The following is a 288,358-nucleotide window of genomic DNA, read 5'->3' as shown; positions in this document are numbered from 1 at the left end:
TCATCATAGTGAGAAATGATATGATCAGGTAACCTATGCCGGTCTGAGTCCCTCTACATAGGTAGAGAATCATAGAATCATAGAATCAAAGAGTTGGAAGAGACCTCATGGGCCATCCAGTCCAACCCCCTGCCAAGAAGCAGGAATATTGCATTCAAATCACCCCTGACAAATGGCCATCCAGCCTCTGCTTAAAAGCTTCCAAAGAAGGAGCCTCCACCACACTCCGGGGCAGAGAGTTCCACTGCTGAACGGCTCTCACAGTCAGGAAGTTCTTCCTAATGTTCAGATGGAATCTCCTCTCTTGTAGTTTGAAGCCATTGTTCCGCATCCTAGTCTCCAAGGAAGCAGAAAACAAGCTTGCTCCCTCCTCCCTGTGGCTTCCTCTCACATATTTATACATGGCTATCATATCTCCTCTCAGCCTTCTCTTCTTCAGGCTAAACATGCCCAGTTCCCTAAGCCGCTCCTCATAGGGCTTGTTCTCCAGACCCTTGATCATTTTAGTCGCCCTCCTCTGGACACATTCCAGCTTGTCAATATCTCTCTTGAATTGTGGTGCCCAGAATTGGACACAATATTCCAGATGTGGTCTAACCAAAGCAGAATAGAGGGGTAGCATTACTTTCTTAGATCTAGACACTATGCTCCTATTGATGCAGGCCAAAATCCCATTGGCCTTTTTTGCCGCCACATCACATTGTTGGCTCATGTTTAACTTGTTGTCCACGAGGACTCCAAGATCTTTTTCACACGTACTGCTCTCGAGCCAGGCGTCACCCATTCTGTATCTTTGCATTTCATTTTTTCTGCCAAAGTGGAGTATCTTACATTTGTCACTGTTGAACTTCATTTTGTTAGTTTTGGCCCATCTCTCTAATCTGTCAAGATCGTTTTGAATTCTGCTCCTGTCCTCTGGAGTATTGGCTATCCCTCCCAATTTGGTGTCATCTGCAAACTTGATGATCATGCCTTCTAGCCCTTCATCTAAGTCATTAATAAAGATGTTGAACAGGACCGGGCCCAGGACGGAACCCTGCGGCACTCCGCTCGTCACTTCTTTCCAAGATGAAGAGGAAGCATTAGTGAGCACTCTCTGTGTTCGTCCACTTAACCAATTACAGATCCACCTCACCGTAGTTTTGCCTAGCCCACATTGGACTAGTTTCCTTGCCAGAAGGTCATGGGGGACCTTGAAGATCGGGATATAAAAATTTTAAATAAAATAAATAAATAATTCTTCCAGATGTTGATTCTCTAAAAGGCAGCTTCAGTTATCAGACTCCAGTTCATTGATATCAGAGCTCTAGGTAATCAACAACATTTTAAGGCCACCAAAACAATAGTGGAATCCAGAACAGTGGTAATTCCAAGAACCTTGTATAGATGGCTTCAGCATGCTATTCACTTTTAAAAGTAATACTCCATGTTCTGACTAATTGAACAGGTGTTTTGAGCATATGTGTGATTTTATGCAAATATGAGAATGTATGATGTATGCAAATAATCGATAATATTTGAATATGACCTTTTGAAATACCAAGATATAAAGTGTAATGTGCATCACAATTACTTTCACCCTTCTAGATTACTCCAAAAGGTAAACTACGGCTTCTGTCCTATCTAAAAGTAACAGCATGCCTCCCTTCCTTTCCCTCTCTCCCTGCCTCCCTGCGCAATTGTTTGATTGCTATCTTTAAAATCCTATCTTGAGAACCCTCTGCAGGAAATAACTACTGGCAAGATTCAAACATAGTTGATACAAAGCCTATGATCAATTGTACTGCAATTGCCTGTTAGGCAGATAGATTTGGATTAAATTTTCTAAACTGTAACAGGAAATAATGATGTTCAATAAGTTGCATTTGTCTCTGTCAGATAACAGGAAGAAAACAAGCTATAGATTTTTTAAAAATCTAACTTTTACAGAATGGATCATGCCTTTTAAGAAGACAAAGTATTGCCCCCTACCTGTCCTCTAAAACCAGGGGTTTGGCTTTATTACACATGGGCACCCCACTTTTCTGAATGGTGAGAAGTTCCTGGCTTTCCGGCAGTCACTGAGGACTCTGTTTCCATGGAAAGTGGACATATAAGATTTCTGGTGTTCCTATGATAACTGGTTTATTTGCATACACTGAGCATAAAAGTTTGTAGCATTAGTATTCAGATTCCTATTCTTCTACCAGATTTATAGGAAATGCATCATACAACAGCATTTCATTGCAAAGAGCAAAGTCAGCTTTCTGTCTCTTCAGACAAAGAGTCAAATTAGAGAATACGTGTATCATTTTTCTTCTTCTTTATTGTACCAATAGGCAAAAGGCACCTGTTTTTCACAGCATATGCTTTTCTTTCTCACCTAAATGTCTCATATCTAGCATGCTTCATTTTGCACTTGGACAGTAAAACAAGCTTAATTTGATATCTATCAGTGAGGAAATCCATCAGAAAAGAGTTAACCATAGAGAACATGTATTCCCCTTACCATCTGGTTTTTAGCCCACCATTCCTAAATAGAGTAACTTCCTGCTATAGTCACATATCTCACTTACTCTAATTTTGTGTGTGTGAATGATCTCTATCCATCACCTGTGCCATCCCAAATTATTTATTGAAACACATCTTCACAATAATCCTGTTTTTCATCCAAACATATCAAGCCCAGTCTCCACACTGATAGCACTCATGAATAATTTGGAATAACTGGAAGTGTGTTGTATGTTTCCCATTTGTACTTGCAGTCAAGCAAATATATAGGTAAAGGTGCTGCCAGCCATGATAGGGCCGAAGACAAAAAAAGTCTCTTTTAAGTAGTCCCTGCTACCCTTTTTCACATCTTGAGAAAGTTACTTTTTTTGTCTACAACTGCCAGAATTGCCCAATGAGCAAGGTCTGTGACCAGAAGTAATGTCTGCCTTCTATTATCAGTTATTTTTCATTTTAAAATTTTGCAGGAAACAAAATCAACCTCTGTACATGGCATTCATTGACCTTACAAAGTCATTCGAAATAGAGAGTCACAATACTCTTTAGACCATCCTCTTAAAAATCGGATGCCCTGATGAGGCTCCTCCATGATGACATGATGACAACAGTCTTAGACAGCAATGGCTCTTAAGATGTCTCATTAAAGGTGGAATCCGATGTCAAACAGGAATGTGTTGTTTTCTCAACTTTATTTTCCATCTTCATAACTATGATTCTGCACCTTGTTGATGGGAAACTTTACACTGGTGTGGAAATCACCCATTGGACAGATGGCAAACTATTCAGCCTCAGCACTGAAAAGTAAAAACCACAGTCACAACAATGTCTGCTATGGAACTTCAGTATTCTGATGATAATGTAGACTGTGCTCATTCAGAAGAAGACCTACAAGCCAGTTTAAACACCTTTGCAGAAACATACAAAAGCTTGGCCTCTCACTGAACATTGTGCTCTGTCAGCAGGCACCTGCCAATCTTGCTTCAATGCCAGAAATTCAGCTTAATAATGTAACATTAGAAAATGTTGACCATTTCTGCTACCTAGGCAGTCATCTCTCCACAAAAGTCAACATTGACACTGAAATACAACACCGTCTGAGCTCTGCAAGTGTAGTATTTTTTCGAATGAAGCAGAGAGTGAGGATCAGGACATTTGTAGAGATACCAAGATGCTTGTTTATAAAGCTATTGTCCTCCCAACTCTTTTATATGCCTATGAAACGTGGAAAGTCTACAGAAATTGCTCTCAACTTATGGAATGATCCTATCGGCTTTGCCTCTGAAAAACTCTGCAAATCTCTTGGGAAGACAGATAGACAAATGCCAGCATTCTGGAAGAAGCAAAGACCACCAGCATTGAAACTTTGACCCTCCACCATTAACTTTGCTGGATTGGCCATGTTGTATGAATGCCTGATCACTGTCTCCCAAAACAGTTACTTTACTCTCAACTCAAGAATGGAAAATTGACTGTTGATGGACATGAAAAGTTATTTAAAGATGTGCTTAAAGCTAATCTTAAAAACTGTGGCATAGACATCAAGAACTGGGGAGCCCAGGCCCTTGAGTGTTCAAACTCGAAGTCAGCTGTTGCCAACAGTACTGTGGAATTTGAAAAGGCATGAATGGAGGGTGAAAGGGGAAAATGGGTCAAGAGGAAGGCACATCAAGCCAACCCTGGTCGAGATCACCTTCCATTTGGAAATCAATGCGAAAGAACATGTGGATCCAAAATAGGTTTCGACAGGCACCAATGGATTCACCATCAAGACTCGGCTGTGAGGGATCGCCTATGATGATGATTCAATTAAAAGTCATTTTCAGGGTTTTTAAGACTTGAAACTTTGTAGCTAAAATAGAATTTGATTTAATTAAGTCAATATAAAATATAGAATGAATTGTAGAATTTAAATTTGTTTGTGTTATGGAACTACTCTTCATAATTCACTAAAAAAAATGGTTTCACCCCCCCAACCCCCCAACCCCAATTTTTCTCTGGTTACAGGCTTAGTCACAAATAAACTTTTTGCTTCATGTCCTGATCTGATGAAATTCTCAGTATTGATTTTGTGTTAAAGTCTTATACTTCTTAACAGTGGAAATAAAATTGGAAACATCTTAGTGGCTTTTATGTATGCAACAATATTTATCTTAAAAATAGATTTGAAAGCTCTACTTATTGTTTGTTTCTCTCTCTCCCTCCTCTCTCTTTCCTCACCACTTTTAATAGCTCTTTTGCAGACCTTGCCATAGTTGCTAAGAGCTGGTGAGATATTCAACCATGTGAATAGATGATAAACATGATTTGTCACACACGGCTTTGCAATTGGTTGCAAAGTTAGCCTAACCAACCTGTGCTGGGTGGGATGGGGTATTCCATCTGGCAGAACGGTGTGTGATTTGACTTCTTTGTCACTCTTCTTCAGAGCTGCTTGTTCACGGTTTTATCTGTATATAATAATGTCTAGTACTTTTTAAAGAATAGCATGCATGGATAGATCAGATATTCTAATGAACATGTGGCAATTGGGGGCGTGTGAGTGTGTTTGTGAACACACACCCACATAAATTCCTCACCATCTTCCTTGCTTTCATATAACATCTGACCATAGCTTTCCTTTCTACAAGGCTTTTGACGGTTCGGCCTCATTAACGTTTATAAATATGCTTCATTCAAGGCACAGATGTAAGCCTGTTGGTAGAAGCAGAAATATTTACATGTGTAACCTCAAGCAGATACACAAATATTGGCAGGCTATGGCCTTTGTTTGCATTTAATAACGGGCATGCAGTCAGTCACATGATTAGTCCAGTTTACAAGTTATCCTCCACTTATACTGTGTTTGCCTGCTGGATTGTGCAGCAATTTATTAAAGGTAAACTAAAGGGCATCATTTCTTCTTTCTAGGTGAGATGAAATGCAAGCAGGACTTCCTTGTTTCTTCCATCTCCCTGGTTGTGTCAGTCACAACAAAAGCCAAAATGTGCTTTGTTGATGCGTACCTTTTAAAAAATGGACTTAAAGAGACCCTATGGCCTCCAAAAGCATGGAAATTTCTTGGCAAGATTTATTCTGATGGGAGTTGACTTTGCCTTCTTCTGAAGCATGACCTGGCCAAAGTCACTCTGTGGGCCTTCATAGTTGAGCAGAAATTTGTATAGGTTAATGCTCAAACCACTACTATGCTGGCTCTCTTCTATGCATGTAGAAGACAAGAAGAGACCCAACTCCTTTACTACTGTGACTGACTGGCCAATTTCAACTGTATTTGGAGGCATGTCTCTCCCTATACTGGAAGTCTCCAAGCTATGAACAAGATAGGTTCTGTAGGTTTGTTCTTAAGTTTAATTTGTATGTAAGTCAGAACAGGCCCATTTTAAAAGTGTAACTTCAGCTCTCTCTCCCTCTCCCTCTCTCTCTCTCTCTCTCTCTCTCTCTCTCTCTCTCTATATATATATATATATATATATATATATATATATAAAAGCTTTGGATAGCATAGAGAAGGATTCACACCTCTGTGGTGTTCGTTTTGCTGTCTGTGCCTTAGTTCAGAAGATTTCACCTCACTTTCTGTTCCTGAGATACTTGGATTATGAAAAATGTAGCTTGTGGTGATAAAGGATTGGTGATAAAGCTTCAGTGGAGACACCTTTTCCCCATGATGACTTTCAGGAGTGAATTTCATTTCCTAGGGATAGATATCTCTCAATTCCTGTTATTTCACCCCAGTTTTTAACTATCTACCTCTTCACAAGGGCATTTTTGCCCCATTTTGCTGCTTTTCTGTGCAGCTTGGATGGGGCCTGCCATGCACCATCACACGATACACGGCAGGCCCCACCCACATTCCTCCCAAAGTGGAGGGGAAGCACTGAATCTCCTTTTTGTTTTGTTTGGGTAGCTCTGATAGAAAATGCTAATTGGAGAAAAGGCTCTAGGTCTTCCAGCATAACTGTATGGTGTTTTTGGGCCCAAAGCCTTCTATTGCTGTACAGTGTGCTATTATCCACAATTGTGTGTATCTACACAAGGTCTAAATGCAAATACAGAGAGTCATGTTGCAATGTCAAACCTTCTTCAAGAAACACCCATGATACTTTTACCTAGGGTAGTTCTAAAAATTGGAAATAACGTGATGGCACAAAGAAGTGTTTTTTAAAAAAACAAACTAGTTTTTGTCCCAGTTATTAGAATCTTATTTCAAGAAGAAATAAATGTTTGTAGTCGTCAATTCATTTCAAAAAAAGAGAAACCAAAAAAGGCAACCATTTCCACACATTGCATGCTACAATATATAAATCATTTTGAGATTGGTGTTTGTCTATTTCAAGAAGATTAGGTAGTGAATAGAAAGCAACTGTACTAATTTCATATTTACCTTCAAACATGGTTATAGAGCTAGAGAATATTTCAGAGTGAACTATAAGACACACATGCTGGAATGATCCACTAAAACCTTTTCTCATCCCTTAGTGCACACATATGAGCACTCATAGACATTGCTGTGGGGCTGGGTTGTTTTTTGGTTTTTTGGGGGGTTTTTTGCATGTGTATGTGAATACAAAAGATCCATACTCAGATTTGCTATATTTGCTTAAATTGTACAATATAGATATTGTCTTCCCCACTACCCTCATCTAGATAACCAACAACAAATAAAAAATGTCTTGGATCTGCTGGTTGCTATGTACACAAGAGTTGAACACCTTCTGTTGTTTCTAGAGCGGCACTAAGAAGACTCAACTGTGAGCAACTCTGTTATGAACATGTGAACATAAATAAATAAAGCTGATGACTATGTTGTTCCTGTGCTTTCATCGCGGGGAAAATTGTAGTGAAAGACAAATGTTTCTTGGATGCCATCGTGATTTTTCCTTCGAATTTGTTACCAAAATAATTTCCAGAAACACTGTCAAGTAGGTTGCTATACAGGGAGCAAAGATGCAATTAGATGTGACAGAGGAAATCCATGGATTATTTTATTTTGTTCGTATATCAAATGTATATTCAGCCTTTCTCCCAAGATGGTATTCAAGGTAACTAATTTGGATCTCTGTCATTGTAGCTTGTTGTTGCATCAAAGGACTCTTCCACACTATACAATTATTGCACTTTAATTCAACTTAAATTGCCATGACTACATCCAAATGCCAAACTGTCTTCATCTTCTCTGCTCAGAAAGACTCTTGGTTTAGCATAGAGCATATCTGTGACCATATAGCTTTCTAGATATTATTGGAGTGCAACTCCTAGAATTCATTACTTTTGACTATACTGGCTCTGGTGGCTGATACTTTTGCCTAGCACTTTTTTCTCTCAGTCAGATTCTCTTGTCTTCACTGCATGTAGTCCACTATGATGACAATATTTCTGTGGAAGCCAATTACGGTTGCCAGAGTGAAAAAAATAGAGAGGTCTTATGTACCTTTTTAAGCTGTAGAGAATAGAGAATTTCGGAGGGTTTTGCATTTTATCTGGTTGCATGACAAGCAACACCTGCTGAAATTTCTTCTTCTACACAGCCTTTATGTTCCAGGAGCCCTCTCCAGCTTTCATTCTACCAACCCTAAATAATTTGAGCATGAAGCTCTACTTGCTAAGAGAATTGTCAAGTTAATTCATGCATCAGAGAATTATTTAATTAGCCTGTTAAGTCCCTGAAGAACTGAAGCTTCCAACTGAATTTATGGCCTCCATATGCACAAATTAATGTGTGCCTCTCCAATGTTGCTTTGCTTTTGGAAAGTACTGCCATGACTCTAAAGGCATATAGAAATACTAATCTGATTTTGTCCCCACCAGAGAATAGCATATGGGGATCAGGCAGAAGAGCACCAAAAAGAAACCATTTTGAATGACAGCAGAGAGAATCTGAGGAATTCTCTTTGTTCAGAAAGGTTCCCCAAGCAGCTCACAAAAGAGCAATGAATACAGAGCAGTCCCCATAAAATCTCAAAGCAATGACACAACACACGGGAAAGGAAGAAGAACACAAGCAAAGTGAAACTGCAAATTTACATTAAAAGGGAAGAAAGGAGGAGAAAGAGAGAAAGGCTAAGACTTTCATGGCTATATAAACCCACTTCTTCTGATGCAGTACAGGGTGATATTAAGGCCTCAGGGGGAAAAAATTGTTATGAGGTGAGAGTGATAGGATCTAGAAGGATACAAATTATGACCATTGTGTATGGTAACAAAGGTTTTTTGATATCTTTACAATGGTCAATTATTGCTGATGTGTGAATGCAATAAATCTTTTTACCAAAGGTCATTTTCCTTGGGTTAAAATTCTTCACTGAGAATATTCCTTTTGTTTTATGTACACTAGTAAGAAATCTTGTAACAATACATGTAGTGTGCTTTGAAGCTAATGGATTGGCATTTGGAAGTGTCCTTGTTACTAGAGATTCTGAATATATTCACATAGAAGAGAAATCAACATTTTAGTTTCTTGAGCATAGCTGTATAAATATGGCACATACATCAATTATCTGATGAATATTATTTGAACAGGATATTGTATTTTCAATAGAAGCTTTATGATCTGCAATGTGCATGACATCAAGTGCACTTTTCCTAGGAGCACAGCATAGTCAAAGACTTTCTCTCTTTAAATGCACCTACAGTAAAAGCTCCATCTATCTCCCAGAAGGTAAAATAATACAGTGGAATCCAAGGAGTTCTCAAAGACTAATTGGTTAATAAGAGCTAGACCTTTCACACTGCTTATTCCAGAGCAGGCAGACTTCAGCTTGTTGAATCTTCTTCTTCTTTTAATTTCTTTTCTTGAGCTCCGAACTACTGCTTAGAGTCAGGTACAAAAGAAACATATTTGGAATAAATGTACTCATAGCAGAGGAATCATTTCCCTTCGTATACTGTATTGGAATGGACATCACAAGACAAGTCTACACAGGCATGAACATTTGGACTCACCCTGAATTGCTCCTGGCTGTCTTCACAATGTTCTAATACTTCCGTTTGGTGGGTTATGCTGAGTTAAACCAGACTTACCCCATTTCAGGTGAAAATCTGGGAAGGCTTCAGAGCTTGTTTGAAACTCAGTGTAACCCACAATATTAGGGCAGTGTGGGCAATTCGATCAGGTCCAATTCAGACTAATCTGCTGTCCACACGGGATACCACCACCACCATCTTTCTTGAGCTCATCAGCTCAGGGAAAAGTGGATGGATCATGCCCATGTCATCACTGCCACTATCACTCTCATATGGCCACAGACATTGGCCCCCTCTTTCTTCTTGGTCAGAACTGGACACCTGCAATGGTCAAGAGTTTGTATGAAGCATCTGGGAACAGCAACAGTGGCACAGAAGGTGAAGTGGGGTGATGGTCCAGCAAGGCTGATGCGGTCTCAGCCTGACTGGACCACATGGATGCCAACCTGCTGCCATGGACTGGCCACAGATTTAGCAGCCAGTGTAAACTCACAGTCTTTTTACACAAAAATCTAATCCCAGTTGTCCAAAATTTTCTCAAACCCAGCAGCAGAATTTAAATTTGGATAGTTATGTCAGCTGTAAATCAGATAAGCTTTGCTGAAAAAATATCCTCTGACTCCATCCCACCTGACAAACACAGGAGTTTTGTGTTCCCAGATTCTCAGGTTCCTAGCAGTACTAGAGAACTGTTTCGCATGTAAAGATGTTCGGGAATCCTTGACTGAAAATAAAAAAGAAAAGTGCTAATAATAGAAGGCAGTCTCGGCTAGGTATGTACTTAGTAAAGCATCCCAAACTTTCTGTTGCTTACTTCCAAGGTGAAAGAGAAGCAATACACATGATAGCCAGGCAGCTGGATGAATGTGTGCTATTTTCTTAACATCACCTTTATTTTTATATCAGATATTTTCTTGCATGATTCAGATTATGCAGATTCTAATGCAAATAACCATTGAGAGCAGATGCTGGCATATTTTACAAAATTACACTGAGAACAAGGCAGAACAGGAAAATGTGAACTGTGAAATACAGAGCTAGAAGATTTTTCCTGCTTGTTAACAGGAAAGCTTTGTTGCCAATTTACAATTATACTAGTTTTGACTTCTCAGAAAACTCTTCCTTGACTGACATCTATGCCTTTCCAGCTAAGTTGCTATGAAGTCACAATGCCATCTTGTGGATATTCAGTTCCAATGCTAGTTAATTAACATGATTTCAACACTGCTTTCCTGCGACAACCTCACAGTCTGCTTGAAGATGTATAAAGAATTATGGTAATACCAGGTATACACAAATCAACATAGCAATTGTCCACAGCTTGAAACAAGTGCTAGTGGAATAGCAGAAATGGCTACTAATTGATGTTAACAATATGGCATTTTCTTCAAAATATTGAGTGATAATAATTTCTGCCATTCTCTGAAAAACCGATTGTAATTTAGTTAGTTAACAGTTGTGCCACCAATGTACATAGTCTGCTACCATGTGTGCATTGACCTGGAAATTGGTTCAATTGAACTTCATGAAACTTATTTCTGAGTAGATATTTATGGGACTGTGCTGCTCTTTTAAAGACACAAAGAGTCACACAAAAGTCTGACAATAAGACATACTTGCTATGTAGAATTTGTCAAATAGTGTCTGTAGCACATTCTCCTTCACTAACTTTGTTTTAGGCATGTCAGATTTGCTTTTATGTAGTTACATCTACTTTTGGTGTGAAGCACACCGAGTGAGTATCAGTAGATATCCCAGCCTCTGTTTCAGGCACCAAGCTTTCAAGATTAGTGTGATAATCAAAAACTCTCCCATGAAACAGTGTTTTCTTCAAGTTGCAGAGGTAAATCTCTAAATATTATAAACTGTAGGCTGCTGCAACTGTTCACAGTTAGCTGGAACTAAGCCCCTTTGAACATCGTTGGAGTTACCTTGAAAAAACATGGGGAGGACTAAGCTGAAATAGAATTAAAATCTCTGGGAACTTTGACCATAAATCCCACAAATGATCCTGTTTTATATAGTGAAGGCTTATAAAATGATTTACAGCATGTTCATAAGATGATATTTGCCTTCTTTCTTCTGCAATGGAAGTGGTGCATCACATATGCTTCAAATAAAACAACATATGGGGTGTGAGTACTGTTTTGAAACATCAGAATATTTTCCTGCTGCAAGGAATAGGACATTCATATTTTTCAGTGTTGATAGCAATAACCTTAAGACCAAATATTTGAAAAAAAAATGCAAGTATCAGAATTTAGAATCTATGGTACTAGAGAAGAGGCATTGAATTATTTCTAATAGCTCCCTTTTCCCAGACTGTTAATAACTTAATCGTGATATAAATAACTTATAAGCAACAGATCCCATCTGGTTTTGGAAGCTAAGCAGGGGTCAGCATTTGCTGGTATTTGGATGGAAAATCACCAATAAATATTAGGTGCTAGAGCAGTGGTTCCCAACCTGTGGTCCATGCACCACCAGTGGTCCACAAAAGGTAAAATGTGGTCCGCAGCCTTACCGATACTACGCCGTTGCAACAAGAGTGACTGGTCTCACAGAACCCTCTTATAGTGCCAAGACTTCTTAAATATGGTTTTCTGTGGGTGAGCAGATGATGACTACGGGATGATATATGTTCTGTATCAGAAAACAGAGCTGATGTAGTCTAGTCAATGCAATTTTATGAATCAGCACCCCAAATAACCAAACTGAATCTAAAGTTGACCAAAAAGTGATTCGTAAGCCTTTTGGTACTAATGTTGGAGAGTGGTCAAAGTGGTCCCCGGTCAAAAAAAAAAGGTTGGGAACCACTGTGCAAGAGGTTACATTTCAGACAAAATCTGCCTTTGAGTATTCCTTGTCTTAAAAAATCCTATGGAATGTTTGGGATTATCATAAATTGGTTGGCGATTTGAAGGTACCCACACATACACAAAAGATAGACACAAAATGTGTCCTTTTCTTTCTCTCTAATAAGTTGTATGTGGGTGAATGCATGCACAGATAAACACACACTGAGAGAAAATTCAAGGAAAAAAGATAGTGGGAATGAGGCATTAAAAATACACACCTCAATTCCCTCCCAGCTGCTCCAATCTCATCCACTCCTGTGAGCCATTATGCTGGAAAGCATTCACATACAGAACTTGTGTCTGATGGCCATCCACATCATATGCATTTTGGCCTTTAAAAATCCAAAATACCTTTAAAATATGTTTTTTAAAATATGTTTTCTGTAGCTATCTAGCTTTTGTTGATTGATAAAGGAGATTGTGATACCTCCTTAAATGAACTGCTAACTTGAGATGGGAAATTATTTAGGGAAATGAAAAATCAGCAATCCACCCAAGTTTTATATCAGGTTGTGTGGTACATTTCTTTTAATTCCAAATGGAAACTTGCATCCAGTTCAGTATACATTTTTATAAATTTTCATATTTCTCTCAACTACTGGAAGTATGTTTGGGCACATTTTTCAAACATGCACATTTTTGTTCTGTATGTTACGTGAATACGTATTAAAAGAAATAGCAGTGCTAGCCTGTATCACCATAAAAACACAAAGTTGTCCTGTAGCATCTTTCTGTGTGTGAGAAAAAAATCTTTTGCATGAGAGAAAGCTTGCATAGACTCAGATGCCATGTATCAGTCTGATCTCATGCCTATCTAAAACTTGCATATTTGAAAAAAATGTGCTCAGACATGATTTAGGCAGTGAAAGTTCTATATGTAGATTAAGAAAAATATGTGCAGAAATTATTATTTGTGTATAATTTGAGGGGCAGGAAAGAGAATTTCACCCCCACAGTTTCTTCTCAGTGTTGGGGAACTGAAATATTTATATTCTTCAATATTCTTGAAGACTATTAATTGGATTCATTAATATTAACTATTTTGGTCAATATGGATTTCTTTCCCATCCTTATAATGTTGCCACAAGCTTTCCCACATGGTAATTCTTCTCAAGGAAAAAAAACTTACCTTCCTAACCAAATACAAGCAACTGTAGGCAGCTTGGGGGTCATTTCCTTTCTAGGGCTGTATTTTCCTTATCATTTATTTTAATTGAAATATGGGGGAGGGGTTACATTTATTAATTTGTTTCATTAAATGTGTAACAGCTACTGAAGATTAAATTCATTAAATTAATTTCAGACATGTCAACAATGACTGAATTAATCAAACTTAATTTTTGGATTCTCTGATTAATTAAGGTTTAATTTGTCTTGCTTGATTACTTGGGATGACAAACACAATAAGCAGCAGGAGGCAATTGGTGGTTCATATTCAGTCAATATGGTCATTGTAATTTATATGTTGAGAGTGTGCAATTATGTTCATTCCACCAAAGTAGCAACATGTTCCCTTTCTACCATATAATCAAAATCTTTGTGGCTGCATTCTATATCAACTGCTATTTCCAGAGTCTTTTCAAAACATCATATATAGTATTATTTTATTATCCTGTCTGGATGCCCAAGCACCTTCTCCAGGACCACAGAGTCCACTGATCTCAATTGATAAAACTGATCTCAATCACCAAGATCATATGCTGAGCATAACTCCTTCATGTGATGGTTTGTTTGGTGTTTCTGGTTTATCACTGACTAACAGGAGTGTGACGCTGCAGTCATTGCCCGCTGTTACGTTGTCTAGTAGAAGATATAAGGCAGCAGCTATACATCTCCCTTTTGAAGTATAAGGAAAAAAATGAAGGTTACAAAGGTTGAATCAGGTGGACCTTCAACCATCAGTTTCATATAGAGAGCTTTAGAGACATCTTACATTCCAAGTCAAGTCTGGTGTCAGCATGAGGTGCCTGCAAAGGGCAGGGACTCTCATTCAGGTCTATAAGCATGTAATAGTGGCAACTTGGGCCCAATCCATCCATGTTTCTCTGATGAGCACAGGGAATAGGGGATGGTGGCAGCAGCCTGTGTGAACAGTGACAAGTCTGCATTGAACTGGGTCTTGCTGTCCACACTGTACCAAAGTCTGGGTATTCTCCAGAGTTTCAGTCAAACTTTGACACATCTCCAATTTTTAATAACAGGGGGTTAAACTGGGTAGCGATATATTTTCTTTTATTTGTGTGTTTTTTTAAAGAATTAGTACTCCACTATTCAGCCACAAAGGCTCTCAGAGGTGCCTCACAAAGCATTAATTTGCTTTCAGACTCACAATCCAAATATGATGCAATGGAAAAGAGAAAGGGAATGGCAGTAAGGAGGGAAATTAAGTCCTGTAGACACTACTGCTCTCTCTGAGGCCAGATCAGTGGCGGTTGGAATGGAGGGAGGGTCTTTCATCTGCTTTTTAAAGAATTCTTGAGATCTTCCCCCTATCGCTCCTCTGTTTATTCATTAGTGCCACATACAGGCAAATATTGATAGTAAGGTGACAGTTGATCAGGGATGCATCAGCATTATCAAATTGATGCAGTTTGACACAACTGTAAGTCATGTCTCAATGCTATGGAATCCTGGGAGCTGTACTTTGGTGAGGCACCATCACTATTTGGTCGAGAAAACTAAATTCCTTAATAACCTACAACTACCACGATTCCATAGCATTGAGCCATGGGAGTTAAAGTGGTGCCAAACTGCTTTAATTATACAGCATAGATCAGCGTTTCCCAACCCTTTTTTTGACCAGGGACCACTTGACTAGGGACCACTTTGACCAGGGACCACTCTCCAACAGTAGTACCAAAAGGGTTATGAATCAGGTTTTGGTCAACTTGAGATTCTGTTTGGTTATTTCGGGTGCTGGTTCAGAAAATTGCATTGAATAGACTACATCAACTCTAGTTTCCGAAACATAACATATTCCATCCAGTAGTTGCCTTCTGCTTGCCCACAGAAAACCATATTTAAAAAGCCTCAGCACTATAAGAAGGTTTCGCAAGACCAGTCACTCTCATTGCAATGGTGTAGTAATGGTGAGGCTGCAGACCATATTTTATTCTTGCAGACCACTGGCGGTCCACAGACCACAGGTTGAGAACTACTGGTGTAGATGCACCATGATTTATTTTATTATTTATTTATTTCAGACCGGTTTCCAACCATAAAAACACATGCAATCGGTAAAACATCATAGTTCATATTACAATAATACATTAAAACAACAAATATATTCAAAACTACAGTGGTCAGTCGTCATACTAAAATCAATTTTACATCATCTTCCATCCATATCTTAGGGTGTTGTCTCACTCATCGAAAGCCTGTCTCCATGATAAGGTCTGAAAGTGAAAGAACATCAGGGGGATGTTCTGGTACTCTCCACTTCATCACATTTACTATATTCCACTGAGTGCTACCCTTAAAATGTGGTAAGCCACTGTGTTCATCACATTAGGTTGGGTTCAAGTGTAATGTAGAGCATTATTTGCATATTTTAAGAATGGGGGCCAGCATTCTTTTCAAACATTTCAGGACATGGTGGGAAAGTGGATTTTTGGTAAAGATTCAGATATTTGACCAATTCTGTAATATGATGGTATATCTCCCCAGCTTCGATGCAAAAGGTCTCAGTGAAAGTCTGGATGTTCTTCCATACAGCCACTCCACTACTTTCACACAAAAAAAAAACATGCTATTGTTGTAGAGTACATATTTTGTATGTATTTGCTTGGTTGCTATTTTTAGTGGAAATACAAAGTGTGGATTTGTTTAATGGCTGGATTCCCTGCATGTCCCAGTTCATTTGGGGATTGCCCCTACCTGAAATTCTGGAGAATTTCTGTACATATTAGACGACACAATGTTGGAGAACTAGATTGGGATAGGCAAGCTCTGTAAGTTTAGGCTTCCAACTCCCACCAGCCCCTTTTAGCAATTAAAAAAGACTGTTGGAGTTGTAGCCCAAAATATCTAGTGGGCACACTGCTCTCCACCTCTGAAAAAGATGGGCCGACAGTCTTAATCATACAAAGCAGTTTCTGATGTTCCTGTATGTTCTTGTTCCAAATGCTAAGTTACTCTGTCCTAGCGATAGGACGGCAGCAAGCAGCAAGCAGTGTTACAATAGTGCTAAACTCCATTCTGTTCACAGGCCATCAGTGGCTGGTTCCTATTAAGTTTCAGAAAGAAAAACAGTTGGAGCCAATGGGGACAAATGTAGTATTGGACAAAAGCGAGAGGGAATTACTGGCCTCCCCCACATTGGATAGCTTGAGATGCCCTGTCGTAGCAATTCAACAGTAAACTTTGCTATAGGATGACTCTTTCTAGAACTGTGGATGTGTAAATCCATTTGTGAGATACATTAACAAAAGAACAACTCAGGCTATATTCTCTCTGGCAAAGGATCTGATCTCTTCATTTGCAGTTTGTGAAGCACATAGTGCACTTAATATTGGTCTTGACACACACCCGGGGGATAGAGGGGGATGCAAACATTTAAAAGTCATCAAAAAGGACTTAGATCTACCCAACCACTTCTTGAACATCATTAACAGCTGCTGTGAAATCTGCTACCACTTGTAGCACATGATCCTGTATAAAAGCACTGCTCTCGTGGGAAAAGGCAGCCTATAAATCTTAGCAATGACAAGTGCACTCTGGTTTTTCATATATTCAAAGATGTAACCTTCTACAGCAACCAGGAAAGGCGGGGAGAAAGGAGAATAAATCAACTGTGGAGCATAGGCTGCAGGAAAAATAAACATTAGTAAGGCAGTGTCTTTCAAACCTCTGGAAATGTGCTTGTTTAGTATTTTGTATACCCTTGTGCTAAAAGCTCTGTGAAGAAGAGGTATTTTGGTATTATTGGAGGCAGATGGTGGCACTGCTTCTGAGATTATCAATGACTATTTTGTTTGCTTACTTACTGTTTGTTTTATATGTTGGCTTTATCTTTGAGATTGCATCTCTTTCTATGAACTGGCAAGGGCTTTGAGATTGACAGGGGAGGCCTGTCTCTCGGTCCCACCACCCTCTCAAACACGGTTGGTGGTAATGAGAGAGGGGGCCTTCTCTGTAGTGGCTCCCCAGTTCTAAAATACCTTCCCAAAAGAGATTAGGTTAGCTTCCACCCTTGACTCCTTCCGATCCAGCCTAAAAACATGGATTTTTAAGCAGGTTTTTGATCTTAAGTAGGCTGAAATTGGCCCATATGAGGTTGAGACTCTGGTACTTTACTTGTAAATTGATGGCAACTAGTTTTATTTACAGACTAGCTGTGCCCTGCCACGCGTTGCTGTGGCCTATAGTAAAACTTATCAAAGTTGAGGTAGATATCTGGACTATTATGAAAGAGAGGTGCCTACCTATTCCTTCCCCCTTTTCCTCCCCCTTTCTCTCCTTTCTTCCTTCTCTACCTCTTTCTTTCCTTCTTTCACTACTTGGTTTCATCCTTCTCTCTTTCCTTCATTCCCTACCCCTTTCTTCCTTTGCCTTTCTTCCCTTCCTTGTTTGCTTCCTTCTTTCTCTTTTTATTTCCTTTTATTTCACCACCATCATAACAATAACAATAATGCAATGCATTGCCTCTGGGACCTGACACCTCTCCCATTCTCCCAGGGTCTCATAGGAATAATAGCATCATAATAATATTAGAAATAACAACCTTTACCCGCCACGTGTTGCCAACCTTCCCTCTTTCTCTCCTTCTTTCCCTCCTTCCTTCCTTCCTTCCTTCCTTCCCTCCCTCCCTCCCATCTTTCCTTCTCCTCTTCCTTCTCTATCTCTTTCCTTCCTTCCCCCTTTTTCTTTCTCTTCTGGTCTCTTTTCTTCCTTCTCTCTTTCCTTCTTTCCTTCCCTCCCTCTTTCTCTACATCTTCCCCCTTCCTTCACTCCCTCTTTCCTTCCTTCATTCCCTTTTTTCTTCTCTCCTTCCTTCCTTCCCCCTTTTTCATTCTCTTCTGGTCTCTTTTCTTCCTTCTCTCCTTCCTTCCCCCTTTTTCTTTCCCTCCCTCTGTCTCTCATTTCTTCCTTCTCTACCTCTTTCCTTCCTTCCCCCTTTTTCTTTCTCTTCTGCTGTCTCTCTTTTCTTTCCTTCCATCTTTCCTTTTCTTTCCTTTTCTTCTTCCTTCTTTCTCTAACTTTCCTTCCTTCCCCCTTTTTCTTTACCTCCCTTTCTCTTTCTTCCTTCTTTCCTTCCTTCCTGTCTTTCCTGGATTTTGACAGGGTGGGAAGGGGCGGGGTGGGGTTTGGAGGTGGCGTGAAGTAAGAGGAGGTAAGATTGTGGCAGGGGAGTGATGGAGCGTGGGATTGTGTATGTGTGTGCGGTGGCAGGGGGAGTGATGGAGTGTGGGGTTGCGTATGTGTGTGCGGCAGCAGTGGGGTTGCGTGTGTGTGCGGCGGCGGCGGGGGAGTGATGGAGTGTGGGGTTGCGTGTGTGTGTGCGGTGGCGGGGGGAGTGATGGAGCGTGTGGTTGCGTGTGTGTGTGTGCGGTGGCGGGGGGAGTGGGGTTCCGTGTGTTTGTGCGGTGGCAGGGGAGTGATGGAGCGTGGGGTTGCGTGTGTGTGTGCAGCGGCGGGGGGAGTGATGGAGCGTGGGGTTGCGTGTGTGTGTGCGGCGGTGGGGGGAGTGATGGACGTGGGGTTGTGTGTGTGCATGCGGCAGGGGGGGTGTGTGTGCGGGAAGCGGCGCGGCGGGGCTTGGAGTGGGCATGGCTTCCGCAGAGGGAACGTTGGCTGGAAGGCTGTGTGCGCGCGCCAGGGAACTTGCGGCTGGGTGCCAATGCACATGCTCAGTTGTTTTGCCGTTTTGTGAGTGTGTTGTTGTGTTGTTTTTCATTTTGAGTAGATATGTTTGTACCTTGTGGGTTGTGTTATGGGCATGGGAAATTTGGGTAAGTTTTGTTGGTTTTTTTTTAGTTTTGTTGTTTTGCCGTTTTGTGAGTGTGTTGTGTTGTTTTTCATTTTGAGTAGATATGTTTGTACCTTGTGGGTTGTGTTATGGGCATGGGAAATTTGGGTAAGTTTCATTGGGGGGTTGTGGAGTTTTGCTATCCCGTTGAACCAACCTAACAGATTTATATATATAGATGGTCTGTGTTTTTAAAATGTATTATTGTATTTTATATTATATGTGGTCGTTTTTATAGTGGTTGCTTTCAGAATTTTTGTGAGATTGTTTATACTCAAGTATGCTGCACCTTGTAGTGCCTTGTAAGGCACCCTGAACCCCCTAGGGGAGATAGTGGTGGGATATAATTAAAGATTATTATTATTATTATTATTATTATTATTATTATTATCCTAGAGTGGAACCCAAGACAACTCTCAGCTAAAATCAGCTAAAACAATACAATTTATTTATTTATTTATTTAAAAAAAATTAAGTATAAAATTGCCCTCAGCCCTCCAGATTTGTGGGTTTGACTTTGACAGATTTGATTATTCATGGTTTGCTCAATATGGTGTCTCTAGAAATCTTCATATCATCCAAAACAACTCTGAGGTGAACTTCCTACAGATACTAACTACAGAATTGCACTGAGGGACCTAGAGATTTATAAAGAACTGTTTTCTCAGGTAAAAAGAAGTGCTTTTTAATGTGTTATTTCCATTTTTGCTGATGTCCTGCACTTCTAACCCCAGATAATGTGGAGAGGTGACTGTATTGTTAAAAAATACAGAAGTTACAAACATATAAAACAGAACACACACTCTAATTTCCTCCCTGAGACTAATTACATATTAAATCCTCCTTGAATACAAATGTCTTCAAGAAATGTCTTCAGTGAAAGGGAAGTAAGGAGAGAGCCAGTCTAACCTCTTGTGGAAGAGAGCTCCAGTGGAGAGAGCAGCCTCTGAGATAGTATAAATGTTTAAAGAAAGAGAGATTGCCTTAGCAAATATTATTAACTCTGAGTGGAAGCCATTGAGGTCTTATCACACTTGAGGATTTATCCACTTTAATCCACTTTGAATGCTGTGACAGCCTCCTTCTGAATGCTGCGGCTTGTAGTTTAGGGGAGCCCAGGGCTTCTAAACTACAAACTCTAGAATTCTGTTTTAAACTAAGTCATCCTGGTGACAGCAAAGTGGAAGTGAATGCTGTTGCCGTACTTGTAGACAGTAATTGATGCCATACAATTCATGAGCTGGCCTGAAACACAGGATTTGTGCATACGACTGTGCTCCACATTCTGAAGGAATGCCTGGACATGAGAAAAATTGCGACAACAGCATTCACTTCTGCTTCGCTGACACTAGGACTACCTTGTTACATCCCGAATAGATTACTGCAACGCACTCTACGTGCGGTTGCCTTTGAAGACTGTTCGGAAACTTCAATTAGTCCAACAGGCGATGGCTAGATTACTCACCGGAGCATCATACAGGGAGCATACCACCCCCCTGTTATGCCAGCTCCACTGGTTGCCGATCCAGTTCCGAGCACAATTCAAAGTGCTGGTTTTGACCTACAAAACCCTATACGGCTCCGGCCCAGCATACCTGTCCGAACGTATCTCCTTCTACGTCTCACCTCGGAGTTTAAGATCTTCTGGAGAAGCCCTGCTCTCAGCCCCACCTTTATCACAAGTGAGACTGGTGGGGACAAGGGACAGGGCCTTCTCGGTGGTGGCCCATTACCTCTGGAATGCACTCCCCGGGGAAATTAGGTCATCAACATCCCTCTTCTCTTTCAGAAGGAAGTTAAAATCCTGGATATGGGACCAGGCCTTTGGGTAAGCTGTCAGATGGATAAAAGACAATGACGACCAGAGTAGGAAAGGACAATGACAATGCTGGGTGGATTATGGATTTCTGAATTGGCGAACGTTGACCACAAGATGATTTTATTGCTGCTATTGTATTAATTTGATTGTTTTAACTAGTCATAACCGTTGTCGTTATAATGTATTTTGTATATTGTATTAAGTGAACTGTTGGGCATCGAATTGTGCCTTTTGTAAGCCGCCCTGAGTCCCCCCTAGGGGGTTGAGAAGGGCGGGGTAGAAGCACTCCAAATAAATAAATAAATAAATAATACCTGGCCGATGCATCTCTGCCACATTTTGGCATCCTTCATTGAAGGCTTTTACCCACCTTGCCACTGTTCTGTAAGGCAATGCCTCTTGAAGACCTTGATGACACTGTCATGCTGTATGGTCTCTGGCACATTCAATCTTTATCCAACTCCATTGTTCTTGTTTTGAAAACATCATGACCATGCTTACTTTAGTCCACAAGCTAATATGAGGCTCAGTTCTTTGTGTCACTCCGCATGTGCGTGACGTAGGAAGGGCGAGTCTTTTTGCTCAGAGGTAAGGTTGTTATGTAACTAACATGTGGTATACGCAACATTCTTTGATTTCATTGTGTGGCATCTTTACAGCAATGTTGCCACTATTATTGGTCTTAATGTTTCAGATGTTTTCAGAAGTTGATTTTAATGTGTATGTTTCTTTTGCTGGCTGTATGTTTGTATGGCACCAAATTGTGCCTATATATGAGCCGCACTGAATCCCCTTCAGGGTGAGAAGGGCGGGGGTATAAATATGGCAAATAATAAATAAATATCTGACTGTATATCTTTACATAGCTGGCCATATAATGTTGGAAAACCTTTCTACCTTTCTTTGTTAATATGTTTTACAAAGTGAAGCCCAAAGGAATTGAAAGTGTAACTTTTCCTATAATCAAAAAACAGGAACCATAAATGAAATATTTGTTACTGCATGTTTACACGCTGAGGAATCTTCTTCATGGCATATATGGAAACAACAGATGGTGCTCAGTATATTCATCATAACAACGAACTAAAATAGGATACTTACTGTTCATCATTGTTAATTTTCTCAATTTATTGATGGGGTGAGAGACACCTTGTCAAACTGAAAGCAATTCAGCATTGTAACAAAATGATAAGACTTTAACAGAACAGAAAGAGTTGTGTAATCTAGAAAGAACCAACGTAATATCCTAACCTATTGAATGCAGCCTGGATATCATATTGAAATTTGGGCTCACATCAGGTATATCTAGGTATTTCTTTCTCTCTTGTGTGACATTTTATGCTTAGTGTTTTTTTACATAGAACTTGTAAAAAAAGTTGGAAGGAATTGGTCTTAAACCAAGTCCGACTGTTAGTCTATCCCATTCAGCTCTGACTACAACAGAAGTGGACAATTTTCAAGTTAGAAGCATAGCATATTTCCTTTCCCTGAACTCACAAAGAGAGCAGAGTTGATGTTGGGAGAGCAACCCATAAAATTATCAAGGTTTGGACCTGACTCTGCTGCATATGTTTTCATCCTTGGGACAGAGCAGCCACACATCCTGTTCTGTTCTGTTTTATTTGATCTGGCAAGAACAGGAAGCCTGGGTTCTGGCCATACTCACAACAAAGCACCCATTGAACATTTGGTATGAAGAAAAATGGTTTAAAGATACATATCAAATGTTCCCAGATGGGAGGAGGGGGATGGTGGGTCTGTCTGTTGGGAACTCAAGTGATATCTTACTCAAGTGATTTCTTCCTCTCTCAGTTCCACAACCCCCAAGTGACAGAGGTAAGTAGCAAATGTGAATGTGTGTATGTGCCCTCAAGTTACCCACCAACCTTTGATGAACCCATGAGTGTCATAATTGTTTAAAGGCAAGGAATACTCAGAAGTGGTTTTGTCAATTTCTTAGTCTTAAATATAGCCTAAAGTCATTGGTATTTCTTGGTGATCTCCCATCCAAATGTTAACCAGGGCTAACACTGCTTAGTCTCCACGAACAGACTGGTACTAGGGGACATACCAGACTCTGTCTCATAGGTCAAGTTAGGTTAGTATATTTTTCCTTCTTGTTTCCCATTTTGTCATTCCTGAACAGATCAATTGTTTTAAACATCTAATAAAGATATTCCCCGATCATAGTAGTGTTTTCATTGTACAGTGATCTTGTTCATCTGTCTGTAAATCATTAAAATATCTTTATGTTTCTTTTTGGGAAAGATATGTATTAGGTATGCATTTAAAGGCTGACTATTGCAATCTATAAATGTCCTTGCTGGATTAAAAAAGATGGTATTCCCACAGTTTTCAGCCTGCAGATTTAGTAGCTTCCACAGTGAGGCTTTCTTATAAATCTGTTAAGGATCAAGTGGTAAACTGGAATATCAGTTCAATATATTTTCTTCACCTGAACTGAAAAAAAAGTATCTGATATTCCTGAGCTGAACACTGGAGAATCTTGAGGAGGGAGAAAGCATTATCTATGTTAGGGCATTATGAAATTCAGAATGCAAATTCTGCCTGGAAGTAAACCATGTTAAACTGAATTAAACTGACTTCTTTTCAATAAGAGATGTAAATCGGTTTTGGCCCTTTTCCATCATTAGGTAAACATTATTTGCATCTATTAAATTTATCAGTAGCTGTTTTTAACTACGACTCATTTTTGTCACTGGTCCATTTATTTGTTGCTTTCTTACAAACTTATCTGATTTTTTTTAAAAAATACTATACGATTTTTACTCTTAGGTGCTGATATGTCACAATGAATAATATATTTTATAAATGCAACTTGCCAATCTATAAGTATAAATGCATTCTAGATAAAACCTGCAAACTGTTGTGACTTAAAGCTTTATCATACAGGGAAAAAAAGTGTCCTAGGCTGCTCCTGCCCCAATTCACCCATGGAGCCCCATGTGCCACCCATCAGACAACGTGGGGTGACTTCCAGTGGGGCTCCATGGGTGCACTGGGCAGCAGTGTGAAGGGACGCTGCTGCTACCAACACGGAAGCCTCCCCGTGTTCCATAAGAAACAACGGGGCTTCTGTCAGCTGCATGGCAACACTTCCCCATGTGTGATAGGGAAGTGTCAGCTGCCAGCCAGGGTGCTGGGATTGCCCTGCTGCTGGCCAGATGACTCCCATATTCATCATGGAGACTGGTGAATCATTATGCTGGATTTCATCCATGTGATGAGGTTCTTAGCAGGCAATATTTAGTACCCAAAAACATCCACTATTTTTGAACTCACAGATTTTTTTCAGCTATGCTCACAATTTCACCTCTGAGGTCAATGCCAAAACTGTATTCTTCCATTTTATAACAGAGAAACTAAAAACCTCAATCAAAGGCTATAATGCATTACATGATGTCAGAGCTATGCTATGGACAATACGCCTGTGAAACATGGACTGACAACAATCATTCTCAACTTCTAGAATGTTTCCATCAGTGTTGCATCCTGCAAATCTCTTGGGAAGACAGACAGACAAACATCAGTGTTCTGGAAGAAGCAACAAACACTAGCAGTGAAGCAATAATTCTCCACCATCAACTTCACTGGACTGGCCACATTGTACAAATGCCCGATCACTGTCTTCCAAAGCAGTTACTCTACTCTCAACTCAAGAATGGGAAACAGAATGTCGGTGGACAGCAAAAGAGATTTAAGGACAAGAGATTTAAGGACAGTCTTAAGACTAACCTTTAAAAAGTCAAATAACACCAAGAACTGGGAATTCCTGGCACTCAAGCATTGTAACTGGAAGTCAGCTATTACCAGCTGTGCTATGGATTTTGTGGAGACATGAATAGAGGGCAAAGGGGGAAAACGTGCCAAGGAAGATGTGCCAAATAAACCCTTGTTGGGACTGCTTTCCATCTGGAAATTTATGTTCTCACTGCAAAAGACCATGCAGATCCAAAATAAATCTCTACAGTCACTTATAGACCTACCACCACCTTCAAGAAAAAAATATATGGTTAGCTCAGCTTAATGAATATGTTAAACCTTTATTTATTTATTTATTTATTTATTTGCAACATTTGTATACCACCTTTCTCAGACAGAGGTGACTCTGGCTGAGTCGCCTTATCCATATCCTAGGTTTTTTCTTTCCTTCCCCCTTTTTTCTCTTCTACCTCCTCATTTCCTTTTCAGAATAAACTACATGGGTAACATTTTAACCCAATTCTCAATTAAATGCTCTAAGCTGATGATTCTGCAATTACTTGTTCTTCACTGGTTTTTTAGTGTGTATTTAGTATGTATTTGAGGAAACTGTTGTTGGAAATCTTAGACACTCACTAGTAAAATGGGATCATAAGACTGCATTTAGCATAATATAGGAAGGGTTTTGCTGTCGTTATGTGCCTGCAAGTCAACTCAAACTTATGTTGACTGTCTTCATCAAGATTTCTTCATTGGATTGCCTCACCATTACGCTGAGAGACTGTGGTGTGCCTAAAATCACCCAGTAACTTTCCATGGCTGAATGGGGATTCAAATGCTGGTCTCCTGAAATCCTAGTCCAATGTCTTCTTTGTTTTATCTATGTACAATGCTAATTCATATTCTCCCAGGAAGCTTTTAGAAGTTGGCTAACAACACCACACAATTTTTTCAGTTAATTAACTCAGTGTAAGATCAAGAACCTATATTTACACTTGCAGATTATTGCATGTAGGTACCCTTCAAGTAAAAATACACCAGTGGTATCATTTTGGATACCAGGTTGTTCAACAGTCATCGTAGCACTCAGTTCACGCTTGGTGCAGTGGTTGAGTTAATTAACCATTGCACCATGAGTGAAAAAGACGCAGAAAAATGTGTGTGTGTATATATATACCTGTGACAGTACTAGAGCCTGTGCCTACAGAACCTATGAGAAAGTATAAGCTTGTTGTTGTTCACCATCTAATCATTTCCAACTTATGCTCTGAGAAAGTGTGACTTGCCTAAGTAATTCATTGGGTTTTCTTTACAGATTTTGAAGTGTTTTGGATTTTGGAATTCTAGATAAGAGAGGATCAGTCTGTAGTACCTTGGAGTTGGTGTGTTCTGTTATTTTGTTATACTGTCAATGACTTTATTAATAACAAATTGATCAATGAAGCGCTTCTTTTGAAAATATTATGAAAATGTGCACATTTATATAGAATTACACCACTGGGTGCAAAATATTGTTCTGTTCAAAGAGGAGAGCACTGTGTTCTTTCAATGAAATCTCTCGTGTTGAGTGGGCTATATTATCTTCCCACACTGTATTCCTGTTAGATGACTTTTTGGTGTCATACGCGCACCCTCTGGTGGTCAATAAGAGGTAGCACTATTGACACATTAAGTTTTGATGTTGACTATTTTCATTCTAATTTTGCTTCTAAATATCTAAGAGGTTATGGAGCAGAACCTTTCTCTGTTATTCCAACGAGGAGTAGAACTAATGGTTTAGAACTGCAGGGGAAACAATTTAAGGTAAACCTCAGGAGAAACCACATAATGGTTAGGGCAGATCAGCAATGCAACAATTGCTCACCAAATCGGTGGGACTTCCTATATAGGGATCCTATAGAGAATAAGGTGCAGGATTAGTTGACCTCCATCTAAAACTTGTTTGTTCCTCCAAAAAACTATAGTAACATAGGTGACTCCCCTACCTCCGGCTCCATATATATCTAGAAGAGAGCCAAATATTTGCTTATTCATAAAGCCTCTATGGTGTCAGTCTCAGCCAACTTATCTCTCAAAGATGTGAGGATATAATGGAAAATCATATGTGTCATTTTGAGCTAATCCAAAGAACACAAACATAACAAGAGAAATAAATAAAAATTAAATACAAGGGTATTTTTTTAAAAAAAAAACATTTTATTGGCACATAAGAAAAGAGGGCAGAGAGAAAGGCAAACATTATTGAAGCAACAATGATTGATAAATCAATACAACCACACTGATAGAAAGAAGAAGAATCCCTCCACAACTAGATTGCTAAACCATTCTAATCTTTCAAATAGTTTAGATTCTCCATATACATTTCATTTACAACTGATCATTGTCCCCGGTAAATCATCCCCTCTTCTCCTCATCAACTGGATTTGTGCTTCCTTGAGTTCCCTGCAATCCAGCATTCTCTCAATGTAGTGAATAGTATCCAGATATAGCAGGACAGTTCACCAGTGCTACACAACCCCCATGCAGAATGACAACGTGCAATTCATGGCCATGACTGGATGCTTTGTGATCTTTTTTTCTTCCCAGCATGCATGCGGGCATGCATATGTCCACATAAATCTATTCACCAAAAGCATTTCTTCTCTTTTTGTCAATTATACTGCCCACCTGTATTCCGATTGGATGGCTCCACTCTCCCATTCCCTGCCACTATCCTGTCCAAGTGATTGAGTGAGCTACAGTTCATGACCTAAACTGATTGTTTAATTTTCCTGACACACATACACACACATATGGGATGGAAGGTGGGTGGTGCATGCATCAGTGGTACAAGGGCAATGGGAAGAGACTTCAGCAGCACTCTCCTCATGCCCTCCTGCATCCTGCTCCCTTTGTCTGCCCCAAAGACTGGTGCACCCCCTGCCCTCCCTTCTCCATCAAACTCCCTTCCACCTCCCATCAGAGTGGGGAGTGACTGATTGTAGGGGGAAACACATGTGCAGCCTGGCACTACTAACTCCACTAATGTGGAGGAATTGTATAATGAAAATGAAAATATAACGTACAGAGCTGAGAATCTTAGACTTTTGGAAATGGCAGATTTCAGGGAAGGAAGGGTTACATAGGGGTTTCTTTGGCATCCACATCCAGTAAGCATAGTATTGGTACTTCTTTTTTTTAAAAAAAAAAACATTGCATGTATGAATGTGGATAGATGTATATTCAAATATCTGAAGGTTTGCATGACTTTTTAAATGGAGCCATCCTTCCAAATATTCAAATATATGGGGATTTGTATGTTTACATATTCCAAAGTGGGGGATGCCAAAGTAAACTAATTTGGAGCCCTTCTCAATGCACTGAATTTAAAGTGGCAAATAACTGCCCACCAACCTCTCTCACAGTCCAAGCACACCACTCTTGATTCCACACTTACCCCAATTCAGAGCACAGAATGCATGTTTCAAAAAAAGCCAGAGGATGAGTATGTGTTCCAGCAATACCAGGACCAAGGACAAGATATTTAGCAGTTTTGGATTCAGTTTGAGTTGTGGATTCAGAAGACATCAGGGAGCACAAGCTTTCTAAAGGCTCTCTTTATTTCTGGTGAGGTCCAACCTGCATGCCTAAACTGCAGAAGACTGTTCAAAGCAGTGCAAAGCTTACTCACTGAGACTGGATCTACACCAACATATAAGGCAATTTCAGAATTGAAATGGATTAAATGAGTCTACAATGCCGTGTAATCAAATTCAGTGCAGTTAATCTACATTTTGAAACTGCATTGTATGGTTGTGTAGATTCAGTCTGGATCTTCTCTATTGACAGCTGCTGAAAAAGAAAACAGTCTGGCATATGATTCCACTAGAGATTTGAACAGAAAAGGGCTTGATAACTATCAGTAAGCTTTAAAATCCAAATGAATTATACAAATGTTGTATCAGGGGGAAGCTGAGCATTTTCAGTCATCATTCTGTTAATCATTAGTGTTGATTATCGAGTTCTTATCAAAGTTTAGAAAAATTGGTTAAAAATACAAATGACATGGGATTGCAAAATTAACTGAAAATGGGGAAGAAGTAGCACTGAAAGACGGGAGTGTTTATTTCTCTCCATGGGGTGCCCGCAAGTCAAGATTAGGTGGTTATTTGATGCATGACTTAATTTTGAAAATATTTTTTTACTCCATCCACAGCCTCCCCTGACCCCACATAGGACACATGTTGCAAAAAAAAAAAAAAGGCAGAGAAGCAATGTGTGTCAATACTGGAGAAGACAACAGAAACCCTGAGTATAGGGAGAGGAAGAAGTCAGAGCTGATTCAGATGAGGAAGAAGCAGCCCGTCTCAGCTCTGAGGGAAGGGGAGATGATGACAAGTCCATATGGGAGCCCACCCTCATTTCTTTCCGCTAACACCTGAGATCAGACACATCTTCCTCCTCTGAATTCAAATAGGATTATATCAAGATTATATCACTTTGTTTATAGTGCACCTTTCCCAAACCTAGGACCCAAGGTCACTTACAAAATAAAAAAGAAATGCATTTAAAGACAGATATATATTAAACCATATAAAAACTTGTATCGAAAATACCATGGATCTGTCTATAGAATTAAAACCATTTAAAACATGCCCATTTAAAAACAAAGGGTTAAAGTAACACCGCACAACAAGTAAAGCCCCCTTTTTTCAGTAATAGTTCCCAAATAAAAAGGGAATAAACAGGATAACAATCCAGACTCTGTTTAAAAGCCTCCAAAGGTGGAAGCTCCTTCTTTGGAGGCTTTTAAACAGAAGCTAAATGGCCATCTGTTTGGGGGGGGGGGGGTACTTTTGATGCAATTTTCCTGCTGCTTGGCAGGTAGTTGGACTGGATGGCCCATGAGGTCTCTTCCAATTCTATGATTCTATGTTTCTAGGAGAAAGTCAGAGACATGTGGTGACTAGAACATTGGATATGAAATGGGAAACTCATCTTCTTCTGCCTCTTCTGTGATGGAAAAAAACCTAGACCACCCATACACTGCATTGACTGGAGTCAGACAGTAAACTATAGTGCGGGCATGGACAAACTTCAGCCCTCCTGGTGTTTTTGTACTTTAACCCCATAATTCCTAACAGTCAGCTATTAGAAATTGTGGCAGCTGAAGTCCAAGATACCTGGAAGTCCCCATGCCTGCTGAAGTGAAAATAATATTTCAATGCATCAAAATCTCCCTGAAAAGACAGCAGGTACAGGGCTTCGGACAGCAGGTACAGGGCTAGAGTAGAATCGTTTTGTCATGGTAGCATGTTAGTTCTGTTTATAGGGGTTTTGTTCTTTTCTTCAGAACCTCCCATCAATTTCAGCTTCCATGCTGTAAATGGGTCTGCTTTTTAACCTTCTGCATGTATTTCCGAACTTCACTGATTAGTACTGGGTAAGTCTCTACCTCTTAGCCTACTAAGTTGTGATAATTTAATGCTGTCTCATCTTCATTTAAGATGTAAATGTACCTAAGTTTCTTCTTTTGATGGCTGCCACCTTTCCTTTCTGGTCCTATTTTTGTATTTTTAACAGCAATCTGTCTCAAAGCAAACGAGCAGGTGAAGCTTTGTCTCTATTCCAGAAAAAGTATTCCTATCCAGATTATAACAACCTTCTTAAATGCAAAGGCATTCATCTTGGCCTGCCAAATGCAGAATGCTGGTGTAATTAACAGCTTAAATGTATAAAGCAGATTCCTAGGTGTGTTCTGTCTATACTTACAGCGATCATTCCAGACTCGAATCTACTAAGACATTCTGGGGTTCTTCGCTAAGAAAAGTTTCTTTGGCTACTTCATTGTCTTTCTTTTGAGATTGGTTCTGCTGCTCAGCAAACTTCACAGCCGCATGTATACTGTGGAAGGACAGCAACCCTGAATCTTCCATCCCAGTGAGCCAACCACTTGCCTGGAGCAGGTGTCGAGTGGATGGATTACAGTTGGCCAACAACACCTGGACACCAATCTTCCCATAGTCTTGTCGGATCTCCTTCAGCACACTGAGACCCACACTGTCTATAAATTGCATAGCCCCACAGTCAATTATTAAGGTGCAAATATCGATCACTGGAGCAGGAACATCTGCTGATACTTCCATTGTGCTTTTCTTTGAGGGCTTTAGGCAGTTTAGCTTTGAAGAGAAACAGTTTTCATTTTTGCCCATGATTGCCTTTGCCTTTGCTTTTGCCTTTTTCTGCATGGCAGCAACCAAAGAAGGCTGTATTCCTGTTTTCTGGAAGAGTGAACTTTTGAAGTACTCCTTGTTTGCATAGTAAAGAGAGGTATCAAAGCGGAAGATCTTGATGTTTGCAATGCTATTGATCCTCTTGTAAGTGAATTGGTCCTCATAAATTTCCAAATTGTTCACCCTACCTAAAAGAGTGGCTCGGGGCCTCTGAGTACGGAAGATGATGCAGAGGAGAGCAAAGCAGACGCCTACCAAAAGGCCCAACTCTGTGGAGATCAGTAATGAGGACAGCATGGTGACCCACCATACCACAGTGTCAACTTTGCTGATCCTCCACATCTTGGGAATGTCAGCAAAAGTCCGCAAACCTCCTCGGAGATTCACAATGGTAACTACACCCAAAACACATGTTTGCAATGAATAGAAGAGAGGAGCAATCCACAACAGGACCAGGAGCATCACAACTGAAGAAATCAGACTTGATATTTGGGTTTGGCATCCTGTAGACTCTTTCAGTAAGGTCTTCGTCAAGGCTCCAGAGGTAGCAAAGCAGGAGAAGAAGGCAGGGATCAGGTTCCCCATGCCAATGGCAATCATTTCCTGGTTGGCCCGTACAGGATAGCCATGTTTCTTGCCAAATATTTCTGCTAGTGAGACAGTCATTGCAAAACCAATGATGGCGATAGGTATAGCATCAAGTGCCAGATTTGACAAAAGTCCCAGATCAGGAAGTGCAGGTTGCTTGAAACCAGTGGGAATGGCACCACAGATTTTAGATTTGTATTTTTTATTGAAGTCAAAGAAATGGGATAGAAGGGTTGCTGCAATGACCACCAGGAGTTCAATGGGAAATGGAGCCTTCATTTTATCCCTATAATAGCTATTGATCTCTTTCACTGGCACCATCAGGGCCAAAGAAACCAAGCTGGTAACTAGATCACAGATGTTGGCCTTGCCAATGTATCTGAAGATGTCAATCCATGTTAAAACGAGGGAGCCCACTCCATCATGGCGGGGAATTTTTATTCCCAGGACAAGATTCATTTGTGAGGTGATGATGGTAAGGGAAGATCCAGTTACAAAGCCACTCAAGAGAGGTTCTGAAAGATATACGGATATGAAGCCCAGCTGGAAGACCCCCAGAAGTATCTGAAAGATAAAGCCAATTGGATCCATCAATCAGAACTAGTTCAAATTACAGCTTGATAAAAAGCATTATGAATATCTATCTAGGGTAGCTGTGGTACACAAATTGTCCTAGATTCAATCATTGATATATCTTGAGGTTGGCCTTGAAAAAACTGGGAAAAAATTCTGAAATGCCAGAGAGCAAATACCAGGCATTGTCAATACCAGCTGTACATGAAGATTCCTTTGCACTCGTGCCTTGCTTACGGACTTTCCAGAGGAATCTTGTTACTGGTGTTGGAGCAGAATGATGGATTAGATTGGTTTTTGCTCTGACTCAGCACAATCCTTTTTAGGTTTCGAATATCAACATAGATAGACTAATAAGCAGAGTCAATATAAGGCAATTCCTATTATTCCCGAGTCAGAAAGAATGTGATTACTCATTACAGATCGGTGGATTCTTCCACAGTTATTCACTTAAAAGTACGTCACATGGTTTACTCTAATTTGTAGATTGTGGACCACTTCAGAAAACACTATGATTGATGTGATGTGTAAGCTTGTTCTATTGCGTTTGCCCTTTAGCTGTGGCAGCACCAGCTTCATGGATATTTTCACACCAGTGGTAGGTGGCCACTCAAGAAAGATCTAGTCAGATGCAGAAAGCTGATATTATCCTCCAAGACAACTAGGGGACCCGATAACTTATATACCTGCTTCTGCTCCTGTATATGGCACAACATCTTAATAATGCCAATGGAAGCAGTCAGTAAAGATTTGCCTGTTCACTATTTAAAATCAAAATAGCCAACAACTAAAATGAAAGCTGTATCTGAGCCAGAGCAAGGCATTCTTATTACTCTAATAGCCCTTTTACTAATTCATTGTCATGAATTTAAATCCAAAGAATTAAGTGCTCCATGTATTAAAACGATAGTAATGTGCAGGCTTGTTTCCAATTAATTATCTTACCTGATATATTCCGACCAAAAATGCTAAGGCTGTTGCCACACTGATAGCATAGCAGCCTTTGTCACAGAACACTGTCCCATTCAACGTGGCATTAGCGATCACGACAGTGGCCGAATCTGTTTCATATCCAGCTAACCTCAGCTGTCGGTTTACTGATTCCCCAATCATCAGGCACAGGACCCCGAAAGACCCCACACAGACATGGCGTGAGGTAGCCATGGCAAAGTAGATGATGGGACAGAAGAAGTTGGTATACAGCCCATAAATAGGATCCTGGCTTGCAAGAAGGGCATAGGAGATTGACTGTGGGATGGCTACTATTCCAACCAGTAAGCCTGAGATGATGTCACCAAGCAGGTATTCTTTGATTCTGTAATGCGAAAGCCACTCTATGGCAGGGAACAGCTTGAGGAAGAAGTTGAGGACACTTCGTTGGTTACACTTGCAATTCTTTTCAACTTTCTTGAGGAGCTTCTTGACACTAAAGCCTGGTGTTTCATACTCTTCAAGCTTGACAGGGACATATGGAGGAGATGGTTGGGACAAAGCTGAGCTTTGCATGTCATTATTTGGTTCATACTTCAGTGTGGTAGTATCATTCTCCATGACTCCAAGGCAGCTAAAATGAAAAAAAGAATTAAAACAGGCAATTGAAGAAATCACAATTGATTTTAATTGGTATGCATAGTTTTTACAAAGAAGAAGATTATAATTGCAGGAACTCACTCACAACCATAAAAATTCAAGGATGACTATTTCTGAAGCATAAAAACTCCTGTTGTGTATATGGTTAAACTACTTGCTACACAAAAAGGTAGGGCCTTCATTAATAAACATTATGCAATTTCTTAGTACAGGTACTCCCTGAGTTACAAGCCTCTGGCTTACATACAACTCATAGTTAAGAATGGGGATGAGAAAACAGGAAGTGAGAAAAATCTACTCCTAGGAAGGGAAATTCACTCCTGGAAGAGTTATCATGGGGAAGCATTCTCGTCAATCCTTGTTTCCGCAACAATCCAATTTTTTCAAAATCCAGTTATCACAGAGGCAGAAAGTGAGCAGAAATCTTCTGAACAGGGGAGCAGACAGGAAAACAAAAGCCACAGGAGTGTTAACTCTTCTGTATGCTATCTTAAGCTAACTATATATATATATATATATATATATATATATATGGAGTTACACTTTAAAAAATATCTGTTCAAAACATGGGGACTGCCTGTAGTTCAAAATAAATTCTCAGAGTAGCTAAATGTTCCATTTGTTGAGTTTTCACCAGTACAAGTGGCCGTTGGACAATATGAATCAAGCTTTTTGACAAACTATCATTGTCCTTTCACTAGTTAATTCAGATACTACTTTTAATGATTTACTGTTGTTTTGTCCAATTTGACCTATTTTTTTTGTTTTGTTGCCATTCACAGAAACAATAACAAGCAACAGTAATTGGCTACTAATAATCTGACAGTTTATTTTGATTATTTATTAAATAATTATAGGGTACCTTTTTGCAGTTAGTTGGTAATCTCACATTACTTGTAAAATCATGTCTCACAGATCTAAAAAATGACTCCATCTTCCTAGCCAATATTACAGCCAAGACACTGGGGGTAGGGGTAAGGGGATGCCATCCTGTGTCCTCAGGCCTCCTGAGCCCAGGAAGTGTAGAATAGTGCATATGGCCATTGTGGCTGGTTTCTTTTCGGAACTGACCCAACTGTTTCCACAGGCCTTAAATCAGAAGATAATCCAAATTCTTTGGTCAATGTGGGCAAAGGCACATCAAGGTGACCTTGCCTTGCATCACCTTGGATCAACTCCATATAGCATTTGGCCACCACAGGGCTGATCTATCTCTACATCACCCTAAGTGGTTAGTGTAGATGGGATCAATGTTACACTAAGTCCATCCAGACTGGCAATCATGACTTCAGGCTGCTTCAAGAGGCTGTTTGCAGCATGTTTGGGCTAAGAATGAAATCTGAGACCATTCTTATGCCAGGTCTTGGAAGATGTTTCACAGGATTTGCAGCCCTGACTTGATAGAGGGACAGTAACCATCTTTCTTCCTGAATTCTTACTCTGGTCTGCAAAGTAGCTGAGAACACAATATGCTTTAACTAGAGGGGAAATGGGAGGGGCAAATGAAGTGTTTTATAAATCGCTAATTGCAGGTAGTTTTGCATATTGTTAACTCTGATATAAAGAGAGAAAGCTGCAACTGATTTTTCAGTTTATTTCATCCATTTCATAATGCTTTCCCTGAAATTTATTGATTTACCTCTGATTTCTGTTACATTGTGCCCTTACCTCACAGACCTGAGTGCCTGTTTATTCTTTGAGATTTGACTAAATCTTGGAATTAATCATCCCCCTCCATTAATTTGTGATTACACCCTTCCCACTCACTGAAGCAAATAGAAAATCTCATGTTTATTCCCCAAGTAAAACGAGCTCATAACACCAGGGCACACTTTTCCATATCTTGTCACTTCTCAGAGAAACATTTTCCCCCAAACCATGCGCAAATGCATGAACACAAACTATTATTTGCTTCACACTGAATTTTCTCTGCAATATCACTCATTTCTGGAAAAAAAGGTGTTAGCAAACTGATCATAACAGTTTACATTTTCCTAAGTGTAAACAGTTTTGCTCAGTTGCAGCTGATGGATTCCATGTCGGTGAATATTTAGCATTCTCAGTGAGCCTTCTCTGGGTTTTAGTTTAAACTTTGAAGCACCACAAAAATGTTAAAGTTTGAACTGAAACCCAGAATTTAAAGAACCAAACTGCCTTCAAGTTTGAATTGAAATTTCACTAACTCATTGACACAGTACACAACCATAACAACTGGTTTGAGTTATGCTTAATTGTCATGAATATTCACCAACATTCAAAATACCCTCATAGGCCAGTGGTTTTCAATCTGTGGGTCCCCTGGTAAACTGGCTGGGATTTCTGGGAATTGTATGTCAAAACACCTGGGGACCCACAGGTTGAGAACCACTGTCATAGGCTGTTATGAGAAGGGTGTGATGGAAGCTCTTGCTCACAAATGCATTTACAGGGAAACAGGTGCTAGAATAAAGATGCATTACCTCCACCACAATAAATAAATAAATTTAAAGCTATATGATAGAAGCAGCTTTAATGGATTGTGTGTTTACTAAGAAGACAAATAAAATATACCCCTCAACATCTCTTTCTAAGGCCAAAAATGGGAATGAAATAATGACTGGATTAGTTCTATCAGAACAGTGGGGGAGTGATTAATAGAAATAATTGAAGTTTGTGCTTTTTTCTTTAGATACTGAACCTTTAAGTAACTTTCTTTAGCCAGGTGGCTTCCAGCTGTGTTTGACTACAACTCCCATCATTCATATCACAAAGTCAACAAAGTCGGAATTTATAATTCAACACATCTGGAGGGTACTGGATTGAGTGGGGCTAAGCCGCTGCCTTTAAGTTGCCCCTATAAGTTATATTCCCCTGTAATAAAGACATTAAAAGATGAAGAAAAATAAACATGTAAAAGTGTTGTGCTCCAAACCTGTGGTGATCACCTTCTCTTTCTTGTGAGTTGTTAGCCATTCTGATACGAGAAGACAAGTGGCCTTGGATTTAGTCCACTGGCCTTTTTATCTATCCCTACATTATTGCAATGTCCCGTCTAACCACTCACAGTTGTATTTTGAAAACAAACATCACTTAAGTAAAGTTTATTTATAGAAACTTCTGTGACCTATTACTGATGATTTGGGGAGTTTAAATAAACAGCCAGGCAATATGACATGCCAGAACATGTTTGTTAAACAAAGTGGAGATGCTTGCACTGTCCCTTCCTCACCCCACTTTTTTTGGGAGGGGAGGATATGTAAAAGACAATCTGGTACACGGAAATTGTTCACACACACACACACACACACCGGCAGTACCTGAGTTACAAACATCTAGCATACATCCGACTCATAGTTACAAGGTGTTACTTTTGACCTTTAAACTCCTACATGGTTTGGGTCCAGGTTACCTACAGGATCACCTTCTCCCATACAATCTCCCCTGAAAACTGAAGTCTTCTGGGGGGTAGCTACTCCAACCAGCTAGAACCCAACTGGTGACCGTCACCTAGAGGAATTTTCCATCAGTCACTCCAAGACTTGCCGGAAGAACTTTGACAACTAAATGAGCTGACACAATTTAAAACCCATTTAAAGACCTTTTTCTTCTGCCATTTGAAAGCATGAATTTTAAACCCATGTCCTGTGTTTTAATCTCTGTCCTGTGTATTTAATATGTATTTTATAGAAGTACGTTTTAATATTTATATTGTATAGAACTACATTTTAATATATGTGTTTATCAATTTTTTGCAATGTTTATATGTTTTGACTGTACTGTGACCTGCATCAAGCCACAAGGAAAGTCGGGTAAATAATAATAATAATAATAATAATAATAATAATAATAATAATAGTTGTTCATTCATTCAGTTGTTTCTGACTCTTCGTGACCTCATGGACCAGTCCACACCAGAGCTCCCTGTCGGCCTTCACCACCCCCAGCTCCTTCAAAGTCAATCCAGTCACTTCAAGGATGCCATCCATCCATCTTGCCCTTGGTTGGCCCCTCTTCCTTTTTCCTTCCATTTGCCCCAGAATCATTGTCTTCTCTAAGCTTTCCTTTCTTCTCATGATGTGGCCAAAGTACTTCATCTTGGCCTCTACTATCCTTCCTTCCAATGAGCAGTCAGGCTTTATTTCCTGAAGTGTGAACTGGTTGGATCATCTCGCAGTCCAAAGCACACTTTCAGAACTTTCCCCCAACACCACAGTTCAAAAGCATCTATCTTCCTTTGCTCAGCCTTCCTTATGGTCCAGCTCTCACATCCATAGGTTACTATGGGGAATAACATTGCTTTGACTATGCAGATCTTCATTGCCAGTGTAATGTCTCTACTCTTCAATATTTTACCGAGATTGGTCATTGCTCTCCTCCCAAGAAGTAAGTGTCTCCTGATTTCCTGGCTGCAGTCTGCATCTGCAGTAATCTTTGCACCTAGAAATACAAAGTCTGTCACTGTTTCCACATTATTATTATTATTATTATTATTATTATTATTATTATTATTATTTGAAACACAACAAGATGAGTCCACAGCAGACACTCTGCTGGCTGTTGAATTGGATCACACGTCGAGCACTTCCCAAGTGTCTAGGACTGTGTGATGTATCGGCGAATAATGTGTGCAGATCCCAGTAAGGTGGCCTTCTGCAGCTGGCAGATGGTAATTTTGTTAGTGCCAGTTGTGTTTAAGTAACTAAGATATTGTTAAATCCTAAATGCCCCCACACTTCTTAGTTGTAACACAGAACACTCTCTGCTCCCATTTGCCTGGTTGCTGCCTCAACAAGGGGAGGAAAGTGGGTGAAATTGTCTTCTTTGCACAGCATTCTGTTCTGTTCCTATGGAGAATTTACTCACCCCATGACACAGGATCACCTCCTCCTGTTTCTAACTCAACCATCTGCTTAATCTCCCATCACACAGGCTAGCAATATCTCCTTCCATGTCAAGTTGACCAGCACTGTTTTAAAACACTCCTTTCAATGGGATCTCCCCCTCTTCTCTTTGAATACCTCCTCTTGAGGAAACCAGCACACTTTTAAAACACTTCTTTAAACTACTAAAACACTGACTTTAAACCACTAATGGGGACAGAAGGATCATGGAGGGGCACTTCATAAAACAGTGTGTAAATGGAGAAATCCATCACTTCCCAACCCAAGGAAAAATGCGTATTTTTAGGCATTTCTACATGCAGGGAGAGGAATGGAGTTGTTTCCTGGTCTTCCCATTTCTACATGCTGTGGAGATGGAGCCCCAAAAGCAACCACAGAAGCAGTTCTGTGCTGCTTGAAGGACTCAATGGGAGTCTGTCTCTGAAGCGTGAAGAAGGAAAACTGATGAAGTCCCTAGTGGAAAATTAAAACTTTGATCCATCAGGTTCTACATTATTTAAGATTGCTTGTTTGGCCAGAGGCAGAGTTTGCCAGAATCTGACAACTGGGTATAGTCAGCCATGACACCACACTACTTATAAATAATTATGATTCTTTTTAGGTGAAGTAGCTCAAATTTTCGACTCCCATCTGAAAAATCTGCATCTGGTTCTGTTATTCCACATTATTATTTTTCATTATTTTTTAAAGATTATTATCTGAAAAAGGTAGAAAGGAATCCTTTAGTGGCTTAGAAATTAACTGAGAAAAAAATCATTTCCAGCATAAATTTTGTAGACTCCAGACCAGTCTACTTTACCAGATGTAATGATACCTGCAAAAGCTTATGTTAGAAAATTATTTTAGGTGCAATATTATTTTAGGTGTCCTATGTTTTCTCTTGCTTGTAGTAGAAACAGCTAAATAAACCATAGATCTTCTTTTCTCAACGATGCCTTCAGGATAGCCTTTTCTCTTGCCTTACAGGAGCTTGCAATCCTACCACCATAGACAGGTAGGTGAGAAAGGTCCATGATGCAACACACATACCGAGCCATCCCCTCTAGTTGTATACATTCAATAAGAGAGAGGCAATGATTAGATGAATTCCATAAGAAAATATAGAAATCTGGGGAGGGCAAATCCTTTCTTTCTTTCTTTCTTTCTTTCTTTCTTTCTTTCTTTCTTTCTTTGGGGCTACAAAGTGGAATCCACGACATGTGAGTGTGGAGAGGAGCAAACCACTGACCACCTGCTGCAATGCAACCTGAGCCCTGCCACATGCACAATGGAGGACCTTCTTGCGGCAACACCAGAGGCACTCCAAGTGGCCAGCTACTGGCCAAAGGACATTTAATCAACTACCAAACTCACAAATTTTGTATTTTGTCTGTTTGTTTGCTTTGTTCTGTTAGAAATGTAATATAATTGACTGGTTGCCCTGACACGACAAAAAAAAAATCTCACTCTCGCTCCTATCCTTTCTCTTCCTCCTTCTCCTTTTTTTTTTTTGCTGAATCATAGTGTCTGGTTTCACCCACAAAGGTTCACTCTGCTGTAAATAGTTTATGTTTCTGAGTACAGCACATAAGTCAATATAGATATTTAAAATAAATATAGACCAAAGGGCTTCAGCAATGTGAATGTATCAACTAAATACTTATTCTTTCCCCACCCAAGACTTCCTCAGGTTGCCCCGGGTGAGTGCCTTGCTTAGATTCTTTGACAACTAGAACTGGAGAACACCTAGATATCTCTCCTGTGAGACCGAGAACCATGGGACATCACACTCTTCTTACAAAGACAGGAAGTTAGGGCACATTCAGACTGATTGAAAAAACCCAAATTTTGTTCTTAGTTTTTTTTTATTTTGTGCTGGGTTAAAATAAGGTGTCCTGGGGAATCTGGTATAAAAATATACTTTGAGCTGATAGAAAATATTCTGGGATAAAACAAATGTGTGGATCTCTAAAATAAAATGGGAAAGAACAGGAACAAAATATGGGAATTCCTTGTCTTTTTTCATCTACTAATGTAGATGGATGTAGCCTTAGCAGAGTAAGAGCAGGTTAAAGGTTTTCTATAAGTAATATTTCAAAACATACAGTTATAAAACTCATGCAATTATAGAATTTGGCATCCCTCAGATCACAAATGGGAACTATGTGGCCTTCCACATATTGTTAAATCACAGCTCACATAATAGACCCTTATGGGCACACATACACACAACTGATTGGAGGGGCTGTGGCTTGCAGTCTCTCACCCACAAATAATTAGGCACAGTTAGATGCCACCTTTGATATCACCCCTCTCTCCAATTATGCAATAGCTGATTCACCAATCCATATTCCCATGATTGTACTTCCACATACCCTTATAGTCTGTCTTCCCTATATACTGCTATTCCTTAATTTTTAATTTTTATCTCAATTGCATGGTTCCAGTTTTTGAAAACAAAAAAGACAAATATAACTGTAAAATTTAAAACGAAAACGGTCGGTTTGGGGACAGTAAGGGGAAGAAAAGAAGAGGAGGAGAATCCCATCCTGTTTCATCCCATGACTGCTGGCATGCCGGCACAGAAGTGGAAGGGACCCTTTTCACAAGGTGGGTTATGGAAACGTGAGATAGGAAGGTATTTGTGGGTTTTAACTTTCAATATTTAGGGATGAGAGAATCATGGGAAGAAGGCAAAGTGTCAACGGGATGCCCATGCCATCATGAGGTAGAGACTGGCCTCAAACGTGACGGTCCAGCTGCAATGCCATTTTGCCTGCCTTGTACAAAACTGTCCTGGCCCATATTCTTAAAATGTCATTTGTTAAGTGTTAGTCTTTATGTGCCGATGAATTGTCTCATTTACTTTATGCATCATTTATAGTGTAATATGTTGTTACTAGGGCTGGGCGGTTTCATTTCGTTAATTCGTAATTCGTTAATAATTCGTTATTTTTTTCAATTACAAAACGATAACGAACCATTCTGGAGCAATTTTTTAAAAAAACGAATTTTTAAACACGTTTTGTAAATGCTTCGTATTTCGTTATTGTATTCGTTTCGTTATTGTTCTGAGGTCGTTTCGTTATTATTTCCGCATGTCTGGGGCAAGTTTTTTGTTTAATTAGTGAAAAAAATTATAATATCACACCAACAGTCAACAACAGAGGGAGAGGGAAGCTTCAGAAGTTTTTGGAGGTTTTTTAGCGTATTTCGCGGTTTCGTCCGCCATTAACGAATCGATTCGTTATTGTTTCAGAAATCGATTCGTTAATGTTTTGTAATTTTTTTCACATTTACGAAATTTCGTAAATACCGAACTTTTTTAAGGGAAAATTTTGTAATTATTTTAAATATCGAAACAAAAAAACCCCCCAAATACAAATCGATTTTAGAAACAAATTTTTCCGTTGTTACCCAGGCCTAGTTGTTACCTGTTGTTGACATCCTAAGTTTTAGCTTATTTACCAGTGATATTACTGTGGTTTGCTCTGATTTTTTTTTTATGTCGCTTGTCAACTGGAGAGCAGCTATGTTTAAATGTTAATCTGTTTCATCTTAAACCACTAGAATGGGCTTGGGGAGCTGGTCCAAGAAGCTCCCCAAAAGTAGTGATATTCTTATTCTGGAACTCAAAAGTACCATTTGAGCATATGTTATTTGAACTGCATGAGACCGGAGGTATTTGGATTTTGGATTTTGTTTTTTAAGGCAAGCAAACAAACAAACCTGTATTTGCATATATTTTCATCATGTGATATCTTGCAGTTTCTCAAGTCGCTCCTGACATGACAAAAAAAAGTGATATCTTGAAGATGATGTCCACATCAAAACACAAAATGCATTTATGTTTTGTATACACCTTATACACATAGCCTGAAGGTGATTTCATACAACACTTTCAATAGAATTGCATATGAAACAAAGTTTGCATACATTAATCTATCAGAAAACAAAGACATCAGTATTTTAGCCATCCATGTGGATAATTTTTGTTTTTTGAATATTTTGAATTTTGGAATTCTGGAAAAGCGATGTTTGATCTAAATTATGATATGAGTCACTCCAACTTCTGAAAACTTTTAGGAAAGGCTCTTAAGAGGATCCAGAGAAAAATATGTTATTTATTGTGGCAGTGCTCTGTTTGGAAAAAGTGGAAGGGAATGAGGATCAAAGGCTCTAGAGAATTTAAAGGAGCTAGTTGGCGGAGAGAAGATGAAATGTTTGAGAGATTGCTGCAAGTGTAAATCCCACTGACTCAACGGATCTACCCTCATTGGAATTAACAACAACATTTAGGACTCTACATATATCTACATACCTACTCAAGGGGAGCATTAATGTGTCATTCTTGAGATACATTGAAAAACTGAGCAATAATGAGATCTTATAAGATATCAGAAAAGAAGGAATTCTCCCTCTTTCTTCCTGGTGTTTGGTTCTTCTCATATGGGACCCAGGGCTGTTTGTTCAGTAGGACAATAATAATAATAATAATAATAATAATAATAATAATAATACTTTATTTATACCCCACCACCATCTCCCCAAGGGACTCGGAGCGGCTTACATGAGGCCAAGCCCAATAACACATCAATAAAACAACAAGCAATAAACAAAATAAACAATACAATTAGTATAACTCACACGCAGACAATAAACACAAGAATTTAAAAGACTACCAAGCGTGTTTAGAAATTGTGCAGTTCTATGTAATTGATCTTTGAATGGAACAGTAGCATTGGGGTTGAGCACCATTTTGGGGGAGAAATCTATCTTTTCCCTTCTAGAATGGGCATCTGCTTGCCCCAAGAGAGCCATGCCAAAGAATATCATTATGACTAGCTGGAAGCTTACAGATTACTCCCAAAGTAGGAAAGCCCAGCAGCAGATCTGCCTCAGCACAATGCTATAGAACATGTGGCTCTTTAGTAAACTGGATTAATTAAAATGCAACTGTGTCTGATAACTGCCAGGCACCAACCACATAATAAAACCCATATAAAACCACATAATAAAACCCATGAGTTTAAAGAACGGTGAGCAGTATTACCAAATATTAAACAGAGCAGACTATTAGTTCCACCAGAAATTACGGGTAAATCCAATTTGGAGGAATTTATTGTTCCATTTTTAAAAAATGATGCACTACATTCAGTGATTGGTGAGTGACTACTCTTGTTTTTGGATGCACAGAGATGGAGAGGAAGTATAGACATCATGCAACCTCTCTACCTTACAATTATTGTGCTTATCTTGCCACATGACTAGGCTATTCCAGAGGGAAGTCCTTGGAGGGCAGTTTCTGATGAAGTTAGACAGTCCAAATGATTACTTTGCATTGTTGGGAAGCCAAACAATTTGAGTGATAAACAAGCAAGATTTATCTGGAATGCCTCACAATACTGAGATGGGACAAATACAAAAAAAAAACTTGTTCAAGTGAATTGTCTTGTATTCAGAGGAAGGAAGACAATTATTATTATTATTATTATTATTATTATTATTATTATTATAACTTTATTTGTACCCCGCTAGCATCTCCCGAAGGACTCGATGCGGCTTACATAGGCCAAGGCCTCAAAACACAATACGACAATACAATACCTAAAGCAAATTAAAAACAATGACAAAGTTCTTTTGAACAAAACTTGCCAAAGAAAACCTGTAATATTTTCACCTTAGGGTGTCACAGATCAGAAATTTCTTGAAGCCATGCAACAACATGCCCTTAAATACTTTTCCTAAATTAGACTCTGTTTTTTTAATCAAATAATGTGAAGCCATTGCTAGGTCTTTCTACTAACACTTTAGATCCAAATGTAATTCAGAGGCTTTCTGTCATGGACAACTTCTAAAAGTACATCAAAACTTTAAAATACAAAGGATTACATCTTTAGGTCTGAAAAGGGGGTGGCTCTATCTTGACAACATCATAGTAAGGACTTTATAGCATCTAAAGAGGAAATATGAGAGGGAAGGTTTTTTTGTCTAGAACATGCGCTGGCAAACTTTGGCCCTCCAGGTGTTTTGGCCAGTAGGCTGTTAGGGATTGTGGGAGCTGAAGTTCAAAACACCTGGAGGGCCAAAGTTTTCTCATCCCTGATCTAGACTCTTTATGTAGAAGAATGTTATAACATAAAAGGGGTGTACTTTCTGAAAGAGAAATGGTTGTCTCCAGAATTTTCAAAATTTGACTTCAACAAAATTTGACTTCATTCAACAAACACACCATGAGTGGAATCCTGCGTCCACTTACTTGGAAATAAATCCTACTGAACTGAATGGAATTTAGATTTAAGTGACAAGTGGCAGCTTCCATGTCAAGGGGCAATGGGTTTTGGACTGAATGTTAAAATAACTATCCAAATTTAGAGATAGGATTCAGGACCTCAGATAGCACTTTAAAGTTCAAATTAAAACTCAGAGTATATTCACAGGCCCACTGTTTCAGAACTAACCATCTGTCAATGTGCCAAAGACCTGAAAACATGTATTTCCAAATACCTTGTCCACATTTCTTAATATTTTTGTAAGTGAAGAAACTGTTGTTGGCTCAGGATCCTCAGCAGCTACTCCAAAATGGGGAAAGAAATGAAGAGACAGAGACACATGCTCTTCATCCAGAAGTTCTAAATAAGGTTTTGAAAGGGTTGGAATCATGACAGGATTTAGTATAGGGTCCTGATTCCTCTCTAATCGTCATGTCTGCAACTTATGAAATCCTGAGGTTTGTAGTTTGGTCAGAGGCAGGCTAAGGATTCTAAATACTTCTCCCTAAACTACAGATCTCAGGATCCCATAGCATGCTATCATGATAGTTAAAGAAGGATCATAATGTAATTATTATGTATTGTGAAAGCAATGTTGGATGTGAGAGAAAGATGGATTAGAACCGCTGGAAGTGGAAACTAATGATAGGATTAGAAGGAAAGCAGCCGTGAGGGTGACTCATGAGACAGAGAAAGGATGATCACAGGAAAGATAATCCATTAGGAAATAGATTAAAGCAGCAGGCCTTGTTCCCGAGAGGCCAATTTTCTTGGAAATAAGCACAATATTGATGGTACCGCAATCTCAAAACTGGCTTCAAATGAGTTCACCTGAAAAAAGAATTGGGGTTGTGTAAGGGTGATGATAACTTGGAGTATCATTTAACTAATGTGTTTTTGTTGTTAAGCTTTCCGATTACAACCATTAAGAACCTTAACTCTTATGAATGAAATCTTGTGTGTGGAGGTGGTGCATGAGAAGTCAGTGGTGCATTTGTAAATATCTGGCTGCACATTTTATATAGAAGGACTGCAATCTCATTTCTTACCTGCTATATCACCAGAGGATGGCACAAAGGAAGTTTTATTGAAGCTAAAAGAAGAGAGGAAAAGAGAGAGAAGAAGCTATTTTTTTAGAATCTCTCCAAGGTACTGAACCTATATTTAAAGGCTAAAGTTTAACACTTTGGATAGTTTCTTCAAAGCTGACTAAAATCTATGGCAGATGCAGTGTTACACTGACATGGGAGCCACCAGCCACCACTTCCCTAGGAAAAGTTGCTTATCTTGCTTCCTGTACAACCCACCTTTCCTTTGACATCTTTTGACACAGCCAGTGATCTCTCAGCAGTTATTATAAAACCAAACATGAATATGTATGCCTAGATACTAGGCCTGGGTAACAATGGAAAAATTTGTTTCTAAAATCGATTCGTTTTTTGGGGTTTTTTGCGTTTCGTTATTTAAAAGAATTCCGAATTTTTTTTAAAAAAAGTTCGATATTTACGAAATTTCGTAAATGGTAAAAAAATTACAAAACAATAACGAAACAATAATGAATCGATTCGTTAATGGCGGACGCGACTGCGCAATACGCTAAAAAACCTCCAAATGGGACAGGGGGAACTTCTGAAGCTTCCCTCTCCCTCTGTTGTTGACTGTTGGTGTGATATTATAATTTTTTTCACTAATTAAACAAAAAACAACTATAAAACTTGCCCCAGACATGCGGAAATAATAACGAAACGACCTCAAACCAATAACGAAACGAATACATAACGAAATACGAAGCATTTACGAAACGAATTGAAAAATTCGTTTCGTTTTTAAGTTGCTCCAGAATGGTTCGTTATCACTTCGTTAACAAAAAAAATAACGAATTTTTAACGAATTACGAATTAACGAAACGAAACCACCCAGCCCTACTAGATACATATTGCTTACCTGAGTCTCCCTTTCTCTGCTTATCTGCCATGCTTAACTGTTTGACTGTAAGCTGTAAGCTCTTCAGGATAAGGACCTAGCACATTTTATTTAGTAAAGCAACCTAATACACAAATGTCATGCTCGAAGGCCTTTTTGGGGGTTTTTTGCTCCAGATTCAGTTAAAGATTGAAGAATTTGGCAAGTCTTCACAGGCATATCTAATCAGGAGCCTCCAGATGCTGTCCACTCTTAAATAAAATCAGTTTTTTTTTCAAGCATAGAAAGATAATAATTTTCTATCATAGATTCTGGCTCAAAATTTTCCAGCACGTGAAGACTGTTGGCGGAAGTTCTGTGTTTTGAGCTACTACATAAAGTGTGCATCAAGAGCCACTTTTAAAACAGATAATCATCAAACAGTTTAAGTATGATAGATTAACCTCAAGTGTTTGCTAAACAAGGGTTACCCTGAATTACCTGTTTGTTTTGAGGTTTGTCATCTTTTATAGTTCTGCACTGCTAGTATAAACTTGCTGAATTGTGTACATTTCTATGAAGAACAGGTTAAAACAGCTAAGAAACTGGTGCCAACGTAAGCGATAGCAGATACTGATTGCTTGAGGAAGTGTTTTCTTACTTCTTCCAGCAGGAGTGTGTTTAGAACAGCCACATGGCACAATACACTCATGTTTTGACTCTCTTTGTTATGAGGTAGTGAGGAGAAAGGACCCCCAGCAATCTTAGGTAACAAAAGACACAAACTGCGAATCTCTTCCACCAAGACTTGTTGGAGTCCTCTGAAGGTCTCTGTCATGGATTTGCATCTGACTATGGGAACACAGACAGCTTCTTCAATGGCCTTCTACCATCACTTTTTACTAGTTTGAACATGATATGTAAAGCAGTGACTTTTTGTTGTTGTTCCTACTTCTCCCCTTCCATTCCTGTCTTCTCCAAAAATTGGGACTCAGTGAACAATGCAGTTAAAAACATGCAAAAGTTTAACACCGACATAGTATTCATTTACAGTATTAAAACAATTCCCACCTGATTTAAAAAGATAAAAAGCTAGAAACAGTTTTATTAGAACAACACAGCACCCCGGACCTAGTCCATTCCTTCAAAAACCTGTCTTGATGAAAAAGGTTTTAGCCTGCTGCTAGAACAACAACAGGGAAGCCCTTCTGGCTCCCCTGGGTAGAGAGTTCCAGTGTCCAGGCGCCGCCACTGAGAAGGTCCTCTCGTATGTCCCACCAAATGAGTTTGTGATGGTGGTGGTACTGAGAGAAGGTATGTAGTCCAGCATCCTGTTTGTGACATACACAGGAATAAGTTACATCACACACACTGAGTGCTTTTATTGGACATCGTACAGCAGCTGTATCTAGCTAACAGAGATGGAAATGTAGGTCCACATAAGGAGGACCACATCAGAGAGCACACAATTCCTATGTTATACCAGCTTCACTGGTTCTGAGTTTGCTACAAGCACAATTCAAAATGCTGGCTTTGGCCTATAAAGCCCAAAACAGTCCTTGCCCAATTTACCTGTCCAAACACATCTCCCTCTATGAACCATCACTGAGATTAAGATCCGAGGAAGAGGCCCTGCTCTCTGTCCCACCATTTTCTCAGGGATGATTGGCAGGGACAAGAGAGTGCCTTCTCAATGATTGCCCTTGGCTATGGAACTCTCTTCCAGGTGAGATTAGAGTAGCCACCTCCCTCCTGTACTTCAGAAGGATGCTAAAAACTTGGCTGTGGTACCAAGTCTTTGGAACAGTGCAATAAGGCAGCAATAATCCTTACCATGCCAACTAGATTCAATGCAGATGAACAAGGCAGTTTTAAGCAGTGGATTTCAATATTGAGATAAATGATTTTAATGTTTGTGTATGTGTATACTTTATTTATGTCCTAGCATTGAATGTTTGCCATTTGTATGCTGTGCTCCGCCCTGAGTCCCCTTTGGGGTAAGTAGGGCGGAATATGGATGCTTCAAATAAATAAATAAATAACTTTCAATTACCATTACATAAATTACATAAATACATAAATAAAATTGGCTCACTTTTAATTGAATTGATCCATTGCAAGGATACACAACCAAACAAATTTACTCCTGTATCCTTCCCTTTACCTGACCAATCAAAGTGACCTTTACATTTCAAAAGTCAAAGTCCATGGAAGCAATATGCCAAGTATATTTATAAGCAAAATATACGTTACTGCCTTTCATAGTTTTATCCTATTTATCCCCCCAAACCCAATAGCACCACCACCTCATTAGCTGTATAAGTCTGAAATGAGATTTCTCCCTGTGTTGTTGTGATTTGCGATCAAGAAACATATCGGATGAGATCCTACATGGTGTCAGGGAGTGATGTTCCAGCATGAGGGTTGACTGAATAGTCACTCTGGCATGGTTGGCCTAAGGTTGTGGGAAGAGAGGGTGAGAACCAAGAAGGAGAACTTGAGAGGAGATAAGGCCCATCTGGCCTAGGTTATTATGGGAACAAATGAACTGGGGATTCTAGAATGTAACTTGATCTGGGGTGGGTGAGCTTCAAAGAGTATATACTGAGAGTATTGAAGTTGATTAGCTGAATTAGCTTTTCTGTGTCCTGCCAAGAGGGAAAATAAAGGCTTGTTTCCAGTAATTGCTACTATGAGTCTTCATTCCAAGACCTTGCAAGATCTTGCACATGGTTAGGGATGTATAAGAGTTCAACATATGAGATTCCTGTACCGTGCCCCTGTCACCACCCCAAGATTTGCTACTGGGCTACAATAACCCATCCCCACCAGCCATCCCATTGTTGTGGGAGGTGGAGAGAGATCAGAGAAGCATCAGGCTATCTAGAGTCCTCTGAACTTCTCAATAAATTATGTCATCAGTTTGCATCTGGTAATGAGACCACAGCCAGATGCATCTGTGATCCTCCCCTAGCAATGGTATATCAGAAGAGGGGTCACTTCAGTGCAACAGTGATGTAGGGAAGGAGAAAGGGATTTGCATCTCTGCAACTACGAGACAAAAAGAGAAAATCAAAGGCATGCGGTGGTATCTCCAGATCTCAGAGAGCAGCATAAGGTCAGTAAAGGTAAAAGTTTTCCCCTGATATTAAGTCCAGTTATGTCCAATTCTGGGGATTGATGCTCATCTCCATTTCTAAGGCAAAGAGCTAGTATTGTCCGCAGACATCTCCAAAATCATGTGGCTGTCATGATTGCATGGAGCGCCATCATCTTCGCTCTGAAGCCTATTGATCTAATCACATTTGCATGTTTTCAAATTGCTAGGTTGGCAGAAGCTGGGGCTAATAGCGGAAGCTCATGCCGCTCCCCGGATTTGAATCTGTTACCTTTCAAATTAGCAATTTCAGCAGCTCAGCAGTTTAACCCAATGTGCCCCCGGGGGCTCATCCAGGCATAAATGGATTGATGGTCATGTGTGTCTTTAACAGGATGTCATCCAGAATTATACCATTTTTTAAAACACTATACAAAATACAGGCTTACCCTATGACACAGTGCAAGAAGTGTTTTGGTCTTGAGAAACAGATTTTCTTCCACGACCAGTTCAGCTGGCTGGACAAGGTTGGGTGGCCTCTATTCTGTAGCCCTTCCCTGCTCCAAGATCATTTTACCTCCATGTTTGTTTCCCCCCATGCATATCCTCCACAGAGATGCATCAAGTTCCATAAGCAATATCAATTCCTTCCCAAAGAAGATACCTTGCACCCACCTCACCAGCTAATTACAGGTTCTTTCATAACATAGTTGAGGGAGAGAGGTATTTCTTGGCCATTCTTTGAGCCATCTTCGAGCTAAGAAAGCAAACAAGCAAAAGTTGTCTGTGACCAAACTACAGGAACTTATAATATATAGTTATAGGAATTAAATTGAATCATGGGGTTATAAATAATGTAGTGTAAAAGGGCTGTAAGAAGCCAACTACTTTTCCATTTATTAAAGTGAGGAAAAAGGAATCTCAGGGAAAGAATACTATCTCGAAACATAAGCATTTTGGCATAATTTTTCTTGGTATTCCTCAGCTAGAGTAGATCCACTGAATCAATACAATCTGCATATACATTAACCAGACATCCTGAGGAGTGAGGTTGAATGGGCCTTAAGAAGCATTGCTAACAACAAGGAAGCAGGAGACGATGGGATCCCAGCTGAACTGTTTAAAATCTTGAAAGATGATGTTTTCAAGGTGATGCATGCCATATGCCAGCAAACATGGGAAACACAAAAATGGCAATCAGACTGAAAAAAATCAACTTATATCACCATACCAAAAAATGGAAATGCTAAAAACTGCTCAAACTTTCACACAGTGGCCCTTATTTCTCATGCCAGTAAGATAATGCTCAAGATCTTGCAGGGAAGACTCCAGCAATACATGGAGAGAGAGTTGCCAGATGTACAAGCTGGGTCTAGAAAAGGCAGAGGAACGAGAGACCAAATTGCCAATATCGACTGGATAATGGAGAAAGGCAGGGAGTTTCAGAAAAACATCTATTTCTGTTTTATTGACTACTCTAAAGCCTTTGACTGTGTGGATCATAATAAATTGTGGCAAGTTCTTGGTGGTTTGGGCTTACCAAATCACCTTGACTCTCTCCTGAGGAATCTGTATAATGACCAAGTAGCAACAGATTCATGGAACAACAGACTGGTTCAAGATTGGGAAAGGCGTACAGCAGGGTTGTATACTCTCACCCAACCTATTCAACTTGTATGCAGAACACATCATGTGATGTGTGGGGCTTGACAAATGCAAGGCTGGAGTTAAAATTGCTGGAAGAAACATTAACAACCTTAGATATGCAGATGACACCACTCTGATGGCCGAAAGCGAGGAGGAGCTGAGGAGCCTTCTAATCAAGGTGAAAGAAGAGAGCGCAAAAGCTGGGTTGCAGTTAAACATAACCCCTCCCCCCCCCCCCCCCAAGATTATGGCTACAAGAATGATTGACAACTGGGAAATAGAGGAAGAAACGTGGAGGCAGTGACAGACTTTGTGTGTCTAGGTGCAAAGATTACTGCAGACACAGACTGCAGCCAGGAAATCTGAAGACGTTTACTTCTTGGGAAGAGAGCAATGACCAATCTCAATAAAATAGTGAAGAGTGGAGACATTATACTGGTAATGAAGACCTGCATAGTCAAAGCAATGGTATTCCCCATAGTAATCTATGGATGTGAGAGCTGGACCATAGGGAAGGCAGAGCGAAGGAAGATAGATGCTTTTGAACTGAGGTGTTGGAGGAAAAATCTGAGAGTGCCTTGGACCGCAAGAAGATCCAACCAGACCATACTCCAGAAAATAAAGCCTGACTGCTCATTGGAGGAAAGGATAGTAGAGGCAAAGATGAAGTACTTTAGCCACATCACGAGAAGACAGGGAAGCTTAGAGAAGACAATGATGCTGGAGAAAATGGAAGGAAAAAGGAAGAGGGGCCAACCAAGGGCAAGATGGATGGATGGCATCCTTGAAGTGACTGGATTGACTTTGAAGGAGCTGGGGGTGGTGACGGCTGACAGGGAGCTCTGGCGTGGGCTGGTCTATGAGGTCACAAATAGTCGGAAGTGACTGAACGAATAAACAACAACATACATTAACATGCCATTCAACAATTGATTCACGATGTCTACTTTAGGCTTTAAGCTATTACATATATCCTGGACACGCTGCAGCTACAGTTCATTATTTTCTGTCGAAAGTAAAGTTTGGAAAGTATCTTGCATGTAACCTCAAAAATCAATTGGGAAAAGAAAGTGTGTGTGTGTGTGTGTGTGTGTGTTGTTAAATGCAGAGCTTGGTAAACTTAATTTCCCATTGTAGAAATATTTTCTTATTTCTGTTACACATATTTTTATTCTTATTTAATCATCATGCTATAGAAAGTGTGGCTGATGTTTACTGTATCACTATTAATCCCTTGTGACTGCACCAGTGGTCTTTCTGAGATCTCAATTTTCAGCCCTGAAATTTCAGAGCTAGGGATTGTTTCTAAAGATGATGTTAGCTGTTTTGGTTCTCAATAGGTGGGATATGAATAAATAAATTGCTGTTGCTGTTCCCAAGCTAACAACTCTAATAGAAATTTCCAGGAGCAGCAATTCACCTTCCCCCCCCCCCCCCCCTTTGATCAGAAGGCTAGGAGTCTGAATGCACTAAGAACAGGAAATGTTACCTTGATTTGCCCAAAGACCACATTTTGCTTACCTGACCGCATGTGTATTTTAATCCTTTTTTCAGGGCAAGAACACATGCTTTCTGCACTCTCTAAACTAATCCATAAATTACTTCCATTAAAAAGAAACCAGACTGAAATCATATTTTTAGATATACTTAACCTTGTAACACAAATAATGACTTGTGGTAGGTTATCATTGTAAGGAGCACACTGCTATGATTTTCTCATGTGTTCCTTATGCAGCTGTCTTCATCTGCCCCTTCATCTGCCCCTCTCCCCAACACATATATTAATAATGTATTCATACAAACAATAGTGATTTTATAATAAATTTAAAACTATTATCATGCTCACCTACCCTAGCTAACACACACACACACACACACACACACACACACAGGTTCTACACTGTAACATTAATACAGTTCGACACCACTTTAACAGCTCTGGTGTAATGCTAGAGATTCTGGAATTTGTAAGTTGGTGAAGCACAAGTACTCTTGGGCAGAGAAATCTACAGGCTTTGTAAAACTACTACAAACCATGAGCTTATTTGAATACTACAACAACAAAGGCTATTGATGGTCTGTTAACACTTCTGGGATTATGTTAGGTGATGCTTAAAGAAAATACAAAAAATGTGCCTTAGTGATGAAAAATCATTTTCAGCTTCAGTGTTATCCAGTTTTCAGTCTCATTTCATATTTTCTATTTTATTCCAGCCTGTAGTATTACCACATTCAGTTACCTTGTCGGTTTCCAATGTTCAGCTGGAGGAACTGGGTGCAGAAATTAAGGCAAATGTATGTTTGAACTCTGAACAGTAAATTTCCTTGGGTGTGTTTCTTTTCTAGACCTTGGTGTAGCCAAGAACAGAGAGCTATAATCTAATGAATGAACTCTCCCAAGGACAGCAATTTTCATAGCTTCTCCAGCCTTGTTACAGCCAATGAATGGGGAGGGATACTCACAAGTGACTGTCAATTTCTCACCGAAACACCTTACTTCCAAACATTAGTCTTCCAGATGAGGTCACTTGCAGCAGAAAGCCACATTGGGGGGGAAAAGGAAGAAGTGAGAAAAAAAAAAACATTGGGGGCACTCCTGCTGTGGCTGGAAGCATGTGAAGAACCATCAGTTTTCTACCCTTGACAAGGAAATTTTGGTCTGTGTGAGTGGAGCACCCATACTTATAGAAATTAAGGTCCCTCAACTGTAGTTTAATTAGACACAGATATATTGTAGCGAAACTTCCTTTGCATTATTTAACTTTCATGTAATGCCCAAAATACTTTAAAATTACCAGAGGCCATTTGATCTTGGAAGCTAAGCAGAGTCAGCCCTGGTTTGTACTTAGATAATAGCCAACAATGAATAAAATGTGCCATAGGCTTTATTTCAGGGGATGGAGCTGGCAAAGCCCATCGAGAATTCCTTGTCTAAGAAACCCCTGCGAAATTTTGAAGCTTTTTTTTTTTTTGTATGGTTGAAGAAAATGGTTTTGCTTAGAGATAAAAGATGTTTGGAGCTTGAAGATCATGATTTAGGATTCAGGCATGGTTTTCTTTGGTATGATAAAATTACATGGTTCGGGACCTGCTTATCTTCGTGACCGTATCTTCTCCTATGCACCTACATGATCTCTAAGATCTGCTGGGGAGGCCTTCCTCACGCTCCCACCCCCGTCGCAAGCTCTGTTGGTGGGGATGAGAGAGAGAGCCTTCTCGGTGGTGGCTCCCCGGCTCTGGAACTCTCTCCCCAGAGAGATTAGACTGGCACCCACCCTGTCCACCTTCCAAAAAGAACTAAAAACATGGATGTTCCTCTGCCTCCGACTAGATAGTTCCCCAAATAATTCTGTCCCCCAATTTTGAGCCATAATCAGATCTTGCACTTTACCACTGTTCCCTTCTAAAGACATAGTGCTCTCTTTACATTACCCCCCAGTTCTAACCTTGTCATGTCCTTAGCACTTTATCCATCAGCCCTATCCTTTGCAAGTGATGTGCACCAGCCACGTGCCCGAGCTCAGAACTATGCACTACTCAGACTACTGAAGGTTGTTAGATGTTCACTATACATTGTATTATGTGTGGTTTGTTTTTATACTGTTGAACTGTTTTAAAATAAATTTTGTTATATTTTAACTATTTTGAATCTTGGGATTGACCCCATGTAAGCTGCCCGAGTCCCTTCAGGGAGATGGAGGTGGGGTACAAAAATAAAGTAGTTATTATTATTATTATTATTTGAAACACAAGATGGGTCCACAGCAGACAAGATCACTCTGCTGGATCACACATCAGACACTTCCCAAGTGTCTAGGACTGTGTGATGTATTGGGGAATAATGCAGGCAGATCCTAGTAAGGTGGCCTTCTGCAGCTGGCAGATGGTAATTTTGTCAGTGCCGATTGTGTTTAAGTGCAGGCCAAGGTCTTTAGGCACTGCACCTAGTGTGCCGATCACCACTGGGACCACCTTTACTGGCTTATGCCAGAGTCTTTGTTGTATTATTATTATTATTATTATTATTATTATTATGACACATGCTGAAATTAAAAATCAGCCTATTGGAAAGATTTGCATATGAGATTAATATAAATACAACTACTGTTGTGATGGAGTCTTCGAGTAGTGATACTACTGAGAGTATTAGGAGGGGAAGAAAGACTACTCGTGAGCAAGACTCCGATGAGGAGCAACAGAGAAAGCGGATCTGGGAAATACTTATGGAATCCAGTGATGACTCTTTGTGGGCTTTGCAGGGAATAATGGGTCTGAGACTGAGGAGAGTGATATGGCAAGTTCAGAGGATGAAGAAATGGATTGGACTAAAGTATGGCAGGTTCAGGCCATCTGTGAAGAGCCCACAAGTAGCGATACATTTGTGGCTTTCTCTGGAGGAGAGGATTGGCACACTGGGGATCCAGTTGAATCTTGGGGAGTTATGGGTTTGGATAGAAGATGGAGAGACTGGAGAGATCAGCAAGGGGCTTCAGGTGGAAGGAGAAATGGTGGGGCGTTGTCTGATTCCAGTTCAGAGGAGGAATTGGGGCAAGGGGTTTCAGCTGCAAGGGGAGTTGGCAAGGGGTTGGCTAGTTCCAGCTCTGAGGAAGATTTGTAAATAAAAGTGGGGTTGGGAAATGGGGACTCTTTGCAGTCAGCAAGGAGTTGATGGGTGTCTGTTCCTGGGAGCTGTGTTTAGGAAGACGAGTTTGGGAAGACTTCTGTGAACGTAAGTTTAAACCGGATTATCCACGGCTTTGGTGGGCTGGAACTGTGAGGGTTTTCTCTGGATTGCCTTGTGTTGATCTTTATGCATTAGCTGCTGAGCTGCTGTTCTCCGTTTTGGCTTTGTGTAAGACCTGGACTGGATTTTCATGTATGCTGACTTCTCCCTCTATTACCTGGATTGGATTCACTATGCTTGCTTCTTTGGGACGACGACTTCAGTTTGGACTGACTTTGTGGTGGATGACCTCGGTGTTTCTGACGACTCCTGTGTGCTGTGACGACCCTTTCTGTGCTTCGTTTGTTTGGAGTGCTTTTTCTTGCTGTTTGCATAACTTTTAAGTTTAAACTGGATTATAGTCCAGTTTAATCTGGGTTATTTTCCAGGTCTTGTTTTTTGGCCCAATTGTGGGTAATTTTATATTTCACACTGAAGAATAAGTGTTTTGAGCCTTTTTGGGTTATTTTTGGCTCCTTTTTTATTGTTAACTAATAAACTGTACTTTAATTAATATTGTTCTGGTGCTTTAACGGGTCTGTCTTGCAACAGCTACAGTATAAGCAGAGTTTTTCCTAAGTAAACATTAGCCACTTCAGCTGAGGAAGCCATTTGAATGAAAAATGGGTTCAAAATCAGAGGTTGGTTGATTTATGACCACCTTTTATATTTTGAACAAGTCAGCTGAGTTCTTGTTCATAGGAAATTAAGATACCTCTTAAAGAAGGCAAAGATCTGGTTGGCTAGTATGCAACTTAAGAGTAGATTTAATCAAGATAAGAACCTCTAGATCATTTGTTCATTCCCCAGAAAGTGTTTCCATCCCCAGATATTTTAAAACTGGTGACACAACTCTTGAGTGCCTGAACTCTAGCAAGAGGGGAAAAACAGAGGAGAAAGAAACTGGAAGAGAAGCACAGGCAGGGAAAGGTTAGAGCTCAGCACCAAGTTCCTTTATACAGTGTATCACCTTACACAAAAAGAAAAAGATGAGTCCATTACTATTCTCTTTATAGGAAGTTAGCATGTTCTGAATTATGCCATGTCATTATAGAGGCAGCAGAGTTGGGTCCTGGCTATTTAAATACTGAACAGTCAAATGAGAAATGCAAAATAACATGTTTCAAAATATTTTAATAGGAAATACATTTACAAATAGTGTTACGGAATTTCATAAAAAGTCCTATTTGAGCCATTTGAGAGGTGCTTTTTATTAACCAAAGCTAACTGTACAGGAGGAGACATGACATTTATTCACAAAACTCAGTTTTGGAACTTCAATCAATCTGTAAAGTATGAAAAAAAAAACCCAGAGGAAGTATTTAAAAAGTAAAGCTATTTCACAAAACTATATTTGGTCAGCTGTTAACAGCACTTTGTTTCCTAGCATTCCACAAGTTGTTCCAATGTGATATTCTTCAGCTACTTTAGCCCAAAACTGTTTAAATAGCACACATACAATTAGCTGGGGAGAGAGGGGTCATCTCCATAACCCATAGACTCCTGTGGCAGCCATTTTGCCAAGCTGCAACAGTACATGAGAAAAATAAGGCAAGTGAAGAAAGAGACAAATACACACAAGTTTACTAGCTTCTTTGTAAGCATGTCAAAGGCCTTACTGAATGGAGATATGCTACATCCACAGCATTCTCTTAATCTACCAAGTTTGTAACTCTATCACAAAAAAGGGGAGAGATAAAGTTTGCATTGATAGAGAGAAGGCAGATCAAAAGAAAAGGCGTAATTTACACTCACGTCGGGACTGTTGTATTAAGGCTTCCCAACATGGAAGAGATCACTCTACTAGCATTCAATGAAAACAGACTTTATACAAACTCAAAGGGAAATTAATTTTACCCAGCAGGCATCTATTTTCCATATCTATCTGAATTCATCTACATTATGGCGTAGTTAATACAAGTGCTTGTTAGAATGGATAAGTAGCAGACTGTCTCTGTACAAATATAAAAGAAATAAAATAACTAAACCATTTGGTTCATAATAGATTACATTCCGTATACTTCTTGAAAAGCCAAAATCACACTGGTGTCATTTCTTCTGTTCATACAATTTTGTAGTAACTTCCCATCTATTTCTTTGGGCACTTCACAACTCCCACAAAGAAACAACAAGCAGCCTAAAAGTGAACCTATTTGCCAAGTTCTTATGGAGTTACTTGGCTACCCACACTTTCCTTCATAGAATTATACAAATTATCATCCTCCTCTTCCAAACATACCTCTACATGCAGCCTATAGCCCCTCCCATTTTAATTGCTTAATATTTTAATTTTGTGTCAAAAAATTAAAATGTTATGCTTTTTATTTATGCAGTGCTTTTTTGATAGTCTCAATTCAACTGCTTCATTTATTATCTTTTCATTGCTTTTTGTTGCTGCCAGAGCCCCCAGTGGTACAATGGGTTAAACCTTTGTGCCGGCAGGACTGCTGACCGACAGGTTGACAGTTTGAATCGGGAGCAGAGTGAGCTCCCATCTCAGATCTAGTTTCCCATGTGGAGACATGAGGGAAGCCTCCCAAAGTATGGCAAAACATCAAACATCTGAGTGTGCCCTGAGCAATGTCCTTGCAGATGACCAATTCTCTCACACCAGTAGCGACATGCAGTTTCTCAAGTCTCTCCTGACACAAAAAAAACTTTTCAATTAAATATATTGTTTATACTTTTATTTTTCACTGGAGCATGTTAGAGCAGAAGGATCAAAGAAGGCATCCTCTATACAAGATCATGAAGATATGGAACAGACTTGCCTGAGGAGATACTGACATACAAAGAGAAAGTCAGAAGAGACTTTAAAAAAACTGATTGCTTGCTTCATTAAGAATAGATCAGCAAAAGTCTTTAATTCCTTATTCAAAACAGAACTGTCCTAACATGCAGACTGCATTCACTACTTACATCTTGTATGTCTGGCCTAAACATCCTAAAGGCACCATTTGATCTTGGAAGCTTAAATATGTTGAGCTCTGGTAAATACTTGGATGGGAGACCAGCAGCAAATCCCAGATGTTATAAGGCTGTATTTCAGTGGAAAAGTGGCAAAACTACCTCTGAATACTCCTCATGCAAGAAACCCCAATGAAAAACTCATGGAGTCGCTATTAGTCTGCAGGTGATTTGAAGGACAAACAGAGAGTTGGGGAGGATGTCTTTTAAAAGTGCTTTGAATTATTCCACAATCAAAAGGCACACCAAAAATAGATCAGAAACAGAGACAGAAATATTGGTTCAATTTACTGTAAACGATATGCTGTGCCTTTTTGAATTTTATGATATTGTTTGGCATTTTTGTCAAAAAGCAAACGCTATACTGGCTTAAGGCACATCTTGTAATGAAAACAGTGAGATTGAAGGCTGAAAATGTTCCAACAAGTAACAGACACAAGCATGTCAGGACTAATTTTTACGGTTTAGTCTTGTATATTTCAGATAAAATGAACACTGGGTAACTTATGAAAATTGCACATGTTGTTTAAAAAGACAAATTAAGATGCACATTAAGTTTATAATTGAAACCCTGTGGGGATTAATTTTCATAATGCTTTGCTATTAAAATGCAGAAGGGTTCCAAAAATGTAGAACCCAATTGACAAAAGGTCGTAACAGGACTTTGGGGTCCTAAAGGGCTAAATCTATTTTGCTTAATTAAAATCTTAAATAGATCTTCTACCTTTGTGGTTCTCAACCTGGGGTCCCCAGATGTTTTTGGCTTACTACTCCCAGAAATCCCAGCCAGTGTACCAGCTGTTAGGATTTCTGGGAGTTGAAGGCCAAAAACATCTGGGGACCCCAGGTTGAGAACCACTGTGACCTGATGGCGAACTGCAGAGCAGGCTGTACAATCCCATTCACAAAATGGAATTGTACAGCCCTATAAAACTGGCAGTAAAGGAGAATGTTGACATCAGCAACAATTGTCACAAAGATAGGAACCGTACCCAATAGTTCCAGTTATGTTAACTTGGAGCCCAAACTTGGGACTCACATTTCAATGGGAAACCAATGTCATTCCCCAAATGAGAGAATAAATACTACCTTTCATCTGATCTTATTAACAGAGAAGAAACAGAACATAGAGAACAAACTATGATATGTACATAAGGCAGTGGAGAAATGCTGCTCATCTGAAGGGACATGAAAATCCATGTAAGAATTTCATTTTTCTAGTCCTATTTATCCTAACATGTGATGCTCTTACAATTGACTTGCAGTTCTGCTGCAAATCCTCAATCTGAAAACACTTGTTTTCAATTATGGATTCCGCTTTTCATGCTTGCTAGGTAAGAATAAATGTATTATTGGCTTCCCTATGATAGTTCTAATATATTTCTTATACTTCAGAAGAAAGTATCAGATAAGCCAATTTGCTTGGTTGATTTATTCATTCATCTTAAACGACTGTTCAAATTACTATCGCAGTAATTTTCAGTAGTAACCTCCTCTTTCTAAAGTAACAGTTAATTATGCAAAAGCAACACAAAAAATCACTATATTCTGCTTTTCCCAGAAGGCCTACATAACAACAAAGAAAGCATATAACAAAGCTTCCCTACTGCTTTAAGTAGCTTTGATTACATTACACCTTCCTAAATAAAATACGAAAATGTGAGCTGTACAACTCTTATTCTCTTAAAGCAGGAGTCGCCAGCTATGGAAGGTAAAGGAACATATTAGCTCCTCGGGAAAACTTGGATCCCAAAAAAATTGTTTACCCTGTGGGAAACTTTTTCAACTTTTTTTTATCTTGCTGGGCCATTTTAGGCCCCAGAGATACGAAAATAAAATAAAATAAAATAAAGGGAGTTGAAGTTGTCGAAGGCTTTATGGCCGGAGTCACTGGGTTGTTGTAGGTTTTTCGGGTTGTATGGCCATGTGCTAGAAGCATTCTCTCCTGACATTTTGCCTGCATCTGTGGCAAGCATCCTCAGAGGTTGTGAGGATTCTTGTCACAGATGCAGGCGAAACGTCAGGAGAGAATGCTTCTAGAACATGGCCATACAACCCGAAAAACCTACAACAACCCGAAGTTGAAGTTATTTTCTGTTTCAAAAATAAGGTGTCTTGGGGCTAAATTGCCCTGGTGGGGAAAGATGTATGAAAACGCCTCATCCTTGCACAGAGTATATTTTAGGGTAAAAATCAAAGGAAACTGAGTGATGCACACTTCAAAACAGCTTAATGTGTTTTTCTTTTTTACACAATGAATAAGATGTGATAAAGGATTAGATAATGTAATAGGAGAAACACAAAGCTACAGCTATTAGTCATGATGGCAAAGCTCTGCAAAAATTTTGGAGAAAAGTTCCCCCCTCCCCCAAATCCCCAGCTGGCAATTTCTGTTGTCCTGTAACCTTTGCAAAACTTTGCCACATGGCTATATGGAGGTTCTGGGTTCATTGGTACTCAGTATTGTATTGAATACTTATTATTTGTTTACTTGTTTGCTGCATTTTTATCCTACTATATCTCACCCCAAAGGGGACTCAGAGCAGCTTCCAGTTTGGCAATAATTTGATGTCTTATAACAACATAAAACCAGTAAGTACACACCCCCTTAAAATGTTAAAAACTTAAAATAAAGTATATAACAGCACTTACTGGGGTTGGGGAGGAATGTAGAAAAGACTAGGTGGGAACAAGAAGGAATCTGGGGTAATTCAAAGGGGATCAGTCTCTCTGTCAAATTCTTTTATGATTTCTCAGATCACTCAAAAATAAGAAAACGTTGTCTGTTACTAACTCAGATTGTTGATCTTACAGGTGAAATTGTTCATTGGTTCTTTTTTTTCTTTTGGTAGAATATATTCTGTAGGATCTAGATGCACTATGTACAGAGAAGTGATTACTTTATCTTTCAGTTTTGAAACTCTTTTGCCACATGGTCTGACAGAGCCAAGGAATGTTTCTCTTCCACACTACAGCTCCCAGAACTTGAGTAGCCATGATGACTATAAGGTTTTGGGGATTGTCATCCAAAATGTCACCTTTGTAAGCACTTTCTGACAATTAAGGAAACAATTCTACTTAACTCAATACTTAAAAAGACATTTTGTTATTGCTTACTCCAGTCAATATCATAATGCTGTTATTATAGTCCCTTTTTAAAATGTTAGGAATGCTAACAAACGTAGTCACAATCCATTTTATTCTGCTACAGAATGTGCTCAGCTGAAGTTCATAATCAGAAATATTATTCAAATAATTGTTTTTCCAGAAACAAATATTTAAAAACATCTTTGCAACTGAATACAGAAATGCATAATCCTGTATTTAAGTAAATAGAGCACCACCAAAAGGGGGCAGAAAAAAAATCTTTGGTTTGAAGTAACTATAAAAGGTTTTTATTGAATTGTCAGGTTAGAAACCTGATATATTAGTTTGTGGCATGCCCAGTTTTAAGGAAATGTAATGAACAAATACATCTGTAGAGCGACTTATACAACAGATTCTTATGCTGACAAAGGAGAGCTCTTGTGGGCAGGGAAGGGTATGATTTACAAGTTCTGAGTTACCTGAAGTAATCCTTTATTAATTTTCTGAAAAGAATGGTAAGGGGTTTTGGTTTCCAAAGAAACATCTGAACTTAATTAAGTATCCAGTTTGCTTCATAAAAAAAATGACTCTAAATAGATAGCACACCTTTCCCTTGTTTGAAGTTGTAGTAAAGACACTTATGACGGGTTTCTCACAACGAAGTTCTATGTATGGCTTTAGCAATAGCGGAGAACTAAACTTCACACCTATTCGCAAGAACCTCTCAGACGTACCAAGGAATGAGAAAAGTCAGAAGGCAAGCTGATCTACCTACCCTGAATTGTGGGTAATGAGTACTTAAATCCTTCAATATGATAAAAGATCTTCTACTAAGGGAATGGGAGGAAGTTCATAGGGGAAATAGTTTCCTATCTTCTTTACTTCTCTCTCGAAAAAAAATCTCCATAGAGTCTGGAGCCTTTTCACCAATGCAGGATAAGATATTTTGGGGTGAGGTGAGGAATTGCTACATTAGAGGATTTCCACCAAATCTAATCCTTGCTTTTCTTCACAGCTTCTCCAATCCTGCACCAGAGGCCTTCTGGAGAACTTTCCAGGGAAAGTAGATGGCATAAAACCTTCCTTAATCTGCTGTAAATACTAATTGTAAGATTCAAAAAATTTATTGTTGCCTCAAGGTGAGAAATATTCTAAAATATGGCACTTTTTGCATCAATGGGCATCATGGTAAGCAGCACAATTAGAAACATGGACACATCAAAAGGAGTAAGAGGTACAAGGCACATGTAGTCTCAAGAGTATTGGCTTTGCTGTATCCAAAATGAAGTAACTTTGCATATAATTATTCACATTACCTCTTTATAGTCCTATTATTTAATGCCCTTTCCAGCAGAGCAAAATTAAAGCATCAAAACACCTTTGTTTATGATCTTTTGTGATGAACAATATGAAAAACAAAAGTAGCCCTTTATTCCCATCTGAGTGTATGACCAGAATTATCCCACTCACAGGATTGCCACTCCTAAATTTTCCTAATTCTCTGCAAGATTTTTTTCCTTACACTGGCCTTCAGGAGCACAGCACCCATTCTGCTTAGAAGCACATAGCGCATATTCCACAGCTTGGTGCACACTATGGAAGAGGAATTTCTTGTCCCCTTTTTTGATATACTCCCCTCGGTGAAGGGAATCCCTCACAGAGGGATTGCACTGAGCCAGTAGAACCTGGATGCCGATTTCCCCATAATCCTTGTGGACTTCCTTCAATGTGTGGATCCCTGCTGTATCTAAGAATTGCACTGCACAGCAGTCAATCACGATGGTATGGAACTCTAAGTCCCGAGTGACAAGCTGTACTGAAACCTCAGCCTGGTTTCCATTGGCATTGGCTTTTTCCTTTGTAAATATTCGCTTTTCTGACTTCCTCTTTGCTGCTAGCTCCCACACAGGATTTACACCAGTCTGTTTGTAGAGCATGGACTTAAAGCTTTCTTTATTGGCGTAATAGATGGGTGCTTCAAACCGGAAAACTTTGATGCAAGGCTTAGTCTGAAGGTCCTTGTATGCAGGAAGGGGCTCGTAGATTTCAGAATCTGGCACCCAGCCCAGTAGTTGTCCTTCTGGTCTCTGAGTCCGCAAAACAACACAAAGGAGTGAAAAGCAGACTCCAATCAGAAGGCCAAGTTCAGTACTTATCAGTGCTGAAGACAACATAGTGACAGTCCAGATCACTGTGTCCATTTTGCTTAATTGCCACATTTTAGGAAGGTCGCTAAACTTTCTCAGGGCCCCTCTGAGATTGACAATAGTTATGACTCCTAGCACACATTTCTGGAGGGAGTAGAAGAGGGGCGCAATCACAAGGAGGACTAACAAGATGACCAAGGCCGTCACCACTCCAGATACCTGAGTCCTACAGCCAGTTGACTCTTTGACAAGGGTCTTGGCAAGGGCTGCACTGGTTGTGATGCAGTGAAAAAATGAAGGAATGATGTTGCAGAAACCAATGGCATACATTTCTTGGTTGGGTTTCACTGTGTAGCCATGCTTCTTGGCAAACATTTCAGAAAGAGACACAGTGATAGCAAAGCCAATAATGGCTATGGCCACTGCATCCAAAGCTATGCTGGGAACGAGACCCCAGTCTGGCGACTGTGGTGGCAGAAACCCTGTTGGGATATGCCCTGAAACACTGGAGCCATATTTCTCTTTCAGTCTCCCATAATGTGATACCAGTGTAGCTACTATAACCACAAACAGCTCAGTGGGCAAGGGAGCCTTAAGTTTGGATTTGTACCGTTCATTCAATTCTTTAGTTGGGATAAGAACAAGTAAGCACAGGACACTGGTGATAAGGTCACAGAAGTTGGTCTTGTGGATGTTTTTGAATATGTTTGTCCATGTGATTATAAAGGAACCGATGCCATTGCTCCGAGGAATATCTAGACCCAACAGGTATTTGGCTTGTGAGGTAAGGATAGTGAAGGAGGCACCTGTAACAAATCCGCTGAGTAAGGAATCGGAGAGGTATACAGAGATAAAGCCCACCTGGAAAAAGCCCATGGCAATCTAAAAAGAAAGGGAAATGATTAGAAAACAAACTTGTATCACAAGGCAACAAAGGAATAAGACAATAATATACAGTGTTAGGTAAAACTGTGATGGAACAAATTAATTTGCAATTCATGAAGAGCATGAGGTGAAATACTGTATTAGTTAAATCTGCTTGTTTATTTCAGGTTAAGTCAGATATCAGGTATTCTTTTTACTGAAACCTTCCTTCTCTTTGTGGTATTTAACCTTTTTTAGATGTGCATATGCATTTTAGGGGGGCTTAATTTACATTTTAACCTTACATAATATTTTCTCATTGTGGGTCTGGTTTACATCCCTGTTATTGAGACATTTGCTTTACAATATTGTGTCATGGTACAATATTGTGTCATGGTGTAAATAATGCCTTTTATTTGATTTAGGTTTGGGGGGGGGAGGGGGGTCTTTTACACAGAGTACCAACATTGATGGTGCTCCATGCAGTCATGCCGGCCACATGACCTTGGAAGCACCTACGGACAACACCTGTTCTTCAGCTTAGCAATGGAGATGAGCGCCAATGCCCCAGAGTCAGACACAACCAGATTTAATGTCACAGGGAAATCTTTACCTTTACCTTACCAACATTAAGCTGTGATATCTGAAGTCCTAACAGTTTTGGCTGAACCACAGTGCCCCCTCCCCTCAAACTTGGTTCGAACCTGGAGCTCCTGGAAATAACTCAATGTAGTGTGAACTGTGTTAGCTGGGCAACTGCAGCAGGAGAAGAAAATTAAAAGGCTGAGTCTCAATAGGGCCTCTAAGAAAAATTCTGCAATGTGGAATACGTCTGCTTTCAGGGCCGGCTGGGGCAGCTTTTCTCAAAATTGAGGATTTGAGAATGTTCAAATAGTATATCAGTATTCAACAAAAATAATGATATACCATGAAATGTAAAGTTTTATTTTTTTAAATAGAAAAATATAGCTACGATCAAATATGAACAAAACAGAACGTTTGGTGCATTAATATATGAAAGCATAATTAAACAAGACGGTTAATCTCAGGCTATTTAATATGGTCACTAGTAAACTTTTCTAAATGTTTTATTGCCCATGCACCAAAATGACCAAAAAATAATATACAGTACTTTATATGAAGTAACAATAACCCCATCAAAGAATATAGTGAGCCTTTGTTGTAGTTTTTATCTGCAATATTTCTAAGAACACTATCAAAATCAATTCCTCCGGCAGTGCTTGATTCAATACTCCACCTTCCTAAATCAACAAGTCAGGTTTGACACGAAGTAAACTTTTAAAAGTATTTGATGTGTTTGAGTTTGCCAAAATACCTTTCTGCTGCTTCTACTGTAGCTAGAAATGTCAACGATGTTCTCAAACTAACATAAATATCCAGAAATATCTCACAAAGTTTGTACTCATTTAATAAATGTAGCCATTCTAAATGTTTTAATTCAGGTTTTTAAAATGTGTTTTATGTACTGATAGTAAATCTTGCATATATGCTAACATAATGAAATAGTGTCCTTTCTGGTTAGTGTCAATGCGAGCTATGATCAACAACCTCAACTCAGAAGTTAAAATTAAATGCACCCCATTTCACAGGGTGACATGAGCCATTTGTTTCAAAGAAAAAACAGACAGGTCCTGCTAAAAAGTGAAGAAAAAACCCTAAGACCCACATGACTGCTAACATGAGAGCAGAAGTGAAACAACAGACAAATACAGGGTTTTAAAAAAGAAAACAACAAAAAAATTTTTTTTGCTTTAACTCACCCAAAGTATAGCCTTGCCCATCTATCTTAGGAGTGGTGGCACTGTTCAGTATTAATGTCATTGCGTTGCTTGGGGGCGGGGGGGGGGGGGGGGAGTCATGTGTTTAAACCAAATGAAATAAGTTTCTACTGAAATCTATATAATTTTTACTACCACAAATAAGCATGTACAAGAGGGGCAGTTACATCTGATTCATGTGAAATGTGGATCTTTATGAACATCTACATTAAATACTGAGGCTATGAACCAGTTAGAGGAATAAAAAACTTGAATGATACAAAATACAAACCATTTGAGTAGTCTTACCTGGTAAATCCCAGCCATAAAGGTCACTGTGCTTCCAACAATAATTGCATAGCAACTTTTGTCACAAAATATTTGTGATGTTTGGTTCATATTTAGAGGCCCCATTGTGCTGCTGCTATTAATGTAAACGTGCATGTCTAAATCATAGCCAGCTTTCTGTACTTCACGGTCTACTACTTCTCCTATCATCAAACAGAGTACACCAAAAATGCCAACAGAGATGTGACGTGAGGTTCCAAAGAGGAAATATATAATGCTTGCAAAAAATGATGTGTAGAGACCATAGATGGGTTCCTGGCCAGCCAAAAGGGAATAGGCAATGGATTGTGGGACCAGTAAGATCCCCACAATCAGACCAGACATCAGATCTCCCAAGAGGTCTTCTTTCACATTGTATTTGGGGAGCCACTTCAGTACTGGGAGAAAACTGAAGACCAGGTCTTTGGCTATAGCTGGGGTGCAGCTGCATTTTTTCTTCACTTTCTTCACTGCCCATGCCTTGATATCTGTCCTTTTCTCTATGGGTTCCAAGGCGATCCTAGGGTGGTGACTTTGTTTGCCATCATTTTCTTCAGCCAATTCAAACACTGAATTGACATGGTTAGCTTCTGCCATCCTCAGGGCTCACTAGAGTGAAGGAAAATAAAACGAGAAAAGAAGACAGTCAAACATGGATCTCCTGGAAATAACTCAGTGTACTGAATTGTATTAACAGAGCAACTGCAGCAGGAGAAGCAAACAAAAGGGCTGGATCTTAACAGGACCTCCAAGAAAAAGTGAGCTTTACACAGATTTAATATTTATAAAACCATAAGGAATGCAATCAACTCCGATAATGAAAGGACTTAAGCTCGAATCAACTGCAACCTCTATAACAGTGGTTCTCAACCTGTGGATCCTCAGATGTTGTGGCCTTCAACTCTCAGAAATCCTAACAGATGGTAAACTGCCTGGGATTTTTGGGAGTTGTAGGCCACAGGTTGGGAACCACTGCTCTATAAAAATAAACTTTGTCACAATGAAACACCTTATGGTCAAAAGCAATCATTGTGACTTATTTAAGTATCCAATGAGTAAACTGGGCAGAGGGAAATAAACAGGATCTGAGTTTTTGGAAACCACCCAGGACCATGTATTTGGATCAGTTCTTACAAAACTTAGCTTGACTACAGTATTTAAATCAGATTGCTCCAGACCACTGTCATTGTTTACAATGCCAGTAAGTTATGTGTAACAGGTCTTATGGGGTTTATACTAGCAAGAAGATGCAAGCCGTATCATTTAAGAAACCAAAAAGAAAACCAAATTATTGAGGAGATGAGATAACCCACAACAGCCCACTTGGAGATATGCTTTAAATGTCTAAATACTGGCGATTACAACAGAAATGCTATTACATAATAAGCACCTTAAACACACCATTATTTCCCCCTATGCCCTATAGGCAGACAAGCAATGAAGAGGGGAAATAACTTGAAGGATATTTCACTAACACTTCAAAGGTACAAAACGTTCTTGGCTATTCATTATATTTTACAATGTTGCCTCCCTAACAAGGAAGTGAAGCTTCAATCAAACGTGATGCCAAACAAGGAAAGAAAATTAAATGGAGGGCTTTGAAAAATATATATAAAAAAAGCAGATTTTAAAAACTAAGTAGTGTTGCTTTTTTCTTTGCAATTTTGATATCTACTGTGTTAAGTGTGAATTTTCCATTGGCAGGATTGTCTTTGAATCTAAAAGGTTTGGAAATTATAAGCTGAAATTGCAAGGCTATAAAAAACCAGGGTGTTTCCAGCTAATGACTCCCAGCATTACCAAGCCAAAAAAATATGGCATTCTTATTCTGTCTTGACAGAAAAAGAAAACAGCCAGAAAAGGTGGCGAGAAAGCATGAGTGGATCATGACTGGAAGATGATGATATCCAGATTCAACATGAAATTCTGTGAATTTCACTGTGTGACAGACTGCGTGATAACAGCAGAATGTGGGAGCTTTCCAGGACAAACTTCCAGGTAGAGTTTGACATATTTTCCAGCAGAATGCTTTATGTGGAACAATATGCATAAACACTTTATGATATTTTGGGGGATGTGTTTAGATGGAAAATGAAGTTCAGCTTCCTTATTTTAGGCATATTAATCCTACCAATCTGTAGAAGACAAAGATCCAAAACATATTTCCAATGTCTGAGGCCCATTCTACACTGCTATATAAAATCAAGATTATCTGCTTGGAACTGGATTGTATGGCAATGTAGACTCATATAATCCAATTCAAAGCAGATCATGTGGATTATCTGCTTTGATAATCTGAGTTCTATGGCAGTGTAGAAGGGGGCTGAATTCAGGATATCCATTCCTAAGAATGTCATGTATTTGTTAACTTGGCTCTGAAAGTTGGAACACATTCCTTTTTGGGAAGGTGCTCAGTCCTGGACTAGATGCCTGTTACAATCTCCTCCAACTTTAGAATCCAACAAGACCATTAACCGTAATGTTTAACCTTTCACCACACAACGCTTCCTTAGAAATGCAGCATGTCTCCATCAATCTAATTTAAAATATTAAAATAGCTTTGAAGAGATATACTGTAAATTAGAAAGAGTTGATTAAAACATTGCTATTTGCAGACACAACTCATCTTTTAGTTGCCTCAAGAGTATGGAAAGACACTACTCAACTAGCTGCCTGTTCAGATTCTACCTCTTTGGCTGTTCTTTTAAATGCCAAAAAGTTTTATGGCTTCTATAAGGAAGTCAGTTGCACTATATCTTTGAACATTCAGATTTTCCAGCACAGAGAAAGCTGATTAAAAGAAACCCATGGCCCTCAAACGTGCATAGGAACATAGGAGTCAGCATTTTCTATGGCTGCTCTCGAGCTTTGAAACTCTCTTCCCAGAAATGTTAAACTGGCACTCTCCTTTCTACAGACAGGCGAAGATGTATTTGCTTTATCAGGTGTTTGATGGATGGGTTAGGAAAGATTGATCTTGCATAATGGCTGGCTTTTCTGATTACAGATTTCTTTTTAATGCTTTTTGTTTTAAGCAAATTACAAAATATAATAGTTGATTATATTTTTAACTTTTGTATGCTGTGAATTATCAGATATGTTTGTTTTAAGAGATGTAAACCAGCTTGAATCCCAGACTGGGGAAGACATGGGATTTAAATTGATATAGTAATTATATCAGTATTTTTTGGAGTCTATAGGGAAAGCTAAAATTGTAATGTCTGTCTCCTGAGGAATCTGTATAATGGCCAAGTAGCAATGGTAAGAACTGACCATGGAACAACAGACTGGTTCCAGATTGGGAAAGGAGTATGGCAGGGTTGTATACATAACACATCATGCAACGTGCGAAGCTCAATGAATCTAAGGCTGGAGTTAAAATTGCTGGAAGAAACATTAATAACCTTAGAGATGCAGATGATACTACTTTGATGACTGAAAGCGAGGAAGAGCTGAGGAGCCTGATAACCAAGGTGAAAGAAGAAAGTGCAAAAGCTGGGTTGCAGTTAAACATCCAAAAACGTGCATGTCTAAATCAGGCAGTGACAACATTTGTATTTCTAGGCGCAGAGATGACTGCAGCCAAAAAATCAGAAGACTTTTACTTCTCGGGAGAACAATGACCGATCTCGATAAAATAGTGAAGAGTAGAGACATCACACTGGCTACAAAGATCCGCATAGTTAAAGCAATGGTATTCCCCGTAGTAACCTATGGATGCGAGAGCAGGACCATAGGGAAGGCTGAGTAAAGGAAGATAGACACTTTTGAACTGTGGTGCTGGAGGAAAATTCTGAGAGTGCCTTGGACCACAAGAAGATCAAATCAGCCCATACTCCAGGAAATAAAGCCCAACTGCTCACTGGAGGGAAGGATATTAGAGGCAAAGGTGAAGTATTTAGGCCACATAATGAGAAGGCAGGGTGCTTGGAGAAGGCAATGATGCTGGGGAAAAGAAAGGAAAAAGGAAGAGGGCCGACCAAGGTCAAGACAGACGAATCCTTGAAGTGACTGACTCGAACTTGAAGAAGGCGGAGATGGTGATGGCCGCCAGGGAGCTCTAGCGTGGGCTGGTCCATGAGGTCACAAAGAGTTGGAAGCGACTGAATGAATAAACAACAAAAAGCTCAAATCTTACTTTAGATACCAACCCATCACTTTGCTTTAGGGAAGACACAATTCCTCAGTGTCATTCCTGATTTGTAGGGATCACAGTACAAGTATCCAAAATTCTGAAATCTGAACAATTAGAAAACACCAGATTATTCGCGTGGATGGATGAGATTGTGAAACTTTCACTTTCTGATGGTTCAATGTACATAAACATGTATTTTGCACAAAATGATTAAAATTGTGGGTATAAAATTACTTTCAGTCTACATGTACAAGGCACACATGAAATAGAAATGAATTTCATTCAGTATATGTCATTACTGGGGGGGGGGGGATCTGAAACATGAAACACTTCTAGTTCCAAGAATTTCAGACAAGGGTGCCATATCTTTAAGCGTATTAGAACTACAAATATGCAATAAATGTGAGCTGTCCTTGGTAGTCTTTCGCTGCTTCACAGTAATCACTTTCTCATTTCACTCTGTTCTGCTGATGAGTTCTTAAAAGGCTGGGTCAATTGCTATCATACTAGATAAATATTCAGCCTTTATACTAAAAGTATTATTTTACTCAGGAACCTCATATTTGTATGGCTGAAGGGAGCCTCTGTTTATGCCAGATTCATTCAATCTGCCATCAAGTATGGAAATACACAGGTGTTTCTCCTCCTTTTTCTTTAGTGGCAGTGCCTTGTGTTGTGTCAAGACTGTTTCTGAAGTTTACTAAACATACACAGACAGCATATCAGTATTTTTTTTACCTTTACCTAACTTTCTTACCTTTCTTTCAAGAAGTTCCAGGCTGTACAGTTTTTTTTCTCCACCCTCATTTTATTCTTACCAGAATAATAGTGACTGGCCCTTGATTATCCAGTTAAATTCCCGGCCGAGTGGAGTTGTAAGCCAGATATTCTGGGACCTACTCCAATACTCTTATTATTATAAACAGATTGGATAGCCGAGAAAAAGCTTATACAATTAGTGTCAATGGGGATAAATGAAAGGTGGGAAAATCCAAGGTACAAATATAAAATGGGCAATATCTAGTTTATTAAAATGGTTTAGAGCTCTTGGTAGACGCCCAAGCTAACCTGAGTCAACACAGTGATGCAGCAGCAAAAAAGCCAATGCAACTTGAGGCAGCATCAGTTTAAGGGAAGTAATAGTACATTTTGTTCAGCTGTGGTCACATGTTCTGAGCATCATAATCAAAGGATACTGATAAATTGGAATGCATCCAGAAGAGAACAACCAAGGTGATAAAAAGTATGAAGTACTATCAGTACTGCTTTGAGGGAACGGCATGTATTGAGCCTGGAGAAGAGAAGGCTGAGGGATGGTTTGATAGATATCACTAAATATCTGAAGAGCTGTCGTGTTGACAGTAGAGCTTTCTGCTGTTCAAGGGAGTAAAACTAAAGAAGTGGATCAAGTTACAAGAAAAGAAATTCTGACAAGCCATTAGGAAGAGCTTCCTGTTGATAACAGCTGGTTGACAGTGGAAGTGGAATATCTAGCTCAGAAAATAGTGGGAAATTGTTTATCCCGCTCTGAGTCCCCTTCGGGGTGAGATAGAGCAGGGTCAAAATATAGTAAATAAATAAATTAGGGATTTCTAATTACTACTTCTCAGAGCTACGTTAACTGTGGGTTTCTACATGGTGGGTTTAGACTAGATGGCTCTTGCAGTCCCACATAAATCTATCATTCTGAGACCCAAAGCATCATATTTCACTTACTTCGGCATGTCCGTCAATTAATTCATCTTAAAAGTAACTTTATAAGCTGTGACTTTGGATCAGAGTTCATATCTGAACACAAAATAACACTAATTTCAAAATGTTACATTTAGGGGCTTCAAATTTGAAGCTTACCAGCTGACCCTCTCTGTATTAAATCGTCTTATGCTAGAAATTATGACTAATTACAGATTATGCACTAAAGAGTCTGCTACATTTATGCTAGTTTAGTGACCTTGAATAAGGACAAAATAAATCAGCTGTCTGTTCAGCATATGAATGGTGAACAGTGTCTGGATTACAGCAACAGACTTCTGCCACAAGGAAAAAGTGTGGATGGACAGCAATTTGCTTGGCAGCCGGCTGGCTTGCTAACATTGCACCCTTTGTAAGTAGCAGCTTCCTAGCTTTCATTATATAGTGTGGAAAAGTGTCTTTCCATTAGAAAGGCAGTTATTTTTTATAACATCGTGAGGTCACTTAGGTACACATTGCCAATGATGTTTTCTTTCCTTTGCCAAAAAAACTGCCTGAAGCTGTTACCTACAGCATTTCATTCTCAAAGACAGGTTAAATTTAGTTACATTTTCCAGCCTAAGAATTTAACATGACTAACTGTTTTATCTAACATCTCAAAAATAACTACTAGGAATGTGTAGAAAAAATGTTAGTGGGTAAACCGCAAGACCAGTAGGCCCCCATAAGTCACATGATGAGGCAAGCCTGTTCGCCTGAACAGTCATTCAGATACAAAGATACACTGACGTTGGTTGCTCAAAATCTGATTGAAGCTGCTAAGAACTAATTCAAACATCCATAGCTCAGTTGACGTTTTGTTTCATTATCAAATGCATGCATGCTGTCAAAATATTAACTGTGGAAGCTTCTGTCAAGGGTACAAATTTCTATCAAGCGTGAGATAAGTTTTTTTAAAATACTAGTCATTTGTAAATATATTCTTATAATACAACCAGCAACTAAAAAATAACAAATAAAAAACTTGTCATGTAGAGTACAGAATTAAAGTTTGTATTCAAAATGGGCAACTTCAAGGGATTTTTGGCTTGCAGTTCTTATCAGCTCTAGCCAACATAGTTGGTGGGAAGGATTTATGGGAGCTGCAGTTCATGTAGAGTCCCAAAATTGTCCTCACCTAGATATCTTCTTCCTCTTCCTCCTCCTCCTCCTCCCCCCCCCCCTCCTCCTCCTCCTCCTCCTCTTCTTCTTCTTCTACTTTGAAACACAACAAGTCCACAGCAGACACTCTGCTGGCTGTTGAATTGGATCACACGTCGGACACTTCCCAAGTGTCTAGGAATGTGTGATGTATCGGCAAATAATGCGTGCAGATGTCAGTAAGGTGGCCTTCTGCAGCTGGCAGATGGTAATCTTGTCAGCACTGAAGTCTTGAGGCACTGCACTCAGTGTGCCGATCACCACTGGTACCACCTTTACTGGTTTGTGCCAGAGTCTTTGCATTTCGGTCTTTAAATGCTCATATTGTGTCATCTTTTCCCGTTGTTTCTCTTCAATCCTGCTGTCACCTGGGATTGCAACATCAACAATCCATACTTTGTTTTTAACACAATCGTGGGGTCAGGAGTATTTGCTCCAAAACTCTGTCTGTCTGAATCCGGAAGTCCATAAGTAGCTTGATGTGTTCATTCTCTGTAACTTTTTCTGGTTTGTGATCCTACCAGTTCTTTGTTGCAGGCAGATGGTATTTGTAGCACAAGTTCCAATGAATCATCTGAGAAATGGTGTTATGCCTCTGCTTGTAGTCTGTCTGTGCAATCTTCTTGCAGCAGCTGAGGATTTGATCTATTGTTTCATCTGCTTCATTATTATTATTATTATTATTAGGTGCAACTTGATTTTATCTGTTGCCACAAACAACAAATACAACATCCCTTTGAGTATTCATTTAGAAGTAAGCAAATTTCATCAACATTATTTTAGAAGATGTGCTTATTTTCAATTAAACATTCAGATAACTACAGTTCGTAAAGTTTAAAACAGTAACAGGTATTCTCTGGCCTACTTGATATTTTAGACTTCTACTTTCATCAGCCCTATCCAGCACAACTTAAATGCACCTTCCACACAGCTGAATAAAATTCCCCATTTGAATATATTGCAGTGTGGGCTCAGATAACGCAGTTCAAAGCAGATATTGTGAGATTTTCCGTCTTGATATTCTGGGTTATATGGCTGTGTGGAAGGACCCATGAAGAGGGATCATATGAGATGAAATCCAAAACATCCCAAGGACCAAAGGTCCCCCAATTCTTGCTTGAAGACAATGATTTTCTATAAGAGCTGGATGATGTTTTCATCAGGCATGGGGGTAAGTTCCTTTTTCAGTATAGTGAATCCACTCCAAGTTTCCTTCAAAGTTTAAAGGAGCCAAAAGGATATTCAACACTTTTTCTCAAAACAGGCTCACCAGCTTGAATAGCTCCTTTAAAGTCTGGAATGAAACCTGGATTGGATTAACTTCTGGACTGGAGTGGATTAACTACCCACTTTCCCTGATCCTCAACTATGATCTTCTGGTTTGAAACAACCGTGCTTACTGCATGAAAGAAACAGTTTAAATGTGACTGAACACAAGGGAAGCCAATACATTATTGCTTTAAAAGGCTAGGGAGGAAGTGCTCCTTTTTATCCATCCTGACTCTCCCATCATTCAGTTTCACTACACTGTGCTTCACTATTATGAGAGATAGAAAAACTTATCCCAATTAATTTTCTGTACACTATTTAAAAGCTGTAGCCATTTATGTAGGATATACACACTACCAACGTGGAAGTAAAAAGCAGGCATTTTCAACTCCTTAAAATTTCTGATGAAACACTTTAGCTGGAGTACAACCACATGTTTCAACACAGACTATTGTTAACAGTTAAGGAATTCAGCTCTTTCTGCTCTTCTTATTTACATGTTACTGTCAGCAGTGCCACTAAGTGTGAGGGAGGGATGGGAGCAAACAGAAAGTCCAGGAAAAAGATTAAATATGGTCATAACCAGATTAGCTACATCTTGTTTGAAGAAGCACCAGAAATCAGTTAGTTTGAGTAGTGGCCAAACAATTCTCTCCCAGCCCACTTGTTGGGATTGCATGTTTGAATGTGTCTATGCGGAAGGAATATAAACAGCACCACTATAGTGTTGTGCATGTTCTGATCCTCTTTCCACAATTTGGGAGTGCAGGAGATGTGTGTGTTAAGTCTCCAAGCTAAGTTACGGCCAAATGCCACACCCCCCAGATCCTCTTTGTAGAGGGAAAAGCTCCAATTCCTTTGTTTACCCTTGAAAGGGATCCAGTCCAATGACTTCTCTGACTGCAAGAATCAAGTTATGATGTAGAAGGAAAACAAGAATGAATTTTCAGCAGCTTCAAATGATATTAAAAAGCAAACCTCCCAGTTGCATAGGTGAAATTCCTCTCCATCGCTATCAACTGGTGGTTTACTTTAATGATAGTCTGGTGACGTGCACAAAAAGGCATGTGGTCAGAGAAGCCTCCAAAGAAAATGTTTGTCTCCATGTAAGAGTCAAATAAGTAGTGAGGTTTCTCTCCTCATATCTATCATCTCTATGGCCTGCAACTGCAAACCATATTCCCAATGATTTCTCCATATTGATCTTATTATGCAGCTCTATCACGTGGCATGCCAAGCCCAGAGAGCCATTGGGGTGCTGTTGCTAACATCTGTCCATGCCTGGCACATTGGTGCAAAGAGAGTCCAAGGTTAGGAGAAACAGCTGAACTGCACAATGTGTGAGCTGTAACAAGCAGACCATTTAAACTTACTCATGTGAATCATAATGAGCTCAGGTCAGGTCAGAAGAGCACTAAGATAGCCAACAAATCCACTGACCTGGTAGCTGTCCAAGGCAAAGGCTCAAGTGCATGATGCTACCTGATTTTGCATGCACGGATGAACATTATAGAGCACATTTAGTTTGACCTGTCACCTTTAAACATTAGACAAGCAGTTTGTGCAACCTTAAAAGGTTAAGGCACACTCGGAAGCGAAAAAGCAACAACTTCATGATTATGCCAAGGCCTGTTTCAAGAGAAATTCTGACATGTACCAATATTTCAGCAAAAGGTTTTCTGGAGTGTAATAATTATATTCAAGAGCCAGCCTGATTTTGTAATTTTCCCTTCAAGAAATGTGAGCCATGTGAGGTGCTCCCAGTATAGCAGTAATGTGCGGTTTAAAGAAAAATTACTTGCTTGAGAATATTTTGAGTTAATATTTTATCCAAGTCCATAAAATTCTCATGGCAAGGAATGAGTTACAGGCAATGATAAACACATATGCTAAGGCCTATTCACAGCTGCAGTCTTTGCATGGCTAATTAAGAAAAAAAGAAAGTGCGAAGAGTAGAAACTCAAGGTAGAGGAGTTTTAGTCATTTACCCAGACTGGAGTCCAAGAAACGCCCTCCCTTTTTTTCTTTTTTGCATGGGGAACAAAGTTTCCTTTGGTGTCAATGGCACCGATTTGCAGCAGATGCAAATAGTTAAAGTCTGTTTTCAGCAGTCACTCCCCCATTCTAGCTCAACTCCCTTTTTTAAAAAATAGCCATGTCAGAGTTTACAAACAGCTTCCAAAGAGTGAGCAACTTAATGATAATATTGTGCTGATAAATTAATTTGTTAGCTTACTGAGTAATACAGCAAGAATTTCTCTGTAACTTATTTATTTATGACATTTATATCCTGCCCTTCTCACCCCGAAGGGGACTCAGAACGGCTTACAAGTTATACGTACATACAATATGTTATATTATTAGCAGAGTACAATACTAGTATTGTGCTATATATATATATATATATATATATATATATATATATTATTAGTTATATTACATGTAATATCAAATATATAATTATAATATGATTATATTGTAGTATTATTATTAGTATTATAACTTTACAAATAACACTGGAAAAGTTCGCAGAACTAACACAACAACTACGATCTATTCTACTCCCATAACTGTATAAATATGCTTTACACCTAAGGCTTTAATGATGCTCAGTACAGCATATAAAGAAATGGGTTTATGCCCATGAAAGCTTATACAAAAATAAAACCCTCTTATAGGTGCTGCCACATTTTTCCACCTTCTTCCTTCCTTCATTTTTATGCCACAAGAAACTAATATGGCTACTCCTATGAAAACTAAAATCTGATTTACTCAGCCAATTATCTCCAGTACTAAACATCCACAGTTTGACTTTGGAATGTGCCCACATCACATATCCAAAATGATGTGTGGAAAAGGTTAATATGAGTAAGGCTGTTCACACAAGACAAGTCATAGTAGTTCCTATGGCCACAGAAATTCTTCTGGTTGTGGTTTTTCTGTTCCCCTGGCTATGCAAATAGATGCAACCATATCCATGTACAACTATTTCATAAGAGGTGTGTTTCAAGAATGGGAAATAGTTACCTATATATGGAGAAATATGACTTTGTGAACCAATCCAAAAACAATGGCCAGAAAGCTGTACTGAAATAAATGTGGATCACCTTCTCAAACATGTTGAGATGTCAGATGCAAACTTTCTCCTTCCACAAAGACACAGTGAACCACTTTCTTCAACAAGAGAGAAAAAGCATGAACTCTGTGACGAGAAGCAAATGTTCACAGATAAGCTGACAGTTTAATAAGGTAATTGTGAGTTCTAATGAGGTCATTAACCTGCATGAATATGTTCCCTCCAGTGCCCCCCCTGCTTTCCATTAAACTTTTTACTGGAAATCAAACACACATGTATTTTTATTAGTATTATAATCATTTACGGAACTACCGCCAAGACTCCAACATTGGAAGACAATCATATTCACCCACAAGTGATCGTCTATAAATAATTACTATAGTACCACATTTCTTGAGTAATGTTATCTGAATTATCTGCCAGAATATCAGGTGCAGATGAGTTTTTATTTAGAGTCTAAGCTGAATAAAATAGATACAATTGGCCCCCCATATTCATGAATTCTGTATCAATGGGTTCAATTATCCAGTTTGATTTTTTTAAAATATCCAAACATCTTTAATTTTGCCATTTTATTTAAAGAACATCATTTTGCTATGCTGTTGTGTACATTTGTACTTCAATGGCAGTGGTTCTCAACCTGTGGGTCCCCGGATGTTTTGGCCTACAACTCCCAGAAATCCCAGCCAGTTTACCATCTGTTAGGATTTCTGGGAATTGAAGGCAAAAACCCTAACCCTAACCCTGGAACCAAACCTCAAGGAATATTAAGGGATTAGGTAGAGATATTTAGCCAGGTACGTCCAATTCCTCTTCTTCAAATGTAATAATTTCGGCAAACCTTTTCTCCACCCTTAATCCAATTTCTACCATAGTTATGCTTTTTGCTTCTGTTTTTAAAACCTTTGTTTCCTCTATCTGTGCCACTGAATCCATGGATAGAGAATCCATGGATACAGGGGGCCAACTATATATTTCTTTTTACATAGAGGCCATTGCTCTTTAGTTTGTACCCAATTTTGGTCCCCAGATGTTATTTAATCATAACGCCAATCACTTTTGATTATCTGCCATGTAGATTGCTGCAGCCCAACAACAACTGTAGCTCTGAGGTTGGAGAATGGTTAAAGGACATTTAAAAGCCAGACATTTTATCAGCAAGCCTTGTATCTGAATTCAAACCCCACTCTCCTGACCAAATGGAACAAACTGCAGCCTTCCAGATATGTTTGTATCACAACTTTTCCTGCATGGCACGTGATTGGACTAGATGGCCCATGGGGCCTCTTCCGGCTCTGTGGGTCTATGGTTCTAAGATTCTAACTCCCATCAGCCATAGATATGTCTAATTATGAGAAATACAAAAGTTGTAGTCCAGCGTCTGGGAGGCCACATAAAATGACATAGAGGGCCAGATTTGGCCCTCAGGCCTGGAGTTTGATATATGTGCTCTAGTGCTGCAGTCTTCAGCACTCCAGGCAGGACAATTGTTTCCCCCCTTCATATAAAATTAATAGCAATTTGTCCAATATATTGTAACCATGCCCCAATAGACAGCATTTTACATGTTGTCCTTTAACTGTGAAACTGAGATCCCAAGTACAGTATTAAGCTGACCATGCAACCACATTCATTGCTCTATTCCTGAGAATATACAATATCATCTCTTGCCAGCAGTTAGGAATTGTTGGAGCTAAAGTTCAAAACATCTGGATGAGCACAGTTTGAAAAACACTGCTTTGGAGGATTTGAATCTATTCTGGGGTGTTTTTTTCACCCTTGAGAGCATAAATGCATTAAAGGTGGTTCTGTGTACAATGTTTTGCATTACCTCGATCCTCACCCCATGCATTCAGATATGTGTATGCCTGCCATAAAGACGTATTCCTTGGGCAACTTATTAAGGGAAGTAGCTGATATTTAAATGCTGATAGATGGAAGGACACGCAGGGCCCTTCTGCACAGCCCTATATCTCAGAATATCAAGGCAGGAAATCCCACAATATCTACAGTATATTCTGGCATATAAGACTACTTTTAAACCCAAGAAAATCTTCTCAAAAGTCAGGGGTCATCTTATACGCGGGTGTAGTCTTATGCATGGGAGTGGTCTTAACTCTATATTTTAACTGGAAAAGTTGGGGGTCGTCTTATACACCCAGTCGTCTTGTATGCGGGAATATACGGTACTTTGAACTGGGTTATCTGAGTCCACACTCAGATAATGTGGGATTTCCTGCACAGCCCTATATTCTGGGATATAGGGCTGTGCAGAAGGGCCCTGTGTGTCCTTCCATCTATCAGCATTTAAATATCAGCTACTTCCCTTAATAAGTTGCCCAATGAAGACATGTGTCTGTCTTTATGGCAGGCATACACATATCTGAATGCATGGGGTGGAGATTGAGTTTGCAAATAATGCAAAACATGGTACACAGAACCCCCTTTAACACATAGGATAACTGCATGGCTAATAATGTTGCTCTCACTTCCACTGACTAAGGATGCGTGTGGCCAGGAAAATGTGAAGCTGTTTTGTTTCGCCTGTGGAGACAACACCCACGCATACAACCCCATCCAACTGTTTACTGAGAGAAGTCCAACCCTAGCTGTTGCCACATTGAAGAGTTATAGTAAATTGACACCACTACGTAGGGAATTTTGCAATTTATAGTTTGGTGAGGTATTTCACCTTCGCTGTGGTGCCACAATAAACTACAAATTCCAGGATTTTAGACAGCATTGAGACACACAAGTTAAAATAGATGCTGAAACTCATTAATTCCACAATGTGCTAAAGGGCTGAGGCCTCTTCCACACAGCTGAATAAAATCCCAAATTATCTGCTTTGAACTGGAATATATGGCAGGGTGGACTCAGACACCCAGTTCAAAGCAGCTGTCATGGCATTTTCTGGCTTCATATTCTGTATTATACGGCTGTGTGGAAGGGCCCTTCCAGAGAGGCCCTTTATCTCAGGATCTGATCCCATGTTTTCTGTTTGCCCCAGATTATCTGGCAGTGAGGACTTACATAATCCTGTTTAAAGCAGAAAACTTGGGATCCGATACTGGGATATAGGGCCTGTTTAGAAGGGCGCTTAGATCAGTGGTTCTCAACCTGTGGGTTTAGCCTTCAACTCCCAGAAATCCTAACAGCTTGTAAACTGGCTGGGATTTCTGGGAGTTGTAGGCCAAAACACCTGGGGACCCACAGGTTGAGAACCACTGATCTAAGCGCCCTTCCAAACAGGCCCTATATCCCAGTATCGGATCCCAAGTTTTCTGCTTTAAACAGGATTATGTAAATTTAGATGACCCAGGGCCCTTCCACACATCCCTATATACCAATATCGGGGCTGAAAACCCTACAACATCTGCTTGGACCTGGGTTATCTGAGTCCACACTGCCATATACTCCAGTTCAAAGCAGAAAATGTGGCGTTTAATTAAGCTGTGTGGAAGGGGCCCCAGGGCCCTTCCACACAGCAATATAATCCAGAATATCTGCTTTGAACTTGGTTTTCTGAGGTCCCTTCTACACAGCTGAATAATATCCCACATTTTTTCTGCTTTGAACTGGAATATATGTCAGTGTAGACTTAGATATCCCAGTTCAAAGCAGATATTGTAGGGTTTTGTGCCTTGATATTCTGGGTTATAGGACTGTGTGGACTCGGGGCCCTGGGTCCACACTGCCACATATCCCAGTTCAAAGCAGATAACGTGGGATTTTATTCAGCTGCGTGGAAGGGGCCTGAGCTCAAAGCAGATATTGTGGGCTTTCCTGCCTTGATGTTCTGGGTCCTATGGCTGAGCCCACACTGCCTGGAAAGAGGAACAGGGATTGAACAAGCCTGGAGAGAAGCTGGAAAGAGCAGGCTGAGAAAGAGCACCTCCAAAAGAAACGCGGACATCTGCACTGTAGGATTAAAGCGAGGTTGAGACCACTTGGGCTGCCAGGGCTCAAGGCGAGGGACTAATTGGAAGTTTGGGGAGGGAGCAGCTCTCTTGGCAAGGGAAGTTCTTCTTCCTTGGGGGAGCTGCTGCTGCGGGCGCGCGGGGTCTGTCCCGCCTCGCGCACTTGCCTGGCTCGGGCGCGCGCGCGGAGGCTTCTCCCCGGAGAGAGCAGCACGCGGCACCTTCCTCCCGTCCCTGCACCCGACTTCTCCCTCCTTACCGCCAACGAGAAGCCCCAGAGTTCCCGTCAGGCGCCCCTTGGAAGCCAAGCCGGCGTGGAAGGAGTCTCCCCTGGCCGAGCAGCCCGCCTCCGCCCCCGCCCCCCCGGGCCTGCCAGCGGGGCGGCGCCGCCCTTGAGAAGGGCCTCCCCCTCCGCCTCCTCCTCTGCCCTGGGAGCAGGAAGGGGCGCATCCACACTGCAAGGGGAAGCACAGTTTGGCACAGCTTTCACTGCCATGGCTCAAAGCTACGGGACACTGTCGCATTGGGCCGTTTCCTTAAGGTCTTTTAGCCTTCTGTACAGCACTCAGGATCAAGCCGAAGTGGGGGCAAGCTGCCTCAAAATGGATGCACCCCTTGTCAACAAGTTGTTTGTTGATCCAGAGAGTGTAGGACAGTCTAGACTAGAGCAGGCCAGGGCAAACTTGGGCCATCCCTCCAGGTGTTTTGGACTTCAACTCCCACAATTCCTAACAGCCTATCCGCTGTTAGGAATTGTGGGAGTTGAAGTCCAAAACACCTGGAGGGATGGCCCAAGTTTGCCCTGGCCTGCTCTAGAGGGAAGCCTTTGTGGAATCTTCATAATGTTTATGTGTTTCAATTATTCTGTAATCCGCCTTCTGGTGGCTCAGCAGGTTAAACCGCTGAGCTGCTGAACTTGCTGACCAAAAGGTTGGCAGTTCAAATCCGGGAGCAGTGTGAGCTCCCGCTCTTAGCCCCAGTTTCTGCCAACCTAGCAGTTTGAAAATATGCAAATATGAGTAGATCAATAGATACCGCTTCTACGAGAAGGTAATGGTGGGTGATAGTATGAGAGCTGGGTCTGGAAGGGACGAGCTTTACGCACATTCCGCAACGGCGGTTGTGAATAAGGGAAGGGGAGTGGCACACTGAGGGCGGGAATATACTTCTATTTGGTGGAAGGATCGAAAGGAGGGAAGGGTTAGGATAAAATTTAGGGTAAAGTTTTGGGTTTGGAGTAGGGTAAGGGTTAGGATTAGGGATAGAATTAGGCTTAGGGTAAGGTTTAGGGTTTGGGTTAGGATTAGGGTTTGGGTTAAGATTAGGGTTAAGGGTTCGGGTAAAGGGTTTATCATTTTAAAATTCTTATATTTCTTTCTACATCTGTTCTGTTCTGCGTTGCGCAAACAGCGCTCCCGAAGGAGCGAAGCAAAAAGAACATAAGGCTCAGAGCTTCTGGACACAGCTTTCCTACTATTACATAATGGTGCTCCGTGCAGTCACGTTGGCTACATGACCTTGGAGGTGCCTATAGACAACACTGGCTCTTCGGCTTAGAAATGGAGATGAGCACCATCCCCTAGAGTCAGACGTTTAATGTCAAGGGGAAACCTTTACCTTTAGTGGTAATAATAATAATAATAATCCATAGGATTGAGCCATGGCAGATAAAGTGAGGCCAAACCACGTTCTTTCAACAGTGTAGAAGCACCCAGAGAAAATAATAATAATAATAATAATAATAATAATAATAATGGAAACCCTAACCCTTAACCCTAATCTTAACCCAAACCCTAATCCTAACGCAAATGGAACTCTGAAAAAGGAGACGGAGGGCCTGATTCTGGCAGTCCAAGAACAAGCCATTCGAACCAATGCCATCAAAGCCAGAATTGAAAAGTCGACAACAGATCCCAAGTGTAGACTCTGCAAGGAAGCAGATGAAACAATAGATCACATCCTCAGCTGCTGCAAGAAGATTGCGCAGACAGACTACAAGCAGAGGCATAACACTGTTGCTCAGATGATTCATTGGAACTTGTGCCACAAATACCATCTGCCTGCAATAAAGAACTGGTGGGATCACAAGCTGGAAAGAGTTACAGAGAATGAAAATGCCAAACTCCTCTGGGACTTCCAGATTCAGACAGACAGAGTTTTGGAGCACAATACTCCTGACCTCACAATTGTGTTAAAAAACAAAGTATGGATCGTCGATGTCGCAATCCCAGATGACAGCAGGATTGCAGAGAAACAACTGGAAAAGCTGACACAATATGAGGATTTAAAGATTGAACTGCAAAGACTCTGGTACAAGCCAGTCAAGGTGGTCCCAGTGGTGATTGTCACACTAGGTGCAGTGCCTAAAGACTTTGGCCTGCACTTAAACACAATCGGTGCTGACAAAATTACCATCTGCCAGCTGCAGAAGGCCACCTTACTGGGATCGGCATGCATCATTCGCCGATACGTTACACAGTCCTAGACACTTGGGAAGTGTCCGACATGTGATCCAATTCAACAGCCAGCAGAGTGTCTGCTGTGGACTCATCTTGTTGTGTTTCAAATAATAATAATAATAATGTATTGTCGAAGGCTTTCATGGCCGGAATCACTCAGTTCTTGTGGATTTTTTCGGGCTATATGGCCATGTTCTAGAGGCATTTCTCCTGACGTTTCGCCTGCATCTATGGCAAGCATCCTCAGAGGTCTGCTAGAGCTGGGATAAAGGGGTTTATATATCTGTGGAATGACCAGGGTGAGACAAAAGGCTTTTGTAAGTTGGGCTAGGTGTGAATCTTTTCAACTGACCACCTTGATTAGCATACAATGGGCTGACAGTGCCTGGAGCAAACTCTTCTTGAAAGGTGATTAGATGTCCCTGCCTGTTTTTCTCTCTGCTGTTTTAATTTTAGAATTTTTTATTACTGGTAGCCAGATTTTGTTCATTTTCATGGTTTCTTCCTTTCTGTTGAAATTGTCCACATGTTTGTGGATTTCAATGGCTTCTCTGTGTAGTCTGACATGGTGGTTGTGAGAGTGGTCCAGCATTTTTGTGTTCTCAAATAAAATGCTGTGTCCAGGTTGGTTCATCAGGTGCTCTGCTATGGCTGACTTCTCTGGTTGGAGTAGTCTGCAGTGCCTTTCATGTTCCTGGATTCTTGTTTGGGCGCTGCGTTTGGTGGTCCCTATGTAGACTTGTCCACAGCTGCATGGTATACGGTAGACTCCTGCAGAGGTGAGAGGATCCCTCTTGTCCTTTGCTGAACGTAGCATTTGTTGGATTTTCCTGGTGGGTTTGTAGATTGTTTGTATGTTGTGTTTCCTCATCAGCTTCCCTATGCGATCAGTGGTTCCCTTGATGTATGGCAGGAACACTTTTCCTCTGGGTGGATCTTCATCTTTACTCTTGTGGCTTGTTCTTGGTCTTGCAGCTCTTCTGATGTCTGAGGTGGAGTATCCATTGGCCTGTAGAGCCCAGTTGAGGTGGTTCAGTTCATCTTGGAGGAGGTGGGGTTCACAGATTCTTTTTGCACGGTCTGCCAAGGCTTTAATGGTGCTTCTTTTTTGACTTGGGTGATGGTTGGAGTTTTTATGTAGATATCAATCTGTGTGTGTGGGTTTTCTGTAAACGGTCCCAGTTGCAGACACCATGGCACTCATCAACCAGAGGTTCCCAGAAGACATCACGGCGCTGTTTCACCATTGCCTCACCACCAGCTATTTTCAGTGGGACAATGAATTCTACGAACAGAAAGATGGAGTAGCTATGGGGAGCCCTCTCAGCCCAGTCATAGCTAACTTCTACATGGAACAATTTGAAAAACAAGCTCTTGAAACAGCAACCAAAAAGCCCACTATATGGTTCAGATATGTGGATGACACTTTCACCATTTGGAGCCATGGAGATGAAGAACTCAACAGGTTCCTGGAACATCTTAACAGCATCCACCCTAACATCCAGTTCACCATGGAAAAAGAAAAGGAAGGAAGACTGCCTTTTCTAGATGTCCTAGTCATCCGCAAACCTGATCAACAATTGGGTCACACCGTTTACAGAAAACCCACACACACAGATAGATATCTACATAAAAACTCCAACCATCACCCAAGTCAAAAAAGAAGCACCATTAAAGCCTTGGCAGACCGTGCAAAAAGAATCTGTGAACCCCACCTCCTCCAAGATGAACTGAACCACCTCAACTGGGCTCTACAGGCCAATGGATACTCCACCTCAGACATCAGAAGAGCTGCAAGACCAAGAACAAGCCACAAGAGTAAAGATGAAGATCCACCCAGAGGAAAAGTGTTCCTGCCATACATCAAGGGAACCACTGATCGCATAGGGAAGCTGATGAGGAAACACAACATACAAACAATCTACAAACCCACCAGGAAAATCCAACAAATGCTACGTTCAGCAAAGGACAAGAGGGATCCTCTCACCTCTGCAGGAGTCTACCGTATACCATGCAGCTGTGGACAAGTCTACATAGGGACCACCAAACGCAGCGCCCAAACAAGAATCCAGGAACATGAAAGGCACTGCAGACTACTCCAACCAGAGAAGTCAGCCATAGCAGAGCACCTGATGAACCAACCTGGACACAGCATTTTATTTGAGAACACAAAAATGCTGGACCACTCTCACAACCACCATGTCAGACTACACAGAGAAGCCATTGAAATCCACAAACATGTGGACAATTTCAACAGAAAGGAAGAAACCATGAAAATGAACAAAATCTGGCTACCAGTAATAAAAAATTCTAAAATTAAAACAGCAGAGAGAAAAACAGGCAGGGACATCTAATCACCTTTCAAGAAGAGTTTGCTCCAGGCACTGTCAGCCCATTGTATGCTAATCAAGGTGGTCAGTTGAAAAGATTCACACCTAGCCCAACTTACAAAAGCCTTTTGTCTCACCCTGGTCATTCCACAGATATATAAACCCCTTTATCCCAGCTCTAGCAGACCTCTGAGGATGCTTGCCATAGATGCAGGCGAAACGTCAGGAGAAATGCCTCTAGAACATGGCCATATAGCCCGAAAAAATCCACAAGAACTGAATAATAATAATAATAATAATAATAATAATAATAATAAATATTATTAATACTCTTTTCTCTGGGTGTGTCTACACTGTTAAATGAATGTGGTTCAGCCTCACTTTATCTGCCATGGCTCAGTGTTATGGAATCCTGGGAGTTGCATTTTGGTAAAGCCCCAACATTCTCGTGCAAAGAAGGCTACGAACCTTGTAAAACTACGACTCCCATGATGATGATGATAATAATAATAACTTTATTTGTACCCAGCCCCATCTCTCCGAGAGGACTCAGAGTGGCTTACAGCACTCTGAATATAACCATGCAAACAATGTGAACAGTAATAAACATATTACCAATATTAAAAGTAAACAAATAATGAAGCAAAATGAATATAAACAGAACAAATTGACAATGGAAGACATTTCATAGCATTGAGTTGTGGCATTTAAAGTAGTGTTAGAGTGCATTAATTCTACAGTGTAGATCACTCGGAGCTATGTGTTTTAATATCTATTTTATCGAAATACATTTTAATATGTCTATATCGAATCTTTACAATGATTGCACTGTGTAACAAAATCTGACAAGTTTTCTCTTCCTGATTTGAAAGTATTGTTTCTTGTCTAACTGTGCAGTACTTCCTTTGAAAGTAGTGGTTATACGTCAAAAATATTTTTTGTGGCAGCCATTTTTAAGATTTCATATGCCATTTTAAAGCTTTTGCAGCTCAATAAACATTGTCCATGTTTTTGTGATAGAACCAATTTGCAAATGACATTTATATCCCAGGAACAAAAATTATATAGTGTTATGTGTTTTAACTGTGTTGTAACCCGCCTCGAGAGGCGAGCAAGAAATAGAATTATTATTATTAGGCTGAAGACGAACTCAGGAGAGGAAAGGGAAACATTGGAGTTCTCCCACAGCCTAAAAGGATACTTGTGCGTTCAACTCACTTTGTGCCAGGCCTGGCTTCTGGGATTTATGTAACGTTTTTGAAATGTGCAAACGTTAGAACCAGGAAAAGTGGTTTTCCTGCAGGGAAGTGGCCAGCTGGGGTTCCCAAGTGACTCTTGCACTGATATAAAACTCAATTGAATAAAAAAAAACTAAATTAAAACTAATTAAAAATGAAATTAAACTCCACAGGTTGAGTATCACTTAGCCAAAATTCCTGGGGCAAGAAGTGTTTCCAAGTTTTCGACTTCTGTCAGGTTTTGGAAAATTTGCATCTATATAACAAGAGATCTTGGAGATGGGATTTAAGTCTTAACATGACTTTCATTTATGATTCATAAAACTACATACAGAGCCTGAATATCATTTCTCCTCTTAGAAAAATATGGAAAACTCTTAAGTGTCCACATTAATATCCACGTTGCTAACACGGAGTGATTTCTCACAGTTCAAAAAGGAGCCTGTGTCAAAAGCCTGCCTTTTTTAATCCATATGCATTTCCCTTTACTACTTTTACATAGGTACACACAGGAACACACTTTTTAAATTGTTTGGGGCCACTTTTAGCAAGTCTGTTTCTGTCTGGCACTCCAAAGATAAGAATATCGTGAACCACTTGGAGTATTTACTTCATGTGAGGGTAGCTATGGGTTTATCAGTTCATAACATGTAGAGGCCAGATTACTACTATAGTTTGCAAAGCATTTATTTAAAGTAAGGTATTTGGCTCTATTTGTAAATAAATGTGCCACTGATGTTTCACTGTAGTCTGCAACACATTGAAGTTACAGTCATCTCTCCACATCCATTGGGATCAGGAACACAGGGGTCCATGTGAAATTGGAAAGTCATAAATAAAGTGATATATAGTTGCCTTCGGGCTAAGAGGGGTGGTATATAAGCTTAGTAAATAAATAAATAATAATAAATCTAGTAATCTCTGTACTCCAGCATGAGGAAGTTGGCCATAGGGTCACTCTGAAGGACTTAAGAGCAGTGATGCCCCTCCCCCCCCCCGGCCTCTTGACATTCAAAAAGTGAAGTCCTGTTCATGTGGAGGAAGCCTAAAAGGTCACAAACCGGTTTTTGCTAATGAAAACACTTCCCTCTTGATAAAGTTAAGTAATTAAATAGAACAACTATCACGTGGGCAGTAGTCATGTTCGAGGGACAAATGGTTTCAGCAATTTGCATCGGAGTCAGTATAACACAAGTGTCCAACTTCATTGTGTGTATTTGGTGAGAATACCCTGCCACCTGATGCTCATTTTCTTGCGGCTGATCACCTCTTTTTAATTTTCTTTTCATATAAAATATTGGCTTACCTATGAAAGTAATGAATGTGCTTTGGATTTTTTCACAGGTTTCTTGCTACATACATATGCAGAACAAAAATACATTTTTATATATTTTGTATATTTTGTAATATTAAAAGAACACTGAGGAATTGGGTGTTTGGAATGAAAGTGGCCTCACTTTTCTGTGCTCATACACTCTCTACTTAGCTCTCCCCTCTCCTCTCTATTAGCAGGCTTTCCTCCTCTCCAGTGCCACCAGCTGACTGCCGTGTACATCCTGATTTTAATTTTTTAAAATTTATATGTTGCAATGTATATTTATATACAGGCAGTTCCAGACTTACAAACGCCTGACTTACAAATTACTTACAATCAATAACAGGGCTAAGACAACAGGAAGTGAAAGAAATCTACCCGAGGAAGGGAAATTCACTTGTGAAAGAATGATCAGCAGGGAAATGTGTCTCCACTGAAGCTTTCTCACCAATCTTTGTTTCCACAACAAATCATTTTTTTTTCAAAATCCAGTTATCACAGGGTCAGAACGTGAGGTGAAATCTTCTCAACAGGGGCACAGACAGCAAAACAAACGTGACAAACATGTTCCCATTGCTATCCAAAGTGTATTTGTGTGTGTATAGCTGGAGTTATACTTAAAAATGTACCTGTTCAGACTTCCATACAAATTCAACTTAAGAACAAACCTACACAACCTATGTTGTTTGTAATTTGGGGACTGCCTGCACTTTATATGAGGTCCCTAGAACCATTAAAAATGCAAGACATTCAGTCTTAAAAACGCATTCTTGAATTGTCCCCCGTAAAAATTACATTTCTCCCCTGCGGGGCATGTGCACCACATTGGGAACTTGGAAAGTAGTAGCAGTAGTGGGGAAATGGGCAGCCCTCCAGAGACTTGGTACTGCAACTCCCATCTTCCCTCATTATTAATGTATGATAGCTGCAGTCCAACAAAATCTGCCCAGCTCTATATTATAGAGAGGGGTTGCCTATAACATTCAAAGAATGCATAAGGGGATCATTTTGCTGTCCAGATAGCACAGTCACCCACATATCTAACGGCCACAGACATAGCTCTACATATTGGAGTGGAGGCCGTGACTGTGTCACTGTAATGCCAATAACTAGATGCAAGGATATATCCTAATGGGCACAAAACCCTCTTGCACATGCACATTGTGGTCTTTTTGGGTGTGCTAAACAGATGGTCAGCAAGAGCACAAGTGCTGTCTGTGTTAGAAAGGGGATATTGTACAGTCAGCCTTCCTTACCCTGGGCTTCTGTATCTAGAGATTCAACCATGGCTTTAAAATATTTGGAAATAAACTTGCAAAGCTTGATTTTGCATATGATAGGACTTGAGAACCCAGGAATTTTGGAATACACAATGAAGGAGCAGGCCTAGGTTTTCAATGAGCTTCTTCCTCAGAAATATTTCCATTTTATTTCTATCTCATCCTGAGTTTTTATCATTTTATCTTATATATGTGGCCCACCCATTGTGATTGTGATTTATCTCTCACTGTATTTTTGCACTGTTTTATTGTATTCTTATGTTTTATTTATTTTTATTGCAATGTTTATATTGTGTTTTGGTTTTATTCTGTTGTAATGTATTACTGGGCTTGGCCTCATGTAAGCTGCCCCGAGTCCCCTTTGGGGAGATGGTGGTGGGGTATAAATAAAGATGATGATGATGATGATGATGATGATGATGATTATTATTACACTGCACAATTTATTTATTTTGTTCTCCCATCCAAACCCACACAACCGCAATGATGCCATTGATGTAAATTGAAGCAAGGGGAAAAGCAGGGCAATAATTACCTAAGAACAGATAGGCTGGTGAAAACTATTTAATAAAGGCATAGCAATGTGAATTAATTGGTAATTCACATTTCCATCCAGTCCTGTCACTTGTGAAACTCTGCACAATGGCTCAAGAGCAGGCATGGGCAAACTTCAGCCCTCCGGATGTTTTGGACTTCAATTCCCACAATTCCTAACAGCCTACCAGCTGTTAGGAATTGTGGAAGTCCAAAACACCTGGAGAGCTGAAGTTTGTCCATGCCTGCTCTTTGTCTTAATTTTTGTAATTCTCTTTTTGTAATTTTTGGGTGAGAAGGGTGGGATACAAATATGTGAAATAAATAAATAAATAAATAAATAAATAAACTTTAGTTCATAACCATCTTTCTCCAGACAGTAGCAGCTGGTGGTTTCCATGCCAGTGGAGAAGTAAATTTGTGCCAGACTTTAGTCCAAACTTTAAAGGAACTATCCAAGGTGCTGGAGCTCTTCCCCCAAATTGATTCAACACAGTGGATAAACCTGTTGAAGTTACTTGTTAGTATATGGATTTATTCTTCACTTCAGAAACCTAATTTAAGTGAAACCAGTTGTTATTTTGTTACTATAGTTAAGTCATTGGGAACCGTAAAACTTTGCAAATTCACCTCAAATAATTTATAATTCTCTTTCTCAATTCTGATCTAGATTCTGATTATTCCGTTCACGAAACTTCTAGGTTATGTTGTTTGGTAAGGACAGTTTTTTGCTTTAAAATTAGTATTCAAACACTCCTGAGTAAAAGTGATAAAGGTGCCAATACTTCCTACCTCCTACTATGAAATGATATCAGTCTGTTATTTGCTTTGAAATGTCACTATTAACTGCTCTCAGCTTGCATCACTTATTTAGATTTATTTTAAATGTTATATCTTAATTGCACCCTCTTTTAGGATAATATCGTAAATATCACTGCCATCTATCTACCTAATAGATGCAGCAGTAGCTTTTTCTCTGAATCAACAGGTAGGTTTTAATGGCTACCCATCAAAAGCAGGTGACACATGGATGATTCATTGGCACTAATCTCTCTGGGGTGGGGGAACAATACTATTGATGAATTCAACTTTCAGAATTAGTTAAATTAATCCTCTTATTTTTAAGAAAGATTAAATGGATGTTGACAAGAAAAGATTAAAACTTTTCATTCTTGATACATATTTAAGGATATTTTTCTTACTTCTTAAGTAATAGGAATTTCTTAAATAATACATTATTAAATAAGAATCTTCTTATTTCATTTTAATTGGGTTACATTCAGACATAAAACCGCCTAGTACCAAAATATTTCTCCTGTTGTTTGGTGCCTTCATTTTAAATTTCCACGTTGTTCACAATATAATGGCACCTCAACCATTACAAAAGATGTTCGCTATTTTAAACTACATCAGCTAGGTGAAGAAATGGAGAAAAATCCTGCACTTTTAGCAGCTGAACTGCATTGGCCTAACCTTTCCTACCTCTTAAAGTGAGAAGATAAGCATTGCCACGATCATAATGACCATCATTCCCACCACAATAACCTCTACATCATCATGGCTATCCATCTTCCCATTGCGGCAGATGCGTTGGATTCAGGGATACTGAAGAGTAATTATTTGAAAGTCCTCAAGACACTTGGAGGCACAATTAGCTACCCTGGTATTCTGCATCCTGAAGCAGGTGACCCACTCTGTCTTCATTCATTTGTTCATAGGCGATCACTTGTGGCTGTGTCTTCCAAAGGTAGAGTCTTTTGTAGGTTTTGGCTTGCTTGGAAGACACTTGTGCGTTAATATGTTTTATGTATGGGGATCGGTGCACAGCAACCAACACACAATCTTCACAGAAAGAGGTTCTAATCCAATGGCATAGATACTGTGATGATTGGTGGCCTCTGCCTGTTGCATTGTTTGTCCACCTTCATGGCTGTTGTAACATGTTCCATGTTATCATCCACCTGTTTTGCTACTGAAGATTTCCTCGGATTCTTCTATGTAATACACAAAACTATCTTATAGGATCATCACCCTCGTCAGCTGGAATTAAATTACAGGAGACTGAGATCATAGGAACATACCATTGGAAAACAGCAACTCCTTGCTAAACAAGAGCACACAACTAAAGCACTCCTAACTGATGCCCATTCAGTCTTTGTTTAAAGTTGTGTTTTATTGCCTCCCTTAGAGACTAATGGAGCAAGAGAACCATTCTTCCTGTTCCCCCATCCACCACGACATATTTTCTCTTTCCCTTTTTTAATTGTGCATCTAAAAGATTGAGGACCAGTGGCATCTTGTCTATGGTACAAAATATAAGCATCAAAAACAAGCATCCATTTTGTAATGTTTAATTAATTTCTTTATGATGTTTCTATACCACCCTAGAACTGAAGCCCCCTGAGCAGTTTCACAGCACAAGATTTAACCATCCAGTATGTTTGGAGTGCGGGGAGAGCCCTTAAAACGGTTGACATCAACTGGACCCCCCCCCCTTTAAAAAGCATCAGTATGAAATTTAAGAAGTGCTAGAAGTTTTTAAAAACTTGAACAAAAAACTAGAGAGATAAAGGACATCTTCGCACGGCCATGCTGTTGCATTGGCAATTGCCAGCAAAAGGAAAAGCACATAGGGTGGCTCGTAATACCCCGCACATCCTCCTTCCTCCCCTCATCACATGGAGGGAATGGGAAGAGTACTTTGGCACCCTTTCCCTCCCAACAGATGGCAGAACGGGCAGCAATGGCAGTAGCATGCATTGCCCCACCACTCTTTCTGCCATTACATGGCAAAAGGGAGGAAAGTGTGGCTAGTTCCATCGGTACACTTTGGGATGAGGGTGGAGCCTGATGTGCATTGTGTGATGGTGTACAGCAGGCCCTGTCCTTGTCACTATTAAAAGTGGCAAAAAAAGGCCAAAAAAATGCCCTGTGTGAAGAGGTCCTGAAAGTTTCACTCTACTAATGGAAAGGCCATTTTCTCAGAAACCATTCACTTCATCTCATATTGGGGTGGGGGCACCTGACATCGTACTATCATGTAGTCCAACCCAGTAAACAGTTTTGTTCACTTTTTAACAAGTAGAGATGAACATGTTAAACTGATGAATATAAATGATTGAACTTGTGGTGGCAAACAGAGGCTTACGTCCAATGTCACGTAAATAAGCGTGCATCTTCATTATATAATTAATGCAACTTGACACCTCTTGAATGTCACTGCTCAGTGTAATAGAATTGTGCAAGTTGTACTTTTACCCAGCCTTTAGCCTTCTCTGTCAAAAGGTGCCTCACCAAACTACAACTCCCCTGATTCCATAGCATTGAGCCATGACAGTTAAAGTGGGATCATACAGCATTAATTCTGCACTGTAGGTGCACCCCAAGACTATCCTTTCCTCTCTGTTTTAAAAAGGATATTACTCATCTGCTCTGGATGGTTTTATTTCCCCCAATTACATCAAATTTGCCAGCAAACCGATCCCACTTGATTATGAGCCAGTTATTTTACAACATAACATTTTTTTTCTATGAAGCATGTGTCAGAAAGAGGTAACCATGTTTTCAGTTTGATTGCTTGTTTCACGACAACAGCCATTGAAATCATTATTAATTGAAATTTGGTGCAGTCACACTATGTGACCTAGCATAAGCTAATTTAAATTCTGGAAGGGAAATCCCAACTCAGATCTCTTATTTTGCAACAGCAGGCAATTTTGCTGAATCACTTGAAGTCTACAGAGCTTTCAGTTGTGTTTTGTTGTGGTGTTGTAATTAATATGGTAATAGGATCATAGACACAATTTCCCCATGCAACAGAACTGTAAACTACAATTATATTTTAAAGGCATCTTATGAAACAAAAACTAAGCAATTCTAAACTCTCTGGAAGGAATATCATTATTACCAATTATAGATTTGGGAGGAAAATCATTGTCACGCAGAAACTAATTAAGAACAATGCTTGTAACTTCAGTTCTGCCATACCGATCATGAACAATTTTGTAGCTCCAAATGCCAAAAGTATTGCATTGCATGCTGCCACTGAATAGTTGTGAAGCAAATTTGGCTCTCAAACGTATACAAGCAACATTACTGAAATCTCTCTTCAGAGTTGTCAAAATAGATTTTGAGCAAATGTTCTGGGAAATATTGTTAAATGAATTTTTGTGTGCCAACTTAATCCCCTAAATTCAATTTTAATTAAAACAGCCGAGGATTAAAGATAGTCATTATCCCTTGAAACTGAATTAATCAGAATCAGAGGAGTCATTATTCATAAGCCTGCTTTCTCTCCCAAATCACAGTAGTGTTTTGAGTTATACAATGATTCAATATATGTAGACTTGAGCCAAAATTCAATGCTGCTAGAATCAGAAGCCTTTTTCCTCTTTCAGGTTCCTGTACAGCCTGAAAACCTACTCTAAATGTATAAGAAATTCATCAGAGCAGGTTTTTCTTGGTGTCATAAAATAGTGCTGTTGAAGTCTGAGAGGAATAAAGCTCAGGATTCATTGACACCCAATACCAAACTACACAAGGCCTACAGCTTTGTTCGAATCCTTGCTGAGCCCTGCAAACTCCCTTGGTTATGTTGGGCAAGTCACACTGTCTCAGCCTTAGCGGATGGCACATCCTTTCTAAACAAATCATGCTAAGAAAACTTTGTGATAGTTGTTGTCTTAAAGTTACCATAAATCAGCAACAACTCGAAAGCACACAACAGTGCTACTATAATTCCTGTTTTTACAATGCAAATTGGCAATAGTAATGTGATACTGAGAGGAGACATGATGGCCATGGATAAATATGTGAAGGGAAATCATAGGGAGGAGGGAGCAAGCTTGTTCTCCGCGGCCCTGGAGACTAGGACGCAGAATAATGGCTTCAAACTACAGGAAAGGAGATTCCATCTGAACATGAGGAAGAACTTTCTGACTGTGAGAGCTGTTCAGCAGTGGAACTCTCTGTCCTGGAGTGTGGTGGAGGCTCCTTCTATGGAGGCTTTTAAACAGAGGCTGGATGCCCATCTGTTGGGAGGGGGGGGTGCTTTGAATGTGAAATTTATTTATTTATTTATTTACAATATTTATAGCCTGCCTTTCTAAGGCATACAGCGACTCAAGACGGGTTTCAGATTGGCACAATTCAATGTCAGGCATTCATAAAAGTGCCATTAAAAACAACATTACAATATAAAACAAATAAAAACCATTAACGCATATAGTCATCAGTGTCATCTTGTTAAAAACGTTATCCAGTAACATCGTCTAGCCCTTCCATGTTCATAATCCATAATTCTGTGTTATATATTCGCTGCATTCTCAAAAGCTTGCTCAAAGAGCCAGGTCTTTACCTTTTTTTTTTTTTTTTTGGAAAGTCAGGAGGGAGGGGTTGGACTGGATAGCCCACGAAGTCTCTTCCAACTCTATGATTCTATGATTACTAAATAGAGGAACACTGTTGACAGAACACAAACCTTTCATTGGTTATTGCATCATTCCCACCTCAAGCATTCAAAACTAGTGAACTCCACATCTCAGCTATTAAACGGCAGCTTCACCAATCCTTCCCGAGCTGCACCAACATATGCTGGCCCTACCTCAAGGCAATTTTTCAAGCCTGGAAAATACTCATTACCTATCCATGCAGCCTGTTCCCCCTCTTTCTCTACCACCCTTAGTGTCTCCCATCAAAGCCTTGTTTCCCAGGCACAACACTTAGCTAAGCTTCAGCTCTCAGCAGTGAAGCCATGCCTCTTCACTGTTAGCGGCAGACCTTTGCTGAGTATTCAGGCAGACAAATTATCCCTTGAGACTCAGCCAACTTAAATTTATCTTCAGCAGAATAAAAGTTGTGATAAATAAATATCTTAGATTCAAGTCCGTGTTCAATATCACTTATCCAATTATTTGGGGGCCAGATATTTTTTGGATTTTTTCAGATTTTGGAATCTTACATTTGCATATAGGTATATCATGAGATATTTTGGAGATGGGACTCAAGTTTAAACATAAAATTAATTTATGTTTCAGACACCTTATATCAGTGTTTCTCAACCTGGGGGTCGGGTCCCTTGGAGGGGTCGCAAGGGCATGGCAGAAGGGTCTCCAAAGACCATCGGAAAACACAGTATTTTCTGTTGGTCATGAGGGTTCTGTGTGGAAAGTTTGGCCCAATTCTATCCTTGGTGGGGTTCAGAATGCTCTTTGATTGTAAGTGAGCTATAAATCCCAGCAACTACAACTCCCAAATGTCAAGGTCTATTTTCCCCAAATACTACCAGTATTCACATTTGGACATATTGAGTATTCGTGCCAAATTTGGTGCAGATCCATCATTGTTTGAGTCCACAGTGCTCTCTGGATGTAGGTGAACTACAACTGTCACTTTTTCAGCCATCCTAGTTGACACTTTTGGATTTCAGAGATTTTGAAATTCTGGACAAGAGATACTAGGCTTCTAATGCTTCCTTAAATTTGCATCTAGCCCCATTTTTCCTATATGTTCTGTATTTTTTAGAGTTTGAACTACTAAAACACAGATTTTTTTGTAGCACTACTATAACAGAACTTACTGTACATACAAAACTACTTGCTCAGAAGAGTTCTACTCTAATCTTTACATACCAGTAAGTATATTATGTATATACTCTGCTTTTACAGAGATTTTTCATTTTCATACAGAGAAGCTGAACATTCTGTACTGTACGAATCTCTATCTGCATGATGAAAGGGTAGGTGGAATCCCTGCAGAGCATTACCATCTTTGCAACTGAGTCATCTTGCTTCATGATATGTCTAAAATATGATCAGTTCATTTTCATTAAGTTGGCTCCCAGAAAGAGTTCAAGCATGGACCCATTTATTTGTCCTTTTGGTGGTCCATGGTATCCATAAAAGAATTCTTCTCCAAGATTATGTGGGCATTATTCAGTGAAAGTCCAGTAGACACAAATAACGACAGTCTGCTTAGTACTCACAGCTGCAGTGCAAGCCAAGCGGGGGCACAAAGTGCACATCTATACTGCTCACTTACAGTGAAGAGCCCCCAAATCAGTTCTATGGCAATTAAACTTACATAGATATGATCAGGTGTAATGTGGGCAAAGCAACCTTAATGTGGCCTTGAGTCCCTCAACTTTAGGCACAGGTAAACAGTTAGGCCATTCCAGAAACAAGCTAGTCCCCCTGTTTTCATTGCCATTCCATGATTCCTGCGTTTGGGTGGCTGAGGGATACAGAATAGCATTACTGTCCCCTCTCATTCTCCATGTTGTGGTGGTTTCTGGCCATGACTTGTGTCCTGCCAGTTGGCAGCTGGAGCAATCAGAGAAAGAAGGCAGGAGAGGAGGGGGCAATTCTTCTTCTCCCCTTCTCCCTTCCATCACCCTGTCACCCTGACCAATGTCAATGTAAGCAATGGTTGAGCAACAGGATTCAGAATAGGACTATCTCTGCCTCCACAGCATCGCCTGGGAGTGATCCACATACACCACACCAGATCAACACCAGAATAACAAGTAAGTGTAGATCAACCGAAAATATCACTTTGATTTTTTTTTATTTTTGGATTTTAACTCTCCAGTTGGAAGATTCAAGGAATTATAGTTTTTTTAAAAAGGAAAAAATAACATCTCCAAAATATTATATCCCATACTGGGAAAATGCAGTTTCTGCAAAAATAAAATAAAATAAAATAAAAACCTTGCTGAAATACATCTGGACCAAATGAATAACATGGCAGTGCAGTTGCTTGTGGATATCTTATTTTCCCAGCGTTCTCTACACAAAATACTGTCAGGCTTGATATGCCAAGCATTCTTTCTCTTATTGAATTATTAGGCTACCTTCATATATTTTGTAAGGTACTTGAGAGGAACAGTGAATGAAGAATAGGTTAAAGTTTGCTAGCACTGTACAATAAAGTTTGATAACCTGTTTTCACTTTGCTGCATAGCACCCTGAAAGAACAAAAGGACCTGGCAGGGTGTTCGGTTTCCTAAATGTAGAATTACTGAAATGAACACATGATATATTCCTGAATAGTCAGTTGATATGAAAACGGTTCCCATGATTAGACTGAGCAGAACCTTCTCTCTCTCCCCCCCCCCCCTCCCAACCTTGAGGCATCCAATAACCTTATTGGATTGCCAAGATACAACAGCTGGTAAGATACATATCCTTGCTTAGTATCCTTCCTCATCCTAAATGTTCTGAGTAGTTTCAACCATTTGAAACATCTTTAAATTGTATTTTTTTTTATTTACTGGGATCATTATTAATGATTTGATATGGAGCCAGGTGGTAGGGATATAACCTGTTCCCTCCCTGCTGCAGTTTTGGCACACATCTTCTCCTCAGGGCTGCCATTCATTACAGGTGGATAAAGGCACAGTTTGCCCCTATGCTCTCCACTCCCACGGTCTCATCAGGGCAGGGCTCTTTCTTCATTGCTGAAGGAGGCATCTGTCTGCTCAAACCATAGGATGCTGGTGTTTGCACCACCAGCCCAAACCATATCACCAATCCAAATTCCCGCTTTTATTATTTTAAAATAAAATTCTGCATTATAAATAGGCTGGATCTCCACTGGCAAATAATGCAGTTTAAACTACATTGTATAATCAGTGTAAACCCCTGTGTTTTTTGGCAGTGTAGATCCAGCCTAAGTGCATTCATAAAATAAAAGGAGTAGATATAGCAGAAATTGCAGTTACTGAATTCCTGAGGTACATTAATTGTCAAATCTTACGCAGGAGCAGTGTATCAATAACAGTCACCATTACCAAGTAGGGAACAGTATGCTTTAGCCTGGAGAAGAGAAGGCTAAGAGATGACATGATTGCCATGTTTAAATATTTGAAAAAGTGTCATATTCGAGATAAGAGTAAATTTGTTTTTTGGGGTTTTTTTCCCGTTCTGGGGATTAATGCATAGACCAATGGATTCCAACTACAGGAAAAGAGATTTCACCTGAATATTAGGAACTTCCTGTTGATAAGAGGAGTATGTTGCCTTGGAGCAGGCATGTAGCCGGGGGGGGGGGGGGGGGGGGCTTGGGGGCTTTAGCCCACCCCCCTTGAAATTCTCATGGTGGTCTGCGAGAAGGCCTTACTGGTACATTATTTAAACTGTTATGTTTATTCATATCATGATCTGATCACCATGCTCAATATATCCCATATGCATGGGGGTATTGGGGTAACAATACAAAAGGTTTGCTAGGGTAGACCCTCTTTCACTCAGACTCAGCCCCCCCCCCCCAACCAAACTCAGCCCCCCCCCCCCCCCGAAACAAAATCCTGGTTACGGGCCTGCCTTGGACTGTGGTGGGGTCGCCTGCTTTGGAATTTTTTAAACAGAGGCTGGATAACTATCTGTTGGGAGTACATTCATTGTCTATTTCTGCTTGGCAGGGAGTTGGATTGGATGGCCATTGTGGTCTCTTTCATCTCCATTTTTCTATTATTATAACTCAGCCTTTCCCTTTCATCTTAAAAAAACATACACTTCCATTTTAATAATTCTGTCTATAAATGTTTAGATCTTGAAACCTTCAAATGAAATAAACATTCTTTGTTAAAAACTCAGAACAATGTCCCTTCTCTTCCAGTTTGATAGAATTAGTTATCAATAATGATGACATCATCTGATACATTATTTCTTTTTCTCAATGAGTCATTCACGGACAAATGCTTTACTCCCCCCATGCCTATTCTCCAACAGAAATTGCTTTGCAAATTGATATTAAATAGTGATCACATTTAGATCTGTGAACAAAAGAGAAGAACCATGAGGACAAAGGTTTAAGGTTCAGAGAGAGAATGGATTAAATTCGGGCATGAAGTATTTCACCCACTGTTCTGAAGAAAGGAATAGCTGGGATGCCGTTTAGCTTGAAGGAAAACATTTTTTAAAAATTCAGCGGTGATTTAATCCTTATTGATAAAAAAAAATGCTGGGAGAATCAGATCTTGAACTTCTTTTCATTGCAAGCTTCTATTTCTGATTTATCACCATTCAAACTTAATCGCAAAGGACAGCTCTACCTACCTGGGGCATTCCTTGCAGGCCCAATTCAGTATAATACCAGAATATTAATTTCAGAATGGAGACATAGTTCCTCAGCAAGTAGATTTGTCTACTGCTCTCTATATATATGCCGTTTTTAAAGAGTAGACTAATAAGATATCAAAAAAAGTCATTCTGTGAGAAATGAGGGGATGCAAGATAGAGAAACACTCTCACATATAACTCAGGCTTCTATTCTATGGAGACTAGAAAAGTTATATGTAGAAATATCCACTGGCCTGTTTTTTTCAATTTCTTCCAAACTCATTTTCAACTTGGCTTGCATCAGGTTATGTTGTGCATGCAGGTGTTCAGTTTCATAGTGACTTATACTCTTAGCCAGGCATGTAGCCAGGGGAGGGGCTCAGGGGGCTTCAGCCCCCCCCCCCCCCCGAAATTCTGATGGTGGTTCGCGAAAAGGCCTTACTGGTGCATTATTTAAACTGTTATGTTTATTCATATCATTATCTGATCACCATACTCAATATATCCCATATGCATGGGGGTATTGGGGTAATGATACAAAAGGTTTGCTAGGCTAGACCCTCTTTCACTCAGACTCAGCCCCCCCGAAACTCAGCCCCCCCCGACCCCCCCCCTGAAAAAATTCAGCCTCCCCCCCCCCCGAAACGAAATCCTGGCTACGGGCCTGCTCTTAGCCACAGAAATTCTGGGCAAGACTCCAAAATACATCTTCAGTACAAGATAAGAAAGTACTGGCTGAGCAAGAAACTGATAGTTTGGTTCATGGTACAATGAGATCTGTGGACTCTGTTTTTACCCTTTTAACCTCCTGCATCTTCTTTCTTGGCATCTTTCTTGGAAAAAGTAATGTTCCAAAGGGCTCCATTTGTAAGATGCATGTTAGAGAAAGTGAAGTGAAATGATGGTAGACCAATTTAGCTAAAGGACACAAGCTCTTCACTTTTCTTACCCCTTGAAGGACCTTTTTAGAATGAGTTCGGTCTTATCTTTCTCCACAAGGGTCTAGAGAAATCTTGTCTACTTTTCTTTTCTTTAAGGAATTAAGCATTGTAACAAGATATATCTGTCTACCAGTGGAATGGACACGACCCCGATCCCTGCACTCCTAAATTTATACTGGATAGTTAAGGCACCTTCCAGATCAGATCTGGAAGTGAGACACAGGGGAGAGGAAAGGGAAGGAGAAGTCCCCTTGTGATGAGTAAGGCTTGGGTAATTTCGTACAAAATTAAAAGTCTTGCTAAGAATTATTCAGAGGAGTCTTGAGACATAGATAAACCACCATATGCAATCTTACTTGACTACGGTTTGTTAGCAAAGTCATTTTGCCTTGCATTTTATTTTATCTTTTTCTATAACCTCCATATATTGTATCTTTTATCCTATTTTAATCAATTCTGAAAGCTTTTCCTTTGTCAACTGATTTTCTTTAGAATTCTAGGCTAGTATTTTGCTGGGAGTTAATCCTAAAAGCTTTTTTTCAAAAGTATACATTAGCTGCTAGTAGAAGTTTGAGTCTCACTAACTATTCTGACTGGGTTTCTTATTTTTATTCAGTTTCACAGTTACTTTAGTCATACCATTGAAAAGCAGATCGCCCTATCTGTATTTTGTGGCCATTATGGTACAGTTAAGAACAACTAACAGCCAAATGCTTACCCAATTTTTAATTGTGCTGACTATGTTAAATGTTTTATTGTTGACCATGCTTTTAAATGTACTTGGTTAGTGATTAGTTGTTCTATGTTTTTATTTTGATATTTAATTTCATTTGATTAGCACACTGTTGTTATTATTCCATATTATATTTACTGCTGTAATGTTTGGTATATGCCGGGCATTGAATATTTGTCTTTGTATGTGTAAACCTCCCCGAGTCCCCCGGAGGAGATAGAGTGGTCTAAAAATAAAGATTATTATCAGTATTATTATTATTTGAAACACAACAAGATGAGTCCACAGCATCTCTCTGCTGGCTGTTGCATTGAATCACAAGTCGCACCACTTTGCAGCTGGCAGATGGTAATTTTATCAGCACCAATTGTGTTTAAGTGCAGGCCAAGGTCTTTAGGCACAGCATCCAGTGTGCCGATGACCACTGGGACCACCTTTACTGGCTTGTGCCAGAGTCTTTGCGGTTCAATCTTTATTGTGTCAGCTTTTCCAGTTGTTTCTCTTCAACCCTGCTGTCACCTGGGATTGCAACATCAACGATCCATACTTTGTTTTTTAACACGATCATGAGGTCAGGAGTATTGCGCTCCAAAACTCTGTCTGTCTGAATTCGGAAGTCCCAGAGTAGTTTGACAGGTTCATTTTCTATAACTTTTTCAGGCTTGTGATCCCACCAGTTCTTTGTCGCAGGCAGATGGTATTTGTGGCACAAGTTCCTATTATTATTATTATTATTATTATCATCATCATCACCATCATCATCATCATCATCATCATCATCATCATCATCATCATCATCCCTCCAGCTATTGGCAACACAAAGCCTAGAGAAAGAGTTTGCCAAGATATAGGCAAACTGTGCCAGATGAACTACATACACACTCCATACCAATATACATCAAACATTTCAGAATCTTTTTGATCCCTGTGGGGCCATGGTTGTCCACTCAGAAACACGTCTCCTCATCTTCTCCCCATTTTTGTTCCTCATGTGTTAGGTGTTTTTGGAGCATGACTGCCCTTTTAAGACCTCCTTTCTTTTGCAATGTGTTGCGAGTGATCCTTTGAGGTCCCAAGGCAGTAAATGTGGCCCCTGGAGCTTTGAGCATTGCTTACCTTTGAACTAGTGCTTCTCAGACTTATCACAGTCAAGTGTAATGGCCAAATCAGAGGGCTCCCTGCAGAACAGTTTGCTTGGAGAATAAGTAGAGATAGGTTCAGATTCTCCATCTCGTTAATTCTCTCTCAATCTTGCAAGTTAAGCACTGATGTTAGTGTCACAATACAACACAGGACTGGGGAGAGAACTGGTACTGCTTGTCATAAAGCATGCTTCAAGTGCTATGCAGTGGAACTTTCTCAACTGCAGTTCATATAGCACTCTAATTCAGGGATGGAAAACCTCAGCACACAGCCTTTCAGCTTCTCCCTCCCAATGTTTTCTCCTAGAAGTAGTAGGAGATAAAAAGTTTGTTTAAAGTTCAGAAATATTGCTCTGGAGAAATCATGCTCTAGTTAGCAGCCCAGGAAAGTGTTGCATCAGTACATTTTCAGTGAACATTTTCAAAATCCTAAAGATAAGGTTCCCAAAACAGTGTTTCCCTAGTTTGAGTTTTTCCAAGAAAACCAGTCTGTTCCCCTGATCTATAATCAAGATGCTGGGGGGGGGGGGGGTTCACATGTTACTCCCAGCCCAATGGGCAAAAGGATTTTGGACACACGGCTACTCATTCTGCCTAGCAGTCTCTTTGCAATGGACTCTCTTAAAATTAGTGGAAAGCCAACACATAAGGAATCAATAATGCGTATTTAAGTTACAGACAATTAAATATCAGTCCAGTCAGTCTGTAACACATATCTACTCTTTCAAAGGTCTTAATTCTATGCTACTCATCACCCCAAAACTTTATTTCCATCAGCAAAGGAGTTAATGAGGCATGAGTTATGTCTGCAAAGCAATTGATTCCATTTGATTTCTTTCACTTGAACAATAAAAGCAAAAATAATCATCCACCAGCACTTTTTTCAGTTTATGTTGTCAAACAAATTAACACAGCTATATTTGATGCAAAATAACTGCTTACAGAGGGGGCGGTGAGACAGCATTTAAGGGGGGTTGTAGAGCACATTAGCCCAGTGTAGAATCCTTTGAAAAAAATGTTTTGACAGTCTGACACAAAAATTATGAATAGCTGTTTACAAGCATTGTTCCATGTTTTAAAGCTTCATTCTTAGTAAATATATCAAAATAACAGAGTAAGGGAAACAAGACTTGATTGCAATTCTTAACATCCTGCCATCTCCAGATCAACACAGAAGGAGAGCACCGCCAATCATATAGCAGGTGGCATATTTACTATGCCATTTTCACCTAAATAGGAACCCAACAGCAATCTGTGTGTATGTTTGTTCTAAGACATCATATAATTGTATTAGGCATCTTCTACCATTCATTTCCAGCTGGATCTCTTCTGGAATCATATGCACTTTTTATAGGCAATTGTATTATTGGATAGACTTGCTAAATGAATGTTGCTTAGCTATGGGGAACAGCCTGTTGTGTTCCTTTAATATCAAGGCAGTTATTAAAAAACATGTGGTGCTTCCAACACACTTCTTAAAGTCTTTGTTTATATCTCCTCAAAAATGACAGCTCCAAGAGAAAAATTTTGAGAAGAGAACATTTAGTAAGAGGTCGAGGTCCGATAAAATTCCTATTTAATGTCTTCTAGTTTCTGGAGAGAAAGAAAGATAATCCAAGAGAGATCTTGTTTCCTATTTCTGATTTTCAGCACCTTTGGAGAGAGGGGAAAGGTCATTAAAAATTGAACACACAAGAATTTTAAACTCCTTCATGATCAAAATATAAAATAATCAAATCCAGTTTTTATCCTTGTGGATGGACTGCAACCATCTACTAATGGAGGGAGGAGCATGACAAAATGATAGGAAATGAGGTGGAGACATCTTTCCTAAGAAAGGTCTTAGATTGCAGCTATTCAGGTGCTACAAAAAGTAGCTTACACATCCAGAGCTATAGCAGGTAAAATTTGTAGCATTGAAAACTTGTATTTCTGCATCCACCATTCCTTCCCCCCACCCCACCTCACATGAAGTTCTGCCAAAACCTATATGTGGCTTCATAGACTACATGCTATTCCTCATAGATCTAACTATGAGATAAATTTATCAGAGGTTGCCTTTAAGTTCTCTCTTGTAAATGTGCTATCTCCGTTTCTGAACAAAAGACATGTACATTCTACGAGACAAATATCAAGAGGGAATCTAGTATATTGTTTATAAACAAATGGAAGGATTATACAGCATGACCCCCCCCATCCATATGTTTCTGAATTTAATGTGGAAACAGGAAACCATGAAAACAGCAAACCATACTGAAATGAAAAACTTCTGCTAGAAGTCACTATAAAGTCTTACTTTATGACATTCTCTCCAGGAATTTGCTAGGTCCTCCAGCATAGCTCTATGCTAACTTCTGGCACAAGCATGCCATCCATTTGCATCCACTTATAGGATAGCCTAGAGGGCCTAGCAAATTCCTAGAGATGACGTATTTTGTCAAGTGTGAGCAGATAAAACCATGAGTACTGGTTTTCAATTGTGATTTATGAGACTCATTTAAATAGATGGCAAGACGTCAGCATTGTGGGTCAAATATCTGTGGGTTAAGTATAACAACCAGGGCAATTAAGTGTAGTAACTAGAGTTTCTGACACATTATTTTTAAAATGTTATTTTTTAGAATTGCATTTAACATAAAACATGTCAAATTTTGAAATTCTTGGGGACCTATGGTGGCACACTGTTCAATTGTACTTAATCCATGGAGTTTTCCTTTCTGCTTTACCTGGGTTTACTCAGGATCTATTCTCAGATGGCGGTGGCGGTGGTGATGGGAAGACTTCACAAATCACATCTGAGTGAAACAAAGAGAACAACTAGCAGAATGTCTTTGAAGAGAATACAGCCCTGCACAAAACTTTTTTCACACAGCGACTGATCAAACCCACAAGCTATTTAACTCAAAAGGATGTACTGACAAATGAGTATGTGTATAAATTAATTCTAAAAGGCATGCTGAACCTCAGACCATGAGAAGGTGATCTCTTGCTCACTGTAATAATAAACACTAATAATAGAACTCTGCCCAAAATAATGAGTGCATGTCAAAACTGGAGAGTTTACTGAAAATTAGCACATTTAAAATAAGTACATTTAAAATACCTACCTTCCAGAGAGAATTCTGCAGCTGGAATTACCCTGGATGTGGAACGAAGATAATGTGACAGAGGAACAGTTAAATATATAGAACATAGAGTAAGACAGAAGCATCATGGAACTTTGAATGAAATTCTACATTCAGCAGGAGTTGCACAGTGTAGTTTTATACAATCCATTTAGAAGAAGGACCCATTGAACACAACAAAATGAATTTCTGATATGTCTTGATTTCTGTTGTGGGTTTCCCACACCACGTTGCATGCCTGTTCTGAAGAGGGCAGTTCACTGACTTAGTTCTCCCCCCAAGAGGAGCAATTGTGATAAAGTACCAACACCTAATATACAACTGCCCAAACACAATACAAAACATTACCCACCCCTTTGCTTAACTTATAGAGCAATACTTTATGTTTAAACCTATCTAATCAATCAGGTGATAGTAATATAATTAATTTATATCATTATCATTGCCATTGTATGTATATGATTTTCTGACATATGTTCTAGATGTCTTACAGATAAAATACACAAAGATTTTTTTAAAGTACAGACTGGGTATTCATCATCTGAAACATCCAGACCATATACACCTTATACCTTTAGCCTGATGATAATTTACAGACAATGTTTTTTCATACGTTTGTGCATGAAGCAAAGTTTATGAACACCGAATCATTAGAAATCATAAGTGCCTCTATCCCAGCTACTCAAAGGAAACAAGTTGGGATGTTAGAGTTTTTGGAATTTTGAATAAGAATTCTTAATCTCTATATAATATAAAGCACCATCTCCCAACAAGAACAAACAATGGGGGTCATCAATTGGTCTAAACACAAACTTTAAAAATTGATCAATGAAGAACATCCCATGATAATGTTGGAGTCAGATAAGCCTTTTTGGAATAGCAGCAGCCCATGATCTGAACAGTGGGGAAGGGAACTTCATCATCCTGCACTCCCTTTGATCCAAGGAGAATTAACAGATCATATGAGTTTGCCCATGTTTTGAGATTTTTTATGATCAAATGAGTGTGTCCGTGTTTTGAGATCTGTGCCAACGTTTTCATAGGCACCTCTTTTGGGAACATGAGAGAGTATCTTCTCAATGGTTGTTTACAGGATCTGGAGCTCTTTTCCTAGGGAAATTAAGCAAGCGAACTCTTGGTTTTTGCAGGCCTCTGAGAAGAGATTGCTCAGGAGCAAAACAGTCCTTTTCTAGTGTGTAATATTGCATATTTTAAGAGCCATGTTTTAAACTGATTTGAACTCTCTTTTTAAGTTTTGTATGATGTTGACTTTTAGCTGTATTTGCTTTGGACTGGTATGGGGATGTGGGAGGATGGGTGGGAACCATTTACTCCATCCAACCCACAGCAGCTGGACTGTTACCTGACCATCCATGTTACCATTGCAAAATGGCTGCAGAGCTCTGTGAAGGGTCCTGGCCATTGTAGGGGCTGACATCACCAGACACTCATATACAACCAGGAAGAAGGAGGGTGGATGGGGATGGGCACATGCGCCTCTTCTGAAGTCAGTTCAAGGCACTGTTGATGGCTGAGAACTCTCACGGAGTTCTGTGGACATCTGGCGATGGCAGTAATATTGGCCCAATCTGTCCCCTTTTCCCTGCACTGATGGGCACAGGGAAATGGGAGGGCCACGGTAGACCCAGACCTGATATCTACACTGTGCCTAAGCCATGTAAATACTGATCCATAAGTATTTCTCTGTTTTTCCTGATAGTTGGTGAATTCATCTTCAAATAGAATTTCTGTCATATTCTTGATTCTAACCTGAAATGAATAGCTCAGTGGCTATATATTTTTTCAACAACATATTTGCAATATTAATTCCTATATATTTTCACTCACAAGTTCTGAAACTCATCTTCTAATGAATGGAAAATATGTTGCCAGGTATGACGTGAAGCATAAAGGGAGAAATAAAAAAAAAGAATTTACCTGCTCCATTGTGTTTGGTTAATGATTTTCCCTGCAAAACATAAAAAAATAGGATGAAATTGGAAATCAATGCAAAACTCCTCTTGTGGAGAAATACTTCCTGAATATTTTTGCCAGGGCAGATTTTGTATGAAGAGTTTCCATAGGTGTGACATTTCTGAAATTATGTTCAGAACTGGGTAATGAGCCATGAGATCAGGAGGAGAAGGGAGAAGGGAGTAAGTGAAAAATTGGCCTGACTTGGATGCCTCCTTCATATTTCTAGAACTGTACCATCCCTCATCCATCTTCTTTCCAGTGTATTTCTCATATTTCTCACCTGAATACACCAACGTATTCTAAATATGCAATTTTTGGTGTTTTTCAGAGTTGGCAAGTATTTGAAACAGACTATTCACTTTAAGGGAGTATGATATTTAAAAGAGGCTTAATTACTTTGGAAACCCAATTCTCTAGTTCTTCTCTAAACCGGCATATTTTCAGTTCATCTTATTCATAACAATGAGGCTAGCTCCAGATAGTGGTAGGAGGGGTTTCTCATAGTCTCAGTCTTTGAAGAGTTAAATAACTCCTCCACAAGATCTAGCAATATTTTACTAAAGCAGAACGTGCTTTCAAATCTGCTTGTGGCTGCATCCTTCCTCTGCATGCAACAGAAATTCGGTTGTACAGCAGCAGAATACCATTTTTAAAAAATCACTTCTATATTAAAACAAGGTATATAGCAACAGTGTGGGTAGATGCTCTTTTAAAGGTTCTGGAAGGCTGTTGGGCAAGTAATTATTTAATGGCAGATACCTTATGCTTATTTGAGAGCTTGATTTGAAATTACCGTCATGCCGTTGAATATAGGACAAAAATTTGGGAGTTGTGTGTACACACCCTGTTCTGAAATAAAATGTACATATGCAGTCAACTGTGAGTGATTACAAATCACCCAGCATGGCAAATCCTTTCTCAGATGTTCTGCTCTGCCAGAGAGTCAATGTGGGTATACTGGTTAGACTTTTTGGACTGGGACTTGGGAGATTCAGATTCTAGTTCAAACTGAGTCATGGCACTCTCCATAAAAAATAGGTCTACCTTCTCTCAGCCTGACCTATTTCACACAGTTGTTGTGAGGAATACATACAGTAGAGTCTCGCTTATATCCAACACTCTTATCCAATGCCCCTACCCCCAGCATTTCATCTTTAGAGGCCATGTTTTTAGTTTCCTTCTTCCCCATTTTCGCCAGTACCACGGTGCAGACTCCGAAGGAGGAGCCAGAGCATAATGGTTCAGCCCCCGCCCCCCCATGCACCAAAGGTTCAGACCGAGTTGGAAGGAGGGGCCATGGCTATGAGAGAGTTCGTAGAAAATATGGCAAGAGAAAAGAAAATGAGGATGGGCAATTGTCTTGAGGATAGGTGTACATGTATTATCTATCTTTTCACTACAATTCCTTGTTTGTTGCTCTTTTTTCCATCACTGGTGAGTGAGTTGTTGTTATTATTATTATTATTATTATTATTAACTTTATTTGTACCCCGCTAGCATCTCCCGAAGGACTCGATGCGGCTTACACGGGCCAAAGCCACAAAACACAATACAATAGAAAACATAACACAGCAATAAACAAAGCAAATCAAACAATTAAGCAAAATAACCACAATGACAATACATCAAGACACTATTAAAACTGGTTCGGCCAGCGCAATGGGGTACAGGGTTAAAAGTGCTGAGATGGCAGGAGGAACGTAGGATTAAGTGCGGTGTGCAGCAACATTAGTTGTGCTAAAGTGCATCTAGGACTTGGGATGGGGATTCCTAATCTGCGAAGGCACATCGGAACAGCCAAGTTTTTAGGTTCCTTCTGAAAACTGCCAGAGTAGGGGCCTGACGAAGCTCTTTTGGAAGGGCATTCCAAAGTCGGGGGGCCGCCACAGAGAAGGCCCTGTCTCGCGTCCCCACCAAGCGCGCTTGCGACGTAGGTGGGATCACGAGCAGGGCCTCCCCAGATGACCGGAGCGAGCGTGTGGGTTCGTAGATGGAAATGCGGTCACGCAGGTAGGGTGGTCCCAAACCGTTCAGGGCTTTGTAGGTGAGCACCTGCACCTTGAATTGGGCTCGGAAAATAAATGGCAGCCAGTGGAGCTCCTTGAACAAGAGGGTTGACCTCTCTTGATAATGAGCTCCAGTTAGCATCCTGGCTGCTGCCCGCTGGACCAATTGTAGTTTCCGAGCCGTCTTCAAGGGCAGCCCCACGTAAAGCGCATTGCAGTAGTCCATTCTAGAGGTGACCAAGGCGTGGACCACCCCGGCCAGATCCGCCTTCACGAGGTACGGTCGCAGCTGGCGCACAAGTCTCAGTTGTGCAAAGGCCCTCCCGGATACCGCCGACACCTGAGCCTCAAGTGTAAGCGAAGAATCCAGGAGGACACCCAAACTGCGGACCTGTGGCTTCAGGGGGAGTGTAACCCCGTCCAACACAGGTTGCCACCCTATACCCCGATCCGGTTTACGATCGACCAGGAGGACCTCTGTCTTGTCGGGATTGATCTTCAGCTTGTTCTTCCTCATCCAGATCGACACAGCAGCCAGGCACTCGTCCAGCACCCGAGAAGCCTCCTTGGAATTAGGTGGAAAGGAGTAGTAGAGTTGTGTGTCATCCGCATAGAGATGGCACCCAACTCCAAAACTCCGGATGACCTCTCCCAGCGGTTTCATGTAGATGTTGAAGAGCATGGGCGACAAGATAGATCCTTGCGGGACCCCACAGGTCAAAGGCCAGGGGTCCGAGCAGGCGTCTCCCAGCTTCACCATCTGGGTGCGTCCCTCCAGGAAGGACCGGAGCCACGACAGAACCGTGCCCCCAAGGCCCATCCCGGAGAGACGACCCAGAAGGATACCATGATCGATGGTATCGAAAGCCGCTGAGATGTCCAGGAGAACCAACAGGGTCACACTCCCCCTGTCCAGCTCTCTGCGGAGGTCATCCACCAAGGCGACCAAGGCTGTCTCGGTGCCATGGCCAGGCCTGAAACCAGACTGTGCCTGATCTAGCACAGTTCTTTCTTTGTGTCTGGAAAACCATCTCACTCACCACTGATCTCTGCCAGAATAGAGATATGGACTTCATCTACCAGAAGCCTCCATATTATCAGACATTTTCATTTATCTGACATCCTGCTGGCCCATTTATGTCGAATAAGCGAGACTCTACGATACAAACAAACAGTGTTCTGGAAGAAAATATATATAGTGTGCAAAGGATCTGTCCTGCCAATTCCCTTTAATTAAACCTCTTATTGGCCATCAGCACTTATGTTTTTAGATTAACTGCAAAGGACATTTTGTTTAGATAGTATTGTTTGTATCTACAAATAATCAAAAAAGTATGGTTGTAGCCCTATGATAAAGGTAAAAGATGGAGGATATACACAGGACAACTCAAACTGTTTGTAGAAGTATGTTACGGTAAATGTGTGAATTGTGGGAATATGAATAATATAGTATTTGTGCATATTTCATGTGCTATCTTCATGTTTTGAAGTTGACATTGAAGAGACTAAAGACCACATCACATTACAAAATTTTAGTGTCCTAGGACACTTGCAGGATGCTGGGAGGATGGAGCCTTCTGGAGGACCTCAGTATGATAAGTCCTAAGTGTTTCAGTTCTTGCTTTCAGTAAAGCTTGTGTTGGCACAATTTGGGCGTTGTTTTGGTTAAATTCTACCTTCTTTACCAGGCAGAGCCCTGGAACATGTCATCTACATTTTCAATGAATACAATTTCCTCTTTGCGTTGTTGAGGTTGGATGGTAAGATAAGTTGACTTACCATGTACCACTTGCATCAGTGTGTCTAGGTTGGAGATATAAACTGCTGTGTGGTTTCGAACAATTTGAATGTCAGATTGATCCAGATGCACTGTTAAGACTTCCACACTGTCAGTGCTGAAATTCTCTTTCTTAACCCTGGCATACACAAGAGGTCATCAATCAGTCAGTCAATTCTAATTGTAATTGTCCACTCCTAACATTAGCTGCTCTGTTTTTCAATAGGATACCAATAGGAGATTAGTGTATATAGTATTGATATTACTAGTGCCATATTGCAATACCATCATTAATATTCTGAAGAACTGATTATATTCTTATATGTAGGAGGCACTGGTCAATAAATAATCTTTATTTATTTGTTAAGTATCAAATTAAGCAAGTAAGCTACACAACAACCTAATACTTGCAGACATTGCTACGCATTAATCTACACTGTGTTTCCTACATTCTAATATTCCTTTAGAAATAAGACCCCTATAAACTTAGAAAACCATATCTGAAGTCACATAATTTTCAGAGTTTAACAAGTTTGTTAAAATTGTTCTTCATTTTAATTATTGTATTGTTTTTAAGTGTTTTTTTGCACTACAAATAAAATCTGTGCACTTTGCATAGGAATTCATTCATGCTCTTTTCAAATTATAATCCGGCCCTCCAACAATTTGAGGGACTGTGACCTGGCCCTCTGTTTAAAAAGTTTGAGGACCCCTGCCAGAGATCTCTTCCATCTGGGATTCATAACTGGATTTAGCCATGTTTAAGTTTGTTGTTAATTTTCCTCTGAGAATGATTTTATTTAATAGGCCATTGTTTTTTTAAAATCATTTACATATACAGTGAGGTGTCATTTATGTTGACATGCAAATGCTGGCAAAGGTATAATGTAGACGTTACCTCTCCTGAAGCAGCTGAAAACCCTGCAATTAAGGGGAAGAAGAAGAAATTGGCTTGAGTGCAAACAGATCGAAGGAGTCTAGTAAACAAGACTTTACTAACTGAAGTGAAGACAAAGTTTACCTGGAAGAATAGCTGAGCATCCGTTTGCTCTCTCAGCGCCTGTAGCTCTTGAAGGTTCTGGAGAGCTGCATCCTTTTTTTCTTCCATTTGCTTTTGCAGGACAACAATCTTCGCCAACTGCTTTTTCTCATTGGATTGGATATCACTGATGATCTGCTTCTCTTTTTGATCCACCTGAGTTTTGATCTCTTGGAAGACTTTTGACAGCTGGTCTGTCAATGTTTTTTTATTGCTCTATAAAAAAAAGGAAGAGGCCATCCATAGACTATGGAGTTGATGCCATACATAAGATATTAAGCCAGACATTTAAACCAGTATTGGGGAAAGTGCACTCAGTTTGATCCAGCTCAAAGTATTGCTTGCCTCAGTGGATTTGGGAAATCACTGGTGAAAATTTATTTTGCTCCATACTCAGAAGGAAAACTACTGGAATGGCAGCAGCGGTAAATACCAGAGATATACTGGTATTCCACTTACCATTTCAGAAAGATGCTTAGCATTATTTTAGGGCACAAACCTTTATTTGATCAGCACTTTTCTGGAGCTGCTGGAGAACTTTGTTCATGGCGGTATTATTTTCCTGCATTGATTTCATAATCAGGGAGAGAATTGCCTAGTTAAGAGGGAAAAATCAGTCAAAGGAGAATAACATAGAAAATACAGTAAAACTGTAAATGACAATTCATTAATCAATAGCATGTGCAATACCTCGTTAGAAATACTCATACAATAGTGTCCCTGTTCCATGTATAAATAATTCCACATTGGTGTGAATGCGTTCAATACAGGAATAGTTAGCTATGCATATTTGATTGTAAGTGGTTCTTCAGAATTCAGTGTTTCTCTCTTCTTTCTTTCTCTTGGCATGTATGTTTAGGAACTCACTAGGCACTAATCTCACCATTCCTTTATACAGTTACTCAAGTGAGACTTTGAAGATATTGTTATGATGTATCTTCAAGTTGATGCTTACTTATGGTGACTCTATACTATACTTTTCTTGCCAATATTTATCCAGAGATTTTCCATCACTTTTCTTTTAAGTTAGAAAGCATGTGATCTGCCCAAGAGACTTCATAGCTGAGCAGAGATTTGAATCTTTCTCTCTCTTAGTTCTAGGCCAATATTTAATCTGGCTCATGCTTACCTTTAAGGAAATATGTGTATGAATGATTATTCTAAGTTGAGAGCTATGTGGTAAATGATTTTAGTGTGGGACTAGAACTCTGTGAGACCAAGATTCAAATCTCTGCATGGCCATGAAAATCCATTGGGTTAGTCACACCCTTTCAGCCTCAGAGGATGGCAGCCTTCTTCTGAAAAATCTGTCCAAGGAAACCCCATGATAGATTTGCCTTTATTGTTGTGTGACTTCAAGCCATTTCTGACTTATGGCGACCCTAAGGTGACCTCACCATGAGGTTTTTGGGGGTTGTAAGTGTGTGTAATTCATCCAGGGTCACCTTAGGCTTTCCCTAAGTAGGGAACAGCTTGAAGGCACACATCATCAATGATTCTTTCTTATCTTCTGCTGCCTTTTACCTTTTAGTTGAATTATTTTAATCTTTCTACTATATAGCTATACAGTATGTAATTCAAGACATGGTTACATATATAGTTAAGCAAGCATTAGCTTCCTACATTTTCTTTCCCCAGACAAGAAATATAAGAGCTAAGCTAACAGGAAGTTTTATGGGGGGCCAAAGTCCCAGTGGACTAAGTGGGACAAAAGCAAGATGAAAACCATTACAGAAATTAGTGTAATTCATTGCCATTATCTTTAGCACAGTTGTGCTCTAAGTATGGGTTTAAAGAGCACAGACTTATTGATAAGGAACCTCCAGGACAGGGCTGTTAGTTGCAACAGATAGTAGAACACTCAGTACCTGAATACACTGCAGCTCTCATAGCAGATTGATAACAGTAGAACTTGAAAGATTTACTTTTGTGATTTTCCACTCCTGACTTCCAGCTATTAAATTTTGACTGTTTAGATGTCAAAATGTCACTTGGCCACATTAACGACTGCCATTCTGCTCTGAGAAATTCTTACTGTCAGTCATTAAGATGTGTGTGTGTGTGTGTGTGTCATAAAGCAAAGGTATCTGCAGAAAGTGCAGAGGAGACTATGCAAGGTCACACTATTAACAAGCAATGGTCCAGATAATGCCAATTGGGTGTCATGGTTCAGTTCAATAAGTGCTTCTGAGAATAGCCTGACTCTCCCGAGGGCAATGTGAATTCCAGTGCAATCCTTTATATATTTATTCAAGTGAGAAGTCTCACTAAGTCTGCAATTACAACCACATTAACTTGGGAGTAAATGCCACTGAGGTCACTGGGACATCACAGCAAGCAAGCAAGCATAGGATTTGCCCTGGATGGAAGTTTAACTGGACTTGCGACTTCTTTGCACAAGCATCTGGAATTGCCACGTGTTGTGGCAAAACTAGCAACTGCCATCGGGGAGGGGTGAGGAACCCATAGCCCCACACCTTGCACTGCCCCGCTTGCCAGGAAGCTGATCCCATGGGGTGAAGCATCGACTGCATGGCTTCCCCCAATTGCTTCCATTGTGGGGGTGTCATATGCCAGCTCCTCTCTAAATGAACCACAGAGCCCTAGATGACCAACAGAAGTTCCTCTGCATTGTGAGATGGGAGCTGGCAGGCTCTGTGAATCAACTTGGAATGAACTGGTGTATGCTGCCAAAGTAAGCCCCGTCTGATGAGGTTGTTTATTGTTATTGTGTACTTGGTGGTTACACTGACCTCCAGGGGATTTACTCCTCAGGATATGTCCTTTGATTACAACCTTGTTCTCTAGGATGCTGCAGCATGCTACAGCTTGACAAAGTTACTATTGCTACTGGCTAGGAGATTCTAGGCCAGTGGTTCTCAACCTGGGAGTCAGGTCCCCTGGGGGGGGGGGTGGTCGTGAGGGGTGTGTCAGAGGGGTCACCAAAGAGCATCAGAAAATACAGTGTTTTCTGTTGGTCATGAGGGTTCTGTGTGGGAAGTTTGGCCCAATTCTGTCATTGGTGGGGTTCAGGATGCTCTTTGATTGTAGGTGAACTATAAATCCTAGTAACCACAACTCCCAAATGTCAAAGTCTATTTTCCCAAAACTCCACCAGTGTTTGCTTTTGGGTATATTGAGTACCTGTGCCAAATTTGGTCCAGATCCATCATTGTGCTCTCTGGATGTAGGTGAACTACAACTCCAAAACTCAATGTCAATGCCCATCAAACCCTTCCTCTGGATGGGTTTTCTTTGGTCATGGGAGTTCTGTGTGCCAAGTTTGGTTCAATTTGGTTCCTGCCATCTTCTGTTCATCCAGGCTACTTCTGTTCACCCACAGACCTGCACACCATCCACCTTCTGTCTCATGTGCATGTGTATCTGTGTCGAGCGAATTAAACACCTACTCATTCGGTTTACACCAAAGTGTTTAAAGTTTCCTCACATACTCATGGTTGGAGAATGGGATAGGATGAGGGAGCCATCCAATGGTTGTGAAAGTGGGTGGTAAGACTGACTGACTGACAAGAAAGGCTATTGGTTATATTCACATCCATGCCAGAAGAACAAAAATCCCACTGCACTAATTTGACCTTAAGTAATTTCATAGAGCGAACACATGAACATGCCAGAAATGCATGTTCTGCATTGTTTTGAGGTGACTTCAGGGAGAGGAAATTGTGTGGCTTTCAAGACCAGTTTGAATTCAAACAGGTGAGTGTGATGTTATCGAGTTGAAAATGGGTTGGAGTGCTGCACATGGAATGAAGATATAGCTCTCATGTGGATTGCTTTTTGTGGAAAAATGCCTGCTTAATGACTACATGAAACCCCACTTTTTACTCCCCTGTATACAAATCTATCATTTTAAAAATGTACCTTCAATGGAATACCTTCTCGATGGTGGCCCCTCGACTTTGGAACTCCCTGCCATTAGAGATCAGAGCTGCCCCCTCCCTCATGACGTTCAGGAAACTAACAAAGACCTGGTTGTGGAATGCGGCATTTGACAACTGATTTAATTCTTTGCCCACATGAAAGGAGGATGATGAATGGGATTGTGATGGTGTCGGACGATTTGGCTCTTTTAACTGAGATGATAATGTTTTAATGTGTATGGTGCTGATATTTTAATCGTGTAATGAAGTGGCATTGTGTTGTTATTGTATATTTTTTGTATGTTAACACATGTTGTGAACCGGTCCGAATCCCTCTTTGAAGGTGAGAGGGTCGGTATATAAAACCTCGAAATAAATAAATAAATAAATAAATAAATACTGCTTGCTGGGCAGCCTTTAAAAGCACAAGAGTTTAAAAAGTAGTGGGCCAATCTGAGGAGCATGCAGTCTTGAAAATGACAAGTCTGTAATTCATGGTTAAGATTAGAAGACCTTAGATGGGCATAGCTGAGGGTCGGTGAGCAACCAGTGATTAGTACTGGCTGCAAACTGGACAGTGTGGTTGAGGTTGGTGAATGAAGTGGAATAGCAGTTGGTTAGTCTGGCCTTGTGTGGGGCAACCCTGTTAAACAAAGAGGGCTGGGGCTGGTAAGCAAAGATCCTGAATAGGTTTTGTGGGGTAAGCAGAGGTTAGAAAGGTTAATTTTTGGAACACAGATTTCAGAATCCTTCAGTAAGCATGACCAGAGATTTTGGGAGTCCAAAAACTTTCCAACACAAAGTGTGTAGGAGATTTGTATAATGATTGTGTGTATATGTGTGAGTGATTTGTCTGCAAATATTTTTATTATATCCTGTCCTTTTGCTGACCAGACTTTTCCCATTCTGTATCAAATAGCCTGTATACCACCCAGCAAACTTCTTTGAGATATTACAGGAGAAACCATGAGGAGAAATCAGATGTCAAGAGGGCATTGAAGATGAAGGTCTGTAGTAACTAAAAGAAAGCATTACAATTTATAGGAATCATGTGTCCATTTGCCTCTTCAGAGCATCGAAAGGCCAGAACTGGGTATCCATTTGTATACACAACTATTACTTTAAACTGCCTTGGAGAAATATCAGGGCGAGACCGCCTGCTACCCTTTATTCCATTTATCCTGTTTTTTAAATTATTTCTTGAGGAAATTTGATGTATTATCCTTCACATTTTGTGGATACTCCTTTTTTTTGTTCTCATATTGTTCTCGTATTCTGAACTGAGCTTGACTAAAGAGAGAAAGTGTGTGTGTAGGCACAAACGGACACAAATATATATCTTAGGACATTTTCTGATATTACCTGCATTGATACTGATGATTTCATTTATCATTGGAATGAATCAACAAATCAAATCTGTTGTACACCATGTGGAGGATGAATTTAATTCCATGATCCCCAGATGGAAAAGTCAGTTTACCCATTGTTCCTCAATTAGTACTCAATTAGTATTATGTCACCTTAGTTTGGTCAAAAATGGATCATAAATTGTTTTGAAAGTGAAATTTGTAGAAATTCAAAGTTCTCTTTCCATAGATCATACACCACTTTTTTTTTACTCAGTGATCAGACATGTGGATTTGTAAACCATAATAAACAGACAGCTGGATAGAAAGAAAAACACGGCACGTTAAATGGTAGCAGAGAGAGATTACATCTGCCCTCACCTCATAATGTTGATTTAATTTGAGGGACCTCTTTAGAGTGTGCAATGCCTAGATGACCTATGTAAAGCACCTTACCTGCTGCTTCTCATAGTCATCCTTCGCATGAGAGCCTGTGGCACAAGGAAAGGCTGTGTTGTCATGGCAGAAGCCTTCCGACTGCTCTGTGTGTTCTGCCCTTGCCTTCTCCTCCTGGGCTTCAGCAGCGCTGAGTGCCACTAAGACATGGCCTTTCTGGGTGCCTTTAGAGTCATGCTTGCTGAGATGGGCCTGGCACAGGGATGCCTCACAGGTTAGGCACCTCTTCACAGCTGAGTTAGGCTTCTCCAGGCAGAAATCACAGGGAATCATATCCATCTGTCTGCTAGTTTTTTACCCTTTTAGATTTCTAGTTCTGAGGAAAGTTCTTTTCTGACAAGCGAGCAAGAAACCTACAGGATTCACAGCTCTTTGTTGCCAGCTCCTCAGTGTGAACCTTGAACATGTGTGTGGGAGGTGCCAGCCTTGGACTGTACGCTGTATTCCATGTGCTCTGAGTATATTCCTTACAGGATTTGTAGCCACAGCTCAGGGGCACATGTTTTGACCAGATAATGTTTCAGCAGATTATGCAAAACGATGTGGCACTCTCTGCCAAGAGCCCAAAATTCACACTAATGAATAAAAGAAAAAAATAGAATAATAATTTTCCCACACCCTGTTTCAATATTATTAGTCCTGTGGATAATTTTGTCAATGGGCAATTCTTCTTTTTTCCTTCCTACTATCATTCCTATACAGAGCTAACCCTGGTCTTGCAAGGTACAACATTTCGTTACAAGATGCATTGAGCAAGAAGAAGAAAACAGGCATAGCTAGAACTGGGGAGGAGGAGCTGGAGAAAGAGAATGAGAGACAGGGAAGCAGGGAGAAGATGAGTGAAACTTGAAAGATGTGGGAAGAGGGAAGAAGGAGGAAGGGAAAATGAGATGAGGATGAGCCAATACACAATGAAAGCTCCCCCATAGACCTTAGATGGTAGTTTGGATAAACATATTACAAAATGTTTCATTAAAAATTGTTTGACCCATGGGGGACTGAGGGGTAGGAGCAGAGAGGGCTTCAAACAAGGTGGAAATGCCTTCCACACCCCCTTATGGGTGTTGGTCGAAATGGGCATGCTGGACTTAAAATGATTTAATTACTTTGTGTTTTTTAAAAATGTTTTTATGTATTAAACGTATATATAATATAACATTTCAAATTTACTGTTTCACCAAAGTGCTTTAATATATGTTAATCCATGCTCCATCCCAATCTTGGGAGAAAAGAGGGATAGATAGATAGATAGATAGATAGATAGATAGATAAACAGATAGATAAATCAGAAGTCTATGAAACTGGCGTTTAAATATTGTGGTTGTTTTAATAGGATGATGTTTATGATTTACAATATTTCATTTTTGTATGTTTTTTGTGTTGTTCGACAATTGAATGTTTTGCCCCATGTTGGAAATCGCCCTGATTCCTCTTGGGGAGATAGGGCGGTATTAAAATAAAATTTTGTTAAAGTTTTTATTATATGTTGAATTGCAGTGGTTTGCAGACATCTTTTGTGCAGTAGATGACAACAGAAGTGAAGGTGGCTGTGAAGCCCTGCATTTACACACACAGTCCCACACACAGAGTTGCAATTAAACACGTTAGACTCCACAGGGTATTTGTTATGGTTTATTTATTTATAGGCAGATCACTTCACTATTTACAGTACATGAATGTAGAGATTCTACAGTCTTTGTGATGTAAACAAGTAACTCCACAGCAGGGGAGTCTCAAAAAGAAGCCAGTTCTGAAGTATTTACACAATTTAAAATAGAACTTTTATATACCCACCAGATAGATATAGAGAATACACTGAGCAATTTGGTTAAATCATCTACGAAACTATAGAATCTGACAATGTAAAAATACAAGAAAACGTTCTCTCATTTAGAAGGTAGACATTGAAATCGCACTAGAAAGAAATATTTCTTTAAAAAATGACAATAACAAAGGAAAGGCATAAGAATCTATGCCAATTAAGGTTAAAATATATTACATAAATAAGGACAAAACAGAACACAACTGGGGGAAATTAAGTGAAATATAAAAAATCGTCTAGTAATATTTTTTTTTGTAAAATCGCAAACTAAAAACTTGATTTTATTGATTAGAGAAGGGGCCAATCCTGCTGCTTTTACTTATGCAGGAGCAAATTACTACTTCATTAATATGTGTAAAAGAGAGGCAGAACTGGGCCCTTCTAATTATTAGCAGTGTCATCTTCAAAACAAAATAAAATCTAACTTTTATTATAAATAACATAGCAAATGTGCCCCTCTTTTTTTTTTACGTGAAATTCTTATACCTTTCTCAAGAAATGCATCAATTTAGTCTCCTTCATTCTCTCTGGTTCACACACACTCACAAACACACACCACAAAATAGTGATATTAATTATTCTTTCTCCCTCAAAAACTTTCCAATAAATAATGATTTCTAAAGCATCAACTGCTGTATTAAAACCAGACTCTGTTGGGGTACCTGTGGCTATTCACCTCATACCTTGATTCTCCCATAAATAATGGAAAGAAATTTCCCAATAATTATGTTCTAAAAAGAAGAATGTAAAATAATCCCACCCCCACCCCAAATTCAGCATCTACATCCGTGTTTTGGGTGCAAGCTGATGGACTGCATTGTGTGCAAACTGGGCTGCCCCTGTCTTCTGTTACGAAATGCAATGGGAGGCACAACTCTCCAAATGCAAACAGCTCCACCTTCTGTAAAGCTTTGTGTTTACACTGTTCACACTGGCCAAGTGTGTCAAGGGCAGATGAACCTTGTGCTGAAGGGGACCATGTATTCAACCTCACAGATATAGCTGAGGGGAAGGGGAATGAGGACATTGCCCTTGCCAAATAAGAATGTTGCACCCGCCAGTGAAAATTTCTCTTAGACCCTCAATTCCTAGCCTTGTAGTTTAGGCATCTGAAGTCAAAAGCAGACAAAGTTACAGAGAAAAAAGTACAAATGCAATCAGCCCTTGACATTCACTGGGGTTACGAGCACAGGACCTCGACGATAGTTAACTTTAGAGTTCTGCTCTGGTTCACCACTGGACTCTATGGTCAACTCCTATCTGAAACCGACCATAGAATCGCACTGGATGATCAAGAGATTCCATTTTGATCCAGTCCATTGAATATTAAAATCTGAAGTAGTCAAACCCAGAAATGCAGAGAGCTGACTGTACAGCAAATATAGTTCTTGGCCTTATTCTCTGCAACAGTAGAAATTTGGGGACTGAAGGAAAATATTATACAGGGTACAAAATTCCAAACCAGAGTCTGATGCCTTTCTTCTGAATAATGAGACATTTTAATTTTCAGAGAGATGGCATTCAATTTTCCACATGAAGGGAGCATTTGGAGGTCTTCAATTATGTGAACCCAGAAAGGTTGCAAGATACAACCACAGAACCTGCAATGTGAGATGCATCACACCACAGTAAGCCCTGTATATGTGTACGTTTTTGTACCAATGTTTCTAGAACAAATTTGGTGCCCGTCCCCCCCCCCCCCCCACCATAGTAACCATTTACCTCTCGTGTGTTTCCTCCAGGCACCTGGAGGTAAAATGCAGACTGCACCCATTCTTAGGTTATTGGGGCTTGGGGTGAAGGGTGCAGTGCACTTTAAGTGCAAGAAAAGGTACCTGCAATTTAAGTGCAAGGAGGTATGTATAATCAGACATCAAAATTTATAGATGGCTCACGAAGTGATTCACGAAACTCAGTAATGTAGGGGTCAAGATGAATCAACTGCAAAGTACCTGGATGAGAATGAGGCCTAAACAATCTACCCTCTCCCCAGAATCTTGATAAAACAAGAGAATGGAAAGCTGATGGCTTTGTGTGGTCATATTGCTAAAGTGTCATGAACAGACTACCCTGCTGTAAGAACAAAGTAAGGACTATAAATAACATTATTTTTACCCAGCAAATGAAAATAAAGAAGTCATTCATACATGTGCTCGGTGCGCACACACATATACATACACACTCCTCTAAGGCTTTTTGACAATCTAATACTACCTATGGAAACACAACATGAAGCTGGCATCACAATTTCATGGCGGTAGCACAGCTCAGACTGGTCACATTCAGAGGGGAATACGAAGCTGACTTTTCCCATCATACAATTTTGAAACTGCATTTTTTTCCTCCTGTGTTCAGTCTCTTCGCTGTGTTACCTTGGAACTTCCCTTCCTCCATAGATTCAAGATTTCCAATTCATCAGTATTGATTTTGTGTTTCATAGAGAACAACGGTTTATTAAACAATCCAAGGATAAAGAAATGGCTTATGAATTATTCCTATCTTAAGGTATTTTTTCCTGATTTTAAAAAAGGAAGAGATTTCTCTCTGACACATACACACACATGTGTGTGCGCACACACAGGCACCTACATATATAGATAATTCTATTTAAAAAAATAAACGTCTCCCTCATGATTGCCTTTCTTAATACACCCTTTTGTTCCGAATCACCCTGGAAAATGAATTCTCCTTATTTGGTTTCTCCACCTGGTCTTACAAGGGCTTGGTTTGCTCTGCTGCTTGATGTTATGGCTAGACCTACCCCTTGACTGTGGGGATGCTGGCATAATTCATGTTATGAATGGAGGAAAAGTGTAGGCAGACTTCACAAAAAAAACTAGGGCAGGCTTTTCCAAAAAGGAAGGTGACCATACAGACAATGAATTCCTCCCCTTAGCAAATAGGCACCATTCTGAGACTGCTCTTACCCAGGTGGCATCCATATTGTGCCCCTGTGAAGTCAAAAAGTGTGGAACAGAAATCCACAAAGAAAGACTCTGCCTGAATATGTTAGTGGCAGTTATGGCTATAGTACGATACAATGCTCATTTTAATCCCATCCTACTAAAGAATAACTGTTTATTTAACCCCTTTGCCAGCTCAAAATCATGGCTTTTAACTGCATTGCATTCTGCAACTAGTGTATATATATATTGTGGCTCCAGTTTAATCCACTCTACAGGAAGATGAAAATTCTTACGCTGTGCAAATATCACAAACTATTTCAGCTTGTAAAGATACTTAATTCTTGCTTCTCCCCACCCCTCCATTTTATTATATTTTTTTCTTCCCCAATCATAGCGAGAAACACAATCGGGAAGGCTAGATATATTTGTGTTGGTGGATCACAGGTTCTGTAGGTCAATTATGAACACATTCATACTGAAAATCTGGCTTGACTCCAAAATGATCCTACAGATTCCTGGGTTATACAGAGCTGGGCTTTTCATCAGCAACATCCCAGGATGACTCTTTGCAACACATGGCAGTGAGCACTATAGTTAATAGATTTTTTAAAATCTTTAGTGTGTTCTGTCCCTCCTGAAATTTTCTGATACCATTACTTTTGGGGGTGGTTGGCTTTTACAGAGACCTCTTGCTTAAAAACCTACAGTTCCAGGCTGTACCATCTGAAGCTAGTAAAAGAATAAATAAGAGCAAAGGACTTTCTCACGTTGCTCCCAGTGGGAATGATACAGACGTAGCTGTACATCCATTAACAGGGACTGGTCTGCCATAACCAGCATGAAATGTGCGTCCTTGTCAAACCATGCCACTCAGGATCTACATTCAACATGGTTGGCTTCACAGCTTTTGTTGTCTGCCTAGCAGCAGAGAGAAGAGTTTGGTGCCCCTTACTCTACCTCCACAGCTCCCTTTCCCTAATACAGGTGTGCGTTTGTGCACATGTGTGCATATTGCATAAAGTTCTAATGACGTTTCTTGCAAAATAAAACAAAATAATATTTTATAGGCTTCAGGCAACACAAAGACCACTTATTGCACCTCTCCCTATACCTAGGACTGAGAGGCCATGTGCGTTACAGACTTTTCTTTCTTCCTCCTAGAACACACTACAGGTATGCTCTAATATCATTGGCATGTATCATCCAGCCTCTGAAAAGCAACTTGAAATACAGAACCCACTTATAAAGCCATGTTTGCAAGTAACTCACGCTGAAGGCAGTTCCTTCCAGAGAGCAGAATGACAGCTCCTCCAACACTTTCGACACACTGATGCATTTTCCATCTCTCTGACCGAAGCTAGCTGTGAACTTTGATCTACCCTTGAAACCAAGTCAGGAGATGGAAGAATTCCACTTATTGATTGTTGGGGTGGTTACTATTATAATAATTATTTTTGTTTGATTGTTTTCTGAAAACATCAGCACAGCACAGGACAGGACAGTCCTACCCACCCTAAATGTGTCGCTATGTACATTCTACAGTAAGCTCTATAGCAATCACATGTAAACATCATTGTGGTGAGGAAATACTAGGACAGAAAAAGGCAGAGCTACAATGAGGCACTTGTCAATAGCAGATGCTTCACCCAGACTTTGATCTGGGCAGATTACAGGGAGAGGGATCTACCAGCCTTGCCCATACCGAGGTGGTGTGCGCAACACAGCAGCTGCCAATACAGTGACAGTGAATTTAGGCCAACAACACATGGAACCATGTTAGTTACTGCATGAAATGAACTCTTGTTAATATAAAAGCACCACATCCAAAGACAGAAATAATCAAGTAATTGATTATCGAGCATATGGTAACATACATGAGCTGACTCTTTGTGTTGTTTCTGACACGTGAGGCCATTCCCAAGATAATGAGAAAGGTGAACCTTTGGATGACATGCTTTTGGCCTGAGGGTCTGTGGCATTCTGTGGCATTTTATTCAAATTAAATACATGTTAATGCCAGAGACCTTTAGGGAAGAGGCATCTATTTACTGGCAGAATTAAGGCTGTTGTAGTCTATCTACATGGGATGGTGCAATCCCGGAGGTCTCAACTTTTTGTGAAAAATAAAAAAAATGTGGTGGTTTACTGAGAAATTAGCAAAGTATTTGATTCCCCACTGGAAAATTATCTCTCTTTGATGTATCTATTGATTTTTGGTCTCCCTCACATACCCCTGAACATTAAATCTAGTTAGAGTACAAGAATAGCACTATTCCTCAGATAATTTGGTCAGTTAACACAGCAAACCACTGTGGCAGCTGATAATTTATAATTTATTCAGGTTTCTGAACACGCAAGCTATGACTTGGCATCCTTCAATTTATAACTGGTTAAGCGACCAAACCCAAAGGGTGCTCACCAATGGTTCCCCTTCATCCTGGAAAGAAGTGACTAGTGGAGTGCCACAGGGTTTGGTCCTGGGCCTGTACTATTCAACATCTTTACTAATGACTCGGATGAAGGTTTAGAGGGTGTACTTATCAAGTTTGCAGATGACACCAAATTAGGAGGGATAGCTAATACTCCAGAGAACAGGATCAGAATTCAAAATGACATTAACAGATTAGAGAGCTGGGCCAAAACCAATAAAATGAATTTCAACAAGGACAAATGTAAAAAAAAAATGAAATGCAAATATACAAAATGGGTGATGGCTGGCTCAACAACAGTCCATCTGAGACAGATCTTGAAGTCTTCATAGACAACAAGTTGAACATGAGCCAACAGTGTGATGCAACAGCTAAAAAGTCCAATAGGATTTTGGGCTGCATCAGAAGGAGTATAGTGTCTACATCGAGGGAAGTCATGGTGCCTCTCTATTCTGCTTTGGTTACACTTTCCCTGGAATACTGCGTCTGATTCTGGGCACCATAGTTCAAAAGAGATATTTGGCAAGCTGGAAGGTGGTGTCCAGAGGAGGGCAACTAAAATTATCAAAGGTTTGGAGAGCATCTTAAAGAATTGGATATGTTTAGTCTACAGAAGAGAAGGTTGAGAGGAGTCAGGATAGTATAAATATGTGAAAGAGTGTCATAAGGAAGAGGGAGCAGGCTTGTTTTCTGCTGCCCTTGAAACTAGGACTGGAAGCAATTGGTTCAAATTATAGGAAAGGAGATTCCATCTGAACTTTAGGAAAAACTTCCTGATTGTAAGAGCTGGTCATCAGTGGAACTCTCTGCCTCTGAGTGTGGTGGAAGCGCCTTCCTTGGAAACTTTTAAACAGGCTGGATGGCCATCTGTCAGGGATACTTTGATTGTGCTTTTCCTACATGTCAAGGGGTTGGACTAGATGGCCTATGTGGTCTCTTCCAACTCTATTATTCTATGGTCCAAATCAAAATCCAAAACTCTTTCCCAAAAATAACTACCCCAAATTACTCTGTGTTTATTCCCTATCTTCTTTCTTTCCTCCAATGACTATGTTATCCTCCCAACAAACTTACTAGATAGGATAGGCGAGAGAGAAAATCAGGTCTCTCTGAATTTCATATCCCAATAGGAACAAATATGTGAGGGGAAGTCATAGGGAGGAGAGAGCAGGCTTGTTTTCACTAGGACGTGGAACAATGGCTTCAAACTACAGGAAAGGAGATGCCACGTGAACGTTAGGAAGAACTTCCTGACTGTGAGAGATGTTCAGCAGTGGAACTCTCTGCCTCAGAGTGTGGTGCAGGCTCCTTCTTTGGAGGCTTTTAAGCAGAGAGGGTGCTGTGAATGCGATTTTTCTGCTGCAGGGGGTTGGACTGGATAGCCCACGAGGTCTCTTCTAACTCAATGATTCTATGACTTCAACTGGGATCTTTCAGATGTGTCCAACATTTTAACCTCTATGCTATGTTACTTCTCAAGGACCCTTTAGGTCTTTGAATCTTTGAAAAGCCAATCAAGAAAATGTGCATGTGTTTGTGTGAGACACTAGATTAGAGTCCCAAGAATACATCCATAGGTCAATAGAAGGCAGGGAATGGGAAGGAGAATGAAACAAGTAAACTGTAGCAATGGCTATATGCTTTATGGCTTATATGACTCCACTTACAAGGAGTGTTGCATTCACAGATAGCCTAAGCTGATGATCCATGCACTGTTAGCCAGCTTTAAGCACTTTGTACACATGGCCAGTCCACAGGCAAGGATGCTCTTGATTGCTTTTGATGGGGTTTTGAAGAGGAGCCCCTTGCTCTGGGGAGAGATTCTGCTTTGGTCAGATGACCCAATGGCTGAAGAAACTATTCCTGAGGCTACTAGTGATGAGATGTATGGCCTTTATACACATTGTTCCACGTGCCAGAACCTTAAACCCAACATTGTGTTGGGAGACCTCATGAAACAATGTTATCACTAAATCTAGGGAAACTGTTAGCATAATTCTTCTGGAGATTGCTTTCAGGTTTTTTTTTTAGTCTTGCCATCAGCTTTTACAGAGAAGCTAAGTGTACCAATGGCCAACATCAGAAAACAATATTTTTATGTTACTTCCAGGTTCTGAGGTAATCTAACTTTGTCATTGCTAGAGGACAATAGTGGCAGAGGACTATTTATGGTCATCAAGCCCTGTCTTTGGGATTCCCAGAGGCATATCTGGGAACCAGAACAATGGACAGGATTGGCTTTTAGTCTAACCCAGCAAGACTTTTCTTACACAGCATTTCTTTTGCTTGGAAAACCAGTGGTGTTTCACTCCTTGGTGGCCACTGCCAATCCAGGAAGCAGAGGGAAGGAGGGAAACATTCCTTATAACTTCTTTTGTCATATCATTTTGAAAAATTTACCACCCAAGAATTTCATTCTCTACACCCAGGGTCTGTAGAATCACACAGCTAATGACTGGAGAGCAGAGATCCCAAAATGTTATCCACATGAATGGGAATCTTCCAACCTTACTTTGTAATCCCTTGGTTCATCAAGGGTAGGACTGAAAGGGATATCAATTTGGGGACGAGTTGCTAAATGAAGGGCACCCTTCTGGATGAGGCCACATCTGCTAAAGGGCAAGTGTCTCATTACAGTGCATAGTTAAAAATCAAGGAAGCGGTACAATAAATCTGAATTACAGTACATCTGAGCCATAAATACATTATAAGTATATATTTCTTTCTTCTATTAAAAATTAGTTTACAATCTTGATTCTATTCACAATTAACAATTTCATCATCACACACTACGGACAAAAAAAGAAAATAGAAAGAAGAAATGGTGAACACAGCTGCAACTCCACGGCAGAAGTGAGGAAGGGGACCATTGGGAAAAGGAGGTGGAGAGGAAGGAAGTGTGGACAAATAGGGGACAGGAGGCTTTTGCAGGCTCATCCTAACACAACCAATCAGAAGCAATGATACTAATGTGTGGCAGTGGAACATCAACACCATGGGGACTCACAGACAGAAGCAGCTTGTTCATGTAAACATCGATTTAAAAGGACAGCAGTCTCTCTCTCTCAATCTCTCTCTCGTTCGTGTTGTATACTTAATCAATTCTTTGAAAACGTAAACATATTGGAAGTGCCTTGACTGAGGTATTGAGGTATTCCTCAAAGGTTAAGGCTGTTACCGATGCAGGCTCTCCTGGGCCTCCTGCAGCAGGCTGTCAAAATCCATGGTCTCATATTTGCTTTTAACCGGAACCAGGGAGGACTCTTCAGTATTGGAATCTGCCACCAGGAGAGACAGAACAACAGCAGTGTCAAAGGGAAGACCCAGGCCAAATGAAGAACCACAGTGTGCAACTTGACCCCTCCAGTTTTATTGGCATTTGTTAAAGGGGAGTGAAGTAACCGATACACAATCTATTTAGTCACACCCCATAAAGAAATTGGTCAGTTCAAACTGACAACACAGCATTTTATCTGAAACCTTCAAGCATCACATCTCAAACTATCTCATGTAGAGAACAATTTTCTCCCAGTATGCCAGGGACCGGTACTATGTCTGTTTTCATTGGCTACAAGCATTTCTTTCCTTCCTATAAATTCTCCAAGCCTCAGAAGACTGCTATGGATCAGTAGTGGTCCCTAACTATTTTGAGTAGCGCTGCCTTAAATGACATACTAAATATGGATTACTTCACTATCCAGTTGTTTAATTCATGATTCATTAGCAATGTCCTAAGGGTGAATCAAAAGCCTAGGTAGGGGGCATGTCTGGGGGGTGGGGGAAGTAACTTTTTTTTCATATGTCTTATTTTGAGCTGAGAGGCCACATAAATATTATCAAACTACAGTGGGTCCTTGGTATTCACTGGGGTTTGTTTCCAGGGCCCCTCAAAATTCAAATCCAATTGATGCTCAAGTCCCATTATCCACAATGGTGTAGTAAAATGGTGTCCTTTATAGAAAATGGCAAATTTAAGGTGTGCTTTTGGAATTTTGGGATGAATATTTTCTAGCTGCAGATGGTGGAATCCATGGATGCAGCATCTGTGGATATGGAATGATGACTGTAATTATTTCTGAAAGATTGATTAAGGTGAAATGTTAAATCTTTTGCAAAAACAAGTGAACATACTCTAGAATTATAATTTTATTAAAATGCATCATTTTTTCTCCTTTCCATTAGACTTCATGAAAGTTATAAACCAATGTCTGGGACTTGGGATGATCTAAAACTTAATCTAGACCAAGATAGGAGTCTTTTTGATCAGCAAAAAAAGCTGACCTGAGATTCAGCCTATCTTTAACATGACTTGGACTTATGCTTTGCTTCTAGCGGATTAAGCGGAAGCCTTTCTGTGTAGCTTTGGCTAGTTACAATAACCTGTGTTTTAAACTGTGATCTTAAACTGCTTTCTAATCTGTTTTTTAATAACTGCTTCATTGGGTAGCTGTGCTTCCCCTCCCAGGGCGCTTGTGCCTATCTTCATGACTGCATCCTCCCCTACAAGCCCACGCGGTCCTTAAGATCCTCCAGGGATGCTCTTCTCTCGTTCCCACTCCCATCTCGGGTGTGGTTGGTGGGGACGAAGGAAAGAGCATTCTCGGTGGTGGCCCCTCGTCTCTGGAACTCCCTCCCCAGGGAGATTAGGCTGACAACTCCTTATCCACATTTCATAAGGAATTAAAGACGTGGATGTTTCGTCACGCGTTTGATTGACAATTCCTGATAGATGGCTCCTAACCAGGATTTGAACTCAGTTCCTATTTTGATTACTATATTTTTAAGTTAAGTTGCAATTATCCTATTATAATTGCTCTATTCCTATTCTACTTTTTATTCTATCCACCTTATTGACAAACCTATCCTTTAACTCGTTTTGCATATTGGTCTCCTCCCCCCAAAAATGAGAAAGAGGTACCTTTATTGTTGCTTATGATGCTGTTTTATTGTTTATGATGATGCTGTTTTATGTTGTTTTAATATTTTGTTATCCTGTTTTTAACTGTATGTTGCCTGGGCATGGCCCCATGTAAGCCGCCCCGAATCCCTTCGGGAAAATGGAGGCGGGGTATAAAAATAAAGTTCTTCTTCTTCTTGTATTGGTCAGTGACCGTAATAAAGTTTTGTATTGTATTGGTTAGTCACTCTTCTTGAAAAAAGCACAAGTGGAGCACATGGCCTATTCAGACAGAAAGACCACAGCAACACACTCTGTCAGATTAGCTTTGAAGAGTGTTAGGGAAACTGCAGCTGTCCAGAATGCTCATGGGAACTTGCTAGTTTAATATTATCAGATTTGTGATCCCAGATTATGATCACCTTTAAAATCTCTACATGATACACATGATAACATGTGCAACAACTAAATAAAAGCAGTAGAGAGAAAAAGACCTAAAGCAGTTAGTAGTGCGCACCCAAGTCAGTGTATCTGGTCCAGAAGAAGTGCCCAAAACTACCACTGCTCAGCTGGAATAAGGGCTCATTTCTTTTCCTCAGGGAGGCACCATTCTTCAAGGATAAGGCGGCATGTTCAGAACACCGATACGTGATGATACCATATTTATCTCCCCTGAGAAACAAAAGAGAGTGTAAGCATCACCAGGAATACCGCAAGAAAAGTCTGGAGGCAAGGAGGGGAAAAATGAATCAGCCATGAAAAACAAAATTGGGTAACAACCTTTTAGATACCACTAAAATCTCCAGGAATATTCATCAGGTTGAACAAAGGCAATAGATAATGCATCTACTGATGTACAGCCCTTTGTCTTGAGAGATGGTGGGAAGGAATTAGTTCAGTTTTCAGACTCTGTTTCACTACAGATCCTGTGTCTTCAGCATCTAGATAGAGTGACTTTTGGACTTTCTGTTTCTACCCTCGTGCCAAGGTTAATGAACACTCTTTTGAGGACTTGAAAGTACACCTGTTTTATGGTATTTTAGTGGTGCAATAAAGATATTACCTTGTCCTGTTTTGGATATTTGGTGAGTGATTAAGAGTACATTACACTGACCAATTAGGTGTGGCCTAGGATCAACCCCACAGTGGGTCAGGAGGCCCAGAGAGTTGGAATGGCAGACCCATCCCATCCTCAACAGCTGCAACACACCCGCCTACCTTTTCTGAGGGTGGTCTGGCTGCCCTCAGCCAGACCATGGCCTCACTAAGAATTCTGGGCAGGGAGAGGGAAGCTTTCCTGCTACTTCCCTGGAATTAAGTCTCATTGAATGCAATGAGATTTATTTCTGAGTAGATATGCTTAGGGTTGCACTGTGAATTCTTTGGCTTTGCTCTTTTTACTATGAAATTCAAGCTGTGTTGGATATTCCTACAGCAGTAGAGCATATATTTATTAAACAATTGAGCTTTCAAGACATGTCATAACTGAGTATGTTGATTAGCTGGAATATACGCATTTTCTAGGTTGTCTAGAGTGATTCTATGTTATTCAAAACACTTCTCATATAAATCAAACCACATTTAATGAGCTTGCATAATAAGTGTATCTACTGTATTCCTTCAGCTTAGTATTAATAAAGAAGCAGATCCCTCCTTAAAGAGCAAAGATTTCCAGATGTCCCACAAGACTCATTCCTCAATTTGAGTATTCCAACTCCAAATAAGTGAGAAGTTAATAAGAATAGACAAACTATCTTCCCAGTTCTTAGTTTTTATAAAGAATAACCTGTAATACTCAAATATCATTTGTGATGAAAGATGGGAAGCACCACTTTGACCCACCTTTTATTCCTGGTCAAAACACAACACTCGACAATCTCTCCAAACACTTCAAAGCGCTTCTTCAGTTCAGTGGAGCTCATGCTGCTGGCAAGATTTCTGATGTACACCACCCGGCCTTCTCCCTGTTCAGGGAGAAGAATAACTGCTGAAGCCTGTCCTGATGCAACACTTGTTATGACTGGACTCTTGACACCTCTTACCCCCTTTGAGCACCAGTCAACGAGGCAGCTCTAAATGCACAAAGTCTGTTTGGCAAACAGCTTTTGGAAGGAACTGCGGTAACTATTGCTTTTCAAGTAGCCTGCATATTATACTTCAACAGTTTTTACTTCCTCTTTGTTAATCATTCATTCCTTTTCAAAGTTCCCTGCAAAATTATAATGGGACATCAGTCATATAATCCCACAATGAAACAAATTTGAAAATCCTGCTAAATGCTCCCTCACAGCTTTGCTTGGGAGGAGGGTGAGCCACTACTAGATTGATCTCAAATGTTATGAAAAAAATGACTAATGTTATGAAAAAGGGTTTTGATTCTGTCAATTCCATTTTTCAAAGAGACAAATGTCTGGAGGGAACAGACGCAAGCACGGAAAAAAAGGCATGGTGGTCTGCAGAATCTGAGAGTGCAAGGGAGAAAAGGGTATGGTGTATATGTAAATTTTGCTCAGTCTGGAAATAAAACTACCCGGAAACCCCTTGAGAATATTGACTTAAGTTGGGAGCAAGATAAAAATCAGCAGATGAATCTGTATAACTAAAAGATCTACAATCTGGATCACTGTTTCTTTTACTATTTCAGTATTGTGCTCTGTATTACTAAACTCCCTTTATTATTTATTTTTACAAACCACATTTTCTTCCAAGAAGTGCAGAGCAGTATGCATGACCCTCCTCCTGCTCTCTATTATCTTCATAATACCTTCTGAGGTGGGTCAGCCTGAGAAAGTGATTGGCCCAAGTTATCCCTGACTCAATGAAATCTTGAACCTGGAACTCTCAGGTCTAATATTCTAATCAGTGCACTGTGCAGACACTCTTTTATTTGCCCAGCTTCCTTCTGTGATGGCAAGACCTGCACAGGATCCCCATCTATGCTACGCTCCCTCAAAGTGTATGTTAATGAATTCTGCACAGGATTCTCCCTGTGCCAGGAACTCAAACGTGTTGCCAGTTGCATCAAATTCTATTTCTTGCTTATATCAGTCTTGGGCCAAGGGATACTGTAAAACTAGCCAATGCAGTGTTCACTCCTGTATTCAGCAGAGGTTGAATGGCAATAGCTTTGTCTCCAAAAAGAAATGAGTTTTAGAAAGAGGGAATCATGTGATCTGGCTGGAAGCTACACAACTTCCACTTCATTCATTGAAATTTTCTCCAAAGCTTCTGGACCACTTACAATGGCTTTTCCTCTTTTCGTCTCCATCTGTCCCTGGTCAGTCATCGTTCCATCTTGACATGGCTTTCCATTTTCAAATCTAGTGCAAACAAGAAGGCACATTGTTTAATCCTGAATGGATTGCCTGGTCTGAGTGTAAGCAACCAAAAATAAGGAGAGACATATTCCCTGCGTATAGGATCCATTCCTTTTCAATTAAAAATAAGCCCAGAAATATGTGGATTAAGATGCTAGACGTTCAGAGACACATGCTTGGATCTAGAGTAAAACAAGGTACCAGTTACGAAGTGGGAAAGCTATTTTTAAGCCTCCTTTGAACTACCCACTCATCTGTAAAGAGAATGAACATTTTGCTTACACAAAAAGGGATACAGTGGATCCCAGAAAAAAGAGACAAAGCATTCAAGAAACACAGAATTTATGTTAATTGAAACCCAATGCATTTTGAAAATCTTCTGGCACATATTTGTGCAAAACTCTTTTTGGCGTTGGCTTCCAACTTGGTTGTAAAATATCTTAAATGTCTTTCTGAGCCCCCAGATGCTTTGTCCCCTTTTCTCTTGGCTCTGTTACAGCAGTCTTTCTGAGAGCAGAAGGACTCCATCTGTTCATGGAAGCACTGACAATCCAGCAGAAGTTGCTATTCATGGAAGAGGAAGCAGAGGTGATTTTTCCCAGTACCCCTTGATGTTCTGAAGGTCCTCCAAGCTCCTGGAGAAGTTCAGGAGACACAAGGAGGAAAAGGTAAAAATTGGCCCCTCTTTCCATCAGTTCTGTGAATGCCCAGTGCCTTCTAAATTTATTTTATTTATTTATTTGATGCACTTATTAACCGCCATTCTCAGCCCATAAGGGCGACTCATGGCGGTGTACAGTACACATAAAAGACAATTACAAAAAAGCCAGTTTCAACAACATATAAACTATACAACAATTACAGACTACACTAAAAATCCGCTTCGTCTCTTAGTGGAATCATAGCCAGTCTCATATTCCTTGTTCCATTCCAGTTCTCATTACCGTATTGTTTAGCACTTAATTAAATGCCCTCTCGAACAGCCATGTCTTAAGGCTTTTTCGAAAGGACATGAGGGAAGGCGCCTGTCTGATGTGTGCAGGGAGAGTGTTCCACAGCCGGGGGGCCACCACCGAGAAGGCCCTCTCCCTCGTCCCCGCCAGCCGGCTCTAAACTGATCTTATTCTCATTTTTTAAAATTTAGAAGTGATGTTTATATCCTGCCTTTCTTCTGTGAACTAAAGCAGCATACATATCTCTTCTACACACTCTTTCCATTTCCCATGTAAGGTGAGTTAGTCAGGAAAGTGGTAGGCTCAAGATCATGAGAGCATTATGTGGCTGAGTGAGGATGTGACCTTGGATCTTCCAGCATTCTAGTCCTTACTCCACACTGGCTCTCCTAAATCCAGGTTTTACAGCTCCATTAACACATGAAGTGCTTCAAATAGTAAAATAAGACAGACTTGAGAACTTTACACCAACTGCAAAAGAGTACGAAAGCTAATTAATGTAATGCACAGATTTGCCCACCAACAACCTAACTGGGGCTCTTTCCCAAGGACTGTATGAACTCACAACTGTACCTGAAAGCCCATTGGCTTGCAGGAGACCTGGATCTGCAGCATGATGATTCTGAAGCAGATCTGCTTTTGGAACAGTAGTGCAAAGTGGTCCTAGAAAGAGGATTCTTGTATGGACATAACTTGGATTCCAATGGACTTATACAGCACTCTTCCTCCTCTTCCTCTTCTTCCTCCTCTTTCTCCAATGGGGACCCAAACTCACTGCAACTGTCATCAAAGACGGTGTCATATTCTGGAGTCTTGCCAAACGCCATCTCCCCATCATCCAGGGCACTGTCCAAAAGGCCAAAGTGTTTTGTCAAACTGGCTCTGATCTCCTGGTCTCTCAGTTGTTTGGTGCCCTCCTTGACAAAGAGTTCATCAACACCCAGCTCACTTGCTTCCTGATGGGGTGCATGAGAAACCTTCCTCTTCTGTTGGCTTTCCATGTGGCTTGGGGGCGTCCAGGATTTCAACACCTTCCTTTGGAGTGAGGCCTCAGGCTTCAAGACCTGGCAATAGTCATGATCACCAAAGGAGCGTGAGAATGGGCGTTTCAACACTCCGTGCTGTTCAGCCTGAGAGGGATGGGCAGTAGCCCGACTCAGGTGGGCATACAATTCGGTTCGCACTGGGTGCTTCCTCTGGTGTTTCATGAAGGTTGCTCCATCACCTGTCATTAGTGGTGGTTCAGAGCTGGTCATGTCCTTCACTGGCCTCTGGTGAATATCTGGCTTGTACAGGTCCTCCTCTGAAGGCTTGTATGGTGGAGTAGTTGGTGGTGTGAGACCTTTTCTCCCCCAAGAAAACAAAATGGTAAAACTATTTCAGCATAGATGAACATATAACAACTCACTCTTGACACAAAATAAGTTCCATCTCTTCCTTGAATATACACTCCCACACATTTCCTGCAACTAACCATGCCACTGGGTCTTGGATCGTTAAACCCTGCTATTGGTATTTAGCTTCCTGCCTTTAGAGTAGTATGATAATGGATCATTTGGCCACTAGACAGGAGCATGCTGTTGAGAAGCTATCATTTTAAGGGACTTGAGGCATGGAGAGAAGAGGACTGTGCTTAGTAATGTCCAGATTTATTTATCTTCGAGTCAATAGCCACAGGGAAGTTAAATTTCTGGAACCAGTAGATGATCATGGGATTTTTGTCATCGTCCCATCCCATATCCATATCCTGAAGAAACCTCTTTTCCTTACCTGCAGTGCCACATAGTTCTACCGTCAGAACTTGTTCAAAATTGCGCTTCCCAAATGTCGGCTCTCTAAAGAAGAGGAGAAAAGTTTGGTTACCTCTTTTGGAAAATTTTAACTCCACTGGCAGCATGCAATGAGTAAAGATGATCTCCAAATAATTATGAAAGGAAGGTTTGTATGCTGGGGGGAAATAAGTTCTCATCTCCTCTTTAGGTTACTAAAGTGTCACAAATGGCCAGCTTCAGCTCGCCATTTGTGATTAAAATACCTTGGGATAACTAATTACAAGGACACAGCACTCTCTCAGCAGCCAACAACTCCTGAGCAGTAGCTACGGACTCTCCTCCAAAAGGCTCTAAAAAGGCCTAAGCAGTCTGCATCAAAAAGGGAATCATTTAAAAGTTTACGGAAGCAAGTAAACAAGATTTCTGCCCATTACATGAGAGGTGCTCTCCTATATAGCCCAGTTGGAACAGATATGATATATATGACCAAATCCAATTATTCATGATTTAATAAGCATAGCTATATCTTTATGGACCCAGGCATAGGCTATAAATCACAGAATGTTTGTTCTTTTATATTATACTTACATTTGTGCCAAGGGCAGTGACAGACTCTTCGGTGCTTCTGAAAGAAGAAACAATTAGAAAAAACCAAAATGACTGAAAGAACCACATCCATGCCCTCAAGAACATATGAAGGAGCCATGCTAGATCAGGTCAAAGACCTATGTAGCCCAAAGCTCTGTTCACAGAGGAGCCAATCAGTGGATCAACAGCATCCCTTCCACTGATCATATCCCTCACAATAACTGGATTGCATTGCAAAGGTGGGATTTTAGTCCTACTTGTATGTGCAGTTTCCCTGATTTAATCATCTCTCCCTCCACTACATACTCACACATAAAGACAGAAACTTGCACTGTACCTATCTTTCTATTAAACTCTCCCAATTAATAGTTGTTTGGGAAGGTAGGGAGAGAATTAGTGAAAGATCATTAAAAAGGTTTAACTTTTCCACAGCTGAAATCCAATTCAGATCTCTCTAAAATGGAACACAATTGACTGGAATTGTAAGAAGAGACTTTCAAGATCCAATCACAGATTTCCCATAAAACATTAGGAATGATCCTTGATAGCTAGTCCATGATATGGCGGGAGTTTTAAAGTCAAGTGAGCCTGACCATAACAAGTATGATGCTTTTAACTCCACATCCATTGGGCAATTTTAAATTCATCTCCCCTATCACTCCCTGCCTTGCCCTACCCTGCCCTCATTTTCTCCACCATTCTCTCTGTAAGTGATGTACTTTATGAGGAATTATCTCTGCTTGATGCCCTTTGCCTCTCATCTATCAAATGGGACTATAATTCATTATACACATGCCTAAAAGGTAACTGAGCTGTGTGGCTTCATTTCTTTCCCTTTCCCTCCCCTCCCCCCATAAGGAAATACTGACACAGAAGACTAAGCCTCAACACAATGACCACCATCGCACCAACTCTGTACCTCTTTGACGCATGAAGGGATAGCACTGGCTCTCGTTTATCTCACACACTTCACTCTCCCCAGAGCTCTCTGGTGAGGGGGTCTGCAATTCCATTGGGAACCCCGGAAATTTGCTGTCTGTCTCATCTGCACTGTTCACTTCAACCTCAGCTGCTGGTGCTTCTGTATCAAAGTTCTGCAAGGAGGAACACAGGGCAGACTCGGGGGTGGCAGATTTGTTCCCTGCTGCTGCTGGAGACACAGCAGAGTCTGGAGGAGATTCCTCTAGGAATGACAGCCAGGGACTGAGGTCAGGGTTGAGTCTTTTGGAGCGCCGCACTGCATAAACAGAGCTCTCCTGCTTACGACCTGCTTTGCCAAAGGTCTGGTGAGCCTGAAGTGTCCCCTGTTTCATGGTGTCTTCTTCTGCAGAGCTGCCAGTCTCTTTCTTAGGTTCGAATTCTGCTGTTGGAGTTTGCCTTGGCTCAGTTTTCATTTCAAGTGGTGTTTTGGCTGTGGATTTACACATATCTGTGGGTCCTCCTTCAGCCTCAATTGAAGAGGCCCTTAGACATTTGGGAGACTTGGCCAAGGAGGAGTACACAGGCTTGGCCAATCTGTATGGCTTGCTCACATCACAGGAGAGGTCTCTGGCAAGCAGCTCTCTCAGGATGGAGAACTCAGAAGCAGGGGCTCTAGATTGGTTGCCACCCAAAAGAGAGAGATGCCAAGAGCTGGAGGGACAACTGTTTTTAGCACAGAGCAGTGGCCTCTGTGTGGGGCAATCTGGCTTTGCTCTTTTCGAGGGGCTATGAAAATGCTGGTGTTTCACTTCAATATAGTTTGTAGGGGGCAGCTTTCTGGAGGGAAGGCAGTAAGTGTGCATGTAGCGTATAAGCTCCACTGCAGCATGAAGTTCTTTCTCTCCAGGGCCTTCCTCAGAGCTGGAAGAGGAAGAGGGAGGAGTTGCCACGACATGATTATAATTCAGCAAATCTTCGCTGGAGTCACTGTCCTCTCCATTGGGGGCAAAAAGTCTCTGGGGCTCGCTGCTGTTGCTACTGCTGTGGTGGCACTCATCTGGCAGGCGGCTGTCTTGTGTGTGTGGGCAGTGCATCGTGACTGTGGTGGCAGAAGTAAGGTGCTTATGAAGCTCTGTGCAGTTCCGACTGTGAGTCTGGAGGAAGCTTGGCTTTCTGTCTCGGCCAGTCTCCACCTTCAGGAGAAAAGAGAAAGAGCAGTCAACCAAACTAAGAGATAACTTTCCCATCTATGCATTATAGACTTTCCCTTCTTTTTACAATCCTTATATGGAGGATCAAAGGTGACATATTAAACAGCAGATTTGGAGGAGGCCATCTTTTCCAGTGCCCTGATTCCCAAGAAGGAAGGGAGGGAGGGAGGGAGGGAGGGAGGGAGGGAGGGAGGGAGGGAGTAAGTCAAGGAAATGAGGCCTGGAGAGAGAGGGCCGATGGAAATTTGAACAGGAGCTGCAACTGGCCCCTGGACCAGACTTTGGATATACCTCATGTAGGGCAACCAGCAGAACTTGTTTTTCATTTTCTTCTTTTTCATGTGTGATTTTCATGAGTCTGGCCCCTACCCTCAGGCACTGGGTAACAAACAATCATGGGTCAAGCTATGAGAGCTTTTGCACTTTGCTGTTCACTTTGCACAAATTCCAGTCCTGCAAGAGTGGTGGCCATAAACCCTTAAAACATGTATTTTAACTTACATTGTAGAAGTTTTAAAACTATGATAAAGATTATCCATGCATCTGAGGAAGTAAAGTTTAGGTTTGTCTATACAAGCCAAGAACCCCAGGCTCACCATAAATAGAATTTTCAGATGATAAAAATATCAAATCATCTGGGCATCCCCTGGGCAACATCCTTGCAGACGGCCAATTCTCTCACACCAGAAGCGACTTGCAGTTCCTCAAGTTGCTCCTGACACAACAACAACAACAACAAAAAAAGCTATTTTCAGTGAGTACCCTGAAGTTTTTAGCTTTAAATCAGCTTTACTCCACTTCAGGCAAAATTGGGGGCTAGCCCAGAAACTCTGGAGTATTCTATGGCTTCAGGGCAGTATGCAAAGATGGACTGGGTCCAATTCAGCCTAATTCACTGTTCGGACAGAGCACAGCACCGACACCCTTTCTCTGCACTGATCAGCACAAAGAATGAGAATGGAACATGGGCATGTCACTGCCGCTGCTCTCTGTAAGAGCTCCTAACCATCATCAGTGTCCCTGCTGATATTAGAACAGGATACCCACACAACCAGGAGAAAAGGGGCAATCTCTCCTTTTTCCTGGATGCATAGATGCCTTCTTCTGATGTCAGCAGAAACACACATAATGGCCAGGAGCTCTCATGGAGCTCCATGGCTAGCTAGGAACTGTGGAAACATGGAGGATATTGATATCAGGCTAATGTGTCTTGTGTAGATGAGCCCCTTCTCAATAACAACAACAACAATTTATATCTTGTCCTATCTCCCCATAGGGACTCAGGGCAGTTTACAACAAATATCATCAAACATTCAATATCATAAGGTACTAGACAACAAAATAAATAAATAACCAAAATTACCCAGGTGCCATAAACCAAATCAAACCTCCATTAATAATAAAAAGGACAAAGCTTATATTACTAACTTCTTCCTTTCAGGTGTTACAAGATCCCTTTGTATACCAAGATTTCCCCAAGTATAGCAGTGATGGTGAAGAATGCTTTTGACAGTGACATCTCATATAGTATCTAATTGATGCTGTTCAGTCATATATATAAACGAATGTCATCAGCAACAAAATTACAATCTGTAGGTAGAATACATGTCACCAGCTGCCTCCATGTGTGCCATGAATGTGGAATTCCTATAGAAGGAATTGCCTTAAACTGGGATACTTCAACATTGACAGCAATTCTCCAAGGGTTTCAAAGCCTGGATGAAAAGACATCTCTATGCTCTGCAACCAAAATGGTATGCATGCATGTGCTCTCCAGAATGTAAAACTCATAGGCACAACTGGAGAAGAACAATATGTGCTGGATGGAAATGGATCAATTTGTTATCCTTTTATTTTGTAACAATCCAAAGACTGAAAGACATTCAATTTCAAAGCTGATGAGATGGATAGGCACTCAAGGTAAGAGAGGTGAACTGGGAAGATATAGAAAGCTAATGCATTTTTAAAAATGGGAAGGGGAGTTGAGATGGGAGAGATCTATATACTTTAAAAGAACCTTTTGAGAATAGCTCAAGTAAGATAGTTCAGATCTTTTATACTCCCTGTAACATTTTTCTGGTGTATACATTTTTATACACATTTTTCTGGTGTATTTTTCTGGTGCAACAAATGGCATTATGTAACTTCCATTCTACTCAGCTGATGCAAAAAAACATTGTCTCTCTTTTGTCAACTCCCTTTTTGCTCCTCCTTTCATCTCCTTGCCACTTGAACCCACTTGCCTATTCCACTGTAGTTTCCATAATTCAAATGGGAAAACCTTTAATGGCCTCTTGTGCTGATTTAAGAGATTCGTTTATACAAATGGACTTGTTTCACCAATTTGCTCAGGTATGCACAATTCAGATACTAGGAAACTCTGCTCTAATTTGGGTCAAGAATGAGATCAAGAAGAAAGAGGGGAAAAATCATGACAAAGTTTAAATAGAAAGAGAATCTAATGAAAAGAAAGGCCTCTTTGTATGCTGTACACAATGAAATAGCCCCATAGGACACAAAGAATAAAGCCTTTGGGGAAATTGTGTCATTCCTGTTTTGAGGAGACTCACCCAGGTAATGATGATTAAAGTTGAAATGAACATCATCTTGAGGGTGCACATAAGCCCTTCCTTTACCTCTATTACCACCACCTCCTCCTCTCCCTTCTTTTTCTTTTTCTTCTTCCTATTCTTCTTAAGTGTATTCTGGTCTCTCATGAATGAATGGGGGAATTAAATCTCACCACAGCTGGTTCCTTTTCCTAAATTCTACCATACGTTGAAACAAGGGTGAAAAATCTAACTCCTCACTAAAAAAAATCTAAGTATAGGTTGATGTTTTAGTCCTGGCACTTTGATTTCCAAACAATAGTCCAGGGTGTAAATGGCTACAACTCATATCCTACACATGGAACTGCAACTGGAACTGTACAATTCTAGAGAGAAGTAAAATCTCCAAAATTGTAACGACCCTTCATCCCAAGTAAGTAAGGGTAAAACTACAGTCTGACAATGTAACTTGCTGAATTCCTGTCCTGCTGAGCTCCCATCAGTTTAAACTATTTGGTATCACACAGGGTCAGGGCATCATTAGACCAGGTTACCAGAGCAGAAATGGGGATTCTAATTCACAGGCATCCTATATATTAGCATGCACGCACACACTTCCATTTTTGGAAGTATGTATGTTATCAGTTTTCAAATTTCAACTATTCAAAGGATCATCAGATACAAAGAAAAAAGAATCAAGAAAAACAAATATAGGAAGGAAGGAAGGAAGGAAGGAAGGAAGGAAGGAAGGAAGGAGAAAGGACTTGTTCACAATAGCTCATCAAGGGGGATTTCAGGATAGCAATTTGCATGCCAAGATACACGAGAAGCTCCTTCAATGACATGTAGAAGCCCTGACCCCTTTTGCATCTGTCATTCTAACCACTGGGTGAACATCAATTCAGTGACAGAATGATGGCTGCCAATTTGGATGACATGATAAGGGGATTACACAAATTCATGGCAAGCAAGACACTCACTGTTTTCTAGTCATGATGCTACAAACTATTTTAGAAACTTTGTAATGCCAGCTACTAATGAAAATGAGCAGGAACATGCCATTGTGCTCGTATTCTGTGAATTGAGTTCTACTGGAACATCTAGTAGGCCACTAAGGGAACAGAGCAATGGAACAGACTGGCTTCCTGGATCTTCTTGGCTGGAATGGCTTGGCTCTGCGAGTGAACTTATGGTATACTAATGCTAAACAATCTCAATACTGAATGCCACCATAGTGCAATGTATGAGAAACAGGGATTTGCTGAGCTGTCACTTCATTGTGCAATGGACAGAGGCTGAATGCAATATGGAATGACACACTGCTCGAGATGCATCATTGCACATTTGCAATAATTCTATATACTGAACTCTGCTACCACCAGCATCAACTGAGTATGTCCTTTGCACATTGTCCCAAACTTTCAAAAAAAATTATCTTAGGGATGATGATCAATATAGGATAAACTATTCTAGACTGACTCTAGAAGATGGGACAAGCTTTTTTTTCTGCTGCTAGACTAGAACATGAACCAATGAATTCACATTACAATAAAAGAATTTTCTTAACTGTAAGACTGTTTCAAGGAGTGATGGCTTCTCCTTCTTTGACTGTCTTTACACAGAAGCCAGCTTTTTCTCCAGAGCAATGTGAAATGTTTTACAAAAAGTAGTCTAGAAATATTTTAATAAAAAAATTAGGAAACGTATCTCACAACACTGATGGAGAACTGGCTTAGCAGATGCTTGTGAACATACATACCCTTCATATTCAAAATGAGATATGAGATTGAATACAGAACCCTATTTCTGTGGCAAAGCACAAGGTTCACTCGCTAAAGTTCACAATTTCAACCCTTGTATCTCTTAAGTAGAGCTGATCCAAATGCTTGTTCCAAAAGAATTTATTGTGTTTTAGATCATAGGGTCATTGAAAGGAAGCAAACTTGTGACAAGTCAGATTCCCAACACAACTCTTAAAGGATTTTAAAAGTAAGCAGTAGCCAGTTGCTGAATATGGAAACTTGTCTAATAGTTCATCTAAGCAAACAAACCCATTGTTACCATTGTAGAAAGACTGCTTGTAGTTCCTGTCCATCTTTGTTGAAGAATGTGGGAAGATGGGTTGAAACAGCTCTAAGGACTGGGAAACACTCTTACCTGAAACTCTTAGAAAACTACAACTGATCATCACAGATGACATTATGCTAGACTAGATAGGCAATTGGTCTGACTTTTGGCTTCCCACATGCCTATGGAAAACCTAGCCAGATATAATCTACTGATTTGTTTTAGGCCAAGTCTAGTATGTCTATACGTTTGCTAAAAGGAACAGTACCTTTGTACAGATTCGCTGCGGTCTGGATTTGGGAGCTCCTTGACGCCAAACACTCCCTTCTTTCTGAACCTCATAGCTTGGAGGCACATTGGAAGGAGAAAGGAGCAACTTCTTCAGCTGCAAAGGGAAGCAGTGAAAGAAAGAGTCGGAATTCCTATATAAATGAACACCAGTCCTCACTTAAATTATTACAGTATCCTCATCTTCGATATGCCCACCTCCTATTCATAGGATAAATAGCTGGAGCACAGATCTAAACCAAACACTGCAGCTCCAATGGCAATGCTTCAATTTGTCTGGGAGAGATTTACAAAGCTCCCCAGCTCCTCCAGACAAGTGCCATTCAAACGAAGTCTAGAAGTCTGAGGATGCAACTGCATGGCAGAATTAATGCAGCTTGACATCACTTTAGCCGCCATGGCTCAATGTTATGGAATTTTGGGGTTTGTAGTTTGTAGCTTTAGCACTCTTTGGTAGAGAAGGCTAAAGGCCTTGTAAAACCACAACTCCATAACACTGAGCCATGGTAGTTAAAACAGTGTCAAACTGCATTAATTCTACTGTGTAGATGACATTTTACTTCTTTGTAGTTCCAGAATCCCAGTTTGAATTAAAAAATCAGCGATTTCCCCCAAACTCTGCATAAGTCACCTCTACATGACTCAACATGGTCATTTTTGAATCTTGTTAAAAGTTCATCAAGGTAACAACACAGTTTAATTCAAAGACACACACAGGTAAAATTTACAAGTTTTATCGTAATATAAGACAACCACTCTATAGTTTCATGCTATATCATGGAGATACAGTTCTGTAAAAATTCTGAAGTGAAACCAAACCCTGAAAAAATGCTGAAAATATCAGACAAAAGACATTTTCCTGGAAAGCTATTTAGATGGAGGTGTCAAAACCCATGGTCTACAAAAGTAAGTGCCACACTTTGAAGTATAGATTACTTTCAGTCATATTGCATGTTATGTTTTCAAAGATGTTGGAAGCCCTCTGTAGATGCTTCTCCTGACATCCCTTGCCTTTAATAAGATTAGTCCCAATCTCATCTTTCATCAAGGTCACCTGTCCAAAGTTCTTATTTTGTCCCCCTCCCCCACTATTACCAAGGGAATTCCAGATATATTTAGACTCTAGATGCCATCAGCCCTGGCCAAGGTGGCTCAATACTGAAAAATACTGTGTCAGCCCAACACCACCTGGAAAGCCCAGTGCTCATACCAGTGCTGAATGTGGGTACTCAAGAAGCCAAAAAGAAGGAATAGATAAGAGAGAGCTTCCTGAATAAACAAACACAAGTTTGTGTGTACACAATAAAACCCTGAAAATTACAGAGGAGGACTTCTTACGTGATTGACATCATGCTGGCTTATAATGTTGCCAGGAGGGAACTGTGTGCAGTTGCAAGTCTTCAGCTAATATGGGATGAGCATTCAAATGAGGAAAAACTATTGGGACAATGACTTTCGTTCAGGAAGGGGTATGGTGGAACATGGACTTGGGGAATGGTTGTCCTTGGGTGTACATGCTTCAACCCTATACCCTCACCCCCTTTTTAAAGTTATAAGGAGAAGTGGATTGCCCTTCAAGGTTTAATGGATAATTGGAGATGGCATTGGCTTTTGAGAAATGCAGCTAATCCCCTCTCCTCTTTACATTCTAACACATCATACACTTTAATGGGTATATATTGCTGTCCATGAATTAGGAATTGGCTCCTACAAAGCAAGTCAGGTTGGATGCTACATTCCAGAAAGGGCTCCAATTAATTAATTATTCTGTCCAAATGTCAAGGGTTTACTTGAGGTGCTTTTGTAGACGACCTTCATGATGGGTGGTCCTTTAATCCCATCAAGGAAGTTCTAGGTGAAACAGCAAGCTCATATTTGTCATTCAGGATCTGGTATCTCAAACCAAATGGCCCTGGCTACATCATTAAAATGTTTTTTTCTTTTCTTTTCTTTTCTTTTAAAAAGAGGCATTCCACATTCTTCGCTCTCACACTGAAGGCAACACAGGATCAGTAACAAAATGGCAAATTTGACACTTATGGGAATTTGATGGCAAGGAGAAATCTTCAAAGGCGGTCTGGAAACTCAAAAAGCTCTGAAAGATTAAGTGATGGATATCGAAACTGTCAGTTCCCACCATCAAATACCTGCTTTCTCAATCACTGCAAAGTGACAGTTCTGGGGATTTAGTACTGTATGTATCCAATAACCCAAAATGTTATATATTTTCCCTCTGCAACGTATACATCCTATATATATACACATATGGATTTGTGTGATATATACATATAAAACATTATACATCTTCCCCACACACATGCACACTGGTTGTGAGAAGTGAGAATGCATACTTCTTACCACTAGATGTAGCTATAACACTTTTAGAAATCATGACAAGTTTGTAATGATAAAGAGATGGAATGGGAGGCTGAGGCCTGTGCTCTAAGGCAAGTCTGCTTTACTAGTCCTTTGCTCCAGTGTTATCAGTCTTCCTAAGATCATTTAAAGCAAGGCTGTGTTAAGGGAAAGGTGTAGCTTGTTATAAAGGGCTAAGGGCCTTTAGCCTCTTCTCTGAACACTGACTAAGCAAAAGCAAAAAAGCACCCAAGGCTATCTCTAACTTATTAAATAGAAAGAAAATTCAGAGTATGTGTTCCCTTTCTGCTGCTCACCTTTGTTGGTGGAGAAAAAGGGAATGTGGAAACAAATGCCAAAGAGAGGTGAGAACAGTCAGGGCTACAGGTTAGTCCACAGCCTGCAAAAGTTTTTTGCATCATGAGAATCTTCAGTGTTTGCAAGCTCTGCAAGGCTGCATCTACATTGTAGAATTAATGTTGCTTGAAAACATTTCAACTATCATGGCTCAATGCCATGGAATCATGGGAGTTGTGATTTTAGAAGGTCTTTAGCCTTCTCTGCCATTGAGTACTGATGCCTCGCTAAACTACAAATACCATGATTTAATAACATTGGGACAATGCCATTAAAGTAGTGTCAAACTGCACTAATTCCACAGTGCATATGCAACCCAAGTCTGACAGCTGCAGAAGCCATTCTTTGGTCTGCATTTTTCTACAAGCTCAAGGGAGAATATCAGAATAGTTTTGATTTAAAATTTGGCTTTTCTGAGAGCCTCAGTCCCCATGGTCAGTGTAGACACATATAATTCAGTTTTAACTGCAGTGAGTGGCATTATATGAGTCTACACTGACCATATAATGCAGTTTCAGACTGGATTATATGGCTGTGTAGATGGGTCCTCAATTTCCCTGAAAGGAGAGGGAGTCAGGAACAAAGGACAATACTTGATGAAACAAATCTTAGAAGGCAGATAGACATTTCAATCAGATTAGTACAGTGCATCCCTACATGTGTCTACTTGGAAGTAAATTCCATTGGTAAGCAGGTATGAGACTGCAGTTTTAGTCATTACAGGTTGGGTTTACATACAGTGCCTTTCACAGCAACGAGCCTTATGTCAGGATTGGCTTGAGCACAATGAAATTGTACAATGTGCATAAAAATGCCTATTACATTTTTATGAAGAATAAAAATTGTAGAATTTGAATTTTCTGAACAAAAAAACCCCCCAAATGTGTGGCTGGAAAATCGAGTCCAGGGGGTTATTTCCCTTTTTTTCAAGACTCACCATGGACCACAATGTCCTTTTTTCTGAAAGAAAGCTTGAAGGCATTCGTTCATTTTAAAAATCTAAAACTGAGCTGCTCTTTTTTTAAAAAAAAACAAAAACAAAAACAAAACAAAGCTCTGTAGTGGGCCAGTGGAGACTTGGAGTTACAAGGATATAAAAGCAGGCAAATAATAGTGCATGCTGTAGTCTTTTGATCTGGAATTCTTTCATGCTTATAGTGACATGATTGCACTTTACCTACTATGGCTGCATCTTAGGAATCCTGGGGCTTGTGGACTGGTCAGAAGTCCCAGAGGAGCTGCCAGGCTGAGAACCGCAAATGCCTCTCCCTCCACTGCCAGTCTCGGGATTTCAAAGGATGTAGCCATGCTAGTTAAAGTTGAATCACGGATCTATGACTCTGCCATGTGAAAGGGCCCTTGATTTATTTAGAAAGTGAAGTATAATCTAGGAGTTGACAGCTTAGGTTTAGAGTGTCACAATACACAATTTTGATTTCCAGTAAGCAAATGAACATTGCACAACACATTAAGCTTTACTCACGAAGACTCAAATAAAGATAGAATTGCCTGATGCTCAGGAAAACTAATGGACTCTTAATAGATGCAGTTTGTCTCATGCCTTCAGCCATGCAGGTGAGCGGCATTTGGAGACTTTTTGACAGATGTGAAGATGGGAATAAAATGCTCTAGGTTCAAAGCACACAGATTGGGATGCTATTAAACCATTCACACACTTGCCCTTTCTCGCCTCTCAGCCCCCTCGCCCAATGAAGATGGTAATAGAGCAAATCAGATGACAGCAATGGTGTGGCACATGTATACGTATACAATAAACAGGTATATATATATGCTTTTGTATTGTTATAATTGTAAGCCTATAATGAAAAAATTCAGACCTTTGCTTCCTATCATACCCATGCAGCCGGCTTATCAGAGGTGCATCCAAATCCACCTTAAACAGTAGGAAGTAGGTTCTTACTAGAGACAGCTCATCAACCTCGGGGGCCAGAGGAGAGCCCCTTGAGACAGGGGCGGCAGGTTTGGGAGAGGAGGCGGGAGACATGCAGCCGCTGTTGGGCATGTCCCCCTCGTCCATATTTCTGAAGGCGGCCAGACCCATGTCGTCCCCTTGGATGTCATCCAGTGTCTCGGTGAGGGCCGCCAGCAATGCTTCATTCTCGCTGTCTATAATCTGGAGGAAGGAGTCAGAAAAATGTGTGTGAGAGAGGGGAGAGAAAAAAATAAGTTAGCACTTTTCTATAGCAACTTCAATTTTTAAATACTTTATCCTTCTAACAGATCAACTTGGAGAGTGAGGAGAAACAGTTTCTCGAATAAAAGCTCTCCTACAGAAGAACAACAAATAAGCTATCATATTCAGGAAATGTGACACAAGTGTGGGTACTGATCTGAAGTTGGAGAAGTTACTTTTGGGAGGGTTGTAGTTTCTTGAAGCTTCCTTTTCAGCATGGCTACTGATCATGCTAGCGGGAGGATTCTGAGTTATATTCCAAAATAAGTACCTTCTCATGCTTTGGTATCAGTGTATATGTTCTGGTCACTTAACAAAGTGCATTTGCTAAAAATAAAAATTGGAAATCTCAATGTTAGCATTAACATTGATGGGAAAAGCTTAATCTGCAGGCTGCATGTCCAATCTCTAGGTCAAGAACAACCTCTGCAGCACTCTCTTGGTCACAAGGATATCTCATTTATTTCTTTATTTACCGTATTTATACCCCGCAGGGGACTCAGAGTGGCCTTACAATACAAAGCGATTTGATGCCTTATCAAACAGAAATGATAAAATAAACATATACATTAAAATAATAATTTTTTAAAAACCCAATAAAACATTAAAACCAATTATTAAAGATCACACAATCTGTAATCATTTTTAAGGCCATTCCAGTCATGATTGCACATTCCCTCTACTCTTACTGCATTGCATTTTTACCCAAAGGCTTGGTCCCAGAGCCAAGTTTTCACTCTCTTTCTAAAGGTCAGGTGGGAGGAGGCAGACCTGATTTCACTGGGGAGGGAATTCTGAGGGGGCCAGCACTGAGAAGGTCCTGTGTCTCATCCCCACAAACTTCACTTGCAAAGGAGGTAGGATAGAGAACAGGGCCTGCTCAGAGGAACTTAATCTCTGAGGTGGTTAGTAGGTGGATATGTGTTCGGACTGGTAAGCAGGGCCAGAATCATTTACGGGCTTTACAGACTAAAGCCAGCACTTTGAATTGTGCTTGGTAGCAGACGGGAGTACTGCCTGGCTGGAAAAGTAGGTTTTTGAGGTCATGTCCACCATTAGCAATCATAAACTTGCATTTGGTTTATAATCTCACGAACAGGATGCCAATCAGGAGTTGAATTCAAAATAATTTCCCAGCCTTTTTTTCAAGAATATTTTTTTTTCCAGTGAGAAGGCTGCAGTGGGGATGTGGCTCCCCCAGGTCTCCTGGGAAAAGAGTTGCCAGGTCAGAGGACAAACCCAGGTCTTAAGCTTTCAGGGTCAAAACAAGGGACCTACAGACTACCTCATATGATGCCTGTAGGTCTGTAGTTTCAACCCTGAATGATATTATAAAGCATGGTGCATTTATAATATCATTCAGAAAGAAAAAGTGGCTTTTTGATCAAGCCTTTGGAGATCTTGTCAATAGATAAATAAGTAATTATGTGCAATGACAACTGGAATGGCCCAGACTATGACCTTGGATCACATGGTTAACAGTGAAGACACTGTTTTATATCCTTAAGTATTTTAATGTATTTTGTAATTCTATTTAAATGTTTATTTTAACTATACATTGTTTCTGAAGGTATCAAAACGGTGCCTAAGTGTAAGCCACTTTGAGTCCCCTCTGGGGTGGAGAAAGGCAGGATAGAAATGTTGTAAGTAAGTAAGTAAGTAAATAAATAACCATTAACTCCAGTCACATACAATGCGCCATTCCATTAAAAAAAATCTATATCTGGCATCCTGTTTGTGTTTTATTTGCAAGTAACTATCCTTTTTTTTGTGGCATAACATTCATATTCTGTTTGCAGTTGCATAATCAGATTTTGTAATCAGACTAATCCCTGCCATTCAGATGACTATGTGCTGCAATGAGAAGCATCCATCATGGCATTTAATTATTTCTTTGTCCACAGATGTAATTTTCGTACATGCAGTTGCCTATTCCTTTGTGGTGTGTAACTACTCATCAGTTCATTTAATGTGACTCACTGGGATTGTGGAAACAGTAAGCACATTTGCAGATGTGTTATCAGTTGTACAAGGTGTTTTCAACAGAAGAGGGTGTAGCACAAACAACACTGTGTATGCATGATTTAGGATCATGTCAAATCTAACCAATGAGAAGAAAACATGTATGCACATTTTTGAGGGTAGCACACTGCCCTGAGATTCCTCTCCCTTGCCCTGAGACCTGCAGAATCAGACCTAGTTCCTGGGAAATCTGGGAGCTTTGCAGATGTGGGGGAGGAGTGGGGTGGGGGGCAATCTAGCCTCCTAACCTCAACATTTGCTCACTGCAGCACAAAATATTGTTAGTTAAACACAAAGGAAAATATTTTTAGAAGAATAAATGTAGTGACATGCTAAAGTTCTTCCTAATTGGGCAACGAAAGAATGGCTGATTCAGGCCACTGCTGACCTGTTATGGAAAATTTCAACATGTTATGCTATTCCTGCTTTCTTAAAAGTAACTCTGCAAAATCATAAAATCCTGTGTAAGTTTTTCCTTTAATTCTTCAGAACTCTTGATCAGAATAGAAGGTAAAGAAAGCATGAGGGAAATCGTTAAAATTCAACCAACATCTGATTACATCCTACCACTTACTGACTTAAGACTGTTACTACAAACAACTTCCATGGCTTCAACATATTGCTTTGACATTCCACACTCTCATTTGGAATGGGCACTGCATACCAAAAATTTAAAAAAGCACAATTTCTAATTTAGTGCTATGGAGTCATGGAAATCATAGTTTTGCAAGGTCTTTAGCCTCTGGTACTTCACCAAATTACAAATCCCAAGTTTCCATAGTACTGAGCCATGACAGTTAAAAGTGTTGTCAAACTACATTAATTCTGCAATGTAGACACACCCTTAATTTCTGCTTTTCATCTGACATGAGTTGTGTGTGTGGTTACTGAAAGACCTACTTTATGGCCATCAGTCAGGAGTCCTTTATTGTGCTTTCCCAGAATGCCAGAGGGTTGGACTAGGTGGCTCATGTGGTCTCATCCGACTCTATCATTCTCTCATTCTATGTAAAGGAGAGGGGAACACACCCCTTGGACAAGACCACACTGTCAATCTACCTCATATTTACAAGTGGCCATTCCGAGATGCTCAACGCAGTACATTCCTGGGCCATTTGCATGTTCTTGAGATAATTGTTATATTGTGCTTGGCTTTTCACTGCAACATGGACATTGTTGCCTTGTCTGACTGAGTCATGAATATGCTACATATGTCTGTCATCATTCAGACATCCTGCAAAAATTGCCACCTGTGTGTTGTTGCCAGGGACACCTTTCTGGCCCACATTTTCCCTGGATAACTTTATCCAGGGGGAGAAAAAGGCATTTAGTGCTTTCCAAAGAAAAGGATATGTGAATCTGAGATGCAACTAGACTTGTTTGCACCCATGTATGTTGTCCATCTATGCTGCAGAATTCATGCAGTTGCTGTTGTTGTTCATTCGTTCAGTCACTTCCGACTCTTCGTGACCTCATGGACCAGCCCACGGCAGAGCTCTCTGTCAGCTGTCACCTCCCCCAGCTCCTTCAGGGTCATGCCAGTCACTTCAAGGATACCATCCATCCATCTTGCCCTTATTTATTATTTATTTATTTATTTATTATTTGCACTTGTTAACCGCCACTCTCAAGCCCGAAGGCGACTCGTGGCGGTGTACAGAACATAGAACACAAAGGACAACAGGTTACAATAAATCAGGACCACAACACACATCTTACAAATACACAGCTACTTAACTAAAAATCCGCTTCATCTTGTTTAGGGTCATAATCAATCTCGTAGTCATGGTCCATTCCGGTGGTCATTCCAAAAACATAGCACTTAGTTGAAGGCCTTCTCAAAGAGCCAGGTTTTCAGGCCCTTGCAGAAGGCCATGAGGGAAGGCGCCTGTCTGATTTCAGCAGGGAGGGAGGGCCCTTGGTTGGCCCCTCTTCCTTTTTCCTTCCTTTCCCCCTAGCATCAGGCCCGTAGCCAGGATTTCGATTGGGGGGGGGGGCTGAGTTTGTTTCGGGGGGGGGGGGGCTGAGTCTGAGTGAAAGAGGGTTTACCCTAGCAAACCTTTTGTATCGTTACCCCAATACCCCCATGCATATGGGATATATTGAGTATAGTGATCAGATCATGATATGAATAAACATAACAGTTTAAATAATGCACCAGTAAGGCCTTTTCGCGAACCACCATGAGAATTTTGGGGGGGGGGGGGGAAGCCTCTCAAGCCCCCCCCCCCCTCCGCTACATGCCTGCCCAGCATCATTGTCTTCTCTAAGCTTTCCTGTCTTCTCATGATGTGGCCAAAGTACTTCATCTTTGCCTCTACTATCCTTCCCTCCAATAAGCAATCGGGCTTTATTTCCTGAAGTATGGACTGGTTGGATATGATGCAGTTGTATCTAATGGCCTCCAACCATATAAATATTTGCAATCATCCTCAAAATATAGAAAAATTGATTTGTTCATCCTCACTAAATGCCCCCCCCCCCCCTTTAGCTTTCACTAAATTTTCTGTGTTACACATGTTTCTTTCCCCTGTCCTCTGGACATCTTGTCCTCAGCTGCGGACAGCTTGAATATCATTCAAAAAGGTGTGAGGTGCTTTAGCAGATTCACCCATCCATGAACATTATTTCTAGAACGAATTGATTTATTTAGCAATGGCAATCATCCAGCCTCGTTGAGTTCTGACCTGGTTTTGGAGGCAAGTTTCATTTCTTCATGAATTGAAAACTGCATCCTTACATGTGAATTTCCGTTTCACGAACAGAGCTAAAACAGGAAGGATTATACTGGAAGTATAATGTAATAAAGCTACAAACCCACTGTTTCAAGACTGTCCGCCCTTTGACATTTCCCATCATCCCTGATTCTCTCCCCTTTTGTAGCCCAGTGTTATGCATGCTTCTTTGGAGGTACATTCAACTGATTTGGGGCAAGTACACATAGGATCACAGCCTTAGATATACTTCAACCAAGAGATGACATCATGAATAATGACTGTCACTTTAATTAGTATAATAATCAACAAAGGTTACAATGCTAAACACACTAAGCTCCATTAAACTCAGTGGGATTTATTTCTAATTAAGCATACTCAAGATCACAGTACATAGCTTTGATCTCAGAATAAAATTTATTCTACAATTAATTGGTTGGACTGAAATTCTCATATAAACTCAGTGTCAACTGAAAAAAACTGTGGTGTAGTCTTTGTTCTACTAAAGTTGATGGAAAAACAGAAACTTTAAAATGGTCTTTCCTTTCAGTTTTTACTAGAACTTTTAACTTGTAGACTTTTAATCCAAGCCACTCTCTATCAATAAAATACAGTTGCCTGAATTGCTCAGTTAGAATTAGCTGAATGTTAATGCTTTAAAATCCCACTTCTATTCCACGAAGGTTTTTGGGTTTTTTTCGTGTAAGGAGCGACTTGAGAAACTGCAAGTTGCTTCTGGTGTGAGAGAATTGGCTGTCAACAAGGATGTTACCCAGGAGACGCCCAGATGTTTTGATGTTTTACCATCCTTGTGGGAGGCTTCTCTCATGTCCCCGTATGGGGAGCTGGAGCTCACAGAGGGAGCTCATCCACACTCTCCCCAGATTCGAACCTACGATCTTTCAGTCTTCAGTTCTGCCAGCACATTGAGCCACCAGGGGCTCCATGAGTTATGCATTACTCTTCCAACAATGTCCAAATGGCTACACAGGACTTGGCATGGGATGAGGTGTGCCCACAAACTTTTAAATCGAAGGTTTCCTCAATGTAGTTGTTAATGTCATGACTTAAATCTGTGTGAAAGGCATTAGTATATCATCAAACGAGTAACCTCTTGTATGGTTGCTTTCTTAGGGATCACGGTGGAAAAGGATATGTAAATCAGAGATGCAACAAAGAGAGAGGGTGGAGTGTGACTGCAGGGAAACTTCTCACACATCTTGAGAAAGACATGCACATATAACACGTTTGACATCATATAATTACCCTGTAGAGATCTTACAAGCTGGAAGCCAGAAAATGTTCATGCCTTATCAGATGAACCCAATCTACACAATCTCACAGTTCAGCAGATTAATCCAAACCATCCCGAGGACTGTGTGCTGCAACAAGGGCGACTAGTAAAGTATTGGCAAAATTTACAGCACAATTTGCTCATGACAACTCACAGTCAAATCATGTCACTACTGCAATGGCCTTAGGCGCACTGCAACACAATTTGAATTTCTAGGAAACCAAGCTGAAGGTGTCCAATCCATTCCGAATCTATCAGGTTCATGTATGTATTAAGGACTGAAAAGCCTTCTGTTTATACAAACCGATCAACCTATTCTTTAAACAATATTGATGCTGTTACCTGAACAGTATGGTGTATACTACTATTTCTGGAAAGGAAAAAAGAAGATAAGGCAGAACGCAGTTTGTATTGGATTATAATTAATTTGACCCAGGGGACAGTGAGCCAATGGATTTTAACAACTAGCTGCTTTAATTTTACAGGCTGAATTAGCCATTCTACAGTTTTGACCTACTGAAGTTCAACCTTCTCAGGGCATTTAATCTTGAAAAAAATTAGATATGGTATACTAACCAAATTGCAGTCAAAAAGAATTCAACTCTTGATACTTTATTTCAATATTAATTTGCTGCACTGACCTCTCAGCATCTGAAGGTATGAAGCAATATAGGTAGAACAGCAAAGTTTGCTTTAGGCATGAATATTAACATCTCAACCTGCTGCTTTGCAATTCAATCAAGAGATAAAAGATGGATATTATTATTATTATTATTATTATTATTATTATTAGGTATGTATAAAGTAATAACAATAACAACAACCATTAAAAAGAACCACATCCTTTTAATGACCATCTATATTATGTTCCTCAAAAGTCCTGGGCTCTGGTTATATGAAACAAGGGTCTGAGACCTGGGGATTTAGCTATCACTCCAAACAGATCATGGGGAGATGCCAGGCAGGACCAAATTATAACAACTGATATGGCATCACATGATACATGGAACTATTTCAAGTGAATGTGGCATTGAACTACATCATGAAAAGTTACAATTTTCCCCCCAATTTTCCAGAGACTAGTGCAAATCTAGACTTTGGATCCATGTAAGCAGTTGGGCCAGTTCCAGGCATGTAGCCGGGGGAGGGGGGGCTTGAGGGGCTTCAGCCCCCCCCCCCCCAAATTCTCATGGTGGTTCGTAAGGCCTTACTGCCTTACTGGTGCATTATTTAAACTGTTATGCTTATTCATATCATGATCTGATCACCCTACTCAATATATCCCATATGCATGGAGGTATTGGGGTAACAATACAAAAGGTTTGCTAGGGTAGACCCTCTTTCACTCAGACTCAGCCCCCCCCCCCCCGAAACAAACTAACCCCCCCCCCCAAATCGAAATCCTGGCTACAGGCCTGGCCAGTTCCAATATGGCCACCCTATATTTCCTGGACCTGGGGACACAGGATGGCACTTATTGTCCCTTTCATTTTAAAGGTGACTACCAGTTGTGAAATGACTGGTGGTCACCTTTAAAATGAAAGGGACAATAAGATGCTGAGAGGTAAGTACAGCAAATTAATACTGAAATAAAGTATCGAGAGTTAAATTCTATGTGACCGCAATTCAGTTAGTATACCATATCTAATTTGACTGGTGGCCATCACTCATCAATTGGAGTGACCTTGGTTGGGGCACAAGAGTGATCAGAGAAGGGAGGGGAAAGGGAGGGGTGATTTCCCCCCACCTATGTTACTCTGGCACCCTGGCTTATATCACTCCAGTCAGTTAAACCCCTGTGCCGGCAGGATGGAAGACTGACAGGTCGCAGGTTCGAATCCGGGGAGAGGCAGATGAGCTCCCTCTATCAGCTCCAACTCCTCCCACAAGGATGATAAAATATCAAATCATCTGGGCGTTCCCTGGGCAACGTCCTTGTAGACGGCCAATTCTCTCACACCAGGAGTCACTCCTGACACGACAAAAAAGAATTTAAAAAAATCTCAAGTCAGTGAGCGGGGTGGTAAGGGTGCCAAACCAGGATTGGTGGCACTGGACAATCAGGACTCCTTCCCATCACTGCAGCAACTTGGGCACTGGCCCTTTGGGCTTCCCCGGGACTGATCTGGAGTTCCACACCCTATGTCAGCCCCAACGTAAGGTATCTGTGTAAATATGCCCTTGGTTTTTCCTCTTCTCTAATCAATTTCTAAATCTTTCAAGTTCTCTATTGATGGCTGGAGGACAACTGAGTATGCCTTATGGTTACATCTGCTCAAAACATTCAGAACATTTCCTCAGCTCAGAAACCACTACACCGGGCAAAATAGAGGGCAGTGAATATAAGACATTAGGAAGCTCTCCTTGTCTTCCATATGGCATGTACTAGGGGTCTTCTGTCACAGATTCTATGCAACATAAGTTTGGGGTTCAAGGATTGGCCCTTGCAGTCAAGTAAGTTGACAGGCAAGCTGGCATTTTAGCCTAGTTATCACCATTGATGGTCACTCCTCAAAGCCTGACTATATGGTACTTTGAAGCATGTTACATTGATTGAAATAATCAAGGCAACATTTAAAAATCCATTTTTGAATAATTGATTCATATCCATGTTGCTTTAAAAATCTGGGTAGCAACTTTAAACCAAAATCAAAATCAAGCACAGAAAACCCAGCACAGATCAGGACCCTAATGTGAAAGGTAGGGAAGTTCGAAGATTTTGTTCCTCACATCAGTAAAATAATCTCTTCACACACATAGCTCACTTGACACAAATATAGACTGTACATGTACAGAACAAATCCAAATAGTACCTTAGGAAGTAAAGGGCAAGGGGCAAGAATTACAGCCATATCCACAGTCTTGACTCCTGATACAGTTTGGATTGACAATCCAAAACTCAAGATAGAGAAAGAGAGTTGCCAGAGATGTTTCAGTTTGAAGTAAAAATAATGTCCTGGTAGCACAGGAGACGAGATCTCAAATCTTGGTTGGTTCGATGTAACTCCCCCCGGACAAACACACACATACTCCAATGCCTTACAGAAAGGTTTCATGGGTAGTTGTGGTACAGTCCTCTACACCACTGCTTCTTAAACTGTAGGTCCCGACCCCAAATGGGGTTCCCTTAGCTCATTTTTGGGGTCCTGAAAAATTTGGCAACAATAAATGTTTTCAGAATGTCATCTAAGACAATCTGTTGTGCAGTGTTTATAGTAGAATCTGCAGAAGACGCTTAAGCTGGACTTTATAAAAAGGTAAGTCTATCTGCTTAGCAAACCTTGCAAATGCTGATTTGTTATTAGTAAATGTTTTATTTTATCTCTATTTTATATATCTATATACCTGGGCTCACATAAACATTTTTCTGGATGAAAGGGGTCATGAGTGGAAAAGTTTGGGAAGCCCTGCTCCACACAATTACTTTGACTCCAAATGCATGTGAAGGAAGGTTTGCTTTCTAGTCTTCTCCCTGAAGTGCTAATGTTTTTCTGCACAAGGCCATGTTGATGTGGGATTGCTTCCAAGCAAATGATCCTTTACATATGGGTTCTGATGTGACATGGTCACAGGAAGGTCTTAATCACATGCTCGCCCAAACATTTGCATTGGCTCTTGGAGACATAGCAGCGTGCTTGGCTTTAAAGAAACCAAGAGCTCCCACTGGCTCTGAACTCTTATTTGGATTTTTCAAGAGTCGTCATTAACCCCAAGTATCCATGTCAGCTCTGTTAAAAGCTATCATGGCAGCATCCAGGAAGAAGGCACCAAGGGGGCTGTATTCTCTGGGCAAATTTTATTTTCCTTCTGATATTGGCAAGAGATCTCCACACACAGGACATCAGCAGGATACGTTTCATCACACTCTACTCATTCCTGAAAGTCCTGTCTTTTACATTTCTGCTCTGTTTATCTTTTCCTCAGGAAGTTCAGTGGAAACTATGCATCCGACCATGACAGCCTGTCAGTCATTTTGGACCTTTTACAAGAACAGCACAAAGCTAGGAGGCAAAGGTATTTCTGTGGGGAAGGGACTCTTCAAACGTTTCTAATGAGTGGATGATTCCACTCCAAAATGCAGCCTAGTGGGTTCCAGAAACCTGAAATCCAAGATGAGTCTTACTTTGAAAAAACAAGAAAAAGAATGGCTCTGAAAAACTTTTTTCCCTCATTATGCTGCTAAATGTATTGCTCATCCTGAAATAACAAAAATGGAAAAGGAGGGTCAGCAGCAGTGGGGAAGATGTTCATTTTACTAGCTTGTTTATCCTCCATTAGCCCAAGTGCAAGCTCTTATCCCATGGTGTTCTTAGTTCATGTTTCCCTTCTCAATTACTCCTGGGAGACACTTCAAAGAGCTTCCTGTGCAGTTATTCCTCAACCTTTGATAGAAACTGTTGCAAGAATCAGAATATAAAAGGATGGACTCTTCTTTTCTTACAGGAACTAAGCAGCAAAAATATTAGCTTTTTTACAAAATAATAATAATAACCTACTATCCTTTTCCAACATGCCGGCTGTTGGTGAGCCAACTTGGGGGGGGGGGGGGTAGTACTCATTTGTTGTTAGCTTAATGAGCAATTTTTACCTGAAAATTTGTAATAAGGTTATAATAGGATTGGGCAGGTATTACCATGTGATCTGATCTACTGGGTATTGAGAAAGCTACTAATATTTGATTTTCCCCATATTCATAGTCTAGTACAGGGGTCCTCAAACCTTTTAAACAGAGGGCCAGGTCACAATCCCACAAACTGTTGGAGGGCCGGATTATAATTTTTTAAAAAAACATTAATTAATTCCTATGCACACTGCACATATCTTATTTGTAGTGCAAAAAATACTTAAAAGCAATACAATGATTAAAATGAAGAACAATTTTAACAAATATAAACTTATTTGTATTTCAATGGGAAGTCTGAGTCTGCTTTTGACTGATGAGATAAAATTGTTGTGTGTTTTCAAGTTATTTCAGACTTAGGTTGACCCTGGGCGAGGGCCGGGTAAATGACCTTAGAGGGCCGTATCCGGCCCCTAGACCTTAGTTTGAGAATCCCTGGTCTAGTACTTAGGTGGGACAAAACATAGTTTCTTAATTTGCTCCTCACACACACAAAACTTAAATGGGAGTCTGCCAGTGAATACTGGGTGTTGTATGCTATATTTCAGAGGAAGGAACAAGTAAAACTAACTGAGTATTCTTCGCTTAAGGAAATCCTATGAAATTCATGGAATGTTTGTAAGTCAACAAGTGACTTGAAGGCACATGAAAACACGAGCATGCATTGCATTTGCATTAAAATTGTGCAAACACATGTTTTTCATAACATACAGTTTTATACAAATACAATTTTCACCAAACAAATGCCACCCAATTCAGAAACAAAATCATCAACATGCACAAACATCTCATAATCCTTCACCACAGAGAGTTAATGTGTATTGCATTTTTCATTCTCTTGTTCAAGGATAGAAAAAGCTCCCTTTTATGCACCAGATCACACCAGATTTTCAGCTACTTCAGCCAATATACAATGGGATTCTTTCCTTTCTTACATGCTTTTCTGTTGCTGGTCAGTTTGGGATTACCTGGTGAGTGCAGATGCTTGCCACAACCTACTTAATTGCAAACCAGCAATAGACATAAAGTTTCCAACTGCCTCATATCTTGCAATTACATTGTGTAGAGATGTCAAATTTCTGGGAATTTTGAAACCATGGGAGATGTTTCTAGAGAAGGGGGAGGGGGTTCTGGGGGGGAGGGGAGGGATGAAATGTTACATTAGTAGCCTTTATAGCTTGAAAATCTCTTACTTTCTGAATAGAAAATGTAGTGTATACATACTGTGATATGATTACACAATTTTAGTTGTAATAAAATTATCATGTTTGGTATATTAAAAATGCAGTTTAGCTAGACTGAATTCCATTTAAACATGTTTTGGTTTTTTTGGGTTTTGTTTTTGTTTTGAAAATGGAGCTGAAAGATACTGAATTGTATGGAATCTCTTTGGTTTTCTTTCTTTCTTTCTTTCTTTTTTGCCACTCTATAAAAGAATCATCAACCTTGTATAACAGAAATAACTATTTTGTCTCCTACTGTCTTCCATAATGTCAAACCAATGTAAAGTATTCAGTCCAATAAAAAGAACTGAGAAAGGGATACTAAGACCAAGATAATCAGATAAGACACATTGTGTTGTTGAAGGCTTTCATGGCTGGAATCACTGGGTTGCTGTGAGTTTTCCAGGCTGTATGGCAATGTTCCAGAAGCATTCTCTCCTAATGTTTCACTCACATCTGCAGAGTAATTCAACCAAAGAAGTCAGCTATAGCAGAGTACTTGGTGAACCAAGGACACAGCATATTATTTGAGAACACAGAAATACTGGATTACTCTAACAACCACCATGTCAGACTACACAGAGAAGCCACTGAAATCCACAAGCATGTGGAAAATTTCAACAGAAAGAAGGAAACCATGATAATGAACAAAAATTGGCTACCAGTATTTTAAAACCCTAAAATCAGGAGAGTAAACAAAGAACAACACTCAGAAAACAGGGGAGTTCCAGAAAGGAAACAATCAGGGCCAGGTAACAGCTCTCAACAAGGGATTCCCCCCGGAAGGAAGCAGCCAGTCTTTGAAGCTGCCAGGCTATTCAATGTTAATCAAGCTGGCCAATTACTGGCCAATTCACACTTGCCTCCAACAGGCAAGAGTTCTTTCTCCCACCCTGGACATTCAACAGATACATAAACCCCACTAGCTCAGCTTCCAACAGACCTCACAACCTCTGAGGATGCCTGCCACAGATGTGAGCAAAATGTCAGAAGAATGCTTCTGGAACATGGCCACACAGCCCTGAAAACTCACAGCAACCTATGACATATTGTCTTGCATAAAAGTCATCCTGTTATAAAACATTTAGGAAAGAAACTAACTAAATAAATATATCAACGCCGTATTTTATCAGTCCTTCTAAAATAAAATGTCCCAAAATCTAGTTTTATTTCTATTTTCAATTCACTCCTTTGTGGGGGGGGGGGGGTGGGGGTGGGGGGGGGGCAGGTTTTCTTCTTCAGTTCTGAAGCTTTTTAAAGACATGGTTAGAATGGGAAAGCCGAGGGAAGGGGAAGGTTGGACTTTCCCATGCTAACATTCTCTGACCTCATACCCTCTTAGATCAGGTCCTCTCATATCTTCATGAAAAAGAATGAAAAGGGATTCCCTAGTGCTGAGTGACAGAAACCAGTAAAGAGTGGAGCAGAATATTAAGCATAACAAGATTGTTAAATTTTTACTGCAATCTGTAGAAAAACAGAGATATCTTTGTAAAAGAGAATTTCTCCCATGGCAGCCTTGTTGCTAAGCCTATAACTTTTTAGTTACTTTCTTGTTAGTCATAAGAAGAGCCCTGCTGAGGATTAAAAAGCAACCTCACGAAACATTTTGCTGGCTGAAAGGGAAGCAGGCTGCCAGAGGAGAAAGAAAGCCCTATTTTAAAGCTTCACCAGCCTGCTTGGCTTCTGCACTGGTCACAGAGGAAGGGACTTCCCTCCTTTGCCATCCCTTCCTGCTCACTTGCTTGATGAGACTTCCATGCTCATGCCTGCACTGCTTGGAATAGTGGTTAACGCAAGATTGGATCTGGGACAGAGTTTTGGGCTGTTATCCTAAACCTAATACAGGGAAATTAAAGTGTTGCTTATCATGGCAAAAAAGTGGATCAAGAAGACAGCAGCAGGTATATCACAGGGGCATGAGTGGAGATACACTGGCAGATGACTCAGGCTAACAAGGGGAGAGGTGCAGCTAATAACAATTCATGACATGTCCAGAAAATGGGAACACTCAGCCTATCACGAGTACAGTGCACCCTGATGAGAGACAAGACAGTTTAGATCTGTCTAAGTGCGTAAAGGCAAGAGAAACACAGAAGAGAGGGAAGAAGTATGGGATGTGGAAAAAGACTCCCATCACCTCCTCCTCCAGTAAGGCGTGTGGTTTTAAAATCTTCCCTGCTGGCTCATCACTCCATGCACCACCATCGCCTCTCAGCTCGGTGATTTGTATAATGGGACCGTGTATATTTAAAGAGCACGAGCAATACACACTGAGAAAGAGCCTCCGCTATAAATATCCATGTATACAGAGAGGTAGAGGTGGTGCCGAAGCTGCAGTGTCAGATAAAAAGAAGCTTTCTGCATAGTGGGAAATTAACATTTTTAGGTCACGTCACTTTGCGGTGCTCCCCATGAGTTTCCTGCCCCCTTGCCATGCTCCATGCCATTCTGCTTCATTGCTTCCTACATACCAGTGAACAATCCTTCAGGTTTGGGCGGTGGAGACCATGCTGGATACACAAGGCACTATCCTGCCATTTCATTTCAATAATAGATTACAGGAGGCTAGGCTAGGCTGCCTTCTCCTACTCTTCCACCTCCTCATTAGCTTTACTACACTTGCTCCATTTAGAAGCCAAGTGCAAATTAATGGAGCACTAATCATCTGCTGAAGAGATATTAATAGCCTGGACCCCCTCCCCACCCCAGACACCTTTCCTCAGCTTTCCCATGCTGTTCCAGAAAGGGGAAAGAAATGAGAAATTAATGGGTTTTGTGCTAAGACTGTACAGAATGTCCCAGGCTTGGGCAACAATTGCAAGGGGCTTAAAATCAAGGCAGGAATTGGCTGGAGGGACTAAGGAAGAGAATTATGGTTTTGCCTTTCACTTCATGAACTTCTCAGAATGTGTGTGTGTTTGGGGGGGGGGGGGGGGAGTAAAATCTAGCTGGAAGAATCCCAGGGGAAAAAAACAACACTTTATTTACTTTACCATTTTCTTCCCTCATCAATGTGCATTTCAGGGGCCAATGTAAACAAAATTATACATACAATATATTATAATAAATCCACTATATCCTTTCCATATAAATAAACCATTGTCAAATGATGAGGAAACAAAAACAGTCTCAGCAATCTGCCAACAAGTGAACAAGCAGAATAACCTACAGTCAAATTTGAAATGTTGTGACACATAGAAGCTTTTTAACTCGTGGCACCTAAAACTATACAACATTGGTGTCAGTCACATCACTTGCAGAAAAAAGCATTTGAGAGGGTGCTGCCACCACTGAAAATTGCCTCTCTTTTGGGTCTTCATGATGCACTTTTCTTACAGATAACAACTGGAAAGGCGTCTCTTGTGATCTTAATATGTCGGCAGAATTATTTATTATTATTTATTTACTGCATTTCCATGCTGCCTTTCTCAGCTCAGAAGCGACTCAATTGTATGGTGGGAAGTGTACATACTTATGAAATTAGCAGCACCTTAAATTTAGTCCAGGAACTAATTGGATAGTAATGTAATTCTTTCAGAAATGATGTTAACACAGTTATAGTTGCTGAAGCCAGAATCCTAGCTGCCAATATTGCACTAACAGAAGCTTCCAAATGGTCTTCATGGGCAGTCCTCCATATAATAAGGTACAATAATCCAGTTATCAAGTCATCAGGACATTAATCTTTGTAGATGGGCAATCCAAGTCTAAAATACACCACAGCTGATGAATCAGCTGAAACGTGAGGAAATCACTGAAAGGAATCAGGATCTCTAGTGACAATTTTGGATCTAAGAGTAGTCCCTGGCTGGACATTTTATTGTCTTTGGGGGGGGGGGGGGGAATGCAACCCCATGCAGAACTTGCTGTATACCAATGATACTTGGCATCTTCATCTTCATAGCATCCAATTTCTGTTAGTCCTCATCTGATCTATTACCCTCTAGACAGAAACTTAGCAACTCCACAGGCTTCCCTGGTCAGGACAACATTGGAAAACTGAGCTGGGATTTCATTCCAAAATCTCCAGGAACTTTGTATAGATATCAAAGAGGATAGAGGAGAAGACAGAACCTCATAGGCAACTGGAATTCCCCTCAAAGCTCCTGTCTGAAATTGAAGAGATGAATTTGAGTCTGAAGGTATGACCCGGTCACTGTAACCTCAGCATCACTATGTCACAGAAAACCATCTGGAGTTGACTCATCACCCTTTGAAAAAATTGCCCCAAAAGGTTGACTGATGAGTTCTTAATGAGGATGTTACCTAATTGAGCCTTCAGCATGTTACCTAATTGAGCCTTCTCCTATGTTTATATAAACATTTGGCACAAAACATAGGAAGCAAGGAAACTTTGCAGTAGCCTCAGTAGCCTCAGATTCCAAATGTTGTCTGGAAAAAAATATTCCTAAAGATAGATGGCCATGTGCTTTAAACTAAGAACAGGCAAGTCCAGATGGCCCATGGACCCACCATGGTCTTCATCAATTCTCTTCGATAAAATGGAATATGGCTGGAATGTCACATTTAATTCCTCCAAAAAGATGTGTGTGTTTGGAGGCACATTTTGTGCAGAGAGTTTTGTTCTCTGGAGGATTCTAGGAGCCCAGTTGTTATGTGAGTTTTTCAATGGGACAATGGTTTAAGAACTGTCAACAAATGACCTTGGGATCTGCATGCAGGCTACATGACTTCAGATTATGAGTGAGACATCATTTCTTTGCTTCGTCTATCTAAAGAGGAGCAATATTTTGCATATTGAGTAGATTCTAATAGTTTTCTTCCACACAAATGTAATGAAAGCCTGTTTAAAATGTTGCCTCCAGAACTCCTCAAAGCAGGAGACTATATTTCTAGTTGCTCCTAGTGTTTTCGATTCATACTAGTGCTTTTGATTCAAACATTAATTCTGCTACAGGTAGCTGTTATTTTTCTGAAAAGGAATAAACTCACATCAGATGTGTCTACTCCTCTTTAGACTACATTTCTTCCTTCAAGTGGACCACCCTAAAAATGACAGTGACCCCACAGCTAAGGGAAGATGCCTGTGGGAGAAAGGTATCCTTGAGAACTAACTTTACAGAGTCACAGGAAATCCCACAGTGTCAAATACCTGAAAAAGCTCTGAGTCGTCTGTGCTGTACTGGCTGGACTCTGTTTCGGAGCGCCCACAGTCCCACTGCAACTCACTGAAGCAATTCGTTGAGTCAAAGTCACTGGCATCCAACTGGGACAAATCAATCTCTGGGAAGTCAGAATAAAGGTGCTCCTCACCAGACACTTCATGCTACAGAGGAAAAAAAAAAGATGAGGTTGTGAGTGCAGCCATTTTAGGAGCTGCAAATCCTTTGATACTTGTGACTGAATAGCACACATGCCTTCATGGATATAGCCCAGACATGGATGTCTTTGGGTGCCAAATGTTACCCAACTCATTTAATGTTGGAAGCCTAAACAGTGATCTCTTCTCTAGAGCAAAGTAGACTCTATACTGTTTCTGCATGATGAGGCTTCAAGCTCCCCAAATGCAACACTTCCATGTTTGTTTATTTCAGAATTTTTAACCTGCTCTTCGGTTTCTCCAGAGCAACTTTGAAAACAAAATACAATCAATACAAATAGAAAGAACAAAAACAAAACTATAATGAATAAAAACAACAGATATAACTGCATCTGATTCTCAGCTGCCAGGAAAATACAACTAACAACAGTGTAGAGTAAGTTATAATCTAAATTTAAGGATGTATATCATAAGGCCTTTCAGATACTATTGGACTACAACTCCCAACAGCCCCAATCCCATTGAGAAATGCTGGGAGCTACACTTTAAGAAAAGCAGCCACATGATTCCCACTCCTAATCTAAAGAAATAAATCCAATGCAGTTGAGTTCATATATTCAGATCAGTTGGGAAGCTTGTGTCAACCTTTCAATGTCACATGTACAAATACAATGCTTATTTCGTTTACTGAGTTACCTATTTAGTTAGACCTATTGTCATTAAAAGCAGTGAGGTTTCGGTAATATTTGGAAAAGATTTGAATTTTAGGGAACCTGACTTTTTGGCTGCCAAGAATAAAATTATTTGAAATTAAAACTGGGCTGGCGGATCTTTTATTTTTAGGAAAATCTGGATTTTTGAATGTATAATATTCACTTCTGTAGAAGATATGCTGAAAGATATCTGTGTTCTGAACTGAGGTTTTTCACTCGTCCTCTAAGCCATCAAACTAACCATGTTAGGGTGCTGGATTTTTTCTTTCCCCATTACCAAACAAAACTCTAGAATAAAACGATCCCTTTCTACTAAATATTTCTATTCAGTATCTAATGTTTCCAGTTGAGAATGGCATTCTGTAATTGGCCTGCTCTCACAAGTATGCTTTGGGTTTTGCATTTCCTGTATCCATGTGATAATATCCTATTATGCGAGTTCAAAGATTTGGATTTCTATGCTCTTGAAAATATCACTCCCACTGTTTTCCAGTGTGAGGGAGGATAGGCTCCCAGGAGGACTAACCTTTTGTTTTGTTTCCCTGTGGCAAAAAGAAAGGGGTGGGAAACAGGGAAGGAAAAATGCAGGAGAAGAAGCCTGATAATGTGCATCTTTGATATCCATTATCTCTTCATAGCAACGGGAAGATACCAGTGCACCGCCAGTTTACTTAGATTCAATGTCCTAATTTCTAGTTTCAGTTTTTAACATTCAAAATGGTTAACTCCAGTAACCTATTTATAAATTAACCATAATTTTAAGGATTTTAGTTTTTCATAGAATCAAAGAGTTGGACCAGACAGGGCCATCCAGTCCAACCCCCTGCCATGCGCAACACACAATCAAAGCTGGGACTGGCACTTTTTTTAGTAGGCCATCAAAAGAAGTTGATTAGATTATTGAAAGAATAAAACACCTTTCTCAAGGCTCTTGCTTTCATTTGTCACCAGCAATTGCTCTCCTAAAAGACTGCAGCTGAGGGAGAAGAGGCAAAGTTGTACCAAAGACCAGCTCCACCATGATTTCTCCTCTTTCAATTGTTTCCAGCTGATTACTACCAACATAACTATTTCATTTAAAGAACATTTGCTGTTTTGCCCTCTCTTTCCCACTCATCAGCAAAAAATGAGGGGCACCAGCTTGGTCGAGGTTAGAGTAGTGGTGGGCAAATGTGCCAGATTTAGGGAGGCACTTTTCTCCTTTCTATAGAACTTTTCAAAATGGCTTCCCCCCCAAAAGAACCAACATACTTCGGACTTCTACGCTTCTGGGACTCTTCCACACTACAGAATGATAGCACTATGGTTCCACCTTAACTGTCATGGCTGCATCCTGTGGAATCCAGGGTTGTAATTTGGTCAGAAGCACCAGAGGAGCTCCCTAGCTGAGAATTCTAAATACTCCTCCATAAACTACACATCCCAGGATTCCATAAAATCCTGAGATGGCAACAAAAGTCAATTCATATAATGTGGAAGTGACCCTGGTTTTAAAAATGCTTTTTAAATATTAAATAATGCAAGGGGAAAATAAAAATTGAGGTTTTGCTCCCATAGAATTTTGAAGATGGAATTTTTTATTTAGGGAGGAAGAGGGAAGTCTGAGTAGTTTGGAAAATTCATGATTTTTAAAAAAATATATATCCCTGAAGGTTACAGGTTTCCATAGGTTTGGATGTTGTTCCCCATCATCCCCAAGGGAACTGATGCTCTCCTTAGGTGAGGGTAAGCTCTGCAGCTCACACACCTCAAGCCCTGCCAGAGCAGCTGCATGAATTCTTAAGCTATTCCAGCCTCTGGTGACGTAATGCAGACATCCAGAGATTATCCTACTGCCCTGATAGTCATCATTAGGAAGAGGCTTATAGGGTACACCAGACAGTCACGAATCTCGTCAGGCTCTAGAAAAAAGTCGTGAATGCATTTTGGTGGCTTCTTTTGGCACAATTGACAAGCTAGCTTCCCTTCCCTTTACCCCACACTCTGTAGCAGTATTTATTTAGCCTTCCTTCCCCTCCTAGGCCTTCTGACCTCCAGCTTCATCCATCATCTAAACTTAGCCCTGCCACGTTTGTGGCATCAAAAAAAGCAGACCTTTCCAGCATAGCTATTTCCAAATACCCGTTGACAATCTCTCCTTATAGAAACAAGTTTCTCCAGACACCAATTCAATAACGGCTCTAACAATGCATTGTATTCTTCCCCTGCTCCTCAAACCCAGCCAAAATGTGAGCATAATAGAGCAGAATCAATGGCTGGCGCAATGTAAGGCAATCTAAGCTCTAAGAACAGAGCTAAAAATATCCAGTCAATCACACAGAACAGCTGAGACCCGGCCCCATTTCCAAGGCGTACGCAATTGCATTAAACTCCCCACACGGATGGTGAGAGCAAGTGGCCAGGAAGGACACGGTAATGCTGCACTGCACCATTATGGCTAAGCCTACCAGAGGTCACAGGCATCCTGGAGGTGCTGCCTTCAGGCATCCAGATGGAATACAACGTGGGACAGGGACAAAACCAGTTTAATGCTAAGGCAAGGTCTGCTTAGACCAGGGTTTACAGGCAATTCTGACATTTTGACAATGGTGGTTTCTAAACATTTTACCTGGTATGGGTTAACATCCCCTTCCTGACATCAAGAATTTTGTTAGCCATTATTAACCCGAAGCCTAAAATTTGTCACAGTGATTTTTTTTTTTACATTTTAATGCTCATCTTTCAACATGTTCTTTCTTGTAGGTGTTCAAGGCAAGCTGCGAAGGGTTATCCCTTGTCATTCTTCAAATAATCTTGTAAAGTACATTAAATGGACTGAATTCAATGAAATAATTGTTTAGTCTGGAAAATCAACATGGAAAGAGATCTTGCAGCACTATAGAGCAGTATTGAGAATCAAGGGTGGCAGCAAAAAGATTGGGCACATCTACACTGTAGAATTGGTGCAGTTTTACACCACTTCAATGGCCTTGGCTTAATATTATGGAATCATGAAAGCTGTAGTTTGGTGAGAAACAACACTATTTGGCAGAAAGGGATGAAGACCTTGTAAAGCTATAGCTCCCACAAGCCCTGGAAATTAAAGCCACGTCTAACTGCATTAATTCTACAGTGTACATGCACCCTAAGTCTATGTCCTCAGGTGCATTTATGAAAGTTTATGATATCAACCTCACCTTAGTTTCTAAGGGGCTAGAAAATCCCATAGCATATTAAACTGGTTGACACTGAAGTACCCAGCAATCTTCAGGGTAGACCAGAGATCTGATTCCAGACCACCTCAGTCCATGTTTATCCCACACTCTGGAAAACTAAACATATCTATTTGACAGCTTTGAATACTGAGGTTCTCTTGTTCTCTACAAATTCAAAAAGCCTGTGGTTAAGAAAACCACAGTTCCAATTGTAAAATTCTGTTCCCAACTTTAGGAGTATTAATGAAGAAAGATAATGTTCAGTTCTATCTTTCTGAGACAACAAATCAACCGCAGGCAAGTAACCACAGAGCTGTTAGATGATGATGAACACTTTGTCTTTATAATGACCAGGAGTAGCATTCCAAACACTAACCAGGAAATGAAAATGCATAAAGTCCCTTTTATGTGATGACCCGTTGATCGGTGGGAGCTTCCTAACAATGAGTAAAGCAAATTCATGTATTTTTCATTTAGCTCTCAGATCACAAGATCAACTGAGCATTTGAGAAGCCGTAATGAGAGAACAACATCCAAGGCATGGCTTTGAAGTTTTCTAAATATTCTCTCTAGAACCCAGCAATCAATTTTCACAAGAAACGAAAGGGACAGTATTTCTCCCACCCTGCCCCCGGCCACTCCATTTTCTCTTTATTAACTGGGATAATCTCAGATTATAGAGCTTGTTTCCCGCGGGAATGGGACTTTATGTCTTATCTGTGTTTTTCCAATTTAGTTTGGGACACAGTGTCCCATAACAGTAAACTGCCGATCCCTCTCCTCTTGTGTACAATCATCAGGTGAAAGAAACGGCGACTGAAAAGCAGGTTACAGAGGAAAGGTTCCAAGCAAAGGTTCAATCTACTGGCAGACAAAGGGCTTGGAGGCAGAGAGAAAGGGAAGGTAGTCCCAAAGTATGTTACAAGACAAACTTTACAACATCTGTCTAATGTGGGAAATGATGTCACCTTTCTGTTGAAAATAATGAGGATTCTTTCAGTTGCAGGATGGGGAACAGTGACATTTTTCTGGATTACTGTGAAGAGAAGGGTGAACGGTTATGTCCTCACTGGAATTAAAATAGCCCTGATGCCTTACTATCATTTGCTCATTGCTTAGTTTAAGGGTAACTGCATATAAAGTGCCAATTAGGAGAAGATAGTTGCAAACTGAATGGAGGATGGGGAGGTGGACTGCCTCTGGCTTGTTCTTGCACCCTGACCAGAAGCTCTGTGTTCAAATTTCATCTGGTGAACACAGACAAGAAAATAAACATTATCATGTATTAATGTTGGCATACAAAGGCACAGTCACAATAGCTTGGAGAAAAACTGGCAACCAACAGGTTCTGTGGATAAGACTGGCTGAGACAGGTGGACTCTTTCATTCTTCTGCCTTTCCACACACATTTCTTATGATACAGTATACATCCTATCAGGCCCGGAGCCAGGATTTCGTTTCGGGAGGGGGGGGCTGATTTTTTTCGGGGGGGGGGATTCGGGGGGGCTGAGTTTCGGGGGGAGGGGCTGAGTCTGAGTGAAAGAGGGTCTAGTGTAGCAAACCTTTTGTATCATTACCCCAATACCCCCATGCATATGGGATATATTGAGTATGGTGATCAGATCATGATATGAATAAACATAACAGTTTAAATAATGCACCAGTAAGGCCTTTTCGCGAACCACCATGAGAATTTCGGGTGGGGGGGCTGAAGCCCCTCGAGCCCCCCCCCCCCCCCCCCCCCCCGGCTACATGCCTGCATCCTATGGACACAACCATCCAAATTAAGAGAAGTTTCATATCAATACTGTCTCTCAGTGACTGCTGCTCAAACCATACAAGACTGAAGGGGAAATGAATGATACTGGCACACTATGCATGCAGACAACAACCTCAGAGAATCACAGGGGATTTGTGGGCACTGCATGTTGACAAATCTTGAACCCTTGTGCCCATACTTTGTAACTGGTGCAAAATGGAAGTGTTTTTCTACTTAGTGGATGGATATTTTCTTTTTCTTGCTTGCTTTTGGGACTTATACTATTCCAGCATTACAAAAGTGCACAAATTCGGGCAGCTTGAGCAAGACACACTCCAAGTCCCATCATTGTCACTAAGTTTTTATTACGTTTCTAAGGGGTCTTTGGACTTGTGGGGGGGGGGGTAGAGCTAGTCCCAAGAAAACATCTGGACACAAACCCCAGAAAGGTGGGTGTGGACAGGCCCCCAGAAACATCCACGGTTCTTTTCTTTTTTTAACGCGGATGCTTCTGGGATAAAAGCCTGTCTGAATCTGGCCAGAGTCTGCTTTCCATCAGTGTTTTTCTTTTTCTTCTAGACCCCAGGTAATATAAGTCTTCATGAAATGCTCTGATTTCACTCAAATCTTTCCCTGGGAACAGAAGTAAACATTTTTTTATTTTTAGAGTCTCTTTTAATATTCATTTCTTTTATATTAAAAAAAACTTGAGCAAAATACTAAAATCCCTCAGTTGTCTTTGATATGTCACAATGGAAGAGATCCCGGTTCTACAATCACAAGGCACAACTGACGCTAGCACTTGGGATAACTTTTGATAATCTCAACAGATGTGACACCTCCCCACTGCCAGCAGAATTGAATATAAATAAACTCCTGCAATCCAGCAGTTCTTTGAGCTGCCTACTTTGCATGTTGGAATCAGCTGTAAGATTCACCTGGTGCCCATTTTGTTCAAATCCTAATCAAAGTGATCTGGGAGAGAAGAAATACAACCGTTTACTGCTAAGTGAAAGTGTGAAGACATCTATAACACTTCCAGAGATCTGATCCACTCATTTCTCAGGTTAACTCAATCTCAAGGGTTTGTCAGAGTGTACCTTTGTCACCAATGCACCAAACAATGGTGTGTTGATTACATGAAGGCATTAATAGAGATAATAATTAATAATTAATAGAGATATTGATAGAGATAATAAATCCCATGGCAAAGGAAAAGTTAGTTCACATTTTTTAGCTGACAGAAGCAATTCTTCATCACAGCCATTGTCCACCACAATGAATGAGTTGTTGCCTCAATGGTTGGTGTGCCCCCATCACTGAAGACAAGATCGATGATCTAATCTCTCCTAAGCTTTAAATATCTCTTATGCTTTATTTTTGAACATGGGTGAGCAACCTCACTGGGTATGGGGGTCATTTTGCTTCCTTGCACTTTCCCATTGGGCTGCACCAGTGCATTTTAGTATACACAGTGTCACTATCTCATTTGAACACTACGGTAAACATTTGGTCAGGTGACAGGGAAAAGAATGAGGCAACTGTTTCATTGCAAGCAAATATGTAAACAACCGCCACTAGAATAAACTAACTTAATCTGCATGCATGATGCAATATTTTTAAGCTTTTGTGACTGGGGATCTTGCTACCCAGTTTCCTGTTTATTTATTTTACCACCTACACCCATCCTTCTTTTCTTCTTCTTCACTATTACCCTTTTCTTTCTACTTGATTCCTTTCCTCCTCCTGACAATTCTAGAAGGAAAGACAGCATTGCTTGTGTCCTCACATGATTCACATCAGATAATGACAGGTTATGGATTGTGGCCCATCATACAAAGACCAGAAGCCTAACGTTTCAAGAATTCTCTGTAAGCCAGTGCTGAGTGTTAACACCGCCAAGAACTGAGCAAGGCCTTGCTTCTCTAGTTCAGTCAGCAAACGTGTTTTCAATCTCTAAGCACCAGTTTCCTTCCTCCATTGCTTTAGTAACAAGAAGAACTACACATCTTTGGCCGCATGCCTTGGAAGAATAAGAGCCGAAGCACTTAACAGAAGGCAGAACAGCTGATGGTATTTCCAGTTCTTCTTTCCACCCCCATTGTGAGCAGGTGTCCTGTACCATCGTACAGGACACTACTAAAACAAGGCCAGTACTTCAAGGGGTAATGGATCTTGGCTGGTCTAGCATTTCACTTTCCTACATTTCCCTTTTCTGCTTGCAGAAAAAAGAAACTTTATTTGAATTCTACCCAGGAGATCTTAAGGAAAACATCCCTTGGTTCCTGAAAGGCAGCCAGCAAAATGGCTGGGAATTTAGAACCATCTTTCACTCCAGACACCTCATTGTGATGTGCCAGAGTACAGAAAAACACAAACACTAGCTCAAGGGTTCAGTAGAATCAGTCCATCCTCCCCCTTTTAAGATACTAGGCCACCTTAAAGGGGTCACAATGAATTACATGTGAAGCTACTCTGATTTATAAATGGAATTAGAGATCTAGATCTTGAGATGTTTGTATAGGGTGGAGGAGAAAGTGGGGCAAAGGTCAATGGGACTAATAATAATAATAATAATAACAACAACAACAACAACAAGAACAACAAGAACAACATGGACCATATCCTCAGCTGTTGCAAGAAAATCACACAGACGGACTACAAAGGCACAACTCTGTGGCCCAAATGATTCACTGGAACTTATGTCACAAGTACCACCTGCCAGCAGTAAAGAATTGGTAGGATCATAAACCTGTTAAGGTAGTGGAAAACAAACACGCAAAAATACTGCGGCACTTTCAGACTGACAAAGTTTTGGAACACAATACACATCAAGATTGTGGAAAAGAAAAAAGTTTGCATTATTGATGGCACCATACCAGGTGACAGCCGAATTGACGAAAAACAACTGGAAAAACTCAGTCATTATCAAGACCTCAAAATCGAACTACAAAGCCTCTGGCATAAACCAGTATAGGTGGTCCCTGTGGTCATCGGCACACTGGGTGCTGTGCCAAAAGACCTCAGCCAGTATTTGGAAACAATAAGCATTGACAAAATCATGATCTGTCAACTGCAGTCATCATTTGAAAATACATCACACAGTCCTAGACGCTTGGGAAGTGTTCTACTTGTGATTTTGTGATATGAAAATCCAGCATATATATCTCATTTGCTATGACATACTGTGTTTTTGTGTCAGAACAATAATAATAATAATAATAATAATAATAATAATAATAATAATAATAATAATAATAATTTTATTTGTAACCTGCCCTATCTCCCCAAGGGGACTCCACTAATATGCCAGGTCCCAGATGTGCTTTATACTGAGTGGGAATTACGCAGCATTCCGAGCAGCCCCGGCGAGGTGAGTTAATAGGCAGTAATGTGGGGATTTGCAATCGAACTACTTCTAGGAGGGTATGACTCTTACCCTGGATGATATCCTGCTGTGTCTCATGGCCTCTGAACAACTAAGAGAAACTTCCCTAAATGTTCATTCCTTTCATCTTCAATTAACAAGGCTGGGAAACTAGAATTGGTCCAGGTGCTTCTGGACCCTTCCATGGATCATGCTGATTGCCAACATTAAAAACAACAACAATAAAGTGGCCAGAAATCCACTTTTGATTTTGAAAAATTAGAATTTTGAGGTGTTTAAGAATGCATGTGGAGTAGTACTCTGTTTAAAATATAATTTGGTTCTTCTGGAGAATTCCAAAATTCTCTGCCTTTTTTGCCAGGGTTTCTGAAGAACAAAACACAGTTTGAGAAGTAGTGATGCAGATTATATGCCCACCCAAATTTGAAAGGATGTCACGTAGCTTATTCAAAAACACTTCTGAATCCACAACAAGTTGTAATTACAGTACTGAAGAACCAATGTGATGTAGTGGTTTGAGTACTGGACTACGACTCCAGGATACCATGGTTCAAATCCTCATTAGCCATGGAAATCCACTGACTGACTTTGGGCAAGTCATACTTTCTCTGACTATAGCAAGGGAAAAACTTCTCCTAACATATTTTCCCAAGAAAACCATACAATAGGATTCTTTATAAATTGGATTTGACGTAACAAAACCAACAGACAATACTGATTCAAATTACTTTCACGTGCTCATCTTCACCATAGCTATTGCAAATGTGAGAGCAACCTTCCTCAAAGTGGCTTAGGATGCTGTTACAGTATAAAGATGAACTCCAATTAAAAATTCAAAGATGATGGGGGATTTTACGCCCCATTATTTTGTTCCCTGGTTTTCCCTGCAAAGAGGTTATTTTGAAAGTGGAAAAAATCAATTTGCCCTTGTCAGGTACATGATGAAGCATTTTGGACTTCAAACTGTGATTTGTTAATTAGGACACACAGAAACCAAGATTTTGTCCATTTGCACAGCAGTTGGGCAATTTGTCTTTGAGCTGCTCATTCTGATACTTCCCCCAAAGTTTTCCTTTAAAATGTGAATGTTCTTTAAGTTTAGTAACTGTGGGGGGGGGGGGGGGAGACTGTTACAAATTCTTGATTAGACCAATACAAACAAGAAGGAAAAAGCGCCTGCAGATTGATTTGTGTGTAGCATGGGACTCCAGTAGAGACAGGCAGACATTGACTGGCAAGATGTGGCACTGAAATTATTAAATTATTTTGGAGTAGTGGCAGAGGTCCCCTCTCTGGGGACTCTGATCTGAGCAGACAGTGTGGAAAGCACGGGCAGAGCTTCCCTTTTGGAGCTTTCTGTATTCAACGCCTTAATTATAACCTAGTGGGTGATGTCTTATGAGCAGATGCAAGGTGGCCATTGTACGCTCTAGGATAAGATCTGAAAAAAACAGAGCTTTCCTCATCATGAAGAGGCTTGTATGTGTCACATGAAAGGCTGTACTGATCTTTGCTCTAAATTGGTCACACACAAACTCACAGAGTTACCTTCAAAGGCCATCACGCTGTGCTGCGAATTTGGCATCTGGGCCTTCACAATGACAGACGGACAGCTAGATAATTACAGAAGGGGAATTTTCATCCGGCCTCCCCCCTTTTCTCCAGCTCAAGAGCGAAGACAGGCTTCTGAACCAGTGAACACTTAAGCGCATGGATGAAAGACATATTGTCAACTGGCACCAGCCACAGAGCTGTCTCCTTGAACTCTATCCAGTTTGGGTGAGCTATCATAGGAAACAGTTGATTTTCACACATCACAGGTACCACTGTCTGAATAGAAGCCCAGCAACATAATCAACAGCCTCACATCATTTATCACTGGCCAACTTACATGGTGTGTGTGTCAACTGTTTGAGTGCATCTTTCCTGGACATGCAAAACTGGTCAGAAAGCACCTATCTTAGCCTTAACCCTGTTCTCTTGCATTCTCGCTGTATTTGTAACAAACACCCGCATAATCACCTCTCATGCCATTTCTGAGTTCATAACAAATTCAGTAAGACATAGGCAATGAAAAGTCAAAAGCTATTTTGTTTTTTAAATGAAGCATGAACAAGAGTTTTGGAACCTAATGAGAATTGTTTGAATCTAGATATTTGAAATTCTTCTCCCTGGGCTTAAAAGCAATTGAACCTGAGACCTTTGCCATGCAAAGCATATGCTTTACTATTGAAAGATGGTCCCTTTCTCCCTCTTCCTTTAAAGCAGAACTCATTCAGCCAGGCAGCCTTTAATGACAAGAGATCTGGAGGGACTCTTAAGAGAAACTGAACAAAGTCCGACTGGGAAAGCTAAATCACTGCAACCATACAGGGTTTTTTTTTCCTGAGGTACATTCCTGAGCCACAAGCCCAGACCACTGAAGAAAACTTGAGAGTTTCCGCCTCCATCAAATTTTGATTGTGAGGCTATTGAGGGAAAAATGAAAATATTTGTGCAAATTGCCCATCAAACCACAGTTGTAAAATCAACAGCAGTAAGGCATGCCCCCTCTCATTAGCCCTGGTCAGCCTAGCAGGGATATGCATTTCACCACCCCCAAAAGGACAAATTCTACCTACCCTGGTACAAAATTGGTGAATATTGCATGTCAGAGATCTGAGAAGTAGCTGAGGGCCCATCCAAACTAGATAAGGCATGAACAAACGTTTTAACTTTGGGCCACATGGTGGGCTGGAGAGGGGTGGATCTATAACTGCACCCAGGAAGTTGGGCTCATCAACACCAGCCCCAGACAGAAGTCTCTTCCTGGCCTGTATCTTGGCCTCCACTGCAACGGGACTCAGCTGTTCCTTGCCATCACAGTCCCCTTCTTCTGGATCTCTGCCCCCAATGACAAGGAGGGCAGCTCCTTCTCTTTCTCCTCCATTGCCACCACCTGAGCATGCAGCTACCTAGGGTTCTCCTTCTCTTCCCTCCTGCTGCTGTTTTTCCTTCTGAGGGGGAACTTGCCCTTGAGGAAGTTGGCGGCAGCAGAGGAGGAGGAAGAGGAGATGGAAAAGGAGCCTTCCTCCTCATTGCCAGGGACAGAGGCCAAGAAGAAGTGGAAAGCGCTGGTTCCATGTGTGTTACTAAGGGCCAACTAAGTCCTGTGGAGGTAAGGCCAGGAAGAGGCTCTGCCTTGGACTGGTGCTGCAGCTGCGTGTGACTCTCAGCATGAGGACATGGGCAGGTCATCATGTCCTCATGCCTATAGAAAGGCGAAAGAGAGGAGGGCCTGTGAAAAGAGCCCAAAGGGCTACATCCGGCTCCTTGGCCTGGGTTTGCCCATACCTGAGATAGACCCTGTCCCTTTTTTCCCCTATCCTTTCCTATTTTTTTCTGAGGATCTTTAGGTACATGACAATTTTCCCCACTCTGAAGTATTTCCAAGGAACTCTCAGCATTCTCAAGGATGTTTTCTACCCAAACCACAGGCCAGTTTAAATTCACTCATTGTTATATATAATGAACTGTAACCCTCTTCCATGGCTGCCTTTGTAATCCTGGAACTAGCTAGGATGCCTCCTGGTAAGAAATATGGCAACAGTTCTCAGTACAATAGAAATGCAAGAGAATTCAAACAAGAGAAGGAGCAATGCCAGATATGAAAGAAAACAACCCCAATGCTTAAATAGTGTAATACAATATTACTCCCATATCTGTGAGGAATCAATACCAAGCTTCGTGTGGATATGTGAAAATCTGGACAGTTGTGAAACCTATTGCAGTTGCACGACACTGCCTGAGTACCAGAGGTCTTACAATTGATTCTAGTGGATTTTAGCAAAAATCATCAAGTTGCCACAAGGTCCTGGATGACCTGTTGTTCATAGCGTGCAACTGAAAGAACTTTGCAGATTGGGGAGGAAAATTGAACTTGCATGAAACTGCCTGTTAGCTATTACAGCATCTTATAAGGATGAGCCTTCCCCCCCCCCCCCCCAGTAGTGCAACAGAAAATACAGCACAAGGATTCACACAGCAGTCTGTGAAGTGGTAAGCTTCTAAACAAACAGCTGCTGCAGCAGCTAAAAAATGCTGCCGGATGGACAGACTGCAGCCGCTTCTCAATAACCTAATCCTGTTTTAAGCCTTGGAGGCCAGATTTATGCTATCATTTGCATAAATGCCTCCAGGATAATGCGCAAGGGGCTTGTTATTCAAGCACTACTTTCCTGCTCTCTTGTCCTGAAGATGTAGTTGGGAGGTTGAAAGGGGGCAACGGCCTTGGAAGGAGCATCTGGAACAAAACATGACTAGCTAGGGCATTCTCAAAGAAACAGTGGCTCCTGCCTGTGAGTCATCCCATTTGATTCAGAGTCTCCCACTCATGAGTAAGGCCCTACGCATGGCATTAAGAGATAAATATAACTTCAGCACCAGCATTGAAGAGAAAGCTCCAAATTAGCAAGCAGCATTGAGGTAGCTCTATCGCAAAGCAGCACAAGGTGAGGCAAGTAACACGCAGGCTTCTGGGAGGAAGATGGTGCTGGCATTTCTAAGGGGAGGTTGGAGGAACCCCAAACATTATTGGTAGGAGGCACCGGGGTAGAGAAGTGAAAATACATGTACATCTTTCAAAAGATATGGGAAATCGTTCCATTTCTAGGCTTCCCCTCCCTTAGAAACAAAAGAAAATCTCCAAGCTAGGAGATTTTGTGAGAGCCGTCTGGACTTATCAGGGAAATCCATAATTACATACTGCAGGCAATGTGGATTATGGCCCAGCTGAGAAGAGAGAGAGAGCTTTTTTTTATTTAAGATGAACTATTGAACCCTCTGATGGGACAGTCCCTTTGGAGACTGCATCTGTGCAATTAGGGATATTTCAACCACTTGAGGGACACATTATTTACAACCAGGGGAGATAACCAGAGGGATTATGGGGTGCCCAGATGTGTCACTAGCATTTTCTTTTGGAGATGAACAGCTCCCCCCCCCCCCCCCCCCGAGATGAACATTACTAGAGGATAAAAGTAGGACTTTGGGGAAAGTTCTTCACTGCTTCTGAGCAGGTAGAAGGAATCTGGGAGGAAGAGCACAAAGAAGCAGAGGATCCCTGTGATTGTGAACAGTATACTTTCGGGGTTGTTGTAGGTTTTTTGGGCTGCATGGCCATGTTCTAGAAGCATTCTCTCCTGGTGTTTTACCTGCATCTATGGCAGGCATCCACAGAGGCTGTGACCTCACAACCTCTGAGGATGCTTGCCATCCTATATTTTGGAAGGGAGTTACACAAAAATCCTTTTTTCAGTAAGACATAAGAAAGAAAATGTTTCCTAGCTTCTTTTCTCTTCAGTGTGTTGTTATACAGGTAGAAGACTGTCTGTGTTTTGAAATGAAGGATTTGAGGTGAGAGAACCCCTTGTGCATATGCAACGGCAAGCTGCACAACTCAATTTCCTCTGAATGAGAAAAGAGTGTAATTTTTACAAAGTCACAGCAGCACAGTTACACCTTCCTTCACTGCTGCAGAAAAAATACTAGAGCATGTCTTTCATAGATCACAGACCCAAGAAAAGAAGGAAGGAAGGAAAATAGAGGGGATTGAAAGCAAGAAGCATCTAGCAGTCAGCATGAAGGTCAATACTGCCAGGAAATATGCCAGCCCCAGGATGGCATTTGACAAAATGTCATTTTAAATAGGGAAATGTAGTCCTGACTTGTGTCTTTTGTCAGGCCTCTCTTGTTGACAGGGTGATATTTATAGCTGGGGTCTTAAAAGAGCCAACTGGTGCTTCCCAAGAGTTGTGATTGGAGAGGTGGCCCAGCTAATGGCTGGCAAACATAAATATTTGACATGGTGAAGGGAGGGAAGAAGAATGCTATCTTGCTGGGAGAAGCAGAGGAAAGAGGGGGTCCACTGGGGGCTAAAAGAGCACCTTGCACTGGATTCCCACTGACTGTTCAGCCTTGCAGATTGCAGATGCCCCAGTCAAAGTCTGCGGCCAAAGGATCCCAGAGGAGGAGAGTCAGAATTTTTTCATGTATTTAAAAAAGACAAGGCCTGCACCAAACTTAGCTCTTGGTCACAGGGAAAATAATAAGAAAGCATATACTTGGGATGAACATTTGGCATCTAAATCCATCACCTTTCTACAGATGAGGACATTTTTATAATGCAGACATTGATATCATCATCATCATCATCATCACCACCACCATCATCATCTTTGTGCTACCTTTTCCCCAGGACTGGAACTCATGGTGGCTTACACATTCAAAAGACTCCAATTAGCACATGCAAAGCATCAATATAAACCAAATAAAATTATTAACTCTATTAAAACTGTTATACTGGGTTTTTTTATTGATGGCATTGATGTATTGCCAGCACTGTGAACTGCCCTGAGTCCCATTCAAGGTTGAGAAGGGTGGTATGCAAATAAATAAATAAATAAATAAATAAATGGCATACATTTTTAAAGATTTTTAAAATTACAGGATACAATTTAAAGCAACACATCACTAACAGTCTTTTGTTAAAAGTTTCACATTCTAAAAACCTGTCTGGGGAAAAACTCTTTACCTGTTGATGGAAGGACAGCAAAGAGGAGGCCATTCCAGCTTCCCTACAGAGGGAGGACAGGCCACCAAGAAGGCCATATTTCACATTTTCACCAACTGTGTTGTGCTGAAATAAGTCCTAGATCTCAGGAACAAGGCAGGCTCACAAGTTTCCTTCCTTTTTGTGACATATTACTAGGGTAGTGATGATACACCTTAAGGTAACAACTATGCAGGCCTATGGACATAGTTGAATTAAAGTTCCCAGGCCTCCTAGACATTGTCCATGCTTTTGAGCTGCTGGGAATTATAGTCCAACAGTGTCTGGAGTGCTATGTAATTCCCACCCTAAACAGTGATCTAAAATCCAAACATGTAATCAATGGGACTACTCTGTCTGGCATTAACTACTGGATTTTCTTCTGTGCATTTAACTTTACAGACTATTAGGCATTTGCCTATACTGTCAAACCAAGCCCTATTATTTCCATTGCATGGGAACTGAGCTACAGCTTGTCCAAAGCAACCCAGTGATAGAAGCCAGTGGTAAATGCCATGCCTACCTATATTTCTCCCATGAAGCAGTCACAATTGAGAGGTGAACAGGATAATTATAAGTGCTGTGCCATTTCTTATCGTGAATCATGCAACAGCCAAACTGTCAGTATGCTTGGCCTTTCACTAACTGGATCATAATAACAGTATTTTATCCCCCCCCCCCCCCCCCCCCGCCCACCCCACACACACTCACACATCTTTTTTAAAACTTCACTTTCTAAGGGGCTCAACTAAGCTAGCTAGCAATTACATTCACCGTGTGAGAATGAGCCCTGATGAGAGCCAAGGCTCTGTACCCCAGGTAGGGCCTGCCTGTCTGTGACTACAATGTGCAGGCCCCCTGGTCCAACTCTGATCTATAGTTTGCTTGCTGCTAAAAGACAGAATTGAAATGCAGGGAAAGGTATGCTAATACTACATGGAAAACATGTTAAAAATCTTTGACATCCACCTGAAGCATTTATAAAAGCATAATTTGGAAGAGAGGGGATGCTGCCCTAAATCATTCATTTCTGCAAGTCCAACCTGGAAAATAAAACAGAACAGCAAATGCTGCAAGAGCATTTTAGAAAGAAAGGATTTAGGAAGAAAGTGTATTTTGTCAAAGATTAATTTTGTCAAAGATTAATTAGTGGTAGTTTTCTCTCTCTTTCTGACACATGCTATTTTTTCATAGCCATAATTCTCAAATATGTCCAAGTATCCAAGTCCAAGTCCAAGTTTCATATAGTGATACTGAGAATGAAACTGTTATTGACAGTTATATCCTAGGCTCTATTCCAACTTATTTATATCCAGATAATTAAGAATAGAAATACACAGCTAAATAAGTTGAGGATTTTCATCTTAAACAATGAAACATTGTTATGTGATCCATAGAGGTAGTCAGTGTGGGGTAAAGCCCAGCATTGACCTAATGCAACTCAGGGATATTGTATTAATGTATAGTTTTAGTAGTTTTAGGCAAACAGTGTGTGTGTGTGGGGGGGGGGGGGGCACCCTTTTTCTAAAGTGGCAAGAAAAATACAGGGTAAATATAACCAATCCTGGATGTCTGAAAGATCAAGTTTTGTTACTGTGGAAATAAATCCATGGATTGGCATTCAATGGCCAGTGTGAGATAACTACTATTTCTGTGGGGATTTTGATTCCTTACATGTGTTTCATTATTTCTAACTGTAGGAAGGGACTGCTGAATCTTTTGTGTTGTATGTCTTCAAGCTATTTCGGATTTATGGCAACCCTAATGTGACCCTGCAACAGGATTTACTTGGAAAGATTTGTTCAGAGAGAGTTTGCCTTTGCCTTCCTCTGAGGATGAGAAAATGTGACTTGCCAAATATCACCCAATCGATTTCCATGGCTGAGCATATATTAGAACCTGGTCTCCAGAGTCAAAGTCCAATGTTCAAACTACTAGCTCTATCTTTAGGGGAGGGGGAAAAAACAATGAAACTAACTGAAATTGACCAAACTACAATGTAAACCTGTATAAATCTGAGGATTTGATGGTTCACATATCAGTCCTAATAAGTGACCTTTTCAAACTAAGTTGTCATCCATTATTCTTGTCCAGAACTCAAAAGTCTAGAAGAAAGGAAACATCAGATTCAGAAAGAAGATAGCAGTTAAGCTCCATGAACAGTAAAGGCTTTGATTCCAGCAAATGTGCTTTCTTGGAGCAGGTTTTCTGTTTCCATCTCACAGAACCAAGGCTGAGGAGGGGGTGATGATATATCAAGGAATGGCCTACCATGTAAGTGAATATACATTACCACATCAAAAGCTCCTTCATGAAAACATGAAGTCCAGTCTCAAAAAATGTCCAGCTGTGATACTGGCTCTGCATGGGTCTGTGTGTAACTACAATATTTTTTAAGCTTACAAAGCAAGAAAAGGTGACACTATATGTGAGAAAAGCATTAACAAAATTGGTTAGGTTTTATCAACGCTGGACTTGTTCTGAATTAGGGCTGGGCACCATCTTCCTTCATCAGTTAGAGCGAAGGGTATCTGCCATCCAATAGTATCTGGAGGAAACACATGTTCACCAGGCTTGACCTACCATACATACAGGCATGGACAAACTTTGGCCCTCCGGGTGTTTTGAACTTCAATTCCCACAATTCCTAATAGCAACTAGGAATTGCCCATGCCTAGTATAAGTTGACTTCATTTATAAGTCGAGGGCAGTTTTGGAGGCCAAAATTAATGGATTTTGATATTGCATATAGATACGTCAAGAGTCATTTCATGGACAGGTGAAAACACCATGCCACTTCATGGGACCATCTGCCCCTGGCTACTTCTGTAATTCCCCCACCTTAGTATCCAAAAAGACCAGAAGTGCCATCACAAAGGAGAGAATAGAATCATAGAAACATAGAGTTGGAAGAGACCTCGTGGGCCACCCAGTCCAACCCCCTGCCAAGAAGCAGGAAAATCGCATTCAAAGCACTGATGGTCCTTTTAGGTTCTCTCACAACGGACAAAACTCTTTCCTTCTGCCACTCTACTCAGAGAATGAAAGTTAAGGCATAGCACTCACACTGATCTGTGGATAAGACAGTCCAGTTTTTTAAACTTTATTTTTGACTAAAATTTCTAAACTCATACATGAGTATATAGGGTAAATCAAATAGTATTTTTGTCCTGTACTCAAAGGATTTAAAAAGACATAACATGCTTACAACAAAAACCACTTAGAAGTAGTGTACATGCACTGCCTCCACCATTTAGGCCCAAACGGAGCGTTCCCTCCCAACAGGCCAATTGTGGCTGCCGGACTGCCGGGAACCCCCCCCCCCAAACGGACTCACGTCTGCCGGACTGCTGAGTGATCTGGCCCCTGACCATCGCCTGTCCCCCTCGCGCCTCCCGGCAGGCGAGTTCGGCGCTCTGCTTGCTCGGAACGACATCGTGGGCGCCATTGCCGCGCTGGCGGCCTGATCCGGCGTGCGGCGTGCGGCGTGGTGCTCTGCGGCGGCGCCCGGCTGTTTGGCTGCCCCTCTGCTCCTCTGCGGCGCTTGCTGCCTTGCTGCCTGGCATTCCTGCTGCGGCGCTGCCTCGCCTGGCCCTTCAGAAGATCTTTCCGCCCGTCGTGGTGGCGGCCAGGGCCTGGTGCGTTTCTCGGCCGGCTCCGCGGCCTGCTTCCGGCGGGCGCCCGCTGCTCACAGCTCCGGCATCTTCCGGGGTCCCTCGGCAACCGCGAGGAGGCCATTGCGGATCGCAGCCCCTGCTTCGGCTCATCCATGCCACTTCTGAGCAGCACTGGGTGATCAGGCTCGAGCTGCGAGCGGAGGGACGAGCTGCAGCAGCCTACCATCGCTGCCGCTGCCACTGCCACCTTGGCAGGCCGTCTTGCCGCGGGGCCATCCTGAGCAGCGGTCTAAAATATCTAAAATATCTCGAGGTGCAGCCAGGTCCAGGTGGCATCAACATCGCCACGACGGTCGCGGTTGGAGGAGGGGGCCCATCATCACCTTCATCGCCGCGGCGGCTGACCCGACCGGGAAGAGGGAGAGGAGCTACCTCCACTGAAGGAAACATCAACGTGTAAGGGAAAGGAGGATCCCCCCGCCATTGAGTTATGCCGCGGAGCCCCTCTGCCATCTTGATTTACTATTTTAGTTTATTTTTATCTTTAGTTGATTATTGTGTGAAAGGTTGTCCATCTATGACTCAGTGTTTTGCGGCCATTTCTAGTGAACTATACCGCCCTCTATGGTCAAGCCAAGTCGAGCAAGGAAACATCGCTCAACGCAGCCTAGAATCTGTGCTAATAATTAGTGCTAAACAATTATTGTCTTCACCAGCCGGGCCGCCATCTTCCCGTGAACTGTGTCATCTTCTTCAGAGGACGGTTAGAAGAACCAGGGACTCGGCCAACGGACGCCGGCTTGTTCTCCACGGGTCCAGAGAGCTGGGCCCTTGGTTTTGAACTTACTGTCCTGATTGAATGTTGTTACCTAGAAGGCACTAATTTTGCACTTTAGATCTATCATAGCACTAAGTCACTTTAAACCATCTTAAGCTAAGCACTTTCATTCTAGATATATGAAAACCATTTAGCACTTTAATCCTGCACTTTAGGTCGCCTGGTCTTGCCAAAGTCATTAACTGGTCCCAAACCATTAAGTTGCTGCTGAGGTGTGTCCACTATAGCACTTTAAACTGATTGAGCCTCAAACTAACCTGTGATTTATATTGTGTTCTTCCAGTAACTTATTGATGTTATCATTGTCACTTTTATTATTGTTGATATCCATCTCTGTCAGTGACGCACAAATGCACTTTACGATCTCCAGCAAACTGGAAGGAGGAGAAAGTAACGAGGGGAATGATCCGCAGGCTCAAGAGTTATACAACTATAACAAGATCTGTTACTACACATCAACAACGGACTCTGTAGGTGAGGAGTATGGAGGAACTCCCCCCGGGGCGGGTGGTTCTGCGGGTGGAGGGGCTGCCATTGAGGTGGTGACAGGTAGGGGGAGATATGGGAAAGGGAGAATGAGTTATCCAATTCGACCCAAAATTTATAATAATGATCTGGCAAACCCAAAACGTATTAAGGACTCGAGACAAAAGCAAATTCGGCCCAAAATTTACAATAGAACATTGGCAATTCCAAAGATCACACATTCGACAACCATGCAAACGATTCGGCCTGAAAATGATAGGAACACATTGGCAACTTCTAAAAACTCTCCCGACAAGATACAGCTGAGGTGTCAGGATGGTGGTCCCTCTGGGTTAAGGGTGGTGCTGTTTAATGCCAGGTCGGTAAATGGAAAAACCTCCACCATTCGAGATCTAATTCAGGAGGAGCGAGCCGACCTGGCATGCATAACAGAGACCTGGCTGGACGAGGGGGGAGGGGTGAATCTCTCCCAACTGTGTCCACCAGGTTACTCTGTGCAGCACCAGCCAAGACCTGGAGGGCGGGGAGGAGGAGTGGCAGTGGTCTATAAGGTTGATATTCCCCTGATCAGGTGCCCCATCCCACAGTCATCATCATTTGAGTGTGCTGGCTTCAGGTTAGGTGACCGGGACAGGATAGGGATTCTGTTAGTGTACCGACCACCCCGCTGCACGACAGTCTCCTTACCTGAGCTAGCAGGAGTGGTCTCGGACATGGCGTTGAGCTCCCAGCGGCTCTTGGTCCTGGGAGATTTCAATGTTCATGCCGAGACCTCTCTCTCTGGAGCGGCTCAGGACTTCATGGCCGCCATGACAACCATGGGCCTGTCCCAATTAGTATCTGGTCCCACCCATACTGCCGGACACACACTGGATTTGGTCTTTACACAGGGATGGGGTGACAGTGTCGGGGCGGAGGAGCTGACCATCGCTCCATTGTCATGGTCCGATCACTACCTGATTAGGTTTAGACTTACTGTCCCTCCCAACCTCCGCAGGGGTGGTGGACCCATTAGAATGGTCCGCCCCAGGAGACTTATGGATCCAAACGGTTTCCTGATGGCTCTTGGGGAGTTTCCCACCTCCTTGACTGGCGACCCTGTCGATGCCTTGGTCTCTCATTGGAACACCGAGATGACTAGGGCAATCGACACAATCGCTCCGGAACGCCCCCTCTCGAGTAACCGAGCTAACCCAGCCTCTTGGTTTACTGAGGAGCTGGCAGCAATGAAGCGAAAGAAGAGGTGGCTAGAGCGCGTGTGGCGCAGGAATCCGACTAAATCAGCCCAAACACATCTGAATGCCTTTTTAAGGTCCTACGATGTGGCAATAGCGGCAGCACAAAAAACATCTTTTGCTGCCAATATTGCATCTGCGAAGAATCGTCCAGCTGAGCTCTTCCGAGTTGTCAGGGGTCTGTTAAACCCGCCGAAAAGCGAGATCCCTGACAACTCTGGAGCTCGCTGTGAAGCGTTTGCTCGATTCTTCGCAGATAAAATTGGGCGGATTCGGTCGGCTTTTGACACCACCTTACCTGCAGTCTCTGGGAATGTAACGAGAGCACCTGCTTGTCAGGTTTTATTGGATTCATTTCAATTGGTTCAGCTTGAGGATGTGGACAGGATCCTTGGAGAGGTGCGGCCCACCACATGCATCCTAGACCCCTGCCCATCCTGGCTGTTAAAAGAAGCCAGAGGGGGTTTGGCAGAGTGGGTGAAGGTGGTGGTTAATGCCTCCTTACAGGAAGGCAAGATTCCAGCGAGCTTGAAACAAGCTATTATCAAACCGCTGTTGAAAAAACCATCACTGGACCCCACTCAATTAGACAACTTTCGGCCAGTTTCCAATCTCCCCTACTTGGGCAAAGTCATGGAACGTGTGGTGGCTTCACAACTCCAGGGATTCCTGGTAGACACTGATTATCTTGATCCGGCACAGTCTGGCTTTAGACCGGGACATGGAACGGAAACAGCCTTGGTCGCCTTGGTAGATGATCTGCGCAGGGAACTGGACAGGGGGAGTGTGTCCCTGTTAGTTCTGCTGGACCTCTCAGCGGCCTTCGATACCGTCGATCACGATATCCTTCTGGGACGCCTCATAGACATGGGTCTTGGGGGTACTGCCTTGCAGTGGCTCCAGTCATTTCTTGAGGGACGGTCCCAGAAGGTGTTACTGGGTGACACCTGTTCGGCCCCACAACCGTTGTCGTGTGGAGTCCCACAGGGTTCGATCTTGTCCCCAATGTTATTTAACATCTACATGAAGCCGCTGGGAGAGATCATTCGGAGTTTCGGATTGAGATGTTATCTCTACGCAGATGATGTCCAGATCTGTCACTCCTTCTCACCTGTCACCAAGGAGGCTGTCCAGACCTTGAATCGGTGTCTAGCTGCTGTGTCGGACTGGATGAGAGCTAACAAATTGAAATTGAATCCAGACAAGACAGAGGTCCTACTGGTCAGTCGCAAGGCCGAACAGGGTATAGGGTTACAGCCTGTGTTGGATGGGGTTACACTCCCCCTGAAGACGCAGGTTCGCAGCTTGGGAGTGATCCTGGACTCACAGCTGAGCCTGGAACCCCAGGTCTCAGCAGTGGCTGGGAGAGCTTTTGCACAACTAAAACTTGTGCACCAGTTGCGCCCGTACCTTGGGAAGTCTGATCTGGCCACGGTGGTCCACGCTCTTGTTACATCCCGAATAGACTACTGCAACGCTCTCTACGTGGGGTTGCCTTTGAAGACTGTTCGGAAACTTCAACTAGTCCAACGAGCGGCAGCCAGATTGCTCACCGGAGCGACATACAGGGAGCATACCACCCCCCTGTTGTGCCAGCTCCACTGGCTGCCGATTCAGTTCCGAGCACAATTCAAAGTGCTGGTTTTGACCTACAAAACCCTATACGGTTCCGGTCCAGTGTATCTGTCCGAACGTATCTCCCTCTATGTCCCACCCCGGAGTCTGAGATCATCCGGGGAGGCCCTGCTCTCGACCCCACCACTGTCACAAGTGAGGCTGGTGGGGACGAGGAGCAGGGCTTTCTCGGTGGTGGCCCCCAGCCTGTGGAACTCACTCCCGGGGGAGATTAGGGCATCACCATCCCTCCTCGCCTTCAGGAGGAGGGTGAAAACTTGGTTATGGGACCAGGCCTTTGGGCACTCCAGCAATTAAATCAGTCCATCGGGCACGTAAGACCAGCAGGATGGAGGAATGGACTGAAAAACTAGATCTAGGTGCAAACAAACACTGACCATGTAAGAGGAGAAACTGGGTTTGTATTTGATTTTAATGATTTTATTGATTTTATGGTTATATTGCATGCATGTCAACTGCGAATTGTTGTAATTTGATGTAGTTTGTGTACGATTGTTTATGTTGCAGGCATCAAACTGTGCCTTGCTCCTGTAAGCCGCCCTGAGTCCCCTTCGGGGTGAGAAGGGCGGGGTAAAAGAACCCCCAAATAAACAAATAAAATGCACAACCATATTAAGGAGCACATATATGTTTTTCTGCTATGGTGATAATGTAGCAAAAAGGAATGCTTTTCCATAGAAATGCATTCAGAAACCCCTCTGCATGCACTCGGAGGTAAAGAAATTGTTAAATTGTTATGTAATTCTGAACTACTTGTAAGACTTGTAGCTGGACTGCTCCTTCTGCTGAAGACAACAATCAACAGGAAGGTCTAAATCCTAGTATTGTAGCTTCATTTTTCACAAAAGGAGGAAAAACAAAAACAAAATGCAAAGCAAAAGGGTGGCTAAAGATCACACAGCTGAAATCCCAGAGGCGCCTGTAAGTCCCAGCAATATTTTCCAATAAACTTGGTGTTATCTCCTGCCACACAGCAGCAAAGAACAGGATAAATGGACAGCAATAACACAAAATATGTGTTGGGTATGGCACAAAAATGTGGGTTGGAAATCGAATCCAGGTGTAGCAAACTACTCAGGGCTGTGTCCTTTTAGAAACAGCAGCTGTGCTAGTGAGGTGGAAGTTACCAGGCAACATCTAGAGCAGAGCAAAATCTGATTTTCAGACATTTCCTTTCTTCTCAAATAACTGCTCTATAAAATAAAATCTGAGTTCAGTCCCATCTACACTGCTATATAATGCACTTTCAAACCTCCAAGGTTCAGTATAGACTCATATAATGCATTTTAACTGAATTGGACTGCATTATATGAGTCTAAATTGAAGAGATAAGGCAAACTGCATTACATGGCAGTTTAGGTGGGGCTTTTATTGCAAAATATGCCAAAGCCTAAAAACCATCATCGTTCATTAAAACAGTCAAAGAAAAATAAGCCTACCTAACCCACAGGTTTCTACCAAACATTAGGAGAGGAATGCCTTGTTTCCAGATAAAGATATGGTCAAAGAGAAACTTAGCTAAGTTCTAAGCTATATCCTGTTGGGTAAAGATTTCTGGCAGCTGCAGTCCAAAAGCAACTTTTCCAATGGGTTGCAGTGAGTTTTTCAGGCTGGATGGTCATGTTCCAGAAGCATTCTGTCCTGACGTTTTGCTCACATCTCTGGCAGGCATCCTCAGAGGTTGTGAGGACCTCACAACCTCTGAGGATGCCTGACACAGATGTGGGTGAAATGTCAGGAGAGAATGCTTCTGGAATCTGGCTATATAGCCCAGAAAACTCACAACAACCCAGTGATTCCGGCCATGAAAGCCTTTCACAACTTTTCCAATCTTTGATTGAATTATGGACCATCTTCTACATGACCAAGCTCTCATATTTCTTTATGGGAGATATTTATGCATTGAGGGGGAAGCAGAGCTGTGTGAAAGACTAGCCACTAATAAGGTCTGAAAAAGGAAATCGTTCATGGCTGGTGAAGGAGAACCTACACACTTTCTCATCCAATGCAGAAAAGTCTAGAGCCTGAACCAATAGTGGCTATGCTACTGAGGTTGTCAAAGCCTGAGCTCCACCCTTCCTCCACACATTTTTTATCATACGAGTTCCAATTTCTGAAGGAGGTCTATATTAAGTAAACACATATCTGGAGGATATGATATCATTGTCACTGTTGCATTATTTGCTATGCAATTATAGCATGGCTTTCTAGGTGACAGGCATCCTGATATAAAATCTGCCTCATGCAAATAGTTCTAGTTAGCTGGAAACCAGCCTTTTTCAAAGATTCATTAACATAATTTTAATTTTAAAAACTGAAAGAGAAATTAAGACACTGATCAAAACAGTGATTTCCAGGAGCATGCAGGGGATTTGGTAGCAAGTAGGGAATTCAGTAACAATCCTTTGTGTACTTAGATACTTGAGAAGACAACACTGGCCTGAAAAAGGCTTAGAAAAGTACATTATTGAACAAAAATGTCTAGAACCTCCATCTAGCATGATAAATGATGGGGGATACTGGGAACTGGTGTAGCAGGGATATGTCCCTTATCAACCATGAGGCAACTTCTCAGGTGAGATGAGAGAGTGAAGAGAGAAGATGGACAGCATGACAACTCAGCATTAAGAAAACATTTCCATTCATATATTATGTCCACTAGAGTTGGGAGTGCATGATCCACATGTGGATGTAAAAGAGGTCACAATGTGTGCACCACTGAATAAGTCAATATGTTCATGTTTTTTTTTTTTTGTAGAGCTGCTCCCCCAAGTGGCCAATGGCGTCTGTTGAACATAACACTGATTTTCCTCATCTATGCACAACTGCTGAAGAAAGTCATTAACCATTCATAGGGGAATAAAGTGCCAAGGCAGGTTTACAGCTGAACATTAAGAAAACAGGAAAAAAACCCAGCACAGATTATTTAGATAACTTTAAAGTTCACAATGAAGACTGTGAAATAGCTCAGGGAATTCTGTGCCTTGGCTCTATCATCAATCAGAATGGAGACGGCTGTCAAAAAATCAGAAGAAGACTAGAACTTGGAAAGGCAACTATGAAGGAACTAGACAAGCTACAGAAGTGTCAAGATATATCATTGGATACTAAAGTTAGTATGGTCCATGTCATTGTATTTCCAATTACTGTGTATGGTTGTGAAAGCTGGATAGCAAAGCTGATATGAAGAAAAGCAACTCATTTCATATGAGGATGCCATATGGAAGATGGAACAAGCTTGTTTTATGCTGCTCAGGAACTAGGACATAAAACAATGAAGTCAAGTTACAGAAAAAGAAATTCCATCTAAAGAAGAACTTCCTGGTGGTAAGAGCTGTTCGGCAGTGCCATACACTGCCCTAGAATATGGTGGAGTCTCCTTCTTTGAGCATTTTCAAACAGAGGCTAGATGGCCACCTGTAAGAAGTGTTTTGATAGTGCATTTCTGCATGATAGGGGGTTAGACTGGATGTCTTTTGTGGCCTCTTCTAACTCTATGATTATATTATTCATTTAAAAAGTGGTGCTGGAGATGAATTATATGAATACTGTGGACTACAAAAAAGAACAAATACCTCGGCCATAGAGCAAATCCAACCTGAAATCTTTCTTGAAACCAAGATGACTAAATGAGGCTGTCAGGCTTTTGCCATATCATCTGAAGATATAATTCTCTAGAAAATTCTAGGCAGTAAGAAAAGAGGAAGACCACATTACAGCTGGATAGACTCTGTCAAGAGAGCCACAGTCCTGAGCCTGTATGACTTGGGCAGGGCTGTTGGTGATAGGGTGACTTGGAGGTCTCCCATTCATAAAGCCACCATAGCCTTATACAGTTAACAACAATCAAACACACAATGAATTTTTCATGCTTTGTTTTGTGTTTGATTACCAGAAGGCAAATACGAACTTAATTTGTAAGACTAACTGCTGAATGAAATGATATAGGAAGGTTAAAGGTTATCACCAAAAATAGCCATTTCCCTTAATGTCTAGATGAGTATGTTTTGGAAAGGTGCTTCAAAGAGATGGAAATCATAAACCTAGAAGGGAACATGGAGTGCACTCTTGGGGATTATATTCAAGGGCTCCTCCTCCTTCTTTGCTGATTCTGCTAGTAAACTTGAACTGGGCGTCAGTTAAGAGATATGTACTAGCATCTGGCTTGTGAAAGTCAAAGCCTAGGGCATGTTAGTGTATTAGCTACCCACACAATCAAAGGGAACAAACAAGCATTTGGAGATGACTTTGCACTGCTTCAAGGCACAGAGAAGCCAGCTCTCACATTTTACAAGGACATTTCTTCCATGGTTCTCCCTCCTCCCTCCCTCCCTCCCTCCTTTTCCCTGCACCTGCAGAAATGATGGATGAGTTTGTCCACATTCACAGGTCTAGCCAACTTGCCTGGAAAGCTGCAGGGGGAAGGAAGCTCCCAGACAGTAGCCTAGGAACAAGCTGGAAAGGGATATAATCTAGTAAGCTTTTGGAGAGCTCTTTAAAATTAATTAGATCATGCATCTAATTAATTAATTAATTAATTAACTAAATTATTGCTTTTCCCACAAACACACACCACGTAGATCTTCAACTGCTATTCATAAGCTGTAAAAAGGAACTGGCTCTCATAAGCAGAGGCCCCAGAACTCGGGAACGAAATGAAGTATAAATTATTCCTTGATTATCCTGATGGCCTTTAGTAATGCTTGTTGGTCATAAAATTAATCACAGCAGCAAATACATTGTGTTGATTGCAGTACCTGTGTACGTGTGTGTGTTTGTGGGGGTGGTGGTATTTAAATTCTCACTTTTACTCATTTTTTAGCACAAGACGACAACAGGTTTGGGCTTTCAGAAACACTGGAAAATATTTCTTGAGGATACAAATCTTGCACAATCTCTCTGTGGAAAGAAAAGCAAATCTCTTCACTGGTTTATGACACATACCTAACAGCTCCATTTTCTACGTTATTCAGAGAAACTGAGGCCATATCCTTGGATATACAAATTTTCAAATGGAGTAGCCAAGGCATTGGAAGACCGAAATAAGGACTTTAACTGTGTTTAGCAGAATGCAGTTATTGTCATCCTTGTGAATGGGCAGCCTCCACTGAGTTTTATCTATGTTTACAACATCAGATCCCTGAAATGGACAATATTTCTCTCTTTATGCATGCCAACTCCAAATTTTTGGTGTCTGACAACATGGGTACCTTAAAAATACTTCAAAGGCTAACATGAATATCAGTTTTCCAGAAGGTTTTCTAGAAAATGGACACCATCCCTGCAAGACAGGCATATCTGATACCTTACCTTTAGGTTTTCTTATAACATGTTCCTTTGAAAAAAGAAAGAAAATAAACTACAACTTTTAAAATGGCAGAAACATTCCTCAGAAAGCCAAAAGGCAATGTACTCAGGAAAGCATAATTCTATGTGTGGTATAATGTGCCTTTATGTAGCCTGTCAACATATGGCGATCATGTGAATTTCACAGCATTTTCTTAGGCAAGGAATACTCAGAGGTGGTTTTGTCAGTCCTTTCCAACAGGGAAAAAAAACACCCAACACCCAGCTTTACTGCCTTCATGTACTTTTTTGAGCATGGGTGCATACACAGGAAAACTATTTTCCCAAGATATACCCATGTTTTACTGATTAGACTACATGGATGCCCACAGTAACATAACTATAAACATTAGGCATGGACAATTCTAGAAAAAAGTCTCCTGATCAGTGTTAGGAACTAACTAATTAAAATCAATTAAGTTATCAGTTAAATTAAAAATTGTCTATTGGAAGCAAGCAACTTAATGCAATTTATTTTTTAACTTGATTGACTTAACTTAATTCTAGCATTAGGTTATTAATTAAGTTATTAATTAAATGAGAGGCTGTGCTAAAAGCAAACAAATTCTACATTTCCCAGCTAGTCCTTTAATAAATACAAATAACTATAAAAACTTGCTTTATTTCTCTTTATTATTAGAATGTGACCATTTCAGTAATTCCAAAGATACAAGCTTTTAAAACTGACAGATAATAAGGGCCATTTGGAACCAGGCAGGAGGTCTTCTTTGCAAACCGCTTGTCTTCTACCACCCCCAACCCCCCCCCCCCCCCCCCCCCCAGGCTACATCAGACACTCCATAAAGATACTCAGAACTCCCAGGAAACTGAATTTTAAAGTTCGTCACCCTGAGGCCTTTGTTGGGATCGATAAACTAAGAAAAAAGTGGAAGTTGGGGTGATGAGATTATAAAGGGAAAAGGAGGCAAAAAAGAGGATTTGGGAGGAATGACATTTCAAAAAGATGACAAATGACATTTCAAAAATTCATGCCGCTGTTTCATTCTTTTCCAAACTTGAGAAAAGGACTGGGGTTGGGTGGAGAGAAAAAATCACAGAAGACACTGCCGCCTTCTTTCTGATAAGCATTTTATCACAAGCTAATAACTTAAAGACCAAATTAACATAAATGTATTCGTTAAGATTTTCCTACTTCTAATGCAAATGTATTTGAATTAAATGTTTTACTTTATTAACTATTAACTAAACACACTAATCATTTCCTGCTAACTTTCCTATCTCTTCCTGAGGCCCAGAACCACCCACAGAGATTAAATGTGTCTATCCAAATTATGTATGGTTTCTTAGTTGCAGGCAACCCTCCTGAACATGCTCAGGTGCCAATGTTTGCTGATGGATTGAACAGAAGTCGTTTAGACCCATTCTATATCTTGAGCTCAACCATATATTGGGAGACTCCTTAATTTTTAAGCCATGCATTTGTGTAGTGACAGTGTTCTTGTGAGCCACCACAGGACAGAATGTGAGGAATCTTGAATTCATTACCAGATGAACATGTTAACTTCACAGGATGCTTGCCAGAGATACTCTTGGTTATTAGCAAAGCCATCTGAAATGTTTTGGATCTGAAGAAACATCTCAGACCTATAGTGTGAAAGGTCAAGGACTGAAGTTAACAGCAAGGTCAGGCTCCCAGCTCAGGGTTTTTTTTGCTCAATGCTCAGATTATTTTTATCCTGTAGTATCATCTCCCCCCAGTCCCTTGAAATCCCAGTACAAAGAAAGGCTGGGAAAACTGCCTGAAACTGCAGAAGTTTCATATCCTGTCCTCTTTTCTCACTTTAAACAGAAGGAAGTACATTCTTAAAACATTATGTAGGATGACTTGTACTTTCCATCTTTAGACTAAAAAGTTAAGGATGGAATTGTATGTGGTTTGGATTGTATACTGAATGCCTGCACAGCTTCAGGAAATATGTATCCATGTTCTTCATCATGGCACGTATCTACCACATATTCCTTGACCCTATCTGAAAGAAGCATGTACATGTAGAATTTAACAGAAGTCAGACATTTCGAAGTTAAAGCAATTGGACAGAATGTAGTTGTGACTAAACCCCACTCCTATTGATTTCAGTCAGATTGAGAAAGGGCTGTCAAAACAAGTGACAAACCGATCTGGAAATGTTCTTTTAAGCACTTGAAGCAAAGACACACACATTTTGTACACTTGTACAGCAAAGCCTGCATTTGGATTCATTTAACTGATGATGAGTCATTTGTGATCTTTCAAGATATTTTAATTCAGGGGGCCATCATGGTCAGCACTAAAAGCTATAATGGAAATGCTTAAGTGGAGGCTGCTGCTAATCTGTATGTTGTAAAGCATTTGCATAAATGTCATATAACAAAGTCTCACGTCAGCTTAGGTTCCTTTGATTCTGCTTTCAGGCCAGCTAAATTAACGAGAGATTTGAGGCTGTTCAAAATTATGAAATTATGCCTCACATTGATGAAAGTCACAAGCCTTAAAATAGAACAATATATTGTTCTAGGCAAGGACCTCATAGGCATCTAACTCACCCTTCTGTACTGAAACAGAGTCTGTTCTAACCATGGAGTTATTAAAGAAAAATGAAGACTATGATTAGCATAACTCTTTGCACTTAGGAAGAAGTTCTTCTGTACATACTCATCCTAGAGTTATTTTGCCAGTGGTTATGATTGGTGATGATGATTCCGCTTTATCTTTATGATACACAAATTACAAAGTTGTGATATACAACCATTTCAGTGCTTTATAATCAGATGTAAAAGTATTAGATAAGTCTGAAAAGACAACAGATCCACAAAGGTTACACACAAAACAACATTTCACTTAGAACAGCACAGAAGTCAGCCACAGAATAGGAAATAAGCCATAAAATGAAAACTTTTCAAAGAGCATCCGAAGATCACTTGAGGGATCTCTTTTGCAAGTGGATGCCACCCATAGAAAGGTCCTTTCAAAGGAAACCTCCAAACTGTACATCTATAGCAGGGCAACTGTTGTCATACAAAGCACATGGGAGGACATATGCAACTGAAGATAGCAGCCCACCAGATTAAATAATCTCATAACGTATAATAGCAACAACCCCCAATTCAAGTCCGAGCAGCTCCAATATTTGTCACTGCATTAAGAACAGATTGTTTAGTTTGCTAAAATAACATTGTATGGCAGAAACATGTCTAATGTATTGGAGACATATGCCAAGGAAACTTTAGCCAAAGTTAGGTTTGTGGAGTGCACTTTACACGTTTTTAGGGATATGGTTAATTCCTTAAAACATAATAAGCATGAATCAAGCATGGTTGTACCTTCACTGAATTGGAACGGTCCACTTCCTAGACATAAGAGTAAACTTTTTGATGGTAAAAGCTGTTTAACTACGGAATAGACTGCCTCAGAAAATGGTGGAATCTCCTTCTTTGGGAGTCTTTACATAACAATCTCTAGGAGGCACTTTAGTGTATGTCAAAGGGTGGACTATTCAGCCCTTGCAGTCCCTTCTAACTCTTGAGCTCCAATAGTAAGAGCAAAAGGAGTTTGTGCTAAACAAGGACAAGCAAGGTGATTGAAGTTCAAGCTCTGGTTAAGAAGACACAAGAATGCTATTAGTATCCTCTGGCCTCCTTAGGTATTAAGCATGACCTCAGATGGGAGTCAAAGCCCTACTGCAACTGGCATCAAAAGGACCTACGGTGTACTGTCAGGTGATCCTAACAGAAAATCTACTCTGGTGAATCAGATCCAGTGAATACAGAGAAAGGTCTTGACACATCTACAAAAAATCACAATCTTCCTGAAGGCCTAGCAATCAGGCCAGCATGCTGCACACGCTTGTCACAGGCTAGCCCCTGAAAGCTGTTAAAGAAGCTTATGAATGGCTACCAGCCAAGTCTGGGGCATTTACTTCCTCTGTGCTACTACCCTTACCTTACCCTCCACGAGAGGGGCCCATGTCATTACATGGATGGAAGGAGTCAGGAAATTAAATGCGAAAAAGGTAAAGATTGATTTTTCTACATGGACTGACTCATTCCCATGGGTCAAAAGCCCATCTTGTATTACAAAGGTGGTTAACACCAGTTTCTTATCAGATCGACAAGTTACACTTTGCTGCTCTGCTGAGTCTAATCCTACTCTTTTATGGAGTCTCTGGTCTCTAACATGTCCATAACTATGATCCCCTTAAGGACTAATTAAAATGTGCAATCACTGAGGCACTAGAATCCACCCAGTTGAATGTACCACCTTGGCTTCACACAGAAACTTCACTTCCATAAAAAAGACTGCTCATTGCACAGCCTACTAGTTCAGAATAGACTTCTAGAGTCCAAACTTTTTTTTGGCTGTATGTTGGAATAGAAGTACCTGAGAGATCTGTATAAGGCAGACTAGTCTTACACCAGAACTGTCCTACCTCAGTGACTTTACTTAGTAGAGAAGGATAAGCAGTCTGCAAGACAGGTCATTGTAGAAATGTTTCAGCTATGAGATTAAAGTAGGGTAGTACTACAGAACTGGTCCTGAGTTTCAAGGAAGGAGGGAGGGAAGGAAGGAGAGAACAAACAAAGGAATGAAGGGAGGGAGGACAGACTGTTATTAATAGGAATCTTTGTGAACTGACTTCCCCTTGGTCTTCACCTACATCATGTTCAATACTGCATCAGCCCTTTAGACAGAGAAAAGCAACTAGCCACCCCAGGCAGCAAATATTAGGGATTCACAGCAGCCCTCCAGAGCTCTTTTTATCTGCTGGTATTCCGAGTTTTGGACCCTCTAAATGAGTCTGCTGCCTCTGGTTCAGTGGAAGATATCCTTTTGACTACCAGTCCAATTGGCTTCTATATAAATAGGAAAAGATGCCATCCTTAATTTCCTCCCTCCAATGAATAACGTTGGTGGTACTTGGTTATTAGAAGTGGGTGGTATCTCCCTGCTCAAATCTACCTGTCCTCCATAATCGTAAGAGAGTGCCAGGGAGAAGGCAGCCAGTTCCTCAGAATACAAAGTAAGCCTTGTAGAGCAGGTATTGTTTTAATACAAATAACAAAAGATGGCCAATTTCCCACTAACATAATGGCCTGGTGCCCAAGAGTTGGAGGTACCCATAATGTCTATAATTTTGAAATGGAAGGTTGCACAATGGGATAAACATATACAGAGCCTGGAAGTTTCCAGTATCATTATAATCTAGTCTTTATACTGTAACAGGAAAAGAACTGAATCTTTTTGTTTGCCTTGGCAATTGTTCTATATTGCCCCATTCATTGGGGGAAACCAGCAATTGTATCATGTCTCCAGAGGGAATTTTATTATAGGTTAGTATGATATATAGTTGTATGAGTCACTGGTCCCCAGAACACACACTCTCTCTCTCTCTCTTTATATATATATATATATATATATATATATATATACACACACACACACACACACACATATATATATATACACACTCTCGCACTCTCTCTCTCTCTCACACACACACACACACACATATATATATACATACATACACACCAGGCCCGTAGCCAGGATTTCGTTTCGGGGGGGCTAAAAAAATTTCAGGGGGGGTTTCGGGGGGGGCTGAGTTTCGGGGGGTGGGCTGAGTCTGAGTGAAAGAGGGTTTACCCTAGCAAACCTTTTGTATCATTACCCCAATATCCCCATGCATATGGGATATATTGAGTATGGTGATCAGATCATGATATGAATAAACATAACAGTTTAAATAATGCACCAGTAAGGCCTTTTCGCGAACCACCATGAGAATTTGGGGGGGGGGGGGGGCTGAAGCCCCCCAAGCCCCCCCCCCCCCCCGCCCCCCGCTACATGCCTGATACACACTAGTAATAACTATTTAGCTGCAATTAATTTCTTTGTGGACTAACAAAAGCATAGTGATTGTCAAATTACAAAAGTCAACACTACTACTTCTAGAGTGGAATTTTGGAGAATTTAATCAAAAATATCTCAGTTACTTTAGTATAGCAAAGTAGTACTGCTTTTTAAAGGTGAGGCAGTAATTAATTTGGGTTGTTGTAAGTTTTTTGGGCTGTATGGCCATGTTCTAAAAGCATTCTCTCTTGACGTTTCACTTGCATCTGTGGCAGGCATCCTCAGAGGTTATGAGGTCTGTTGGAGACTAGGCAAGTGAGATTTATATATCTGGAATGTCCAGGGTGGGAGAAAGAAATCTTGTCTGTTTGAGGCAGGTGTGAATGTTTCAATTGGCCACCTTGATTAGCATTTAATTAATTAATTAATTAATTAGAACTAAAGTAATTACTTCTCAAAAGTAATTTTGCAAATTCTGAAAACCAGTCCGGGGGGGGGGGGGCTAATCAAATTAAAACATCTACTTAAACAAAAGGATTTCAAGTCACTTATCCCTCACAAATTCACCCAGAATGGTTTTATTCTTAGAATAACTAACGCTACTTTCTTAAACACATTTCCTGGGGTAAATTTTTAGCATAAACATTTTAAAAATAGTATCTTTAAAAGATTGGAATTTCAACAGCTTAGAATAAACACTGAATATTTTGGGTTACCAAATGAAGGTCCCTTTTTCATTAACTCCTAATAGATATTTTAATCTTCTGTTGAATTCACCAAGCTTTTCCTTACACTTTAAAGACACATTTGGGGAAAACACTCTTCCCTTCACTTCCTGCCCAAATGTTCAATTGTAATTTACAAACATGTTTTACAACCTCTATTCCAAATGTTAAACCTGACTGGAAGAATGGAAAATCCCCACTCGTAAATGGCTCTAATAATTACTTTTGATAATTTACCTGTGCTGTGAGAGTACTAATAACATCCCTTGGGCACTCATTTAAAAACCTCTGAGACTGCAGCTCTGGAAAATTGTCAAGTGGGAAGGAGCCACTACAAGTACCTTGCGGGTTTCTAAACAACTATGCAGCAGCCTGCTTGCACCTCGTGAACTTTTAAAGAAGATTTCTGTCAAAGGACAGCTTCCTTGATCCGCCTTTACTTCCATTCCCAACACATCATTGCAACATATCCTGTTCCTATCTATCAACCTCTCAAGAGAAAAACTTCAGTAGATGCCTTGGCATAACCAGACATGGTCCCCATCATGGCAGTTATTATTCCTGCCAACAATGACCCCTGTTATTATATGATTTTTAGAGAAAAAAAAATAGCTGAAGGACATGTACAGGGTAGGCAGGCTTGCCTGGAAGCTAACTTTCTTGTGCATTTTTTCCCTTCTTCAGCAGCAGCACTGTTTGAGAGTAGGAACCACAACTTGAAAATGTGACTGTGGCTTTAAAAAAGTGCCTTTATTTTCATTTCTGTCATTTTTGGATTCTTCTAACACTTTTTCCTCATTGTGAAATCTGAATCACCAAAGCACCAGTAGGAGTGACATCTGGAAGAGTCAGGGATCCAGGCATGCTGAGCTCCCAAGCTTAAAAGCTACAGGCAAGGAGGGAAGGAAAGTCTTTATTCTCCATGGCTTCTGAGAAAATCTTTCATATTAATAATGCCACCCTCAGTGTTTGCTGGATAGCTGTTCCAGGCTATCACCCTCCCTATCAAGGGAGGCTGACCCCTTCTCTCTTTTCCTTCTTCCAGTACGCAAAGGCCTTTTATCCAGGTAAGCCTTTGGCAGATAAACTCAATTGTCGCCAAGGGCCTTTTAATCTAAGCTGGTGCTATTGCTTTTTCTCATTTGATGTATTTTTAATTGTTTGTTGAGTGTGTTCGTTAATCTGCTCTATGTTTACTCATACTATTTAATTTGATTCTTTGCTATCATGGCCTGGATCCAAATTTTTCTCCCACCTTGAGAGGACCTATTGAGCCAATGGAACTTACTCTAAGTACTGACCTTCTAAATTCCAATTTTGATGAAATGGTCTACTCTCATTTGGACTAGAGATTGGAATCAAGCCCAAGTCCCATTTATGACAGGAAAATGCCCTAACAGGATGTCTGGGGGTGTGTTTACACAGCAAAATTTATGCAGTTTGATATCATATTAACCACCATAGCTCAATACTATGGAATCGTGAGAGATGTAGTTTTACAGGTTCTTTACACTTCTCTGCCAAAGAGTACTGGTGCCTCACCAAACTACAACTCCCATGATTTCAGAACATTGAGCCACACAATTTAAAGTTGTTCCAAACAACATTAATTCTGTGATGTAAATGCAACCTGGATGAAAAAAAGGCTGAAGTGAAATAGCAACTATTCAGATTCAAACTCCCCCACCCCCACCCCCCACCAACACTGCCCTAAAATAGCCTCCCTTTCATATTTTTTGCCTGTTTTATGATTCCTGTTACATATAAGGAAGAGAAAACTTTAATTTGCCATTTATTCCATAACACTTCTGTGAAACACCTCATGCAAATGTTAATCATTCACAACTCTGAAAAAGGTATCAGAGGAGTGTGGATTAGGAAGAAGAACTGCACTGCCACACACTGTTTTCACATGGACAGAAATCATCCAAAAAGCAGGTAGAGGTCTACAATCTTCATTTTGGCTCTAGGTGGAAACATATTATGGAAAAGGCCAAAAAGGTACAAAAGAGAGGGAAATATATACTTTCTACCTTTCAAATTAAATCACCACAGATTCTTCTCCCATCCATCAGCTAAAGATCCAAGGAGAAAATGGACAGACAACTAAGGCTCCTTCTGATTTGCAGCAACCCAAAGGCATCCATAGGATATGCTGCTGCTCTTATTTTGGTAACTAGTCTGCTAATTAAGTTTTAACGATCAATTACATTGTGTTTCTGTGTGTACATGTGTGTACACCAGAAAAAGCAACTAACATCACTGCTTTTGGGTAGAGTCTGGATCCCAGAAGGAAACTCTAAAATGGAAGATAATTTAATAAAATGTACTAAAAATATTGGAAATACAAAGTTTTCAATAAAAGGTTTCACTTTCTGACCTCTTTAGTGAAGCCTGTTGTAAATTGGTTTATTTTTTGTGGAGAATGGAGGATATACCAGAAGTGTTCGTTTGTATCTATGTTTGCTTTTTACATTGTATTGTATTGTTTCCATGTATCTATATTTTTGTTATTCGAAACATGTCATTTTACAAAAAACAGCATGAAGAAAAGCAAGTAGATACATGGTGTAGGACTCAAAACAGAACAGTATTCGATTTTCCTTGAGGAGCACATTTTGAATATAGAATTTGCTCTACATTTGTTTTAAAAATACCTGACCTGTGTAGAGTGGAAAGGCATAGCTTTCCTTGTTAAGACAGCTGTCATGAAATCTACCTTTCAGTCGACTAGGCCGAAGCCTACATGACAGTGGTTGTCATCTTGGAAGGCAGGCAGGACAGGAGGAGGAGTCAAGCCGACTCCTGATTGGGTATAGTAATTAGGGGAGGAGTCGGTTGTGAGAGGGAAAACAAGCTGTCAGCTTTTGACAGAGAGAGGAGAAGTGTCTTGAGATCAGACAGGGAGAGAAGTGTTTTGACAAGGGAGAGAGAAGGAAGGAATTTTTTAGGAGAGGAAGCTAGATAGAGCAGGGATCTGACAGAAAAGGAAGAGCTTTTAGTGAGCCTTAAGTTTAGGGAATAGGCTGAGACAAAGACTAGGATTTTTACTGTGTTGTTAGGGCCAGTAAAAGAAAGTTTTGTCTCCTTATACTAGGGACAGTATAGGGGAGCTTATTGCCCTGTGCAGATAGGAGCCTGTTCTCAACTGATACTGTGTCTAAAGATAGAACAGTATGTTTAAGGAGTCTCACAGTTGTTAAAAGCTTTTCTGTCAGGGGAACTATTTGTTTAAGTAGCCAAGTTTCTGCAACTGAATCACGCTTCTGTACCACTCATTTCTATGAGTTGTTGTTAATATAAAGTTCAGTAAACTCTTTCTAGTTAACTTTTAACTGGTGTATGCCTCAATCTATCCATTTCCTCAGAACTCACTCTGTCAAACCCATTTTAAAGTCCAGTCAGCCAGTGAGGAAGCCATAGAAGAATCAAGAGCTCAAACACCCCTTACCTAATACACATTCACACCTTTGGTTCCTCAGGCCAATAATTCTGAGGTGGTGGCGGCTAATACTACCAAGAACATTTGGTCATTTATAATATTTTATTCTCCCTTGCCTTGAGGGGCAGAGGTGGGATTCCGGTTGTCCACCCTGCCTAGATATCCTTTAAATTTCGCTATAACAGCAAATCCTATGAATAACGATATTGACTAATAAATTGTGTTTTACCAGAGCTAGGAAATACCATTTTGTGCACCAATATCCTCAGAAGCCCACCAGCCAGCTTCACCGCTGCCCATACCTGTCAGGGAAATTCTGGAAGCAAAACTGAGAATGGTTCGGTTGTGTTTGATTTAAGGGCTCTAGCTACACTGCAAGAAGATTTAATTGGGGAGGGGGGAGCCTTTGAAGGAATATAGGCCAGACTATGATGTTTGCATAAATTCCCTTTCAAAGCATGAAAAGGTGTGGTATTCCAACTCATAATAACATTCTTAGAGTAGATTAATTGTCAGAAGATGAACCTTTGGAAACGGGCCACAAAACATACTAGATCAGGACATGCATACCTCAAAATTCTGCTTGAAAAACTTAATTCAAGTCACACAGTTTTATGTTTTAAAGAAATGATTTAGGAAGTTCAATTATCTATTCTGTATGAAAGGTAACAGTTATTGAATTATAAGAGATCACATTTTTCTTGAGTTCACTACACTTGGTTGCCCTCATTCAGAACAACAAAACAGAAACACGGTGCCAAGAATAGAGTAATAAATTGTATTTCTGCATAGCTTTTGGAAGACTGGCCCACTGTAAAAATGTATACCTACTCACTTACCCTGAAATTCAAACCTGCCCTCCAGGCAAAACCATCAACTCAGGAGATGGTAAAATCATGTGCCCATTGCCAGTTGGTTCTGGCTAAAACATGCTTATCTTACTGCCAGTAATGCCCAGGCCAGCTGCATTCACCTAACTGCCTTCTTGCACGTTATCTGCCTGGAGAAATTTCATTTTCCAGAAACTTTATTTTCCAGGTCATGAAAAGGACGCAAAAGAGATATCATCTCCAGGACACTATGAGCCTGAGGTGTAGATTCAAAAATGACAAGTAGCAGGTGCTGGCCTGGGCACAACAGATCTATTAGTTAGAACACATCTTTGTATTGTGTTTGACAAGAAATGAAGTGGAATTCTAGGAGAAATTTATGCTGCTTGTTAGAAAGGCAACCTCTCCATAAAGTGAAAACTAGATTTCGCCAAGAGTCAAACAGGGCTGCCTCTCTCCCTCCTCTTGTTCATAACTGAGTATATAGGCAGATGGATGAAATCCCTCATCATAATCTCACCTTCTTACCAGGAAAGAGGAATTAATTTAGCTCTGTTCAGTCACTGCACACCCACTCAAACCTGCAAATTCCCAGGTACCCAGCATGTGCAAATCAGAGGAAAATCAATTCCCACATTTGGTTATGGGACTGGGACCAGACACTTTCTGTGTAACAGGAACATCAGGAAAATATTGGATTCCAAATTCTGAAGATGTCTGAATCTGAATCTTCAAGATGTGTAGACAAACACTCAATGAAACTCTAGATGTAGTTACATATCCAGAGCTGACTGTTAGCGGCTTTCATGCATTAAGGCTGCCTAATATGCCACCTTCATAAACTCTGAATGGCTTCATTCTCTCCAGCAGGAGAAAGCTGCTTCCAAAGTCATGTGAGCAGCAGCTACCTACCTTGTTTTTTTTTTTTTTTATCTAATCAATCTCCTTGCTTGAAGGAACCAACACCCTTATTGTACTACTGCTGCCTGCGGGCAGTGCTGGACCCAGAGTCCTTGAGCACACCGATCTGCCTCCAATGTCACCTTGGCAAGAAATACTGCCATTCAAACTTTGGCGAGCTGGGGGTGGAGTGGGGATAGATGCTGGAGGAAGAAGAAGATAAAGGTAGCAAACGGGAATCCGATTGTGCCACTTCAAAAGGTGTTGTTCCACCAGTGGGCAATGGATAGATAAGAAAGGCAATAAGTACATAGTTTTGTCTAGGGATGCCTGCTGTTTTACTGCGTCCTACTCTTCTGCACACTTTCTTCAAGCAAACCTGTACAAGCAATCCTGCCAGATCCCACTACAAAAAACATGCAATAAAGAGATATCTCATTATATAAAGAACCGACACATCCCTGACACAAAATCTGGTTCTAACTATTCTAAAGTCCTACTTTCCCAAATAATGGATGGTCTAGAAGATTCAAGGCATATCTACAAATAAGCTAAACTGACTCAGTATTTACAGCAAACAGAAGCAACTGTAGCCATGATATATTAGCTTCTGCAATTCAGTCAGGTACAGTCAATCAGCAGTGCGTCATTACCCAGTCCCAAGGAGGTCACCTAGAAAAGACTTTCCTGGTCACCTCAAATTGCCTTTGTTACAGGACAGAATTGTGAGGCATCCACAGCAGTGGCTCTTTGTTGTGAAAGAAAACATTATTGGTAAAAGCCAGATTGCTGCTACTTTCTCTTCCTGGCATTATGAAGAGAACAAGGCATAGAGTGAAGTGCCTGGTAACTGTCCCTGTCAGCAGGTTTCTCAGACCTTGAAGTGTCCTCAAAAGCTAACGTATTGATGATGCGAGGCAGGTGCCGCCAAGGGTGGTTGGAGGAAAAATCAGCTTGGTACACACACACAGACAGCTGATATCGACTCACTTTCCTTATGCTGCTGCTAGCAAGCCTGGAACAGCAGAGTCATGTGCAATGGAAACTGAGAAAACTGTAAGAGGTGGGGGCAAGAGATGGCTTTGATACCAGAACAAAAAGGGCTGCCTTCATACCAGGGTGGAATCAGCATCTACCAAGTATTTCTTGCTTCATACCCATGCTTCCTTATGTAGGAATTTGGGGAGGACAGGGAGAACACTAAGATTAAAACAGTTCTGGGATGGCAAGATTTGTGCCTGGAACTCCTTAAATCTTTGTTCTTTCATTCAAGGCAGGTGTGGAATAAGTTTGGGCTATGAATTATGATTGGGCAAGGTCACTGGAAAAGGGAGAGTTAACGCCTTTTTTCCAAAAAATTTCCTTGTTTGGGAGTGGTGAGTATAAGTGGCTGTGTGATGCTTGCACTCTATTTTCAGGTGAGTTAGCAGCAGCATAAATGGGTACATTTTAAATCAATATATAAAAGGATGCAAAGAAGTATTTAACACACATCCCTTCCATGAAACTTTCCAGTTCCAACAAGTCAGACCCCTGTCCACTACTGAGAAGTTTTGTATGGAGATTGCTCTATTTGCAACCTCAGTATCTGCATTTTCCAGGAATCAAGTGGCTAAGATTAATTCCATAAGAAAAAAGAATAAGAGAATGTGCTTATTAGAGACATAGGCAGCTTTGATTTACAGGCTGAACTGATTTTTCTCACCTGTTCAGAACAGTCTTCCAAAAAGAAAAGTAAAGGAAGACTACAACTCCCACTGTGAATTGAGAATGATGGGAGCTGTAGTCAAAAACTTCTAAAGGCGTCAGGTTAGAAAAGACTGGTCTATGTTCAGGAATGAAGACATATTGAGAGCTGCATGTGATTGCTGCCACCACATAGATCTTATTTTAGTACTTCAGGATCATGACACCTATACACTATATGTTAAGGATGTACACCTGATCTGCACATTATATACATCTCTTGTGGGAAACAGTTGGATGGTTATGTTAAGTGTGCATTATTTATCATATACACAATACAAAAATTGTTGGATTATATAAAATTTTGGTTGAGAAGTAGTTGCAGTAATTGGCTCTGAAGAAACCAGTTATCTTTTCGCTGTGCCATCCAAGCCTTCACAGGCACCTGACTGGAGGACCTATATTCTCTGGCCAAATATGAACCACAGCCTTTCCCACTATGTAACATCTGACCTGTAGCCAAACATCTTTGTAGGCTCTACTCAGCCTGATTATAAACAATGTTCAAACCTGACAAAGTGGAACAAGCCAGTAAGAAGAAATCATGAGAGCATGTACAGTCCTGTTATACCATAAATCACAAGTCTTCTGACCATCTAATGGAATAAATCAAATTTTGGAAGGCTATAATACTACCAGAATAAACATGTTGAATATAGTAAACATGCAGTGACTGGGTACTGGATTTCCCACTCTGTTTTGTTTCCCTTACTTTACATTCCCATATGCAAACTACTTCATGACATGGATTGTATCATGACTGTTCTTCCGTTTCTGCATATGCACTGTTTGTTCCACACCAACTATGGCTAAAAACATCTGGCAGTCCACTATTAATAACCCTAGTTAGCTTGCTTCATACTCTGTTGTACCAGGAGAATGCTAATGGGTCGCCTTTGTTTGTTTGTTTGATCTACGTTCAATATGAGCTAAGGGTGAATCTGAGCCATGTTAGCTGTGACAATGCGTCACAAAGTTGTTGAAAGCCAGCAAACCTAGCTTCCAGTAGATCCAAAGAGGATATTCTACGTGTAGTAACACAGGGGTTTCTAAAATGTGGCAAATGCTCCCTGGTTCTTACAGTTCTTGACCCAGGTTTTAGCTTTTGCTAAGCAGTCAAACCTATTTGCACTGTTTCCCTTAAGAATGACACAGTGAAAGTCACAGGGGGTCCGCAGGGGGTTCAGTCCCTAGATACATAAAGAAATCAAGGCATCTCTCCTCCTGCCAAGTCTGGCAAAAGCAATACTAAAAATGGAGATGCCCTGAAAGACATGCTTTTACTACAAATTTAACTACAAATTTCTGTGCAAGTACATGAAAGCTTTGCCAAACCAAATGAGCTCACAGCCAAACTCCTTGGATTTCCTGGATCTGACTTTTCTCTGACCCCCCATTGCTGAGTGCCAAACTCTCAGTGTTGTTTGTTGTGGTCTGTGCTGGATCTTCTCTTAAAGCTTCCTTCAGCAGTGGCGCCAAGAAGGAGAAGAAAAGGAAGCAGTGAAAATTGTCAGCATTGTGTAGTAAAATCCACTGGTCCTCCTGTGATACTCTTTTTAGTCTGCGCATCTAAATATAGCATCCAAATTTATTACCATGCCTGCCGCTAGGCTTGGTTTAGATGAGCTAGGATGCTTCTGATAAGATTCCCCATGTCCCCAGAGATAATGTAGAATTGAATATGCACAGATAGATGCAAGCAGTTGGCCAGGACACCTCAGAAAAGAGCTACAAAGGGGGAAAAGAGCAAAGACTTTGCAACCCACAGAAAGACTTTCTTCCATTAAGACTTTAAATATGCATAGGTTTTCCATAAGACTATAAGAAAAAATCCGAATGGATCTTTCACTAGGTGTCATCAGATCCATCGTAATTGTATGGTTTTAATTGTATTTGTTTATTTTTATCTTTATATGTATTGGCATCAAATCGCTGCCTTCTTTAAAGCCACTCAGAGTCCCTTTTTAGGGTGGGAAGGACGGGATACAAATATGTGAATAAAATAAATAAATAAATAAATAAATAAGGCCAAAACATCAGTCTCAAACAACCATGTTAGACAGTAACCCCACTAAGCACATTGGGGTTTACTATACATAGAATCATAGAGTTGGAAGAGACCTCATGGGCCCTCAAGTCCAAACCCCTACCAAGAAGCAAGAAAATCACAATCAAAGCACCCCCAACAGATGGCTATATCCAGCCTCTATTTAAAAGCCTCCAAAGAAGAAGCATCCGGGGCAGAGAGTTCCACTGCTGAACAGCTCTCACAATCAGGAAGTTCTGCCTAATGTCAGGTGGAATCTTCTTTCCAGTAGTTTGAAACCATTGTTCCACGTCCTAGTCTCCAGGGCAGCAGAAAACAAGTCTCCCCATGACTTCCTCTCACATATTTATACATGGACATCACATCTCCTCTACACCTTCTCTTCTCCAGGCTAAACATGTCCAGCTCCTTAAGTCGCTCCTCATAGGGCTTGTTCTCCATACTCTTCATCATTTCAGTTGCCCTCCTCTGGACACATTCCAGCTTGTTAACATCTCCCTTCAATTGTGGTGCCCAGTACTGGACACAGTCTGTCCAAGACAGAGTAGAGGGTAGCATGACTTCCCTGGATGCAGGCCAAAATCCCATTGGCTTTATTTGCCACAGCATGACACTATTGGCTCATATTTAACTTGTTATCCACAAGGACTCCAAGATCTTTTTCGTACGTACTGCTGTCGTGCCAGGCGTCCCCCATTCTGTTTCTCTGCATTTCATTTTTCTGCCTAAGTGGAGTATCTTGCATTTGTTACTGTTGAACTTCATTTTGTTAAATTTGGCCCATCTCTCTAATCTGTGAAGATACTTTTGAATTCTGCTCCTCTCTTCTGAAGTATTGGCTATCCCTCCCAATTTGGTTTCATCTGCAAACTTGATGATTATGCCTTCTTACCCTTCATTTAAGTCATTAATAAAGATGTTGAACAGGACTGGGCCCAGGACAAAACCCTGCAGAACTCCACTTGTCATTTCTTTCCAGGATGAGGAGGAAGCATTAGTGAGCACCCTCTGGGTTCGTTCGCTTAACCAATTACAGATCCACCTAACCATCATTTTGCCCAGCCCACATTTGACCAGTTTGTTTGCCAGAAGGTCATGGGTGACTTTGTCAAAGGCCTTACTGAAATCCAGATACCCTGCATCCACAGCATTCCCTGCCTCTACCCAGATTGTAACTTTAAAAAAAGTATGCACATCCTTACACTACATGCATTTATTATTTGAATGCTGTTAAATTAGTTATAGAGCTTTGCCAGTCTGGGAGCAGGGGGTTGACTCAGCCCTCCTCTTTCTCACTAGGATCACCCACCGGGTGCATATAGATATATTTTATATTCATTTTATTCCGTCCACCTATCTCTGTTTTGCACCTTTGAGCATCTACTACCATCTTTGCCACTGCTTCCTAATCCTCCACTTCATCTCCAGAGTCCTACCAACTGCCATGGGGAAAACAGAGCAAGTACCTATTGAGAAAAAAGAGTACACGCCAGCTTTATGGCTGAGTATCATATCTGATGTTGAAGGGAGTGAGCCCCTACAATCCTAAAATTCCCGTCTGTATCAGATAGGTGAGGTGACTGCTTCCATTTCCATTTTTCCGTTGTATGGTTTTGTAAATATTAAGGAAATTCCCTGGACTTCAGTGGGATTTGGGTTTCCTGTTTGTTCCCCATTTCTTTTACTTAAAGAACAGTGAGGGCTGTACTGAGGGTGTTGTTGATCACCAGAACAATCTGGTGGTGTTTTTCCCCCTTCAGCTGTGACTAATGGCTGGCCTTTTAAAAATGTATATAATTTAGAAATAATGAGGTTTCTCATACTTATGCTGCACTTGTTGCTAGCTTCTTCCAGTACTTCAGACTGGCTGGTGATTGTATGAATATCACATCTCCCTCATAAGCATCATTTCCTTCAAAAGCATTGTTATGTGTTCTGTGGAATATTTTTAAGCACAAACACTTCAGTTCGATTCTCCACATCTTGGAATGTGCTGATTGAAGCTATTGTCGATGAAAGATGGAGCCTAATTTTTGCTTATTATCCCTGCAAATCTTTTAAAGGACCAGTTAACTCTCCTTTGAATTGGACACTGAGATGGGTTTTGTGATGTAGGATAGCTGTTTTATTCTGTTGATCAGCCACTTATCTACTGCATACTGAGTAAGCCACAATCTGTACTGCCTACTAAAACAAGCTTGAAAGCAAGCATTTCAAGATTGAAAGAAGGGGCATAAGTTCTTAGCACATGTGGCTGTAATTTCACTTGCTAATTTCATTATAGGATTCGTTGCTGGCAAAAAGGCAGGCTGTTCTGTGAACCAGAAAATCAATGAGGGTCACAACAAAAAGAACTGAGAGTGAAAATATGAGCATATCCGGTTCGATTTCTTATAGCCACATGCCCCTTCTTGGAAACCCATCTGCAATCTTCTGGACAAAGTCCACAAGCTACTTTCATCCAGCTTTTATAATGTCCCTACCAGTATTATCCCTATCATAGGAAGTGTCAAACTTCAGATTACTGGATTCCAAGACTTCAAGGTACAAAGTACAATTGGCTGAGAAGGAGTGGGGTTCAAGATAAGAAGGGACTGAATTCCAAAGCAAGAGTTAGGGACTCAAGTTACAGTCAGGCACCAAGTTAAGATCCAAAATAGCACAGGTGATGCTTACCCCATGAACAATTTGCTCAGGTTAAAGGGTAAGTTGTAGCACCAGGACTCTATAGAGTCTGATGATGGGCATCGGACTCATTGTACAGGCAGGCTAGACCTTGCCCTGCAAGATTTGAAGTAGAAACTGAATGCTGATGGTAATGGAGGAAAGACACTTAAGCCTGACAGCTTCTAGGAACTTCTGTTGGAGATGTTCCCCCAACCCTGCCAAAGACCCAGGACTCATCCAGTGGGTTCAAGTACGCCCTGGCAAGCTTATCTGTCTGCCATGACAATTCTCTAGTTTGGGAGATTGTGGGTAGACTCTTGAAGGTTTTTTAAAAAGAGGACCCCCACCCTATTGAAGGATAGGCATCAGCAGTGGGAATTGCCAGCTAGTTTATTTGGTTTTGATGCCCGCCCTGATTTCAAATCAGATTAAAGTTTATGTCCTATTCATTTTTGTAAAAATGAATGGAGCATTTTTGTTCACTTTGGGTATGCATTAAAAACATTTAAAGTATGTGGACTCCAAGAGCAAAATGTGTTCCATTTTGTGTTTAAGTTCAGAAAGTGCAAACCTGGTTAAATTCACACTGAAATAGAAAACAAATGAATTCACACTTCCGCAGGCTGAAGAGCAAACACCAATCCATCTTGTTTGGAGTATTTCTAATAATATTAGATATGGATAGGGGAAAGGTTTATAAATACATGACCATTCTCTATCTGGAAAAGACTCAACAAGTCTTAACTAAGCTTCCTGTTATCAGAGTGTCCTCTACTACATTCTTTTCTGTTCCAATTACTTTTCTCTAACAGACTGCTCCTATATATGTGTACTCAGAGGCACCACTTGGAGGCTTGGGATGGGGTGTCAAACCACTTTTCTTCAAGGTGACCTAAAATCACCTCACCCTCTCTTGATACACAGTAACAGGTAGTTTCCATACCAGAGCTCTTTAGTGCCTCCGAGAATGTGCTTTTCCAGAAGCAGCTAGGAGCAGAACTAAAATGGAAGTTTTAAGCACTGTGTTACATCGAGTAACAGCCACCACCATTATTAAAGAAATCCTTCTATAGATTTTCTATAGAAGTAACCGCTATTCAACAAAAGTCCCCCCTTCAATGCTAATGAAAAATGTCTTGGGTTGTTGCGAGTTTTCCGGGCTTGTATAGCTATGTTCCAGAAGCATTCTCTCCTGACATTTTACCTGCATCTATGGCAGACATCCGCAGAGGTTGTGAGGTCTGTTGGAAACTAGGAAAATGGGGTTTATATATCTGTGGAATGTCTTGGGTGGGAGAAAGAACTCTTGTCTGTTTGAGGTAGCTGTGAAGTTGCAACTTGATCAGCATTTAATGGCCTGGCAGTTTGTTGAGAGGTTATTAGCTGGCCCTGATTGTTTCGTGTCTGGAATTCCCCTGTTTTTGAGTGTTGTTCTTTATTTACTGTGATAATTTTAGAGTTTTTTAAATGCTGGTTGCGTCAGGAGAGAATGCTTCTGGAACGTGGCCATACAGCCCAGAAAACTCACAACAACCCAGTGGTTCCGGCCATGAAAGCCTTCAACAATACATTGAAAAATGTCTTGTTTACAAGTTTATTGCTGCCTATTAAACATATAATTTGACTATAAAAATGGAAATTAAAATAAAATAATGAAAGGGTAATTAAAGTCCCACTAGCTTTAATTACAGCACTAACCTATGTTAAACAGCTACTCAAGGGAAATTACTTATTTATCAATAATAGTGCAGCCCTAAACAACAGGAAGTAATAAAAGGGCAGAAGCTGCAAGCAAGAAAGTTTTAATTAAAAGCACAAGAGTCCTGAACAGCTTCAATGGCCCTTTGTATGACCATTCTGTACAAACTGGAACTGCAATGAAGTGTGGACAACAACACTAAAAGTACTCGTGCATAACAATGTTGTGGGGAATCTCTAAAAAAGGTGAGAGAAGCCATTCCAGACAATAGGGAAGCATCCCCATTTAATACTGCAAATCCCTCCTCCTCCCCCCCCCCCCCCCGCTGAGACAGAAAAAAAAAAACTTATAAATTCAGTGAAAGCTAGTCCCAACAAATTCCACACACAGAGAACTACATCTTTCAATTTTTTCAGTCCTTTAACTCTTACATTCCTGGTTGTCCTCTAAATCTATTTTCAAAGTTTCCATAGTGGTTTGTGGTGAGAGGATGAATAAATTAGTAAGGCTACCCTCCCATAGACTGCTCTCATTGCAAAAGTCACCTTGGGAGAGGTAGAGAGCAGTCATGTGAACTGGCTCTCAGGCAGCAAAGATAGTGAACTATATAGCCTATTGTTGAAAAATGGTGCAAAGTCCAGCTTGCTTTCCACACTATGCTTAATACATAGGTTATATTAGCAAGAACACGATACTACATGTAATATACTTTCAGATGAGTGTTTATAAGAAAACAGTTTCTTCCTTTCCCTGAAAGAACAAAAGAAGAATGAGCATGGAAGAGCTCTAGGTCTCTAACTTGAATAGATCCCTCCAACACTACAAGTAATTTTTAATTGTATTATTTTCAAAAAGTGTGAGCCGATTTAAATCCCCTTCTTTTCTTTTCTTTTTTGAAAAAGCAATGTATTATTGTTGTTATTTCTTCTAGACTGCTGCTACTTTCCTGGGAGTCAGCTTTTTTCCTTTGGAGCATTGGTATCATTTTATGTCTCAGAAGCCAGAATCGGTCAAACCCGACAAGCTATACGTATCTGGAGCAAGCATGGGTAGTTTTCTAATCTGCAGGATCACTTTGTTATTTAACTGAACTCTTTACCAAATATCACTTGGTAAAAAAGACACATGCTCTGAATTAAAGTAGTCAAAGCTCAGGCATTTGTTTTGAATACCAAAACTGAATGGAGCTCACTGCCTTTCCACACAAAAATCCATTACTTATTACCTCAAACTTTCTTCAGTTAAGCAGTATACTATTACTGTTATATTAAACTACTGGGAATTGAAACTAGCTGCCGATGTACTCCGATTACCTGGGAGCTATAACATGCTATACCTTCTTCTACTTGCCCCTCATCCATGGCAATGGGTTTAAAGTTCCCCATTAGAGAGTATTTTCCCCGACAGCCAGTTTGCTCAGGAACCCTGATGTGTTGCATGCACAGTCACTTCATATAAAGCGATAATCAGACTCATCAGCTTTCATCATTCCTACCAGGAAGAAATGTACAATACTACACTTGGACATAAAACAATAAATGCAGAGATATAGGATGGGTGACACCTGGCTTGACAACCATAGATGAGGAAGGGATCTAGGAGTCTTCAAAAGACTGCAGCCTGAGCATGAGCCAATGGCATGATGCAATAGCTAGGAAAGCCAATGCAATTCTAAGCTACATCTCTAGGAGTATAATGTTTAGACTGACGGAATGAATAGTATCAGTCTACTTTGCTTTTGTCACACCTCATCTAGAATACTGAGTCAAATCCACCTAAATGTTAGGGAGAAAACCCTGATGGCAAGAGCTTTCTGAAAGTGGAATATGATGCCTTAGAGTGTAGTAAAGTCCCCTTCTTTGGAGGTTTTTAAGCAGAGACCAGGTGGCCATCTGTTGGGAGTGCTTTGATTGTGCATTCCTTTATGGGAATACGGGGTTGGACTAGATGGCCCTTGTGATCTCTGCCACCTCTACAATTCTATGATACTGTGACCCATCTGCCTCATAATGAATGTGAGAGAATATCCAACACAAGCTAGGGATACAAATTAGAGTTCAAATTGGTGTCCCTAGCTTTTGGTGGATGTGCTCTCCCATTCATTGTGAGGCAGATGGATCGCACAGTATGATAGAATTCTACAGCTGGCAGCGAACACAAGGGCCATCTAGTCCAACCCCTTTGACATTATTAATTTTAGGAAGACTCCCCCAACAACCTCCAGTTTTCTCAGAACAGAAATACGGATCACCAACTACATAATGGAATTCTTATTTGCAAAAGGAAACCAGAACTTCGTTTTCTAAAACTGTGTTCTAAGAAGAATGTTGATTGTGTTTGACAGATTAATAGATACCTCCAACTGCTTCAGGACAGCCCTCACTTCAATTCAGTTTTGATACACATAACGGAGTAGGGATTCTCAACTCTTGCATAAATTTTGCAAGTGTCTTAAAACCAAAGATGCTAAGAAGGGTACTTAGCATCTAAAAGTACATAGACCCTGCAAGAATGCTGGCTTGTATCCAGGTGGCATTCAAACAACAGGAGATTTTACTTAGCAGACATTAGTTATTCAAAACTGTATATCCCACTCTTCAGCAAACTACTTTGAAAGGTGAAAGCAATTGGCACATCAGAAGGGCAACCAGATAATTAAATTAAAACAGAGGAAGCTAAAAAATATACATACAAAATCAGAATAAAGCAAGAGAAATCTAACATAATAAGCTTTACCTTTATACATACACACATCTCTACGCATTAATATCAGAGACGTTACCCTGGGGATGTTGCATAGCATAAATGAGGCTCAACAACTGAAAAGACCTTTTTTTCAGCCAGCACCCCATCTCATTTCAAAAGGTCCAAGCAAGGTGGAGAAAAGCCTCTGACAATAATCTTAGCAGCCAGGAAAGGCAGAATTATATAGGACTTTACAGGAAAGCAAGAACACTAAAATGTGCTCCGAACAACACAGGAACCAGAATCAAGAAAACATCACAGTAGACATGCTGACTGGAGCATTCTGGAAGTTGTAGTCCAAAGAAGGTTAGTTTTCCAAGCTTTGGATTTAGAAGTGACAGGGTAAGTTTCACTGGGATAGTGCCAGTTAACAGCTAGAAACAATTTATTATGTACCTGCTACAAGTCTCAGAATCATTCTGGATATAGAGACTATGAGGAAGAACGGATGGGAACAAAAACGGATGGAGTCCTGAAGAAGCCTCTTTTATGGCTTGAGAAGGAGTCACAGTATTATCTTGGCAAGGCAATGTATATAACAGATCCAAGACTATCGAATACAGACAATTGTGCTAATTGCAGGGACAAGAGTATTTGGCCCGTTCCTTGCCACTTGCACAAGGCCAAAGTCACTGAATCTACTTCTGACAGCCATCTCCATGATGAATGGGAAAGGAGCATGATTTCATTGCCTGGCAGGCTGGAAAGGGAGAGAACAAAAGAGGGGTGTGTGTGTTACACTATCTGCCACTATCACGGGCTCTTTCTCAAGTGTACAAGATGATCTGATGCCAGCACAGTCATGGGCTAAGGAGTGAGGAACAAGGGGGATGGGAAGAGATGTTGCCCACAGCACTTGGATATGGCATCAAGCAATAGTACATGCACAGGCCAACATGAAGAAACTCAAACCCCAAAGGGATGAAATTGGATTGTGCAAAAATGGTTACAGGTTATTTAATCCCAAGATCCCAAGTTTCTTCAGAACCTTCCCATAAATGCCTTCTTGTGACATCAAGTAGGGATGAAGAGCAAATATCGTTATTTTAAAGTGCTATATGGAAGCATTTCCACACTAGTTTTTGCACCATTCTTTATGCATCACTGAGCAAACTCTGGGCTCTCCCCATTCTGCTTAGCAGGAGACCCATTCTGTGAAATCTAACCTACCAAAGTCCAGCAAGCACTGAGGCTATTACAAATATGCACACATACTCATTGCCTGAAAATGTAAACTGCCACACACTTTGTTAATTTGGAATAAAGTTTCAATGCAATTATGAGATTAAACACAATTGGCAGAACCCGTCTCACCCTACAGTCAAACCAACATCCTTTTCAGCTCGAAGTGTGATACAAGCAGTCAATCAGTCTTTCAAAGTGACATCATCTGTTAAAATGCACTCAAATGGAAATCAACATATTTTTTTCTTTAAAAACTTTTTTTTAAAAAAACCAGTGAATGCAAATCAAGAAAAGATAAAAACCAAGCATCTTGTATCATTAGGAGACCTGCTAGACAGCACTGCCAGTTAGAGCATCAGATACTTTTAACAGTAGTTTGCCCTGTCAAGGCCAAAGGGATTAGTAGGAGATTCTTTTGAAATGCTAATGGGCCAGCTCACTCATTGTCAGCCCTCCCAGCTAGTCTGGAAGTTGAACAATGGGAGACAGATCCATCCTTCCTGGTCCCAGCAGGAAGCCTGCAGTTATTGAGTTTTTTTCCTTAACCTCTTTCTAAGGTTAGTGAATTAACAAAGGAAATGCTTGCCCAAAAACATTAATTATAACATGCAAGATATCCAGGCAGAACACCTCAAGCAACAGGACAAAAGTGGTTATCTGGAAGATTACTTCCACAGGCAGACCTAAACTTTTGCATTTAGAAGGCAGGTTGGTAGGCAAGTTGGAATTCCAAAATGCCACTCCATTAAATCCCAAGGAACATTCTAAAATTGGTACAACATCTTACAATTTATAACAGTAATTAGAAGAAGAAGAAAAGGCTGCAGTAAAAAAAAATTTTTAATTCATGGGAAGGGGAAAAAACAGGGAATATCTGTCTCTCTGTCCCTACTCCTTTCCTGCTCTTAAATGCAATAGAATATATAAAGGGGTAGTTTCCTGTTTTGAGTAACACTGTCAAGAAGTGATTTCCTTAAGCATCAAAGGGGAAACCCCATGCCAGAAACTGACTTTCCTTACTCCATGCCCTTACATGCAACATGGCCGTGGAAGAATGAAAAAAGAGTGCTGGAGATATATATTTAAAAGACCAGGAAGGGATATGCTTTTTGAAAGTACCACAGGGTAGCAGAATTTGTGAAGCCAATTATTCACTTCTGCTATCCTTCTCTATCTTCCTGGGCTGTGTTCTTGAATGGGAGGAGAGACAAAAATGACAGCCTGTGCATCAAGGACCTTCCACTTCTTACCTATAGCTTCACAATCCCATGTGACCATTTGAAGAATATGCTTTGTGGTGTCATTGGTTCTCGCATGGACCAAAAGAAAGGGGTAACAGTCTGTGGGTTTGATAAGCCTTGTCAACTTTTCTGTTACAGCAAGGATTTTTGCCACAGGGAGATAGCACCCTTCTTGAATCATTCTGACAGGGGTTGGAATGGATAGGCCTTGTGGTCTCTTCCAACTCTATGATTCTAGTTATTTTGGTCCTCTTTTTGAATGTGAGGACAACATCTACACTCCTCCAGTCTTATAGGATTTTTCCTATTCCCCACAAATGCAAAAATATTGTTGATAGGGGTTCTGAGATTACTCCTGTCAATTCATTTAATATCCTTGGAGGTAGTTCATCATGGAGATCAGAATTCAGTTAGAGTATCTGATATTTCGGTACTACGACTTTACCTATTTTGTGCTGCATTTGTCCTACTGCATCAACTGTTCTCAACTTGGCTTCCAGGGTGTAAGTAATGGATTTTGTCACAGGTATAAACATTATTGACATAAAATGCTCCTCCTCCTCTTTGCCTGTTTGGTCTATTTCTTTGAAATAAGCTATACACCTCTATTTCTACATTCTAATCATGTGATTCATCCCCATCAGGTTTCATTGATGCCTATTATATCATATTTGTTTTGCTGTTTTAAGAATTCAAGTTGATCACTAATTTCCCACGCTCTGTGCATCAGTGTAGACACATCTAAGACTTTTAAGCAATCCTCTCTAACTGCTTATTTATGGTGTTTTTTTCCTTTCATTGTTGAGTTCTTGTACTATTTGCTCAGTTCTGTCTAAAACATTTGGACTATTCTCTCCAGTACTTGATGAATTCCTACCCTCAAAAACGCTGTTCCTCTCCCTGACATAACTAAGTTTAAAGCTCTCATGACAAGATTTGTGGGACTCTTAGCAAACACATTCCTGACATGCATCACATGCCAGAAGTCCATCTTCATGAAACTGCAGACCATGATCCAAGAAGCCAAATTGTTCCTGGTGGCACCAGTTCACCTCCATGATTCTTCTTTCCCTTCCTGGGTTAGGTCCTTCAACTGGGAGAAGAGACGAAATGACAATCTGTGAACCAAAGTCCTTCAACTTCCTATCGAGAGCCTCAGAATTCATTTTGATACTCTGAAGGCTATGCTTTGCAGTGTCATTACTTCCCATGCGGACCAAATGGATGAATAACAGTCAGTTGGGTAGACAAGTCAAGTCAGCCTCTCTGTTACATCATGGAATTTTGCCCCAGAAAGACAACACACCTCTGAAGTCATCTTGTCAGGGCTACAAACCACAGCTTCTGTTGCTCTTGGCAGGGGTTGTCCTGCCACCTCCACAGTGGCCCCTGGGGACTGGTAGCAGCCAATCCATATGTTGAATCTGAAGTCACTTGCACATCCTCTGAGGACTGGCATTGTTGCTCTTGTGGGTTAAATATCTTTCTGGAGATATTTAACCCAATAGTCACAATCAGATGTTATGCTCTTTCTTCCACCATAGCCATGCAAAACCATGTCTTCCACCACTGGACCCTTTAGCCTTCCCTGTTATCCAAGCTCCTGTCTGCCACATACCGTACTTGTAATCTGGCAATGGCTGATCCTATTCCAACTGCCTACACAGGGGTTGAAACTTCTTAAGAACTTCCCATGATCCCAATATGAGACCTCTTGCCAGAGTTGTGCTTATCACTATAGTGCCTGCATCCTTGTTTTCCCTGTTCCCTGGTCTGCTTAGGCATCTGCATCTTTGTTGTAACCTAAGCCTCCACCTCCACCCACATGACTACTGTCAGCCTTCAATGCCCACTGAACCCATATCATCAGATAATTATGATGAATGGGTTTATTATTTCATAGTAAAAAGGAATTTACTATGAATTGGTTTATTAATTTACTCTGAATTGATTTAAGCAGATAAGGAGAGGGGTTCCCCAAGTGGTTTGCAAAGAAAACTATTTGTGCTCTCGGCATTACAATCTAAAAGCCCAAACACAAAAAGAAAAGGAACTAAGTTATGAGGGGTGGGGATGTATGTATAAGTTCCAGAAAAACAAGGACACTGTTTGTTCATGGTATGAGCAGATAGAGGAGGTATTTTCCCCACATGTGGCAGGATTCAGTGTTCTCCTCCTACTTGGATCCCAGGCTGCCAGAACATACAGTGGGAATTTTGTTACACAATAAACCATGCAAGAAACCAGAAATGATTGCACCATTTTCTCAAGTCAAATGTTGATGTCTTCAAATCTCTCCTTTCCCATTTAATTCAAAACTGAGGGCACAATGGCTTTAACATCTGATTATTTCCAAACTTTGCCCATACAACCTGCCTTTTATAGCCTCTTACTGGATGAAGAAAGCTGGAGATTTCAAAAGACTGCACATGTTTTGTGCCCTTTTGGTTGGCCTTGAAAACATACTGTGCTAATATGATATTCATTTTTTTTCTTATGGCTAACAAGGCTACTTTTTGCTCACTGTCACATCACTGAGCTAAGCACAAACAAACAGAAAGGGAGATATCACAACAAAGAGTAAAATAACAAATTAGATAAAATGTGGTTCACATCCAAGTGGTAATATGCAAAGCAGAATAAGATGTATTTAATATTTATGTATACACTAAAGAGGATATATCACTTATTACTAGTTATAGTTACCTAACTGCTTATGGTCTCTATTGAGCCTGAAATGAGAAATTTGGAAATAATTTCCAACTGTGTATTGGAGTTTCCTGTTGATTTTTTAAAGCATGACAAAATGTAAAGTCTGTTATGAAAGATCCAGGAAAACTTCTGTTGCTTAAGCAATAAAGGAAAATGCTTTAAGTGTGTCACTGAACTATGCAAAATGCAAATGAATGCAAAATCCAATCACATGAATGCAAGGTCCAACTAGTACAGGCGCTCCCAACACAAAGCTTGTGATAGATAATGAGCAGGCAGAGCAAGGAGAAATACTTCCTTTAGCAAGAGGAATATGCCCAGGATTATTCCAGGGACAGTTCCTATGAATTCCACACAGCCAATTTGTGGAGCAAAAGATAAGGGACACTCCAGAAGGTATCAACCAATCTAAAATGGTGCAGCTTTGTCAACCTTTCCTCTTTGATGGGAATGTTTCTCCCAGAAACCAAAAGAGATAGAAGAAATGATGGGAAAACATCATTTGAATTTTCTCACTACTCACTGCCTCATAAAATTCAACACTATGGGTTTGGCAATTGCAGGAAAACGGCCTTGTCTGGAGGCATCGTTGAATGTCTTGTATTTAATTCCTTTTTCCCAGCAGAAAAGCTATAATCAAGTTACCTTACAACTTAACTACTTTTTTGGCTTGCAATGTGGTATTAAAGGTGGGCTTGTAGCTGAGGGAATGTGGTTTCATTAAACCATATGAGTGCAATTGCATAACACGTGTGAGTTCATGCTCTGTATCCTGCTGCTGGATGCAAAACTTTCAGATTTTCCAGCAGTAAAACTAAACAAAATACTAAACTAAGCATGAAATAGGAAGGTATAGTTAACTTGAAAAAAAATTAAGCAGTAGCTAACTAAATTGGGGACACTTCATATTCCATCTATAACAAAATACATTTTAAAAGTCGTTTTCTGGTTTCTGAGCTTAGGCTAGGAATGGGTGACTTGTGACCCTTTAGACATTATTTTACTGGTATTTCCTTCACCTTTGGCTATGCTGAATGGGGCAGACAGGACTTGCAACAACACACAGAAGGACATAATCTGCACACCTTTGCTTTAGGCCAACTGTTATCTCTGGGACTAACCTAATTCATGGGATGCCTGTGAAGGCAAAATGAGTGAGAAGAACTATATATACTATCCTGAGCTCAAAAAGAAGCAGAGCAAGATAAAAATACAACCAGTAATATCCTGGCTCTTTGTCTGAATTTTTTTTTATTAAAGTATGAGGTTATGGAATATTCTGGGAAACATAAATGCTCCTTAACAGCTACAGTTAACTTCTTTAAAGTTCAGCTTCTATCCACATACTTTCTTGCATTTGGACTAAAGTGTAATGTCAAAGGTCAGAAGGCATGATTAATTAGTGACTATGGGCCTTTCTATACAGACACAAAATGGAGTTCAGAACTGGCATGAAACATTCTGGTTCTGGGCTGCATCGAGGCCACACAAAAGGTCTCCTGAGCTGCCTCAGCAGCAAGGTACTAGCCAAACAGCCCAGCCATGCAGAAGCTAGTACGGCAGAGGTGGACATTGGCATGGTCCTCACCCTCCCTGCATCCTCTATTTTCTCCAGAGAAGCTCCCTTCCTGTTCTTCCCAGGTTCCTTTGCCAGTCACATGGTTCAGAATCAGGAATACGAGGCTGCCACCATGGAGTAGATGGTTTTTCTATATTCTCTGACTGAAAATCTGAGGTGCAGAGGGCAGGAAGGGACTGCCATCCCACTTCTCTGGGATTCCTGAGATGGCTGTAGGAATAGTGATTCTACATCCTGCACAGGGATCCAGGGTGGCTATAATAGCTCCCACACACCCCAACACAGGGGTATCCCCACTGCCTCAGTCCTGCAGGAGCTGGATCTCCTTGGTGTTTTTTAACTCAGCATTCAGTTGAATTAAGTGGATTAACCTGGTTTACATTGAATTAGCCTGTGTGCGTTGTGTGGATGAAAGCAGCATAATGCACAACAATACGATGTTGACATTACAGACACACCGATGTCTTAGAAGAAATTCAGGTAGAGAAGCCCTTGGTGTCATGACTGACAGTGTTTGGTACCACAGTAGAGCTGCCCAAGATGCTTCAAAAAGAGCTTTATCATGCAAAGCCTCTGAAAAGACACAGCATCCTTCAGGATGGGCTGCTTTAACCCTTCACTTTGGATTGCGGCCACAATGTTTCAACTTCATTATAAAAAAAAGAATCTACTAAATAGATAAATTTTAAAATGGCAAAGCAGAATGGACATCATACCCACACAAAATATGTTCCAAGACTCCACATTGATATCTGAAAATGGATAACCTATAAATCAACCCCAAAAAAGCATGTCAACCTGTCTTATTGAACAAGAAGCTAGTCCCTTTTCTGAACACAATGGCAAAACCTGAAAGCTTAGTATGCCATGGAAGAATCTAAAAGAAGCACTAACCCCCTTTACTCTCTTCTCCCTTGGTGCCACTTCTGGTCTTTTTAATGGCTTGGTAGCAAAATGGCAGTAGCAGGAACAACTGTGCTTTCCCCTTGGAGAGACGGGGCAGGGTAGAAATAAAGATGATGATTGTTGTTGTTGTTGTTGTTGTTTCCCCCTCTGTGGAATGACCCTCAACTTATTCACAGGTCATATCAAACTCCATAATTTTGCTCCAAAAATTGGCCCGCAATTTGTTCTTGAGGTTGACTTATACATGAATATATATGGAAACACCAAACCATTTTTACTATATTTGGGCTGTAAGGATGCTGTACAATTGGACTGGAGAAGAGAATAATTTTAGCAAATGAAACTGTGGGTATTAAATCAGCAGATAAGAGGGTCACACTGTACAAGCATGGAGAGGGGAGTGATCCAGACTAAGCAAAATATTGAAGACCCATTTACAATCTAGAGTCCTCTACTGTTTACTTTAAATAAAGGGGAAAAGATACTGCTGGCATCTGAGGAATCTTATGCCTTTGCTTTGTAGCCTAATTCTGTTCAGTCCAACAAGACAACTTGTACATGTACCAAGTCTTTTACACACACACACACACACACACACAAACTTATACTTTTGAAGTTTTAACAGAAAAAAAATAAAGAAAACAGCAATTCCTGAACATACATAAAGCTAAACATACTTGAACAACATTTACATAACTTGTTGTTGTTGTTCATTCGTTCAGTCGTCTCCGACTCTTCGTGACCTCATGGACCAGCCCACGCCAGAGCTCCCTGTCGGCCGTTACCACCCCCAGCTCCCTCAAGGTCAGTCCAGTCACTTCATAACTACATAACTACTACACAATTTATCTCACCAGCCTACATCTCTACTCTAACAACTCTAAAAGACCAACCTATATACATAAATTAATTTTAAAAGAGGAATTCCTGCTTTCCTATTGTTGGTTTTTCTATAATGAAATTCATGAAGGGTTCTACGACCAGGTGTGGTGGACCTGAAAAAAGGCTTTAAAATGGAAATAAATTCATGAAGTAATCCAAGAAATTCTGAAGATAAGAATCAGCTTCAAGCCAGAACTCCTATTACCAGGGCTACTGGATAATCATATAAAAAGAAGTATGTGAGGATGCTGTTTATGTTAACTGCAGGAAGAATCCTATATGTTCAACAATGGAAAAAGATAACAATATCAACTATAGAAGATTAGATAGTGAAGATTAGATAGTGAAACTAATAGAAAATGAACAGGTTAACAACTTTGCTGAAGGATACTCACTCAATACATTTTTAGAAGAATGGAAATCTTTCTATCAATATATAACTGAGGAAGAGAATAATACTTTATGTACAGATTTGCAGATACAAACTGTTGCCATATTCATTCATTAATGTAAAAACAAGCAGAAGTAAATAACTTGCTGGATATAACATGGGAGAAAAAATACTAAACTATTCAACAACTGACAAAAGGGATGCATATTCAAGTCTTGAATTAGTACGAGTGGTGAAATTGTTGAAAGACTAGAAAGGCACTGGGGAAATGGGCTGAAGATACATCTCCCTAAATTAATCTTACTGTGTTGGCATGCTGTAGAGCCATGCAGTTACCCATAACAGTGTCACTTATTGAAAACATATGCTGTTTTGAAATCTGTAAAAGGATAAAACTGGCAAACCTCATCAATTATTTGAGTTGCTGAAGTATTATCAGGGGTAACATTTCCAAAATGTCTGAAAGCGATGTTGTTTTATAGAGCTCCTCTCTCCAGGGTTGGCAAATATATCACCTTGAAATGTACTTTAAACATGTACATTTTCTGGTACTCCATACAGAGAACGCATGTGGAAGAAAGCTTTGGGGTATCATCCACATAGTCAGGCTCACATGGGTCGCACCCATACTTAGGGTTTATATATATATAATTACTTCTTAGATTCTGTACAGTACAGTGGGCCCTTGGTATATGCTATGGTTTGGTTCAAGGGTACTAAAATCCATGGATGCTCAAGTACCACTATATACAATGGCATAGTAAAATTGTGAATTCTTATAAAATATTTTCAAGGCATGAATGTTTGAATCCACTGATACATAACCAGTTGATACAAAGAGTACTGAGAAATACAGGATTATCTCCTGTACTGTTTAGCTTTCTGTCTTCACTTTGTGAAATGGCTATGCCTGTGTACTCAGGTTATATTGCTCACCTATTTGGATAACCACATTGCTTACTGGAAAGCATCCCCAAAGAGTATTTCACAATACATTCATTGCTTTCTTAAGGCATCACATAAGACTCTTCATTGCTGCAACAGTTTAATAACACAACTATCCCACAACAATTTCATTTGCAGTCTCTCCTATATACCTAAACTATCTCACCTACTCTGCAAAATTATCTTACCCAACAAGCTATGAACTGTACCACCAATCTGCTGGGTAACAGTGGAGATAAATAATGCTATTGTTCTCATCTGCTGGCGCAGTCATAAACATCAAGAAAAACTCCTTCTGAACCAAAGCAAGAAATGCAGGGTGTAACTATTACTTACCTACTGCATTGTGGTTGATAAATGATGTCCAGAAGGCCTTTAATAACTGACTCCACCATGAGCCAATGCCTCTATCATCAGTGTGGTTTGGATTTTCATATTTCTTCTATGCCAATGTATTTCTAAGGAAGCTGTACTAGATCACTAGGTTTCAAGGTTGCAATTTCACAACCTCCTGGGACTCTACTGTTTCTTTTAGCTCAGAGAAACACCTGGCCTATAAATCAAGGAAAGGTATAAGAACAAGTTACTAGCAATTAACAATCCTGACAGCATGGAATAACAGGCTTAATTTGCTCGGTAACAACCATCATGGTGGCAGGAAGTTATCTAAGATCCTAGTATGGCAGGAAGGGCCTAAATACTGCAAAGGCACCAGGTTGCTATGAGTTAACAACTTGAAGGCACAATACACACAGAGTGTGGCAGGATGGAGAACTGGCTAGATATTTCCCACTGGATACTGGCTATGAATGCTTTAAAGCAGAGTTCTCAACTTTTAGATAACCAGGAGCTGAATTTGTAGGTTCTGTGAGGGCCTGCTTTAGATCTGCAAAGCAACAACTTCTGTAGTCAAAATTGTATACCACTGCAATGAAGAAAGGCACATATAACAAAACCTTTAGAGATGTAGAATCTGATAGAAGCTTCAAATGGGGGAAGATGTTTTGCTGTGGGGTGAATATCTGGTGTGGAAAATGCATTTGCAAAGGAAAGGAAAATCTCTAGTTGCTGTACCAGAACCTTGGAAGACCTAAGGTATGAGAACTAGGGCATTATTTTGATGCTGTTGAACTGCAACTCTCATGGCTCTTCATCACTGGCGATGTTGCTTAGGGCTGAGGGGAGTTGCCGCCCACAAGCATCTAGACAACCTGAGTTTGCCCAACTCTGCTGTAAGAGACAAATCCTCTTTTAATAGATTATGAAACTCAATCCAAAAAAAGGAATTAATCACACAAAAACAGCTTTCTGGATTCAGGTTCTTTCCCTGAACTGAGAAGTACACAGTGCTGAATGATTTGGATGGGCCTTTGGATTGTGATATTCATTTGATGCAATTAATCCTTACAATGCCTTTGTACCATACAGTGCAGATAGAAGTGCACATTTTCCTCCACAGAGTGGATGGGAAAATGAATCCAATTATTTCTCACTTCCTCTAGACCTGCACAACCTAGGGTCCTCCAGGTATTTTGGACTACAGCTCCCAGAATTCCTGGTCATTGGAACAGCTGGCTAGAGCTTCTGGGAGTTAGAAGCCCAAACACCTGGAGGGCTACCGGTTGTTCAGGCCTGTCTAGACAATGTTGTGCATACCATATAAACTGTCTCTTTGTGCCCATATTGGGGAGGGGAGGGGAGGGGGATAAGCAGGACACAAAACAAGAAAACCATGGAATATTTTCTGGCTAGCCATTTACTAATAATATTAGGAAACTGTCTTAAGAGTTAGTTGGTTTTTGGTCAACACAGTCAATACTTCTGTGAGAATAGTACAAAAATAAATAAGCAAGAGGAATTTGAAAGTACTGCAGTAGTTTCCACTAGCTTTATTCTGGACAGAAGGCTAACTCATAAAAGCAAAAGTTCCATTATGTTGCTTCAACTCTTTTTTCAGCCACCACTTCCAAACAAATCCCACCTCTTTCCTCCATCCATTCATATCATCCTCCAAAGTTACTATAGTTTTCTGGGGGGAAACTTGGCGGATCTCTTTAAAGCAATGGGTTAAAACATGCTAAATCAGGGAACACCACTGAAAATCAGCAGCTGCCTCTGTGTTTCAGCTGCAAAATTCTGGGTGGAAAGATTCTCCAGTAGATGCTTAGAGCGAACACTTATTTTTTTTCTTGGCATGGAATACCATTGAGGCAGGGCCAAAGAGGATGGGAACTCCAGGCATACTGCTTGATAGTGCCAACATTTCCAGCACATCGGTTCAGTTTAGGACACCTGCCACTCCACAGTCCAGAGGGACCTTATGTTCTCACTAGCTGACCAGGAGCAGCGTTGCTATTCCATGGGGACACCTTTGCTCTGAATACTTCTGCCTTGTGACTCTGACACCAGCCAAACAACATGCCAGAGAGACACATAGTTTCCTTGCATCTGGTCATATGGGCAGAATAAAAAGGGAAGATGGGAAAGCAAAAAGGGAAAGGGCAACTAATCAGAGCTGTGGTTCTCAAACCTTTTGCCCATGTAACCTCTTTGACATCTACATGTGGATATGCCCATTCCTAACATAATACAGCAATAAAGAAGCCAGCAGAGAAGGGGGGCTCTTACGCCTTGCAACTTGGTCTTGAGATAAATGATTTGGGTGGGGTGGGGGTGGGGTAACCAGTAGGCTTTGTGTAAGGATGGCAGGAAACAACCATTGTGCCTGGTGGAACTGACTCAAAAAGAGCACAGAAAATTAGTCAGTATGAGGGGAAAGAAAGGGTTTATGCCAGAGTCCTGCATGCACTCTCAGGGCACCTACATAGTTCTCGTGCTTTTTCCTCCGCACGTACCTTACTCCTCCAACTACCTCTGCCTTCTCTACCTGGTCTCCTTGGCTCCTTCCTCTCATTCACTTCCAGTACCAATCCTCTTCCTGCTGATTATAGTCTAAGTTAGACGTGAGCCCTTTTGTGTCTTCCCTTCCTACTCATCCTCCCTTTCCATACAGGTAAGTGGCCATCGCCTTTTCTCCCCTGCCTTACCCTCCCATTCTTTAAATTTATCTCCTGCTTCCCTGTCCTATCTATTTTTCTCCCTATCATCTGAGTGAGAGAACAAAGAGGTATTGCGACCCTAACTCCCATGAATGTTAAGGTCTGTGATAATGTAATGTCTGAAAAATTTATTACACCCATCCTTGAGGAACTATCACGCTCCTTTTGGTCTCACCTGTTTAAATGAAAGGCTCAAATCTCCCACTGAACTCAATGGAAGCTTTTAAAAACATAACTCCACTATTGGTTGCATCTATAATTAACTCAGAATTGAAGACATAGATGAAATTAGGATTACAACACCGAATATAGCACCAGGGATGATAGTCAGCACTTCCCTAGAACCCCAACCATCATATACTGCTTACTGATTGGAAGGGAGGAGAAAGCATTTACCTCTGACCATTGGGTAACGCAGCACTGAGCTCTGAAAGAACATATACAATGCCAGCCAAAAATGGCAGAGACAATAAGCCAAAATAAGAGTTGGCAAGAGGTCCTGGATCTTCAGTGACTCAAGAGGATTCTCAAAGCATGGGAGAGAGGGTGCAGAGGGCAGAGGTGCAGTCTTTTGGCTCTCCTGAATGGCAATGAAAGTCTGTAGTGCTGCCAACACTATCTCATCTCACCTGTCCCATCTCCACAGGGAGGAATTGCACTATGCCTGCCCTGTGATAGATGCCAGCTCTTACGCCTGACTTCTGCAAACACCCCACAGCTTCTGTTTCTCTCTCTTCACCCCCCACCCCACCAGCTACAGGCAGTAAAATTCCCCTCACACTGAAGAATGTGGCCATATTTAAATAATACTTTGTAGAGCTGGCAAAGGAGGCTACAGTGGAAGTCAGGCTGTAATCACCCGAACAGCTGTACATCCTTCCCATTTTATCTGGCACCTCTCCCCCCTCCTCTCAGCAAGGACTCAGCCACGCATGCTCCAAAATCTCTCCCACGGTTGCAAGTAAACATCCAGGGTTACTTGAGGATCCAGATGTTTTGGGAAAGAAGTATGCAAAAGAGAGCAGTCTTCAGAGAGTAAGGAGAGCAGGTGAGAGCAATATGCAACTGCATTTTACACCAAAGCTTGGAGGAGTTACCTTTGGGGCTTCAACATTCAAAATCGTGAAAGAAGCAAGGCCACTGACCACATTTCCTGGGAAATTCTCAAATAGTTATCCCAAAAAAGGAACTCTTCCAAGCTCTGATGTGTATTTATATCTTCTATCTCCCTGTCTCTTAGAAACCCACAGATATTATATCTCATCCCACCAAAACATTATTTAGGAGTCACATTCACTTGATTCTGTTCCCTCTAAGGAGGAAGACTGACAAGGCATTCCAAGTATGGTAGGAGTCATTTCAACACACATTCCATGCCCTAGAAAATGCCTCAGGCTGCTGTTGCAACCATTTCCCATCACACTTAAGAAAGCAGACCTTCAAGTCCTTATGCTGCTCAATAGGGCAGAGTTGGAGCTTGGGCTTCACCAAAGGAGTTCACCTACTTTTATTTCAGAGGATGACATTTCAAGGCTGAAACATGAAGACAAGCTGTTTTCTTTCTCAGCTGAAATGAAACCCCCCTCAGAGACCCCTAGGGCAGCTTACCCTCAAACTGACCCCAAGCAACCTTCTCTCCAAGAATTCATGATGGTTTTATAACCACCAATTAGAGTCCTGTCCTAATTGGCTCAAAAGAAAGAGGAGCTTTGGAAAGCTTGGGGGTTTGGGTGTGGGGGGTGAAGGAGGGGGGGTAAAGAACACAACTGTTTACAATATCTCTGTTTAAATAAAATTACTTAAATTATAATGATGTCTGAGTTTAATACAACCAAACATGCCCTTATTTACATATTCTTAAAATGCACAATGTCCATCTATCAAGCAGCTTAAATATAAGGCTGCTCTTCTATGCGCAAAAACAAATGAATCAGTTTAATGTATTGGCTTTCTGAGGTTAAATATTATGACACGCTAAAGTTAAAATACTAAACATACTAACTACTAAGTAAATCCTATTGAACTCACTGGGATTTACATCTAAATAAACATACAATAAGTCAATTATGGGGCTGTTAGTAGGATTCATATTACATAAAATTATTAAGTTACAAAAAGTGCTAAGATCTAGCACTTTGAGTCTCTTTGAGTAGAGAAAAAGCGGGGTATAAATAAACAAACTTAATAATAATCATCATCATCATCATCAACAACAACATCAGCAAAAACAACATAAGAGTTCTCAATCCAGTGCCTTCTGAATGTGTTGGGCTACAACTCCCATCATTTGTAGACAGCATGGACCCAGTTAGGGAAGGCTGAACTAGAACATGCCATTGTAACATAAGCCATACTGTCCAGGGAGCTCAAGACAACTAATTATATAAGCCTACTGGGTGTCCTTCAGTTGCTTGAATTCTGCAATGTGTTCTGTTCTCAAATGATGTATTAAGATTTATGATTCTATCAACAAAACAGCATGAACATTTACTATCTTATTAGAAAACACTTTTTGCCTAGTAGTCCCTTGCTCGTAATAAATTGTAGACACTTATAGTAGTCTTATATTTGAGCATCTGCCCAGTTATCACTAGCAACCAGGCAATTTCCTAAGGCAAGTGAGTAGACTGGTTAAGAGGGGATTAAATGTACTATTCGCCCTTCACTGGCCAATTCAGTTTATGTGCCGGCAGTGTAGTAAATGAAGCCCCTTCCTCCATAGACAACAAAAAAATCCAAGCAGACTGATAAGGTGGTTAGTTATATGGATGTATTGATGTTATATTGTTAGTTAGTTAGTTATATGGATGTATTGATGTTATATTGATGTATTGATGTATTGATGTATTGATGTATTGATGTATTGTTATATTGATGTAGTTGCCTTGGTTACTGTTTTAAATGCTAATGTTGTGAACTTTGTATACTGACTTGGTTGTAAACCGCTCTGAGTCGCCTACGGGCTGAGAGAGAGCGGTATACAAATGAAGTAAATAAATAAATAAGGGGGAAGGCACAGTTCTTAGTCTCTCTTCCACCACCCCACTTCACTTCCAGAAGCACGCAGGATTGCAACCTTAGCTTGCAAGTAAGCAACCTTTCTTTGCAGGCTTGCCTGTCTACAGACATACAAAGGAAAATCTTTTGCCTGCCTCTAAACAGATATAATCTTGCAACAGGTGCCAGCTGCATGATCAATGGTCTCTCTCATACTACAGCCTGGATCTCTCTAGTGTAGCAAATCTATGTAAGAGCACGACAACCTCAGTACATCCATGGAAAAAATAGATTCCTATACACAGTTAATTAGTATATCAGTGAAAATACTAAGCTGGAACTCTCCTCCCTGACATGCGAGTTTCTATTATTATCTTGAAGAAGCGGCAGTCTTCTGAGCCTGCATCACCAGCAACATAATTTGAAAGTATTTTGTAAACAGAAGGCACGAGATTTAGTCCCCAGCATCTCAAGTTTAATAAATATTAGATAGCAGATCCTATCTCAAAGGCTTTGCCCAAGACCCTGAAGAGTTGCAGCCAATTGGAATTTGTAATCCTCTATCTACACTTTCTGTAGCCTCTTTCCTTGCACTGCAGAAATGGAAGTTTGGAGATATGATGTAACTTATAATTCAGGGCTAGTCTGGCATGGAAATTATATCAGCAATACTGTTCCTGATCTTGTACAGAATTTAGGATGCCAAGCAGACAACTAATTAAAGCAGTATGTAGTACAGACCTTCTAGTGTAGATGTATTGAGGACACCCAACCAAATAGGCCAAAAATGCAGGCTAGTTATATGTACAATTCCAGCAGAAATTAAATAGCTCCGTAGTTATAAAAAAATATAGGTAGATGACAGAGAGATAAATAAAGGGATGGACAGACAGTTGTAGGCATGACCCCCTGTAATAAGAAATCTGATTTTACTTTCACTTATTTTCCTCTTCAGTGCAGAAGGGCTGATTTTCAGTAGCAGACCAAATGGTTTACACATAACCAGATTTGGTTCCCGGCATCTGCAGAAGTACCTAAGTTGCTGTCAGTCAATACAGAATATACTGGTGTAGAGGAAGTAATGATTGACTTGCGATATGGCAACTACCTATGTTCCTAGATCGCTGAACCAGTCACCTAGATCTCTTCTAGCTGCCTGATTCTCCATGAAATATGGAGCATGTGACTGTTTTCAGTCCAGCTCACTGTTTTTCTGGTGAAAAAATTTAATGGCTTGGGATAGCAGGGATTTGCTTCTGTAAAGCACTTCTGTCTTCTGAAACTAAGAAGACAGCTAGACTGCCAGTTGGCATCTATCTGAAGTACCGGCAGAGGCAAGCATATATCAATAAATGAGGAATTCCCTACCTCTGCCACTGGTCTCAATCTATACCTTGGAAGAACTGGAGAGCTACACTGTTGATAAACAATTGTCAGAGGCCATATCCTCTCCTACTGCTTTTATTTCTGTATGAACGGGAAGGGATGGCCTTAGATTCAGGCTTTGGAAAGCGGGAATGTTTGGCAGGGCACAGAGCAATCAGGACAACCAAAGAAGGAAAGAAACAGGGCAGAGAAGATTATTGGGCTTCCTTAGGCAAGCAGCCCATACTGTAAAAGGAATGGGAATACCACTGAACGGCTTGGCTCTGGCTGTGTTAAAATGAATGTGAATCTGTAAGCACAGAGAGGAAGAGAAAAGACAAAGAGAGATCCCTTTTGGGCTGCACCTGAGATGTTCAGAGGAGTATCTGTAGGAATTGACAGCTTGTTTTGCCCAGCATCTTGCCCTCTTGGCAAAGGTGGAAGGATCTGCCAATTCTAATGCATCCGCTACACGCAAAAAAGTCTAAAGCAAAGGCCCCAGACTGGCAGGAGGGAAACCTCTCAATGATAGTCAGCATTTTATTGATTGGGTAAGGTGTTAAGTTGTTAATTGTTGTTACATTATTGCATTAAATTATTGCTGTTTTTATTGGTTGTGAACCACTGTGAGTCGCCTTCAGGCTGAGAACAGTGGTATATAAGTAAAGTAAATAAAGTAAATAAATTTTGATCCCTCCAATGAAGCATTCAGTGATCACAGAAGTCACTTTGGGACAACAACCCCCCAAACCCTCATGTTCACCAACCTTGCTTACTGGAGATTCTGAAAGTTTCTGCCCAAAAAGGAAACTTTTCCAAATGACTATATAGCATTACAACATATGGATCGCACAGAGACATAATGAAAAACAGGAAGCTAAACATTCTCATAGTAAGACGTACATGGAAACAAGGTGAGACATCTGAACCATAGTAGTAATGCCACAGCTCCAGAAAGAGCAAGGGAAAGCAGTAACTCAATACTCTCACAACGTTCATGCACACATGGCCTGTTCCATACATACTTGTCACTGCAAAGTCTCATCTTCCCCAAGCAACAAGGGGAAGGAATAGTTGCAGTGAATTCCACAAACATCATGTCAGTTATGGAAAAAATTGGAAACAGTGTAAGGAAGATCAGGTCCTAATACGCAAATCTCTCCTCCAGGTCTGCTTTTACTTGTCTTTCACATTCTTCTGTAGAATTGAGTCTTTGCCTGCTGCTACAAAGCAGTTGATTCTGGGTGAAAGTTCAGTGGTTTTGCATTAGCAGAGTGCTAATATTTTACCAGGATGTAACAGGACTGCAACTAGCCTCACATGACTATGCCATTCAGCGCATGCCTGACCTTGTCCCTGCCTGCCCTCACTCATTCATATATACACACCCAAGCTCCTAGAGTTTTTTGATTGAAGGGAAACAGGAACCACCCTCTACTTGGCTATATCCTAAAAATGATCTCCCCCCCCCCCCCCCGGGCCTTACAACTGATCCCGCCGTAATAAAGCAGGAGATACATCTTCTACTAGATATCTTGCAAAACATCTGCTAAAATACAGCAGATTAGTGAGCTGCAAAGGAAAATTAGCATTCCATCCAGCATAGAGTTATATTCTACTTAGGCCCCTTTCACACAACTGAATAAAATCTGCTTTTCTGCTTTGAACTGGAATATATGGTAATGTGGACTTAGATAACCCAGTTCAAAGCAGATATTGTGGGATTTTCTTCCTTGATATTCTGGGTTATATGGCTATGTGGAAGGGCCCTTAGTCTCAAATTCATGATCTCCATTTCAACCTGATATCTTGTCTTCAGTTAGATAAAAACAAAGGAAAGGCCAATCATGTAAAGGATTGTAGAATGATTGCCCTATCTAATGTAAGTCAAATCAGAACTTGAATGTGCTACAAGTTTGCTTACATTACTAATAGGTTGCAAGTATGATCATTACTGTGTTGCATTTCAATTGGGATATAAATAGCTATAACTAAAATAATAACCACTTGTAAATAGTTAATGAGGTTCAAACAAGATAATGTAACTTAAGGCATATCTACATTGCAGAATTAATATACTGTACTTTGACACCACTTTCACTGCCCTGACATTATGGAAGTTGCAGTTTTGCAAGGTTTGTAGCCTTCTTTGCCAAAGAGTGCTAGTGCCTTGTCAAACTGCAAATCCCAGAATCTCATAGCAGTGCAACATGGCAATGACAGTGGTGCCAAACTACATTAATTATACAATATAAATGCACCCTACATTATATTTCAAAAATGAAACAAGCAAGAGTTGGATTTATCTTACAGGTGTGACTTGTAACATTTTCCAGTTACTCTCAGAAATAACTTTTAAAGGCATTACTTGAGGCAATGACAGGAATTTTCCAAGCATTACACCATTCTCTTATCAACCCCAAGTTTCTTTCTCTTGAGAAATGAATAAAAACAAATAGAAAATTAACGAGCAACACAATGAATTATGTAACAAGTAACTTTTTCAACACCACAACAAGTAATTACAACAAACCGTGCAACTTGAAAAAATCCTGATACTTCTTGCCACAGTGTGATGGGGAAGAAATGCTTGGCCTGATGTATTGTGACCCAAAAGTGACCTATCTTGGGAATTTTGTTTTGACAGTATATGTGCATAGGGGAGTTTTCTTTGCCTTCCTTGGAGATGGGAGAGTGTGACTTTCCCAAGCGACCCAGTGGGTTTCCAAGGCCAATTCATAACCCTTGTCTCCAGAGTCACAGCCAAATGCTCAACCCACTACACCACAAAGCTCTCAGTTCCCAAAGATGTTGATATATAAAGACAAGCGCTCCTCCTATCACTGGCTTTTTAAAATGCAAAGTGTTTTTCCTCATTGATATGAATAGGAACAATGTTGCTAATGCAGTCTGACTCTAAGGAAAGGTAAAGACGGCAACCCTAGGTGGGAAAACAAGATGAAAAACAAACTCTGCGATTAATCGCTTATAAGAAAAACCACTCTGGAAAACACAATTGTGCTTCCACTTTGATAAAGAGGTCTTTGAAAGCACAGGCTTCCCACGCTTAATATAAAAAAGAAAGAAAGACGTTGGCAAGACGTTGAAGTGAACATCGTCTCGCGCGTGGGATGAGAGGCAACAAAGATCATCTGCAAATTCCAAAGACTTCAGTGGACTTATTTTAGATTGACACGCCACTATAACTACAAAATTGGGCACTTCCCTGGCCTAATGAATGCACATAACAACAGGGGCACTGAAGATAAGCATGAAAAAGGGTTATGTGAAATATTTATAGCACCTTTTGAGATTTTGTGACAGCTTGTTTGATTTCCACTGCAAGGAAACGTAATATCCATAGGTTGCATTGGGCAACCTGATACATCACATCTAGATGATCACATCCCTACTTTTACTCCACCAAGCACTAGAGAGAGTAGCAACTTTCTATGTGACACTTTCTGTGATCTCTCTGCGATTGGGATTTCTGTAAACATTGAAATATCTTCAGTGACACCATGTGACGAGGGCATCTGAACCACTGCTAAGCTGCCTCTGAAGTATTATGCATTTTCTCCCTGCCAGGTTGCTTGTGTGATAAGGGGGAGATTGCAAAGCACTGCAACAGGACTCTTCAGAAAAGGCCTTTCCTGCTTCCAAGTTAATGCTTCCCCTAACCTGCAACAAAACCAAGACCAGCTTCTTTGAAATGAGCAGGGGCTTATTATATTTAGATTACTGGTGTGCCTTGCATGGGAGCTGCACAATGGGAAGGCAGCCATGCTTGTTGCCATGACAACAGCATCACTGCTCCTCCAGACCACGACAAAGAATTGTCAAGGAAAGTAATCAAAAGGAGCAAGGATTGGGAAAGGAAAGTGATGGAGATTCACCTAAGCCTAGGCTGAGGGTGCATGGGTAGAATTAATGCAGTTTGATGCCACTTTCACTGCCATGGTTCAACGCTATGGAATGATGGAGGCTTTAGATTTACAGGTTCTTCAGCCTACCCTGGCGGAGTGCTGCTGCCTCACCAAACTACAAAGGAGATGTTAGGGGGGGGGGGGGGAGTTACAATTTTATACCTTGAGTTCCTGGGATACCATTCAGTAAATAATATGTATAAATATAGTGCAGCATGAGCTATGTGAGTAGATCAATAGGTACCACTCCAGCGGGAACATAACGGCACTCCCTGCAGTCATGCTGGCCACATGACCTTGGAGGTGTCCACAGACAACACTGGCTCTTTGGCTTAGAAATGGAGATAAGCACCAATCCCCAGAGTCAGACACGACTGGACTTAATGTCAGGGGAAAACCTTTACTTTTACTTTTACTATGGCCTAGTGGTTTGAAGGTTGGATTACAATCAGGTTTGAACACCTGCTTGACCATGGAAACACACCTGGGCAAGTCACATACCCTCAGTCTTAGAGGAAGGCAAGGGCAAATATATACCTGAACAGATTCTGCCAATAAAGTTCTGTGATAGGTTCACCTTAGGACCACCATAAGTTGAAAGTGATGTGAAGCAAATATGGTGCCAGTTGGCAATCAAGGGTTTTCCTCCATTCTCATTACATAGACCTTTCATTTGCCCTAGTTGTGAATCTTTAAGGTTCATGACCTAAACAATGGATAATGAGCACAATCTTTCGAGGTGGCAACTGGGCTGAGTTGAGCAAATGAATGATGTCTTTTACTGTTTCCATTCTATAGGCAAATCCCTGTGGGAAATGACTCTTAAGCAATACAATAGTGACCTCTGTATCAATGGGGTATATGTTGCTGAACTTCCATGGAAACAGGAAACTGTGGTAATAGTGAACCCTACAAAAAATGAATGACTTGTATTGGAAGGAACCATCAAGTGACCTATGAGGACCTAAACAATATATTGAGAGGCATTCTCTCTAGAAATTATCTGAATCCTCCAGAATGACTTAACTTCCAGCAGAACATACCATAGGAACACCCAGAAATCTAGAAAACTCCTAGAGGAAACATTTTGTCAGATGGAGGTAGTTGAACTGCAGGTACACTCTACAATCCAAACACATTCCTTCATAAGAGTTTGTTCCTTCTTATGCCTAAAGGAATTATACAACTTGCTGGGTTTCAAATAGAGGCTAGGTTAAAAAACAAACAGACCAGAGATGCCAGTATTGTCCTCAGGAAATCTGCCAAAGCTAGACCTCAGTTCATTACACCGAACATCACAGAAGCAGCCAGCTAAGTGATACTGAGATCTGTTTTTCTAAATGCTCACCATGATCTCCACCTTTTCTGGCAGATGAACAACCCCCCTTGGGACATGGAAGACCACATCACTTTATAATGGGTAAACTATCTTACCCAGGATATTTTAGTATTGCACACTCAATAACAGCATGGTTTGCCATTTTCCAAGCTATCTTGAGTCCCTGCTTGATAGAAAGGGTAGCATCAAAAACAAAGATAATACCATCAATTTGCCTATCTGAATTCTGACCAATGTTGAAAGAACCACTCATATAAGGATCCAAATCAGATCTTGTGAGTTTTGACTGGATATTACACAAGAAAGTCAAGTAGAATTTTCCCTGATGAAATGTAGCCTAAAGAGAACTAAGGGAAGGTGTTCATGAATCTTGGAGATGGGGGGACACTTTAATGCTAGGTATATTGTTGGAATAAACCAAAACTCCTTGTATATTAAATTTAGGATTTAGTGATCAATGAGATGCACTATTTGTTGGGTAGGTTATGTGTGCTGTGGGGGGAGATGACAATTATTCTTAGTGCTGCAGGTCCTGTCAACCCTCCAATCCTAAAGAACCCTCACAATGGCAAGGGTACTCAACAATTATATGCCAACTTGAGGTCATGTCACTAGCAACACAAGCCTGTATCACTGAACGGCATCATGTCAAATGAAAGAAACCAAGCTGCATTCCATTCCTTTCTTAAGACATAATTTCAGAAACTAACACTGTCCCTCTCTACTCCACATGACAGTACAGCTTGCAGGGCCAAGCAGACTAATGATTTCAGGAGGCCATTCTTACCCACCTCATGCTCTTGATCACCCTTTAAGAAGTACAACTCTTACAACATACTTGTGCCTTAGTTCCACAGCCTGGACTTTGGTTGGATCCTAGCATGCCAAGTGACCTGCAAACCCTGCTTGTCCTGAGAAGCTCTCGGCCTTTCAATTAGCCCTCCTGACCTCTGAAATCCTCAGCCTCGCTAAGCAGCCATGCATTAAATCCCGGATCCAAGAGTGGAAATAGACTTCGTAAAAGGCTTACGGCCCTATTTATTGCACCATAAGCATGACGAATTCTGATGGCATGGCATAACACTGCAGAGGCTTACTTTCTCATCCTCTGTGTCCAGACAGTCCAGGTGTCTGAAGGAGTAAGGTGGTAAACTCTCAGAGTTTATCTGTCATGGTCAATACAAGGGGCAGAAAAGAAAGCAGCACCAGGAAGCCAAAACATATGGCAAGGGCAGTAGAAACCTATGGCCTATTGGCTACCACAACCATCAGGGGCTCTTTTGCAACTCTGCCTCCTCCCCTTCCCCAGGGATCTAACAAAAGCTGCCACAACTTTTTTCCCACTATTCAAAATGTATTTATTTATTTATTTCGGGTACTTCTACCCCACCCTTCTCAACCCCCTAAGGGGGACTCAGGGTGGCTTCCAGCCAGCCTATGTTTGATGCCTACAATTCAATACAATAAAATACATAGTAACAATAATTATAAACAATTAAAACATTACATTAATACAATAAAAACCCAAACAGTGGTTTGCCTTTTGCACACACTGACTCTTAGCTAATCTAGCCCACTAGGGGCAGGGCATGGGAGTGAAAACTGACCCCTGCTGCAGCTGCCTACCTTTGATCTTAGGAATCATGACCATAACTCACTGTTGTTGTATTGTATTGATCCTTCAAGCTGTTTCCAACTTAGGACAATATAACATTTCTCTGTTTTAGTGTCATTATTCCATTTTAACTACTATGACTGTCTCCTGTGTAACCCTGGGATACACAATTTAAGGAGATCTCGTTAGATTTTTCAGCCAGCAAGCTCATAGGCCTTATTAAACTACAAAGCCCAAAATTCCACAGGAGGCAGCCATAGCAGTTAAAGTGGAATAATAGCACAATGACAATGTGGTATTATCCTTACAGAAACCCTGGGGTTTTATTTGAAAGGTTTATTTAGGTGGGACTTGCCTTTGCCTACATTTGAGGCTGAAAGAGTAAAACTTGCCCAGCAGGTTTCCATGGTTGAGGTGAATATCTGAACCTCAGTTTCCCAGTGGACCGGTCAAACACTCAGACCACAAGCTACACTGGCTCTCAATCCTATCATCCAGATCTTTTTGTTTGAAAAAAGGTGCCAGCCGAGGTTATCCCTGCCCCCCTCCTGCCATATTTGGACTTTTGGCATTGTTGGACTACTACTTCCATTAACCCTAGCCAGTATCATCAAAGGTGATGGATAATGACAGCTGAAGCACCTGCACCATCTAGAGTACAGATATAGTACAGCATTATCTGGAGAACACCATGTTTCCCCTTCCTGATCTAAAGAAACCCAGAAGGCCTTCCAAGGGAAGAACATGCTCTACCTGCTCAGGCTAATTTCTATCTATTTTTGCTAGATGTGTTTCAGTCTTGGCTCCTGATATTGAAAATAGATGTTATGATGGAGTCATGGTACACATTAAATTATGTCCTGGGTGGGCAACATTCAACTCTTAATCCTTGTTTTTGTACTGTAATCATTTTATGTTGATACCAAGGCAAAACCAACAACCTCCCCCCAAAAAACCCAATAATAATAATAATAATAATAATAATAATAATACAGATTTTTCTCTGAAATCAAGGCATGCAAGGAAGGAGATGTCGGTTTAAAGCAGAATTATATTATTGAAAATCTAAGCAATGCAGCAGCAATTTCAGCAGGGTGTCAATGGCAAGGTGAAGCACCCAGTGGATTGGGGGGGGGGGGCAGCGAGATACTTACTGCCTCCTACTCCTTGGAAATTGCCAACCCTCATTCTATACAATGCACCACAATGCTAAATGCCATGTTCAGGTGATCCACTTGTGTTTAAATAGGAAAGGGAATGACACAGACTTAATGGTCATAGACTTCTGCTGCTGTAGTTCCACTTCCAGGTAGTGAAATCAAAGTATAAGGAGCTCATGCCAATTTGTTCTTCATTGTTGGTGAGAAGAGAAAGTGGCTGGGAAAAAGCTAATAAAAGGCTACCACAAACAAAAAGCAAAAAAAAAAAAGCACAACCACAGGTTAATACACCTGATAGTTCTCAACACCCATCAATTTTGAATGTGCTCAGATTTGTATGAAACCCTCTGCATACTTTGCAAAACACAGCAGTGCAGCTCAACAGCAATGGTACACTATGCTGTTAGGGGGTGAATAAATTAAAAAACCAACACAGAGGAACCTCAATAGAAAGGCAAAACAGCACACGATGTGGCAATTTTTTATGTTAGGAGTGGGAAGGCAAGAAGGGAGAAGGGAGTGTGACAGAGGGGACGAGAGAACACTCCACATGGGGCCCACAGGCCATGCCGAATCAAAACTCTGAAAATATTTTCCTTTAGTAACAAATCAATGCCTTTAAAAGGCAACAATGGAGAAATCGCAGAGCTAAACAGTCAAGTAACCAAGGGATCCTCGGCATCCCTGTGGAAAATTGAGAGCAAAGCTTATCCCGTGCACGTTCCAGCCGGCCAGAGACCAAATCACAAGACCAATCAGCTAGCACTTCGTTCAGTTTAAATGAATAACAGGGACTAAATTGGGAACACCGAAGAATCTGTGCCACAAAAGAGGGTAGCTCTCTCTATAGATACACACACACATTTAGAGAGATAGATGGAGAGCTTCACACAGCCCATGGTGAGCCTCTTGGCAGTCGCTCTTACTACCCTGGCACGTATGCACAATCAAATGAGGCTTCTCTCCAGAGAAAACAGCTAGCCACGGGTCTTAGACAAAAATTGAGAGCATATGGGTCAAATCCCAATCAGCATCAGCCCACTGCAGTAGATTGCTTCCACGGGGGATTTAGTGAATACCTCAATTCCTAAAAGAATCGATTAAATAGGAACAGTCCTAAGAGCAAAAGAAACCAGATAATAAAAGAAAGACATACTGCATGCTTAAAAAGAAAAAGGATCAGAGTGATGAGCAAAAGGCCCCAGACATCACAGACCTTTACCAACAGGTATTTTACAACAAATGAAATCTCTGCTCCAAGATGCAAAGATACTCATATAATTCAGCAGTGGAAAGGGCATTGCTACAGTTCAAGTTACAACACTCTACCTTACCTACTACAGCAACTCACATAAGACTGACAAAGGAGGCAGTTAAGATATGGGCCCTACCTACTTGGTTCCTGTGTAACATTATATATAAGAGGATGGTAGCCAGAGAAGGCAGCAACAGAAAAGGTCCGGCTTTTCCCACTTCTTAGTTCTGGGGAAATGCAGCTTCTATAATTGAACATGGCATCCAAAAGAAAGATACTTGAGTAACCCGTAACCTGAAATTATACAGTTGCCTTCAATTGTTTCAATGATTTCTTAATTTCTCCTCAACTTCTCTTAATGCACAATTGGTACCAATCTTAAATTCTGCAATTCCCAAAACAAGTTGCCGCTCCCACTTCAGCTAGTGAAGAAGTTTTTTTGCATAGTTTTACTCACTTGTTGTAAACTTCTGACAAGTTTACACCATTACTCGCAATTCCCACAACACAGTCATTCCCTTCCCATTTCCCAAGTTGTTGCCAAATAATTCCATTTCAGTGAGGTCCTGGATCCACTCTAGGTTTGAGTCTTACTTCAAAGAATATTTCTAAGTTGCTGAACCTACACCTTAGATAACTTTTTGAAAAGTTCAGACTACAACATAGACTAGATACATGACCCTATGGGCAAGGCATCCAGTGGATATGGCTAGTTTGATCTATATTGGAACTACTAAAGACTTGTGAATACCATTAAAGCAATTCAGCTTTTGGAAAATAAGAATAAAACAAAACTACCTTATCAGGATTTTAAGTGCATATCTGTAGCTTTGAAAGAAAAATTTAAAAACGAACACAAAATTGATGAGACATTTCCCAACAACAGTTTCATTGGGGGAAAGGAGCTCGATGAGAACCATGAGGGATCAGTACCTCAGTGAGCCCTTGGAATGTACTGGGATATGGTGCCAGGATCTCTCATGGATAACAAAATCTGTGGATGCTGAAATCCCAATGGTGAAGTAAAATGGTATCCCTTGTATAAAATGGGGGAAATATCAAGATTTGTTTTGGGGAATTTTTGGGGAGGATGAGATATTTTCAAGTGATTGTTAACTGGATCTATAGATATGGAAGGCTGACTATATATACATCTGAAGGGTCCCACATTTGGGAAATCTGCTCTACTAATTGCAGAATAACTGGCAAAGGGAAAGAAACCCTAAGACACAATCACAATTTCTCCTATTCTTTGTATTTCAAAATTAGTGTGAGATGATACAACAACTCAATTCTTTTCCCATGTCTTATATCTTTGAGGTGGGTTCACTCTCTTTCTGTACTAATCCCTGGAGGGTGGGCAGGTGAAAACAGTAAAAATCTGTTTGCTTCCACCAAAAGCAGAAACCCAGAGTAAAGCGAAAACCTGAAGATATAAACAATAAAGAGAGAAAAGGGAGACCAAGGAGGAATCAATTCCAAGGTGAGAAGTAATGAGAAAAAGAGGGGGCAGACAGAAGGAAAAGAGAATGGACCTTTGGATAGTTTAGAAGAAAGAAAAGGGTAGATGTCATTGTTTCATCTGAGCACCAAACACACCATTTAATGAGAAGGAATTACAGTAGCATGAAGGTGGCTATTACTGCAACCTTGCATCCCAAAATGCCATCAATGTTTGTAACCTTCATGACTCATACTGCCTTAACCATGAAGAATTACCACACACGGAGAAACATATTACATCCCCATAAGTTTTTTCTCCAATTCAGAGGCACTGTGTAGATAGGAGACACCCTAACAGGTCACTGAAAATGCAGTGGAAAGGAGTATGAAGGGGGAAGATGAGTGTCAATAGGATCAAACTTTGCTTTTTCCTGAATCAGGGAAAAACAACAGGGTTTATCCTGAGCCAATCCATGAAGAATCAGAAGGATCTGGGGTTTATTTGAACATTCTCCAGTACCCACAAAAGCAAGCTGCAACTGCGCAGCATGATGCAGTGATGAAGTACTCTACACATGATTTGGTAGAACATGACAGCCTTCTTGGGAAGAAGTGGAAACAAGCACTCTTAAAGGGATCCCTGCTTTTGCATTGCAGAAACTTAATCACTGGATGCAACCACCCCCATGACAATGTCAAGGGCACAAATGCTGAGTTTACATGCCTATTCAGTTTGACTGCCTGAATAACCAGGAAGCAGATCACTATATTTCAGCTAACCACCCTGCAAGCTGAAAGTATCAAGCACTCCCATGATCCGTGACATAAAAATGCAGTATTCCCCAGTGTAGCTTCTTGCTAAAATCCTCCAATGACAGTTGCCTTATCCTCTTGAGTAAAAATTTTTCCAAGGCATTCCAGCTGTAGCTGCTTTTGCATGAGAGTGCAGGAAGATGAACAATGAAACCTTCTTGTGGGTGAAATCTGTGTCACAACTAGAACAGGAACTAGCGAGCCTGGGATCAGATTACCCGAGAAGCTGCCTCCTCTCAGCTATATCTATCCAGACCTCCTTCAAAAGCCTTTTTCCCAATGCCACATAAAAGACGAAGGAGGTGACTGCTGGGGAAAAAGTCTCTCACATACATACACAAGCAAACACAGAGAGAAGTTTGCTTAGTTCTCTTGTGGTCATTCCAGGACAAGCAGAAGACACTTTAATTTCACCTGTAATTTTTATCTTTAAGAACTGTTAGTACTTTTAGCACTGCTACATTCATGCTTTGCTGCTAGAGGTAGTATTTATTTTAATTCAAATTGTAATTGATTTCTGGGTTGGGATTTAATGCGCTTTAATGTTTATGGGTCTAAGTGTTATTCTTCACTGCCCTGCAATGTCACTTCTTGGATGTGGTACAGAAATTACTGCTGTTGTATGCCTTCAAATCATTTCTGACTCATAGCGACTGTAAGGTGAATCTATGATGAGGTTTTCTTGGCATGATATGTTCAGAGAGGGTTTGCCTTTGCCTTTCTCTGAGGCTGAAAGAGAGTGTGAATTGCCCAACTTCATCCAATGCATTTCCATAGCTGAGCAAAGATTCAAATCCTGGTCTCCTAGAATCCTGGGACATCTACAACGTAGAATTAATTAAACTGACAACACTTTAACTGTCAAGGTTCAATGCCATGGTACGATGGGTGTTCTAGTTTAGTGAGGCATTGGCACTCTTTGGCAGAGAAGGCTAAATACCTTAAAAAATTTCAACTCCCCTGATTCCATGGCACTAAGCCATGGAAGTTAAAGTGGTGTAATTGCATTACAGTGTAAATGTATCCTAGATGTCCACACTGCACAGTTATAGCTGTTGACACAGTTCCATTATATGGAATCCTGGAATTTATAGTTTGTTATGCCATAAGATCTCTCTGACAGAGAAGGGTAAATATATCACAAAACTAGAAATCTCAGAACTTCATACTATTTGAACCATCACAGTTAAAATGGTGTCAAACCGCTATAATTCTGCAGTGCGGACACAACCCTAATCTAACACTTGAACCATTACATCATGCTGACCCCAGAGATACAGTTAGCATTTTAATAAACCGCATTAACTTTCTAATATTCTTTTTAGTTTTTTGAAGGTAATGCTCACTTGCTGTCTCCTCTAAACCATTCTGCCAAATAGCTGAAGGATGCAATGGTCGCAGTTAGCCATCCCTAACTAATACAAATAGCACTCATTGGTTTCTATTTCTTTCTATGACATGCTTTTAAAGGGCAAACTGCAGTCCACTCCCCTTTCCATTAAACGAACTAAACATATTTTAATGGACTCAGTGTCCCAAATATCAGGGCACAGAAGGGCATTTGCCTTGCCTCATTTTCTTCCTGTCCCCAAATGTCACACCTGCTGCTTTTTCCTTGTACCCTGAAATTCATCACTCTGATGAATTCACCACCGCTGCTCCCATTCCAACCCTGGCTGAATACAGTAGCTACTCATGGAAAGGAAGGACAGTTTTAATCATATGATAGAGATCTACAGAATGTGTTCTTTCAACACAAGCTCTTCTATTCTTAAAAACACTTTCCCAAACCAACATTGCTTTTTTATAAGGCTCCGTGTACATATAGATTTCTTTGGAGAATGGGGGCTCTGTGAAATTATGCTTCACACTTCCAATAGTCTCTTTTATTATGGTATGCGTTTCATTCCCATCTCTGAATTCTATCAGTGTTAGTGTTACATAAAAAAGAATAAGTCCAAAGTAAATCATGGGCAGGCTTTCTAAAGTGCTCAAACCTCTGATGATGAATCTTGGAGTACTCTGGAAAATTAAAGCACTAAGCCACTTAGGTTTCAAAATATGAGTAATGCCAACAGAATCCTTCAAATGCAGCTCATGTGAATTTGCTGGTTAAGTGTACCAAACCTAATTCTTGAACTAGCAACCTGAGCTAAAACCAAACTGGAACAAGTTCTACTACTGTTGAAGCTGAAACTGCAAACAAAGTAAATGAATGGTTTCACTGAGACCACCAATTTGAAGAGAAGGAAAGAGGGAAGAAAACATTTATCATGTTGGCAAAGGCTTTTATGGCTGGAATCACTGGGTTGCTATGAGTTTTCCAGACTGTATGGCCATGTTCCACAAGACTTCTGGAACATGGCCATAAAGCACAGAAAACTCACAGCAACTCAAATGTTTATCGTTAAATTTCAATCTTTTTCACTTAATTTATACTTTAGGACCTAAAGAGCATAATTTTGAGTCAAAAGGTAGGACAGGTTTTTGCAATTCTGTCTGATCAGAAGCCTCCAGCCTAATATTTGAGATCTGCTATCCAAAGCTGCTAAGGACAGAAAATGACATTAACTGCAAGGGAAAGGCAATACATGATAATACCCTTCCCCAGTTCGGCAATCTCTCAAATGTGCTGAACTATAACCCTCATCCATTACTACCTTTGGAATGGCTGTACTACATCACCACCCACTTCAGAGGGCTAGTCCATGTAAACAGTAATGTCAGGGGAAAGCGCTGAAACATCAGGATGGTTAATAAACTGTTTAATCTATCCAATTTTGAAAATGATTTATTTCTGGCTGTGTTATAAATGCTGGTGTTAGACCTGAACTAGAAAGCACAGAATAGTCTGTTGGCTACTGCAGTGGAACAATATGGACTACAGTAATCAACAGTCTTGGCTTACATAGTCATTTCAGAGTGGTGATGGAATGGACTCATTGTCCCAAATATTAGGGCACAGAAGGGCATCCACCTTGCCTCATTTTTCCCTGTCCCCAAATGCCACACCTGTTGGTTTTTCCTTGTACCCTGAAATTCATCACTCCATAAACATCTGGATGGCTGCTCATTTTGTATAGAAAAAAAGAATTCTGGACAATGTCTGTTGATAGGATCTGCACAACATTGCAAGTGGTGCCTTTGGTTTGGTCAGGTAGTTTGAATCTTCTTACAAAAGGAATTACTTGCCTATAGGGAGCCAATTACAGTAATCAAGACCACAATGATTAACTGGGAGGAATTTGCCCTCACAACTGGAGCACGTTCACCTGGTACATTTCCAATGCAGACTGAAAGTTCTTTCTTCCTTTTGCTTTTATGGCAGGATGCTTCAATTCCAGGTATATCAGCATTTCCCAACAATCCCCACCCCTAAAGGTCAGGTTTGAAATGCAGTCAGTGACAGCTGAAATTACTCTTCCTCAGCATAAAAGCCCACTGAGAGACAACACCCAAAGTGATGTCCTTCTATCTTTGCACAGTTAAAGCTTGTGAACCAGGATGGCCTTTGCATAGTTAAAGCTAGAGTGCCAACGGAGACCATTTTTGGAGAAATCAGACCTGGCCACCGTGGTACACGCACTGGTTACATCCCGTTTGGACTACTGTAACATGCGCTACATGCGTCTGCCCTTGAAAAGTGTTTGGAAACTGCAATTTGTACAGAGAGGACAGCAGCCAGGCTCCTACTGGGAGCTTATCTCAGAGAGCATACCACTGCTCTACTGAGACAGCTCCACTGGTTGCCAATGTTTGTTTCCAAGGTGCTGATTTTAGCCTATAAAGCCCTACATGGCTTTGGTACAGGCTACAAACCAGGCAGACAGCTAAGGTCCAGCGGGGAGACCTTGGTATCAACCCAGGCACCTTCTGGCATGCACTTTAAGTGGACCAGAGAGGACTCCTTTTCGGAAGCTGCCCCTGTGCTATGGAACACACTGCCTGAAGCGTTAAGATTGGCCCCTTCTTTAATGTCATTCAGGAAGGGTGTGAAAATGTTCTTTTTTGAGAAAGTGTTTAATTAATCCAAATAAGTAGTAGTTGAAGCTTTGGGTTTTTATTTTGGTTTTAATGTTCATATGATTTTAATTGTGTTTGCTGTTTCAAATATTTATGTTTTAATTGATTGTTTTAACTTTGTATTGTATATTTTGTTCTGTTGTGGCCACCTTGGGTCTGTGCTCAGAGAAAGGTGGGATATAAATTTCTCAATAAATACATACATACCTTTAACTTTGAAATTATGAATGTCATTACAATCCTTAAACCAGCCTTGTGAAATGATTTTTAAGAAAAGAAAAGTGCCTTTATCAGATCAATGGTAGATTTTCCTTCCATCCAAATGCATGGCTATGTGCCAACCACAGAACTTGGAAGATATTTACTCCTTTGAACTATAACCCTCTCAATAACCCAATCAGCAAGGCCACATGTGTTTCTGGAAGATGTAACTCCAAAAGTAACTCTTCCAGATTCTAATTACTATTGAATCATTTACATCATACATTGTACACAATCATGGAGTTGTGGTTAAGACAAATTCACCTGGATACCTACACAGTATATGAGGCAATCCAGTTCCTGGATTCACTATAATACCACCATAGAATTTTCACTTCTATGACACAAACAACACTAAGTACAAGAAACCACAAACAAAAGGCAATTTTATTTTTCATCATCTCTACTCAGTGCTCTCATAATATTCAGGAATTAATTTTGAAAGTTGATAAATGAAAAAAAAACTGTTCTCTGAGTGCAAAAAAACTCCCTACCTAATTCATACAACTCTAGACAATTCACAATATCATTACATAATATGATTCCTCAACCTTCTTGTGACCCAGCCACTAGAACAGCGGTTCTCAATCTGGGGGTCGCGACCCCCCAGGGGGTCGCTGGCCCATTTTCCGGGGGTCGCGAAGCCACCTCAGTTAGCTCCGCCCCCCACCAAAATGGCTGCAGGATCCTGTGTGAGCCAAACAGCCAGGCACTCCTGGTTGGCTCTCCTCTTCTCGCAGGACTGCAGGGAGTCAGGAGGAGGAGCTTGTAGGCAAAGGTGTGCACGGGCCCTTACCTCTTGCCTAGCAGAGAAGGGGTGAGGATTCAGCAGGCCGCCCACTGCTCTCCTCTTGCCCCCCCCCCCCGCCTCAGAAGGTGCAAGCCATGGAGGGAGCTACAGCCATGGAGGGAGCCTTTTCCATTCGCCTCTTGCACCCTCCAGCCTCGGAAGGCGCAAGGGGCATGTGGAAGGCTCCCCGCATGTCTGCAGCCATGGAGGGAGCCTTTTCCACTCGCCTCTTGCACCCTCCGGCCTCAGAAGGTGCAAGGCGTGAATGGCAGGCTCCCCGCATGGCTGCAGCCATGGAGGGTGCCTTTGCCACTCGCCTCTTGCACCCTCCAGCCTCGGAAGGTGCAAGGGGCGAGAGGCAGGCTCCCCTCATGGCTGCAGCCATGGAGGGTGCCTTTGCCACTCGCCTCTTGCACCTTCCAGCCTCGGAAGGTGAAAAGGGCGAGTGGAAGGCTCCCCACATGGCTGCAGCCATGGAGGGTGCCTTTGCCACTCGCCTCTTGCACCTTGCAGCCTCATAAGGTGAAAAGGGCGAGTGGAAGGCTCCCCGCATGGCTGCAGCCATGGAGGGTGCCTTTGCCACTCGCCTCTTGCACCCTCCAGCCTCGGAAGGCGCAAGGGGCGAGAGGCAGGCTCACCGCATGGCTGCAGCCATGGAGGGTGCCTTTGCCACTTGCTTCTTGCACCCTCCAGCCTCGGAATGTGCAATGGCGAGACGCAGGCTCCCCGCAAGGCTGCATCCATGGAGGGTGCCTTTGCCACTCGCCTCTTGCACCCTCCAGCCTTGGAAGGTGCAAGGGGTGAGAGGCAGGCTCCCCGCATGGCTGCAGCCATGGAGGGTGCCTTTGCCATTCGCCTCTCGCACCCTCCGGCCTCTCAGGCAGCTGTGCCTGCACCATTCACAGGGCAGCAAAGAAGCCTCTTCAGGAAGTGAAGCGATTGAAGGTAGGATAAATCTAATCTTTTGTACATGCCTCTATTGTTTGTGGAGTTCAGAATGCTCTTTGGTGCCTGGTGAACTGCAATTGCTATATGTCAGGGTCTATTTTTCCCAACCCCCTCCAGTATTTTCTGTTATGACGTAGCAACAAAAATATGGTTGGGGGTCACCACAACATGGAGAAGTGTATTTAGGGGTCACAGCATTAGAAAGGTTGAGAACCACTGCACTAGAACAACTGTGGAGTGTCAGAAATGGCAGTGTGATTAATAAATTTGAATCTCAGGTTCTAATTACTTCATTACCAACATTCTATCTACCTTCAAGTAGGGACACCATACAGCTAATCCTCCATATTCACCAGGGTTAAGGACACAGGAACCCCATGAAAGTGAAAAACCACAAATAAGGAAATTCCTAATTTTTTATCTGAAAAAATAACTTTCTAGGGATTTCTAGATCTGTTAGCACTTTCACTAAAACCTAACCACAGAATTGCTTTGGAGAAACTTAAGATATCTAGAGAGAACATCTTTGATCAAATCTGTAAATAATCAAATCTACAAAAGTCAAGACACAATTGTACTCTCTAGAAGAGCAGCAGCTACTTCATGGTAGTTGGAGCAGTGGAATTCAAGTAGTTGACTCTCACATGCTATTATAATACCACTGTCCAAGAAAAAGTTCTCTAGACAAAACGATGATGATAGACTGAGAGAATAGAAGATTACATGCCTTTCTTGATCAGGCAGACACAGGACAACAATGTCAATTGGAGCTCTTTTAGTACTCCACAAATGTCAACAAAGTTGAGATATTACTATCTAGTTCCCTATATGTGTCTAGTCAAAAAGAGGCACCATTAAGTACAGTGGTGATTATGCTCAAGAAAGCATCCTCATTTGCATATCAAAAGCAAGAAACTCCTTCCATTTTAACTGCCGGTGGGTGTCTTTAGAGAGAAATATGTATCTGGTGAGATATAAAGGTTGAAGCAGGTATCCACCAGCATGAAAAGTGACATTTTGAACATGCATATCTTTTACTCTCAAATTTGTAATTCTCTTTCTCTTCTCAAGGTAGATTTTGCCCTTCTTAAATGGAAATTATGCAGAAATTTAACCCAGATCCATAACAGCATAACTATGCCTCAGGTTATACAATGTAACCATATCTGCTTTCAATAATTGTCATGTTCACCATAGTTAATACTAGGGGTGTTCAATTCGGCTAAACCCCATGCTATTTTCGGTGTCTGGATTTCTGTGGCCCTTGATCCATTTTTGGGAGTCTCCTGAATTCAGGTGGGCAGAATTCTGTTATTTGATCCGGCAGTCAAAAGATATGCTTTTGCTCCAGGAAGATCTGGCCCATTCACGGTAATGGAGGAACTTCCCAGGCTTCCCTTTCCATCATTTTTAGGGCATCAGTCTTAAGAAACCACTATTTCTGGCATTGTTTTTCATCGGATCCTTGAATAAGACCTGGGTTTAAGGCATTGGACTTAAGAAACAACCTTTTCTGGGATCCTTTTTCCTCAGATCCTTCAATAAGAACTGAGTTTAAGGCATCAGTCTTAAGAAACCACCTTTTCTAGCATCATTTCCCTTCATATCCTTCAACAAGACCTAGGTTTAAGGCATCAGACTTAAGATACCATATTTTCTGGGAACCTTTCTACTTCAATAACGCCTCGGTTTAAGGCATTAAGAAACCACATTTTCTGGCATCGTTACTCCTCAAAACCCTTTCCATGAGGGTAAGTTAAGAAACCCTTTTTAAACACTTATTTCAGTGACAGCCACACCACCTGAAGGAGAATTTTTAGAAAAAGACATAAATTACCTCCTCATTCTATGGTGATTTAAAAATGGCAAAATGCCTGTACCCCACATTTGAAGCTTGAGTCATGTGAAGTGCATCATCAATGGTAGTTTCTTAAGTATGTAGAAAGCAAATGCTTATTTATTGCTATTCGAATCCAAAAGCAAGGCATGCAATGCAGAGCTGTGAGCAGCACTGAGAATTTATATCACCAGCAGACTGGAGAACAATCTATCTCTCTCAGAAACCTCCTCGCAACAGAAAAATGGAGGCCCAGCTTGGCTAAAGACACTTCACGGCTTTCTTCTGATCTGATTGGCTCAACAGGCAGGGCTCAATGGGAAACCTCATGCAGGGGTGAGGCTACCTCTCTGTGCTCCATGTGTAGCCAAATGAAACTGAAAGCAGCTGTTGTCAGCAGCCCCATGATCTGCTGCGGACAAAATAATGGTGGTGGGGCCCGTGCCATTATGGCTGGCCAAAAGAGCCGAACAAGCCGGAGCCCATTTTGAAAAACGGATCTGTGCACAGCCCTAGTTAATACTTTCTAGTGGTTTTCTTTTCTTATGGAGCAGTGAAGACTAGAGAGAGAGAGAGAGAGAGAGAGAGATTTTCCGTGGGGTTAATTTGTCTGTTAATTGTGCTATCTTTTGTTTGTTTCTACTGACTCATTTTTCTTTCTTGTATTTTGTGTCATTGTTATAAACCACCTTGAGGGCACTTATGGAGGAGGTACTCAAAAGCACTATGTAAATGTCTTTATAAATAAATGCTTTTTTTAAAAAGAGAGAGAGAGAGAGATAATTATGCAGAGGTATCTTTAAAGTGGCTTGACTAAACTCTGGGCAAGTTCACCAAGAAATAAGCCAATGTTATTCAACAGGGAGAGGTTGGGTTATTTCATTTGGCTTTCAACTGAGTTTATTTGCACCTCATTGATTCTGCATAGGACTGCAACTTGTAGCTCTTTTACAATCCAGTCCCGACTACAATTACTCAGAGGTCAATTGAACAGACTTTAGGGGAATTATTTTTAAGTGACTAGGCTTATGAGGGAAGAAAGCAACAGGACCACAGAACTAGCAGAATCCACTACTATCCCAAATGTGGAAGAGGATCTGGGGTTTTCTAGCCCAAGCGGTTTGCTTGCAAAAGATTCATCTTTCCCAGGCTGTTCATTGGTTGTGCTACTGCAGGCAGTACATTCATAACTTTCCAGGCTAGGGAAGGGGGGTGAATGGAAAAACATCTTAATTAAAAGTAACTGGGCCTGCACTCATGTTACTGCCAATGCTGGAGGCTCCAATTTTAGGCTAAGCCATCTTTTATTGCTTCCCTGAGCACCAAAAGAAAAGGAAACACATCACACTGCTCAGATAGAGAAAGAATGAAGGAGAAAAAGTACTTTAGCAGCCCAGTGCTTTCATCCCATCTCACATTACAATAAGATAGGAACTGGGAGATGCATAACTACCACCATTGTTTAGATTTCAGTTATTCAAAGTAGGCCACACATAATACTCATTCCCATAGATCCTTCTGCAATGACCACAGGAATTTCAAGATACAGGTATTCATTTATTGCTAGACTTCCTTCCAACCAAGCGTTTACCCTCTTGGTCACTGGAAAAAAGAAAAAAAAACAGCTTTGTGAGAATGTAATAGGAATGGTTGAGAAATCAAATGGCTTCACATTTGAATTTGAATTCAAATTACCCAATCAACATCTCACATACACAAAACTGAAAGCCATTGACTGTAGACTCTAGTGGGAAAGCTCTGGTGAACATTCTGACTCTTACACAAAGGTAAGAAGGCCACTTTGGGACTTCCTATGGAGAGAAAAAGCAGGGGATAAATAAAGGGAGGGAGGCTTACTTGATGTGGCCTACAGCAAACTGGCCAATGTGCTTTGGTCACAAGATTGTTACCCTTTGGCACTAGTTCCCAGTATCCCCATGCTAGCTGGGGAATGCTGTAAGCTGTGGGTGGAGGGAGAATTCTGATCAAACTTTGTCCTTCCCTGGACAACCCAGCAGAAGAGGACCTTTTTTGTCTGTGGCATCCAGATGATGGAATAGCTCCCCATCTGTCAAACCACCCTAAAACTGCATTTCAAGCTTTTGCTGCTTAGTTTAATAATTTATACATCATGTTTCAGATGGCATATTTTATTGTATTACAGCTTTTGTTCTCTATATGAGTTACTCTTTCCTATAACATACATCCTTATTGTTAAGATATGTTGTTGTTGCGGCAAGATATCTAGTGCTTGCTGTGCAGATGAAGTCAGGATATATATATATATGTCTTTATGAATAAAATAATGCTGTGAGGCCATCTGCCCCTGAATAATGGAGGATCCATCTATTGTGACTACCAAAAATTCATGATTCAACATGAATTTATCTTCTTGTTTCTAAAGCCATCTCAGCTAGCAGCAACTCAGTATGAATGAAAGGCCCTGTGAGTACAATTCCAGATTAATATGAAAGGGGCTTGAAATGATTTGTGGGACTTGGGTAATGCATGAACTCTTTTATCCACAAACTTAACCCTTTTGGCAATGTATTCATGGCTTCTTTTTTTTTTTTTTAGTCCGTAGTACTCCCCTCTGAAATTTCGCATCTGTGCATTATACAAACTGGTAGCCAAAAACCCAATGCATATACAAAACCATCAAGATGGTCCAATATAGTACAGAAAGCAGTTGCTGGGGCAAAAAAGCTTTTCTGAACATTCCTCAAAAATGAATGTGCCAAGTACCCACAACCAGCTGCTTATAAATCTGGATAGACAATGGGTTGTCTCAATGACAGCATATCATACTCTCAACAACCCCTTTGTGTAGGTATCACATCATTGACAGGGATCCCAGTTTTCACTAGAATTAAGAGGGATCCACACCCATGAATGCCTATCATTCAAAGCAGTACCGCAAGCCAACTCTAGAAATGGTTGCTTGGTTAATGTCTTGCATGGCTTAAAACCATTATTTCCTTGTCCCATTAGTGGCCAGAAAGATGAGCCTTAGAACCTCATCACATTTGAAAATACTGCATTTCTGAGACTGTTTGAGAATTATTTCCATGACATTTGCCCCACTTTGTCAGTAATCCATCAAAATCTGTCTGCAAAATGTTGTAGAGAGTGAGTATTTCCAGATGGAATTCTAATCACAGTATTTGAAATACTATGCAGTTTTCCATCACTGAAGTGCTGTTTTTGCATGTGATCGGGAAATCAGAATGCATTCAATCAGTAATGATAGGATTTTAAATTTGGAGATGTGTTTAGGGGAGGAGTCCTGTGACCCCGGACGGATCATGATGGAAGCTGCTACCATTTCTATTTGGGATGCTGAAGGAGAAAGATCTATGATATTAAGGAAATCAGGAATGCCTGCTTTAACTTGTTATATATTTTTTAAAGTTTAGCCAGAATGTGCACAATTTTTCCTCCATTGTATCTGTATTGAAGCAACAGGTTTTTGCTTTTAGCTATTATGCCTCCTCAGAAAGAGTAGCAGCATTATCAGAAGCTGCTGTTGCCATTGCATTGCTTTGAACTCAGCCTCATAAAACTTAAGTAGAAACTACAGCAGCACCAAATACAGCAAAGGAGCAATGTCTAATATATCAATAATCTATTGTTTAGAAATCCAATAAGATTAGATTTATCAGAACTCTGTATTTTGTGCCAAAAGATAGGGATCAGGCGAATGTCTTTGCTGATGCAAGTATGTTTGCAAAATCTCATGAGAGTGGTAGTTCAGGACTTGGAGGCTACATCACTATGCAGAGTATAACTGGGGTTTTTTAAAGAGTGACTTAAGGAGTCTTTCAAACAGATTAGGAGGAGCCAGGCTTTCAAGGTGTGATGGGACAAAACACAGCATTTTCTGAACATAAGAACCATAGTATTTGGGTGTGATGGGGTCCCTGAATGCATCCCGTCTACATTCAGTATGCATTCAGTCAGAAAAAACTATGGGATACATACTGATAAAAATGTAGTATTTCCTAGGCCCTTCCACACAGCCATATAACTCAGAATATCAATACAGATCATCTACAATACCTGCTTTGAACTGGGTTATCCGAGTCCACACTGCCATATATTCCAGTTCCAAGCAGATAATGTGGGATTTTTGCTACTATTCTGGCCAAAAGCACAGAAGAAACATCCAATGTTTTTTTTTAGTAAACTGGTGTTGTCTGTTTTTGGCTATTTTATCTGAATGCATTTCATGCTCAGTCTTTCTGGGTGCACCTACATGTATCAGTTACTACTCAATATGCCCATTTGTGACAATTTCCTGGATCACAGCTGCCACTTGATAGATGTGAATGCTGGGAGCTGAATCAAACTGCGCATCACTGTCCAGATTTTGGGAAGCAATGTGTCTATACATCTATCACTCACAGTAGTCACCTAGTTTAGTCCCCATCCATAAAAGACACCTTTTGTCAACCAGCTTCTAGTAAATACTGTCAGTGTTGTAGTTGATTCGAGGGAACACTAAGTAAGTGTTGTAGTTGATTCACTTGACAGCTGTCTCACTAAAAAACCAGGGAGAAAAATCCAAAAATACTACATTTGAAATATTAATCCTCTGAGTACCTCAGCTGCAAGAAGGTCTCACTTGATTGTGTCTATGGCTTCTGCCCATACCGAATAAACAGAGGACTCAAATCTATACAGCTGTCAAGCATTAAATTCACACCTCTTTTTAGTAGGGTCCATGTTGAAAAGACTACTTAGATCATGTTTCAGTTACGATATATTGCCATACAAAGTACATAATTTCAGCCTTATGTCTTTCAGCTTGTGCACACTTAGCAGAAGAAATCCTACTATTTTCAATGGAATTTAATCTTGGCATGCTAAATTTTCTACTGGTAGGACATTTGAGAGCACACAGGAAGCTTAAACATACTTCCCTCTATCCTCAGTTTGAGGTGGCACAATTAGAAAGAATCTCTATACTAATTATACTGAATGTTAAATTGTTTACTTTGTTTCATTTTGTTGCTGGCATCTGAAAACATGATATTCAACGTTAAGGAAAGATATCTGTGCATCTTGAACTCATCTGTTAACTTGTGGCAACCCCATGAATTTCATAGGGATTTCTTAAACAAGGAATACCCAGGTGGTTTTGCTAGCTTCTTCCTCTGAAATATAGCCAACAAAATCTCATATTTGTTGGTGGTTTCCTATCCATGTACTAACCAGGGCTGGCTCTGTTTAGCTTCCAAAATTAGATAGGACCTGCTGTCTTTAGGGCATTTATACTCAGAAGTAAGTCCCACTGCATTCAACAGAATTCTGTAAGCCAGTTGTTCTCAACCTGTGGGTCCCTGGGTGTTTTGGCCTACAACTCTCAGAAATCCCAGCCAGTTTACCAGATTTTAGGATTTCTGGGAGTTGAAGGCCAAAACAGCTGGAGACCCACAGGTTGAGAACCACTGCTGTAAGCAAAATAACCAAATCAGGAAGATCTAACACATAATGAAGGACTGGAAGCATAAGGCCCTGGAATAGATGAGGAAGTGTTTCAACAAGCGGCTTCAAAACATTGGGTTGACATGAGATAAGAAAACCTGGGTACATTTGAGAAAATCTGGGGTGCTTTTTCTGAACATTATACATGGAGTCTGCATGCCATTTGCTCTACACCAGGCTATAAAGCAATATGAATGATTATTCAAAATTGTAATTAGTAAAGTTTGTAACACATGTTTAAAATGTGACATATGCACAGCTGGGGTTGCTTTCTTATTTTTTTATTCTTGTTTTGTGTTTCATCCCCACTGTGTATATGACTTTAGTAAGGAGGAATGGGAGGGGGGAAAGAAAACTCAATTTAGAGACAAACATGCAACAGAGCAGGATTTTTCATGCATGTATATTTTTTAATGATCAATAAAACATCAACAGCATCGACAGTTACAGAAAGTTCACCACCTTCATCCCACAAAGTATCCTCAAATGACAGATTGCACAATTCAGATGCTGGCTGAAACATGGATGTGATCATATTTCTGATTAACTTGAATGTGCTGGTTTTCACAATTTCACCACACATTTGTGCATGTCTGGATAATCTGAAACAGGTCCTTTCATACTACACAAATATACAGTGACATGATTCGACTCTAGACACCACGGCTGCAGCCCTTGGAAAACAAAGTTTTGTCATTTGGTGAGGCACTATAGCAGTGGTTCTCAACCTGTGGATCCCCAGGTGTTTTGGCTTATAACTCCCAGCTCTGACTGTGAGAGCTGTTCAACAGTGGAACTCTCTGTCCCAGAGTGTGGTGGAGGCTCCTTCTTTGGATTCTTTTAAACAGACGCTGGATGGCCATGTGTCAAGGGTGCTATGAATGCAATTTTCCTGCTTCTTGGCTGGGGGTTGGACTGGATGGCCCATGAGGTCGCTTCCAACTCTATGAATCTATGAAATCCGAGTCAGTTTACCAGCTGTTAGGATTTCTGGGAGCTGAAAGCCAAAACATCTGGGGAGCCATAGGTTGAGTACCACTGACCTATGGCTTCCTGGCTGATAACTGTAAGTAACTCTCCTTAAATTGCAAATTCCAGGATTTCATGGGACTATAATGCTACAATCATCCATGTAAATGAAACCCCCAAACCATCCCCCTTTCTCCATTCAATCACAGAGCCATAAAGATAGATCAGTGGTTCCCAGCCTGTGGTTCATGGACCACCAGTGGTTCCCAAGAATGAAAATATGGTCCATGGCCCACCATTACTACACCCGTTGCCTCAAAACCATGTGGCAACGATGAGAGCAACTCTCTTATAGTGTCGAGGCAACAGGAGTGTCAGGAGGGGAGAAGCTGACTACCCACCAAAGATTACTACTGCCACATCGGCCCTAGATTATTAAATATGGTTTTCTGTGGGCAAGCAGATACTACTACTGGATGGCATATGTTCTGTATCAACAACTAGAGTTGATATGGTCTAACCAATACAATTTTCTGAATCAGCACCGCAAATAACCAAACCGAATCTAAAGCTGATTTGTAACTCTTTTGGTACTAATGTTGGAGAGTGGTCCCTGGTCAAAGTTGTCCTTGTTCAGGTGGTTCCTGGTCAAAAAATAGTTGGGAACCACTGAGATAGAGGAAGCTCACCTTAACAAAATATATCTCTCTGCTTCCCACCAAACAGCGAAGTAATGTTGGCTTAGGTATTCTAACACCAGCAGACTATTCTGCAAAAGAAATAACCTCTGTTTTGTCAGGAATAATACCACACTTCTGCCTTAATCAACTGGAGGAAATAAAGGCATTTCAACAGTGACAGCCCACACAAGCCAAAAGGAGCATTTACACAGATCTATGAAACAGCTGGAAGTGTGTGCATACCATCAGAGAGAAGACAAACCATTTTGTTTTGGTCAATAATAGTTTACGTCTCCAACCGTTAATTAATTGAGCTGTTTGCAAGTCTCTGGGAAAACAGAGAGGAAATACTGCCCAGGGAAGCTCCAAGTGGCGGCCTGTGATACCATTCTTATTTTTCCTTCAGCAAATGAAAAATGGAAGAGTCAAGCCGCTTCCTCGCTCTTCAGGGGAGACTGAAGTCTCTGGCTCTTATCTCCCCAGCAGTGTATACCAGGAATTCCTGAGACTTTGCAACACCTGATGAATTAGCAACAATGATCACAAACTCAAAATGAAAAGCCCAGAATGCATTGTGCCGGCGTGCGTGTAAATCATACATTTCACACTGCTGCACAATAAGCCCATTTTGATGAACCATCCAAGCTGCAGAAGAAAAGGCTCTTAATATCTAAGTGTTGCAATGCAGTCGTTTTCAGAAATATCCTTTGGCTCCACGCAAGACAGCGACCAAGGTGAGGGTTAAGCAGAAACTGTTCACCTGTCCTATTTCTTGGCACCTTGGTCTAGTCTCCTGCAGGGCTGCTTCAAAGAGAGTAAAGAGGGGAGGGGGCAGCTCTAAATCCTCCAGGAGTCTCCACTAAAAGACATGGATGATATTCATTATCGCATCACTTTCTGACACTTTAGCTTCTTAGAATAATGTGATCTCCGGCTACGACACACCGGGGGACAAGGAAGGATTTGCCTGCCAAAGCAGCTTCACTACAAACCCAGAGGCAGCCCAGCGATAAGGAGAGGCTAGTATAGCATAGTAGTAACAATGGGGAGGGAGGAAAGTCACAAGCCAAGCCTAGGAACTACCTCACTATCGTTCCAAGAGAAGCATGTGACAATGGCCCAAGCTGGCGCCTTCACTGCCATTTCGTCAGAGGTCAAGGTACAAGTGCAAAGCACATTTACAACCTGAATCATTTTTCCAAAGAAATCACATGCCAGCCTCAGTTTTACTCCAGACTTTAACCCTTGAACGTAGGCACAGAAAGAGAAAAGTACTTATCAAGAGAGTTTAAAAAAAAAGATTTTCAAGTCATGTGCACAATCTATCACTAATCTATCACTACTATTACATGCTTGTACATACAGTAGACTCTCCATTAATCAAAATTCACGCAACTGGCAAAAAATTAAGTAAAATTGCATACTGCATTCACAAATCCATTTTTATAATAAAGTAAAGCTGTCACATTATGGTTGTTGTAGGTTTTTTGGGCTGTATGGCCATGTTCTAGAAGCATTCTCTCCTGATGTTTTGCCTGCATCTATGGCAGGCAAACTCTGAGGATGCCTGCCATAGATGCAGGCGAAATGTCAGGAGAGAATGCTTCTAGAACATGGCTATACAGCCCAAACAACCTACAACAACCCAGGGATTCCAACCATGAAAGCCTTCAACAATACATTGCAACCCTAATTTGCTTTCAATATTTTAAGGCAAAGGTTTCCCCTGACATTAAGTCTAGTTGTGTCCCACTCTGGTGAGTGGTGCTCAAGCCAAAGAACCGGCAACGTCCATAGACATCTCCTAGGTCATGTGGCCAGCATGACTGCATGGAGCGTCATTACCTTCCCACTGGAGTGGTACCTATTGATCTACTCACATTTGCATGTTTTTGAACTACTGGTTGGCAGAAGCTGGGGCTAACAGTGGGAGCTCTCCCCGCTCCCCGGATTCGAACTGCCAACCTTTTGGTCAGCAAGTTCAGCAGCTCAGCGGTATAACCCGCTGTGCCACCAGGGGCTCCCGCTGCACAACTGGATATTACTCTGGGCTACTTTGGCTAGCAACCAGAAAGTGTATTCCAATGGGTGCCGGTTAACTGGGAGTCCACTGTATCAGCAATAATACAACCAGCAACACAGGTTGTCTGGATTATGTCAAACATTGACTTTCAGGAAATTTCCACTCACTGGCCCTTTTAAACCCAATATATCATGTTCAACTTTCTCTTCACATAATGATGTTTGGGAAATGTTGTATTTCAACAGACCAGTCCTATTAATGGGTGTGCATCATGCAATAATAATAATTATTCTGCTCTTAAAGTATGGCTAGGGAGAGCACACCACTGACAACAGGGGGGCCGACTTCAGAAGGCAGCCAGGGTCTTTTATGCAACCTTGTAAGCCGCCTTGATGTGTTTTCCGGTTCCCTTCGGGGCTTCCTAGTCAGCATTATGTAAATATATTGTGCAAGGCAGAAAATACAAAGGCCTGTTTGCAAAACATCCTTGCCCTTTCTCCTTTCCTCCAGCTGCCTCCCATTGAACTCCCCAAAGAGCCTCCTCCTCCTCCAGTCCCCACACACCGAGGCAAACTGGGACAGAGGGGCTGAAGCTGCCCTGGGTCTGGTCTGGAGCAGGTCCAGCCCGGTTTCATCCGGACCATCAACACCCTTCCGCTGGGGACGACTCGGCCCGCCGAGCAAGGAGGCGAGGGCTTGTTTGGGACCCAAACAAAGCCGATTGGCCTCTGTTTCCGGCACAAAACAAGACAGACCGGGACCCAGTGGCATGCGCGACATGATCCCAAATTAAAGCTGCTGTTGAGTAATCTGTGAAATAGGAATTGAGAGCAAGTGCGGAAGAGGGGGGAGGGGAGGGAGCGGGGGAGCGGGGGGGGGAGCAATCGTCCCCAATGGAAAAGTCTTGGCAGGCTCAAGGCTTGAGTGATGGATGCCTGGTGGCTTTGGCCAGGCTTTTCCTCCCCGGGAAAGGAATGCCTCCCGCTGAAGCCTTCCCAAGCAGCACAGGCTCGTGACCAGGCCGGAGCTGCCAAGAGAGCCTCCACCTGATTGGAGGCCGGCGCCGGTCCCGAAGGGGGACGGCCTTCCCAAAGGGGCTCGCCGGGAGACCGCCCCCCCCCGCCCCTCTCCCTCCCTCCCTCCCTCCCTCCCTCCCGGAGCTGCAGGTAGAGTGGCATCGAAAGAGCAGCACTGACACTCACAGGAACCCTCCCCCTCCCCGACCCCCACCTAAAGGAGGCAGGGATCTTCCAAAGTCGCTTATTGGGAGCCTCCAGGGGCCTCTTTCTCCTCCAATCCCTGACTTGCCCTTAAGAGTGCGAAGAGACCACAAAGGCCATCTAGTCTAACCCCCCCTGCCATGCAAACCTACGGGTCAATAAGCACCCAGGACCCCCCCCCCCCAAAAAAACCCCATTCTACACATATACTTTCCACAGATATATAATTCTCCCTTGCTTGGAAGCTGCAGGGCCATTCAGTGCTAATCAAGGTGGCCCATTGCAACACCCACAGACAAAAGTTCTTTCTCCCTCCCACCGTGGACATTATTCCACAGATATATAGACCTCGCCTATGTATTGTCGAAGGCTTTCGTGGCCGGAATCACTGGGTTGTTGGAGGTTTTTCGGGCTGTATGGCCATGTTCTAGAAGCATTCTCTCCTGACGTTTTCCCTGCATCTGTGGCAGGCATCCTCCGAGGTTGTGAGGTCTGAACCATGACCTCACAACCATGGCATCACAACCTCTGTGTGAACCAGGACCTCACAACCTCTGAGGATGCCTACCATAGATGCAGGCGAAACGCCAGGAGAGAATGCTTCTGGAGCATACACCCCGGAAAACTCACAGCAACCCACCCTACATCTGTTTGAGCCTGCAACTGGGTCCAAATTGGGGGAGAAATGACTGTGAGCTCCCAAGGAATCCTTCCTTCCCGGTCTCCCTCCAAAGCTGCAAGGAAGAGGAGCCGCCAAAGCGCCGGACTCGCACCCAGGACCCAAGCTCTGCTTTGAGCCTGCAGCTGGCTCCCAATGCGGGGCTGTTCCTTGGGGGCACCAGGGGCTGCTTTCCTCCTTGCCCCCTCCTTCCAAGCTGTGGGAAGAGCAGCAGCAGCAGCAGCGAGAGCCCTCTCTCCCCACATTGAGGGCTCCCCTTTCTTCTCGCCGCTCCTGGCTGCCCCACGAAAAAGGCTGAACTCAAGGCTCTGAGGCAGGCGATAGAGGGGGAACCGGGGGGGGGGGGTCCCCCGCCCTCTTGCTCCCCAACATCCAGGAGGTGAAGCTGGCACCACGAGCGGAAGGAAGAAAGGCATGCAGGGTTTCCAACCGGGCAGCGCCGGGAGCTGGAAGCAGAGACGGAGGCTGCGTGACCCGGCTCCGCTCCACGTGCGCCGCGTGGAAAGAGAAGTGTCCCGTTCCCAGGCCGGCCAGCCGGCTGACTCTCGCCTTTCCCCCTTCCGCGCGTGGGAACTGCTCCCCTCCTTCTCTCCGGAAGGCCAGGAGAGGAGCACAAGCCGCGCGCCAGATCCCGGCTCCCGCGTGCCTCTGAATCTGTCAGCCCCGGTCAAGCACGCGCGGGAGGGACACGGTCCCCGGGTTGGGTCAATGGGAAGCCGGGCTCGGGTTGGTAGGTGCTGGTAGCCCTTTCCAAGTCCGCCTTCTCTGGATGTCTTTTGCCCGGATGGACAGAGAGATGGATGGATGGGAAGCCACGTTGCCGCGCGGCGCCGGGCACATGTCCCGAGCAGAGGCTGCGGGGCGCCTTCCCTTTTCTCCCTCCTTCCCTACCTGGCTGTCGGTGAGATAGTTGAAGACGAAGGAGGAGAGTTCCTCGTCCAGAAGCGCGCTGCAGTCCGGCTCCGCCATGTTCCCGCTTCTCCCTCCTCCCTCCTCCTCCTCCTCCGGCGGCGGCACCCAGCAGCAGCAGCATGCGGCAACAGCCCTCGCTCGCCTCACCGCCAGCCAGCCAGCCAGCCAGCCAGGAACCAGCCCAGCCGAGCCGGCGAGGAGGAGAGCGGGAGGCGGGGCCTGGAGCCCGCCGGACGGGAGGGGGAGGGGCCACACTGTGTGGGGCGGGGCCTCGTGGAGGGGCGGGGCCTCGGGGGGGGGGCGAGGCGGAGGAAGGGCTCAGAGGGAGGAGGAGGAAGGCGCGCCCACTGCGCCTGCACTGTGGGGCTCACCCTGCCCGGCTTGCACTGCCATGGCTCAATGCTTTTGGAGTTGCACTTGACTCGAAGGCACCGTCCTGCCCTTTTTGGCAGAGAAGGCTCAAGACCTTGTGAAGCCACAACTCCCATGAAGCCCTAGCATTGAGCCTGGCCAGTTCAAGTGGGGCCAAACTGCAGTCATGGGAAGTAAGTAAAGGTGGTGTAACATCATTATCATCAAACTGCATGCTTTCGGGGTGGGCATTTTTGGGTCACAAATTGATTACTTAATCATTGGGTTGTTGTAGATTTTTCGGGTTTGTGGCCATGTTCTAGAAGCATTCTCTCCTGACGTTTTGCCTGCATCTGTATCAAGCATCCTCCTCTGAACCCAGAAAACCTACAACAACCAAGTGACTCCAGCAATGAAAGCCTTCGACAATACTTAATCATTGAGTCACAGAGTTAGAGGAGACCATATCCAACCCCCTGCCATACAAGAAAAGCAAAATCAAAGCACCCCCAGCTGAAGAACTTGTAAAACTACAATTTCCAGAAGCCAATAGCAATTAATCAATGGCAGTCAAAATATTATTATTATTTGATACACAAGATTAGTACACAGCAAACAAGATCCCTATGCTGCCTTTGTATTTGGTCATACACTTCCCCAGTCTAGGACTGTGTGATGTATCAGTGAATAATGTGTGCAGATCCAAGTAGGGTGGCCTTTTGCAGCTGGTAGATGGTAATTTTGTCAGTGCTGATTGTTTTTAAGTACAGGCCAAGGTCTTTAGGCATCACCACTGGGACCACCTTGACTGGCTTCTGCCAGAGTCTTTACAGTTCGATCTTTAAATCCTCTTTATCATGTAAGCTTCTCCAGTTGATTCTCATCAATCCTGCAGTCACCTGGGATTGCAACATCAATGATCCATACTTTGTTTTTTTCCATGATTGTGAGGTCAGGAGAATTGTGCTCCAAAACTCTTGTCCGTCTGAATTCGAAAGTCCCAGAGTTATTTATTATTTATTTATTTGCTTTATTTCTATACCGCATTTTTCAGCCCAAACAGGCGACTCAATGCGGTTGTTTGACTTGTCCATTTTGTGTAATTAATTTATGATGATGATGATGATGATTATTATTATTATTATTATTATTATTATTATTATGTTCTCTGACCGAAAAGAAGCATTACTTGACTATCAGGCAAAAAGTGGGTGCTAGAAACAATATCATACAAAAGCTGACTAACACAACCTGGGGGTCACAACCAAATACAGTGAAGACATCTGCCTTTGCACTTCGCTACTCTGCTGCTGAGTATGTGTGCCCAGTGTGGAATACATCTCACCACACTAAAATAGTGGATATGGCTCTTAATGAGACATGGTGCATTATCACAGACTGTCTGTGCCCTACCCTGCTGGAGAAATTACATTGTCTAGCTAGTATCACACCACCTGACATGCACCAGGAAGTAGCAGCCAATAATGAAAGGACCAAGGCAGTGACTTCTCTGGCCTATCCCTTGTTTGGATATCAGCCAGCACGCCAATGCATTAAATCAAGAAATAGTTTTCTAAAATCTACCGAGATACTAGCAGGAACACCTCAACAAGCAAGAGTCCAAAAGTGGCAGGCTAAAACCCGGAGCCTCAAGCCATGGCTGATACCAAATGAGAGACTCCCTCCTGGGCACACAGAAGACTGGGCAACTTGGAAGGCGCTGAACAGACTGCGCTCTGGCACCAGAGCCAACCTTAAGAAGTGGGACAACAAAGTAGAATCCACGGCATGTAAGTATGGAGAAGAGCAAACCACAGACCACCTATTACAATGCAGCCTGAGCCCTGCCACATGCACAATGGAAGACCTTCTCACAGCAACACCAGGGGGACTCCAAGTGGCCAGCTACTTGTCAAAGGAGATCTAGTATAATTCCAAGTTCTTAAACTTTGGTTTTTTTTTTTTTCATTTTTAAGAAATACATTGTTACTGTGCCCTTGGCTCGTTCCTGATGTGATAAATAAATATTATTGTTATGATTATTATCTCCCCCCTCCCCCCCCCCCCCGCAATACACAGTTACATTATCAAAGTCAGAGGTGAGTGGCCTGAAAGGCCTCCCTGGCCAGTGGACTTCAAAATCTAGGATGTATCTGAACTGTAGAATTATTGCAGTTTTGCACTCCTTTAACTACCATGCTATGGGAGTTGAAGTTTGGTGAGGCCCCAGAACTCCAAGACAGAGAAGGCTCAAGGCCTTGTGCAACCACAACTCCCGTGATTCCACAGCATTGAGTCGGGGCTGTTCAAGTGGGGCCAAACTGGATTCATTCGGCAGTGCAGACACACCCTAAGCCTCCTGAGGTGGTGAATTGCTTCCTGTCCCATCACACTACTGTTTTGGAAGCTCCTTTGGATCTCAGTTTTGGAGAAAGGGGATTTATAAATTCAATAAATAATGATATTTCTCCCTCTCCTCAATAAACACTTGCACTATGCTGTTGAGGGCCTTAAAAGTGTCTCTGGCCCACAGACGTCCAGAACCATGCCAAGATGGGGTGCATCTACACTGTAGAATCAATACAGTTTGACATCGCTTAATGCTTAATGCTATGGAATCATGGGAGTTGTAGTCTTTAGCCTTCTCTGCCAACGAGTGCTGGTGCCTCACCAAACTATAAATCCCAGGATTCAATCACAATGAACCATAGCATTAAAGTGGTGTCAATCTGCATTAATTCTATAATGTAAATGCGCCCCCAGCACAAGTTGGTTGCAGTTGCAAGGTGGTAAAGGGCAATGAGTTTTTGCAGGCCCTCCAAAGAAATCCATCTAACCATGTTTTCCAGATTAGAGGTTTACCTTTTCCTGGAGACAGGCTGCATGAGACATGGAGGAGAACTGGAGCATCTGGTCTTCAAATTTGTTCTATGTTTAAACCCCACCCCCAAAAAATCCTCTGAACTATCTTCCCCACGGAAAGTACAGTGTTGCAGTTTTTAACCACTGCTTTCAGTTTCCCTTGACTTTTTACAGAGGAAGCTGAACTGAGGCACCTTCTATGCGATACGTGCAACAGCCAATGTAAAGCTAGCCATTGGTTTGGCAAGTCAGTCCTGCCTTGTAATGCTGCTCTTAGAGCAAGACTTGGGGGCAGCGGTTTGGGTTTCCTCTTCAGACTGAGCAAGAGGAAACCCAAATGCATCAAGTCTGGCAGATCACATTCTGAAGCTAGTGATATAACACATAGACCAAAAGTCTGCATGCAAATATGCCATTTTCATGAGTCGACATGGGTTGGGTCAACCATTTTGTTTTCCTTTCACAATACCTATATATAGAGATATGGATACACCCTTGGTATCTACTAGGGTTTGGTTTCATCCATGGATGCTCAAATCCATTATATAAAGTGGTGTCCCTTATATAATATGACAAAATCAAGGTTTGCCTTTGGGATCTTTCTCAATCTTTTTGGAATATTTTCAAGTCATGGATGGTTGAATCCATGGTTGCAAAATCCATGGATATGGCCAATTGTACATCTTTCCTTGATTTTTCCCCTCAACATCTCTCACTATCCCCACTGTCAAAATGAACTAATCCCCACCTAAAAGCAGATGGGTAACTCAGCTACACAATCTACTAAAGCAGGGGTTTGTGTCCTGAGAGTTTGCACAGCCAAAGACAAACATCTATCCAAAGCAGTCTTGTGTGATACTGTTCTTCTCATGGTGCGGCATTATCAGAAGATGCCAATGCACATGCGAAGGAACACGGGGGTAGACCTGGTGTGTATATTGTTCACAGAGAAGATGCAAAAGCAAAATCCACAGGTACAATCAGCACAAACTTTCAATTACCCTTGCACAATACCTTTCCCCAGTAACTCACTTTGAAAAGCCTGCTGGAATATGAGAAACAACTCTCTTCTCAATCAATATGTTAGACAAGAACATGAAAGAGAAATACAGTGATTAAGAAAAAAATAAGGAAAGATCCATTAGTACATGCTGCTTCAGGGAAACATCCAAACTGTTCTCCATTGAAAACCGGAAAGCGTATGATTTGGATGCATTGGTTGGCATCTCGGCACTCTGTGTTATGAAAGGCAGCACTGAATGGCAGATGAGGGTGTGAGCCCATCCCCAATTGAAATTTCAGTATGGTTACAAATTAACTGGGAAGCCTTTAGCTAGCTACTTTTACTATTATTAACCATTCAGCATGGCTGTTGTCAGAACTGTTCAGCCAATGTATGGATTTTTAATATTAACTAGTAACAAAATACATGTCATAAGCAACTTGAGATAATACTGCAAGTTATCTCTGGTGTGAGAGAATTGTCCGTCTGCAAGGATGTTGCCCAGGGGGATGCCCGGATGTCTTACCATCCTGTGGGAGGCTTCTCTCATGTTCCCACATGGGAAACTGGGGCTGACAGTTGAGCTCACCCCGTCTTGCAGATTTGAACCAAAGACCTTCAGGTCAGCAGTTCAGCCTGCACTAGAGTTTATTTATTTATTTACGACATCTCTACCCCACTTTTATCACCCCAGAGGGGACTCAAGGCGACTTTACATACAGGCAACAATTTGATGCCCTAAAACACAATGTACAGTTGAATAAATATTAAAATCGAACTTAAAAGTATATTAAAAGAATTAAAACATTTAAAAACAATACATTAATAGTTAAACACGTAATCCACGAGTATAATCCAGCCCATTGCAATGGTCATTGCACATTGTTCCAAATTTATCTATTGCACAAGTTCTCTAAAGGTTTGGTCACAAAACCACATTTTCACTCTCTTGTGGAAGGTCAGGAGGAAGGGGGCTGATCTAACATCACTGGGGAGGGAGTTCCGAAGCCGAGGGGCCACCACTGAAAAGGCAGTCTCTTGTCTCCACCAATCACGCCTGCGAGGGAGGCAGGACCAAGAGCAGGGCCTCCCCAGATGATCTTAAATTCTGCGGTAGTTTATAGAGGGAGATACATTTTGACAGATAAGCTGGGCCAGAACTGTTTAGAGCTTTATAGGCTAAAGCCAGCACTTTGAATTGTGCTCGGTAGCAGATTGTCAGCCAGTGGAGCTGATGTAACAGGGAGGTTGTATGCTTCCTATACGCCACTCCAGTGAGCAATCTGGCTGTCATCCGTTAGGCCATTTGTAGCATTCGAACAGTCTTCAAAAGCAGCCCCATGTAGAGCACGTTGTAGTAGTCTATTTGGTATGACTATGTCTATGCAGTAGTCTAGTCTAAACTATTCAATGAGTTTAACCCATTGCGCCACCACGGCTACTGAATAAAATACAGTATGATCCCTGTATCTACAAGAGACATTCCAAGGCCAGTGGATACCTGAAACCATGATTAGTAGCAAATACTATATTTTAGATATACTTGAGCTGAAAACGTGCTATAGAATTTACCTTGAGGACCAGATAAGTCCACAAACAGTTATGAGGGATAGTATGTTTTAGAAGCTGAGTAAGTCGAATTGTGGATATGGAGTCCATAGTTCAGGCTGGAATATTGTATATACAGACATCTAGTGAAAAATCGGTTTTCTTCCCACTCCATCCATCATAATTTTCTCAGTCATAATCATAATAAACGAGGGAACGCAGTCCATCCTAAGTCAGTATTAAAGTGCATTATGAGGGCATATTGCTGAGAGTTCTCCTTATTCTGGGAAGGCACACTGGAGCAACCATGTTTTTAGGCTCCTCCTAAACATTGCCACCGTTGAGGCATGTCTAATGTCCCTGGGAAGTGAGTTCCAGAGTTGAGGGGCCACCACTGAGAAGGCCCTCTCCCTCGTTCCCACCAATCGCGCCTGCGAAGGAGGTGGGAGCATGAGCAGGGCCTCTCCAGATGATCGAAGAGATCATGTGGGTTCGTACACAGAAATGTGGTCACGTAGGTAGGCGGGTCCCAAACCGTTTAGGGCTTTGTAGGTAAGAACCTGCACCTTGAAATGGGACCGGAAAATGAACGGAGCCAGTGGAGCTCCTTAATCATCCCACCTTCTGTTTAGTCACCCTTAAAAGGTCATGTCAGCTACTAAAAAGCACATCCCTCTTTTTACCACGATTTGTTTGTTCAAACTTTCTCAAACATCTCTCTGATTCCAGGGACTCTGCTCATTGCACGGAGCTGTAAATAACATGCAGGGCCATAAATGCTGACAGGGTTGGTCCTTAATTCTGAAGAGGCCAGATTTTACTGCGCCTTGAGCTATGTTGGCAGCAAGCCAGGAGTCCAAAGCTTTGCTCCTTGTTGACATATAAATGCACATCCTCATTAGGCTTCCTTTTAGAGGGCCTGTTGTTGTGTTGGTAACTTAGTGGAGAACGGCTGCTGAATATTATTTACACCTGAGCAGAAACATGCTGTGAGCTGAACTGCCAAAAACAAACCCTATGCTTATTTGGGGCTTTTGTTTTATGAGCTAGCTGCGAACACTTTCATGTTTCAGACACAGTTTGTCCTCATGTTTGATTGCACATTTACTAAAAGTTTCTTCTGAAGGAGTTAATGATGGCACTGAAACCTTCTTTACATTGTGCCCATTTGCTTATCTAAAGCAATTAAAATGGAGGGAGCAGCCTGAATAATTTAATTCAAGCAGCTGAATAATTTAATTAGTCAATATATAATTGTTCTGAGCAGTAGCACACGCAAGCAATGGAGACTAGATGCCCTTGCAGACCTATCAGACTGTCTTTATGATAATGATCTGAAGAAAGGTATTATGCTGCTAAGAGATATGTACTAATTTGTATTGTGGTTCCCAGATCTTCAGTGGGGAGTGAATTGAAATTGTGTATTGTCCGACTCCATTAACAATAGAATCCCGATGTTTTTGTATGCTCTCCCTAGCTGTCTTGGGTCTGTTCTTTAAAACTTTTATTGACCATATATTTTGCATAATGGGAATGCAGTCTCTATCTACCATATTTTGAAAAAAAGAACCTTTTCATTTAAAAATGTAATCACAGGGCTTTAAGGAATATTCTGTCCTCTGTTGTAAGATAAAGTATAATGCACACCAGCATAGAACAAATATAAGCAAAGCAGAACTAGAAAAAATAACTTACCTGAGCAAAAAGAAAAGAAAACCCACAGTAAAAGAATCCAGACTGAGGTAAGCCACACCCGGTACAAGAGGAGACAATAAACTACTAAGATGATTATCTGATAAGTTGACCTATAGGAAAATTACTGTGGCAATCAGAGAAGAAAAAGGCATTCACTACATTTCTTTAAGTATTGCCTTTCTGGTAAATGGTAGCAAGACCCTACTTCATCTCCAATCATGTCAAAGGGTAGCAAAATGCAATCTGGAAAGCAAAAGTTGACAGTGAGGGAATCCAGTTTTTTTTTTCTTTCGTCTCTATAGGCCAAAGTTGAGGACTCGGGTTAAAATCATACTTCTGTATAATTTTATCCAGCTCTTTTCAGAAACCAAGTAAATTCCTTGCTTCTGCCATTGTCCCAGAATTTTATACTTCTGATACTTGAAGGCCTAATTATGATCACTATTCTCCTTTTATAAATGGAACTTCAACCCTCTTTGTTGTTGCATCTTAAATAATTATTTACCCTTTGTGCTGGATTAATTATTCAATATTGTAAAAATGTTCTTTCATCCTTTCATGAGCACTTTGTTTTTAAAAAATTAATAAACTGCCCAGACAGAAATGTATACATCATAGTTCATTCTATTTTGTCAACTCAGTCAACTCATTTTAGAATATATTTTAAAATACCTTGAGAAGCCAGACTTGGCCACAGTGGTCCATGCTCTTGTTACATCCTGAATATACTACTGTAGTGTGCTCTATGTGGGTTTGCCTTTGAAGACTGTCCAGAAGCTTCAAGTAGTCCAATGGGTACCAGCCAGATTTGTTTTAATGTACATGTTTATTTTATTATTTTCTGTTGACATGGAATTGAATTGTTGCTGATTGTGAAGCTGCCCTGAGTCCCTTTCAGGGTTGAAAAGGGTGGGATATAAATACAGTAAGTAAACCACTGAGCTGCTGAACTTGCTGACCAAAAGGTCGGTGGTTCTAATCCAGGAAGCAGAGTGAGCTCCCACTATTAGCCCCAGCTTCTGCTCACCTAGCAGTTCGAAAACATGCAAATGTGAGTAGATTAATAGGTACCACTCCAGTGGAAAGGTAATGGCACTCCATGCAGTCATGCCGGCCACATGACCTTGGAGGCGTCTACGGACAGTGCCAGTTCTTCGGCTTAGAAATGGAGATGAGTACCAACCCCCAGAGTCAGATTCAACTAGACTTAATGTCAGGGGAAAACCTTCACCTTTACCTAAGACCACATTTGGTGGTCCTGTCCTGTAGCTAAAAGATATTGGACAATGATTCAAAAAGATATTCAAGAGATCTTAGGAATACAAATAGAAAATAAACCAGATTTTTTTCTCCTAGAAATGTATGATATTGCGGGGGGAAAAACAATAACAAATTATTCCATTACTTAATTTCAGCAGCACGTATTGTATACGCTAAAAAATGGAAACAGAGAGAGGCCCCACAACGAGAAGACTGGCTTAACAAAATCCTTGATATAATGACCATGGATGAACTGACTTATTGGCAACCATGGCATTCCAAATAAACCCACGAATTGGGATCTGGTAAAGGTCTTCCTTAAGAAATGGAAAATGGATATCATTTATTAAAAGAAAAACAAACAAACAAACAAACAAACAAAAGAGTAAATCACAAAAACAGTGTCACAAGGAAGGAAGAAGCGCTAAAGAAATTAAACTGAATTTTTTCTTCATGGTCTCTGCGAATGCACACTTGTGGAGAGACTGCGCCTGCGCGGGCTCCAACGGAAACTTCTACATTTTAAAACTTTCAAGTTTTGGCGGTAACCCCGCCCAGCCCCGGCAGGGGATAAAAGGGCGCCCCGCGCACACCGATCCAATTCCTTTTTTTCCGCCGCACGGCTCGCTTCGGTACTTCGATTTGGATAGTGATAGTGATTCTCAGAGTTCTTTCTTCGAGTTGTTTGACTGTATTATGTCAACAACTCGCTTCAAAAGATGCGCGAATTGCCCGAAGAAGATCCCTGATTCGGACAAGCATGCTCTTTGCCTTTTGTGTCTTGGTGAGGCACATATTACTTCTTCGTGCCGTCATTGTCAATCATTGATGGCACAGTCCCGTAAAAATCGGGTTCACCGGCTTTGATACCTTCTGTATCAGCAGACGTTGGCTCCGGTACCTTCAACATCGACATCGGCGTCGACGTCGGCTGCGATATCTAGGCCTTCGACATCAGCTTCGACATCGAAGGCAGCATCGACACCAAGACCTGTTGGTCCATCGGCAGAGGCCGAGTCTCGCCAGACAAGGGCGAAGAAGGCTGCACAGAAGAGGCCGAGAGCAGCTATGTCGACAACCTCTAAGGCTTCAGTGTCGACAGCTTCCAAGGCTACAAAGCCTACGAAGCAGAAGGCTCCTTGCACGGTCACGACCGAGACCGTACGCATCCGGCACTCTTCCACCAGTTCTGTGGCGTCGGTGAGATCGATCAGGTCCACGAGGTCGACGTTCGTGACTCCGCCATCTTCCACGGCGGTTCGTATTGCCTTCCGCCGGTCTCAAGAGGAGTCTCGGCGTGCCTCCACCTCTTCCTCCGTCCCGCCCACCCCGGGCAAGTCGGTGTCGAAGACAGCTCAGCCGCCGGCAAAGAAGAAGAAGACGATGCCGCCTCCATCCTCGTCTTCTTCTTCTTCCCGAAAACAAACCACCGCCTCCTCGGCCACCTCGTCGGTGAGGTCGTCGCCTTTGCAGCCGGTCGAACCCCAACCGGCCCCTCAACCTACCCAGGAGCCGCAACCCTTGCCAGAGCTGCCGTCGGAGCAACCCGAGTCCCCGGTGATTTCGGTGGACACGGTGATCGAGGCACCAACTCGACATGTGACAGCCAGACAGGAGCTTTTCCCGTCGGTCGCGACTTTGGCAACTGTGACGGCAAGACAGGAGACTTCTCCAGTACTGGAGACTCCGGAAAGGGGCAGACAGACTATGAGACTGGCCCTGGCCCGTGCCAATCAGGCTTCAACCTCGAAAGCCCCTCCAGTGGCTCCGCCGCAGCGCCTGAGTAGGGATGTCTCCTCATCCCCTCCCCCTCAGTCAGTGGCAGCTGATGACGAAGAAGAAGATGGCGAGTTGCCGGGATCGGTACACTCAGGGTCCGTGTTGTCTCTCGGGATCGAGAGATCACCCACTCACGACGCCTATGAGGCTGACCCTCCATCTCCTACTGACAATGTCTGGGCCTTTGCAGATCAAATGGCTCATATGGCTGAAGCACTGGGCCTAGAGGTCAAGCAGACTTCCAAGGCAGTGCAAGACCTGGTGTTTAAAAGGGTGCAAGCGGAATCCCCACCTGCTCCTCTTCTGCCCTTCCTTCCCTACCTCCTGGAAGTGATCCAGGGCTCCTGGAAGACCCCTTCCTCCATCCCTCCAACCTCTAAGAAGATCGAATCTTGGTATAGAACGGACGATGAGGGCTTGGAGTGGCTGAAACACCATCCCGACCCTAACTCGGTGGTCGTGAAGGCGGCTCAGGGGTTCGGAAGGCAATCGTTGGCGCCGTCCGACCGTGAGGGGAAGAGATTTGATGTAGTGGGCAGGAAGCTATACTCCGGTGCCCTCCTGCTGGCCCGCATGGCCAATTATGGCGCTTGTATGGGCGCATACCAACAAATTCTTTGGGAGAAAGCAGCACCACTCTTCCAAAGAATGTCTGAAGAGGACCGCTCTGCCCTTTCCACCCTGGCTCAGGAGGCGAACTCTCTGGCGCATCACCAGATGCAGATGGCCAAGCACACGGGGAACACCGCGGGCAAGATGATTGCTCACGCCGTGGCAATCAGGAGACATGCATGGCTCAGATCCTCTGGCCTCTCTACATCGTCGAGGCAGGTGATCGAGGACCTCCCGTTCGACGCCCTGGGACTCTTCAACGCCGGAACGGACGACAAGCTGAAGTCAAATCACGACTTCAAGACCCTGGCTTCGAAGTGTGGGTTCGAGAATCAGAACCAGGCGCAGAGGACCAGATGGTTCCAGTACAAACGCCGACACACGGTCCCGTACCGCACCATACAGTACCGGCAGCCTACCCGCCGTCTGCACGCCTCCCAGCAAACCCACCCTCAACAACCCCAGCAGCAGAGAAGGCAGCACCAGCAGCAACGCTCCCGATCCCGCCAGGCCTCTGGAGGCAACCAAGCCAGGCGCCGCATTTGACGCCCTAATGGACGATACCGTTTGCTCTTTCGTTACAGATGTTGTTCCCATGTCCCTCCCGATGGTACCCACCCTCTTCCTTCCATCCGGCTCGACACCGTTCGGGGATCGCCTGACAAATTTTCTCCCTGCATCGGAAAATATCACCTCAGATGCATGGGTTTTAAAGATTGTTGACGAAGGTTATGCATTGGAGTTCGAAGAGCTCCCGCCAACGGGACAAATTGTCGATACCGAACCGTCCTCAGCCATTCTGAAGGAGGTCGAGACCTTGCTTCTAAAGGGGGCAATTTCCCCTCTCCCGGACTCTCAAAACCATCGAGCCTTCTTCTCCAGATACTTTACTGTCCCAAAGCCGGACGGATCCCTCCGCCCCATCCTCGACCTCAGGGACTTAAACTCCTTCATCGAACCTCAAAAGTTTCGGATGGTGACGGTATCGTCCATTCTCCCGCTCCTCAGACATGGGGACTTCTTCGCGTCCGTCGATCTTCGAGACGCTTACTTTCATCTGTCCATCAGAAAGCATCACAGGCGCTTCCTGGCCTTCAGGGTAGCGGGACAGACGTACATCTTCAACGTCCTTCCGTTCGGTCTCGTCACGGCACCGAGGACATTTACCAAATGCATGTCGGTGGTCGCGGCAGCTCTCAGGAGGGAAAAAATCCGCATTTTCCCGTACCTAGACGACTGGTTGTTGGCAGCACGCTCCCCGGACCTTCTGCGGCTCCAGGTGGCAAAGACGCTTTCCCTCCTCGAAGATCTCGGCCTCCAGCTGAACGAGGAGAAGTCCCATCTCGAGCCCACCACCTGCATAAAGTTCATCGGCGCCATGTTCGATTCTCTCTCCCAGACAGTCTTCCTTCCGGAAGAGAGGTTCAGGGCTCTTCGGGCCGAGGCGCTCAAAGTACGTCGATCCCGAGTAGTCCCCGCGAAGCAGATACAGATCCTCCTCGGGCACATGGCCTCCACGGTGATGGTGACACCATTGGCAAGGCTCCGCTTCCGTCCCCTCCAGAGATGGTTCTTGGACCACTTCAATCCCATGCGGGACAGTCCTACGAAACGCCTGCTGATACCGAAGTCGGTAAAGGACTCTCTAAACTGGTGGATGAACCGCCAGCATGTCTACAAGGGCGTTCCATTCCACCCAGATCCCCCGTCTGTCACAATAACAACAGACGCCTCGATGTTCGCATGGGGATGCCATACAGGAGATCTCTCAGTCCACGATCTCTGGTCTCCACAGGAGAAGCAGTGCCACATAAACTACTTGGAACTGCTGGCAATCTTCAAAGCCCTGAGGGCATTTGCTCTCCTGGTCACGGGGAAGTTGGTCCAGATCCTCACGGACAACATGGTGGCAATGTTCTATGTGAACAAGCAGGGAGGAACAGGCTCGAGAAAACTTCTCAAGCTGTCGCTGGAACTTTGGGACTGGTGTGTGGCCAGGTCGGTGTCGATAACAGCCTTGCACCTCCCGGGAGAGGTCAACGTCGAGGCCGACGCACTCAGCAGAACCAGGGCAACATCTCACGAGTGGAGGTTGAACCCCGACGAGTTGGCCAAGATCTTCAGGGATTGGGGCCTCCCGACCGCAGACCTCTTCGCATCGCCGCAAAACGCTCAGCTTCCTCAGTTCGGTGCCCGGCTTGCTCCGAACACGGTACCGGGGTGTCTCGGGGACGCGTTCCTCCTAGACTGGTCGCGGCATCTGCTCTACCTCTTCCCTCCCTTCCCGCTCATCCCGAGGGTGATTGAGAGAATCCAGTCGGCGCAAACGAACTGCATCTTGATCGCGCCAGAATGGCCACGACAACCGTGGTTCCCGGTCCTTCTCCAACTATCCGAGGGACGGATGAGACGCCTTCCACTTCGGCAGGATCTACTCTCCCGGGAAGACGGTCAACTTCTCCACCCCGACCTCGCTTCTCTGCATCTTTCGGCGTGGAGGATCCAGTTCTGAGGTCCCTGTGTCCAGAAGTCCTCCCAATCCTGGAGGCGGCTCACAAGCCAGCAACCAAAAGGTGTTACTCGGCGTGCCTTCACCGCTTCCAGGCCTTCCTCTCCGAGAAGGGCCTTGACGACCATCGGCCTTCGATACCGTCAGTCCTCTCGTTCCTGCTACACCTTACCGAACGAGGCTTGTCATTGTCATCGCTCAAGTCTCACCTGGCAGCCATCTCTTGGCAGCTTCAACGAACAGGAGAGGCCTCCCTGTTTAAGGAGAACTCCGTGAAGGCCTTTCTGCGGGGTTTCAACAACCTACACCCCCCAGTCCGCTCCCCGACTCCGGGGTGGGACCTTGACCTTGTGCTAGCCCGACTCGCACAAGAGCCTTTTGAACCGATGACATCGATCGACCTGCGACTTTTGTCGTGGAAAGTAGCATTTCTTGTTGCTATCACCTCGGCCCGTAGGCCTTCGGAACTTGCAGCACTGCGAGTGGACGAACCATATTTTGTTGTCCACGAGGACAGAGCAGTCCTCCGTACCGACGTGAACTTCCTTCCCAAAGTTGTGTCTCCCTTCCACGTGAATGAAGACATTGTCCTTCCCTCGTTGTGTCAGTCCCCCTCCACCCCGAGAGAGAAAAGACTTCATATGCTCGATGTGCGGAGGGCTTTGCTTTGTTATAGGGACAGAACTGCTCGGTCTCGAAGGACTCAGAGACTGTTCGTGGCGTATGCCCGAGAGAAATTGGGCCTGCCGGTCACGGCGCAACGCCTGTCCCATTGGATAACCTCGGCAATCGAGCTTTGTTACCAGCTTGCTCGACAGCAACCCCCATTGGTTGTCCGGGCTCGGTCAACCAGGGCTATGGCGGCATCGACAGCCTTCCTTAAAGGGATTCCCCTGGACGCTATTTGCAAAGCGGCCATTTGGAAGAATCCTCAGACATTTGTCTCACATTATAGACTGAATACCAGGTGTACACCTGACATGGCCTTTGGGAGGGCGATTTTGGGATCGTGTCCTTCATAGGACCCAAAGATTTTTTCTTGTGCTGGTCGATACCGAGACTTTCTTCGGTACCGTACATTGTTGTGAATGTTATTTACCATGTTTTACTTGAATTCAATTGTTTACCGGTGCCAGTGAATGTAATTGCACCTTTACACTTGATGCCTTACTGCCTGAGGCACAGGCAACCTTGCACTATAGCCCAATGGGGCTCATTACGGGTACTGTTTGTGTCGATATCGACGCCTTTTTGCCTTGCTAATGTGTTTTGCACTTGTTAACAAAACTGTTTTTGTGTAACCACTTAATGTGCCCTCATTGCAATGAGTGTCTTCGGAAATCACCATGTGTTTTAATTCAAGGGTCATGAAACAGTTCTTATTGTTCAAGAATGCCCTCATTTATTGAGTGTCTTTCACTGTTAATTGGTCACCCTCACGTGACCGGGAGGATCATGTACTCCCATAAGTTTATGCACGGTACCCTTCTTCGGAAGTGATTGCAATCTCTTGTTTGGTAACGGTTTGCACTTAATAAAATTGTTTGGCCCTTGACTCGACTAGTCGGTTTGCATTTTTCCCGCCTCCGGGACCTGAGCTTGCTAGTCTCCACAAGTGTGCATTCGCAGAGACCACGAAGAAAAATGGTAGGTTACATACCTGTGACCATCTTTCTTCGAGTGGTGCTCTGCGAATTCACACTAACCCGCCCAGCCTCCCCTCTATGCAAACCTCCAATTTCTCGCTACCGTAGCGGCGTAGGAATTGGACCGGGGCTGGGCGGGGTTACCGCCAAAACTTGAAAGTTTTAAAATGTAGAAGTTTCCGTTGGAGCCCGCGCAGGCGCAGTCTCTCCACAAGTGTGAATTCGCAGAGCACCACTCGAAGAAAGATGGTCACAGGTATGTAACCTACCAATATATATATATAAAATCCTCATCGAATAGATGGAAGTTCATTGTTTTTAACTACCCCATAACCAACCCATCCCCCTCCATTCCTCCCCCCCCCTCCGTTCCCTCCGTCATTTCCCTATGACCCCCTCCCTACCCACCTCCTCTCTTACCTTACCTTCCCCCCCCTACACTCTTTGGGAGACTCACCAACAATAGGACTCCCCTGTACTTTTCCTACTACACTATCTGCTATATATTGTTCTCCCTCTATCTATGTATTTATATATAACTTTAATAAAATTTATAAAAAAATATAAAATATATATTTATCTAAAAATATTTCTCTGCATCCTAATTTTAGCCATTTCACTGCAGTGCAAGAAGGTCTTGTGTCAATGTGTTAAAGAGGTGGCTTTTGAATACTGAAAGAGGTTAAGGTCTATAACTAGAAGTCAGCCATGGAGAAAGTGTATGGTGTTGGTGTGCAATAATGTAGAGATACACTGTGGGGGATGCTTATTTGGGGCAGGTGATCCTGCACCTTAAACTATTCTTTGTAGGGTATACAGCCAATATGGGGAACCTTTTAATTTGAGAAATGGTGTGTGGCACATGCAGTGGGTGGACAGGACAAGATGTGATTCTTACCCTTTTGGACATTTAGTCACCAAACTGACAAGTCTAAATACATCTATGTAGAATTAAGACCTAATGCAACAACTCTCCTACCTGCAAAGCCCACCTCAGTTCTGTGTATCAAAGCACTGCTCAAAGATAACAGAAAAAGAAGCTTGGGGCTAGAAGAGAACTGCTGTGGCAACATGTAGCCTACAGGCAAGTTGGTTTTTTCCCCAAGAATACAAGATATGCCTCCCATGATACTGATTTCAGCATTCAGATTTCTGGGGCACTGCTTAACCGTGCTTTTTTCAACCACCATCATTACAAACAGGTAGCATCTAAAATTGCTGCAAGATAAAATAAACTTAACACCTTCAAAATGTGAACCTGATCATATAAACCACGTTTAAATAAACACTCCCCTAAATTATTGCATTTTGAGCTTTGGCAGGTAAAAGAGAAATAAGCCTTGTGCTTGAGGGGTGTAGTATGCCATTGCCTCGTTATATATTCCTGTTTCATAAACAAAATGGCCAATTCCAGGAGAATTCCTAGCTGATAAGACATATGATGAGTAGATGGTCTCTTAGATATGTTAATAAAGTCAATATGGTATATTTATGGTCCAGGTATAATAGGTTCTCATTGTCCCAGGCTCAGCAATATGTGAACTGCTGTCATCTTCATGTACTTAGGCATTATGCACAAGAACCGTGGGCCTGGTGAGCTTTCCAGAAGGCCAAATCAGACATAGAGGTGTCAAAGGCAAAATCAGGCATTTATTTAAAATGGCCAAAGAGGATATCAGCAGATAAAGCATTCCAAAGTACTGACATACCGCAATCAGGAGCTGGCATGGGTTTCATTTGACAGCTATTCAAGAAACCCATGCCAGCTCCTGATTGGCTCAGACATTGTCCAGCTAGGATCTGCTTCCTGGTTGACTGAGGTTGACCGGTGGTGGGAAATTTAATAAACTATCACTGACGCATTTGAAGTGTCAGTTCATTTATTGCTCTGCCCGTGAGAGTCCATTTGTTGATCTGCAATGCCAGAAATACAGCTCAATGGTGTAAGGTTAGAAAATGTTGACCATTTCCACTACCTTGGCAGCCACCTCTCCACAAAGTCAACCTTGACACTGAAATACAACACTGTTTGAGCTCTGCAAGCACAGCATTTTTCTGAATGAAGCAGAGAGTGTTTCATAGGGAGAGTAAGATGCTTGTTTATAAAGCAATTTTCCTCCTAACCCTGTTATATACCTGCAAAATGTGGATCATCTACAGATATCACACTCAATTTATGGAATGATTCCATCACTGCTGGCTCCGAAAAATCCTGCAAATTTCTTGGGAAGACATGCAGACAAATGTCAGTGTACTGGAAGAAGCAAAGACCACCAGTATTGAAGTGATGATCTTCAGCCACCAACTTCACTGGACTGGTCACATTGTCCGAATGCCTGATCAGTGTGTCCCAAAACAGTTATGCTCCCAACTCAAGAATGGAAACTGTAATGTTGGTGGGCAGGAAAAGAGATTTAAAGATGGGCTTCAAGTCAACCTTAAAAACCGTGGCATAGACACAGAGAATTGGAAAGTTCTGGCCCTTGAACATTCTAACTGGAGATCAGTGGTGACCAACAGTGCTGTGGAATTCAAAGAGGCCCGAATTGAAGGCAAAAGGGAGAAACATGTCAAGCTAACCCTGACTGGGACCATCTTCCACCTGGAAATAGATGTCCTCACTGTGGAAGAACATGCAGATAAAGAATAGGTCTCTACAGTCACCTATGGACCCACTGCTGAGACACAACACTTGGAAGACAATCACACTTGGACATGAGTGATCGCCAATGATGATGATGAAAATGACGACGATGATAATAATGATACTTTAATGCATTTCATAATTTGGGGTCTGGTTTCTCTACATCATGGAGAGTGAATTAAGTCTATTGTTATGATGTTATTACAAAAGTGTGAATGGCTAAATGGGGATTTTAAAAAAAGGTTTGCATCTTTCTCCTTCAGTGGAGCTTGTAAGAGCATCCCTGGACCCTGAAATGCAAGGCTTTAAAGGTCAACACTAGCATATTGAATTCAGCAAGCATAACTGAAGGTAGTGAAGAAATATGCTTTATTGATGCCATGTATATCACCAATGATCTATCTACCTCTCAAAATATTTTCCCCACAGTGTATTGCAGTTTCTACAGGTCCTGAAACATTGCTCATGTAGAGGTAATACAGTGGACTACTGCACAGAAATACAGAATATGTAGCTCTCCAGATAACGTGAGGCTGCAACTCACATCAGTCCCAACTACCATAGCCAATGGTATGGAATTATGGAGCTAAAGTTCAATAATATCTGGATACATATATTCTCCATCCTTCCAAGACTCCTGCTAGAAAATACTAGCAAGAGCTAGTATTTTCTATTGTTCCAGATACAGTGGAAGAACCAGCCTACAAAGTTAATAAATCTATGAAACCCCATAACACAGTCAAAGACCACTGTTTTTCCTCTCCCTTTGCCCATGCTGTCATAAAACTGGCCATCTATTATTACTTCAGTTTTCTGACCAATGTCACTCAACTTGTTCATATCCAATCTGAGTGAAACTGTTATTCATCAAGTACTGAGATTACAAGACCTGGTCTTATGTAAGATGAGACCAAACTGGGTGTAGTGAGTGTTTCAATGTCATGGCGCCTCACTCCAAATCTTCCTTAATCCTATTTACATCGATTAGAAAAGTGAAACTTGAGAATTGAACCTAGTGGACCTGGGAGCCACCACTACAACCCTCTGACCTTTAATAAGTTTAATAAGAGAAAGCACTCAAGAGCATTACTATTAATATCCGCTGATTATGTAGATGTGCCACCAACCCTATCCCAGGTTCAACCATATTGAAGATCAGGTCACTGACAATTATAATGGCATCAACAGCACACTGTTTTCCTTGTCGGGGTTTCGGTGCAGAGCATGCGTCAGTGACCTACACTTTCCCTTCTATAAACATAAAAAGGTCAAAATGGCAGTAGTACTGGTATTGGATAGTGGCCAGAGCTAGAAGTCATTTGGCAATTTTTCCTTAAGTAAGGCACTGGGGGAGGTGTACAGGTGAGTATCAATTTATGTCAGGGTTGCTTTCCTGGATTTGTGATGTAAAATTGAGCTGATGTAAATGGAGCGGTGCCAATTCTATAGGAAATCACTGAAGACCAGAAGGAAGTGTTCTGTCAGCTGATACAGCCATAAAGTTCATGAGTTTACTCAACATACCAACCTGTATTTAAAAGAAAACATAAAAGATCAGAGCTTACTTTTCCCACACTAGAGAAACAACTTCTTTCCAGATGACAAGATTCCTGTTATTCAAACACACACACAAATGCAGAGGTCCCCTTCCAGCCATTCCAAGATTCTAGTTTCTTTGCACTCCCCCCGCCCCCAGACCTCCTTCAAAACAGGACATACCTCCCAACAAGGCAAGGTCCCATATTCTTCTTCACCCATACCCTCTTATTCGAAGCCAACAATGCCAAAACCACAGGGGCTTCATCCTCTTTGTACTGTGAACAAGACTGAATCCAGTCAAGGAGAAAGGTGGTATATACATCAAGTTAATGAATCAGTTATAGGTTGGTTGATTGTTCTGGGGAAATTTTATATAATCAGCCCTCAACATTCACAGGTTCCCTGTGAAAGTAAAAGACTACAAATAAAGAAATTGCTATTGTTTTTACCTGGGAGAACACCTCTATAAGAATTTCTAGCTTTTCCTGCACAACTATACAGTCAGCTTCCACTAAAAACCGACCACAGAATTGCATTGGAGAACCTGGAGTTTCCTAGGGAGGTGTTCTCCCTGTTAATCTTTGGGTCCTCTAGCATGATTGGAAAGAGATGACCATAGAATCATACTGAAGGATCTGGATATTTTTAGAGTGAGC

At 41.3% G+C, this 288,358-nt stretch overlaps 4 protein-coding genes across 6 annotated transcripts; all 4 read right to left on the bottom strand.

The window, feature by feature from the left end:
• Window positions 1-30,488: 30,488 nt before the first annotated feature.
• Window positions 30,489-33,741, bottom strand: LOC132765572 (sulfate transporter-like). Its single transcript, XM_060759852.2, has 3 exons — window positions 33,136-33,741; window positions 31,021-32,181; window positions 30,489-30,960 (listed from the first exon to the last, which is right to left on the bottom strand). Exons 1-3 carry the CDS (start codon window positions 33,739-33,741, stop codon window positions 30,574-30,576), a joined length of 2,154 nt encoding a protein of 717 aa, XP_060615835.2. The 3' UTR covers window positions 30,489-30,573.
• Window positions 33,742-57,397: 23,656 nt separating this feature from the next.
• SLC26A2 (solute carrier family 26 member 2) lies at window positions 57,398-83,121 on the bottom strand. Of its 3 annotated transcripts, XR_010909198.1 has the most exons (4): window positions 83,002-83,121; window positions 67,433-68,059; window positions 60,113-65,363; window positions 57,398-59,987 (listed from the first exon to the last, which is right to left on the bottom strand). XR_010909198.1 is itself a non-coding variant. In XM_060765050.2 (3 exons), exons 2-3 carry the CDS (start codon window positions 68,045-68,047, stop codon window positions 63,828-63,830), a joined length of 2,151 nt encoding a protein of 716 aa, XP_060621033.2. In that variant the 5' UTR covers window positions 68,048-68,059; window positions 83,002-83,121; the 3' UTR covers window positions 57,398-63,827. The 3 variants fall into 3 exon arrangements, 2 of the variants coding, with proteins under 2 accessions (XP_060621033.2, XP_060621034.2); XM_060765050.2 differs by having other exon boundaries at window positions 57,398-65,363; XM_060765051.2 differs by lacking the exon at window positions 83,002-83,121 and adding an exon at window positions 71,602-71,703 and having other exon boundaries at window positions 57,398-65,363.
• A 22,526-nt stretch (window positions 83,122-105,647) lies between these two features.
• Window positions 105,648-120,918, bottom strand: LOC132766655 (tripartite motif-containing protein 29-like). The gene is made up of 9 exons (XM_060760982.2): window positions 120,380-120,918; window positions 115,196-115,291; window positions 114,679-114,912; window positions 114,556-114,578; window positions 113,660-113,796; window positions 109,836-109,866; window positions 107,880-107,911; window positions 107,499-107,567; window positions 105,648-106,425 (listed from the first exon to the last, which is right to left on the bottom strand). The coding sequence occupies exons 1-8, from the start codon at window positions 120,656-120,658 to the stop codon at window positions 107,509-107,511; spliced, it is 891 nt and encodes a 296-aa protein (XP_060616965.2). The 5' UTR covers window positions 120,659-120,918; the 3' UTR covers window positions 105,648-106,425; window positions 107,499-107,508.
• A 1,080-nt stretch (window positions 120,919-121,998) lies between these two features.
• On the bottom strand, window positions 121,999-268,460 carry PPARGC1B (PPARG coactivator 1 beta). Its single transcript, XM_060765052.2, has 12 exons — window positions 268,234-268,460; window positions 167,996-168,169; window positions 150,733-150,945; window positions 146,080-146,196; window positions 139,983-141,177; window positions 139,064-139,100; window positions 138,474-138,538; window positions 137,277-138,045; window positions 135,675-135,753; window positions 134,276-134,397; window positions 132,951-133,105; window positions 121,999-130,814 (listed from the first exon to the last, which is right to left on the bottom strand). Exons 1-12 carry the CDS (start codon window positions 268,309-268,311, stop codon window positions 130,711-130,713), a joined length of 3,108 nt encoding a protein of 1,035 aa, XP_060621035.2. The 5' UTR covers window positions 268,312-268,460; the 3' UTR covers window positions 121,999-130,710.
• Window positions 268,461-288,358: the final 19,898 nt, after the last annotated feature.

The sequence above is a fragment of the Anolis sagrei genome, chromosome 2 (genome assembly GCF_037176765.1).
Source record: "Anolis sagrei isolate rAnoSag1 chromosome 2, rAnoSag1.mat, whole genome shotgun sequence".
In the NCBI taxonomy this organism is placed as follows: domain Eukaryota; kingdom Metazoa; phylum Chordata; class Lepidosauria; order Squamata; family Dactyloidae; genus Anolis; species Anolis sagrei.
This window is presented reverse-complemented; position numbering and strand designations above follow the sequence as displayed.

Coding starts and splice junctions, on each gene's coding strand:
- LOC132765572 (XM_060759852.2), bottom strand. CDS start 33,741: ATGGAGAATGATACTACCACACTGAAGTATGAACCAAATAATGACATG. Junction 32,182..33,135: donor TTTTGGTCGGAATATATCAG/GTAAGATAATTA, acceptor TTTATCTTTCAG/ATACTTCTGGGGGTCTTCCA. Junction 30,961..31,020: donor AGAAAAAGGCAAAAGCAAAG/GCAAAGGCAATC, acceptor AACTGCCTAAAG/CCCTCAAAGAAAAGCACAAT.
- SLC26A2 (XM_060765050.2), bottom strand. CDS start 68,047: ATGGCAGAAGCTAACCATGTCAATTCAGTGTTTGAATTGGCTGAAGAA. Junction 65,364..67,432: donor TTATGGCTGGGATTTACCAG/GTAAGACTACTC, acceptor CTTTCTTTTTAG/ATTGCCATGGGCTTTTTCCA.
- LOC132766655 (XM_060760982.2), bottom strand. CDS start 120,658: ATGGATATGATTCCCTGTGATTTCTGCCTGGAGAAGCCTAACTCAGCT. Junction 115,292..120,379: donor ATGACTATGAGAAGCAGCAG/GTAAGGTGCTTT, acceptor CCTCTTAACTAG/GCAATTCTCTCCCTGATTAT. Junction 107,568..107,879: donor TGCAGAATTCTCTCTGGAAG/GTAGGTATTTTA, acceptor TGTTTCACTCAG/ATGTGATTTGTGAAGTCTTC.
- PPARGC1B (XM_060765052.2), bottom strand. CDS start 268,311: ATGGCGGAGCCGGACTGCAGCGCGCTTCTGGACGAGGAACTCTCCTCC. Junction 168,170..268,233: donor ACTATCTCACCGACAGCCAG/GTAGGGAAGGAG, acceptor TTTCCTCTGTAG/CATGAAGTGTCTGGTGAGGA. Junction 135,754..137,276: donor GCAAGCCAATGGGCTTTCAG/GTACAGTTGTGA, acceptor TGTTTGCACTAG/ATTTGAAAATGGAAAGCCAT.